This window comes from Simochromis diagramma, unplaced genomic scaffold, assembly GCF_900408965.1.
Source record: "Simochromis diagramma unplaced genomic scaffold, fSimDia1.1 OVJJ01000026.1, whole genome shotgun sequence".
Lineage (NCBI taxonomy): Eukaryota > Metazoa > Chordata > Actinopteri > Cichliformes > Cichlidae > Simochromis > Simochromis diagramma.
The window spans coordinates 2,762,646-3,003,761 of record NW_024386985.1 but is presented as its reverse complement, the minus strand read 5'-3'; the positions used below and the strand labels follow the sequence as shown (position 1 = coordinate 3,003,761).

The 241,116-nt window shown below is 39.9% G+C and overlaps 8 protein-coding genes and 1 long non-coding RNA gene across 27 annotated transcripts; 4 read left to right on the top strand and 5 right to left on the bottom strand.

The window, feature by feature from the left end:
• Window positions 1-21,640: 21,640 nt before the first annotated feature.
• Window positions 21,641-94,079, bottom strand: tgfbr3 (transforming growth factor, beta receptor III). Of its 3 annotated transcripts, XM_040040487.1 has the most exons (18): window positions 93,863-94,079; window positions 89,223-89,400; window positions 72,281-72,388; window positions 66,083-66,270; window positions 53,906-54,043; window positions 46,085-46,268; window positions 43,950-44,112; window positions 43,371-43,518; window positions 40,947-41,124; window positions 40,566-40,819; window positions 39,664-39,813; window positions 37,948-38,046; window positions 37,284-37,472; window positions 35,770-36,057; window positions 34,147-34,267; window positions 30,767-30,814; window positions 30,134-30,238; window positions 21,641-26,135 (listed from the first exon to the last, which is right to left on the bottom strand). In XM_040040487.1, the coding sequence occupies exons 4-18, from the start codon at window positions 66,206-66,208 to the stop codon at window positions 26,017-26,019; spliced, it is 2,310 nt and encodes a 769-aa protein (XP_039896421.1). In that variant the 5' UTR covers window positions 66,209-66,270; window positions 72,281-72,388; window positions 89,223-89,400; window positions 93,863-94,079; the 3' UTR covers window positions 21,641-26,016. The 3 variants fall into 3 exon arrangements, with proteins under 3 accessions (XP_039896421.1, XP_039896419.1, XP_039896420.1); XM_040040485.1 differs by lacking the exon at window positions 72,281-72,388; XM_040040486.1 differs by lacking the exon at window positions 72,281-72,388 and having other exon boundaries at window positions 30,134-30,235.
• LOC120738911 lies at window positions 66,578-71,390 on the bottom strand. The gene is made up of 2 exons (XR_005697076.1): window positions 67,134-71,390; window positions 66,578-67,100 (listed from the first exon to the last, which is right to left on the bottom strand). It is a non-coding gene; the product is annotated as an uncharacterized LOC120738911 (long non-coding RNA).
• Window positions 94,080-102,870: 8,791 nt separating the features above from the next.
• On the top strand, window positions 102,871-117,569 carry brdt (bromodomain, testis-specific). 3 transcript variants are annotated; one of them, XM_040040471.1, is made up of 20 exons: window positions 102,871-102,985; window positions 107,101-107,371; window positions 107,505-107,642; window positions 107,910-108,045; window positions 108,239-108,375; window positions 108,690-109,031; window positions 109,123-109,251; window positions 110,176-110,373; window positions 110,462-110,643; window positions 110,759-111,048; window positions 111,905-112,015; window positions 112,089-112,247; window positions 113,541-113,596; window positions 113,688-113,862; window positions 114,222-114,292; window positions 115,075-115,135; window positions 115,230-115,336; window positions 115,637-115,809; window positions 116,042-116,258; window positions 116,369-117,569. In XM_040040471.1, exons 2-20 carry the CDS (start codon window positions 107,180-107,182, stop codon window positions 116,429-116,431), a joined length of 2,937 nt encoding a protein of 978 aa, XP_039896405.1. In that variant the 5' UTR covers window positions 102,871-102,985; window positions 107,101-107,179; the 3' UTR covers window positions 116,432-117,569. The 3 variants fall into 3 exon arrangements, with proteins under 3 accessions (XP_039896405.1, XP_039896404.1, XP_039896406.1); XM_040040470.1 differs by lacking the exon at window positions 102,871-102,985 and adding an exon at window positions 103,240-103,323; XM_040040472.1 differs by lacking the exon at window positions 102,871-102,985 and adding an exon at window positions 103,322-103,359.
• Window positions 117,570-119,147: 1,578 nt separating this feature from the next.
• ephx4 (epoxide hydrolase 4) lies at window positions 119,148-132,526 on the top strand. The gene is made up of 7 exons (XM_040040457.1): window positions 119,148-120,097; window positions 123,416-123,501; window positions 125,558-125,715; window positions 128,482-128,610; window positions 128,943-129,046; window positions 130,311-130,459; window positions 131,837-132,526. Exons 1-7 carry the CDS (start codon window positions 119,855-119,857, stop codon window positions 132,075-132,077), a joined length of 1,110 nt encoding a protein of 369 aa, XP_039896391.1. The 5' UTR covers window positions 119,148-119,854; the 3' UTR covers window positions 132,078-132,526.
• A 2,716-nt stretch (window positions 132,527-135,242) lies between these two features.
• On the top strand, window positions 135,243-160,766 carry btbd8 (BTB domain containing 8). Of its 7 annotated transcripts, none has more exons than XM_040040439.1 (20): window positions 135,290-135,368; window positions 135,867-136,037; window positions 136,196-136,317; window positions 138,866-139,045; window positions 141,125-141,249; window positions 141,619-141,736; window positions 144,006-144,095; window positions 144,790-144,870; window positions 144,957-145,053; window positions 145,523-145,611; window positions 147,179-147,281; window positions 147,742-147,924; window positions 148,033-148,203; window positions 150,284-150,413; window positions 151,355-151,416; window positions 151,983-152,526; window positions 153,139-153,226; window positions 154,825-154,949; window positions 155,034-156,989; window positions 160,156-160,766. In XM_040040439.1, exons 3-20 carry the CDS (start codon window positions 136,211-136,213, stop codon window positions 160,653-160,655), a joined length of 4,749 nt encoding a protein of 1,582 aa, XP_039896373.1. In that variant the 5' UTR covers window positions 135,290-135,368; window positions 135,867-136,037; window positions 136,196-136,210; the 3' UTR covers window positions 160,656-160,766. The 7 variants fall into 7 exon arrangements, with proteins under 7 accessions (XP_039896371.1, XP_039896373.1, XP_039896376.1 ...); XM_040040440.1 differs by lacking the exon at window positions 135,290-135,368 and adding an exon at window positions 135,392-135,627; XM_040040437.1 differs by lacking the exon at window positions 135,867-136,037 and having other exon boundaries at window positions 135,243-135,368.
• Window positions 160,767-160,895: 129 nt separating this feature from the next.
• Window positions 160,896-163,533, top strand: LOC120738887 (protein SPO16 homolog). Its single transcript, XM_040040458.1, has 5 exons — window positions 160,896-161,661; window positions 161,890-161,983; window positions 162,532-162,703; window positions 163,183-163,261; window positions 163,366-163,533. The coding sequence occupies exons 1-5, from the start codon at window positions 161,596-161,598 to the stop codon at window positions 163,504-163,506; spliced, it is 552 nt and encodes a 183-aa protein (XP_039896392.1). The 5' UTR covers window positions 160,896-161,595; the 3' UTR covers window positions 163,507-163,533.
• A 109-nt stretch (window positions 163,534-163,642) lies between these two features.
• On the bottom strand, window positions 163,643-170,531 carry LOC120738884 (glomulin-like). Of its 2 annotated transcripts, XM_040040453.1 has the most exons (18): window positions 170,351-170,531; window positions 169,814-169,939; window positions 168,832-168,942; window positions 168,646-168,754; window positions 167,559-167,808; window positions 167,353-167,443; window positions 167,088-167,254; window positions 166,952-167,005; window positions 166,834-166,864; window positions 166,664-166,753; window positions 165,679-165,720; window positions 165,501-165,574; window positions 165,131-165,215; window positions 164,942-165,051; window positions 164,272-164,335; window positions 164,057-164,192; window positions 163,857-163,951; window positions 163,643-163,771 (listed from the first exon to the last, which is right to left on the bottom strand). In XM_040040453.1, the coding sequence occupies exons 1-18, from the start codon at window positions 170,390-170,392 to the stop codon at window positions 163,676-163,678; spliced, it is 1,773 nt and encodes a 590-aa protein (XP_039896387.1). In that variant the 5' UTR covers window positions 170,393-170,531; the 3' UTR covers window positions 163,643-163,675. The 2 variants fall into 2 exon arrangements, with proteins under 2 accessions (XP_039896387.1, XP_039896386.1); XM_040040452.1 differs by having other exon boundaries at window positions 166,834-167,005.
• Window positions 170,532-185,213: 14,682 nt separating this feature from the next.
• Window positions 185,214-194,670, bottom strand: gfi1ab (growth factor independent 1A transcription repressor b). 2 transcript variants are annotated; one of them, XM_040040456.1, is made up of 7 exons: window positions 194,532-194,670; window positions 192,027-192,140; window positions 191,315-191,503; window positions 190,437-190,816; window positions 189,976-190,113; window positions 189,665-189,830; window positions 185,214-189,483 (listed from the first exon to the last, which is right to left on the bottom strand). In XM_040040456.1, the coding sequence occupies exons 2-7, from the start codon at window positions 192,136-192,138 to the stop codon at window positions 189,305-189,307; spliced, it is 1,164 nt and encodes a 387-aa protein (XP_039896390.1). In that variant the 5' UTR covers window positions 192,139-192,140; window positions 194,532-194,670; the 3' UTR covers window positions 185,214-189,304. The 2 variants fall into 2 exon arrangements, with proteins under 2 accessions (XP_039896390.1, XP_039896388.1); XM_040040454.1 differs by having other exon boundaries at window positions 192,027-194,670.
• A 114-nt stretch (window positions 194,671-194,784) lies between these two features.
• Window positions 194,785-240,811, bottom strand: evi5b (ecotropic viral integration site 5b). 7 transcript variants are annotated; one of them, XM_040040450.1, is made up of 21 exons: window positions 239,462-240,137; window positions 231,685-231,917; window positions 225,714-225,903; window positions 221,917-222,141; window positions 221,674-221,748; window positions 221,459-221,584; window positions 221,230-221,373; window positions 220,381-220,470; window positions 220,098-220,195; window positions 219,561-219,621; window positions 219,413-219,466; window positions 218,431-218,463; window positions 217,896-218,048; window positions 216,998-217,129; window positions 216,712-216,852; window positions 215,730-215,888; window positions 215,061-215,207; window positions 214,814-214,909; window positions 200,967-201,062; window positions 200,170-200,179; window positions 196,490-196,663 (listed from the first exon to the last, which is right to left on the bottom strand). In XM_040040450.1, the coding sequence occupies exons 2-21, from the start codon at window positions 231,834-231,836 to the stop codon at window positions 196,611-196,613; spliced, it is 2,235 nt and encodes a 744-aa protein (XP_039896384.1). In that variant the 5' UTR covers window positions 231,837-231,917; window positions 239,462-240,137; the 3' UTR covers window positions 196,490-196,610. The 7 variants fall into 7 exon arrangements, with proteins under 7 accessions (XP_039896380.1, XP_039896378.1, XP_039896381.1 ...); XM_040040446.1 differs by lacking the exons at window positions 200,170-200,179; window positions 239,462-240,137 and adding an exon at window positions 240,623-240,811 and having other exon boundaries at window positions 194,785-196,663; XM_040040444.1 differs by lacking the exon at window positions 200,170-200,179 and having other exon boundaries at window positions 194,785-196,663; window positions 239,462-240,135.
• Between the last annotated feature and the right edge of the window lie 305 nt (window positions 240,812-241,116).

The window sequence follows — 241,116 nt, the reverse complement described above, 5'->3', positions numbered from 1 at the left end:
AAAGACTGGTGCAATCGTACTGCATAAATTTCACTTAACATAACTCTAGAGTCTAAAAAACACCTCAGTCTGAATATTATGATTTTGCTTCATAGCAAAAGCTCAGACTTAATAGTGGATTTTAAAACTTACTGTTTTTATTGTGTGAAGTAATGTCTTTGACCATTGCATTTGGGGAAACCCAGCCTGCGTGTGGTGCCTGCATCACTGCTGGAGTGGTAATTCTCATGTTCACAAACTTATGAAATATTAATTGGATTAAGCAAACAACTAACAAATCTTTCAGTGTACATTGCTCCAGTGATTGCTATTATCAACAAGAGATAGTCTGCAGACAACAGAAATTTCTCCAGATCTGTTGCATATTTATAGAGTGGGCGAAATATGACTTATTTATCTTTGCTAAATTATTAAAAGTGTGGAATGCAGATCATTAATCATTAATATTGATATATTGCGAAACTGTAAGACATAAATATTTGTGCATAAATATTTATCTACTCCATGCCAGTGTGTATTAACTTTTGGTTTAGCGCCTTATTCAACAGAGATATGTTTCTTTCAGAGATATTTCCAAGTCACTTACTGTATTTGTGCTTGCCTCGCTGTGATCTGAGCTCGTCATTGCACCCACCTAGATGGCAGAAAACACAAAGCAATTCCGAGGAGCGTGTTGTCTTTTTGTGTGAGATATAGGGATTGACACAATCCCTCTGTTTTCAGAGCATGAAGTAATTCTTTTAATGGCCTGCCAACTGCGCACTCCAAAGTTTGATTTTGCTCTGCAAAATGAGAGCAAAAATCTCGAACAATTTATTATGCTGTTTGTGCCTCGCTTCGCTAGTTATCGTCTGCAATTTATTTCCTACCTTGGGGTACTGCGAGCCATTTTTCTCCATTTTCAGTGGCTCACTTTTTTTTTTCTTGATCCTGCACGCTGCTGACTAAACTCCTGCCTCCAGCCATGGTGTTGGAACATCACAGAAAACTACATCATTATGCTGAAGCTGGTTAACAAAGAGAGGCAGACAACCAGTTTAAATCACGGGGCACAAGACAGTATGCGAATTACCAAGTTCACCACGTCAGATGCAGCAAATTCATATATTCTCTCTCCAGCAGCGCAGGTGAACTGGCTCGCTAATGACGACTGCTTCACACCTCAGTCTGAATTCAAGGTCAGCACCTGACCACTCTGCGGCATTTTAAATTCTATTTTTTTTTTTTCAATTATAAATCAAGCTCGAGTTGAAACGTGAGTCACACGTCTGCATCAGCTCAGAACCAGCGATGACCTTTTTCCCAGACATTTATTAATACATTATTTACACCTGCGCTGTTATTGCTGCGACACGTCGTTAAAGGCAGTATTTTTGAGAAAATTGTGATTTATTAGTGATTTAAAGTGGACACGGTGACGCAGATAAAGCCAGAGTATAGAAACTTTTCCCAGTTCTGCACACAAGCTGCAGATATTGCAGGTGAAAGAGCAGGAGCATCATAAAACAGATTTTAAAATGAAAAGCAAACAGCAACTACAGCACCGCAGCCTGACATTATAAACAGTAACCATTATTCAGTGTCTTATTTACTTGTTTCAATGGGAGAAATGTCAATATATTAATACAAGAAATTTACATTTTCTTGTTTATATACTGGGGAAAAAAGAGGAAGAATAACTTTTTAGACCTCACTGCTGAGAGCTGCACATCAAATGAAAGTTTAAAAGTATCTTCGGAGCACCCAAAGATGGCCAGGTCATGGCTGAGCCTCGTTTCTCTGAATGACATTTGAAAATTACAGACCAGAAGTTTCATAATGTAGGGCAGAAAGAAAGAAGGAGTGCTGTTAAGCCGTCGGCTGTGCACCACTTATCACACTCAGACACACTCTGAAGGTGCAGTTCAGCTTTTGAGTAATGCAGCCTGTGCATCGCTTTGTACTGAATCAGTCTGTGTTGCATGTTAGCTTTGTCTGTGTATGAATATACATTATATTATTTGATCATTTTTAAATGATAGCAATAAATCAGGTTTTATCATCATAATGTGGAAGAGTCCAAGTGGCTCAAAGCTGAATTCAAGTGGTTACATTTCAGTGCTGATAAATTGATAACAAAGTTTGTGACAGTCTAGTTACGCTGTCCCTACTTCTTTATGTAGCTCCAATGCTACATAGTCAAACTACCCATGTATTTGTAGCAATTCCAAAAATAACTCAGATAACTAAGAAGATACTTTGCAGCTTGGATTTTTAAAATAGGAAATTCCCGCAGACCATAAATTCTGGCCTTTATCATTTGTGTCATAGCCTGGTTATAAACCTACAGTATGATATTTGTGGCTTTAATAACAGCTGTATATTATGCGCACCTCACATGTGTCCGTATCAGGTTCTAAAATGTCAGGTATATTGTAAGATAGTAATAAAAAAATGTTTTGCACACCCTTTTCATTTCCACTTCAACCCTGCAGTTGGAGAAAATGACCACAAGGTGGCAGAGAGAAACTTAGTGTGTCCATCTGTACTGTGCCTTTTGAAATGAGTCTTATTAACTACCATTAAATCACTGCTCACAAATTGTAGTTTGATATGCAAAACGATTTTTAAACGCATATTATATGCTGTTTTAATCCGTAATATCAGTAAATATGGCATATTAGGGCTTTTAGTATTCTTAAGAGATTATCAGGCGCTCGTTGCCTGTGTGCTTATGCAGACTTTGAGCATTATCAAATATTAATTTTTCTAAACTTGGACTTTTAAGAGTAGCCCTTTGATGTAGATGTAATTTTTCATCTGCTAAGCAGATCTCACACAGCGGTATCTTTTAGAAAGCAGTGGGCCATAATTCATTGATGAGCCATGCGTGGAGCGCAGATATTCACGCCCTAATGCTTATGCAAGATCTTAAACAGTTCTCAGTTGTGGAATGGATATAACAGAGCACTGAGCTGTTGGCCTCAGACTAGTTTAAAGGGCTAAGTAGAGGGCGAGGAAAACTGATCAGTGCGAGCTTTGTATTTATCAAAAATGCTTTAAAAAATCCAGATAAGTTATTTGGAACATGTGTAGACATTCGAAGAAATTAGAAGACATCATAACTTCACAGTTAGCGCTTCGAAAGCTACTTTTCCAAGTCTGTTAACAGCAGAAGGTCAAAGTGATTATTTTTTTTGTCACCGCTGTGAAAAAAACAAGCAGCGCTGCTTTGATTCTCGTCATGTCTGTTTGGCGCAGAAAAAATCAGGAAGAGTATTACAGAGGCAATTATGGCAAAAACAGAAAGTTTAAGGTTATCATTAGTAAATTATTCATTTCTGACAATGTTGGCCCTCGGAGTTTGGGAATTGATCTCTCTGTAAACACGCTAAAGCAAGTGAGATTGACATAAATTGCACAGACGAAGCCATCTTTTGAGCGCTCTTCTTTCTCTTTCATGTTGCCTCACTCTGGGGGCTGAATGTTGCTAATAAAAAATGGGAAGACCTTGGGCGAGTAACACAGGCTGATTAGTTCTGTACACGGGAGACGAGAAGTGCTTTGGAGTCTGCGATGATATTTGTTTTCTTTTCACAAGATATCTGAGGAAGAGAAATAAAGAGAATGCTTAAAGTTTCACCGATGTGTTTGTTCTCTTCAAAGCACAGAGAAATCTTGTGAGTCTGTGTCAGATGTTGTATGTGCATGCTCATTATTTCAATAAAGCCCATTTTGCCTCCTGTGATTGCTCCATAAAGAGAATAGTGGATGACCTCGGTTCTGTTGTTAAGTTAATGTTTTTGCACAAAGGAATAAGAGATGCTGGTTTGGATAACAGTGAGGTTACGGCAGGACCCCCCCTCCTCCCCATCTGCCTTGTTATCGGCCTCAAATGGACTCGATGAGTCCGCAGCAGAGTGTGGCCCTCTGGAACATGCTTCAGTTATTAATCACACAAGACAAACAGCACTCTTCTGTAAAGTTTTCCACTAATGGGATAATTGATTGACAGTCTTTGAGCTTTCATGCAGCTGTATTATTTACTGTTGCACTTGCATGCTGCAAACTCTTTCAATTTAATTGAGAAACAATTGGGTATAAGGGCAACGCTGCCATGGGGGGTATCAAGCGATGGGACTGTTTTAATGATTCCCCCTCCAGAAAAGTTAGATCCACAGTCAACTGAGTCTCTCTGCACTCTGATCTCGCAATGACTGTACACTATAGTGATTTTTATTGTTGATAGTGATCATCTATGCTGTGAAGTCCCATCCCAGTTGGAAATGTATTCAGCATGTGACGCTGGCAACTCTGTGTCAGTTTCAATATCACAAATGAATTCTTTTGTTTTCCAGACAGTAGTGGTGCAGGAGTTTCGCTTGTTTTTAGTGGGAGTGTGGCAGCATACCATGTACTTTTTCTGCTCTGAGGCCTCGGCCAGTTATTCCCCCAAACTTTGGCACGATGAGCGCACGCAACGAGCCAAGCAGCTTCCTGCACATCCGGCTGCTGTAATAAATGTGCTACAGTATGCTGGTCTGTACTGTACTGCTGTGGAATGCAGACTTTGGCTCAGGGTTGCAGTCTGCACTCCTCCACATACTCATCTCTCTCACTGCAGAAGTGTCTGTCTGTGCTGGAGGGGTTCAGTCAGGTTCAGATGCATCTCAAAGTATACTGCACTATTTTTTCATGTCAGTCTGAGAGGGCTAAGTGTACTTTGTGCATGAATTCAAAGGATAGTACTACCACTGGGTACGGATACAGGAGGAACTAGCTCCAGTCATGAGTCTGTCTGTCCTTAATAATAAATACTGCATGTTACCGGCTCTTTTTGATGACGTTTGAATTATTTTCGGCTTAAATTTGCACCAGAAAATACAATTACCTAAGATGTGCCATACCTAGAATTATTATTTTTTCTTATGAATCATCTAAAAGTAAGAAAGTGGATGTATGAGTTTATAGATTTGTTCTTTTCTCTAACCCAACAATATTTTCTTCTCACATTGGTCCATGTTATTCTGAATGTATGATGTAGTCAAAAAAAAATGGCTAGGTCAAAATAGCACAAAACAACAGTGGGTCTAGTACATCCACATACCTGAAATTAAAGCTTTATGGTGATTATGACTGGCATAGTTGAGAGTTTTAAAGTAACCCTCATTTATAAATGAGTTGTCACATACTTTTTAACATATAGTTCTACAGTATATGATCATATATCTTACTTTCTAACTTCTGTTTTATTATACAAGTAAGTACAGACCATGGAAATATGGGATTTCCCCAGGCCGCATTCACTGCACTCTGTTTCAGAGTGGCAGCTAACTACAGAGCTGAAGCGTTATATCAAGTAAAATCCATCTGCTCAGAAATCAAAACTAAAGTTTAATTCTGTTGGATTTTTTTCCCACTTTGTCTTTACCTAAATAAAAATAAATAAATAATAATAGCTACCATCCTGTTTTGGTAGATTTCTTTTTAATACACATATTTCAATTTCAGATTTGAAAGTGAAATCTATGAATTGTGTTTAAAACTAAAGATGCAACTGAACTATTTATTGGTAAACACAGCAGAAGGTCGTATGAAAGCAGTGCAGGATCTCTGTGTGTGTCCGGTGGCAGTTTGGCTTTTAGGTAAATTAATCAGCCTAAAAATACATAAAAGTTCTTACAGCCTGTTGATCAATCTTCTGATGTGTTTGAGGTTTTGAAAACACAACAGAGAGAAAGAGGAAGAGGGTCAGAGGGCCTCACTAAGAAGCTTTGATAACTGCACGCACAAATGTAATTATGTTACTCGGTTTAGATTAGCAAAGTTCTAAGCGGTGACCTCAACCAGTTATAAAAACTTTAATTCAGTGAAAATGATTATTTTAACCATTGTATGCACACACTCCCACATTCACACTGATACTCACCCAAACAATGTCTTAATATTTAATTTTATGTTATTGTATTAACAATATACTACTTTAAAAGAAAGAAAGAAAGAAATATTTCTGATCCTGCCAGGTCACGGATCTAGGAGACATTTTGTTGTCCAGCTCATGGCATTTTATTTCCACCAGAGGGCGCTGCAGATGAGCAAATGTTAGTGGCTTCATTTTGGAAACTTTCCATTTCATGTTTACCTGAGACAGCCGGGTAGCCTGAAGAAACAAATTGTGGCATGTTGTTGATGGATGTATTTATTTATTAAACTAAAAGCATGACTGTGGTATTTAGATTATAAAAGGAAGACATCCCATAATTTATTAGATAAACTTGGACATAAAACATAAGATTCATATGTTAACTATGAACAAACAGACTGAAACGTAGATTTAAAAAAAAAAAAATATTTTAAAGGCATTCAAGAACATGCAGGGATTCATCTGAATTTTATGTGCGTGCTTGCATGCCCTTTCATATCGTCTGCAAATGTATGCTTTATGGTCCACTTTATTCATCTGGTAAGCATGTGTGTCAGTCTGCAAAGAACTGAGTTTCTGCCAGTGGGTGTGCAGACATCTGAATTTTGTAGCAATGACACTGCTGCACAGTGTGCCTTCAATGACCTCAGCACTTCGACCTCAAATTGACATATGATGTTTTGTGTGTTATCTCACAGCTTGTATTGACTGAAAAGCTAAAAGTGAGCTCCTGGCAGTCGCTCTTTTTCTTGCGCACTAAGATACGTGGTCACACATCTGCAGCCTGGCTGAGCCTCTGTGACAAAGTCTGAGTAAAACTCCACTCATCACCTTTTATTAGAGAGGCCAGTCGTCCTTTGGGACAGCTTCTTTAGTCTGATGGTTTGCCTCTTTCCCTCCCCATGGCAGATACTGCACAGAGCTCATATTAACGTTGCGCAATCCACTCTCCTGGTTCTTATCCAACACAAATGTTTTCTGCCTCCAGAGTGTTACCACGGCCCTCTGCTGTGCCAATGAACACATCTCGGGCAGCAGCAGAAACTACAATTTATGCCATCCCTGTAATCCTGCGGGGAAGTTTCTTTGAGCAAGAGCAAGAACATGCAATGGCTTCACTGCTGCCTTTTAATGAACAGATTTAAATGATCAATAAAAGAAACTTACATTTGTTTTTGCTGGCACTCCAGCCATGCTCCTCCCTGAACCCTTTGTGTGCTGCTGAATCCTGACTGCCAACTGTAGTTTTATTAAAAAATATTGGACCTTTTGAGGTGCTGAATGATGACACTCCTTTGTTGTTGTTGAGGTTTCTTTTCTTTTTTGTAGGTGAACCAAGCACACTTGATGGATGGAAATGATACTGCTAAGCCAGGACTACATCTCCCAGCACGCTTTAGGATGCAAGTGTGCTTTTGTTAGGTAAAGTGCACTCGTGCTTTCTAGATCTTTTTCTTTCTTTCTTTTTGCCAATTAAAGTCACTATTTACTGAAAAGTTTACTGCTTAATTAAGCAAATTGTGAATATAATATGCTGAAAGGCAGAGGCTAAAAGTTAATCCTCACCAGCGAATCCATGTGTAAAACATTAATAGACAGGCTGTTTTGCATTGTGCAGATAGAATCGGTGTAGTAACTGTTGCAAGAATAACCAAAAAACATTGTCTTTTCTCTTTATTATTACAGCATAAAAGGTTTGGGGATTGAGAACTAACTGTTGTGTTTGGCAAATGCAGAAGTATCTAAGGTAATGCTGACTAGGGCTGCAGGAGAGTAAACCTCTCCAAAGCTAATAAAAATAGCCTGATACCCTCTAGGCTCTTGGATAGTTTACATCAAGGAAATAAGACACAGTTAATGTGCTAGATATGAAAAGAGTTTTTTGGGTGTAACATTTTAACGCTTAATAATTAATTTGAAGTATCCCATTTTCAATATGCTGGGTAATTAGCTTTTTTGTTATAAATGCTAACATTTGTGTTAGATAGTATAAATACACTGTTTAATCTATTTCTGCAGTTTTACTATTCTGATTTTCAATTTGGAAAAGAAAAAAAAACACAAAATTGGAAGTTGTGATGCGGATCATTTCCTTTCATTTGTTCATACTCTTATTAAATGAGGTGATAGTGGAAGGATGGAGAGCACGGCTAGGTTCATCTGAGGCTAGTCAGCAAACATCCACAGCGACCCTTTGGCCCAAACACAACACAAGCAGGAGTCTGCAGCCCTTATGCCAGGATGAGTTATTCCTTTCTGTCCCATCTGGAGGAGACGCTGCTCTGCCGCCAGGATTTTCACTCTAGGGAGTCACTTCCTCTACACATCTGGATCCCTGATCTTTTTCTTTAATTTGTTCATGCTCTAGGATTATTAGCATTCATCTGCAATTCAACATCTGTGAGCTGATCTTTATTCCCCCGTACTTTTTCTTCTTCTCCCCTCGATGATATGGTGTCTACTCACTGGGCTTACAGGAGGCAGCCAACTCTCTCCGAGCTGCAGATGTTTTTTGCTGCTCTGCACGAAAGAGCAGGTGGCTGCCGGACAGCAGGTAGACCACAGCTTCCTGAAGAGGAGAGCTCTGGCAAGAGGCTTTGTACTATTTCAAAGCAAGGTAAAACAAACACTAGAGTCAAAAATGCAGTGTGTTAATACTCAAAAACATTTTTGCAGGGGTATTCTTAAGATCTTCATTTTTAAAAACGTAGTATTGGTAGATTGATTAAAAACACGCACACTGATACATAAAAACCACACGCTTTCGTGTGCTTTTCGGCAGCTCGTGGATCAACTTTAAGCGTTCCTCTCCTACCATTTCCTGTTTACAGGCGGAAAATGAGGATACATGTGACAGTAGTCTGTCTGTGAAACTCAAGACAGCTGATGTAATTTCCTACATTTAACACCCCTTAACTCACATGCGCTAAAGTGGCCTCAACCTGGAAACATCTGGCTCAGATAAGATGTACTTCACAAGCACATTCAAATCTCAGCCCACAAAGAAAATAAAGAACATTTAGTGTGTGAAGAGGCCTATTTTCCCTCAACAAATCAACATTTTTTTTAACAGTGTTTGATAAGGTAGCTCCTTCCTTGCTCCGTGCAAAGATTGCGTTTAAAATTCGAGCAAAGGCTCAGGGAAAATCTATGTGGTAGAGCCAGCCAACAGCCTAATTGTCAGTTGTGGCGAGTCTAATGGTCTAAATATGCTTTATAAGTGCAGGGAGAGCTTTTTGTGTGTACGCTGCAGTTTTGATCACAACAGAGCCTGAATTTTAATGATTGCCCACGTGATTACGTTTACCCCTGGGAACGGAGATTTGGTGCAACCCGGATACCGCACGAGCTATACGCTGGCACCATTAACCGTGCAGTTTATAGCAAAGAAGGTCCCTATCCGCTTTGTGGCCACCGCAAGCATGTGGTCTGCATTTTTACACAACACACTACATTTCCTTGGCACCACAGCTTATCAGATGTTGTTATCGGGGTTCAATCTGTGAGACAGACCTGAGTTAAACTGGCTTAATGTAAGGGTTTTACACTAAATCCTGTTATTGTCACGAATAAGTTTTATCAGTTGCTCTTAAATACTGTTTATTTCTGAATGTGACCACATTGTGCAGATAGCATCTTTCCACTATTTTCTTTTCTTGGCTCAGTGCTCTGCAGGCATGCAAATAACACAGAAAACTGGGGATATGATTGTTATCCCAAACAGAAGAAAAACAATCACTATTCATCCCAGCCTATTTCTTTAATGTCCACTGAGTAGATTAATAATTTTAAATATGCATAATATTCACATCGAAACCCTTCTATAACTGGATTACTTAAAGAAATGTAAGGATTAACATTGAAGTGTCAGGCAAAAAGTTGACTCCAAGTGATTTATTTATATTTAATACTGGGCAAAAGTCTTGAGCCACCCTTCATTTCTTTATATTTTGCTGCGAAAATAGAAAATACATGCAGAGATTTATTGAAACATGCAAATACACATCGAAATACAGCATATAAGGCAAAAACAGTCAGTATTTTTTATGACCACCTTTATTCTTCAGCACAGCCTGAACTCTCTTAAGGAAGCTTCTTGTGATTTCTTTAAATAGCAACTAAGAAATAAACCAACCACTACAAAAATGCAAGGGCTGGTTTTTTTCTGTCCCACTGCAGACCTGATTGTAGATTAGCCTTTAAGTGGGTTAACAAACAAAAAAGAAAATTTGAAAATGGTCAAGTACAAGGAAAAAACAACCAATATCCAAAGAAAAACTTTGAAAGACCTTCAGAAAGTGGTTTCTTCTATCCAGAAGTCTGAGCACACCTCGCTGAGCTGCACCACATTACCTTGTTTAGCTTCTACTTGAGTGTTTTTTTCCCTTGGAATTAAACAGTTTTTGTCTGAGGGTGCTGCTGAAATACACCAGAAGGGTCTTTGGAGTTTTTTTAGAGCCTACTGCATAAGGGATGACAGTGTTGTTTTTTCTGTCATTCTGCTCCTCCATGGCTGATGTCTGACATTCTTACCTGGGAATCTCCACCAGTTGTTCTAGAGCTGAAGAAGCATCTTCAAAAAAACCCCAAAGAAGTCCAGTTGCATTCTTTTTAAGCACTCAACAGTACAACAATCAAAGTGCTCCCTAGTCAAAACATATGTGTTAACAACTGAAGAATACAGAGAACAGTAAATACAGGTTAAATATAGGACACCACAAACATGAAAACAGACAGAGGAAAAAGGAAAATTAAAAAAAAAGAATATTTAAGAAAATCACAAACTAAAATCATAGTGACAGCAAAACAAAAAAAAAAAAGCACAATAAGGGACCACAGGTTCAGCAAAAGTCTAAAGTTCACATAGATTTGAGGGACTATTCATTGAATGTTTGATGCTCTCCATGAAAGCGGTTTTCCCTCTGTGAGTATGTGACCACTAATGCCTCTGGATCAGCAGCACTGAGAGAGATGAAGAGCAGCAGTGATACATTTAGCTCCTGGAGGGCACCAGTTGATCTCTTGAAGGAGTCCAGACACTCAGCAGTGAAATCAAATCAAAGTGGACCAGCTATCTCTCCAGTGGCAGGGACCACAGAGCCCATGGTTTAGTGTGTTGCCTCAAAGGGCTGCTTTGAATTCTCAAGTACACATCATGCATACATTGATCCAAAGACCCATAACAATAATAATAATAATAAAAAGCCCACAAACTGACATGTTAAATAATAAACTGGTGAATGCTGAGCTTATTTAGTTTTTGATTGCATACGGTTAGGTTATGGTTATTTGACTATCAGATATCAATGTTTTTTAAAACAATAAAACGATTCGTACCATAAATGTAATTGTTAGTGTCTGGAAACCATCATGCAAATTACTAATTAAAATATAAAATACTATTATCATTTTACATTACTCTTCTGGCATTGTTATACTTAAGCCCAGTTATTTCCATGGCTACCAATAGGGAGTGCCAAAGTGGGATATTTTTTATGTCAATAGTAATATCCCATTTTTACTGCTTAATCACATCATGTAGAGACATATAATGTAGCAGGAAGTGTGGTTTTTATTTGGCAGTACTAAACGAGGTAATTATTAAATAAACAAGCACAGTCTAAATGATCAGATCCAGTTGAGTTTTGCACAAATAAAGGTTTTCAAGAAGTCAAGTCCAAGATCACATTAAATGTCTAAATTAAGACCCCCGATGGCTGTTTTATCCTCGCTGTCAAGCAGCACCAAAGAACAAAGAAAACAAGGAAAAACATAAAAAGGAAGAGCTGAAATCTTGTATGGAAACTTATAGAAGATAGAAGAGCACAGCTGGAGATGATGCTGACAGGTTCAACAGACCCATAAGTGGCGAAGAACTCAAGAAGTCCATTCAATCAGCACTGATACATAAGGCACAGTCAGTTTTTCACACAACAAGGTTGCTCTGTCACTGCAGAATGAAGAAGGATATTTATTTGGTCACCAGCCAAATTGGGAGGAAAGGAGGGATCCCTGGTTATGGGGCAAAAAGAACATGAGTCTCAAACACTAAAAACCAGGTGAGCCATCTGTTTCACGTCAGCAAGAAAGGTTTACATGTGGGTTCATCATCAGAGAGAAGGAACAATGACTGCAGAACAGATTATTTTAAAACAGCAGCGTTCATGCAAGATCAAAAAATTATTATATATTTTTTAGACAATTCTAGATTTTTTGTACAGGTCTGAATGACTTTTAATAATGAATATTATCATTTAAATATTACATTCTGCAGTAAAGAATCTGATGTAAAATAGCTCTGCCCTTTGATGGGGCTTTGTAATTTCTAGGAAGGCTTCCATGAAAGCTTAACTAGCCCTTGCAAGGTAATTAACTAATGTCTCTTGGGCTTCTTTGGCTAAAAGGCTATGATTATAGGTGCAATTTTGATAACTAATGACACAAAATATTCACTTAATTCTGAAATATTTGATCATCTATGTGATAAATAGTGATTTATTAAGCATAAGCAAAGCTTCTCTCTGGAGTCTTACCATATTATTCTGTGTATCACTTTGGTTTTAGTACTTCATTGCCCTGTTTTAGTCGTTCATTTCTGCCACAGGGAATATGGGGTATTATTTAAAGTGAAGTAGCTTAAAGTTATGCATCATTAGGGAGCATGTACTAAGACACTCTAAAGCTTTACATTTACATTTATTACAAGTCTAGACAAAGTTTGCACCCTATACAATATCCCAGTGAATAATGAATATACCTTGCTAAAAAGGCCTGCTAGCCAATGATGCAGCAACCAATGATGTTACAGTGGATACAACTATCTTTTATATACAGTCGTTCTGCTAAAAGGATTTACACAATGGCAGTCAGAAAAATTGGCAAAATCCGATGCTGGCATTGCAGTTTAATGCCCAAAATATATATATCCATCCATCCATGCAAGAATTTCTGTTGTGTCAAAATCATTTTGATGTGTTAGCCTTGCATACACTGGCAACCTGTTGCCTGGTCACAGCTGTGATAGGCTCCTCCCTAACCACAATTTTGAATCAGTTAAGCAGAAAACAATGGATGGATATAGCTCAGCTTGAAAATATTGTTTATTTGTTTGTTTTTCATTTGTTTGTTTCATGATAAGCCCCAGACCTGCCTTGCAGGGACGCTCATCCAGGACCTCCATAATAACAGAGTGGGGAAAAATGCATCTGGGTAATGCATTAGTAGATCAACCAAAATACTGTGTGCCTAGAAACTCTCAGCACTGCTCACTAAGGGCAGAGCACTCTGCTCTGCATCATATCTACTTGTGATTTATCCCAGTACTGAGGTGTTAGCACTCCAATAAATTCCCCTCATTATTAGAAAAAATGCTGAACAAATGAAACACATGTGCATACCTAATAAGCTGAACAGCTGATGTAAACCGATGGAAGTCAGCATCTGCTGGCCTGCAGAGGTCTCTCAGATGCAGAGCAATGTGTGGCGTTTTCATGGACGTCAGTATTAATCGTGTGTTTGTAGAATATTGTTCATAGAGATTTATAACATCGTGTTGTTAAAGTGCACCGTTACGGCAGGGCGTAATGCTTAATTTCCCCATGTTTTTCATGGTGAAACTTTGCACAGCTGGGCTCCAGAACAGGACAAGAACCTTCACAAAAATGTGAATCCTGGAGATGTGTGACACTTCCATAAACAGAGGTCCATGTGAATAATTTGTTTTGGGACCTAACCCTGAGTGGTTTTACTATGCTGACCATATAGGGTGTAAAGTAGACTCTCGTGGTAGCACTGCATGACTGGATCCTCAGAGTTGGGAGAGCACTGTTTACATCAGAGCAATCAGGCCAGCAGGACTTTTATAAGAATCAGCAAGTTTTAATAAATTAACAGCCTGCTGCCCTTCTGCTCCTGACAGCCTGCAGAGTATAAGGAGCAGATATCTCAGTGTGAACGGTCTCTAAATCTACAAAGTTGTGAGACTGTTGTGTGGGGCCCTCATGACGTGAGCTCTTTAATTAATCACTGCTGTCTACAGGCATTTTTGATCTTTAGATGAATTGAAGAGCATGTCAAGCCAAGCTTTTAGAATGTATAAATTAGCAGATTTGCAATAACGTCACATTCTGTGAGAGCTCTGTACAACCAAAGTAATGCAGAACACATTTAAAAACAGAATTTAAAAACTCTCTTGCAGTAGCAGGAGTAAAGAAGAAGAGGACAAACCACAGCCAGGTGTAACCTAAGCTTGACTGGGTTGCACAGTGTCTGTTTTTAAGATTATGAGAAGGAGAAGAGATGAGAACTCCTCGGGGAGTCTTTTTGGTGACGTGTCTCTGGAATTTAACTCAGTCCAGCCAACATAGAGGGCCCCATTATAGGATACCTTGGTAATTGTATTCTGCTGTTTTTCTTTGCCAGTAACATGACCACAATTAGGAGAAAATATTCCATATTTGTCCTTGAGGTACCTTAAAACAGATGCCAGTTTTCCTCTTTGTGTCATATTAACAGGAACGAGTGGAAGTGAGGAGGGAGACCCAAAGAGCCCAGTGCAGCTTTTATTGCAGTCAGGTTTTCAGTTTACCAGAGAGGAGAAAACTGGTTAGTGGTGTTTAATGGAATTTGAGGAGTGAATTGTACACACAGTATTTTGATTAAATTCAGAATTACAACTTAATGTGGACCTGCCCATGGGTGGAACAAGCAAGTCAGGGCACTGCCCACACTCCACCTGAAAGCAGGAGAAAAACAGGGTGAAAAAAGCAGCAGTGCCTGCCAGAACCATGACAATTTAAGGTTGATCGGTACCACTTGCTGCAAGCTTATTAGACTCCTAGCTTACTCTAATGCCAACAAGATACATGAGATCCTTTTTCCTCCTTTTTTGTGAAATATTACAAAACAGAGCCATCAGCAATTACCTCATGTTTTCAAGTAAGTCTGGATATGACGTTAAGAGCCGAGCCTAATTCCAAGACCTAACAGATTCAAGATGATATCAGACTAAACAGTCATGATTCGATTGTTTCTAATTATTTAATTTATTTCGGAGTCAAAATTGTTCCTTCGTGTTGCAGGTGTTAAATCCGCACATGAAAATCCAAAATAGCAGTTGTTATCTGTCTGCTGGTTCTTAATATAAACACACCTTTCCTATCTGCCCGCTCTGCTGGTTAGCTGTTGCTGCACTGGATCACACTGTTAGGATAAGACAGGAGATGATTTACTGCACACCTTTGCAGTTATAATGTTTAGTGTGGGTGCTATGAACTTAATGGGCAATAGTTATGTCGGGACATACTGGTTTTATAATGACGGTCGAATTGCATTTTCTGTTTTTTCAGTTAAAACCTTTTGGAATCAATGCCTTTGCCGTTCTCACAGTCATCACCACAATTTAACTCTGACATATGTACACATTCATTTTTTCATGTCATATGTTCTTTTTTGTTATTTTCATGGAAAATGACTCAAAGGCTCAAAGGGTCAAAGGCTGATTTTTAATGATTTGTCCAAAAAAAAAAAGAGATGAGTGGTATGACGTTTCTTCATCATCTATAGTGACAAATGCCAGAAACTAAATTGAGAGCCTGCATTATGGCCTTTATTTGAGAACATGTCTCTCAGCCTCAGGGCTGCTCCAGGCTTTGAGGACTAGTTTGTGAAACAGACTCCCACCTGATCCACACTGCTATTGTTTTTCTGTTCTGTCATGCCGGCCGGATATGTGATCGGTTATCAATGAATTTGATGATGTTATTGAGGCCATTTAAAGTACAGTCAGCATACACTGATCAACAACACATTATAGCCACCTAAACAACTAAAACAACTCTGACCAGAGAGGCATTGACACAGAACATTGGGAGTGGGTTATCTTAGATCCCGTGGGTTGAATTGGAGGGTCTCCTTGGATCAAACTTGCTCTGGGGCATCCCATGGATGCTCAATTGAATAAGAATCTGGGGAGTTTGAAGGTTGGGTCAGTGCCTCAGGCTATTTGTGATCTTCAGGTGGATTTCATCTCACTTTCGTTTCTGCAGTAAACAGAAAACTGTATTTCTGGTTATTATATTATAATTTAATATAGTAGGAGCCCTTATCCACAAAGCATTTGTTATTGACCAGAAAAACTGAATTAATCAAATGATAAAATTATGCATGAACGTAGTTACTCATGCCTAAAATGAAGGCAATCAGTTTTCTGATTCCAGCGGTTTTCACCACTAAACCCACTGAAAATTTGCCATTGGCCTCTCGGTGTGTCACTGTCAGCTGCAGCAGCTTTCCCTTTCCATGCACTATTTTACTATTCTTAAATTACACCTCTGCCTCGTTCACCTTTCAGTGCTGCCTCGGGCAGCAAACATAATTTCTGCACATCTGTTTTCTGGATGACAGATTTCACTGATCAGCTGGGGCTTCCACTGGACCAATCACAGGAAAGGTGTGTATTTTCTCTTTCTCTTTCAGAAGGGGGCAGGCATCTGGTTGTGCTTAGTAGAGGGTACTTGGACCTGGTGTATTTGGTTTGGTTACAGCATAGATTTGAACTCTTGAGGGATGGCGAGGCATTTTGCCGGATCCTGGATGGAAAAACAGATCTTAATGAAGTCTGGCCTTTCCTCGTGCAACTTTTGCTGCGTGTCACTTGTGGGCCCGGGCAGTAAGTAAAAGCTGTGTTTTCAGGAATCAGATTCTGTGTAGTTAAACTGAAAAGAAGATTAATGTCCCATAAGTCAGGGGGTTTTTTGTGTGTGTGTTTGTGTGTCAAAAATAAACCTAATAAACCTAACTAAGCTCAAATTATTTTATTTCAGAGATAACTGGAACTTCGCATTAAGCATCAAGGCCAGGTGATGAAGTTCCTAGTAAGTTCCTAAGTTTGACAAGTCCCAAGTTTTGTGATTCAGTTCTAGGGGTTTCAGAAGATTGTTTTTAAAGCTTTTAATATACAAACACTAATATAACAAGGTGCCATTCCTTCTGGCACCTTTCTCCTCAACAATACACTCTGCCCTACTCGCAGACAAGCAGTGTTGTCTTACACCAATGAACACACATACAGTAAGGCATCTGCAGGTGAGACTGTGTGTAAGAGTTAAAACTTTAATGTGTTAACAGGAACAGGAAAAGCTGCTAATTATTGTCTCAAAAGGTAACTGGCGCTCATCAGAATCTGTTCCTGTCACATTCGGCTTTAGCATAACAAGTTCAAAACCTACATCTCCCAAGACATTAATTTTCAAGTCAGTGCTACAGTTAAAAAAAAACAACAACAACAACAACAACAACAAAAATGGTTAGAACCAATGACATTTAAAAACCAAAACTAACACAGTAAATCCCAAACAAACAAATATCAGTTTAACACCAATGACTCCAAAGTCAAAGCCAATATTCTCTTTTGGATCAGGATACATTTGGCTTTCTTGTAAAGATATGAAATCTTATATAAAATCTGTCTTATGTACTATAGTATGTTCAGTATAACAAAGCATTATTTTTCCACTTCATCTAGATTTGATTTTGGTTTTACCAAATTTTATGGCCAGAGGAAAACAAGAGGGGAAAAAAATGCCTACGTCCTTAATTTGACTTCGACTAACCAAAGATGATTGATCATACTTGACAAAATAAGAGTAAATTGTTAAAAATATTTACTGACTTGTGATTCTTTTCTCTACTCCGTGCAAGTCATGTGACATTGGCGTTGTGGTAGTTTGTTAAAGCTTTATTTAACAAGGTATTTTCGGTAAACTGAATAAAAAGCAACAGGCAGAAAATGGTATTCTAAACACACATCCGCAAACATAAAAGCAGGCACCATCTGTTGCATTAATGGCATCTGCACCGCAGATGATATGATTGCTGTGGCACAAATCCAAACGAGCTCAACAAAAGTTCCTTCTGTTGAAAATAATCAGTGATGGTCCTGCGCTCTGTGAGTTTTAGAGCAATAACAGTCACTCGCAAAGGTTAAAAACCTCCAATTCAGTCTATGAATTAGTCTCACAAAAACATAAACATATCTGTTTGCTCGTTTAGAGAGCCGCTTTTTGGATCTATCAAAAACGACAAGTAACGCATAAAACAACCAACAGATTGTGGTTCGGGATTCTAATCTGTTTATGTGTCATCCACTCAAAACCACCTCCCAGAGCGGTTAAAGTTGCTTTGGGGCTGAGGCCACAATTTGGTCAAGTGTAAATGAATGATGTGTCTGCACGAGCCACGTGCGCCCCTAGGCTCCTCCTAAGAAATTACGACTTCGACCACACTAGCAGAAACATAAACTGCCGCCTGCCTCAAATGAAATAGAGTTATTTTCACAGGAAACTGTTGGGTTTATGCAATCTGACTTCTCCTGTGCAAGGGAAGGTGCTGCCAGGTGCGAGCATAATGCAGACACATGTAGATCACGATGAAGTGAACACTAGATGAGGCGAATATGATGAGTCTAGCAGGTTTTTTGTGGTCCCCAGACTCCTTCATTAGAGAAGCATGTGGATAGAGAGAACAGCTTTTTCAAACAGGAAAGTTTGTCCAAACAGTACAGACTTATGAACTGGAAGAATCGGCGAGTGCTGGCTCAGTTTTTCCAGTTTGTTTTTGTTTTCAGCTTGGATTGCGGCTTGGGCAGCAAAGCACTTGGTGAAATTAAACGCAGGGAGGAAGGACCCTGTTTGGCTCGTGCGTGCGTATCATGCATGAATACACACATCGCACACATGCATGCAGAGGTCCAGCTTGGAGATGAAGAAATACGAGGACACAGAGAGAGAGAGAAAAGAAAAGATGTTAACATTAATTGACTGGGAGATGTTTGTGGTATAAAACTAGTTATAATTGAGGTTTGTCATTATGAGGAGGAGTGTAATTTCAAGCTACAGAACTTTTTACTCGTCTTCCAACTGGAATCACTCTTTTCCATTTTCCAGCAATAAGCACGAGGGCCTCCAATCTCTACAAAGAAAAAAAAAGCACATGCAGTACCCATGTGCCACAATCAAAGCAGAACTTGCAATTCAGCAAAATGAGTCCTGTTTTATGGATTCTGGCAGCAAAATGAAATGTAGCCTAGTCATATTTTTGCGCAGTATAAGAACCAGCTGTGATGTGAGGTTAAAGTTAGTGGACCTCAGACAGGGGCTATAGTTTTAGCATGGCTGAGAAAAGAATACCTCCAATAGGAATGGTATGCTAACTGGACCAAATAAACACTTTTATTGCTCAATATGTTGAACTTGTTGAAACGCAGATTTGAGGGATATCTCAGCAGAGACCTGCAAGGAGATTTTGAAAATATCACCGTGTGTGTACATGAAGTGCAGTGGGAACCCTTTGGCTGATGTTAGTGAGTAATGTTAACCTCATGGAAGAACTGTGTGACAATGGGTCCCAGGGCAGAGATGTGTCAAAGGCCCCCCCCCCCTACTGACTCACTCATGTTAGTGAGACACCCAAACTGAAAGCAGGGCGTAGTTTGTGTTGTCATTTTGATTCTCCTTGCGGTCATTTTGGTCTCTCCGAGGCTGGTTTAACATCTTCTTGTGCTTATTTTGAGTCTTTTTTTGGGTCATGAGTTGTTTTGTTGAAGTAATTTTATCTCATTTTGTTGTGACTTCACATTTTTTTTTAGTAGTTTCATAAGTTTGATCTTTTTTTCAGCACCTAAGCATTTTCCACTCTCAGTTAACTGCCTCAAAACTTGAAAATGAACAACCTTGGGTACGGTGGCCAACAGATAATTCTAAAATTCATCTAAAAAGATAATCTGCTGTTGTCTCACGCTATATCTGTCATCATCAACTGTGACACACACCCTTCTTCTTCTCTGAGGTCTTCCTCTTTTACTCCATCGCAGCTCCATGTTCAACATCCTTTGTCAATTATGTCCCTCCTCTGCACATGTCCAAACCATCTCAGCCTTGCCTCTCCAAACTGCCCAACCTGAGCTCTCCATCCGATATACTAATAGCTTCTTCAGTGTACCAATAAACACTGATGATTTTTAGCTGCAGAAGCAGTAAAAATGACCCCTTCACTAAAAGTAACAAATGGCAACAGGTTGTATTTTAACACGGGAAAGGTTTGCAAGATTTAACAAAAGGTTTATTGTGTGGAGGGGAGGTGAGCCAGAGATCGCATTTGTCATGAGCAACAGGGAGTAACCAACAGTGAGCAAAGGAATGCCTCACTGTTGACAGAACAATATGGTAAGAATGAGTGGCAGGACCGGGGATATATATTCTGGAGTTCGATGATTAGTTGATTGAGACCATATGTGCTATTGCAGGACCTGTGGAAATCAGAGGAGTCCGCACAAACATGATATGACACTCAACACAGAGGCCCAGTTCCACTCTTACATTAGTGGCAAATCTAAACGAATTTTCAGTTGTTTCATTCACGTTTATTCACCAACAAAGCTGCTTGAAAATAAACTTAGTAATCGAGTCAAAACTCCCTGAAAACGTTTCAAGCTCTTCTGCCCCCAAGTATTTGCACCATAGACTGTGTTGGCTTTATTATCATCGGTACATAATATAAAAGATGCAGCAAATATATTACAATGAGTGTGACTGTGTGGGTCAGATCCGGCAGAGATGCACCAGTTGAGATTTTCTTAGAACTGTGTTTTCTCAAATGAGATCAGATTTCATTTGACACCAAGGACCTGCTTTTTTCAGTGCAAGGTTTGTTAGCACACGCACAACATGTCTGCTTTTCATCTATGAATAATGTGTTCTTTTTCCTGCCGCAATATAGTTTTGTGCCCTGAGAAAGGAAGAGGTGCTGTAGCTGCTAAAGCTCTGCGTAGGTCCACAGACTGTTAATCTGGTCTCATCCCCCTCTGTTGTTGTATAACAGCCAAAAATTTCCCAATCTTCTCACTTAACTTGCTTCACATAATCAACTTTAGGACCAGATGTCTGGTCTAAATTAGTCTGGCCTCCCCAGCGTCAGTGTTTGGAGTCTTGTCAGCTTTTAAAAGAAAAAAAAAAAAAACATCTCTTTTTAATTTCATCCTGCATTTGTCATGCTATATTGTCTGGGCCACATGCAATCAGTGACTAAACAGATTAGCTACAGAACAACAAATGTGTGTTCCAGGTACCCAGAAAGGGAAAGTTGGAAATAAAAATAATGACATCATAATCTACGGGCTGATTCGTTTGTTGAAAAATTCAATAAATTAGTCATCAGTTGGACAAGAGTGTTGCAGCCTGAGGATGCCTCGGTGGGGCCGCTTTTGGGGGGAAAAAATTACAGATACAGAAACAAAAACTTGAAAGGGGTCTGAAGGATTTGGGACATGTGGACGTACTGAGCCAAAACAGAGCTGGCAAAAGAGCTGCTTTACTCTTCGCCCTTGGCCTCTTTCCCTTTTCAGTTTACTCCAAGGCAGGCTGCTTACAGCTGTCTCTAAGGAGCCCTAATCAAAAACAAAAAAGGGTAAGGACTCACATTGCACTCATCTCAATGGTCACCCCCATCCCCCCTACGGAATCCTCAAGGCAGAGGTCCACATGGTCTATATCACGCTATGAGCTCACCAGTGGCGAGTCATGGCTTTAGCGCCAAAGAGCCAAGCCTAACACATCATTATTGCAGCTCATTGTTCCAAACTGCATCCTTATAGGAGTTACCCACATTTACGTACACTCACAAATAAGACTCAACTAAATACCTAAAAAAATGGCAGCAAAATGAACAGTCATGACAATTTCGTGAGTTATCATGAACATTTATTGGTCATAATGGGAATACAAATGTCGTGCATATTTACAGCATATAAAAAGTTTTATAAACCAAAGGGAACAATAACGGCTAACTTACGCTTGACACATGTACAAACACCAATAAAAGGCCGTCTTGGCATTAAGGGGAAGTTGTAATTTGCCATTGGTTGCTTTCAAAAATCAAATGGGAAACTGCTTTCAAACCATAATGGGGCCCCAGAAAAATAATCCATAGCAAAGCAAACACTCACATAGATACAGACACACAAATAACACATTCATAGAAAAACATGAGGTAGTCAAATGGTTAAAAAAACATACAATCAGTAACTAGTAATCCATAACTAATCTATGGATTTATGCTCCAATTTTCAGCTGTTCTGAATTCAGCATTTACTGTCTCTCAGTGAAGCCACATCTTTTACTGCTACAGTAACACGTTTGGTGTGGCACAGCATTATTTCGTATTTATTAAAAACCCGACATTATCCATACCTGTTCATGAGGGGGGGGGAGTTTTGAAGTTTTTCCCAGCTTGCACTGGGGCACAACTCAGGGAGGAATGTTGGTATTTGAAAAGTGACTCTCACAAATTGTATTGAATTGTTAGTTTGAGTGAAAAATATCCCCAAATTATCTCAAATGAGAAGATTAGATCCAGAACATAACTCGAGGCTCGGGCGCTTAACAGCATGAGTGGATGAGGGCGGGTGGGGGGTGAGGGGGATAATTATATGTTTAAAATGGCTTCGCCACACTCGATAAGAGAAACCACAAAAGTACAGGAATGCCAAAAGCGTTAATCCCGCTACGGCTGCTGATTATAGGCTGCGGCACATTTCAACTCTGCAGCGCATGGATCTTTCACTGAGGATGATCACTGTACCCTGCAGTGGGATATTGTTTTTTTACAATTATGCTAATTGCTAACAGCAACAGTGCTCTGCAAAAGGACTGCTGCATATATGCATAACTTAGCTTTACCAAATAAAGCTTTTAGCTGGATTTTGGCTGTGGACACACATGGCAGGAAGCCCGATAAAACAAACAAGCTGTGAAGGTTGCTCCAAACCGAGTGTTTCTAATACAGCTTAATAAAAAATATTTCTCGGGTGTTATTGAAAACAGTTGGGTTTCCACTATCAAAATAACTGAAGGTTGATTTTTTTTTTTCCACTGTTCCATCAGGGGTTTAGGCATGATTTCACATTTTTTTCATTATCTTAAAAGAGGGTATATGTCACTGTTGTGACAACCAAAGAACCAAAACAAGTTGGGTATCTGGGTTATTTTATATAACAATGGGGAGGACTCCATCCTTTACTAATTTTATGTGGAAAAATATATATTTTTACATCTATAGCTACAGCTTATCTTTAGTGAAATAAACTTTATACTTAAGATGCACAACATCTGATTTCATTACTTCATATCTGACACAATTTATATAAAATAGCGAGAAGCGGCACATGGAAAATTGAACCCAAACACTATCTGACAAAATAATATCATGCTTAAACAAAAGATCTGTATTCCAGATTTGTTTACATATGATAATAATAACAATCTCTTTCTATTGTATTCTTTATGAAGTCAATAAGACACATCATCCCATCGAATAACAGAAAGAATTAAGAAAATAATCATGACATATTTTTTACATTTTTTTTCAAAAATATTAGACCCTTTCTGACTATAAATACTACTATTTCATTTTCATTAAAGTGTCTTAAAGAATGGTATAACGTTTAAACAAATAGTGTAAATAAATCCTCCCGCAAATGTGTGTTATGTATGAGCAAATCCACAATTCACAGTACGTACACACATAGAAAACAATAAATTTCTTTTAGTTAATATATTCCAAAATATAATTTTATACACAAATATATATATATATATATATGTATTTATACTCTCTGTAGAAAGCTTTATACATGTTTACATGAGGAGAGAAAAAAATGAAAAGCTTTAAGATGATACACATTCTGGTTACTGCTTACAAAGTTAAATGATAGCAGGGAAAGGGCCCAGTTTGTCCTCCACACACATACAGCAATCATTCATCAACGGTGGGGTAATCGTGGAGCTGCAGTTTGAAGAAGGCAGGAAACTATATGTTGGTAAAAGTCAGCTTCAGCTGCAGCTTGTTCAACACACAGTCAGTGCCGAGATTCATAGAAAAACATCTGGGAAAAGGAAAACCAAACGCTTTATGTTTGATCTCTTAAAAATGACAACAAAAAACTCTCTTATAAGGAGTTCAATGATTCATCAGCCAACTGACAAAGTTAGTCCTCGTGTTATCATGAGAACAAACCAAATCTTTATTTTGCAGCCTTTCAAATGTAAAAATGTTCTGCTTTCACTTTATAACTTTGGTTTTGGGGTTGTTGGTCTGACGGGCAATTGATTATCTAATAATTAAAACTGTGGGATCCAAACCATGATTACCATATAAAACCATGACTGTCAAAACTGTTAACGTAGTTTCTGTTATTATAAAATCTGATTAATGAAGCTCACGCTGATGATCCAGCGAAACTCAAAAGAAGAAAAAAAAAAACTACTTTGCACACACGAGTAATTACAGTAATATACAAAAATATACAGGCCTTGAACGAGCAAATCAACGCTTCGAGAAATACCCTTATTCACTTGCTTAACATGAGTTGCATCAGTATTGAATATAGTGCTGAAAGCAGTGGCGGACTAGCGTAGCTTAGCATACAAACTTCCGGCAGAAAGAATCAGTAATATGCAGCACAAAAACGCCACGCTTAGAAATGTCCCAAATTTTCATTTTAACTTTTCTGATTTTTTTTTTATAAAAAGACAAGATCTAAAGTAGCATATATTTTTAAAAAATCTTTGCTTTACACAAAAGTTGGTGATAAGCTAGGTTTAGCATAAGGAATAGCCTAGCTGCTAGCATCACGGTGTCCAAAGCTTTAGTTTGGTGGGCCTATTTCCAAACTTTTGGACAGAGTATTTAATGCTCACTAATCCACAAACCTAAGGGATAGTTCAGTCCTATAACTGAGCCTGGGCAACATTTTTTACATAAAATGTAAAATGTTCAATAATATTTCATAAAAGAGATATAAAAATTAAATCACATAAATCAATTTATGGCCATTTTTGTAACTTTAGCATTAAAAAGGTCTCACACATAACAGAGTCAATCACTCCCTGCAATAAGTTCCAAAACAATGCCTGCCCACTGTATAATTTAGTTATTATTCATGTCATAATTATAGTCTTGCTGTAACAAATAAATATTGATTCCTAATATTTTGTATTTTATATTCACCATGACTTAAACATACTGAGTGTTTTAGGCCTATTACCCGGAACTAGTCTTCCTAGAAATGACTACCACTCCCCTGAACTACTCATTTCCACCAGGTATGCTAAGCTAGGCCACTCATCAACTGAACAGAGCTCTATAATTCACACACAGACATAAAAGAAGTGTCAATCATCTAAAATAAGAATAAGCAAATATTTCTCTTAATGCTGAAGTCTTCCATTAACAACAGCTAGTAAAAGGGAACCCATAATGCCCCTGTGAAGTTGAGTGAAACTAAAACTCAAATCTTTGCCTATACCAAGAGTTACTAAAGCATACTATTAGATCAATAGACTTTACCGGCCTGTGTGGCTGAATCCATTAAAAAGTACAAACAATTCGAAAACGTGGAATTTTCTCAGCATGTCTTTCACATTTTTCATTCACATTTTTTTGGCATTTACCCTTTTGAATACATTCATACCCAGACTACCTTTTTAAAGCCATAATCTCTGTGTCAAGATGATGACTTGTTCATACTGCACACTTGTCCGCATGAAAATAGTGGTTTATTTGCTTCCTTGCAACTTTCTAGGTTCCACTGTCATAAAACAACGTGCTCCGGCCCAGCCATCAACATCTCACTTACTAATACTGACGTCACTCCAGCCTTATTGTGTTGGCTTGCTCTCTGAGCACACCTGCTTAGCACAACCAGCACCAATCAAACCATTTAAGGTCAAAACAAAAGGCTGTGTTGTGGTCAGAAAAAAGCAGCATTTGGATTCGAAAGAAATGTCTGGAATAAACTTGCATCTGTTTCTCGGATGAGGCTGCCAAGCTGTGTCTCAGAACTAACACACATCAACATAACCAAGACAGTTCATTTGTCTGCACACACTTAAAGTGGCACCAATTTAGCACAAGGACTTAAGGTGTTATTTTTTCTTTTTTTTGTAATCATGCTTTTTTTCTGTCCTGTCACGTCCCCAAAAATAATTCCTTTCATGGAAGGAGATAACAAACCGGTCCCTGTGAACCGTCAGAACTTCCTGGCAGTGCATCCTGCTGGGCTACGCGGTGCTGCTGCTGGAACACGGCGTGCTTTGCATGCTGCCGATACTGTGGCCTGTACTGCTGTTCTCCGAGGCAGGCAGGGACTTCTGGACCGGCTGTGTGCCAGCTGTCTCACCTAGATGTAGAGCAGAAGAGGGAGTGGGGCCGCGGGAGAAAGGGGATTGGACCAGAGGGAGAGAGGAAAAATGAGTATAATTTACAAAAAAGCCAACCCTAGGCAAGAACATTACAAAGTGATTTGGTTAAAGCTACAAATTGAACTCCTCGAAGACTGTCGAGCCTCCATTGTTCTTCTGCACACAGAATAAATGGGCTGCATAAAGCTCCTACTGTTTACTATAACTGCCACTTGACATAAAGCTTTCACTGAAGCCCGTATAAAATCTGAGCATTCCTATTTAGATTAATGTACTTTTATCCCTAAGAAAAAATGTGTACTTTTACGTATAAAGAACTCGGGACTTCATCTGCCCTCATTTTTGACCATTTTCAACCATAATCTGCCACAGATTCTGTTTTTAAAAACGAATCCTCTAAAGATGCCACCTCAAAACGACCAGAAACAAATGGTCGCATCCTATCTGACAGATGATATTTTAAACAAAGAGAAGAAGATGTTTCTACGTTCACAGAGTTCATTTCTGTCTGGAACCAATTAGCCTTGCTTTAGCAGATAAAGGCGAACAAACACAACACGGGCCCTGTGACCGGAGCTCAAACCAATGACTGGTTTATTGTTCTATGTCTAAATAAGCGTTTCATTTCGTAAACTCTTGGGATCCAATGGCTAAAATGAAGGGAAAATAGAAGTGCTTGAGTTTGTTTCCAAAAACCGTCTCTGACAGACAATGAACAGCTTCTGAAATAAAGCCAAGTCTGTGTTTAATTTGAGTATTTGGCACAATTATTACTGCAGTGTGTCCCTCGCTTGCTTTATAGCTTATCTGAAATGAAGATAACACATTTTCTCCTGGAGAGAGATTGTTCTATCGATAGTTTAGTTTGTACTAGAGGTCGTGTGTGTTTTATACATATGCTTGCATATATGACAGGCATATGTATCCACAGGCATCCCTTTCCCTCTTTCGGGCCCCACATTTCTCCTAATGTTTACCAGAACAGGGCTGCCAGCAGTCTTTCCCTCACAGGACCAAGAGTGCTGCAAAACAAAGGCACTTGGATTCACCTCATCTGTCAGAGGAAATTTAAATTCCCAAGTCTGATATTATCTTTCTAGATAGGAAAGATAAAGGCTGCTTTTATCTGACCGAAACATAAAGTGAATGAAAACTCTCTATGAAAGTTGTTGTAACAGATGTCTACTAAGGGACAATTTGCCTTAGATTTCAGTTTGGGAAAACACTGACCCCGGTATCTCTTGGATACAAAAATTCAAACATACAATGTCTTTGTAGTGGCTAAGGATACAGTAACAGCATCCAGGACAGAAACTTCTCCACCCAACATCCGCTCTTTGCATGCACCTGCACAGAAAGCACGCTAACACAAAGTTAGCAACGAACCCGGCTTCATGACGCAGTCAGGCTTGTTCTACCCTACTCTTTCTACAGCAGAATCCCTGTGGTGATCTCTGTGAGGTGATCTTTGGGCTGGTTAATATTCAGAATTTCTTTTGGTAGAATTTTCCCAGACCATGACAGCCAGAATCAGCCAAGCATGCTTTTCAAAGGCAGGAGAAACCAGAGCTTCCACATAAAACCCAGTCGTAGGACTGGGAGAACATACAAACTCTACATTAAAAATAACGACGTAGCTCTGGCTATAAGACCACGTTGCCATTATAATTTTATAAAGGCTTGTGGAGTAATATTGCAGAAATTTGGACTCTAAAGTGAAATCTAAAAACAACACAAAGCTCTGCAAAATTTTATATATTTACAGCACAACTTTGAGCTAAATCCTAATGTGACAAAGATAATATGGTTATGTTTAACCGTCTCTTACTGACCATATCTGTCCAGCTTTTAAGCATGACGACATTTGGGAATTAGGACTAAACAGAAAGTAAAGCAGGGGCCCATGGCATTAGCGTCGGTCTTGAATGTAGTAAGTATAAGACACATTCACATTGTGATAAGTAAAAAGTATTTTAATTCATTTTAAGAGGCGTATAAAGTATTTATCATGGAGTTGAACTCATTTGATACTAATTTATACAAAAGTCAGCCTCAACAAAAATCATGTAATCGTGAAAAAAGTGTTTCAGTAGTGACTCAACAGAATGCCATCGTCATGCTCTGATTGAGCTTAGAAAAGTTGGTGTGGCCGTCTAGGTTTAGGTTAGATAAAACAGTGAGTTTTCGGATTATCTTAGTAACGTATTTAAGATATGAGTGATAGTGGGACAATTTACTATGGCCAGATGAGCTTGTTTAAGCATTTCTGAAATAGCAAGGCTTGTTGTGTGTTCTCACGGTCAGAGGAAGGACAAACAATGACCTGGTGACAGTGTGTGGGATGTACTGGAACAAATTTGATCCGAATGGGTCCAACTTTCAACCTGCAGGTTTTGCTGTGGGTATCAGATTACACGGGACACATTTAAAAGTCCTGCAGCATCCTAGGCCTCCAAGTGATTGGACCTGCTTAGGTAGGAGAGGTCCTAACATTTTGGCTCATCGGTGTCTCACTGAATTTCAGAGCAGATAATGTGTGAAGTTTCTCCTTGTGTCTGGCTGTTTTAACAGTTGGTTTCATTTTGTGGATGAAAACAAAATTCTTGCACAAGGTGACAACAGCTCCAGCAATCTCCAGCAACCTACAAGCCAACTACAATATATGTGCCAAGACAATGAGAAAACTGTCAAAGGTTATAATGTGAGGTTGATGTTAAAGCATTTATGTTGCTGACTGCCTTGTAGGGAAATAAATCGTAATAGATAGAAAAACCCAAAATATAATTCCAAGGACTATATCTAACTGTTTTCTGAGAGGTCCTCAGACCCTGAGGGGATAGACTCAGTTTAGTTTTCTTGTTTCATCATTGGTTTAAAATATGCTCTCAAGTGGTATTTTGAGTGGTTGCTTTGGAGGATATACTTTCTTGGGTTTACATGGGACAGAAAGTGTTGCCATATAAGGTCATTTCAACTAATCCTGCTTAACACACCCATCTAAAAGTGTATTTTAATAATGGAAGGAACTTGTGCCTTAAAGTCATCGCCATGCATGTTTCCTCCTAACTGCTATCTCCACCCCTGTTTTTCATGCGTGTTCACCTTTGATATGTACTGCCAGCCAAATGTAAAGATTTGTCTTTCTTTCTTGGTCACCCACTAGAAAATCCATGAAGCACAAGTGAAGTGGTTTTCTGAAGAGAAGCCAATACCAATATTGTGACAAAGATAAAGGCACTAAACTCTGACAGCTGATTTTTACGTCTAAAAGATATTCAGAAAGAGCTAAACTCTCATTAATGTGACAGAGCATGACTGGAACAGTTCGCAGCACTGTAACCCGACACGTGCCTGTATTGTTGTAACTACCTGGGAGAATGATTTACACTGCCAAACTGTGAGCTCTTAAAAAACGTTCACTTTACATACCGAATGCTAAAGTGAAACAGCCTAAGTCCTTCTGCAAAACGCACTCAGCTCACAGATAGTCAGTTAAAAACTAAGGCAGAGAAGAACAGGGCAGCTCTATGCAACGGTGAACTCAGTGGGCTGCTGGGAACTCACTTCCTCTCATAGGTCAGTTAGGGTCAGCGGGCTGGGGACGAAGGGGAAGGTCTTGGCATCTAATGGACAGATTGTGTGTCTTTTCCTGTGAGCGCCCACTAAACCCTACAAGGGGAATTTCCAACTCGTCTCCAGCCATTGTACTGGGAATGTACTGAGAAAGACCACCCCATGGCCCCCAAAACATTCAAAGGCAGGAAAGAGAAGAGCTCTTGCTGCTGACCAACAGGATATATTTACAGTAGAGGAGTCAATACGTTATTGTGAGCAGGCCTCTGTCAGCAGCAGGATGTTTGGCAATCACAGCGGCACATTTCTGGCACAGAGACCCTCAGGCATTCCTTTGCATCTTATCTTTTCATTAATGTGGAGAAGTGAGTTGGGGCCACGGAGAGGCAGGTAAAGAACCTACCTGTGTGCGCGTAGATGAACCACAGAGCTGCGGTCAAGAGAGCCCCGATGACAAAGGCTGCAAAGGCGATGCCCACCACCACAGGAGTGTCCAGTACATACACTACTGAACAACAAACCAACACAGAACATGGTTTTAATGTTAAACAAGTGTATTATACATACAAATACAATACAAATATAAATGACCTAAAATGTGTAAAACAAGAAAACAAATATTAGGAACTGAAATCGTAACTAAGTTCACCTTTTACCCAGTCACACTGCCCTAGCATCTATTGCCTATATTCTTGGACTCTAATAGAGTAGCTATGCATGATTTACAAAAAACAAACAAAAAAAACAACAACTATTGCCTGGCCTAGTTAGCTGTGTTATCAGCAAACTACAGATCCATAGTTACTGGTAAATTCTAGTTACCTTCTTCAGTTTGAAAGAAAAAAGTCCAGCAAGCATCACAACTGTTATGGTAAGGACCAATATGAAATAATAAGTGACCTAAGCTGATGATTCCTTATATAGCTTCATTATTTACTGGTTTATCTTATGCAGTTTATTCATTTTTGGGATCCATATAATCCACTTATATACACATGGACATACGCAAAATAAAATGCAATCATATAATACTTACCATCAGGAGAGGGCTTACGTGGCTCTTCTGATAATTCTGATGTAGGATCTGCAAAAACAACATATAATAGTTTAAATATATGTTGACTATTGCGTGTACAGATGCACAGTATACAGTATGAATTATGGTACATTAAAATAGCACAATGCAAGCTCTGAGTCAGCCTGTCAGGAGCAGCAGATTGCTGATACTGCAGTGTGTTGATAAGCAATTCTCTGTGGAATGTGATCCAGAAATCTGAACCAGGAAAATGCTGAAAAAGCAGCTATTCTGTAAGCCGGCAGTGTCCTAACGGATGAACCTTTTAACTCCAACCAATCATGCTCACCCATTTATTTCAAGCCATCTGGAAGGCTTTCAAAAGTGAAATTAGCTATAATAATGTCTTAACAAACAATACAAAGGCGCTTGTGTACGGGCGAACTCAAGAGGCAAACCTGGTATACGTCCAAGCCTGGGGCACAATGGCTGCTATTCTCGGACAGGACACCTTTAAGTTTTCATCTCGGGTAATGGATGATGACAGGTCATCAGAGAAGACTTTAATTTCAGAGGGGACGATGGCCAGAGGACGTCCTCTGTGCCACCCTACTCCCCTTCAGTCTGGAGCTATCTGTCCCGGGTGACTTGTTATGCTAAAAATGTCGAGGCCATGAACACATGCAGCCTCATAAGCAGAAGATAAAGGAGGAATATACAGACTGAACCCAGCAAAGCACAGGAGTGTTTAATGCTCTCGTGTTAACTCGACTCAGAGATCATGTGCAAAGCTGAAAGCTCGGTGCTTTCAAATACTGCCTTGATGTCTATAGGGTACAGTTCTCTGCAGGACATCTGACTGGTCTTGAATGTTGTTTTCTACTTTTAACAGAACCAGACATCTGCTTCAAAGTTGAACTTTTGATTTATGCTAGCTTTATGTTGTTGCCAAACTTGAAACAGCCCTGATATCTCTACGAACATCATTTATTTATGTAAATTTGCCTGATGTGGAAAGAAGCACTCCTGCGTAATGACTTGTTTTTGTTCAACTTTGGCCTTTCGTCATAGAGCTGTCGCTCCAAGACTCTCAACACAGAAGAGTTTCAAACTTTTAAACCATGCAAAGGTTGAACTCTGTAGCTCAAAACATGTTATTTAACCCAGCTCAGGTCCACAAGGTTACTAGCTCTGCCTAAAGTGCGGTGTACAATCTGCAAGCATATGTCAAAGATTTACTCTCTTCTTTTGTTCATACTCTGCTGAGGCATGAATCCTAACTCATGTTCATCCTTTCTTTTTCAGAACTAAAAAAAATACGTTTTATGATATTTTTAATGATAAAGTGAGCTTCTTGACATCTGGCCAGTGAATACAGCAAACCATATGGAGAGCCTCATTCAGTTGGTTTTAAAATAATAAATGAGATATTTTATGAGAAATCAGTTACTTAGAAAGACAAAGTTATCTAAAGGATGAACGCGTTCATATATCAAACACTGCAGTTCAACCTGTTCAGTCCAATGTGATATAAAAAATTATCCTCTGCCTTTACACTTTGCAGACTTTAAACTAAATTAATACTACATGTACTGATGTGATGATATAACCAACACTGCCAGCCTCTCAGATAGATTATACCTTTCAAGTTTTTCTAAACGTTCCTGAACCCATAAAAAAGGGATCAAATTTATTGACGTTGTGAAGCAGTAAATCTAATTTTGATGGTAGAGCTTTGAGGCTGTTATGTTTTTCCATGCACCAAGTTGGCCACAAGTGGCTCCCTTTGATTTGTAGATTGAACTCAGCTTTTTGGGATGTTGTCCAGTGCAGAACCGTGGCCCTTGAAAAGGCTGCTTATTTTGTTTGCCATCCTAGCATAAGCGATGCCTTTGTGTTCTTTGAATTCGAGGGTTTTTTTTTCCAGTGTGTTTATGGCATAAGTGTGTTTACTTACTCCATGGAAAATAAACCCGCTGCACTGGCATAGTGGTGAAGGCAGTGCACCCTGCCTGTACCACTTTGGACTAGCTTGGCTTAGACACTCAGCCATTACTTCAAATTTCACAGTCTCTGTTCACCAATATCCTCAGCATCAACACTGGCATGTCTGTGCTAAAAAGTGACTCCATCCATATAGTATCATTGCCCAGCATTGGAGGCTGACGTCCAATTAAAATGTAATAAAGCCACAAACTTCTGGTTAGAATTATCCTGCACAACTCTGACTCACACTAGAGCTCAGACAAGTAGGAACTTTAAAGCTAGTAAAATTACTGATGTTTAAGAGTAAGACCAGGATCTGAAAAATACCATCAGTGCATACACTGCAACTGGGAGAAATCAATCAATCAATAAATTGTTTGGTCTATGAAGAGCTCGTCACAACTGATATTAACATCCGAACAAAAAAATACAGGGTTCAAATCCACAATGGAACACTATTCTGAATAGCACACATATACTGTAGCACAGAGATTGACCAAGCCAATACCAAAACCAAGTTTCGTTAGGTAAAGGAGTAATCAGTCTATTTTCTACCATTGTGAAATAGCGGTTGGGCTGTAGCTTACACCAATTAAAATGATCTAATTTACATCAAATCACAAGCCAACAAACATGACTCAAACTGACCCCAGGTCTCGTGTTGATGTCATTGCTCAGAGGGGGATGCTAATATGAAAAATGCTGGCAGTCCGCTAGAGAAAAGGCACTGATTATATCAGTCCATTTAGGTTTAGGTCATAATAAATATCATGTGAAGGCATTACCTCAGGTCTCCATCGTGCCTTCTAAACGTACTTACACCCCCTGAGGTGCTACGATAAAGAGTGTGAACCAACGAGTGACTAAACATCGAGGGACCTTTAGGCTCTGATTGGGCGCTCAAAGCCAACAAGGGGACCACCGCTCCTCATTTTCCCCCTCACTAGTGGAAAGCTGAGGCCACAGTGAAGGGCCTAAGTGAAAACAACTGGATCTTAGTAACGTATGACTGTTCTTTTCCATGTCTCCCTCAGCATGGTCTGGTCCACAGCAGAACTGGGCCTCAGCGTTAGCACACTCCCCTTTATCAGCCACATGCTAGTTTGAACACACACACCCAAAAACACACTCTTGTGTACAGATGTCAATGTAAACGGAGACACACCATATGTGTATGCCTAAGCACCTGTATACACAATCATATACACACACAACACAGTTAATAAGGACCAGATGTTGGACCGTGATCCCATCGTTTGGTCTGAGCTCCAAGTATCGACTTTATGCGGTTCCTCTGCCTTCAGAATTGCTTCTTTCACTGTGCATACTCGTATTTGTGGATGTCACAGTTCCAAGCACAACTGAACTCCTGGTGTAAACAGATGTAAATTATGTTTGCTTTTGCTTTTACTGACCTGGTATGTGGCTCAAGTCATCCACCACAACCAGCGGTTGAGTTGAGACCTTTTTGTTCATCATCATCGCCATGATATTGTCCACAGACAGAGAATCACAGTTTTCAATGGGTGGCAAACACTGTGCAGAAAATTTAAAAAAAAAAAACTAATTAATAACTTGACATTCATATTTCTCAAACTCAAAAGTGCATTCACTCATATCTGCTCAAAAGTACTAATTTGGAATTCAAAGTAAGGAAAAGCTTGCCATCTTCACCCACTACAGCTGATGGCAACTGTAATATGTTAGCACCACAATCACAAGCCAGCCTCAGGATACTACACACACACACACACACACACACACAACCCCGTTCAGCTATCTTAGTGAGGACTTTCATTGACATAATGGTTTCCCTAGCCCCTTACCCTAACCATTAAAAATGAATGCCTAACACTAACCCTTACAAAAAAAACCCAAAGAAACAAAAAAAAAAACATGACTCTATTAGTGGTAGAAATAAGCTTATAATTATTTTTATATCTAAAATATTAAATAATTATATAAAAAATATTATATTCATATCAGATGGATTAGACAGTTTCCTCTTGCACTGAGATTGCAAATAAATGTGTGATTTATAAAAACTAACAAAAAATTATGTGGGAATGTTGAAGACTAACAAGTAATTAACCTCACAATTAATTTTAAGAGCACAAAATAAAGCACAATAAGACTCAGTGTTTTGTGGAGGCTAAATCCCCTCCACAATTCTTTGGAGGAATCTGTCTGCCTTTCTGGTTTTAATATAATGTTTTTAGTTTATTTTTAGGATTTTATTTATATATATATATATATATATATATATATATATATATATATATATATATATATATACACACCACACTTCCCATTAGCTCATAAGCTGAATTCTTACACAATAATTTCATATAAGGACCAGTCAGTCAGATGGGACAAGTACAGTATACGCCAAAGAGGACCGTCGAGGGAAGGAGAAGAGGAGCAGAAAAGTTTATCAGGAGCTTTAAAGGAGAGTATGGATGATCCAGCGGCCCCTAGGACCGTGCACTAAAGCTTTAACAAAAGAGAACTAAATCAAACTCTTTTTCATACCTAACCATAACCTAATTGTAACCCTGACACTAAAACCGCATTTTGAGCCTCAAAAAGGCCTTCAAACCTGTGAGGACCGGTGAGTGTGTCCTCACAAGTGACTGTTGGTTCTCACAAGTATAGTAGAATGCAGATTTCGGTCCTCACAAAGATAGCTAGACAGGAACACACACACACATATATATTTATTTTTTTGGGGGGTGGGGGTAACATTTAGGTAAGACTTACAGAAAGTAAAAGAAAGCACTTGCACCAGACAGAACAAATAACAGAGGGAGAAAAAAAAGATGATTATTTTGCTCAGTGGTCAGCCACTTGGGAAACTGTGCATCGATGCATGGTTCCCACTTAGGTTTGGGGGCAGACCTGACACTGAATGTTGCAGGTCAGCCGGAGTAAAGATGGTCTCCTACAGGCCCGGCTGCTCAAACAAACACTGGTGATACTCTGGGAGACTTAAAAAAAAAACACAGCAATGGCTCTTTGGGGAAGATTATTCTGCATACCTGTGGTAAATTTAGATTCCTCTGAGATGACTTTGAGCACAGAGACATCTCACAATGCAGGAAAAGCAGGGACACTTTGAAAGTTGAGTTGAAGATGAAGCTGAAGGTTTTCTTATCCATCTTTGTAGGATGGACAGGGAATTGAGGATAGTATGTGACGGAGGCATCTGTTGGACAAACTGTCTCAATGAGTGTGTACTCTGAGGACACGCTGGGATTGGAGTCATGAGAAATGAAGCACGATATGATGGTGAACCCCAGTTCTGGATCTGATGCAGTTGATGTGATCTGGAGCAGATGAGAGGCAAGTAAAAACAGATTTTATTTGTCAGTTGTCGTGACAGGAGTCTTCATGAAGTGAAGTGACAAAACTGAACGGCAACACAATACTGCTCTGATCTGATGTGAGCTTTACTTTATAATATAATCATTTCTGGAAGAAAACCTAATCTGCTGTTGTCTGAAGAAAGTCTGCAAAGTAATCTTGTTGGACAAAACATGCAAAATGAAAAGGTGTCATTTTGTATTTGTGTTTCTTTAAGAAGATCGCAGAAACAATAAATACAAATTATTATTGTGTTTTATTGCCTAGTCCTAAAACTGGGAACAACGATAAACACAAATAAACATAATTTACAAGATGTTAAAATGCTAATTTAAAGCTGAAACAATCAATATTTTCATGTTAACACTGGGCAGGACAAAAGGGGCACAGTCATGGTGATAACCCTCAGCTCTAATGAGCTTCTGGTTTCTTTTAGAGCGTTGTTTTGGTTTTATGCTTCAGCTCACTTTTGCTGTACCAGCAGCTGTTCGGGAAAAATAAAATTCAAATCCTACCTTTTACTAACCACAACAGAAAAAGAAGTTCAAAAGTTAGCAGGCAGCTGGTGGCAACTAAAGTGCCAAATAATTCTGTCAGCAGCAACCCAAAGCTGAGCCAAAATAGACTAAATAAGTCTTCTAATAGAAATATTGCGATGCATTTATTGCTGCCAGTGTAAAGATATGCAAAACAAAACAAGAACGACTGCCTGAAAGGTGAGAAACAAATATTTAGTCATGTTTTACTTATTTCTCAGCTAAAATAAATGCAATGCACTTAAGAGGGAAGGATAAAGACACTCTGTGAGCACTTTGTGTTTACAGCACACTGGCTTTGTGTCCATGCTGTGAGTGAAGCATCTCATGCTGATGTCCTCCTACATCACCTCTTCAGTCTTTGCTATCTCTTATATGACTAGCATAACTACTGTAGTGAAACAGATATTTTTAGCCAGATGACATGCAGAACTGTGATATAATAAAAGCAAGAAGTGAAAGAAATTATTAGCTTTTTAGCTTGAAACAGTCACAGTGCTCTTACTGAGCGAAGGGCTCGGGAAGAGATTAAATCTGGAAAAGCTAAAGCCTCAGATGGAGGCAGATGGTTGCAGTTTTCTGCCAAAAGTTTTCATTTACACCAAACATGTATTCTGGCGTGAGAGGTAATGTATTATAAATGCAAAACATACCTCCACAAACACTTTCTGATTTTGTGAAACGGTGAAGAAATTCTGGCGTGCAGGGTTGTTGATAGGCAACGAGTCGTACAGCTCCATGTTAAACGTCATGTTGTTGACCGGTTGCCTTGGTGGTTCCTGTACAATCCCGGGAGCTGAGGTTTCCTGATTCTTAGTTTTGCTTGTGTATGTGCAGTTGAACTGTTAGAAGAATAAGGCAAAGCCAAAACAAATATCAGCAGGACTCTGACGTTACATTCCACGGCTAAGCACTCTCACTCCACATGACTGTGTGTCACTGTTTGACCACATTAAGACGGACCAGGAACAAAAGAGATATGTATAAACAAGAACAATAAGTGGGAGACGAGGACTGGATGAGATAAAGGAAACTAAGCTAGCAGAGAAAAGATGGAGAAACTTCAAAATGGAAAATGGAAGGTCAAGTTCATTAAACGGACATCATGGAAAGATGGGGAGATTGCAGCAGCCAGAAGAGTCTTTACTAGCAGCCCAAGGGGCAGTAGGAAACTGGTGTTTCTTCCAACTATGCATGATTTACTGCAGTTGCACATATAGAGATACAGTTTATCAGTAGTCTCAACTTGTCAACTTTCCCCTTGCAATGAAGTGCAGATCTGACAGAAAAAGGACCACAATAATTCCAGAGTCTTACCAATATGGTAGATGAATCGAACGTTTTCACGGGAAGCATTCTCTCGGGCCCTCTCTGGTCGCTATTCCCATCTTTGGTCTCAGCATGACTTACAGTGACCTGCACATCAAAAAGAAATTTGTTACTAAGCCTACGCTGACAAACCTGAGCACAACAATCAGCAATTGATGGAAAGTTTACACAAGATTTTTTCCAATTTTTTTCCCCCTTTTCTACTCCTTTAGTATTGCCTCATTCAGGCGGAGATTTGAATTGTTAAGAGAGGTCGGCAAAACATTCTTGCTTAAATCTGGGAATGTCCTGTAGCCTCAGTGAGACAGGACATATTTCTAATTTCTCAGTGGAGTAGTGGCATGTCAGGGCCTGAGATGAGTCTGCTGCTTTAGAGAGAGGACTGTCTCAATGACACTAACAGAGCTGTTTTGAAGTTTGCTGACCTGCCTTTGGTGCCACTGCTGAAATAAATCAACATATCACAGCAATGTGGGGACAACAGCCAAAACACATTAGCTTTGATGAGTGGGAACCCAGACAATGAAAATTAATCTCCTTTGACCAGAGGTCAGAGGTTGTCTGCACGTCCAAATGCTAGCACAAAAGATGACCTTGGACTTATGCCTGGGTTTTTAATCTGCACTGGACAGAAAAAGTGTTTTTTCCAAACTTCCCCGAACAAAAGATTTTAAAAGGCCAGGGTAGAAGTGATTCATGCTTGCTTGTTAGAACAAACATGCTGAATGAATGCATTCCACAATAATGAAGATAACTGGGGATGTCTTAATCACATAAAAGCAAGTGATCACAATTAGATACGAAAATGAGTCAGAAATGTAATCATTTTCCCTGCACATATTGTCCATATTTTTCCAGTTTCCATTTGTACACAAAAAGAGCATGGCTATCAGTGGACATCTTTATTAAAAAAAATATTTATTTATGACACGTGTCAAGCCTCTGAGTGAGCATTTCCCATGGCAGTGCTGACATTTAAGCACTGGTCATGGTCAACACCCTAACAACTAATCTAATCAAATTAGCCTTCAAAGCTTTCTGCCAGATCTTTTTTAAAATGTGATTTATTTTCTTTGAAAGAGTATGTGTGTTTGAGTATTTAAGCTCAAATGATGATCTTTTTCTAAACTAATCAAATACATTTATTCTCTGAATGTACTTAAACTGAAAGTGAAAGCTAAAAATACCTCAAAATAAAACAAAAAGGCTTTCTGACAGTGGGTAAATCTTTCCCTGACTTCAGAGTGTCACAGCTCTGTACTGCCCATAGATATCAATGCTTTAACAAGCCCAACATCTTAATATGTTAAACCTAGGCTAACACACATCTATTTGGATGTTAGTCACTCAGGAATTGTTTAGACAAGCAAAGTTTGACTTTGGCACGTGGTTAAAACTGTGTAAAGGGTGTATTTCAACAAAAACTAGTATCTTTTCTAAAGTTTAAACAAGTAGAAAAGAAAGTTTTCTGACTGAAAGCCTTTCTGTTAAAATGTTCTCATTGTCTTCTCATTAAGTTGACAAGTTAAAATAAAGCAAGATAATTATAGGGATTTTTTAGAAAATGAAGAGTGTTTTGTAGTTTATTTCAATTTAAAATTAAATCATATCTTTGTATTTATAGTAGCAACTAGAGGTCTGATATACAGAGAGGGCATTTTCAAGTAATTTCAGCTATACTGTAACACCAGATAATATACTCACAGAATTGAAGTAGATCGTGCTATCCTCTATGGGGAATGCGGTGGTCTGACAGCCAGTCAAAGGAGTTTCCAGAGTGTAGTGGGTGGCATTGACTGTTGCTTTGCATTGTGGGTCTTGAAGTGTGAGGCTGGCATTTGTAAACCCGCTTGCCTAAGTTAAGAAAAAAGAAATAAAAAGACAAACATGGATGGAGATCAAAACACTTTTCCGTTATTAACTTTTCAGAATTGTAAAAAGAAAAAAAAGGAGAAAAAAGTCCAAGTACTTGTGCAAAACCTTGAGTTCTCAGGAATAAACAAATCCCACAAGGTGGTCTAGCTCCAGCTCCCAATTACAGCCTATGCCAGTTTCCATTCTGTGATGTGGGCTGATTGAGCTGTCCCTATGTTCAGACGCCAAATGCTTGAAACAGCCCTGCCTGCTTCAGTGATTTACTTTTTCTCATTTCACTTTTGTAGATCTGAAACTTGCCATCCCCACACAACAGATAGGTGGGCTCAACTGTCTCCATAATTATCCACATGTAACCATTAGACCAAGACAGCATCATTATTTGGTAACAACCTCAGCACACAGTGCGTGCTTTTTGAAAATAAACAACACAGCGTCATGGAGGTTTATGCTAGTATTTTGTAATCGCTGCAGAAGACATTCATTCAGCCTTTTAATTGGTCTAGACGCTGCTAGTCTTTTTGGATGAGCTCCATTTTGTTGTTTTCCGCTCTTCTTGTCACATTTTGTCACACTGACTCTGTGTCGTGTGAAAAGAGACGCAAAAGTAAATCAACAAAATGCCTTTCTCGTTGATCAGAAGCATAGAATACATCGATATTTAAAATAACCATTATTTGTAGCCTGTTGGGCTCCGGGCAGAATCAGAGAATGTCCGGTTGTTTACTCACCTGCAGACTTTGTTTGTCAATGCTGACCACCATCCTTTCTTTTTTGCACTGCACACTAAGGTCAACATTCAAAACGATTTCGGGCTCATCGGGCTCGTAGGGCAGGTGTCCCAGCGGAGGCATGCCCCCAGTTGTAAGGAATGGAAACGGCAGACCGGATCGTCGCAGTGGCGTTTCATCTACAGGAAGAGGACTAGAATCACGCAGGATGGCGAGTTCGGGAGGTAATTTGCTCTCCAGAGAATCCACGACATCTAGAAGTCACACGTAACCTTATGAGGCTGATTTTGCATCCAGGAAACTACACCTACAACTTTTTACAATTGCACGCTAGTTTTATGCTTCATCATGAATGGAGGATGTGATTCTTCTTCAGCTTACCTGGCTCTCGAAGTCGGATATTGAAGTGGTTTGCCACGGGAGTGCTGGTGTAAGATGTGACTGGATTGTGGCCACGATCGCTTGCCCACTGGATTAAGGCTTGTGGCCCTGATGGCAAGTGCTGCATGGGGGATTTGGACACTAGCGCCTGTGAGCCAACAGTCACTGTATCAGAGGCCTGTGGAAGAGAACTCTCATTAGATGCTTTCTCAAAATAACAAGAAGAGAAATTTAAGTTAGCCAATACAGAATCTGATTTACAAAAAAAAAAGAAAAAAAGAAATATGGTTTACTGTTCAGGTTTTATCACAGATATTCAACTTCAAGTACAGTCCTGCACTTATTCTGCATGAATCATGTGTGAATCATGTGAATGAGTGTGAGGTAATGGGCGTGTCGCAGCTCGATCATTGCTCAGAAACCAACATGTTAGCTTGCTCCTAAAAATTTGCGTCCTGCCCTGCTGCTCCCCCAGTGAGGGAGGCCTCATTCTTTCTCACAGCCATTTCCCACACATTCAAGTCTCTTGAGCAACACTGACGAGAACCTGCTTTCTGACAGATCGAGGCCTGAGTTTTATTTTGGCCATCATATCACTAGCGTAGCTGACGATCTCTCACACATTGGTTGCACAAGCAGCGTATCCTGTGTACCGCTGCTGTCAAGTAAAAGTCAAAATGTAAGCAGTGGGGGAGCTAAAAAATGACTGACCTTTTGGATGTTTAAGATAAATGGTTGAGAGATGTCAGCTGTTGTAACCGGTGCAGGTTTACAGTAAGCTAGTGTTACACTCAAAGTCAACCATTTAGACACACATTCACCATGTATGTTACAATCTTGTAAACATCAATTAAAAAGAATAAAAACAACAGTGATGTTAGGTTCTATTTGAACAGTTCAGCTGGATGTAACAATGCTAGAAGATCATAGCAATGCCTGTTGCTGTGTGATGCACCGCTACATGCTAAAGTTAGCAGTTTCACATATGCACAAATGACAACTTTAACACGCTGATCTTTACAAGGTGTAATCTTCCAATCATATTAACATTAAGCTGTTTGCTAATTAGCTCTAAAACAAAATAAAGGAAGGAATTCAGATTTTCCAGAGGCTGCTCTCATTGTGAAGGCGATTCAAATAAACTGCACCTGGGACCACCACATTAAACAATCCAGGGTGTGTACACAGCTATCACACTAGTCAAACGAAGTGGTGTTTGAGGGCCAAACGTGCCGGAGCATGGATCCTCCGGTGAAAATGCATCCCTTAGTTGTTACATTTACAGCCAAATTGACGTTTTTCTTTATGTTTTGTACATCTACTAAACTGCTAGCTAAATATAATCCAATAGATGAACAAAATTTAACTCCGTAAAGTTGTTTTATACACAATGCATGACACTCAATTGTTCTCCCCACTAAGTGTTATGGATTTTTGACCTGGCATTACACCCAAAAACCTGATCGACTCAGTGTATAGCAGGCAGCTGTACAAACATAGCATGCCTGGCAAAAGTGCAGTGTCACTGCTGCAGCAGCGAGTATCAGCATTAGACACTGAGGAAACACAAGCCCTCTCCCACACACACAGACAAACACACCTCAGGGAACACAAATATACATGCTAGAAAATGCAAACTTAAGAAAGTGGCATACAAAATAATAAAAAAAAAGGTGTTGGTGATTCTCTTTCAGTTCAACTGGAATTGTTTTTTTTTACTCCAGGAAAAGAGGAGCTCTAAATTCCAGCCTTGCAGCAATTGTGGTGGTTGGACCACGGCCAGTTGTGTATCGACATGATCTACAGTTAAACTATTCTTCTAAAGTGTGCATAGGTGTCATATTCTTATGGTTCCCGAGGGTCCTTAGACTTGAGTGGCAGTAATGAAGATTTAATATCAAAACTATATGCTCAAGCACACCGTTGATATGCACAAACCCATATTTCTCAGTAAAGTGTATACTGATATATTGTAGTAATTAGCCTCTGTTTGTCTTTTGTGTGTGGTGAGGAAGCCCGAAAGCCTGAATAAAGCGCTCCGCGTATTTCACATTATGATTGATGGGAAGCAGCTCTGGCCCAATACTGCAGCACGCCTGGCTCTGAAAATATATGATGCCCTCTTCACTCCAGCCTCTGGCTCTCTCAAAGTGATGACAATTCCTGGAGGTGCCACAATGACATTTCACAGTTCCTCCTAACCTGTTATCCCCACCCTGTCCCCCAGCGTGGACCAGGCGCCAGTTCAACACACATTTTTGCTGTGACAACTTCTTTGGCCAGCAGCGTAAAGTGTTGACATTTCTGTCCGCGACACCTACAGTGATATGTGATCAACTATATAAAATCATCCGTGATGCCTGGAGAGCAAAAAAGATATCATTTGATGGAAAGCCTTTGTCTCTTGTAATGCTGCCAACTCACCACCACATGCACATTGCCCGTCACATTGTGGACTTTGACGACCCAGTTCACAGATTTAGCGCATTTGAGCAGCAAGACAACGTCTCGATGTACCCAGGTACCTTCCTTCAGTGGCCGCAGATCAACTATGACATCCACCTGGAAAGCACTGCAGGAAAAAAGGAGAGAGAAAGAACAAATAATAATAGATGGTCAGGTCTACGTAATGTTACTGTGCCTTTGTCTGGCCAACTAATTAAAAAGCTGGAGGTATTCCCAGAAAAAAGAATGCAGACGTATGCAATACATAACAGATAACACCGCAGCAAGATACAACACATTCCCAGATTTTCTGTCTTTTGGGTGTACAGAATAATCACTCCACTGGGGAGTGAGGACATTATCTGGCAAACTGGACCGTTAGACCAAGTTTTGAAATCTCTTCCTCAAAAGAAAACCACTAAGTGAACATAACCCCCCTCCGCCTTCATGTTAGTTCCCATCCAAAATAAACTCCACAGAGATTATTGAGAGCATCCTGACCTCAAAAATAAACCGTGACAACATGTATTCTTGGCCTCTGCAGCCTTGGCTGCTCACCTGCTGGCATTTGGGGCTTGGAGCTCAATGATGTGGACTTCTTTGTCTTTGTGGGGCACAGAGAGGACGCAGCCTTTTGATGTCTGTGGCTCCTTGTAGCTGCCCAGGTAGTTCAAAGACAGGAACTTGGAATCAATCTTGCAGGTGTCAGAAGACAGTGGATCTGAAAGTGGAGAAAAGTTTGTGTTACTGTTCAGAGGGGCTGTGAAACTATTTTGATCCTGCAAAGGAGAAATATAGCTTCTGGTACTTCTCTACCACAGAGAGGTCAGAGCCTGATGTCAACAAAAGAACAGCAACCCCTGCTCTAGTGACGAATTCAACGTCCTGCTCACGAAACCTTCGGAAGACTGAACATTTGCTTTAACCCAGCTGTTCCCACCTACAGCAGAGTTGCTCTTGTAACCCTGCAGCTACTATTCGCAGCACTAACAAGGCCCTGGGTTGTGCACCCAACGAGGTTGGGCGTGCCCTGGTTGGCATGATCTGTCTTCCCATCAACAGGGAAATTAGATTTTATGTGGGAAATCTTAGCAAGATGTTTTACCAGAATTCTTTTGCAATAACAGGACAATAATATTCATGCTCAGTCATCAAAACTTCTTGTGTTTTTTCCTTCAATTTCACAACAGTTCAAAAAATTCATTAACATGAAAAGTTGTGTTCATTCTCAGCACAACGGGAAAACACAGACAGATGCTTCCTTATTTGGCAAACAGAACTTTGGACAGAGTGTAAACTGAAGGCTGGCACCTTCCTCTCCGGAACTCTTGTGGCACTTAAAGAGCTGAGGAGAGACCTTGAGTGTGGGCATGCTAGAAAGCAAAGTGAGGATCTCTCCATCTTCATGAAACACTTCTGAAGATGTGAAGAAGTGGAAATCTACAGCTCTTTACTTGAAGTAAACATCATGGCACTCTGAGGTTTTGCCAAACCACAGCCCCTAATGACACCAGCCAAGAGCGTGAAGGCTGAGCAACCTCTCCGCTCTCCACAGAAACTAACAAAGCACAGAGAGAACTTACTTAGTGGAGCCATTAATTTCTTTCTGGACATAAGCTTTGCTCTATATTCATGTAGTAAAAGATTCTCATTAAAAACAAGTTATCTTGTCTGAGAGCTGATGAAATGCAGAGTCGGATGTGTTGTCTGTTCACAATGTGAGTGCAGAAAATAAAGAATTGTAATTCTGCATCTTGAACATGTGTGAAAATCAATCATAGCCACCCCGGAGACTCCTTCTGTGCTCTTCACTTGAGAAACCCTCCTCCCTCAACTTATTGAAAAAACCAGAAAGAATTTGTCTAATTCTTTCTAACCTCATCTTTCCCTCCTAACTTTTTTCTTTCCTGGTAAAACTACCACCTATTCCCCCAACTACACAATATCACACCTTGCACCTTGTTAAAAAATGAAAAGCAGTACTGTGTGTTTGTTTGGCTTCACTATAAAGTCTTCTGGTGTATTAACAGCAAAGTAGCAACTACTTTAGTGTCTGTAAGCCCTAAAATTCAGTAAGTAAAAGTACTAAACTCATCATTTTGGCTTCGTAGTTCAGCTGCCATAACTTTTGTTTTACAGCTACATTTTTCATTTCTTGTCAAACACAAAAACCCTTGCACTGTCGATAACTGCAGAGTTGTTGCTGACAAATGTCTGTGTGTTTTTTTCTTTGTTTGCTTGCTCTGATACAAGGATTTTAAGTTTGAAATAAGGATGATAAAAGCGCGACATTTCCGATTTAAATGGGATCATTTTTTTGTCTTGTAGAGAAAGTACTTGCCTATATATATGTTTGTTTTTTTTAAATGTATTGGCTTTATTCTGAACCCAGTCATTTTTAAAGATGTTACAATGTTACAGAAATACAACCATTTTTGTTCTGGGTTCCAAGAACTCTTGAGGCTGTAAGCAAGCAAAACTTAGGAATACCACAGGCGGCCTGTTAAAAAGTGTGAAAGGGTGACTGTCTTTTGAGGGAAGGAAAATCTTTTTCTAGCGTAGTGCATGTAAACCTCTAGCCTGGGCTAAAACACAAAAGCTAAGTAAAGTTATGAAAGCTAAAGGGGAATGGGGTGGAGGAGTGCCTTGGGGCCCAGAGCTATGTTTGGGAATTTTGGGAATCTGGTGCACACCTTCTCCGACTTTGATGTAGATGTCTTGAGTCATCTTGAGCTCAGAGAAAGAGGTGACTGCCCTGTACTTCTTCTGGGCCCAGTTGAGGAGTTGCTCATTGCCGTGGGGAAAGGTCTCTTGCTGTATGCGGGTGAAGAGGGAGAAGTTTTCCGGCTTAAACCTGACCTGTGAGCCCAAAGATACCTGGAGGAGAAGAAAAAAAGCAGGAGTGTAAGGAACAAAGGAACTGTTGGGATAAAACGTTACCTGCTCTATATAATGTGTTTTCTTCAGTTTTTTCAGCTTTCCTCACGTCCAACTCAATTTCAGAGAAAATGTTTTCTGTTAAAAGTGTTTCACTTGTTGAGAATTACATGCACTTCAATGTTGCTCATTCTTATTGCGTCACAAAAATATAAACTGCAAAACACAACAAAGCAATCAAACTAACTCTTTACATACGATTGAACTTCTCACTTTTTTTGCAAAGCTTGTACAAATATGCTCAGGATATTTCTACACATGTTCCTCTACACAACCAGGTGTCTGGTTTCCAGCGTAGTGCGTCATCACAAATGTATAGTTGTGTTTTAAAGTGGCCACAAGGGACAACACATATCTTTGACACACACAAACCCATGAAGGCAAGCACATTTACATATTAAAAACAGAAAATACAAACTTTTTCAGGAAAAGACCACCTTTGCAACTTACTGGAATTCAGAGCTTCATTTCAAAGACATAAACATTCACATACATATTTACTGAAAGCCTACCAATCCTAGCGTATGGTCTAGACAGCCCACCTCCTTTTATTTCCGTGCTTGTTCTTCTTTCCTCCAAGGTATATTATCTGTATGCATGAGCTGAGATGGTGCTGGCAGGCGCAATTGAAACATTAAATCCATTTGAATCTGAGAAATAATACGTCAGACCACTTCTCTGTGATGAGTTTATGAAGTTGTCCCTAAATTGCAATCATGCTTCAATGATAACAGAGTAATATCCCTTCTGACTGTTTAGGCTTTTGAGACATAACTTTTCAAATCTTCACATGCACAACATCTGTCTGACCTCTGGACGCTCCTCTCAGTGTTCCTGGCATTGTCACCAGAGGCTGTAAATACTGCTGCCTAGGAGACAGACATTGTCGAAGAATTCAGGTTGACTTTATTTTTAGTGTGTTTACTACAGTAAGAAGCAACAGAAAGAAAGATGGCGAAGAGGAGAGGGGTGGTGCGCTAAGCTGCCGGGGAGGGGCCGGGGTATCCTTGCCAAGCTCAGCAGAGTTTATCAGTTTAATTGCGGGAATACGACCATAATTAGTCGCAAAGAATTAGAGGGGAAAGCCTGAAAGCCAAATTAGCTCCAGGCCTTCCAGAGTGCTGGAAACCTCAGGAATTTGAAACGGGGAAGTGAGACACCCACTCTGGGCTTTAACAAACTCTCTCTCTGCTCGGCCTCTCTCTGCACGCCTGGCAGACCAAAAAGTGCTGGAAACCAAAGTGTAGTTTCTTAAATGGCATTTATAAATATAAATATACTGTACTGCGTACTGTTTACATAAGCTGTCATTCAGTTCTCTGGTGCTAGTTTCGTTGCTGGTGTACTTAAACAGGGTGCTTTAGTTAATCCATTTTGCTTATTCTCATGTCAGGAAACTCTGGAAAAAAATCTTAAAGATGATTGCATTGTATCCATGTCCTTATAGGGCTGTAGCATGGACTGTATATATTTTGAAACCCAACATTAACAATTTGGCTGCAACCATGTTTGTCTTTTGGAGCCAGAAGTGACCGTATTTGGTCGAGTTGTTGAACTGCTAAGTTATCGGTTAATCCTAGCATGCCTAGTTAGCAAGCTGCTTCTAAAAAGTGTGTAGGTGCAACACAGTGACACATACCTGCTGAATAGGGTTAAATAACCTAAGGCACTAGAATTTCACTCAACAAAACCAAAGCATAAACGTTCTGTGCCACACAGTCTGCCATATTATTTGTTAGATATTTCCATTGAAAATATCCCAAAAGACACAAAAATTGCACAAACTGGTAGGGAGGGCCCCGTTCAGTGACGTAAATTAGTGTAAAGTGGAGTCACTGTAGGAAGTGAGCTTGTGAGGCTTTTGATGTTGGCTTCGTTTTTGGGCTCCAGCGGTTCCCGACTGAGCTGTAGAAAAGAAATACTTGTGAAGTAAAATTGTCTCTACTCTCGGGTGGAGATCTGTTTTAACAAAGTGCTGCCATACTGAGTTCTCTGTAATGGTGTCAGTTATTTTGAAGCTGAGTCACAGTAAATATATTAGACTACCAAGCTGGGGAAGTCAAAATTTGCATGTTTCAACAGGAAGTCTGATGTTTCAGCTTCCAAAATTATTGGATCAGTTCTGGAGGCTACTAATGTACCACTCTTTTTCTGATTAAAGTAACATGGGCAAGAAAATCGGAAGTTTAAAGACATGACTGCCCTGAATAGAGAGACATTTCTCAAATTTTGCAGTTGTTAGAAATTAACTTTAGACCTCTGGCACTGACATACATGCTTTCATGTTCATAATGGTACTTTTAGTCAACCATGTTACTGAAAGTGGTTACAGTTGGAGAGATTAAATCGTTTTTTTCTTGTCATTTCTGCTGCCCTCTTAAAAAAGAAACAATCTTATTCTCTATTAGATTTTTACCTGGATAAATAAAGGATTCCAGAAAGCTGATTCTGGTCATCTGGTCATTGCATTTTCAGTGTTTTCAATGAAGGATATATTAAAAATCATGTAAGATAAAAGCACATCTGCCAGTCCTGAAGATCCCAAACATTTAACAGTATATTTCTGGCTCTTTCTGCCTGTATGGATCAACATGTTATGGCCATATGTGGAGCAAAAGGGAGACAGCATGCCAAATGTTTGAGATCAATTATCACGAGCTGCGTTCTCACTGAGCAACACCCTTAGCCTGGGAAATTGCAAAAAGCTGTTTGGAAAATAAGAGGTGTTGCAAACACAGGAGGGTGATGGAAAGTGCAGAATGAGTTGATGGATATTATGAGCATGCAATAACTCTCTGATATTAATGTGATAAATGCTTTGGTGGCTGATTTGATCTTCTCTTACTCAATGAGATACTGGGACCTAATCATGCTGCTCTCTGCAGATGTGTTCCTGTGAACTGGCAGGCTCTGTTGTGGAGAAAACAATACCATATGTCTCAGCGCCACTCTGGAGCGTTCCTCTGCCATTACTGTCTCCAAATAAAAACACTAGTGGCTACCCATGGTTTCCATTGGTGATTACAGTGAGGAGGGAGCTCAAACTATGAGCCTACAAACAATGAAAGAAATACTAGAGTGAAAAGGCAAAGTTTGGCAACCAGGCAGTGGACAACATACATGCCAACAGCAAAGCTTAAACAGTGTTGTTCCATGAAAAGTCATAAAACATTTGCTCCAGATCAAGCCTTTCAAGCGAAGATGCAACACAGCTCAACCTCAAACCCACAAGAAGAAATATATGCATTTGGCCACAAAGTCAGCAAAGCACACTTTGCAGATGTCTCACTTCCAATCATGGTGTCCCTTGGTAAAATAAAATTTGGCTTTTATTCAGTGTTCATATTTCATGTCAGTTTAGAAACGCAATGATTCCCACCTGCAGCTGATTGACAAAAAGCACTGTGGAAGGCATGTTTTACAACAAAAGTCTGGCATTTTAAAAGCCATCGGAGTCCAGTGGCCAACAGTAACAGTGTGCTCAACATCTCTGAAGCTTTTCCAGGCAGCCCATCTGTGTCCATGGAGCCCTGAGCACAGGGACCAGGAAACAAGGACTGGCAGGTCTGATTCAGAGTCCTGTTAGTCGCAGGAAACAGCCTCTCCAGTGGAAAGGCAAGTGAGGGAGGTCTGGCATAGGGTTTCTGTTCTGAAGTGTTAAGTCCAAAACCGACTTAACTTGACTCTTTGCTCTCACTAAAGCAACATCTCAACTCCTTTCTAAAGCAGAAAGAGTGGAAAGTTCCTTAATGTGCTGACCTTTTTTTTTGCATCGGTGGTCATGGTCAGTTGTCGTTTCATGTGCAGTACCAGAAACGAACCTTTTCTACCTCATTAAAGGCGTGGATGTCAAAGAGCCCTGTGATGAACCTTTCCAGGGTTTTCTCCACCTTTTGACAAGTGGTTAGGGAAAAAAATGGATGAAGGTAAAAGCATAAAGCAGGTCTGACCAAACATCGATTAGAATTAGTTATGACAGTTATTGGAGATGACGAAGATGAATACCAATTAACAGTTAGGAGAAGACTCAAGCAAGATGTTGAGTTGTATTTCAGTTTTGTGGCATGTTAAGGAGGTGTCACTGTGGAGAGAACCTGAGAAGATCCGGGACTTCTTTGGGCAATGTGCAGCAGTCAGGCTGGTGGATAAGATACCAACACTGCCAGAGGGCTCAGTGCTGCCACTCAAACAGAAATACTTAACACCTAATTCAGCAGGGGCCCCTGTAGTCAGTCAAAGCCATTAGTTCGGCCTACAGTGTTTAAATTCCCTTTATCTCTTTTCAGCTCGCTCAAAAGCTGCTATTATGTGTCGGACAAATATTGTACTAAAGTGCAAACAAGAGAAAGCTGACGCCTCGGTTTGGTTGGGTCTAAAATGCTTCAATTTAATGAATACTGTGAATTAAGTCAAAGATGTAAGAATACATTTTATCATTTAAAAAGAAAATTCAATAAAAGATATTGTTAATTGGAGATTAAGCTGAAGTTATTAAAACCTTGCCAACATGGTTACACTCACAGCATTAGCTCTGCCTCGAAGTTTTCTTTAAAATGATGGTTTTCAGCTGCTGTCTGTTCGCCACCACTGACAAGGGAAGATATTTAGTGTGATGCTGACCTGCTGGTCTTTGCAGAAACACTCATCTCACTGGCCACACATTATCAGAGCTTAAGAAAACACAAGCTGGCCAGATGCTCATCCATCTGTATGAAATGCATCCGTTTCTTTCTGACATGAGAACATTTCCATTTGTACAGGAAATGATAATTAAAAGGGCTGTTTAGCACTCAGGCCTAATATCCTAATGTAGTAAATTTCTCTGAAAACTATGATCCCACTCAAGGACACACAGATCCCATATTGGTTAGTGAATTTTAGGAACTTCAAACATGTCTGTTAATGCTTTATTTAAAAAAAATAACAGATTTTCTAAATTTCTCTAAGAATAGAAGAAACCTTTCTAGGATACACGATGAGTAAAAACAAAACCTTGTCAGCTAACTATGTAAACACTTTATTGTACAGGAATCACTCTTGATGCAGAGGTGATGAGACCTAATATGACTCTGTGATGAAAGTCCCTGTCACACAAGCCTATAAGGTTTCATAAGATCTAGCAGAGGCCTATTAATACTCAGTGAATTACTGTTCTAAATGTCAACCAGGCTGGGACACACAGAACATTTTATTGGAGTACGTAGTTCTTAAAATTAGATATGGAGAGGTGACAAATTAAAGGAAAAGAAGTTTGTTTCAAGACATGACTGAGCCTTTACGGGAGAACCTCTCTGTTGAAAGTTGTAACATAATACACAAGTGGCATTGTCTCTAAACCAGAACACATATGAAGCAGACTATGCTCTGCTGTGTGCTACATGTGAGACGGGGTACTTGAGGACAAGCTAATTCTCCAGATACTGCCCACTGTTCATGAGTGAAGACAGCTTTAGTGAGGTGTTTGGTGTTATGTGCCCTTGGCCCTCTGGTTATCTGTAAATCAGACTCTATAATCCATCCCTCATAATTTGTTCACTCTTTATTTAGATGTCTCTGGTCTGGTCTAATGAGCTGGAAGCCAATAAAAGGGAACAGGAAGCTTGTTCCTCGTCTTTCTTCTTCGTCCACAGCAGCAGCAATGTATACTTGTACAGATTATATTTCTTATTTGTTATTTCTTTATTTTCTTTTGGTCTTTTTTTCTGTTTCGTTTAATTCTGATGTTAGGTTAGATTTTGCGACCATTCCTAGGCTGGTCTCAGTGAATTTGATGTTTTCTGTTGATTTTGGCAGGCCAATCACTTTTTTGTTTGGGAGTAATATTTGATTACGGTTAATATCTTGGTTTTTTTGCTTTTGTTGTTGTTGCTGGATATGTTAAGCATCGTGCATTTGCTTGAGTGTTGTACAGTGGGTTATGTTGGACAACTTTTGTATACACCAAGTGGAGTCTATAAAAGCTGAAATGCATTTAGCATTTAGCAACTGGTTCCTAAGGTTATTACCAGTGTTTTGATGATAGCAGTGGAGAGTGTTTAACATGTCAGACTCAAACATTTCACATAGGTTTTCCACCAGTTTGAGAAATGATAAAAACAAGATTGACGTCATTCTCAAACTTTTGGCAAACTATTCATTGACTGGGGGATTATGATTCTGGAAGATACAACATCTATCAGGATACAAGTCTGCACTGGATAAAAGTGATGACCCACTTTATTGACTTGTAGTGACCCTTTCCTGTAACAGGGCCAGTAGACTGAAGCGCTGCCAGCAAAAAGCTCCCAAACAACAGTCACTGGATCCTCTTGCTGTCCTTGTGTTATGCGCCTGTGCGTAACACAAGGTTTTTGCCATTTGTCCGTATTCTCCTCTATATCACATTGGCTTTATGGGAAGATGTTTTGAGCTTAAGAAGTAAGCTTGAAAACTCTCAACCACATATGGAAATAATTTGCGTACCTGATGCTGCATTCTTGCACAATGCTTTGGTGTTAACATAGAAATTGAAAAATGAATACTTCTGGGAAGCCAGCAATACAGAAAAGCCTTCAGCTCACATGAATGCAAAGCGAAGTTTTCATAGTTATATAGCACAGTGAAGCCACAGCTACAACAGAGACCACAGCTACAGCGGAGGCTTCTGGGTTTCATTTCGCACTGATTTTCTCATGTGATACACGGGCTTTGAACAAGAGCACTGAAGCAGTGCATTTTTACATTTTTTATTAAGTTTCCCAGAGAGGCCCCCTGGTACCTTCACTAAATATGGCTGACTCCCCAGGGGACCTGGCTCCAACTTCACTAAGATACCCTTCACTAAATCTTTGCCTCTTCCACCCGAGTCCTAAGAAAAACTTCAGTCTGCAAAGCAAGAGGAAGAGATCTTGTAACAAATAAAAATTACATTTGTAGAAAGAAAAACACAGGATTTATCAATATTATATACTTGCTTGCGAACCAACTTGTACGACAATTTCAACAAAAATCAGTAGACGAAAGGATAAAGTTGGTGAAGCTTTAGTGCTACAGTTTTTGGTACCACACCTTCACCGCTGAGGGGGTTTTTGTGATACATGGATACACCCAGTGTCATATGAACAGCAGCCAAGCTATCAACAGGACTGTGTAAAGAAGGGTGGGGGACACGACTCGGTGGATGTCGAGCATGAATAAAGCTGACGAAGCAGATTGTGTTAGATAAATACATTTTGGCCCATTTATGAGCGTAAAAACAACCTCTTACAGCTGCATCCTGTATAAGATAATGTGAGTCAAACTTCCGCTAAATACTTCCAAAATTATATTACGACTAAAGAATCCACTGCACCAGATGAAACATTATGCACGGCTCTACACAAGCTATGACTGCACATGCGCGTTGACCAGATGTGCCTCCAAAACATTGGAAACCTCCCTTTGAAGTGCAGAACGGCCTCCTCCGCAAATTTACATCGCTTCAAATATGTTACTCATAGAAAAGGCTACTGAAACGGTAATGCGGTTTAGCCTGTGAGGAAATGAATACACAGTTTTAGGAAGCAGGACTTAAAGGATTTTTTGTGTTCTGGACTCACATAAAAGGTATGTTGGATGCGCAGAGCCAGGTTCTCAGTTTTGACATTCCAGATCAATGGTTGGGGGGAGCTGAGCACGAAGACCAGGGGCTTCTGGTGGTGCAGCATCGACTGGATGGGCTTCAGATGTAAGTCAACCTGGCAAGAGCAAAAAAAAAAAAAAAAAAAAGGGGGGGGAAAAGGGGAAAAAGAAAGAGAGAAATTAGCGCCCTGTTACCACAAGTATATTGAGGAAGTGAGAAGAGTAAAAAACACAAATCCTACGTGATCAGTCAGAGTACATAACATGATCTGATTTCACACAGCTGAACTGGGCAAATGTCAAAGCTTTGAAATTCTCATGTTCCGTTTTGTATAAGCATTAATATCAGGCAACTGCTACTAGTCTGGTGAAAATCCAGCTCTGTTATGATGTAAATTGTTCTACGTTATCTAGCTTTGTGGTTGTTTATGTACTCACTTTGCTGATAAACTTACAAAGACGGCGTGCTGTGTTCTCCCTAAAAGGCACTTGCTTAGCTCTGATATGTATCCTCAGAGGGCTCTTAACTTTCACACAGTGGAGTCTTTGTTCACGGGGAAAAAAAATAGTAAGTGGCGGGTCCCTGTAACCATCCCTACAGCTTGCAACTATGCCTTTTTTTCAGACTCCCATTAAAATAGATTTTCACAGTCTGTTAGTGAGATGGCGTAAACAAACGTGTGTGTTTTGGGACCTTAACTGATGTTTCTCGTTTCTAGTGTTAGCCTTCACTTACGCCAAAGTGAGTCAGGTGGTTCAAAGTGCGAGACTTAACCCAAAATCATCTCAGGCAAGGGTCTGGCTTTCCATCATTTTCTTTAAATCGTACTCAAACTGAAAAATGCCAGCTTACTAACAAACTGTTAAAATTCTCTATTGTTGTCACTGATGAGAACTGACACTCTCGGGGGGTTCAGAGGTCTGTCTGACACTCATCTTTAAACTTCCTCCTCTCTGTATTCACAGACTAATCAAATCAGCTCCATTCTGTGTGTCAGCAGTAAAAAGCTGTAAATCACTAACTGAACCCACAAGGACTCATATTTTAGGATCTACACAACACCACAGTAAGTTAATTATTCACAGCTCAGCAAAAGATCAGCTTTTGCTTTTAAACTCAAAATATAGCTTTTGTACTTCAATAACAGAACAAATGAGCTGAAAACAGAGTGATGGTGATTAAAAAGCAAGTTGACAGGTTATTATTAGCAGTGCTTGAATTAGTGAAAAACAGGCTGAGCATTAAGTTGCTCAGATGTGGTTATGGAGTGCGTATTATCGAGACAGAGATCTACACGCTATAATTGAAACCGTTAACATTTTCTGCTACACTCATATGTTTTCAGTCACTACAAAACGTATTTGCAAACACTGCAGTACTCATTTAGATGGATTTATTAATGGAAAAAGTAAACAGTTTGTTATAGGTTCTGAACCAGACTAAATACTGAACAGAGTACAATATCCTTTATCCCTTTAATATTGTTTTACATTTGCTCTTGCCAAGTTGATATTTTACGGTCCATGCTTATTCCCGGGGTGTCAAACACTGGAGTTTTGTCAAAACTGCTGGCCTTTATGGCACATCTGCGACACATCTTCCCTTCCAGCTTGTTGTTTCAAAGCTCAGTACTGGTAAAAGCGCCTCCGTGCCACATTTAAGCCTAATTTTTCAACATGCAGCCTCAACCAAGCTGGTTTTAGCACGGTTTTAGCGACCAAGTAGCATTGTGTGCCTTCACCTAACCAGCAAGAAGAAGCAAAGTAAAAAAAAAAAACAAATAAATTTCTGCTATCACATTTTCAGACCTGCTCTATCATAAATAGAGCAGAACATCAATGGTAGGTAAAGTAATTTATCAGCAGTAACTGTTGACTATGCTGTATGCTGTCATAAATTTGGGGTGGTCGAGTGGGTTGTGATATGAAGCATTGAGCAGGTTGTTTTCTTGGCCCACCCCTACAGCATTATCCTCCTCTCTGACTCCCTAAGTGGCCACTGATTCACAAAAAGAACATCATGTTGTATTCAATAATATTCAGACTAAGCTTACAGATTTCAAGCACTAAAGGGACGGTTTCCAAGGAACTTACATACAACTACATTTAAATACAGTCATTGGAGCTTGAAAAACAAGCTACAGCAACTGTGCAATATATGAAAACACTTTTCACTTTTGAATGTCGTAATATATGCAAAACTTCTGTATTATTAAATTAAAAGCTTGATTTGGTCATGTTTTTTACAGTGAACTGGAAGGGTTTGCCGAGGAAACATTACAGGAATCTTGGGAAAGCATAAACAAGAAGCAACCGCACCATTTTATCGGAATACTTTCACACACAAACAAGATAAGACTGTGATCGCACTCGAAGCACATCCTCAAAGCCAACTTCGAGGAAGAGTCCCCCAAGGTGCCAAAAACATACAAAGATTTACAATTTATTTCAACGAGTAAAGATTTGTTTTTCAATGTGCTTCCTCATGTTGGACAAAGCTGTCACTTATACCAAAGGTTGACTTTTGTTTCATTATCATGTAGACTATAATAACTGTGCCAAATGATATCTTCTTTATCGAGAAGTATGCAGTTAATGAACAGGCTTTTTTTTTTTTGGCATTTCTCTTTTTTCTGTTTCCATTTGATCCATTTGTCACTAAAACAAGAATTCATTGTAATCTGATGTATTTTTGAAGCCATGCAGCATTCTAGACTAACATATACCTCAGCACAGAAGGAAAGTCTGACTGTCATTTTCTGAAGTACAACGATGTGTCACTGTGATGATTCATGAAGTCATTTAACAAGAGATACTAGCAGAACAAACAGAGTCAGCATCAAAGTCCAATTATCATTCCTCAACAGATGTAAGCCCTCAAGGAGAGTAATGCAAACCAGAATGTTCAGTTATGTGGTCCATGAAAGTGTTGCAAAAATCGTTAAAACGTCCCTATGAGACAAGGAAATGGAAGAAATTACTAAACACTTATCTATGAGGCAATCTGGATGGTGATCCAAACAAACAGATCAGAGATTCATCGCTCTCTCTGTCTCACTATTTTTCCCCTTTTTTTCATATTTGCTCCCCCCCACACTTAATCCAGACACTGGAAAAAGCGACTGTATTGCTCCTTTGAGGATAACAACAACCAAGATATAATCATACCTGGCTTGGCTCTAAGAGCCTGGCTTCAATAGATGGAAGAAGGAGGTAGAAAGAAAACGAGAGTCGGGGAGAGTTGTAAAAGATGAGGAATTTTAAACCCAGACAGAAACTTTTCCAGAAGACGTGAGTCACCTGCAAACGCAGGCATAAACAGAGCTCCAAGAAGAGGAAGTGCCAAGAGGCGCTAAGGGGTCGGAAAGGGTGAAAACTGTGGTGATTATTATCTTTTTCTTTCCAAGTTTAATGAGAAAACAGCATTAATAAAAATCTAAACCCTTTCTGGGTTGCACAATGTAAGCGATGATGAGGACTCAGCAGCAGCTGGTGTGCATCTCTGCCCACAGAGCTGTGTTCGTGAGATCTGGTGAGGCTATTGGGCATAGCAACAGACCTTGTCAAGCAGCCAGGGTGTGGAAAGAAGAGGTGCAAAAGCACCAGGCATCAAAGTACCTCTTGTGGTGTTTGTAAGGATCAGGTGGCGGTGAGTTGTCCTTGATGGAGGCAGCTACCTTCGGAGAACCCTGCAGGGCGTGCTCGGGACAGGAGGCCACGGCACGGCACGGCTGATTGATTATCAGGAGCCTGGCACAAGGATTTAGGGGTGCAGGGTCCATTACAGTTAAGGGGGGCATTTGCCAGCAGCCACGGATGGAGGCTTGTCTCGGACTATCGCGTTACTGAAATTAAACTCCACACAAGGGACGACAGCTGTAGCAGGATAAGCCGTCACACAGCATACCATTAGTGGTGGTAGCATGTGTAAACAATGGAAATGTGAGGAAAAAAACAACACAGCATCAACTTTAAGCTCTAAATCAGCTCCAACAACAAACACAGCGCCAACTACAACAAAACCGAAAAAAAACAAAACACAAATCACAGACAAGCTTTTGTTGTATAGCAAAGCCACATGGTTAGATTTAGATCCTACCGATGCCTGCGACACTGAAACTGTAAAGGGTGATTTGTTTGTCCTGCTTTGAGCATGCATTTGCAATTCCAGAACCTTTCAAGCCAACTTAATTACACAATGTTTCAAGAGTGCTTTATAAAGGCTGTGCATCAACATTGTAATGAAATACTTTCACCATCAAATATTTTGCATAGCCGTGTAAACCTGCACCCTGCAGTTAGAGCACACCATCACTGCGGCTCAGTGTCCTTGCAGGAAAAGGGAGTTTCCTTTATTGACAGAGCTAATTAAATGCCTGATGAACCCTAGTGATTCTGAAAAAAAACCCAAAACATCCTTTAATTATCTGAAAAGTAAGACTAATCTGGGAACACACTCTCCCACCCAGGAAATAATAATCAGCTTCAGAAAAACAGAAAGAAAGCACAGCATGTATCACATGACATGAACCATCATCACTAAAATCCAAGAGTGTATATACAAAAAAAAACAACAACAACGACATACACAAACTGTGGCTAAACCCCGTACCACAACATTTTTATAGTTGAAAACATAGACAACAAACTCCGAGAACTGCCTGGAACCAATCATACTGTGTTATCTGATGTGTGCGTATGTGCGTGTGTCTTGTCAGTCTGGATCTTGGTTCTTTCCGGATCACTGAGGGTGTACAGAGAGAAGGGAAGCTCAGGCAAAGAAGCTCAGAGATAAAGGAGAAACGGACTAAAACCTGTTGACCGCTCTTATCAGCGCCACCCACATATTTGAGAGAGATGGTGATGCTACCTGGAGCCTTCCTCCTAAATGTGATGATAATCAGTCTGTACTCAGCTAAATGCAAAGCTCCAAAGAGGGAAAAAAAAACCCTGAAAAGACGCTGAAGTGAGACAGGACGTCTGGATAGCAATCTTTTAGTGATATGACACAAAAGCAGGACATGTTGAAGTAAATAACACAGCACTGAAGGTGGGGAGAGGGGAGCACAGGGTCAGGAAGAAAAAACACTAGATTAGAGATGCAGTGAAATCAAAAGCATATTTAGCTGTATATCGCGTCCTGTGTTTTGTTTGGACTATGTTCCTTTTTGGGCAATTTCCATTTACCAAAAAAAAGAAATGTTAATTGCTTTTGTTAACAGGATCCTCCCAACTGCTAAAAAGCAAAAGCACTTGTAAGGGAATCTGCAACTGATTCCAGTTGAGACTGGTCAATGAATTTTATCATTACTGGCCTACTTTTCTGACAGTTAAAAATAGTAACGTATGACTCGTGCAATGGAGCATTTGTACACCTGAGTCCCACGTTTTTTCTACTCTGTTTCTACACTTCATTCAGACATAAAAGTTACTATGTACAGTAGCGTTAAACTACAAATCTGTGTACAATCAGTAATAAATAATGGGATCAACAAAGAATGGCATTAACATGCATAGTCTATATAGGCCAACACCACAGTTACCAGTGTGTCTTCTAGAAAAGCCAGCTCGAGCCCTATTATTTGTCAGAGGATGCCAATAAAAATGGTATAAAAGGCACCAACCCCACAAACATGGTTCAGTGACTCGAATTAGCTGAGGTGAAGCCTAGCAGACAGCTCCTGGCCACAGGTACCTATAAGGTCATGTATCTGTAAACCCCGCCCCCAAATTTCAAAATTGCTGTTTGTGGACCCAGCCTTAAGTGGCCATTAGAGAAAATACAGTTTTTGTTGAATGAGGCATCCTGTTTAAAGCACTTTAAATGCTCAAGTGGAGTAGAAAAGCGCTATAGAAGAACCAGTCCATTTCCAAAAATGTTGTTGTACTTTAACGTGATGTATAAGTGCCGCTACTTTTTTAAAAATAAAGGTTATTACTAAGTTCCAAAGTAAGCTTCAATTTTAAAAAAAAAGAAAGACCTAAACAGGTTTACTGTATGTGTTCGGTTTGTCTTGTGTGCTAGCTAAAGTCATATCTGACACTGTTACGTTTCTGCCTGGTAAGTTCTTCCAGCTAGTCACTCACAGTCTAAGATATCAGCAAATTCCAGCTGATAAAGCAATCATCTGCTCTACCTCGCCCTGATTCAGAGCCAGTGGCTGTGTTTGATGTTTGCCTAGGGTAAACTGGTTAGAAAAAGATGGGTGATTTGAGATATCACTGACCCCTTTTATTTATTTTCTACCCTATCACCCAACCTTATGCCCTGACAAGACTCCTTTTTTTTGGAATTGCTTATTTTGGCTCCACTTGGGAACAAAGTGTTTACAGTAATGTTGGGCTCGTGTGCATTCATGCGCATGCAGCAGTGGCTTGTTAGACAGAGTACAAAAGGCTACCTCTACACGTGACAGAAAAAACATGTGGGAGATTGTTTAAACTTGATACCTACATCTTAAAACCAGAGCAAATAGAGAAGAAAAGAACACTTTGAGATGAGGTCACTGTTTTTTTTAGAGCTTAGGTGGCAAAACACCAACACCTCCAGGTCAATAGTCAAGCCACGAAAAGCTATTTTGCCTCAAAAACCCAAAGGGCTTTCAAGCTCGGAGGAAATATGAGTAGCAGTCCACAGGTCGCTCTCACTAACTCTTGTCTTACTCTGCAAGATTGGGCTGTTTTTATAAAATGTAATTCAATTTTGTGAAAATGTGAAAATCATTCTGACATTATTTGAGGAAATCATTTCCTTCTGAAACACACAAGCTCAACCTGGCATTGCAGCTTTACTAGCAATTGAAGCCCAGCCAAAAGTCACTTTTGACCTATCCAAGAATACTGACTTTCCAATTTGGCCTGTCTCTCTGTCCTCGGAGGCCCACATGGGTAAAAGAGAGGAAAGGGTTTTCTGTTACTTTGAGCAGGGCCACTGAAGCTGAAGAAATCATCTATCTCTATTTCAGACAAATGTGAATAACACGTTACAAGTAAAAAAAAAAAAAAAAAAAAAAAAGAATTCCAGTCAAGCCAGTATCATAAGTGGTCATATTTTGAAAGAGGAGAGTTAAGAGTCTATGAAACAAAGCCTACTGTTAAAGACAGACACTGAATTAAAAAAAAACAGAGTTTGGGGGGGGTGGCTTAGATTTCAAATCCAGATCAAAAATGTTACTTTGAAATTGCAGAGTAGCTCAGTTAAACCATCGCACATATTTTACCCAATGTGGCCTGGCACTGCTCAGCACGCATTGTGTGGGGTAACATTTAAAAAGAAATTATTGGCAAATGGTTCAAGTTGCTGAAATATAAATAAATGACTCTTTACCAAACTGGAGAGATGAACCACTGATTACTCTGCAATTTTAAATTGTTTAAATAATAATGAACAAAAAACTAAATCTTCTGGAAGCAAATTTCTACCCAGCTGCAAACATGATCACAGTAACCATGCTAACATGGTTACTGCTAATCTGCAAACGTAAGCAGAAACACACTTATGAGTCGATAGCATAATGGGTAGAGTGTTTCCTAGATGACAATAATAGGTTCGTAAATTAGTAATAGTGTATCCTGATGTGACCAAGAACGTGCAGAGAAAATCTCTTGGCCACTCAAAGCACAAAAGTTCTGACATTTTATTAAAACCTACAAATTTCTACATCATGGTGGCAGGGCGCTGAGAGATATGAAAGCCGTCACAAACGTGAACTTTTAATCTGTACCAAAGTTACAGACTGACCAGACGACAGGCTCACTAATTTACCAACTCTTCTTGGATGTCTTCCAGTCAACAACAGAGTTGCACATTCTTGGCTTGTTTGTGCAAGATTTGTCATTTTTGGCTGGTACAAAAAAAAACTGCCTTAACTTGGTTGTATACGCTATGTCAGCCTAATGATTGAAGAGTCTACTTCAAACCAGATGATTTTATGTTGACATAAAAACAGCTTTTGTCACTTGTAATATAAATCAGCAGTGCTTTTAATAAATGCCAGTGAGAGTCTGTTCTTCTTTTGGATGTGTCAGTAATCAAAAATGGTAATTCAAACTGAAACTTGGAGCACAGATAGGTATACTTTTATCACTTTGAACGCAAAGTTCGCAGATCATTCAAAATCAGATCATTGTATGCATTTCTAGCTTCAGTCTTCCTAAATGAGTGATTAGCATACTGTCAACCTCTGGTTGTTATTGTACAGTCAAAGCAATCCCTGCAAATGTCACGTTATCCAGACGAAGCACTTTGCACAGTCACTACTGAGGTGTTCTGTTGCACTTAATAGCTCGGCTTTAGTGTGAGATTGGCCAGAAGCCAAAGTGTGTATTGTGAGTCAGGTCCAGCTGTGCCTTTTCTTTCAATGAGTAGCAGTTCATACCTACTGGTTAATACCCATAAAGAATGGTTTCACTGGTACAGGCAGGAAACAATTCATTGCTTTCATGTCTTTACTGAAAACATAGACAAACTGCAAGCCATGACTTTTACACATGGGCGTGAAAGAGATGTGAAGCAGGCCTCACACACTGCAGCTGCAGCATGTCTGCGCGACTGTACACATGTGTGTATAAAAGTGTCTGAAACTGACCATGCAATCTCCCTTGTCCATATTAGCCCATGCACACCATGTGCAATAGCAGATTTATTCCACTACCTGGTCAAGCCTTAGCTGAACAGACACTTATTAGGAGTCACCGGGGCACATTGTGTTCTCCAGAAGCTGAAGCTTCACAACGACACATTCAAAACATCCAAATACAGACTGTACTGCAGCCCAGTCACAACCTCGTCCCCTATCCGCTGAGGTGTGGAGGAAACCTCAGAGAAGGTCTACAGTACCATGCATTGACCAGGCGCCTTCATGAAGGCTTAGAAAATAAGCAAAGGAGACACACTAAAGCATACTCGGGAAATGATCGATTAATTAGAGTGAAATAAATGTGCAATCCTTCAAATTCAATGACAAGAAATATATTGATACACTAAAACTGAACTCCAACTTTAAATTAGGCATTACTTGCTTTTCAGTCATCAGTCCCAGTTTCCTTAGTATCTTAACATAAAATAGAGTCTTATAATAGGACTACTACAGTCTTTTCACTGACAGTTAACATATCTGAATTACTGTACTGTCAATAAACAATGCTGCTGTATTTAGCCATAATTTTCTAAAATATGTTGGACAAAAACCGCAGATGCACAGAGGAGAAACTGATTACGCTGCAAGAGTGGTCTGAGGACTTCATGTGGGAGTTCTATTTTGCCACAAAACCAGGATGTTGTCTTGTGTTGGAAATCACAGTAACTGTTGGGAAGCCAAGCTGACTACAGCTATTTTCCTATATGCTCCACCTTTTAAGCCAAACAGTATTACTGCTGAAAACTCAAAAGAGTTCTTTCGAAGTTTATATGTCATTATATCAACTATATATCAACTTATAAGTTATAAGTGAGCTCAAGAATTTGCAGTAGAAACGGTCTTTTTTACAACTTTACTTGTTTTTTGAAAGAAGTAAAGGGTTTAGACGCTCTGTGGTCAAGGATAATTAATGAAGACCAATGAGGTCTTTTCTCCAACAGCCTTCTAAGTAAGAACATCCTTGCCCAAATGCAGACTAGGATGTTAAGATCCCCTTGTTTCACTTCCATTTTCTCACTGGATTATTGCCACCTCCGGTCACAAAAGATCAGGGGCAGATTGTGTCAATAAGACCATAGTCTGACGCATTGTTTGCCCTCCAACACGGTCCTGTTGAAGGCTGTCAGGAGCTGCTTGTATCTGAACAGGCCAATCTGTGCCCACGTCTCAGGTGGAAACAAAATCAAGGACCAGAGTGGGTAGAGGGTCTGGGTGTCCTTTAGGATATCTTATCTAATCATAAGCAGAAACCTCCAGTAACAGAGTGAGCTTCTGTAGGGCCACCTAATCTCAACCAGACCCGGTGTGACCTTCTGTAGCCAAGGCTGTAGGCAGGGGAACAGACAGCTGGATTTCTCCCTCCTCCACGATAGTCCTCACTTGACCATGGAGGTGATGGGTGATCGAAAGCTAGATAAAGTGATGCGTTTCACAGACTCTGGAACTAAGTCCTTTACTGTGCTATAAAGCTGTAGTTTTAAATACAGCAAATTAGAATAACATTCAACTTTTGTACACCACTTATAGAATAACCCAACTGTAGTTAAGCTAGTAGAAATTCAACACTGGTGAAGTTTAGTGATGGACTTCTCACTGATCTTGAATTTAGAATAAATAAAGTCAGCTGAAAATAAGGATATATATCAAATGAGGATATATATCGAATAAGGAAACCAAAGGTGTGCTAAATTAGTTCTAGCAGACATTGCTGTTTGACTGTATTTATGAGTCATCATTTGGTCGATGACGACGTGCAGAAAGATCTCCTGAGAGCAAGTGACAACAAGATTTAAACAGTCAGTCTTGTGGGTTGTGAGCAACTTTCACAGCAGATAAAATATGGTTAGGATTGTTTGATTTTCCATACAAGTCTGTTCAAGCTTAAAACAGGAACGCTCTTTGTCATGTAAGTCTTAAATCCATACTAGGCATACTTTGACTTGCACTCTGTCTATTAAAACGCCAATCAGTTGGTCTGGGAATTACCTTAAGGTGAGGAATGTGCTAAGGCCAACAATCATAACTTTCAGCAGGTGAAGACAAAACCCAGTTCAGTTTGTTCTGTGTGAATACAATATCTATCTGCATGTAATCATAATCCACCCTGACACAGTAAATCGGGAAGTAGATGAAACAGAGCAACTTTGCAGGACGCATCCAAAAAAATCTACTAAATGATTCCACAGAAATTCATAAATAAGAGCAGCTACAATTTGCATCGCACTTATGGTAATCCCTGGTATTTGGGGTTCAAATTATTACAATTATAGTGATCCAGTGTAGTTTCTGACTGTGAAGGCCACGTGCACGTGTAATACTGAAGTCCATCATTTTTTCCATAAATACTGACTCGGTAACTTATCAACTGGATAATAATGTTTATCTTCAAGACTCGCAATGTAAACTCTGCTAGTCACTATAAAGGAACATAAATTCTTTCGACATTGCACCATTTTAGGTTTAATATTACATTACATTTTTCCTTAAAGGTGAGGCTTCAGTTGTTTTAGTTCAGTTTAAGCTTTGTTACTGGCCGAGTCATTCCTTTTATCGTGTGTGTGACGTACGCAGCTCTCGTCTCGTGAGTAGTTCACGACCAATGTGAAGTGTCCACCGACAGCGATGACTAAAAAGTCTATAATAAGACATAAAGTGTCAAGATATGCATAAGTTTCCATTTCACAGCTATTTAAATGTTTCCCTCTCAGCCACCCAAATAACATTTCTTTATTTATGTGCTGATGAAGCATACCCACACACACACTGTGCTTCTGTACATTTGGCCTTGGCAACACTAATGCTTACATCAGCAACACAACTGCAATGACAAGTCTATACATGCTGCTTTTCACACTTCTCTAACGGAGGGGGATGAAGGTTTAAAACTTAGACATCGGTGTTTTGAAGGACGTGGGCCTGTGATTCATCTCCAAACTATTGCTGATGATTGGGACTCCAGCCACGAGATGTGCCGTTTAACACCCGAAGATAGGGAGCGGTTTTACAATTAACATCAAATGCAGGAACACTATCGGTAGATGTGCTGACAGTTTAAATGAGTTTAAATGAGGCAAATGGTGGGAAAATACCAGGTGCTTAAATGACTTATCACTGTGTTAATTACTCACGCTAAAAAGGTATTTCTTTGAAAGCTCACCTGATCGTAATGTCTGACACTGTTTTTGTTTTTTGTTTAATGAGTGGAATCAATAAAATACAAAAGGCGTTCACTTTTGCCAAGAAGTCTCCTTGAAGTAAAATGGAAAATAACTGCAGCCATTATCAGAACTGAGAAAACTAGGGCAGTGGAAATATCAACCACAGCAGGTCTTACAATCTTCATCCAGCTTATGGCAGGTCACTTCTAATTTGAAATTCTTGCTAAATTGAAAAGTTAATATAAATAAATCTATGAATATACTTTCTCTGCCTACTAAATTTTGATCAACATTAAAGCATTTACAGGTTAACTTAAGACAATTTAAGTTTCAGGTTCTTTGACTAAGGATGACTCACTTTTACTGGAGAGTTGTCTGGTCCCTCATGAGCATGTCCTCTCAGGTTGATGATGTGGACCTCCTCAGGCAAGCTGGTGGTGCCCCTGCTTGCACACCCTGACAGGATAGTGAAGCTCTTCAGCATGGCTTGCACTGGGTGTCCCGTCCCCACTGGCAGCAACTCACATGGGCTGCGAAACAGCGGTCCTGCAGCAAAGAAACAACGATTCTTGCAATAAAAATAAATATTAAAGCATGTGTATGATACAGAGCCTCATATATTGCTGTCAATTAAATCCAAGCAACATTCTTGAGGGCTTAAAAGGGAAACTAACCCACGAGTGACAAAAACTGCAGTCCCTCAAGTGGCCACTTGAGCAGGCCATACCCCATAGACTTGTATGTTAAAAAGCACAGCTTAACAGCAGAAAAATCCTATTTATAGCCTATTACAAAAGCATTTTACCTCTCTATATTTAAATGTCTCCTTCATAACTGCACAGGAAGCTTTTTATAAAAATAATTCATTCACTTTAACTTACTAAAGTTAAATTTTTGTTTTTTAATCTTGACACAGGCAGCTGTAGTTGCCACCTTGTCCTCACAGAACAATATATTTCATCTGTTTATGCTGTCGGTGCCTCTTGGAGAATATCTGATAGGATAATCTGGCCAATAATACGTAAGTAGCCTGTGCTCCAGTTTTTTTGTTAGTAAAATGCTTCTATATTATTAGTCTGTTACTGAGCATTTATTGTCAGATATGTCTGTTTATTAGACCTTACTAACCTTTTTAGTGTGAGCGCATAACTTAGTACTCCAACCTCTCATCCACTGTAGTCCACAGGTGGTTTAGCTAGACTTTTTTTAATGCTAAAATTGGATTTTATGAGGTGAAACTTTTTAACAATCATCAAATGCTAAAAAAAAAAACCAAAAAACCAAAACTACATGTCAGTAGAATGACTGGATACATTTGTTTTTCTGATTCCCCTACAGTCTAGGTTTTTCCTCTAAATGGTGCCATGTTACACACTCTAACTGTATGTATGCTGAGTAACATGAAACACAAAAGCATCATCATCCCTAAATATAAATGCCCTAAAGTAACTTCACCGATTTCCTGCAATGGTTACATTTAACATTCAACAAGAACCAGGGTTTGCAGTCCACATCTTTTAGAGTCTGAGCAAAGGTCTACAGTAATGATTTAGTTCATACTTTGCAACTTTGCATATGTCAGCAAGAAAAGAGCAATTTCCTGAACAATCAAAACATCTGGTGAACACTTGTGGTGTAACAAAACTGCATAAACTAATTGTTGTTAAGGTCAGTCAGTAGGTTTTACCGATCATGGAGACTATTTAAAAATCTGAAATCTTTCTATTCTTAAAATCGGAAGTCTTATTTACTGCGAACCATCCCTTGTAGTTGATACCATCGTAACCTGATGCCCACAGTGTGGTTTGAGCCAATGCTAACTGACATTGGATCAGATACAGATGTAGAGAAAGAACCGTTCATGCTCATGTTCACATAGTGCGCAATTTAAGGTTGCCAGTAAACCCAATCTGCATGTTTTCAGACTGTAGCAGAAAACCCATGCAGACACAGTGAAGCCATCCAAATCCAACAAAGAAGGCCCCCAGCTGACTGGGCTCCTTACGGACTGCTAGAAGGTCGTGCATTTACTGACTGGCTGAAAGATTTAGGCCTTCTGTGGGATTCACAGAACATAGTCACCACCTTAGTCCATTTGCTTATTGCCCAAGCTGTTCCCACACATAGACTTTACCTGGGCTGGCCAAGTGTCTTTGGAGTCCTTTATTCTTTTAGTCTTTTATTTTATTTTCTTTTATCTGTCTGAGAGAACAACATCATCCACGAACGGACAACCCTGTCACTTTTTATTTTAAAGTTCACCTGGTGGTAACCAGTACTGCTCTAGAGAACGCCTTGTCCCTTAAATTCCACTGCCTGCAGCTGATATCAGTAGTCCTTGTTCTGCTCTGGGGACTGACTTTGAGTTGGAGGGCCATTCTTACCAGGACTAAGTAAAGCTATGAGGCTGCGAAGAAGGACATGGACTACTGTCGCCAGCTGCAGTCCAAGAAAATGAATTTGAAGTTCAGTGACAGGACAAGAGACTCACTAGAGAAGCAGTGGATTTTAAGCACAGTTATTTGTTTGTTTGTTTCAAAAAACTACCAAATATAAAACTGTGTTTATTATTGTTTATCATCATTTACTTTTAGGGTACCTCCTTTTGTCTCAGTATACAAAATTAAAGACATTTATATAAGGATTTTGGTCTTGGTTTCCCCATCATTTTTAAAGCATGTCATACAACTGTCAACTCTCAGTAATTAAATGTTCACATTAATAGGTTTTTGGCAACGGGGGAACTGGATGTACACATATCTCTTTTACTTTCCAGTAGATGTTCGGAGTTCAGTCAGTCTGGCTATGCTTTCTCTTCTGCACAGTCAGCTATAATGAACATTTCTATCATCCATTAATGCTGCAATTCCTTGACCGGCACAATGGTTCGTTTAGATTCACATGACTGCACTTACCATTCACACTCTTGCATGATATGCAACTTCTATTCATAGGCCACAACCTTTGTGGTGGTTAACTAACCTAACCGCAGCCTGACAATTTCCTATGCCGTAAATTTCCTTTACGTTTTAAGTGAGTATGACCCACTTAAAAACAATGAGGGTGCAGTTTGCAGATGCACAAACCTCAAGTGGGACTCGGGGTGGTACAAGAGAATTTGTTCCGAGTGAGGTAACAAACAGCACTTTTACATTAGAAGGTCAAGTACTATGAGAAAGAGTTTGGCCAAGTATTTTTTTTTCTTGGGGTCAGACCTCACAGGCTTGTGCCAGCCAAGGCCCGCTCACATTTCAAACACATCACACTAAACACGCAAAGGCTGCCAACGGCAATCAGATGGAACATTTGGAAATAATTAAAGTCTAAGTGAAAGACAGTTTGATAACAATGTTAAACTCTCCAACTGACTCCAAAAACACAGCGCCTCAGCGGTGGGGTACAGCTAGGGGGAAAGGGTTTGGGGTTTTTTTTTGTTGCTCAGAACACATAGCTATTGTTTTCTCTTTCTGTGCCGCCAAATAAGCCTATGTTGGATCAGCATAAAGCCAGAGATCATGTATGGCATAGTTTCCCTCTCCTTGTTGTGAGGAAAACATCAGAGGATTTATTATTACCATGTTTTTCTCAAGAGATAAATCCCAAACTCTTCACAGACAGCCTCAGCCTGGACTTTATGCTGCTATGCTCTTGTTTCTCGTGAATTTACTACAAACCCAGAAAGATTATCTTTAACTCTTACTGAAAGGATACATATATTAAAATACGGTAAGGTCTTACTATAGCGATAAAACCACCAGACCTAATGGCAAAAACCTGTGGTGCATCAGTATGTCAACCCCCGCCTAACCCCCCTCGCTTTTCCTCCCAACGGGCCGAAGCCTATTCCCTCCCCAACCATGTCAGCACGCCTCACTCCCACAAACACGTCCGAGGGCACTTCAACTCACTTTTTCCCCTCACACATGGAGAATAACAAACAACTGCCAGACAAACAAAGAAAAACACACGTCTTTCTGGGAGACTGCCAAAAGATTACAACAGCTGCTGGCCAATGATGTGATTTTCTAATTGTTTAAAAATACAGCAGAACAGAGAGACTTATGGGAGAAAAGAGCAACACATGGATAGAAAAGTAGGACATTCACGGTGACATTGGTTTTGTTTTTGTACAAAAAGGGCAAGATCAGCCAGTCGGTTGCAAATCTGTACGAAACCTAAGCAAAAAAATAACAAATAAAAGTCACCAGATCTGTGTGGAAATAGCCAGTGATATTTATTATTCCCAGAAGATGATGATGTCTCTGGCCAATTATCATAGGCAAAATGTTCTCATGACAAAGTATATCGACAACTAATGTTTTCAACAATGAAAAATACAGCAAATAGTCATGCTCCCAGGGGATGCATGGATGATCACACTAAGTTTCCACAGAAAATATTTAAAACTTAGAGGAAGACTGAGTCAAGTGAAAACCGAAACCCCCGGCTCCAAAATACATGTTGTTGGATAAATGGGCAAATGTTTTACAAAAAAAGCTAAGAAACAAGGGTGTCTGTTCACTAAAGTCTTGGTGTGTTTCATTAAAAAAAACGATCTATGCAGTGACAAGGCTTAGCTAAGATGTTATCATGTTATTGGTTCATTTTATTTCATATAAGGAAAGGTGTGACACCATGAGAGCAGCGGGTTACAGGATTCATCGTGCTTCCTGTGTTAGCGCAGTTCTGGTCAGAGTGACGAACTATAAAAAAACAATTCGCTGTATAGTGTTGCAAAAACTAAAGATTCTCTGCAAAGCCAAAGTGTGAACAGCAAAGGACCAAACATGATCGCACATAAACACGAGGAATTATACACTTCAGACAAAGCGAACTAGTAATAAAAGTATTTGTGAATCAAATACATTAAATAAATGTGTGTTTTGTCAGAGGATAAGCTCCACCCATTTTCCTGTCACCTCTCCCCTTTCACCACAACCTATTTTAGCCCTGAAAAATGTTCATAATTTGTCCCATGGGCCAGTTTTCAGATAAAAACTGTGCATTAATATCGAAATAGCCTCTTCTTCTGTGCAACATCATGAGTCATTTCCAGGACACCGTCTAAAGATATCCATCATAACTTCTAAACTGTAACACCTCTTGTGGAACAAGTCCGATGTCTTTTAACGAATACGAACTAGTTTAGGTGACACTGATCTAACAGTGTCACACAAATAGAGAGTGCACTGTTTGATCAAACTGACACAAACCGTATCATGTATGTCATTACCATCAGCATACAACCACAGTCGACATCAAAAGTTATACAGGAAATAAAACGAGCATCTGTTGGCCCCACCACAGCGTGGTGTCTGCTGTCACCTTTCCTGTCTGCCTTTCTCCCCCGCATCTGTCTCCCCTTCTCTCCATCCACCTTTCTTTTCCCTCAGTCTTTGGTGGCGGGCAGAGTGTGTCCTGTCCAGCTGCTACTAGTGACTTTAGCTGGTCAGGCAAAACACCCACAGCACAGGAATGAGAGAAGCCGTTGTTCACTCGGTCTGAAAAGCAAGTCTACCAGACACTCTGCAGAATACATCCTTAACCCATCTCCAAAATTTTGGACAGTGCCCCTTATAATCCCATGTGCCTTATGTATGAATTCTGGTTGTGTTTACTGACCTCGAAACGATTTTATGTCGTACACGGCGCTCGAAAATCTCTCAAATGTTTTAGTACAACTTTGCTAAGCTACGAACCCGCACAGCTTGATGGATTGTCGGAGCATTACGGCTACCGTAGGCAGGAGCCTGGCGGAGTGATACGTACTGTGCTTCAACATAATATTACCGTATTGCGTGTGTATAGCCTCTTTTTAAGTTTTGTGGATATTATACATGGTTATGCTGAGGATATGTCGGCCAGTTTCCACTGGAAATCCCTTTTGGTTAAACTGTCAGCAAGGAATTTGCATTTGCACTGTTAATTTTTTATATAACTTTAATAGAATAGAATAGAATTCAACAATGCACATAAATATAATGCACATAAAAAACAGCTGCTTGTTTAAGTGAATATACGTTGTTGGGTTTTTTTTGCACTAATAAAGTTGTGGAGTTGTAAAGTATTTTGTGTCATATCAATTATATCGTCAGTTATATCGTTATCGCAAATTTTCAAATGTATATCGTGATAAATATTTTTGGTCATATCGCCCTGCTCTAATTCAAAGCAAAGTCTATTTCTCACAGGCCTCTCTCTGAAAAAAAAAAAACACCTGCAATAAATGAAATTTAAGAACCAACAGCTACAAGGACAAGACAGCTAAATCTTCATTAACACCTCATCATCAGCCTAATCCTTCCCATGTCGGATCACAACCCAAATTCATTAAAAAACTATGATTTGAATTCAAATTTCTTTGCGTACAAAGTTACAAGATTAAGATCTTTAAAAAGTGTTTATTAAATTAGTTTAAATGGTTAATATCTTTCACCTTTGCACGCTTGTATTTTCTGACAATGTGTTAACAGACGAACGATCTGAAACTGAAAGAGAAAAAAGAAACCATTTAGTCCACCTGCAGTCTGAACTACACACCTAACCACCCACTGACCTCCCAACACTGTGTTCTGCTCTGCGGTTCACTCATCTACAACACTGCATTAGCAGATAGTCCTCTGTTGTAACAGGGCTCAGGGGGAGGGTTTGACAGCTGGCATACCTAAAGCAAAAAAACAAGGGCTCAGGAATAGATCAGACTTTATTTAGACAATAGAGTTTATCTGCAGATGGATGTTTTGGGCTGCTGTTCAGAGTCCTGCTGATCAACACTGAAATCTATGGAGAGCCACAATTAAACTAAAGATTACTATTCATCAGAAACTTCTTCGCAGGCAGCTTACAAGCTTATTATAAAGTATTATGCATCAGCACCGGCAACTACTGCAAATGTCACAGCGTCGAAACCACATGTAATAGTATAAAAAGATTGTGGTTTCATTCTGAAAGTGAGAAGTTCTACACAGACAGAGACACATGGCAAATAACTTTCACCGCTACGTTTGTTCCCGTTTACTCTACGTGGGCACACACAGGAAGATGTTGTGACGTGGATTTGTTTGAAATACTTCGTTAAATACTATCTCGATGCTTCCCTTACGATTTACCACGACAGAGGCAGCGTTTATAAAAGATTGTGAACAGATAATTTAGTATCTGGCAATGTGATGCTGAACTATGTCACTGTAGCATATATTTGAGCAAACTGCATCTAAAATGTACCTTTTTCAAAATTTGTTGTTCTGGTTCGGCCAGGAATAAAACAGGAAAATATAAATGGCAGAAAAAAGAAGCTGAGCCTGGCAGAAACTGTCGAGAAACTTTTCTGTGTTTAAAGTAGAAACATTGTTTAAAGAGTTTATCTCGTGTCACGATGGCAGAAAGAGAGTAGTCAACAACACATTTAGAACAAGAAAAAGGTTTCTCCAAGTTAGACTGTTGGGGACGCCGTAGCTTCTGTGTAGGTCTCTTGCCTGTAAGTTCGCTGATGGACTTAAAGTATGTTTCGGCTGCAAACTACTCAGTTTCCCCTCCATCGCCACCTCAAAATGTACTTATTCATCTACAGGGCTCTAGAGTGCGACCAAATTTTCCAGCGGTGCGACTAAAAAAATATATTTGGTTGCACCTGTGTGACCAACTGTTCGGGTAGCTAAAAAAAAAAAAAAAAAAAAAAAAAAAAAAAATCTGCAACATTCCCTGTGGTCAACAACAGACACACATTTTGCCCCTATCATGGACTAAACTCTCTGATTGGCCATGGTCCAGTTGAAAGTGCAGGTGGAAGTGGGAGGTGAGTAGCTTGAATAAAGCGATATCAATTCATTAAATCCTGAATCGACTTTTAAATATAACTCTGTTTTGCCAGAAACGCCAGATTCTCAGATTAAAGCTCACAAAACCATTTCAACAACAACCAAACAGCAAATGAGAGCAGGTACACGGATTCCACACAAAGACGTAAACACAGAACGGACCGACGCATCAGAATCAACTTTGTCTTTCTCGGCTTTCTCACCCGACGGCCCGTAGACGGACACGCTGTCGGAGCTTAGCAATTCTGATGCGTCCAGTCCGCGCTGTGATTACCTCTTTTTGCACTGAACCAAAATTCACCGAGCCAGCAGCAAAAGAAGCAGCAAACTGCGCTTCACATTTGATCAATGTCGTCATGAATTTTGCTTTTTTTGCTTCCACGACTATTAAAATCACACTTCATGCACAGCTAGCTCTCTCTCGATCTCTCTCCGTACTTCAAGAACAGTTTCCGTCTCCAATCTCTGTTTTCTGTATTATTCATTCGCTTATTACCCACCAGTCTACCGTTGTTTACAGCGCTGTCGGCCGCTGTCTTTTTCTTTTTCACTTAAATGACCTCGGACAAGAAAGAATATTTTTTTTGTTGTTCAATACTGAAGAAATGTAAACTTTATATGCAAAACATTGTAGAATATTTTTAAGGTTATCTGCTATAAAAAGCCAGACCAGGAAAATCTCCTTCATGTTTTTCTGTGTTTTATTCTCAGTTACTTTCACACAAAGGCATCTGCTGTGATGTTCACAATTCTGATGAAGTCAGTACTGATAAATGATCAGAATTATAATATTTCTGACTGTCTGAGGCTAAGTTGAATCGAATCGGGACTTTGAAAACCAGAATCGAATGGATTATAGAAATCAGTGATGATACCCAGCCCTAGTGAGCAGCCTAGGCACGACAGAAGTGGATGTAGCTGTAATAGGAAAAGAACTATTGCTAACTTTTCTGTTAAGTTAAGGCCTGATCCTTCTGAAATTCATAGCCAGTGCTCTGACACTGTGTCATCAATCTTTGAATGCTGAAAAAGCACAGTGTATCCAGAAAAACACATTATATTATAGAAATTATTATAAAATTTGTGTGCGCCTAACTTTTGTGCCGGTGGCAAAAAGTTAGTCTAGAGCCCTGATCGATTAGTTTATCTGGTTTTTAACTGAATTATAATGGAAGTTAAGTGATCAGTGAGGCCTGCACTATAACAAAATAAGTCAATTTTAACACTGAGATATGCAAAGCAAGGCTCTGGAGTCCCAGACTAAAAACATGGAGCTGAAAATTAGCACAATATGGTGATCAGTATTTGCAGAGTTCACGACCAGGGCTTCCTGCAGAGTGACTGATTCTACGTGAGAAAAGCACATGAACATGAAAGAGTAGCACCAATGACTGACACGCACTTTAACCTGCTACCTTTTCTCCTTACCACCCCCTGGTTAAATGTTTATTTCTTCAGTTATGCCTTTTTGAGGATTAGTGTCAAATATACAGACACTGAGCCTAACAGAAACGTTGGATATAGTGTGACAAGACCATGTGCAGGACAAATTTATTTTCTGTAAAAAGATATTAATTATATTCTTTTATTTTTCTTTACTGTCTAAGCGTCACTGTGATAGTATTAGAGCTCAGATAGGAAGTGAGCATATAAATCCATATTAAGAAGGGAGAGACTGTGCAAATACTCACTTTTGATATATTTAAACAATGTGAGGTCCAAGCAGTGATGTCACTAGACACTTTTCACAGTCCTTGGCAGGCTACTTTTGGACCTCATTTGTTATACACTAATATCTCTTTCAGATATTTTGTTCCAATTCAGCAGATTATTTTTCCAGACTATTATGTGATAACGTATAAAAATCCTGCTCTTGTTTTTATATATTCCCTGACTACAAGCTTCCTCAAAAAAAAATTTTAAGTGAAGAAAACCAGTCTCTATATAATTTGACATTGTGCAGAGTACTGGTTGCTTTGCAGTTCGAAAATCTGTCCTGTTGCTTTCAATTAATAGAACCAGCCTCATGCTTAAAATAACTACAAAAACACCAGGGCAATTGGAGTGGAATTGCAAGAATTTAGAAGAAATAATAAAATAAGATGGCCTGGAGGTAGAAACAATGTTGTAATTATGTTGTAATGCTCTAAATTTTTCTGTTTTTTTACTATAAACAAATATAGTAGATGTCTGTATCACACATATCTTTGTTTATTCCAGTAATAAAATGCATAGAAACATAGGGTAAAAAAATATATAAGTGCAGAATTCACGTAATGTTATCGCTATCAGATCTAAATCTGGTTGCAACACATTCATTTCATCTATAAAACATATACAGTTGGGTATACTATGAACAAGAGAACTAATTTCTCACAGTGCCATCTTGAGATAACATACATGTATAGCCACATGTATATCATAGAGGCTGTCTGGGCATTGTACTGAATTTTTTCACATTATGCAACGTATTGTAACTTGTAGTGACTAATTAGTTACCCAGAGCGTGACAGTGTTGAAATCATGACTACGTTTGATAGCAAGGTGATTGCACAGGTCACCAGATAGGAGACAACCTTTCTGCAAACAGTAGACCTAGACTGACTGCAGTAACCTTCAGAGAGATCTTCGAAGGTTTGCAAATAATTGCTATCTAATTTATAAATGCAGACAGATTGCCAACATGTTCCCATCAGTCTGAGTAAGTGTTTGTTAATGAGCACACTTGAGGGCACTTAACTCAACTGGCTGCCAGCTAGTCGTATGCTAGTTTATAGTCCTATAAAGCACGCCAGTTGGTGAGCGAAAATGTAATGTCAAACTGTTAAATTTGAATTTTTGTCTACATAGACATCAACAGATATGTGATGTTCGATGATTCATCGCAGTTAATTGCTGTATTATCGGAAACACATTGAATTTAATTGCCAACATGACCTCAATCAAATTGCAGACTGATACCTGACTGTCGTACGATAGCATTTATGCATGGCTTTAGAGACAGTTTTAGTATGCTTGATAATCTCATTTTTCAGCAAACAAACAGTTAAAGTAAGACTTGGTCTTATTCTGTAAAATAGATACTGACAGAGCTGAACTCTTAAAGAATAATTTGCAGATGAAAAAGATGCTAAATCGCAATATATGTTATTGCAATACTCAGCACATTGGAAAATGCTAAAAATCAAAATAACATCGTTTCGAGTGTGTGTATAATGTCGTGATAATATCGTATCGTGGCGTGTCTGGTGATTCTAATGTCCAGGATGATGATTTCAAATGTCTTTGTTAATCCAAACAACCCTAAGCTAAAAAAGGCAGGTTGCTAATGATGTTTGCTCCTTTAATGACCAATTTATTCATGTAGACAAACTTCTTCTGTCATAGTCCCTGTGGCTGTCCGGCTGACTCATTAAGGCTACATGTGTTATTGTTTTTGTTTCGCTCTCGCTCTCTCTCCTGCCTCCTCCCCTGCCTAGGCAGAGCTCACCACAAGCTCCTGCATTTGGCCACACACCTGCAGGCAATTACACACCTGAGGCTCACCATCCAGCAGTTTCGTGGGCATTACTTAAGGTGGTGGCTCAGAGCTTCTCATCGTTGGACTGTTGTACAGACTCACGTTAGTGTAACCCTGGCTTTGACTTTCTGTTTGTAAATAGATTTCCCTGGGCCCGTCCCTTGAGCCTTTCTTGAATTCCCGAGCGTGAGTGTTTGACTGAGCAGTGTGGCGAGTTTTTGCGTGGAGCGTGTTGGAGTACGAGAGCGGAACGAGTGTGCGTGTGTGGAGCGTGGAGCACCGAGCGAGTGAAGAGACCCTTCCCTTGGATCCCCGGGCCCCTGATCTTTCCCCACACTTTGTATATAGTTTACTTGGTGTTTGTAAATAAAAGACTGTTCATTTCAATCTTTCCGTCTGCACTTGAGTCCGTTCAGTCAGCCCAGACACGGTCAAGATTGTGAAACATGTATATGTATTTTTACAATTAGAAAACTAACCCCTGTGAGTGGTGCATCTGACGTCACAGCCCTCTTCTACCATACAAAGAAATATACGCCCCTGTTTCCACAGAATGCACTTTGTTGCTTTCCACAGCATGGCACTGAGCCAACCACTTGGGTACAGGAAGTGATGTCAGTCTGTGTGCCAGTTAGGGACAAATCTGATATTCCCACAAAGCCATTTCCAAAGATAAACATACAGAACCGTTCCCCTGTGTGTGTACACATCCTCATTCAGTTCCCAGTATTTCTTCAACAACTCTGACTGTGTTTCTTCAAATGCAAAAGTAAGGCAGCAGCACTGCAACACACACATTCACTACACAGATAGACAAAAGAGCCGTGGAATAATGTTAAGAAAAAGCCAAGTTAATTAAAATGTATGAAGAAGCATAGAGGTGTATCTTTGAGATATGCCAGTTCCCCTGGGAATGGGATTAAATGAATTGTTATATCTTTCCTTCTTACTGCAGGGCATAATTCCCATGGACCATGAACCTTAAAAACCAGTTTAGAGAACATAATATTCTACCCGCTTTTGTTTTCCTAAGGGGGTTTGGACTAAAGAATCACTAGCTCTGCAGTGTTGACATAAGCACAGCCCACTCACCCCTGAACCTTGAGCCACTACTACAGGAAGTGAGTAAAGCCTTTCATAAGGGTAGTGTAAGTTCACTTCACCGGCCCTCCTATGAAAAGGATTTATCTCTGGACTGTAAAACTTGGAGGCATGAGAGGAGGAAGCTGGAATGGGATGAAGAGAGGAGGGGCAGGGGTGAGCCTGAACGCCATTAGGGAAGTCATAAACTTCGCCATCAAAGTGTGAAGTCTGAAGTTAGATATGCCACAAATCTGTCTGTAACTCAATATCACCCAAACAGTCTTTATTGGTAGATTCATCTCTGCAGCTGGCATACAGTAGAAAACACAGTTAAATCAGACACTCATTTCACTGGATTATATTTTATCTACTGTTTGAAGGGAGTAAGGATATGCAAGCAAAGCTTCTTTTAGTTCCTAAGTATGTTAACAGGTGTTGAGATAATAAATTAACTTCCTTTGGATGTAAACTTCGACGTTGAAAGGCAAGTATGGTCCTATCATTTTGAAGGTGTATGTTCAAGAGTGGCCAAATAAAGGGAAACTTACTTTAAACCAGATCAATACTTACTGCTAGCGCCATTTTTAACTTAAGTACACTTAAGTTAAAGTGTACTTAAATAATGTTACAAAGGGCTAAACAATAAGAAACTTCAATAAGTGAAAAATGAATTTCATAGAGTAAAAATTATTTTAATATAAACAGGAAAAAACAAATACTGCATATTAAAAATAGGTTGAAGTAAAAAATAGTTTTTGCAAAGAGATGTCGAGTTCAACTGCCTGCGATCTTCAGGCAGAGAATTCCACAGTCGTCGGGCCTGAACTGCAAAGAACTAATGACCAACGACTCTTTGGGGCTGCTAACATGCGTCAGGCAGTAACCAGTGTTCATATGCCTTAATCACTTCTGTCTCTTCAAATGACCCCAAACTGACTCAAAGCAGTTTATATCAAGACCCAACATGGTGAAGGACTTCTTTGTTCTTGTCACTCAAGACGGTTCTTTTTTAGTGTTGCTGTATTTTTAAGACAAGTGTCTTGTGGTGGAATGAATGCAGACTTAATCAGATGACTCCCCGAAGGCATCTGTACGTTGCATAACGTTCTAAATAGCATAATATAAGACATCAATCTACCAAATAATTACAGAGAAAGAAATGGGTTCAGGTAAGTGACTGATTTGACTGGTCCTTCTAGAAACAAGTTTTGCCACTTGGCCACCGCTTTAACAGTTAATACAACCATGTATCTAATTAATGAGGAGGGAGCCTAAACTTGAATTTCAGTAGTGATTGGCATATAAAAACAGTTCAGACCTGATGCAAACCTCTCCAAAAGTTTGGTGAGTATGCCCAAAAATAAGATTTACAATGTTTTCCCACTGCAGGTTATACTTCTACATATAACATATCTACAAACATACAAACATAGACGGCATTAGATGTTTATAAGCAGCTCGAACCAGACTGCCAGCATCATGAGCATATTTGGATAATCCCACCAGAATTCTTAACAAAATATTCTAATTCACATTATAGATACCGTAAGTCTGTCACCACACAGCTGAACCTGTTGAAACCTGAAACCTCTACTGCACTATGCATCAACACAGCAACATAAATGGATAACATTTTTCACAGTTGGGTTGCTGATTAGCTTTTTGGGGGCAGGATTGTTTTGTTCAGGATTCTTTAAATTATGAATAGAAGGATTTCTCTTAGCTATATTTCTGATATATCAGTATCATTATTTCTAATGACCAATAGATGTAAAAAGTAAAGAAGAGATGAGAGAAACACTCTTTAATAATGTTATGGGTGTTGATGTTGCAAAGTTTGGTCATGTTTAAGTTAGAAGGTTTTTCTTTGTAAATGCAGATCTGAAAAGATACTTAACAGCTTAGTGTAGCTATGATTTATTAAGTATATAACATACTAGGTACTGATAGTGAGACTGGTCATTATTCATCAGCCCTGACAGATGTAGGAGGCTCATGTTGGTAAGTGATCAAAAAAAACAAAAAAACATGACCACTTACAAGCAGCATATGAAGTCACAGGCAAGCAGGCAAGATGGAAGCGGGTACATTTCTCCCTACCTCTCCATGCAGGCATAAATCAGAGGTCTTTGAAGAGATGGAAGACAAGGCTAATTCCCAGAGGAACACAGGAGCCACTGTGTAAAGTGAGACAGCTGGGAGAGACCGAGCATATGACTAAAGACTTTACTGGCTGTGCTACCACTGTATGTCTTTACTGATGGGTGCTGACATGTGCTGTCTGGACCTATAACATCAAAGCAAATAAGTTGTCAACTCAATCAAGAAACAAGAAGTGGCTTTTCATATATATTTAAAGAAGTTGTGAATTTTCTAACTCTGGGACTAATGTAGGCTAGCTTACCTTATCTTTAACAGATAACATCAGCTGAGAATTATACACAAAATAATACAGTAACAGTAAAGAACAAAAATGCAAGAAGGAAGAGTCCTATAATGCTATAACAACAGCAACACAAGCACTGCTACAGTCTGTTACACTGAAATACCATAAGTGGCGTGCAACAGCCATCAGCCAACCCAGCACAAATCAGTTCTCAGCAGTACTGAAACTACCCAAGCAGTACAACATTTACCATGCAATGGAGAGAAATGTCTGTCTTGCAGCTCCAAGGGCAGCTTTCTCATCAATCATAGATGCCTTCAAAAGCCGAGTTTTTGACAACAGCTCGGCGGGGGTTTGGGAGCAGCCACATCGTCTGCATTCACAAAGATTTAGACGTAGTTGTGGAAGCAGAGAGGTGTGCCCTGGGGTCTTTCTTCTTGTCCCACTAGATATCAGACTCGTTTCATTTGTGCTGGATCACCTGCTTTGCCAGAACTCTCAATGTAAAGTATTTAATACAATCCACCCAACAGATTTAATAAAAAAAATAAATCTGGCAGATGGACTGGGGATCAAGTGGAGATGAAATGTTTAAGTTAAAGTGCAGTGTTTTAGTTTAATAACCGCAATGTCCCCGTTATACAAAGAGACAACATTCTAAAAATAATTTTGATATAAAAATCAAAATTTGAAAGAGTGTGTTAAATAGACTATAGACAAAAAAGGAAAAACTGGGAGCCGGCATGCTGATCAGGATCACAAGGAAAGTGTTTCTAGGTATCAAGATGAGCCATCCTTAGCCTCCTCAATCTGACATCTGAATTTACACAGGCACACACCCTTACTTACCCGTTAAAATCATAAGTCTTGCCTAGTTAGGCATATTTGGAGGGGAATTTGCCAAAGCAATAAATAACAAGGAACTTGTTTAATCAATCATATAGCAGCCCAAAAATGTCTTTGTTCTTGTGATATTTTATAGAACTATCATCACTCATATGTGATAACAGGGGCTTTTGAGAAGCAGCAGGCTGCCATCAACAGAAGGCAAAGACTGAAACAATGCTGGTCCTTTGTGCCAGTAAGTGAGCCCAGTGCAAGAGAGCCAAAGAGGTGGAAAGGGCAAGTCAGACGGCATTTTCACACACACTGGAAGAGACTACATTCCACTGGGCTTCTTCAACTTTACAAAGGGGAGGGCAAAGAAGAAAAATGACTTGTCAAGTGCCATGTTGTCTCATGTATTAACACGCACAAAGGAGGCTTGGGAGGGCCTCTTAACTGGACAGTTAAAAAACAGAAAGTGTGATGAATAATTGGCCAGTTAGAGAAGGCCACAGACAATGAATAAGCAAAGAAGATTTTCAACAAATAAATCAATAATCATGCAGCTGAAATGAGCTCCAGCCTCCCTGTGATCTTGAATTGGATAAGCAGAAGAAATCTTAGGATTTTTTTTCTTGTTTTCTGTTTTGCAGATGCACTATTACAGTGCTTTTTAAGTGTATAACAGCTCACTACAAGCTACTTCAGAACTACTTTCTCTGTCAAATTCTGAAAATCAAGTGGAAAGCATGTGTGTTTGTGATCTATAGCACGGATCAAGCTCTGAAGGTCTTACTGTCATTTTTTGGAAGTCACCCCTGTTTTCCAAGGGATTATTCCAAAACTGCGACATGGTCTTTCATCAGGACTCATCTGGTGGAAAAGGAGTGGGGAAGGTGAGGCCCCAGGAGGGGTGAGTCTGTTGAAAGACACAACCTGGAGGCCTTCACCTTGCATCCCATATCAGGATTTTTTGAGTCATACGCCCAAATTTGGCATCTTTGCAAAGTGATGAAACTGCACTTAATAAAAAAAGACACCTCAAGCAATATAATGTGATAGCCCAAAATATTTTTTCTTGCTGCTTCCGTAGGTTATCAGAACAGAGGGAGTCCAATTTTTTACTATTACGCTCTCATTCTTCAATGAAGTCACACTCCACATAACTTTCTTACTCTTACTCTCCAGATTTTTTTTTTTTTTTTTTTTTTTCCACGGGGCTGTTAAACACAATGGAAAGCGCACGATCACCCCAGCTGTCTCCCATTACTGGCTCTGACCAAAATTATTTACACGCCTGCTTACTGGAACTATGGAGAGAGTGAGAGCGAGAGAGGGGAAGAGAGAGGGTTGGGGGCGGGATTTGGTTGACTCCTTCAGATTTACGTAAGCATCCTCTTAACAGGATGCTGATAAGAAATGACAGACATGGAAGATCTTGTGTCTGTAGAAACTTGTCTGCTGCACTTCACTTAGGCACTCTTCCATGTGTTGGTGAGAGTCTGCTTTCAAAAAAGCTAGTATATGAGTTAGTAAATCAAACTAAATACTCCACCAATCACTTTACACACTTTACACTGTTAATTAAACTGGGTAATACTGCGGTTCCCTTCATTCATAAGTAAAAGCTATAAACACACAGGGCCGCAATGACTGCCTCCTACTTGACAGCACTGTTAAGATAAAGGCTTCACCATGGGGGAGAGCAGATCTGTAATTAGACAGACTCAGGACACCCGTTGCTATGTAAACATCCCAACCACTCAGCGTAGCAGCACACTGCCTCTGCGCTGCGCTGCTCCGGCTCTTCGCATGAATCACTGGGCCACATCTGGTTTAGCATGCTGGAAGGGACTTTGTCGGTTTGGCACGCCGTGCGTGTGTGGAGTGTGTCGATTTGGACCAGACGACCCACGGCTGCGCTTACTTCTCTCCTCCCCCTGGCTACCCCACCTCTCAGATTACAGCGGTTGCACAATGCTCTCTGGCAGTCCTGACTCTTGCTTGCCCTAAGAAAGCATCGTGGATACACAGACAAACCTTTTGCTCAACTGTGGAGAGAAAAAAAAGTTACAACCACTTTTGGCACCGCAGTGACTCGCGTCTGCCAGGAGTATAGAAAAATGCAGACTGAGAGAAGTTGTTTACGCGAATGTAAAGCTGAAAGCGAACATATGCACTCTGAATATGAGCACAGCTCCAAATTCTCTCTCGTTTTGTTTAACAGTCTACAATGAATCGCTGGAGACAAATTTGCACTAGTAGCTTGGTCATCCATCAAGCCACCTCATAAGTAAAATCAGGATAGATAATAAGAGAGAAAGTGCTTTTGCACTCAATAACGCTGGTGTGTTTTTCAGTTAGCCAACACCCCGGCCTTGTGCCTCCAGTGTAACCAGCATCCTGCCGGAGCTGTTTTTGGCAACTGTCTCAAATTAATATCTGGCGTGGCTCCTGAAAGACTTTATTTCACTGTAAAATCCACAGTCAGCCCCAATGTCCCTAATATATCCTTCACAAAATTACCATTATGGCATGCTTAGGAGACGCAACCGCAAAATGGCAGCGATCATATTGAGGGAGAAAAAAAAAACAACAACTTATAAACAGCAGAGTGAAGCAGCAGAGCACAGAATTGAAATATGGACATCAAGGTGCTCTCAGTCTGACTTTTAAGAGTTATGGGAGGCTCAGAACCTGGATTGCATTACGCTGAAAGAAGACTCATTGCAGACTAATCTAAACATTACGTAAGAGCACTCCTGACAAGTTTAAGGGCAGATGTGACTGTTTACACAGATGCTGTGCAATAGTAGGAATAGACAGTAAAAGAGAGAGAGGTGAAAGAAAGAGGCTGATGTGGTGTGGAGTGTCCGTGATGTGGTTTGGAGTAAAGAAAAACTGATAAGCTTCTCAGTGGCAGTTTTAAAAAATATTTGGCAGAAAGCAAAAAGGATAATGTTCTGAATTTGCTATTTGGCATACGTTTTCCCTTAAATGATAGAAAACAACCCCCCCAAAAAAACAAATCATTTGCCAGTAAATCAGTGAATACAGTCACTGCCAATACTCTTTGGAGGAAAGGGCATTTGGTTGTCAAACTGTAAATATCTGTCCCTTGTGACTTAGTATAACAATGCGTCTTGCCGTGTGAGGAAGAATTTAGAGGAAAACTTCGTATGGGACTTCATTGTGTTGGAGATCCTGGCATTGTGGCAGAAATTATGTTTGCTCTGCCCACAACACATATTCACTAACTTGCTATTGTCTGAGTAAGAGTCAGCTCTCTGGAGTGCGGTTCAAGCCCCCAGAGAATAAGAGAAGAACTTTTACAATAATTACCTATGGCGGCAATCAGACTGAAACTATGAAAAAATGCGAACCACACATTATTCCTGTGCTGCCACAGAAAAACAAAACGGGATACTGCAGTCTAAATCTGGAGTGAGTTCAAGTCGAGAGCCGTACATTGTGAAACTGCTTTCTGTAAACAGGACATCTTACATTCTAAAAAAGAGACCAAACGGAATGAACACTTGAATCTGAATATGGTTTGTGCTCCTTTCAAGTCAGTGTGACAGATTTGTCCTCAAACTGTAGGGCTAAGTGTCAGGATGGGGTCAGTACACTATGGGATTTGTTCAATTTACCAAACAAAGAAACCCACAGTTGAACTTTGCAGCCAGTGTAGATGTAAAAGCAACGAAAGTTCCTCTAATTACCTCTCATGGCCAACTCCACAACTACTTGAAACTCCACCCACTTCTAGTCAACACAGATGTGGCCACAATCGCCGACTACTCACCCGAAACAGAACATCAACAATTCTCCCAACAATTTTCAAGGGACTGGCATGAAATTTGGTACAGATAATACTGGACCAGAGGTTTTTAGTTTAACACTATTAGGATTGTTTTATTCCCTTGAATTTCTACGCATATGCAGTTTTCTTGTATCCTATTTGGATATTGAGGAAAAAAAGTGGTGCAAATATTCATGGCACTTTATCTTCATTAATAAAGATAAATCGTGATGGATCTGGGTCTGCAAATAGGTTGACATTGTTAGGGTTTTAGCGAAATTCCAAGAAACTCATTCTAGTATTTCTCTACATTTTACAAACTAATTGGCACAAAATCTGCTAAAGACATTCATGCTCCCCAGAGGAAGATCCATGGTGGATTAGATTTTTTTTTTTTTTTAATTTGGTCTATAAAATCTTTAAAATATTTAAAGACGATCAAAGCAGCCAAACGTGAGTACAGGGACAGGGTGGAGCAACAGTTTGACAACCCTCGGAGTATGTGGCAGGGACTAAACACGATCGCAGACTTTAGAGGGAAAACCAGCACACCGCAGACCACGGCCTCTCTGTGTGAGGATCTAAACGTATTCTACGCTAGATTCGACACAGCGAACACCATGAGACCGGACAGTGTGCGCACCGCGGATGACGTCAGTGCGCACACTGTGTTTGAGGAGGATGTGCCGAAGTGCTTCAGGAAGGTGAACGCACGCAAAGCTACTGGTCCGGACGGGATTCCCGGCCGCGTCCTCAAGTCATGCGCGGCTCAGCTGGCTGGAGTGTTCACACACATCTTCAACCTTTCCCTCTCTCTGTCTGTAGTCCCAACCTGCTTCAAAATGGCCACCATCGTCCCTGTACCCAAATCCTCCACCATCTCCTCATTGAACGACTGGCGACCTGTAGCCCTGACCCCCATCGTAAGCAAATGCTTCGAGAAGCTTGTCAGGGACTTTGTTTGCTCTGCACTACCCGACTCACTGGACCCTCTACAGTTCGCATACCGCCACAACAGGTCCACTGATGATGCCATAGCCCTGACACTACATACTGCCCTGTCACACCTGGAGAAGAGAGACACGTATGTGAGAATGCTGTTTGTAGATTACAGCTCAGCATTCAATACCATCGTTCCCTCGAAGCTGGACAGGAAACTGCAGGATCTAGGACTGAGCAGCTCCCTCTGCAGCTGGATCCTTAGCTTCCTGTCTGACAGACGCCAAGTGGTCAGACTGGGCAGCATCACCTCATCCCCCATCACACTGAACACTGGTGCTCCACAGGGGTGTGTACTGAGCCCTCTCCTGTACTCACTCTACACCTACGACTGCACGGCCACTAACAGCTCCAACATCATTGTGAAGTTTGCGGACGACACTACAGTGGTGGGTCTTATCACCAACGGTGATGAGACGGCTTACAGGGAGGAGGTCAGCGCCCTGACCCACTGGTGTCAAGACAACCATCTCACCCTCAACGTCGCAAAGACAAAGGAGTTGATAGTGGACTTCCGGAGGTGCAGAGAAGTACACACCCCCATCACCATCAACGGCGCTGCTGTGGAGAGAGTGAGCAGCTTCCGGTTCCTTGGTGTACATCTGGCTGAGGATCTTACGTGGTCAGTACACACAAACAAAACAGTGAAGAAGGCGCAGCAGCGCCTCTTCTTTCTCAGGAGACTGAAAAGATTTGGCATGAGCCCCCGCATCCTCAGGACCTTCTATCACTGTGCCATTGAGAGCATCCTCACTGGATGCATCACCACCTGGTATGGCAACAGCACCGCCTACAACCGCAAAGCTCTCCAGCGAGTAGTGCGGTGCTCTGAACGGATAATTGGAGGTGAGCTTCCCTCCCTCCAAGACATCTACAGGAAGCGGTGCCTGAGGAAAGCGGGGAGGATCATCAAGGACTCCAGTCACCCCAGCCATAAACTGTTCAGACTACTTCCATCAGGAAGGAGGTTCTGCAGCATCCGGTCCCGTACCAGCAGACTAAGAGACAGCTTCTTCAACCAGGCCATCAGACTGCTGAACACGTCATAGACACCTCACCTTCACTACTGGAACTTTAACATTATGCACTCCACACTGTACAGTAATGCCACTGTTTTGCACATGTCTCAACTCTGTATATTTTTATATATTTTATTTATTGTTGACTCTATTTAATTTGTAAAATATGTGTACACACACACACACACACACACACGTAGAAAAACATTTAGTATACACATCCAGAAAAAAATTTTTTTTTTTTTGCATATACTATTATATATTGTACATATATTTATTAGTTTCAGATTTAGCCATTCGTATATTTTGCCTGTTTACGTTATTGTATTTTGCACAACTCTGTTGCTTGTGAAGCTCGCACACAAGAATTTCACTCGCATGTGCTGTACCAATGTACCTGCACATGTGATGTGACAATAAAAGTGATTTGATTTGATTTGAAATATTTTGGTTTTCAGTGTGATGCTTTAAAAAGTTACTGGCTACCAGTTGCTAAATTACCATTCCAATTTCTCCACACCTGTGAAACTGACAAGTTTTTATGCTTCCAAGGGGATTTATTCTGATGTCTTCATAGATCCATGCATCCATCCTTTGCCATCCAGGTCTGGTCCAGACAGTCTAAAAAGAGATTCCTACACCACTCTCCAGCTCTTCTGGAGAAACACTGAGTCATTACCAAGAGATAACATCTCTACAGAGATTTAATCTCTCCAGCATGCCCTTGCTCTTCCCGGGACTCCTCCCAGTTGGCCATGATCAGAACACCACATCTAGGAATTGTCCAGGAGACATCACCACCAGCAGATGCTTTTTTTAGGTGAGAATAAAATCATCACAGGCATGCTTGCCCCCTCATGATGTACTCTATATATTTTGCTTATCCTCCTTGAGTATTCATCCATCAATATTCATATGAGACTTTGCTCTGTCTTTAAACAACATGCAGAATGTACAGTTTGTTTGTTTTTTTTAATAAAAAGCAGCAAAAATGCTAAGAGAAGAAGATAAATGTAACCTTTTAATATCAGACTATTATAATTGTCATTGTGTGCATGTTAGCATGATAATGCCTTTTTTTCCTTTGTACTGCTCAAGTCTCAAAGAGCTGATATGACTGCAGAGACTTGACTCTCTGTGTGGCAAAACTGTCTTAGGAAGTCTAAAGGCCGCAGTATACCCACGTTTCAGAGAAACTTGTATTTATACCCATGGTTACGGCACAGGAAGCTGCTGCAGTATTCTCCGAACAATAGGTGTCACCACTCAGATAATATCACCACATAAGGGCTGATATAGGGGGAGAAGAAGTTAAAATGAGAAGCCAAGACTTTGTCGAGTGTTTTTTGCGAAGTTTTTCGACAACCTCTCGAGTTTTCAAAAACTGTCAACCTGTAGCACATACAACCACCTGTGTAGCAGTTTACTTAGCTATTTTCTCTCTCTTTGGTTTGTCTGTATCACTGCTGTGAATTACGGAGTACTTGGCAGAATCTGAGTCTCATTCCACCCAATCTGACAGATACACGTAGGCCTGCTGAGTGTTTTGTATTCTCAGATCGAACTTGTCAGCACTTTCTTTAGTATAAATCCCCCTTACTCATGACTCTGACAAGCACTGTCTAGAAAGGCATGCTGGGAGAAGGGTGGAAAATCCCATAGCATAAGCAACATTTTGACACCACAATGTTTCAACACCATAACACCATAAGGATTTTTGCAAAGTTTGCATGATTACAACAATTCTGAAGCAGAGCCAAACATCCAGAATAATTAATAAGCTCCATCTTCCAAAACCATACTGGAGTTGTTAACGCCGAGCTAAATTTTGCACTTTCAAGTAACAAGTAAATTATCAGGGTTTATTTTTGATTATTCATCTCCTCTAACGCTATAAACTAAAATCATGGTTCACAAACTGAAGTATGAAGAAAACTTCTGTTCAGGAGATGTTTTTGCTCTTCAAACAAACAAACACACATATATCTGATAACATCTAGTCTCACACGAAAAGCATAGGAAGTGGCTTGAAATGAAATAAACATACCTGCAGATGCCAGGCAACATATTGCAAGAAGCATCAAGGGAATATGGGACCTTGTAGCCATTTTATTATTCTGCAGATTCCAGTATGATAAAAGTGGATGAACTGGCCGTTCTTCAGCGTCTCACAAAGGTTTCCCTTCTTGAGAATGGGTCTGCAGAAAGCCACGTTCAGGCTCCAGCTGCAAGTGAACAAAAATAAAAGATGTCAACCAGAAGAAGCAGGTTCAATTAAAGCATTTACAAACAGCAGGGAACTGGGCTCTGCTTAATATACAGCGTGGGAGTGATGAGATGAGACAAGAAGAGAGGCACTTAGGAGACCAGGGGATTAATCTGGGAGGGTTAATTGGAGGTTATGCATGCTTCAAAGGACCATGCTGCACACACCTTCCAAGCCTGTTAGAGTGTGCAAGTAGTTTGGGATGGATGACTGACTTGCTGGGTGTTAACAGTCCAGAACATGCCACAGGTTATTAACACACTTTAATTTAAAGACTCAGGAAACTCTAGTGGGGTCTTGAGTAAGCAGCTTAGTACCACCGCACTAATTACCATGACCCTGACTGAAGCTTTAACTTAATCTAAGTGTAAACAGTGACGGCTATGACAAGGGGAAAAATGAAATTCATGTACATTTATAAACAAAGAATATCCAGAATTTTACAGAGTTTCTCTCAGAAAGTGGCAGAAGGAAAAATACTAATCATCTTGCATAGAAAGGAAAAGGGTGTAAAGTTTAATTATGAAAGTGATTTTTGTACAGTGAAAAATTTAATTGTTTTATTCTAGTTGATAAAACTGAAAAAAAATTCTGCCACTATAATCACATTCCCCTTCCTTCCGTGGCAAAGGTGGTGGGGTATGTAAGCAGTGCCAATGACTCAAGAGTGGCGGAAAAAACAAGAAACCAAAACTGATTTCTAGTCTGAATCAATCAAAAAGGTCACCTGTCTAGGTTTCACTTTTCAGTTTAAACAAACCGAACAACGCAAACGCATTTCCCAAGTGTTGAGTGTTGCAAAGCTACAGATGGTTAATATGCAAGTGGACAAATAAGCTTATGAAAGAAAAGGGTAAAAGTAACATCCACTGGCCATATAAGGCTGTCAAAAAGGACTAAGTGGCGTGCAATGTCAGTGTGACTGCTGGCAAAACCACCCCACAGATGTCAGCTACTACCTTTGGGAAAAACCCGTTATAAGACGCTTGCAGCTTAGATGCTTTTTGACAAATATATTTAAACACATCATGAAATGTAGAATCATTATATTTTGTAAATTCTTTTGCAATAATTAAGAATTAATTTTCATTTTTTTATTGATTTTGATAAAATCTTTGATTTAGCAGTATAATTGTAATTATACTTGGTCCTTTTTCTTTTTACAGAAAAAATGAATGAGGCAGGAATGATTGACTCAGGAGTTAGGCTCAGACGAGCAGGTGCTTTTGACCATGAAGTCCATCTTGCAAAAACAACTGTGTGATATCTGCAGCCGCAGACACGGCTATTACAAGTATATTTTAATGCATTTTTATCAAGGTTATAAATTCCAGTATCAGCAGCAGAAAGATGCCTTCAAAACAGTGCATTATAAGAGTCAGACCAGAGAAGCACAGAACAACTTCAGAGCAGCAAAGCAGATAAGGAACACATGGCCATGCTGTTCTTACATTCTGACAAGTATTAATAAAAACAGTACACTGGAACCTAATATATCCAAATGAAAGCAAGCTTTTCCATTTCCAATAATCCAGCTCGTTGTTTTTCAAAGGCTAAATCAAGCTTAAAACGTGGACTTCTGAAAGATTTACCATGTTCCGAAGAATCCTTTTAGCTCTTTCTAATTCTCAGTTATTATGTGGGTATGTTCTGTAGATGCAATCAAAACATGTCTCTAGAAAGATATGGTCCGCAGAAAAAGTTGTGCAAATTTCTTCTCTGATTGATGTCTGACTCTTTGTGGCAAGAAAAGTGAAACTGCTGTCATGTTAGAAGTCTTGTAACAAGAACTGCAGGTGCTCACACTTTAAAGGCACTGTCTCTAACTAGTATAGAGCTGTGTGGAAGAAACACATGTGCATCTATATAACCTGTGGTGAGCTATACAGTGTATATAGGAAGTGATGCACAAAGTACTGAGGTGCATCACTCTGCAGTGCAAGCAGCTTGCACAGGACAAAAGGGCCTTTCACTGTGTGGCAGCTGCAAGGGCTGGGAAGTCATTTTGGAACATCATGACAAATATTACACTTTCAGCTTGTCAGTGAGAACCAGAGCGCTCTGTTTGATTTATGCCGCTCCTTGACCTTCATCTCTTCACTGACTAAACAAAGCTAAACTGTGTTGCAATACCTTTTGGGAAGCAAAGACCAAATCAAAGGAGACTTTCTTTACGTAAAACAGTGTGTAGCTCTTTTGATGTATCTATGGTTGGAATCACATTTGCACTGGGTTAGAATACTAAGCTGGTGGTAAAACAGCTTCTAAAAACCTATGTGCAAAAGATTTAGTCATAGCCTTTTAAAGCTGTTTTGGGTTGGAGAAGGTTTTAACTCTATGCTATGGTGATGGTTTTGTTGCAGCAACAACTCAAATCACCTCATGTGACTTCTTCTCAACCCTGACTGTCTAAGCCGAGCAAAGTATTTCCCTCAAAGAGAATCTGGAAAGTACATTATAGCATGCAGACCCCAGACTGAACGTACTGAACATCAGTGAAACCAAGCTGAATACTTGTGGTCAGTTAAGTGTTAAAGGCCTGGCTTATATCTGTGTCATCACGTATGCATACGCTGCAGTTAAGCGATGTCAAGACCCAAGGGCATTTACAGGGTTCCTGTAATCACAAAGCCATGCGCGAAGAGAGCAATAACACAAAAGCTGAGGTCTGTGTTATATAGTGCATCTTGTGGTGTATGAGTAAGATACTCAGGATTAATACTCATAAGTCATTTTGAAAATCATGTGGTCATATGAGCTTCTGAAAGAACTATAGTGAGCTCTTCTGCACTTTCAGTGTCTATGGACTGTCACGAGACTGCAATTTCAAAGTCGATACCGATACCCCTCAAAATTTTAAGATTGTCTTAAGGTTGTGCAAAACTGTCTGCGATAGTTTGTACTGTGTTTTTGGTGACATCAAGCTATATTTTTGTTGCTAATCAAATAGAGCTGGTAAAGTAAGCCACAACTGCTTCTGTATAGCAGCTGGCAGACTTTTCTCAGTTTTGATCTGAGACTGTGTTCCCCTGTTAATGTATTAATGTTACAGATAAAAATGTCACAATGTCTAATTTTCCCCTTAGACAGTATCAGGGTTTATCCTGCATTGAAATGGGCCTTTGGTGGGTGCCATGTAAACACAATCGGTTGGCACAGAGTAAAAGCAATAACTCTGTTTTACTATAATTAATGAATTTTCAGCCACTTGGTTAACAAAAACTTTAACAGACTTGAATATTCTATCAACAAAACATTTTAAAAACATATTTTTATGACAGCACTGGCGATCTTGTCTCCAGACTGGTCGTAAAACTTAAAAGATGGCTTACAAAATGTTCCATCTATTTATGTAAACATCCATCCATTTTTCCATTTTATTTTCATTAATCCTTATCCAATGTAGCACAGAAGGGGGCTGGAGTCTATGCCAGCCGACACTGAGAGGGAGGGATTGCCAGTCCATCACAGGGTGATAAACAAGCACAGAGAAAGATAAACAAACAATCACACTTATGGACAATTTAGAATCATCAGCCTAACCTAAAAGGCATGTCTGTGAACTGTGAGAAGGAGTCGGAGAGGCCGGAGAGAACCCATGCAAACAGGAGAACATGCAAACTCCTTGCAGACAGGCCCCAGCTAGCCAGAGGGTTCGAACCAGAAACCCTCTTTGTGTGAGGCTAACCGCTTCACCACTGTGCTGTCCAGATAAAATGCAAATAAAATACCTCATGATTTTGGAGTTTTAACAAATTCATCTATAATAAAAAATATATATATATGTGGTTGCAGTAATATCCCTGAACTTACCATCTGGATGTGTGAAGCTAAAGCAAGCTAAAAGAATAGAGAAAATATCCTAAGCATGAGCAACCATAACATACAAGTACACCGTGACTGCCACAGTAGTCCTGTCCATTTTAATCCAGTGTAAAGACACGTGTTGACACTCTTAAGTTTTTCTCTAAACTTCTTGCACTGTCAGTCACGTTTGTGCCCACAGAAGCGCGCGGGTGAGAAGAGAAAGCACACCCGTGCGCGCGCACACACAGTATCGTGCTGTTGTCACTCTGAAGGGAATACTTCACTCAATGTTTACCTGTGCTTTTCTTTAAAGCAGCTTTCTTATGAAACACAACCAAACCAGCAACAAAGAGAATTTAAGCAAGAGCTCTGTGCTGTTAGCCCGTAGCTAACAATCAACAACAGCGGGAGAAAGCAGGAGAGCATGTCAGCGGAATCATGACAGATGTTCTGCTGGAGTTTTGAGCGGCTAAGTACACTGTAACTGTAAACAGCATTTTCAAGGGATTCGCACCCACGTGCTGCCTGACATTCTTTACATAAACCTTATCTTCTGGACAAAAGCTAAGCGTTATCTAGTCAAAGAATTAGGTCTTGAAAACAAGCGGACATACCATGCAGTCTTCAGAAAATGCCCAAGTAAACTTGGTTGAAGTTGAGGTCGCAGCGCTGGATGCGGATATCAAAGTCGTTATTTCGGCTGCACATTCACGCAGTTATTTTTGATGTAGTAGATAAAAAAAATCACAGAGAACAATGTCGACGGGATATTTTATCAGTTTGTGTTCAAACAACCGCACTCACTCAAAGTTTCTAACAGTTTACTACTATCTGTCTGCCTTTTTACTGAGGGGTTCATCTGGGGGCGGGGCCTGGAGGGAGGAGGCTGAGCTGCTGCGGCAGAGCTTCCCAAAGCAGGGTGCACGGTCTGCTCAGGAGCCCCTGCAGGAGGATCACAAGGTCCTTAAGTGATCGCACATATCTAAGTCCGAATGTGAGAGTGCGTAACTTTAATATCTCAAAAGGACCCTTGAGTCCCATATGAAACATAAAGACTGTAACTGTATAGGCTGTATAGGCTTGCTTCAGGTTAATCTCACCACACAGGCCAACAGAGTGATCCTTATCCACATGGAGGCCTATTATGACAGGTAATACAAATATCTGGTTAACCAAGACTTCTATTTGATGTGCACCTTTTGCTGCAGCAAGAGGACTTTGTTTTGAGTCATGAAAATAATTGTGTTGCAAGGTGTTTGGCGGTAGGGTGTTTCTGTGTAATCCTTTGGCATCTAATGTCCAGTTTATTAAAAATCTCCATGTATAGGATATTGTGCAATTACAATTTTACAAAATACCACGATTTATAACATATGATATAGTAATAGAACAATCAGACATGTTACGACTGTTAAATCAACCATCATCATCTATATGCTTTAACTAAACTGAGGTCAAACTTTGGCAATATTTATTTAACTGAGACAAACATGGCAGACACTTGGGGTTGCAAGCAGATGCAGCTTGCAAGCCCAAGTGGCACTTGGTATTCCAGTGACTTGCTAAAGAACAATAATATTTTTGTGAAAAGACCACTGCTGCAGGAAATCCAGAAGTTGTCGGAATAGTTGTACAGTTCAAATAATGTCTAAATTATCCAATCTGTGTCTGATGTGTATGCTTTTTGGATGCGTGCTATCCAAAAAGCATACAAACAGAAAAAAATCACAGTATCGCTGCAACGCGATGTGAGCAATTCACAACCCATCCAACCTGATTGTACTTTAAGCCAAATCAAAGGAGCAGGTATATAAAAAAAATGCTGTTATGACAGCTGAATTCTATTCTAGCTGCTTTATGTTCAGGACCATTACGCATTTGAATACATTAGCGCCATCATTAATGTTGAAGAACGTCTATGCTTTTCCTACTATTTCCTACTATGTCTGCTGTGAAAAAGACCATATGCACTCAGTTTGGGTTTATTATTTATATAAACACTCTGAAAGTGTAATGGATAGGAAATTACCGTCAGCAGATTGAGAGCAGCAGTGACGGGTTGCACTGCACAGTGTCTGAAATGCCCACTGGGTTAAAGATGCAGTCACTAAACACATCATGAAGTCTCTCACCCAAATAAACATAAAGTTGTCTACCTTTTTGAATTAGTTCATTGTCACATGATGATGACTACTTAGCAAAAATTACTGTAATTACTACAGGAAAGACATTAGATGTTCACTGATGGAGTAATTTGTCTGTTTTCTTTGCCTAAAGATAGTGACAAATGAAAGAAAATCCAGTTTTGGGAAGTGTTTTGGGAAAGTATCAGGCTATCAAATTTTCCCAGAACAGCTTTTAGGCCAGCTGACGCAGGACAGATGGCAGGGTAGGTATGGCACATAAGTTTCATGCTGATGAAATCATTCAGTGACCGCTCATGGCCTAAGGGCGGAGGCAGTTATCCTCCTACATGTGTTTCATCACAGGGAGTCAAATTCTGTGTTTATTTACAAGGATCCTTCACACTAGGGGGACCAAGGAACCCATTTCACCAAAACAGGCCCCAAAAGCATAACAGAGCCATCCAATCCCATCAGTGCAGAGGTCAAGGTCAAGAGATCAAGTCCTGAGGTTTTACTTTAAATGTGCCATTTGACCGGAGTGAATATTTTTTATGGTGAATGGGAGATCTGATGTCACCAGATAGTGATCAAAGACCACCAGAGGCCCTCAAACAAAGACAGTTTAGAGGTTACAGTGTGACTGATGTGATGCCTTTGGGCCTACATACTTTAAATTCTTTTTGTAAAGCAAAATGACAAAAAGAAAACACAAAAAAAAAAAACCTTCTCCACTCTGTGAAATATTGCTTTCCATGTGAAGTAGAGCAAACATGAGACGGCCATGAATTTAAGATGCCTGTACATAAAACACAAGTAACATGCTGGGAAAACATTTGGTAATTTTGATATTTTGACTGGGGTTTTTTTTGTTGTTGTTTTTTATATATATATATATATATATATATATTTATATATATATATATATATATATATATATATATATATATATATATATATATATATATATATATATATATATATATATATCATTTATTTTTTAATTTTTGCCTGTCATTGTGATCATTTCATTAGAAATAAAGTATTCTTATGTATTAGTTTCATATTTATCATCTCAGTCATTTGTATGTTTAAATGTTTTGAAGCGGTTTCTAATATTAGGAAGTTTTTTGTTTTTGTTTTGTTTTTTTCTTTTACAGCTCTCACAAGAATTTTTTTTGTCACATCCTTTTTATTTCAGCACCCTGCAACCCCCATCACAAGCACTAAACTGTGTGTGGAGCGATTCCTGCGTGTGAAATCTCTCGTACGCTGCTAAACAAACACCGAATTGCTCTGCTGTGATATCAGACTCCCAGCAAAAAGGAGATGCTGTGTGACTTGGTACAACATAAATGTCAGCTTAGTGATTCACCACTAATGAGATGGCACCTGTGACAAGAGGGAAGGAAACTTTTGTTGTGGAAAACACACAAAAACACACTGATGTGCTGCTTTTGAGAGTTGACAAGGAAACGCTCAAAGGGATCAAATTATTTTACATCTCATACATATGCATGTCTCCGTTAAAGTGTTCCACTTTGTTTATTTACACTGTGTTAGGGTTGTGAATACAGCTGAGATGAAGGGGAATAGAAAGTGTAACGGTGCATCAAAGATATGAGCAATCTGAAGCTTCTTCACTTTCCATTAATGTAACTCCCGTTCTTGACTCTTTATTGACCCAGTTGATTGCTCTACCTGTCAAGACCAACCATGCTTTTCACTAATATTGCTCTACTTTGAGTGCCACCAAGTGTCACCGCATGAAATAATAAGTGATCTTGGCTGAATTGCATTACACGCAAAAGAAAAATTACAGTTTTAGACAATCTGGGCTTGAACATGTTCATTTTTGCTGTATTGTTATTTTCTATCACTGCTGTATGTGGTTAATGTATTCTTACAAGTAAATATAAATTACATATACAGATATGTTAAGTAATGGACTACCCATAATAAACTCTTTTGTTCGGCTTCTTTACATGATGTTTCAAGGACACAGACAATGATTTTCTTTTTATACTGGAAGGATCATTTCCTTTTTATGGCAAAGGTAATCTTTCAAAAGACAACAAAAGCAGATTAATGTGTTCAAAGCCAGAATGAAGACAGTAATAAATATATGCAGAATTTAAAGTGGTCAAGTTTAAAGCGCAACCTTTTCAATGTCCTTTACAAGGTAGATAAACACAAAAAATAAGTGTCACAAAACACTGTTAGTAGTGAAGTAGAACTACAACACATCAGATATCAGTATTTCAGAGTATTGTGCTTTTCCTTTGTTAACGGAACAGCAATGAAGGTTTTATGAAGTGTACTTTCACCTGACAACACACCCCCACTTTCAAACACACTGCATCTCAGTAGTCAAGATTTTCAGCAGTCATCTCAGAAATATAACAACAATTAGACACCTCCATTGTACAGGTATAGCCACTGTTCTAAAGAGGGTCAAATATTTGCTTCTGTAAGTATTGCAAAAAGACCAAAATCAGATGTACTTTATGCAAGACAAGCCTTTTTTCTCTGATAATATTTTATCTTGAATTGGGTTGAAACGATATTTTTTTGAATGAAAAGAATAAGTTATTATCACAGCGATAGTCCCCCTTGCTTTGTCCTCGGTTCAGCAATGTTTTTGGACACTCCAAACATTTGAGCAGGGCAGGGTTGTTATTGGACTGCTGTTGACTTGGATTGCAGTGTGTTATCAGATGGATAGAGTGAAAAGGGATTTTCTGCCCCATATTTTCTCAGTCACACAAAGGCCACAAAAAAAGGCAAAGCCAACGTTAAAGCCTCATTCCAGCTGGCTCTTGGTACAGCACGGTGTCTTTGACTACTGACCAGGACAGCATCTCACATGTTCTCACTTTGATTTCAAATACCTATCAGTAGCAGGAAAGATGAGAGGGCTTACTGTAGAGCACTAGTTTTATGGTAAAACTGGGGGTTTTCTCCTAAATCATTGCAGAAACACATCTGATTTCTATTTAAATGTGGCCTATTGCTTTTAATTCATTTTAAAACCAAACCAAATGCTGCTAGACCACTCCAGACATCTCAAGTTAGATGAATGGATATTCCATCTGGTAACAACATATGAAGACAATAATGCAGCAGGTGAACACACAAATCTGCACATGTATTTTTTTTCTCCAAAGTAGTCAGCTGTGAAAGCATAGTAAAAGTCTTCTTGTAATGTTAATTTAACGTAGCTATTAAGCAACCAGACAGATTGGCAGCACCTCTCCCTTCGGGCATGGCCAGTAAACTTACATATGAGATTCTGAAGTCCCTCAATGTGCTCAAAAGTTTAGACTTTTATTTAGTCTGTTGTTTATTCAAAGATTTTAATTATATTCAAATTTTTCCAGGTTATTTTTTTAACTATTTAAATAAAGGTAAAGAAAAAAGACATATAAGAAATACATTATGTCAATCTCACATATAGTTTAAAGGTCACCTGGGGGGAAAAAATTGTTGACCTCTTAGAGATCATCTCATATCTGTTATTAAAAGGCAATACACTTTCATTTTACCAGAGTTGCATTAGAGGTTTCCTTGTAATTTGCAATTTTCTTTAGAAAAACAGAGTTTTGTGGTGATTTCTGTCACTCAGTTTAAATGTGATGCACAACAGGAGATTTAGTAGATTTAGTTCAAAGGTTCAAAATGGGAATAAGTATTTCTTATTCCCATTTTGGACTGAAAAATAGGGTGAAAAATAAGAAATTGCATTTTATTTACACAACATAAAGTGTAGCATAATAAAAATATGGATTCTGTTGCCCTCTTATGGATGGTATAGAGCAAGGTAGGGATTTGCTCAGCATGTTTTTCTGCTCTTCAGTGAAGGAGTTAGACCATTAAAAATACTAATACATGCAGCACAAGCAGAGGTAAGAAAAGTGCCATCCTTTACTAAACCCTGCTCCAGGAACAGGCCATATCGGTTATTAAAAGGCAACCCGACAACATTTTTCAAGGGTTACCAAACACGAGACATTCTCAGCCCAACTACTGAGAATAAAATTAATGTAGCATGGCTATATTTCAACTCCATAGTTTTCAATTGATTTAGAATTAGAACACTTTTAATAAGATCATCATTTCCTGGCTGATTGTTGTCAGGCTTTTATTTACGCTGTGTATGAAGTTTGGGTTAGAATCCCACTGGAATTACAGGGAAAAGACGTTTATTGTCATCTGAATAGAACCAAATATTATTTATTGCCTTATAGCTTTGGAGTTGCTACTGAATTTAGGATCATCTTAGGTGGGAATTTTAAAAAGTAAATAAATTAAAAGTTTTAAGCAAAGTAATAATGCCATCAAATTGTATTTAATGCATAAATACTCAATTTTATAAAATGGAAATGTTCTAGTCATTTTGGTATTAATGTAAGTTATATTAACCATCATGTCTGTCTTGATGTGTTGTTGTTTGAATTAGAGTTAATCCTGATTATTTAACATTTGCTTAGCTAATACAGAACAATGCGTCACCTAGGATCACTAAAGGTTTGGAATGTGGTAAACCAGCCTTTCCTGAAAATAACATGACAAGTACTTTCCAAGTAACATAAAGTAGCATTAAAGCTATTTGACTTCTGATTAGAAGCAGTTAGATGTGTAAACAGTGTCTGTTCCCTCACTTCTTTTGAGTTTATGTTTGTTCATTCAAAAACAAATACCCGTTGTTTCTCCTCACTTTTGAAACATGGGCAGGGCAGAACCTTTTCCTTTATGACCTCCTCCCTTCTCAACAAGCTTCCGGTAATTGTCAGGGGAACTCACACTGTGTCAGTATTTACGCTCAGATTCAAAACTCATTCTGCCTGCCTATACCTTTCACTTTCTGAACTTCCTTGCATTTGGTCTTTTATTGGTATACTGAAGACTGTTTAACACCCTCTTTCTGCCTCAGTTCCTAAAAGGTCTATTTCTTGCATTTAAATTTAGTTTGATGCTATATAAATTACAATATACATGTAAACACGTGTTTTCACTTTAGACTGCAGTCAAAAATCTCTTTTACTTACAAAGATATACAAGTGAGCCTTTAGAAAAAACTAAAACCTCCAAAAAACAAACTGATGTTTATGTTCTGAGTTTACTTCCAGATGTTTAAATGACAGCCAATAATTTCATAATGACATTTAAACAGAAACGTGAATATTCCAGTTAAATAATTTATGGGTATGTGGGACATAAAGGAAAGCAACATGCCGCCTCCTTTTGCACTCGAAGCTGTATAATTTCACCACACATTTTTGGCCATGGCTCCATCTTGTGGAAAAAAGCTGCAAGTGACTAATGTCGAATTAGTTTTATACTCCTTTTTACTGACAAGCTAAAAGACTTAAAAATACAATATTTTACAAATTACCTTAGAAAGAAAACAGGTAATATACATATAAAAATGCATGCACAAATACACTCACCGGCCACTTCATTGGGTACACTTTGGTAGTGCCAGGTTGTTCCCACTTTTGACTTCAGGACTACACTCATTCGTCATGGTACAGATTTAACAAGATGATAAAGGTAACTGAATCATTCCTCAGAGTTTTTGGTCCATACTAACATCATAGCATTGTGTAGTTGCGGCAGATTTGCAGCTACAGATCCATGATGCAAATCTCCTGCTCAACCACATCCAAGAGGTGCTCCATTGGATTGAGATATGGTGACTGAGGAGGCCATCTCAGAATAGTGAACTCATCATGTTCAAGAAACCAATTTGAGATTAACTGAGTTTTGTGACATGGTGCATTAGTCTGCTGGAAACAGCCATGAGAAGGCTATACTGAAGTCATAAAAGGGATAGCACGAGCATCAGCATCAGCAACATGGTGACTATGGAGTTTAAATGATGACCACGTGGTACAAAGGAGTCCAAGATGTAATATATCCCCTATATCATTATGCCACCTTCACGAGCCTAAACCATGGATACAAGGCTGGATGGATCCATGCTCTCTACCATCAGAATATTCCACTACTAATTGGAACTCATTAGACCAGGTAAATTTTTCACAATTTTCTAATCACAGTGGCAATTTTTTCTATATATCAGATTTCATTAGAAGCAAACTTAATGTACTTAACATGGAAGAACTTAAAAAGTGGTGGTAGGTTTACAATGCCAAAGGCAGTAAAAAACTACAAAATGTAATAAAACAAAGCAAAACAATGCTGATCTACAATCTTCTGTCCAGTTTTTGTGGAGCCTGTGTAAACAGGAGCCTTAATTTCGTTTTCTTAGATGACAGGAGTGGCACCCAGTTTGAACTTTGCTAATGTAGCTCCTCTGTTTTATATAGGCATAAAGCAGTCTGGCCATTCTTCTCTGACCTCAGACATTAATAAGGTATTTTCAACCAGAAAACTGCTGCTCACTTCACATTTCTGGACCATTCTCTGTAAATCCTAGAGCGAAAATCAAAGTAGATCAACAGATTCTGAAATACTCAAAACCAGCCTGTCTGATACTGACAATCATGCATGTTTAAAGTCACTTAAATCACCTTTCTTCCCCATTCTGATGCTCAGTTTGAACTTCAGCAGGTCATCTTCACCATGTCTACATACCTAAAAGCACTGAGTTGACCATTCAGGTTCAATAATAAGGAAAGGAATAATTAGAAATAATATTGCCACTAAATTAATTAATGAAATAATTGAAAATTTAAAACATGCACCACTTGAATTATAAGAGCAAAGTTCTCCTTTCATTAAAAAGAGCAGCAGCAGGAAGAAGAAATTCCACCAAAGAAGCAGCAATCCACTTGTTGTGGTATAGTAGCCTACAGCCTCCACCTTTTAATAGGGGTAATTAGATTCCAGCATTTCATTTGGCACAAACTCATTTTAAACACAAGATTGGAAATATTTAAAGGGGGGGTGTTTGGTGAATTCTGGACAAATTTGTATTAAATAGCATTACACAATGAAGAAATTTGACCCAGTCCTGGCAATTTTATTGTCACTGCATAGACACACTCAAACTCATTGAAGTCTTGTTTTATTTTAATTGTTCGTACTTAATAACACCAATTTTGTTATTTTTAAATGTTAACTCAATTTCAACTTAAATTCAAGGCCTGTTTCTATTTCGCAGGAAGTAAAATTATGTCTGCTTCAGGTGATCCTTGTAAAAGTCAGATTCACCTCAAGCCCTCTAATATTTTCCACTTTCCTTTCACAACTAAGAAAAGCCCTTAAAACTGTTTACTATTGATTAGAAATTGTAATGTCTCGTTGCATTTTCAAAAGTACAAAAAAATTAAATGAAAACTTTGAGTAAAGGCGCGTATTTCAAGTTGTTTCCTTATAAATATACTTTTTTTAAAAAAAAAAAACCACGAAGACGATAGACAAAATCGCTTAATAAATCAAGTAGACGTAACACAAGGGATGTTCGCTGCTGAGAATTGTTTTGTAGCTTAGTTCTGTTTAATGAAGGCAAATTTCCCGTTTCTGAGTCAGCCCGTAAACTCATCGCTCCGCCCAGATCCCGGTTTTGTGTTCCCGGTGAGCCACAGACACGTTTCTCCCCACAGTTACCACAAGTCCGCAGCCTGCTTTCGCAGGCTTACAAACCAGGCGAGTGGCATTATTATTTGCAGGAGTTGCTCAGCGGAAGCAACCGATAATGTACTGGGATGTTATCGAGTTACCATTTTGTTGGGAACGCTCAACATAAATCTGTAACTCATGGTTTAAAGAGAAAAACAGTTAGCTAAACACTTTGCAGGAGGCTGTGTGACGGTGATTTTAATGTCATTTTTTAAAACTATTTCAAAGAAAAACACGGGTAGGTAGGTAGAATATAGGCCAATCAAGTCTGGAGTCTTGAGCAGAGGTGTATAAATTTGAAGTGGTTGCCTTAGAAACGTCCACTACCGAAGAGTTGAACGCAGGATTCCGCGAAATCTCGTAAGGTAATGTTTGTTAGTACGACAAAGACGACGACTAAGGTAGTAGTGATGATAACCAGAGCAAATTTGTATTATGGTGGTTGGTGAATTTTTATTTCCCAATATGTTGGACTTATATAAAAGTCATCAAACTGATAGGAAGACTAATGAAACGTGACCGCTTCTAAACACTTCGGTTATTAGCGCGCTTAGCCGCGTTAAATGCTTGCCTAAAGCGACTTGCGTTGAAAAGAAGAAAATAATTTACAGACTAGCTGTTAAGGGTTTTTTTTTTGTGCAAGATTCAACTGCTAAAATGTGCAGAGATGAAAAATACAAAGCGTTTAACTTTCTAGCGCTGACGACCAAACTCATCCGGGAGCATTAGCATATTATCAAGGTTGTTAGTGCATAAAATACAAAATGCTGCTACTTAAATTGCTCCGTTAGTACGCGGCAACTGTGGTTATTTTATTTGGTATAGTACACCGACTGTTGGTAACGTTAGCAGGCAGGCGGACTAACCGGTGGGCGTGACTGAAGCTGGTTTTTTAAATGTGCCTGCCATTTATTGGTTTGACAGAGAGGGCGAGAGACGCACTCCTGTGCATCTCTCCAAGCTCTTGGCTGCTCGTTGCTTAAAAGCAGGTGACGTGAAGCACTTTAATCGGTGGAGAAATAATACATAGTTAATATTAAATATTTAATTTAAATTTACGATACTGATGCCTAGTACTGTGCATGAGTCGTGAGTTGCCCCTAATTTGTCGATCTTTTACTCCATGCACACAGACTTTCTTTGTATTCAGCAATAGCTCTCCAGGCTTTCCGAAGGCTGTCTAGATGGCTGTCTTTTAACTCAATTTCAGTACAATTCTTGTGCCTGACCATTTTTAGGGGATTTTTTGTTATAACGTCGACCTATGAATCATTTAAGCATAAAAAAGGCACCTTACTTAAGTGATGAATTGTATCTTTACCCTCAGCCTGCTGCAAAAAGATGCCCTGTTCAAATTTCTTCACTTTAATCTATGAAAAAAAGTAACACAGGTTGACCAGGAATCAAACTAGGTAATTCCCAGTGATCTGTTGGCTGATAACTTGGCATCTGGTGTGTCAGAGAAAATAAAACCAGTAAAGAACAAAAGGTGTGAATGCCTTAAAAAAATTTAATCTACTGCAGATAAACGGTATCTGAAAATCATGCAATTAAATTATTTCTCAGAGATGCATCTGGATCTTCTGTTGATCCATCTACTGCCTCATCAGAAATGCTGATGGAATGTTGGGTGTTTGGTTCAAATCATCATTATTATCTACAAAGGAGGTCAGGAGAGAAATACTTAGCTTGCAAACATGAGCAAAATCCCGAATCCTATCACCTGTACATGTATAATTTGCAATCCAACATATTTCCTTCAGCACACAGTTTACAACTGTGAATCTGTACATCATCATCATTACACAGATCTTTAGTCACCACATTTACAAATTACTTTCCCAAGCACATTGAGGGGACAGATTCACTTATGGTACATATGTTTGTAGAAACCATTATCCTCTTTTTAGAGTTGAATTCAGTGTCACACTGAATAACTTGAACAGGCCCTGAATAACTGCTGGCAGCCAGCACTAAAAGGAGACCACAACTAAGTGATTAATAAGACCGTTTCCAGTAATTCAGTGTATGTTTAACTATTTAGAATGCTCATTAATGTATGATTGAAAAGGATGGGTAACAATACCCCAACGTATCAGACCCACATAGTGTACTTAAAGGATGCAAACATACTGCTGCTTCATCTGAAGTAAAATGTGCACTGGAGCAGTTTTGGAGAGATGCTGTAGATGGCAGTATTACATGTGTCTAGCACAAATGAGCCTCTCCTAAGCTTCCATTCTTAAAGAGTTATTTGTTGTTGTTTTTTTTTAAATATTTCTTTTCTGTTTTGATTCTGCTATAAATCTAAGTGTTTGTACATACTCATTTTCTGCTGAAGAGACTATAGTTGTTAGACTCATTTATTGATATTAAGGTTTTTTTAAGAGAAAAAAGATTCATCCTTTGCAGCTTTACCTTTTTTTTTCATACAGTGGGTAAATTAAGTATCAAACACGTCATCAAATTTCTAAATAAAGATATATCTAAAGGTGCTATTGACATGAAATTCTCACCAGAAATTTGCAACACATCCAGTCCATACATGCAAAGAAATCCAACCATGAATGTCCATAAATTATGCGTAAAAATGAGAAATGACGCAGGGAAAAGTATTGAACGCACTTAATGAAATTTTTTTGAAAACTTAATTTGTTTGATACTTTTTACAAAAAAAGGGAGGGGCTGTTCTTCCACACAGTCGTTAAATCCTGCAGGTTTCCCTGGGCCCCTGCTTTGAACTCTGACCTTTAGTTCTTTCCATAGATTTGGATTCAGGTCGAGTGATTGGCTTGGCCGTCCAAGCAGCTTAATTTTCTTTCCTTAAACCAATTGAGTTTCCTTGGCTCTGCATTTGGTATCACTGTCTTGCTGAAATGTCCACCCTTGTTTCAGTTTCATCATCCTGGTAGATGGAAACAGATTTTAATTAAAAATGTCTTGGTAATTTTTTCCATCCAACAGACCCACATCATGATATTCCCACCTCCAGATTTCACTATTGGTGTTTTGGGCTAATAGAAAGTGCCCTTTGACCTCCAAACATGGCGTGTATTGTGGCATCCAAAGAGTTCAATTTTGGTCTCATCTGACCACACTATATTTCCCCTAGTATTTCACAAGCTTGTATAAATATTGTTCAGCAAAATTTAAAAGTGCTTCATCATACAATGGAGTCTTCCATGGTAAATGCACATACAGGCCATGGCAGTTCGTTTCATTACTTACTGTTTTCTTCAGAACCATTGTACCTGCTGATTCCAGGTCTTTTCACAAGTGGTCCTTGGCTCTTGGACAGCTGATAGTTCTTTTCACTCATCTGTCTAAAATCTTGCCAAGAACACCTGGTTGTGGCTGGTTCATGTTGAAATGGTGTTCTTTCCACTTCCAGATTATGGCCACAACGTTGCTTACTAGAACCTTCATTAATTTAGAAATTCTTTTGTAAACAATGCCATCAGTATGTTTTGCAAAAACAAGGTTGCAAAGGTCTTAAGTGCGATCAATAGTTTTACATATCAAGGGATGTTTCTTGTGTAATGACTACAACTACTACAACTTCTTTTTTTTTTTTATATTATTTATTGGCTGTGTGATACCTTGGTAATGAAACCTCTTTTTATAGGCCTTCAGTTGGGACTGCAAATTAATATCAGCTGATAAAGAGGCAGGCTTGCTTTCTAATTACTGATAGATTTCAGTTTGGGTCATGACGTCCATACCCGTTTGCACCTCTCTTTCTTCATGTGTTCAATACTTTTCCCTGTGTCATTTCTCATTATTGCACATCATTTATGGATATTTATGGTTTGACTTCTTTGCACGTGTGAAATGGATGGATTGTTACTGACATCTTGGGGGAATTTCATGTAAATAGCATCTTTCGAAATATATTTACTTAGAAAACTGGTGACATGTTCAATACTTAATTTTACCTATATGTATCTGACATTTAAGTCTTCAATTTTATATCAAGAATATGAATGCTATAGCAGTCACGGGGAGTATTAATGGTCAATATAAATTTTTAAGAATTTAGGGGGTCGAGAGACTAGTTTGCGGCATTCTTGTAGTAAAGTAGTTTTGTTATATTATTGTTGGTTTAATCAGCAGATGCTTTCCTTTTTTCACTTGACATGTAGGAAAACGTGCTACGAGCATCGAGTTTCTGCAAAGCAATTTCCAGGTGGCTTTCCCCCTGCATGCAATTTGGATATCGCAATGTCTGAAGGGAACGTCGGCCCCCCTGTGAGTGGAAATCCCCCTCCACCAGAGGTCATAAATTCCAAGAGGCCTGGACGTGTAACCAATCAGCTACAATATCTGGAGAAGGTGGCGCTCCAAGCTTTATGGAGGCATCAATACTCATGGCCTTTTTATCAGCCAGTGGATGCAGTGGCACTGTGTCTCCCAGTAAGTAGTAAAAATGTAGTTGTAGCACTGCAGTAAGACTGCAGTCATGTGTATTTAATGTTTGAACCTAAAACTGTCTTCATGAGCCACACTTCAGAAAGGCATGTTTTCATGTTCATGTCTTTGTCTTCAGGATTATTATACAATTATTACAAATCCAATGGATCTTGGCACCATTAAGAAGCGGCTAAAGAATAGTTACTACTGGCAAGCAGTTGACTGCATAGAAGACTTCAATATTATGTTCACCAACTGCTATGTGTACAACAAGGTAAGATGATAATAGTTATGTTGCTGTATGATACCAAAATGTAACCACAAAGCACATTTCATATTCCTTCACAGAAGCAAGATGTACAAAAATCAGAAGTAGTCCTACAATGGAAAAAAAGCTGGACAAAAAAATAACAAAGTCACACTTTTGTTTTGTGTAACTTTTGGTGCTTAACAGTATTGGAATGCATCTCAGCAGTTTAAACTGTCACAAAAGCACATTTGCCTTTTTTTCCTATTTAATGCATCATTTGTCTTTCCACAGCCTGGGGATGATATTGTTTTTATGGCAAAAACCCTCGAAAAGCTTTTTCTGCAGAAACTTTCTAAAATGCCTCAGGAAGAGTTTGTGGTAGAAGTCACTACAAAGGACCTACAAAAAGGGAAACAGTCTAATGCAGGTATGTTGCATGCTCCTAACTAGTAATGCAGGGTCATTTTGTCCTGTCTTATAATTTTTGTAAAATTTTAAATGAGAAAGAGAAACTTCAAAAATGATATTACGATGTTACCACAGGAAGATATTAAAATTGCACTGATTTTGTTCACCATATAAAATTTTGTTCATGTTTAACTTTATCACCTGTGATGCAGATGCATTAAAGCACCGATCCCTCATGTCAGAGGTTGTTCTTCAGCAGACTGTGACAGTCATTCCTCCAGATGTCCCTCAGTCGAGCCTACCCATCCAGCTCTCTGCACAAACTGACTCCACACTAAGCACCGAAATGGTTTGCAAGCAACTTTCAGAATATACATAAAATCATGCAGTGTTCTATTTAAGTAAAATGTGAGATAAACGTTTTACATAAACTTAGCTGTACTAGTAACGGTTCCTTATGCGATTGTCTAACCAAAGACCTCAAACAGTGCATGCATTTAGTATAGTAAGTGCATCATCGCATATAGATGATCATCATTAATGAATGATGTCAAAAGCTATTAATCATATTTATTACTGATTGTTTTTGTGCCTTAAAACAAACTTTTAAATGTCACTTTTGTTATTTGTGTCCCACTGCTTTTTTCCTTTTTTAATATCTAGAGCAAAAAAGGTCTCAAGCGGAAAGCAGACCCCACCACCACCTCAGTGATCACCAGTAGTGAAGTCTCCCCTGCTGAACATTCAGCACCTTGTATGCTGATCTCCCACAGAGGCAGTGGAAGGCCCACCAAGCGTCCTAAGAAAGAATTGCCTCTCATTGAGGCCAAGAAGGTCAGACTGTCTGAGCAGCTCAGATGCTGCAATGATATCCTGAAGGAGCTGCTCTCAAAGAGGCACTCTGCATATGCATGGCCCTTTTATGTGCCAGTTGATGCGGTTGCTTTGGGTTTGCATGACTACCATGATATCATCAAGCATCCCATGGACCTGAGTACTATCAAGGTAAAATGTCTGAGCTGATTAACTGAAGCATGTAATGTGATTTCCAGTATATGGTAAATCAGTTTTCTCAACAAAAATGTTACTTCCTCAGAAAAAGATGGATCATGGAGAGTACGGAAAAGCAAAAGTGTTTGCTGCCGATGTTCGCTTGATGTTCTCCAACTGTTACAAATACAATCCACCTTCAAATGAGGTGGTACACATGGCAAGAAAACTTCAGGTACAGTTTATCAATTTATTGATTTCTTAAATCAGTAGGACAATATTTAAATGTAAGTTATGTTTTATGTTTACCTTCACATGCATTTTGCATGTCCTTAAAGCCGCATTCACATCGAATGAAAGTCACTTGTCCGACATTGGTTGGTTGCTTATTGTTGGTCACTAGTTGATATGTCTTTTAATTACATGCCTTAAAGTTGTACCCGCACACCTCAGCTTGCAAAATGGCATCGGCTTCCTGTTATCCCTGGTTGCCAAATTGCTGCTGGTTGCTTCCTCTGGGGATGGGGCTCTGGGCCTAAAAAGCAAATGTGTTTTAGGTGCTAAACTTGAAATCTCCTCCTCCTCCTGAGCAGATTCCCACTTAAGTGATTTATCTGCTGTTTGCTAACTTCTGAGAACATTGCAGTTAACAAGTGTTATATGATTTGAAACCATTTACAGTGTTGTATCATCATGAGCCACATGTACAAGACACTAAACAGAAGCACAACAACAGCATGCTTATTATATGTTAGAGTGCGTCTTAGCAGTAACTTGTTCCACACATACACCTTTTGAACCAGTTTAAATTGAACTCTAAAAACACCCCCAGATAAATAGTTTTTCACTTAGTTGCAGCTGCAAAATGTTAAAAAAAAAAAAACTAGTGTGGACTTTTAGGAGGAAAGTGTCTTTGCTTGTCTAACTATCCTGTGATTATGAGCACTTTTTGTACAATAGGGGAGGTTTACAATTTCTTTGTGCATGATGGAGCATTTTTGCCACTAATCATCCCCCCCAAAAAACAAAACAAAAGGCCTTCAAATACAACTTGCTTTGACATGCCCCTGTAACAGTTGTATAGACTAACCTATGTCAGTTGACGAATTACAGTTGGTGTAATTGCTAACAATACTGCAAAAATATTTTGTTTTAACAGGAAGTTTTTGAGGCCCGGTATCTGAAGCTTCCCCATGAAGCAGAGTCCTGTCAGACATCACATCAGCAAGAAAAGGGAAAAGGAAACCGAAATGGAAGTCTGTCAACTTCAGAAAGTTCTGGCAGCAAAAGCTCATCATCTGAGGAAGAATTTTCATCAGAAGGGAGAGCCATTCTGCTTGCCAATCTGGAGGATCAGGTCAGTATTGCGCACACAGTAACAAGCAAGCTTTGAGAAATAAATTACTTCAGTGCTCTATACTTAACTTAAATGGCTCGCTTTTCAGTTGAAGGCTGTCAGTGAGCAGCTGAAGAAGTTTGTCCAGGATCCCATGATGAAATCAAGGAAGAGAGAAAAGCTGAAGAAGGAAAAGAGATCAAGGGAAAAGGATATAGCTCAACTAAAGAACAAATCCTTTAAATACAAATCTGTTGTTCAAAGTATCGCACCCAGCAGGAGCTCTTCCTTGTAAGTGAACCCCACTTAATCAATCAATATTTTTGTATTTTTTACCTAACATAAACTGTTGGGCTGTGTATGCTACTATATAAACTAAACATAAATATTTCATATGTATGTATAGGAAAGAAACCAGACCTCCTAATCTCCGTGAATCCATGAAAGATGAGGGTTCAGCCCCATTGGCACCAATTACTTACCAGGAGAAGAAACAGTTAAAACTGGACATCAACAAGCTGCCTGGTGACAAACTGGGCAAGTTGGTGAAAATCATCCACACCAGGGAGTCTTGTCTGCGAGATTCTACTCTGGAGGAGATTGAAGTTGACTTTGACATTCTCAAGCCTTCCACACTGCGAGCTCTGCAGAGGTTCGTCGCAGAGTGTCTGACTAAATCCATCAAGAATGTAACAAGTAAGTACAGCGTGACTTAATCAGAAAATACAAGTTAGTCTGCTAAACTTGAAGTGTCTTTACAGTGACAGTGCTTGCTTATCAGGTCAAGCAGTCAAAATCTGTCCAGTAATGGTAAAAGAAATATTAGGTTTAGTATATGCTTGTCTTTATACATACAGTACAAGTCAAAGGTTTGGACACAACACAACAACTCATTTAATGGCTTTTGTTTATTTTTACTACTTTCTGCCTTTTAAATACACGCTGAAGACATCAAAAATATGAGGCAAAATGTATGGAATCATGTAGCATAAATAAACTCCGGCTTTTAAGGTGTCGTGGATAAATACAACAAAATAAAACTAGCACCGGTACAGAAGAAAATAAGATTTATTCATAACACAAGTGAAAAGACCCAGGAAGACCGAGTTAACGATAAAAACGATAACAAAATAACGCTAAAAAACAATAAAAACCCTGAAAAACATACATTTCACACCGGAGCCTCAACTCTCGCGGCCCGGTACCAAACGACTCCAGTCTGTGGCCCGGGGGTTGGAGACTGCTGCACTATATGAATATTTATATTATAAGATATTCTCAGTAGTTAGAAACCAAAATTCTGCTCCACAAATGTATCTAGCATGAATTTTTCAAAAATGGCTGAAGAGTAGATTTAAAAAAAAAAATTAAAAAAGTCTGTCCAGTCTGGAAAATAATGGGAATTATACTGATATTTTTCTACTTATCAACACAAACTGATAAAATTATAGTATTTACAGCAAAATAATTAAACAATAAAAACAATGTTATGTTAAATAGAAACATAATTTTTCAATTCTGTTGTTGATGACCTGTATGTCGTGCTTCTCAGAAAACAGACCCAAGCCCACAGGAGCAATCCAGACTGCAAAACCAAAGTATGGTGGAACGTCTCAGACTGTCGGCAAAGACCAGCACTTAACTGGTAAAAAGAGGTCATCAGGTAAGAAACAGATTTGTTGCAATGGTACTTCCACGTGTGAGACAGTGTAAAAATGTCAGTCTTGTTTTAACAGCTCAAGTCGTGGCCTCTCCTGGTCTCAGCTGCTCCTCAAGTGGGAGCAGCAGCAGCAGCTCATCCGACAGCAGCAGCTCATCCGACAGCAGCAGCTCATCCGACAGCAGCAGCTCGAGTAGTCTTTCTACCGCCTGTGATGCCAAGGACACTGAATCAGGTCTGGTGCTGTCTTCAGCTTCTCCATCTCTTTTTCCCCTTCTTTCTTACATGGGTGCCTTTTTTCATTAATTTGTTTTATTTATTTATTCAATTATAAAGGTCTCTTTTCTTTTTTCTTTTTTCTTTTTTTTTACATTTCATACACACCTTTTTGTAATCTGTTGACATGGATGAGTCCTGCATGTTTGTACCAATGACAGCTGCAGTAAAGTCTCGGTCTTTTGGGGGGTATTTTTTTCATTGTTTTAGTAGGCACTGAAGTGTGTTGCATAATAGTGGTGCCATTAAACAGAAAAAGCATAACTCATAAAGTAAATTTATGCGAGGCTGAAAAACGGCATCTCTGATGGGCGATTGGTGCAGTCAGGCATGTGTGCTCTCTCTGATGACAGGGTCTTATTGCTTTTTTTCTCTCTCTCTTGTTTTTTTTTTTTTTTTTTTAAAATAAAAAATAAATGAGAGCTTATGTAACAAACTATTCTTATTTTATGCTGCGAAGATATCTCAAATAGCTTGTTTTTTATGATGTTTGAACAGGAAACTTTAAGAGGCTGTAGCCTAAATTAAAGGAGTAAAAAATCTAATCATATGCTTACCAGCTACTTTTTTTTTTTAGGTATCCGGTCTTTAAATGATGACATGATGAATCCTGCTTCTGGGCCCAAACTACCCTGCGTTTAATAAGGCTGTTTAACCCGTTTTAATGCTTTGTATCTTGTTCTTTTTAATCTCAAAAAGCCCCTAAAAACAGTCAGTGATCACTGTCAGCCTCTCTCGCTTTTTATTACCGCTATTCATTTCAAAGCTCAGTTTTTAAAACCTTACGATGTAACTACAGCCCAGCCCATGCAGCAGTATATTAATGACTAACCTCGTATTGTGGATGGATTATCTCATTTGTTCTCCTGGCTGAAGTTTGGTCCGTTTACAGCATCCTGCCATGCGACTGCATTTGTCCCTAACCATCGGGAACCCTCACGTTAACTTTTATCAAGTGGGAAAAAGTTGGTGTTCATTCTCCAGCTTCACTGTGTTTATGTTATGCTAACATAGCTGTGTCGCTAGCGATCACGTAGCACATCATTAAATACCAGCTAGCGAAACTTCATTAACCCTATTTGGGCAACCACCTGCTTAAAAGTCCAGGTGAAAAAATGAATAATTAATTAACACTTGGAACTATTTAGCTTTTCTTGAAGGTTGTGTGAAAAGCAAATTGTTATAAATTTCACAGTGTCTTGTTTTTCCAATTTATGGCACAAAATGAGTTATTATTGTCAATGTTTTTCAGTGCTGAAAAAGAGGAAGCGGGAATCTAAAGACCATTGCGAAAAGGTTAATAAAAAGGTAAAAAGATTCTCTTTTTTCTTTATTCAATAGATCAGTGTAAGCTGGCGGGTTACATTGATAAGTAAGACTGTAATTTCTTGTGTCAAAGGTGAGACATGATGCTGGTAAACAGATGTTGGGAGGAGCAGATTTGACGAAAGCATCCGTCAAGACCAGTCAGCTTCTTGCTAATGGGCAGTCTGTAAAGAAAGCAAACAGGGAAGGACATCCAGCACAGCACGATGCAGCGCTAACCTGTGATGACTTCACTTTATCGCCTCCAGGTAATGTTTTTGTCTTTACAAATGCAACATTTGTCCAAAAGTAAAAAAAGATTTACCAGCCTCTTGAAAAGATCTTTCCACAAGATTCTTTATTTCTCAGGACTAACAGTTTTCCCACCATGAAAAGTACAGTAACAGTTACCTGATTTTACCACCACCCATTTACCTGGTAGGCCAGACAAAGAACTAGCGCCTCCTTACCCTCCCCCCGCTCCTGGTTTGGAATATAATACTCATGCTTGCCTTTAGTTGGTTTTACTCAATAGTAGCACGTGTGTTTAAATAAATGTGCAGAAATCTGCTTCTTGTGTCATTGTAATGGGTTGAGAATGAATTCCTGTAATTTACTGTTTGTCCAGATTTGTCTGCACTTTTATCCCCCATGGGATCTCCCATAGAGCCACTGGACTGGGCTGCTGCAAGATTTGAGGTACGTCAAAAAAAGCACATTTCTGCACACAAAGGCAACTTTTACAAAATCTGCTTTGTAACAGCTTTGGGGTAGATATTAGATACATGTTTTATCATATGTTAGGAAATATGTGTAGGCATGTGCTGCAACTACTATGAACAGGCCAACGTCAGTAACAGCAGCTGATTTAAAAAAAATAACATGCCTGAAATGATAATGAAGAGACCTTTATTAAGAACGTGTAGTCTAGCAGAATCTGCCATCTTTCCCAGCAGCAGTTTACTATTGCATTATGTAGGGATATGTTTTGTTTGTTTGGGGGGGTTTTTCTCAGCAATTTGGAGCCTTCATAATTTGAGTGCATGAGTTAGCCACGTGGAAAAAACTGCACCCACCCATTCCATGTGTCATAGTTGAAAGCTAAAATCTTATTTTTGTTTAGTACAGTTGCGGGCTGGCCCAAACAGTTGGCTTATAAAAGGTGTCATTTTTGCCTTGATTTTGATACCAGGCTCATCTTCTGCTCACAGTTACATTGTCAAAACATTTGTCCAACATAGTCCTATATTAGAAAAAATGCATGGTGTTGTAAATGCAGAACAACTGAACTTGTTAACAGTCCAGATCAGCGTGTGCTTGAACTTCCCGTTTAGGTATATCATATGGTAGACTGACATAACTGTAAGCAAACAGAATTACCAAATAAATATTCTGTTTCATGTACCTGGCTGCTCCAAGAGCTTCTGCTTGCTCTGTGTAGCAGACCTCGTTTTTTAAACAAAATTTTGCTTTTCCTGCAGGGTCCAGTGCTGTCCCCTCTTGGAGACAGCCCTCTGCAATCCAAAGACGAAATAACACCCAGTAAGTCGCTTTAAATCACTTATTATTACATCACCATCTTTAAAAACTACCGTTTTCTTCATAATGTTAGGAAATGTTAACTTTATTATTGCAGATTTCAGATACACTGCAGATCTTCCTGACAAGCAGTTGATTAATGTGCCTAACACTGATGCTGCGAGTAAATCTGCTGAGGATGAAAAACCCCAAATTCCCAAAAAGGTTGGTTTAATACTCCAGAAAACTGTCATGATCATTTATCTCACTTTTATGTGCTGATATAGCTGGAAATTATATCAATGTTCAAGGATGTGCTGCTTTTTATGTGCATTATTCATTAGAAAGTGGTGCAAATACTTTCAAATGTGGTGTTTCCACCACCAGAAGGCATTAAATTATTACAACTTAACTTTTTTTTGTGTTTTTTCCCTCTAGTGGCCAAAACCTAGCTGGTTGATGCCAACAAATGCACACCAATGTTTGAAGTGAATGTATCTAAACATTGTCATTTTCCTTGCTTAGGATATTGTGGTGAAAAACACCGAGCCTTGGGTGAGATTGGGAAGACCGAGAGAGAGGGTGACGCTACCTCCAACCACGTCCTCAAAAGAGATCTTCCAGGTGTTTCGTGAAAAACTACTGAAAAAGAAATTGTTGGATGAAAGCAAAAAGATCGAGGCTCCTGAAAAGACCAGGTGTTCACACAGTTAATAGTTAAAGCATTCGATGTGAATTTAAATTAATAGGTAGATTTAATTAAGTTGTCTGGCATACAGTTGTTGCCTTTTGGCCAAAGTTTTAAAGATGCCAAAACTACTGAGTGCCTGTATTGGTTGCTATAAGCCAAGATATATATTTTTTTCTCTGAAAACATAATAGATTGATTTAAAGAGAGCAAAGTCAGTAACTTGGGTATTCTCCTTCTAGTCTACAAGTCCCATGTAAATCAGAACAAAACCCACAGCCTGTTAAGGAAGTTTCGGGTTTGCCTGGAAGTATTTGCACAGAAGGTCCCTTGGATGCTCCCAAACATGTTGAACAGCAAAGGTCTAAAGAAACGCAACCTCTAACCACACAGTCGTCTTTAGATAAAGAAAGAGAGCTGGCCCGCAAAAGAGCGCAGGAACGTCGCAAGCGAGAAGCAGTGAGTACCTTCTGTATCTGTTTCAGTGATCCATTTGTATCATTTCATTTGATTTTGGTAAAAAATATCATGTTAAACTGTTTTGCTGTTTGTTTTTCTCTTTTATATAGATGACTGGTATCGACCTAACATTGCAATGGGATGTCATGACTAGATTTGAGCTTGACCTTTGAACTGGGCGGAGATTTATCTGAAACGTGTTTGATGTCTTGATAGTTTTTTTTCCTTTTGATGCCCTGTACATGTCATTAAACCTAATAAAATAAATGCTTCATTTGTGGGGGTGGTAGTAATTTGAGCCCTTTTCAAACATCATTATATCATACTGTTAAGAGTTAATTTTGTTAATGTTGACGCAGAGAGTTTGATCGGACATGTCAGCGATGGAGGAAACCACATTATACACACAATGTTTCCACTTTTGCAACAAGCATATTTTAATATGCTCGTCTTTATTTAGTGGAGTAGTTGGAAAAAAAATTTTTTTAGTTTTCTCTGCACGGTATGTCCTTCTGTTTGTTTTATAGTGCTGCTGAGAGGATTAAAAGAGGAACATTTTAATCTTAATGCACTTTTGAAACTAAACTGTTGAGATACAAATGCTATTATGTACATGTTATTGCATCCCAAAGATGTGGGAGAGACCTGGCGAGATTGATGTTGTAAGCATTACGGAAACCTGACCAGGTGCTCTTTGGCACAACTTGACAAAATGTTGAGGCGCCATCAGGTGAATGTAAAGTCGTGCACATCTTAAAGGGGCTTTAAATGCAAATGGATTTAGTCCTTACTTAGCATTTGATAAATGCCTGGACTAGTGCCCTCTGGATTTTCGCCTGACTAGGGTTAAAGTGCCTTCATAAAAGAGTTATGTTTTTCTCTACTGTTCAGAGGTTGATAGATATGCACGGTAAGCTAGTTCATATCCCATGTACTGCAGTTTCAATGCCACCTTGTTGCATTGTCTACTTAAACATGCAGCGGTTGTTCTGGTATTAAATGTTAATGTCCTGTAAGTGTTTACCGTGGTTTTGTTAATACTGACTTAAATATACTTGAAATGTAAACAGAACACTGTAGCATGTTTACACACTGACTTTTTTCTTCTTTCTTAAAATATTCTTGGAATTTCTTTTTTTTTTTTTTTTTTTTTTTTTTTTAAACTGAGCCAGGAAAAAATATTACAGTACCAAAGTTTTCTTTGTGCAATTGACTTCTCAGTTCCTTGAGTACTTGAAATGCCAAATATTGTGTTAGCTGTACATGCAAGGCACTTTGTTATTCATGCAGTTTTTTCTTACTCAATAAACCTTTTTCACTAAACAGTCTGGATCACTTTATCAAAATATCAGGTTACTGCACAGATGCAGTTTACTCATAATGCAGATGATCCCCCATAAATCCATACAAGAGCTAATCATATGGTTACCAGCATGCACCATAACCACTGGTAAGTTTTCTTTCATTTAGTTCTGGTTGCTGTGCTGCATGTCATGTCAGAGTGCAAAATAAAACCCAACTGCTGGCAGGGCAAATTAGCTAAAGGTATATTATTTAAACAATTTAATCTCCACACACAATCTTCTACACTAATTATTTATTAACTTGATGAAATATGAAGGAGCTTGACGTGTGTGTGTCAAGTTCACATTGTTTATGCTGTCACGGATAAAGCTACACAAGAAATGATTAAACTTGAACTTTTATATTGTGCTTGATATTTAGCCAAGCACAGAATATATACTTTTTAATGTTTTCATGAATACAGAAACATATCTAAGAACTGTTTCCATTCTTTGTTAAAATCAACCACATGCTCTTTGGAGTTACTATTCATAACTGCATTGGTAATAGTGCAGTCATGAATATTGATAATCCATTAATTAGTGATGAGTTTTTGATAAATCAATTGGATTTAATTATAGATGAGGTTATTCTCTTAAATGCATTAAAATTAGAATCTAAATGTCTGAATGTTTTAGTAAATTTCTACAATATAAATGTGATGTAGCTGTAAATATGTTGTAGTATTCCCATAAGTAAAATAGAGGGGTAAATGTAAAAAATAAATAAATGACTAAAAAGGGGTAGAAATCAGTATTTGTGCTTCAGGCATATATGAACATATCTATTCAGTATAGGTTTACTATTGCATTATGTGCAGAGCTTGATTAAAGTCTTGGATTTAAAAAAGAAACATCATGTAGGGTAGATTTCAAACAGGAACAAAACTGTTTTTGAAATGCTGGTGCCATCCTTGCTTTTTAAAGAATGTGTTCTGTTAAAATGTTTCTCTCACAGCGTCTCTGGGTCGGATTTACAATGAAGCATCCAAACTAACAAAATGTTTAAGAGTTAGTAGACAAGTCAAAATGTGGGAGACTAGATACATAGTAACAGACCTCCTGTTGGCTAAATAACTAAAGCTGAGTTTAAAGGCAGAGGGAAACACTGATGATCACACAAGCTTTGTTCGGGGTGAGATGGCAATTAACATTTGTTAAGTTTAAATTTGTTGAGTTAAACATATAAATAAAACTTAACTGTAGTTTGTTCCCCTTAAGTGCAAATAGTGTTAGGATAATTCTTTTTACAATTTATGTTTTTAAAATATAAATCCTGTTTAATTTTACTAGTGCGATTTACAGATTCGCCTAGGATCCGGTTTGATCCAAGAGGAGAATCAAAGCCCTTGGAGGGTTTCCTCAGAAGGGGCATAAGGTGTAACAAATCTACCAAATCAAATATGTGGAGCTGTCCGCTGTAGCGACCCCTTGTGAATAGCTGGGGAAAGGATTTCTTCATTTTGCCATGGTTGGGCCTCCATATATTCGCGTGAGCGTACAGAGGTCTTTATCGATTCCACATATCCAGCCACGTGAGGGGTTAAGCTAATCCAAAGTCGGTTAACTGGCCTCTGATGTGTGTTATCCGGTCCCCGCTTCGGTTTTCTAACGGAATAATTGACCTGCTCGTGTCCGTGTGTGATTTAGTAGACTTGACAGCCACACACCTGTGACACCGCATCTCATTAACATATCAATGCGCAGTCACAGCCTACCTGCTAATTAAACCGGGAAACCGCCACTTATTGTTCATGAAGCGCTTGGTGAGATCATTTAAAATAACGGGGATTATTTCACTGATGATGAGCTGAAGTCACGCAGACCTTTTTTTTTCTTTTTTATCGCAGCTTTGTTGCCATAACAGCGTGAAGCCGTGGTGCTTTGCAGTGATTTTTTTTCCTCCGGAGGTTTTGCTGCTTAACAGCGCCTCTTAGCTGTTCAATGTAAATCAACGTAAAGCTCCGCATCGAGACGCTTATTGCTCGATTTCGGACTTGCCTTGTATAGTCAACAACACGGTCTCCTTCCAAACAGCCACGGCTGTCACACGCACGCGTGAAATCTGACGTGATGCTCTTGCCACCGTCCCATTCAGCCGCTTGTTGGGATCCTCCCTTCAGACAGTCGTGCGTATGCGCTGGTAAAGAAACGACGGCATTGTCAGAGCGGTGTTTAAACAGAAACGACCAGTTAACAGAAATCAATCAATAGGTAACGTGATCCGGGCTGATTTCCTGCGGCAATGTAAAGATGGCGAGAGTGCTCCACAACTTGCTGATATTTTTAATCAGTCTTGCGCTGAAAATCAGAGTTTTGGGGTATTGGTCATTGATATACGGTTATTGTGCTCTTTGCGCCATCGTAGCCCTGCTGAAACTTTGGTGGAACATCGTTTTAAGGCCGACAACAACCTTCCAATGGGTGATTCGTGAAACTCCCCCGGCTTGTCTGAATGACACGTCCTTGGGAACCCACTGTTATGTTAGGATCAAGGTAAGAGACGCGCACGCACTTGGACATGAAAGGTGTCTGTAAGGGTAACAGCCTTTGTGTGTGTATGTGTGTGTACGGACGCCAGGGTGTTCACGTGTAAAAAAAAGCAAAAAAAAACGCCTCAACACCTTTCCGCCGTGTCGCGTCGTGAAAATCCAAACGGGGCCCGATGTTTTAGCACAATCTCGAAGCGTCTGTTTGTTTTTGCGAAGCGCTTCTATTTATTTATTTGTAATGTTTTTGGTGGAGTCAAGGCTTGCTGGCGCGGAGCTCAGGTGGTGCTGAAAGAACAGCTCCTCCGCCTCACGTCTCTGCATGCAGCGTGCTGCCAGCCTCTAACTACCAACCTACAGTGTGTGTTCAGGATTATGTAATTAAAATATCAAAGCATGTCCCGATGTGAGGGGTGGAAGAATTATTCACATCCTAGACTTCGGAATGACTACCAACACAAGATGTACTTAAAGCATGACAAGTACAGCAGCATGTACCTGTCATTCTTATATTATGGGATTGTCATTAGTAACGTATTAATATAAGAAGGAATTCTGATCTACTTCATGATCTGTTGGAGAATAGCAATGTGTTTAAAAATAAATGTTCCACAAAAGTAGCAGAGAATGACAAATACCTTAAACAAGTACTAGAATACATGTACACTGTTTTAGCGCAAGAACACTCATACGTGCCTGTTAAAGCATGTGCTTCTTAGTCATAAACCAAAGTTTTCCATGAGCAAATGAATCTGATCTGCAGTGAGCACAGTGCATGAAGGGTTTGGTTGAAAACAACACGGTGCAGGGGAAATAATTAAAGTGAACAGAATAAATCTGCTGACGTGTAACCATACAAGAAAGAAAAAAGTACTGCAAGTATATGTCCATGGAAGCAGATTACTTTACAAAACCATAAAATTGCAAATAAAATTTGATCAAATATTAAAATGAATTGGGATGAACAGCTAAATATCCATCCATAATACCATTTATCCACTCCATCCATTGTTTCCACTTATCCAATTCAGGGTTGTGCCGGAGCCTATCCCAGCTGTCATAGGGCAGTAGGTAGGGTACACCCGGGACGTGTCACTAGTCTGTCACAGGGCTGATACAGAGAGACAGACAACCTTTCACACTCACATTCACACCAATAGCCAATTAGAATCACCACTTAACCTAAAATTCATGACTTTGGACCGTGGGAAGAAGTTAGAGTACCCAGAGGGAGTTTGCAGGCATGGGGAAAATATGCAAACTCTACACAGAAACCCTCTGCTGTCCGGAGGATTTACTGTGATGTGACAGTGCTAACCACTGTCCCACCATGTCACAATGAGAGGCTAAAAATAGTAAGTAAAATTCAAAGTGAAGGAGGGAAAACCTGCATTTCTGCTCTGTCTGTCCAGCTCACTGACAGTGTCAACAGAAAAAATAATATTTATAACTATCCTGCTCACACAAAGAAAACTTGTACACATACTCAAACACATTGGAAAGATCAGCACAAATCCTGCTGACCATCCAAAAAGCACATCACTCAGAAATCTATCCTAATATTTGCTAAATCTGCAGAGACTGTGTTTTTCTGATATATTCAGAGAAAGAGCCTCAGATCCTCCAAAGCACCTAATCCCCACTAAATAAAAACAGAGAAGCTTTTCTATCTGACACTTAATAACACCTCAAGGTGGGGATTGTGGGGGATTGTCTTTCTCTTTAAATAGCCCAATAATATTGCTTTCTTTGTATTTGATTTGTTTTATAATAGACTCTAGTCCAAGCAGTAGCATTTTGAAGTGCGCTAACACCCATTTCATTTCAACATGTGACATAAAATTCATCAACAGAATTATAAAACTATATGTATTAGAACAAAATCATTCAATATACAAGTACCTGTCTGATACTCTGTTTTCTTAATATAATGATTACTGCGGATGTTATTTCGCATCACCTGCAATTTGATCCTAAGTGTAGCCGCGAAGCCTCTAAACCAAGCAGAGCAAGCACAATAAAGTGACCCTGAAGTTTCTTGTTACAATGCTTCGTTTTGCTAAATAGGAACTAAATCTGCCCCCACTGCCTAAAAACAGAAACACCTTTGGCTTCTTATTATCTCACTTGAGCTATTGAACTTTATCAAGAACAATCAATTCAACTTTATCAGCTGACTTTGACTCTAGAATATGCCCAACTTAAATCCATCTTAGCAACACGTCTGTAGAAGCAGGAGTTTGGTGATATCACAACTAAGGAAGCAGTCCTGCATGTAGCTTACACAAGTGTAGTGCAGGAACCTGAAGCTTCAGGTGGGTTAAAGACTTTAGAGTAAAGTAGGGGACTTTTTGTGTCAGCCCGCTATTGCGCAGCTTTCCTCTTTGCTTCTGTTTAATGCTGAAATCTATTCCAGCTGCTGTAGGGTGAGAGGAAGGTTACGCCCAGAGCAGGTCACCAGTTTATTGCAAAGGTCTAAGCCGTATTTTCCTGTTTTTGATTCACCTGACTGCCTTGTGTAGAGATGCTTCAATAATCTCAAGCCTACAATGCGCACTTAAAGTATTTGTTGTTCTTTCTCAGAACCCCAAACAGTGATATATGAGAAAGAAAAGCAAAAAAATAAAAAATCCCCACATTTCTGAGGCACAGCTTTGATATGTTTCTTAAAAAGATTTAAAAAATCAAACCCTGTTAAATCTAATGAACTTCCAACTATTTAAACACAAGCGTTTACATTAACTTGTTCTTCTTCTCTACTCTCACTTTTTCCATCAGATGGAAATATTGTAGGTGTCTTCTGCATAATTTTATTTATCTTTCATGAGCCTTTAGTTTGACATATTGGGGACACTGCTTGTCTTGTCTTTAAACTTTCAAAATGAAACATTCGCATATTATAGCACTTTAGATTATTTAGGAAGATTAAATGTGGATGTAAGAAATGTGGGCAGGTGTTGTCATAATTTTCTTTTGTGTTAAAATTACACATGTACATTTAAATGTCTACAAACATTTCCTGAAGGAGTCTTGAAGTTTGTTAGAGCACTTAGTATTCTGCAGAAACAAATTCACAAGAGTGTTTCAGGTCCAGTAAACATGATTTTACAAGCTTGTGATACACTGATTCTTATTTAATGGCTCAAAAGAAAACAAGCTCTTCCTGTCTTGTTTCCCCGTAGTAGTTTTCCCTGCAGCTCCCCTCAGTAACAGTCACTTAGGAGCGCTGGCTTGTTCCGTTGTGTTCACTAAATGGCTTTGGATAAAAGTGACGGCTGAATTGTTCATGTGCAAATGTGTCTTTGTGTGTCTTGTTTCTGTGCAGGAGTCTGGCCTCAGGTTCCACTATGTTGCTGCTGGTGAGAGAGGAAAGCCCCTCATGTTGTTTCTGCACGGCTTCCCTGAGTTCTGGTAGGTCAGAGGCAAATCAGGGTCAGAGTAACAGTAAAAGCTTCTCTAAACCAGACTGTAAGATGTTGTGTTGTGCAGTTGTATTTGGTATTTGCTGCATTGGTCATCTCTCTAAAATTTCCACTATGAGGATTCCTCCCTTGCTCAGCAGCAGTGTTAAATCTCTGCGATCTGGCTGTGGGCCTGCAAAAACAAATCCAAGCCAGCAGAGAGGAGTCCTCATTCACAGACATGATTTGCCATCGGGGGAAAGGGGTCCAAAGCATTCAAGCTCTCTTCCTCCTGATATGAAATGAAAAATGATGTTGAGTGTTGCGTCTGGATCAGGGCCAAAGAGCTTGTCAAGAACTGTAAGCCCGTCCATATCTCTAGCATGCTATCTAAGCTGCGGACAGGACAGGGATTAATTAACGGTAGAGGGGAGCTCTTTCTGCTTCACTTGACATATCCTTCAGAGGAACGATGAAACTGTACTGAGGTGCTTGGAAAGAGTGCTTTTTAAAATGTGCTAATTCCCTTTCAGAAATAAGAAAGATGAGACTCTGTGTTCAGGAGGGGGATGGAGGGCTGCAAGGGGCTTATTTTCCTTCAGCCCTCTTCTGTATTCAAAGATCTAAGGGTTCAGAGCCGGGATCTTATCCTGACTCATCAGAATCACAGGCAGGGCTCTGCATTTTGCTTTTCCCCCGTTACTCGGCTGAGGAGGAAGAGGACAAGGAGGAGGGGGGCTGACAAGATCTTCAATTAGGAAGTCATCCCAGTCCACATCAGTGGGCGGATTAGAATCTAAAACAGCTTCTATTATCCAGAGGTGACCTTCACTCAGCTGGAAAGAAAGCTGAGTGCTAGTTTCTAAAAGAGAGTTTGCAAAGTTGGTTTGTAAGAATCGTAATCGCGGGGAAAGGCCTGTGAACACACTTGCGTAATGTGCTGTTTGGACTTAGAGACTCCAGATGTTTAACAGAAAGAGTCTGTGTCATAGACTCTGGGACTGGAGATAAAAAGACAAACAAGAGGCTTTCCATTTTGTTAACTTATCCTTCCTTGCATCTTCTCACCTTCTGTGGCCTGGAAATTATATTCCTTCAGCTATCAGTTCCTTAATTGCTCCTGAAGGAGAAAGAAAGCTTGTGGAGGAGCTAGGAGTGAGGAAGCACAGGTGTGTCCTAAGCAAAAGTCATTTATCAAGAGGCATGATGGATAAATGCCGTACGTCACCATAGAAAACATAGAGTGTTTACTTTGTTGTGCTTCTCATGCTAATCCTGAGAAGAGACGCGAGTTCAGAAAACAAGGGAAGTTGCTAGAATTGTGAAAAACACACACACATTTACCCTGAAGAGAGAAAATAATTTATTACGCAAATCATCCATATGTCCATACCTTTATTGCTACTTATTCAGGTCTCTGTCAGACAGCAGTTTAATCAGAGATACTCAGATCCCGCTCTTCTTGGCCACCTCTTTCAGGGGGACACTGTCTTAAGCCAGCCAAGAGATATAATCTCTCTGCCCTGGGGTTTTCTCCCAGTGGGACATGCCTAAAACATCTCTAGGAATTAAGGAGGCATGCTAGTCAGGTGCCCGAAGCACCTCAACTGCCTCGTTTTGAAGTGCGATGTTGCTGTCTAACTACATTAGGAGAAATGGAAGAACCCCTTAAAGAGGAGAATGGGCTTTAAATCCACCATAGTAGAAAATGAATGAATGTTTGAGCAAAAGCAAGACTGCAGAAGGGGTTCATAAAGTGTTTTGGGCACAAATTACTTTCTTGCTCCTTAGCTGTATAAATGACACATTATCTTCACGCTTTTAAAGACATTAAACACTGTCCCCGTTAAAAGGTTTCTTTGAAGGTTTGAAGTCTAATTTTAGATCCGTTTTGAAAGCTTTTGATAATTTGTTACATAACTGTGATTTTGTTTTTACCTACTTATGTATTATATGTAATATAAATGCCAATAAACTTAAATTGAAAAATCTCTATATCCATGAGAAACAGGCATTAACCTGCATCGTCTTGTCAATAATACTTGTCAAATGTGTGTGTGCCTCAGGTTTTCCTGGCGTTACCAGCTGCGTGAGTTCAAGAGTGAATTTCGTGTGGTGGCCATCGACATGAGGGGCTACGGGGAGTCCGACCTGCCGCTCTCCACTGAGAGTTACCGCTTCGAATACCTGGTCACGGATGTCAAAGATATTGTGGAGTACTTAGGTGAGGAAACACGGGAGAACTGCGTGCCTGTAATCTCGGAATCAGTCCGAGGAGCGGAGAGTGTTTTGACAGCTACTTGGGTCAAAAATAAACTTGTTTATCAATGTTACGCCGTGGACAGCCTTCAGGCCTGCAGCACGGCATGACAAACTTCCTGTGACTCATTCTAAGTGAACATGGGACACTGCAGATACAGAGCCCAAAGCCTGCTGACTGCGTGCTAACACTGGCAGGGAGCTAGCCTGAGGTGGTGTGCACATACCAGCTAATGATTATCTGGCCAGAATGACAGTTTTTGCTCTTTAACTGGCCAACGTATCTCAGTGTTTTTCCTGTCATTTCAGCACGGCTTACACACTCTATCAGGTAATCTGTCTCAGCCCTGAAATGTCGCTGAAGATTGTGTTCAGTGGACATGAGCCCTTTCATTCTCCTTCACACCTGTCGCCTCACATCTAAATGTGTTAACACGGCTGTTTCAGTGTCAATTACAAGGAAGCCGAAAAGGTCGTGTCTTGATTTTCCTGCATAGTCTTTGAGGTGCTTTCTTCACTCTTTTCAGTATCAAAGAAAATTTCTGTTTTATTACAGCAATATTTTACTGTGGGAGTTCTGTAGATCTGGAAACGCAGACACACGGCTAAAATGAACCAAAACGTGGGCATGAAACTCTGTCGGTCGCACTCCTCCATGGTAGCCAAACACAAATGGAAGACACACGAAAGGCAGAGGAACTGTTAGCAGCATTTTCATTTCAAATGCAGTTTGAACTTAAAATATAGGGCTTCAAATAATCTCTCTAAACTGCTGCCTACAACCTTTCTGGTTATCTGACGCTCTTGTTCTTGTCCATTTAAGTTTCCTTGTAGCACTGTTGAAATTTCCAGGACTCAGCAAGTACCTAATAACCAAAGATGAATCAGTTAAATGTGACAGAAGAAGGCGTAAACATTGTTAAACACTGACGTAATTCTGCCTTTTAAACTTTTCTGAGGTAAACAAATGAGGTGCGATCATAAAATTTTGCAACCCAAACCATAAAAATTAAAAAAAAAAAAACTATCACTGCTGAGGAAAAGCTATTTCCTCAGCAGTGATACAACTTTACCAGCCCTACTTTCATTTTCAGATCACTTTCCTTTTTTAACACCTGGAGTTGGTGAACTTTGTGATCACATCATGTGTTACATTTACATTTTCATTACTTCAAAGTCATTCATAGGTAATATCTGGCTCTTCAGTTTAGTGTTATGTTTCAAATTTTCTTTTATCCTTCAGGTAGTGACTGGATGATCAAGGATTGGAAAAGCAGTCAGGAAAATGGAAGGATTAAACAAAGCTTTCTGCAGCTGCCTGTTGCAGCTATAAATTGAATCAATGAGAGGTGAAACTCGACCACAACAGTCAAGCTGTGGCCTGTAACATCAAAACATTAAGCTGAGAGGTTGTGCATCTTTGAAATGCTGGAAGGAACTGCAATCAGTCTGTAACGCTCTGTGCACTGCACAAATTAAATTGAACCATTGATTTTTTTTATATTGTATCTTTTTAAAAAGCCACAAGTGTTCTATCACGATGTTTTGCATCTCGTTACATTGTTCTGGCTGTCCCGGTCAATTGCCTAACAGGTTTTTGGGAGCTAAGCACTCAGTCATGCACATTGCTGAGCAAATCACTTAATGGTCATTTCAGTGGAAGAAGGAAAGCACTGATTGTTTGATAACTGCTCTTCTCTAATCTGTGATCAACTCTTAGAGCCAATGAGAGCCACCCAGCTGCCTGCATTCACAGAACACATGTTATGCTAGTTACCATGTCAGTAGCAGATTTCAGCGTTGTCAGTAAACTGCTAACAGCCCAAAAGGCGGACAGCCGAAAGAGCCGTGGTGCTCTGTTATTTTCCAGATGTAGTTCCCCGTCTAAGATTATAGACTCTTCCTCTGTAGCATCAGCAACATCAGTGGGCCTGCTGGGGTGATTCATATTAGTAGGTGTAAATGGTGCGACCTCAGGTAAGGGGATCAGTTTGTAGCAACTGCAACAGTAATGTGATCAGACTGAAGCCTTGACTTTGGTCAGCATTTGGCTGAATGTCATGAAATCCATCCTTTGATGAGTGTAAATGTCCTCTGAGAAAGTCAACAGTGATTTTCAGGCAGTGGCATTTTTTTAAATTTATTTTTTTACACAATGGACTGTATCAGTGTAACAAAGTGGCTAGACCCTGTGGCATCACCCACTGTGTCGATTTGGGGCTTTTTATCCTCTTTTCTTTAACCGTAAGGGACCATTTACGAACCAAAGGGCCAGTTGCATGAATCGTATTTACCATTTTGCAGCTATAGCACAAGCACAGCAGACAGCTATGAAATTACACTGATGTAATTTCGCTGGGTGAATTTTTGGTTTATATATATATATATTATTTTTCGGATTTGAATGAAGACATCTGACAAAATGACCATTGCATTTGCCAACAAGTGTTCTGTAGCTCAAAACGCACTCCGGTACTAAATATATTATGACTTAAACATGGTAAAATAATGCTGCAGACACATCCAGTTCAACCCAACAAGAGTTCAAAGTACCCCACTGACATCCTGTATGTAAGAAAGCAGTCGGTATACAGCTTCAACCAAAGCCATTAAATCCTCCCTGCTGCTGCTCACTATGTTGGCTTCACTTTTGAGCCACAGAGATTGTTGCTTAGGTTTAACGTTAGAATGGACTTCCAGCTTCCTTCATTCGTGTTTTATTTCTTCCAAGGTTACAACAGATGTTGCCTCGTTGGCCACGACTGGGGTGGGACCATAGCGTGGCTGTTTGCGATTCACTACCCCGAGATGGTGACAAAACTCATTGTTCTCAACTGTCCGCATCCGTCTGTGTTCACAGGTATGATTTCAGGACGGTGTGCTGGAAAATCAGTATTCTCCACGCTAATTAGAGAAGCTCTGGTTTGACTCTTGGGTTACTACTGTAATTATTAATGATAATTAGGAAGTGTTATTACTTCAGTTGGATGTTTGCATCCATCTGGCAAATCCTCCTCTGCATTAAGAGCAAGTTGATGAGACACTAATTAGAGGAGGCTAATATGAAGCTGGAACAGCTGGTTTAAATGGTGCAGACAGAGAGGCACTGAGTTATCATGTCCACAAGAAACCTGCCCTTTAATTATGTCGAGAAACTAAATGTCCCCTTTCTTCTCCTTTCCTCTCCTCCAGATTATGCCCTGCGTCACCCGAGCCAGCTGCTGAAATCCAGTCATTACTTTTTCTTCCAGCTGCCCCGCTTCCCGGAGCTCATGCTCTCCATCAATGATTTCAAGGTGGTCTGTTGTGTGTGGACTTTCAATGTCAAGGTCGTGTGTATGCGTGTGTGGATGTGCATGTGCAATAGTGTACCCCGCACATTACGAGCAGTGTCTATTTTTGGTGTTTACATCAGGTCAAACTGCAGGAAATGTGTGGATTACAGATTATTACAAAATAATATCCGGATTTTTTAAATATTGTTAGTAATTAATCATTTAATTTCTTATTTTCTCAATTTTGTTATCTTCTTCTTCCCATTGTTTAAAAGTAATTGTACTTAATATTATCTTGTCTTCGTGTTAGAAGATTTACAAATACACACAGTTTGTATTTTATCTTTCAGTGATCAGATTCTAGTTGTTCTCTCGGTATTTCCGGTGCTTGATTATTCCCGGAGTTTGATGTGAGGTTGCCACTGTTCTCATGTCTGTTCATTAAATATTAAGCAACAGCTGGGAGCTTAGCTTACCTTAGTTAGCATGTAGACTGAAAATAAAGACTAACCTGACTCGGTTCATCAACAGCTAATTAACACATAGCGCATAGAGCAGTGCCTCGGGTTATTTTTTGTAGCTACAATTTACAGACTACTAAACACCTCATACGCAGTTAATCAGTTGTTGTGAAAGCAAAGACACAGAGAAAATGCTGATGTGTTGAAACGAGGACAGCTTGCTGTGTCTGTGTGTGTATTGCTGTTAGTTTAAAACAATGATAAACACCTCAAACCAAGTCTTTCCTTTTTGTAACTGCCCAGATTTCCCTGCAGTTTTCACCACAGGCTGAGGATTTCTACAGTATACCATCATTGATTTGCACACCACACATGCAGGAAATAGAGAAAAGGTGAAAGGTTAGCCAAAATATGACAAACACTCATCCAAACCACCTCAAATCTCCGCTTATTGTGAGTTTAATGTTACTGTAAAACTAAAAACTACTTTCTATTTAAATTCCTTGCTTTATAATTATTTAAGCATTTCTAAGACACTGGTGTTATATCACCTAATATAATCAGTATGTCAGAGTTTTGCTAATTAAATGAAAGAATGCTGCCATATGCTCGCGCTGGTGCACAGCATGCAGTGTCGTCGAGCCAGCAGAGAGTCAGAGAGCCAGAGCTGTGACTGAAGGTCATCAGAGCTGATTTCACCACAGAAGTACCTTTTCTGACTCGCGTTACAGCGACATGGACGTCCTTCTGTGAATGCTGTCTAGATCAGAACGTACCGCCCATGCAAACCTCACTCAGTGTTTGCTGCTGTGTGTCTGCTGCAGGCTCTGAAGGCTTTGTTCACCAGCCGCAGCACAGGGATCGGCAGGAAAGGCCGATGGCTCACCGCAGAGGATCTGGAAGCCTACCTGTACGCACTCTCACAACCGGGAGCTCTAACAGGAGCCCTCAACTATTACAGGAATGTCTTCAGGTGGGGAATTCACTCAGCCAAGGATGGATTATGTGAAAGGATTTTTAAAATCTCTATATAACAGTGATATGTCATATGTGTTAAGCAAAATCTGTATGATTTATAAGATATCAAAGAATAATATTAAAGTTAAAAAGCTGTTAAAAACACACCAAATAAAAGTTTGCTCTCTTACATTAAAATAGGAATACTGAAGATCAGCAGTATGCACAGTTCAGTTCTAAACATTCAGAGGAAGCGCTCCACGATGAGCTGCAAGGACAGGCCCAGTGTTTTGGCACCACAGTCTCAGCTGTGACTGCCACGGTCATATCAGCTGCAAAATAAATGAGCAGTAAACTGCCAGACACATAGCAGAAAATAGCTGTTTTAAATGTTTTTTACTCGTTGAGTTTTTGTTCATGCTTGAAAAGTAATTTTCAGTTGTGTCATTTAATAAACGTTATGTTCTACGCTCCAAGGATAAACGAGGTTTTTGTTGTGTAGTTTGCATTTAGTAGCACCATCTACTGTCAGAACTCTGGGGGAACAGAAAACTGAGCCTCTACTTCTGTCAGTGCTACAATACTGTCTCATATTCACATTCACATCTTTCCTACATGTTTACTGGCAAACAATGGTCCGCATAAACGAGATCAAAGAAAATCTCAGTGCATGCAATTTTGACATGTGACCTATACATGCATGGCTGAGCGGGCCATCTGCTCCCTTCTCAAGCAATGAGTTATCTCAGAGTAGCTTTTGTATGCTTACGTAAAAGAAATCTCAGTGACCCATGCCCACTTAGTCTGTCTGTTCGTGGATAGCATACCTAAATGCAGAGGGGACAAAAATAGGTGAATGCACAGTCAACATTCAGCCATCCTTTTAAATGTATATCTGCTTTCTGGTCTGAGACAGGATGGAGGCTGGAGGACGTCTCGGCAGAAGCGTGCCGTACTGCATGTGATGTTTAACAACTCTGATACTACAGAACAGGATGTTAAATTAAGACCCAGGTGCTGCGGGTCCATCGGAAATCTGGTACATGACATGAATGGACATGAATCCCTCCATCCATCCATTCTCTTCCACTTATCCTTAACATGGTTGTGAGGAGCTCGGAGTCAATCCTAGCTACATTAAATATAGTTTAATGTTGCTGGGATAAATATAGTTTTGTGAAGTTTTTGTGCCGTCTGAGAGAGAAGTACTCTGTCGGGATAATAAGGTACTCTGAGGTCGTGTGAGATACGATGAGGCTTGATTGTTCTGAACTTTGTATGTAAGGAGAAGGATTTTAAATTAAATTCTGGAGATAACAGGAAGCCAGTGAAGAGAATATGGGACGAATGTGATCAACTGAAGGCTTTTCATGTCGCTCCTTTCTTTCTGTAGCTCCCTCCCTCTGAGCCATAACCACGTCAGGTCTCCGGTGCTGCTGCTGTGGGGAGAGCGGGATGCCTTCTTGGAACAGGAAATGGCCGAGGCTTGCCGCCTCTACATCAGGAATCATTTCCGTCTTAACATCATTTCCGGGGCCAGTCACTGGCTGCAGCAGGACCAGCCCGATATCGTAAACACCCTCATATGGACCTTCCTCAAGGAGGGCGAGGGACGTAAAAGCTACAGGAACTAAATCCACAGCGAGGCCTCCTCCAGCACCTCTCCTCTCCCCACTCACTCCCTGGAAGCCTGGAATGTGCCTGTGACACCAAGCAACATAGTGATAATGCAATCATTCTTTAAATCTTTCACATGTTTCAGATATTTTTTAAAGAAGTCAGTCGTAAAGGAAGAAATCAAAGCACACTTCACCAGAGAGGACACCGAACAGTACGCGTGACACATATTCAAGATGTTTTTTGCACACGACATCCGCCTTAAAGTTTGTCAGTTTCAGCATTACAAATGTGTGGCAGAATCTCCTTTGTGACTTGTATTGTGTGGTGCCTTTTTAACTTTCGAGCTGTCACAGTGTAAAGATGTCCTGCGAGACTGGGGATGTGGCATCGCCTGCTATACTTGTGTGTTTCAACGGGTCGCTCCACTCCACTTTGGGCACAGTCCTTTGGGAGGCGTAACCCTCCCACTCCCTTTATCAGGTAGTGTTGCTGAAAGGAGCTTTTTTTTCCCCTCGAAGATTAATGCTCAAATGTAGAGAATGTTATCTTCCTGTATAGAAATGTCAGTGATGGTTGACTATTGTACTATTTTGTATCTCTTCCTACACACTGCATTTTGAAATTCACTGAGCCAGGTCTACACCATTTGATTTTATAAATAAACTAAGTGTCAAACTGTCAGACTTCACTGCTTTTTAAAAAAAAAGATAATAACGGATTTGAAGTTAAAAGCAGAAAACCTCCAGATGCCCCTCTGTGTGTCTGTTACTGTCTCAGATTTAAAAAGAACTACCAGAAATAGCAATGGATGCTCTGTTAAATATAGCACAGAGCTGAGTGGCACTGCATATTTATACCTCCACTGTGTGCAAACAGAAATGTTCATGTGGAAATAAGGTGAGATGTGTTCATCAGACAGATATTTACAACCCCGATTCCAAAAAAAGTTGGGACGCTGTATAAATGAAAGCAGAATGCAATGATCTGCAAATCTCGTAAACCCATATTTTGTTCGCAATATAACACAGAAAACATATTGTGTAAACTGAGACATTTTACTGTTCCATGACAAGGATTGGCTCATTTTGAATTTGATGACGGAAACACTTCCTGAAAATGTTGAGAGAAAGACAACGGGCAGCGAGCGTAAGCGGTACTAAAAAGACAACTGAAGGAACAAACTGTAACATTACGGGCGATTGTGGCTCACGAGTTCGCCTTGTAATCGGAAGGTTGCCGGTTCGAGCCCCGGCTTGGACAGTCTCGGTCATTGTGTCCTTGGGCAAGATACTTCATCTGTTGCCTACTGGTGGTGGTCAGAGGGCTCGGTGGTGCCAGTGTCCAGTGCGCCCCAGGGTGGCTGTGGCTACAATGTAGCTTGCCATCACCAGTGTGTGAATGTGTGTGTGTGAATGGGTGGATGACTGGATGTGTAAAGCGCTTTGGGGTCCTTAGGGACTAGTAAAGCGCTATACAAATACAGGCCATTTACCATTAGGTTAACTCGTAGCAGGTCAGTCACATGACTGGGTATAAAATGAGCATCTTAGAGGGGAAGAGTGTCTCAGAAGTGCTTGGGTAGAGCTTGACTAACCTACAAAAAATTGTGGAACATTTTCAGAATAATGTTCCTCAGCATAAACTTATAAAGACTGAATATCTCATCACTGACAGTACATAAAGTTTTCAAAAGATTCGAAGTATCTGGAGTAGTCTCTGTGCACAAGGGACAAAAGTGACAATCAGCATTAGACGCCCATGATCTTTGAGCTCTCAGATAGCACTGCTTTAAAATCATGATTCTGTCATGGAACTCACTGCATGGGCTCAGGAACACTTCCAGAAATCACTGTCTGTGAGTACAGTTTTTCTGTGCCGTCCACAAATACAGGTTAAAACAGTTTTTTCTAGTCAGACGATTCTAAATTTGACATTTTTGTTGGAAAACATCAAGGTGCCATCAGTCCTGTAAGGTATATACAAGTTTGAAAACAACATGGCCTCCCATTCACAGAATGTCTTTTCAGCAAAGTCCATGTATATTTCAGTAAGATGATGATAAACTGGATACTTCGTAGTAGAAGAGTCGGGTGCTGAACTGGCCTACTTGCTTCCAACTCACGTTTTGAACCTCATGAAATGAAAAATTGCAAATCATTGCATTTTGTTATGGTTTACTTTTTATACAGGTCTTATCGCTTTGCCAACACACACACACTCACTGCTGTTCAGGTACAGCATGTTTCACACCACGGGACACAATATTTTCATGGTTTTTATATATATTTATGTAGAAATCTCAATAATTGCAATTTAGGTTAAAGACTTATATGGCTGCAGTTTTTTACATTCTGAATAATCAAATGTTGCCCTCATGAATGACTTACGTTTTGAGAATACAATAAACATTATATATTCCTATATAACAAGTATCTACATAAATAATATGTAAAACAGCACTATAGTTATTAGAAAGTTTACCGTTTACTTTCATTCTCACATATATAGTGATTATACCGAGTCTATGCCCAGTGCTACATTATTCGTATTTATCAATTTTTCTCATGTACAGTACTGTACAGTGGCATCATAAACTCGGACTAATAATTCGGGATGGAACAATGACGTAAATGCTACTAAGGCGAGCTAGTTCATTTGCTGCCTTCACTGACTCCGGTAACTCAGTAGAAAACAGGTTTATATTTTCAGGTTTCTATTAACCGGATATTATAATGTATGCATATTTGAAACAAAAACAAAAAAACCTTTAGCTTTTTCAAAAGCAACAATTTTTATATGACACTGTGAACCACAATAAAATATGAAATATTTATCGGTGGGTTTTCACTCTAACTTTTCATAATTATGTTTTTTTTTTTCTAAATGTGTTGAAATCTTCATATTCCTGCCATATATGCCCGCTCCAGTACGCGACCCTCCACCTTCAAGTTGTTTGATAATTCTAGGTTTTTCTCTTGCTAACGTCACTTTAGCATGCTTTCATTCTTTCTGTATTTATCATCGCTTCTACTGTATAAAAGAAAATAGATTTCAAAATGTGGAGCTACATTCCATGTCTCTCATCTCTGAAGTATTCACCCAAACAAACCAAACAAACCCGTCCATTCTTGTCTTTGTCTGTTTAGAAGAGGCTGTACGTGAATGCATCGTTTTCTTTAGCTAGGTAGCTTTTTAGGTGGACTGCGCATGTTCCGAAGCTTCCGGCTTGTCCACTCCTTTTTCGTTTGACAAACCGCGTCGTAGTGGGTGGCGAACAGCGTGTAGCAGTGATGTCAACAACATTGGTCAGTGGGTCAGCATATTCATTTATTTTATCCTTAACGAGCAGTTACCGAGCCTCGTGCTCGCAGGCAGTTATCGACTGGAGTTAATTTGTGCAGGTGTATTTTTTGACGAGGGTAGTTAAAGGTTAAAGGGGGTAGCTTACTGTTAACGGTAGCTCCTCGTAGCTAGCATGCTAGCAGCCAGAGGAAAATGAGATTGATTTGCTTACAGTACCAACTGGAGCCCACAGAGAACGAGGAAACACCTGAGCTAGAGCAGGTGAATTTGGGCTCCGTGTATTTAATTTTGGAAAAGGATTGCTTTATTGAGTATTAAACTTCACACAAACAGACACTGGTTAATATTTGCGGTGCTGGGTGTGTTTTCTGTTGGAAACACACGAAAGCAGGTATTTTACCATGGATAACATCATCATCCTTTTTAAGGGTACGGCTAAATAAATTTCTCGGTCACGTAACGTGGTGAATTTCTGTCGTTATTGCGGTCACCTCTTCCAGGTTTCATTGATTTCGCTAAACTTGGCTAACAGCGCCTCTTTGGATAGAAAAGGAAAGCGAATATGAGTCAGCGACTGTGGAGAAAGATGGTATTGCAGCATATGATTACGGGAAAAAAAGGTGAACGCAGTAGCCTTTTGTTGTCCTGGACTATGTGACAGTACTTGTCAGGTGAGCCTTGTTGGTGTAGTTGTCACAGTTTGTGATGATCTGCCTCACTTTGTCATAGTGTGCAAACAGCATGCCACTGGAAGATGTGGTTCCCATTCCACCAGAACACCTTTGAGTTCACAAGCTGAAGTGTGTCTTCCCTCTTGTCTCACTTTTAGAGAACATAACACACCATGATCACCAGTGAGGCAGCGAGACTCGAATTCCAGGTCAAAGAGCGCAAACACAAGGATCAGCTGAAGAGATGTTTATCTTCTGCTTTGTCTGCAGACCTGAACAGGTAAGGTGTCTGACACTGACTCATAAAGCTCAGTGTTAAAGGCTGGGCTTTGACACATGTGCCACAAGTTTGCATCCAGCTGTCCAAGGCAGTTCCGAGCTGTCAAAAGATAAAAATTGACCAGTTCTTGTGTCCAGTAATGTGAACTTGTAGAAAGAGCTGATTAAATCAAACAAAAAAACACCACTTTTAGCTTAATTAATTCAATATCAGATTTTGCAAAGAAAGAGAATCTTCAATTTAAGATTGAGAAAAACAGGGAAAGAAAATGTCACTGCAGTACTTCACTTTTCAGGTAAAGTGTAAACCTATCCCAGCTGCCATAGCGCGAGAGGCTGGGTACACATTAGACAGTTCATCAGTCTGTCACAGGGCTATCACATAGAGGCATTCAGCGATTCATACTTAAGTTCACACCTGCACCCCGTTTATAATCACCAATTAATCTGATCCCACTGCCTGCCTTTGGACTGTGGGAGGAAGCTGAAGTATCTGGGGAGAACTAGGGCTGTGCGATATGACCAAAATCTCATATCCCGATATTTGAATTCTATCATCCAGATAACGATATAAATCACAAAAATGTAACATTTTCTGTAAATTCTGTGACTCTCTGGCAGCTCAACTTGCGGGAAGTGTTTCCAGCTAGGCGTCGCGTACCTGGAGTCCAGTGTTTTAACGATGTATGAAACTATATATTTTTAGACATAAGTTGTAACAGCCGCCGTTTTCTTTGTATTTATTACACGGCGTGCTGCAGGGAAAAGCCTGTTCTAACGTTTGAGTCTAAGGTTTATTTTTTAGCACCTGGCATCTTTTTTTTTTTTTTTTACTTCTCATCCGTAAATAATCTGCTCTTTCACGTGATTCAGTTTATTTTGAAAAGTCTCAACAGAATCTTGAGCTTTATTGTGAAAGGTTTATGTGGAACATAAACAAGCGGACACGGTGTTGCTAACCACAAGGCATAAAAACAGGCGCTTGTCCGTCTGTAGTGTGGTTATATTAACCCCTGGAGGGTCTTAGGGTATAAGAGAAAGAGAGAACTTTAAGAAATTAATATAGCCACTACAGTGACCATCAAAACAGTGAAAAAATATTGCTGCAAACAGTTTATTTTGCGACACCACGAAACAAACAATAACATAAAATGAAACGATAGACTTTTTATATCGTCATCCATATCGAACAGCCCTAGGGAGAACCCATGCAGACATGAGGAAAACATGCAAACTCCACACAGAAGGGCCCTGTCCAGATAGCAGATTTGAACCCAGGACCTTCCTTTAATGTGAAGCAGCAGTGCTAACCACTATGCCACCTTTGTATGCTACTTAAAAAATATTTCTAAGATTTAATTAAAAGCTTCTAAAAAAGCAGCAAAATGTGGTTATAGAAAGTAAAGCTGAAGTTAAAATCTAGTGTCTGCACCTTAATAACCCAGGCTAGATTTTCTGAATGTTCAGTAACACACACACACTCATAGCATTTAAACCGATTGCACAGCCTGTCAGACAGCTTTATTGATTAAAGATTTGGTGTCACACTGAGATATTCATCACTATAACTGAGGGGAAAAAAAACTTTTTAGCAGTAACTCCAGTGCTGTTCAAATGTTAAGAGTATAGAGCTGGTTTCTCACTCCTGTATTCGTTCTTTCTTTGTGAAATAGTAACCCATGTCATCTGACATATTGCCAGTATTTCTTTGTCTGTTGGATGAAGGCGCCTGACATTTTCTTGTCTTTTTAAGAAGCTTCATTGGCATATACGTTACCTACATGTACTTATCGACCATTTTGACACAGTCTAATAAATGATGTTGTTTCACAGCCAGTGCTCTTTTGAATCAGGCCAAGTTTTCCTTTGGGGGGAAAAAAAAGATTGCTTTCCAAATGTCTCTTAAACGTGCTTGGCTCCATATTAGAGTTATAATAATAACAAATGGCAGAAGTGTATTTGTAAAAACCATAATTATTCATGATGTGTTAAAAGAACACAGAAGCAGAGGAATTATTGTTGAATAACCTCTAGAAGGTACAATGTTTACTATATTTACTTACTTTCAAACTTGCATTTAAGAAATGCCGTGGGTAGAGCTTTTCCTCAGATAATAGGATCAGTGGATCTGGAATAGAAAACTTGGTGCAAGCAAAGTTGCACTAGGTTTCACAGATAAATGGAAACTCTGGGATGTGGATCTCCTTGGTGCACGGGCAGCATTTCTAATCAAAGGGTAATACAAGTGGACACAGCACTGGAGTTTGAAGTCATAGTGTCACAGTTGGCCATCAGCTGACTGGTTTCTGGATCATTGGTTATTGAGGCTGGATGAGATGATAAGACCACCTCAGGACTCTGCTTGTGTTGTTCTCAAGTGGAAAAATGGGCCATCAGATGAATCTTCAGAGCCTTGGGCCTTTTCTTCATTGTCTCCTTTCTGTGTTTGTTTTTAAAGATCAATGAAATATGAAACTGTTTCCCAACTTTTGTTGTTTTATTTATTTTGTTAAACACCGCTGTTAAAGTGTTGTGATGTGTTTCCCCAGGCTACTGCAGGAGGAGCTGGAGGCTGATGTTTCTCTGTATGCTGGCTCTGGCTCGATCCGAGCACACAGAGCTGTATTGTTGGCCAGAGCTCCTGATGTCCTTCAGGGACAGACGCACAAAGATCCCATCATCATCCATCTGCCAGACTATGAGCTGTCTGGGCTCAAAGATTTCCTTAGGTAGGTCATTTCCCTGAGTATACATGAAACCTTTGCTCTACATCTGCTTCCTTGTAGGGGTGTTATGAGACAGTAGTTATTCCCTGATGTGTTATCTTTGCTGCTTCAGTGTCTGTCTGACAGGGGGCGCCAAGTGCTCCATATTTATTCTGAAGCGCTGGTAATCTTGATTCAGTGAGCTCTGCAAATGCTGCAGCTATTGAATAATAAATTACACTGCTCATTTTCAAGTTCTTGCTGAGACGCACAAATAGCAAACTGAGTTTTAATCAAAGCCTTGCAGCGCAGGCTTTGATCCAATGAATGGAGTCTCATTAGCAAATTAAAATTAGGACAAGAAGCCTTCCTCTTACGACTGCACTGCCACAGAAATGAGAAGTCACTTTAAAACTTCTTTCCCAGCAGCACTACTTATTCTATTACCTAGTTCTGGAAGACGTTCTTAATAGTTAGACATTGCACTCTAAATAAGGTCATATAGAAACTGCTGCTACTGAAAGGGTTCGGCTTTTTTTTTTTTTTCCTGCTATATGTGGTAGGTGGGAAGCAAAAGAGTGATGTTTTGTAGATGGTGAAATTTAAATGAAACCTCACACTAAACCTTATTACTAAAATGAATAAACTGCTCAGAAATCCTTATGAAAATGTCCACCGTTGTGGTGTTGCAGGAAAAAGTGATCTGTGCAGCAATGTCACCAAATTTTTTTCAAATTTTAATTAAACTTAAACTCATCCTGTGTGTCATTTACAGTGTAGCTAAGCATGCTAGTTAAACAAAGAACTCTAAATTTTATATATTAATTCAGGAGATTAAGGGAAAGAAAGAGGTGGGGAGAAGCAGTATTTCTGGATGTTTATTTCAATTAGAAGACTCGTCAGAAGTCTTTTAAAATGTTTCGGTTTTTTAAACAAGAAACAAGGACACAGTGTCTGAAAAAACACAAAAAAATGGATAGGCAGAAAGAGAGGGAGAGATCACTATTCAACATGCTAAAAACATGAAAGAAAGAAAAAATGTTTCCTAGGCTAACATTAAAATACAGAATAACTCTTAATCACATCTATGATAAAAAATTATGTAACAACAACAACAGAAAGTTGACGCATACATAAACTGATAAAGTACAGAGGATATCTTATAGCACTGAACTGCACCTCAGTCTTATAGAGTGAGGACACGCAGCGAGGAGGGAGGCTCTCGTGATAGTCAGCTCCCTGTTTCTGCATCTGTTTGCACTAACTTAAAACAGTTAAAAACAAGTAAGGACAGTTGGTTGTTAGATTTGAGTAGAGGAGATTACTAAAGCCTCATTCATTACACCAGCAAAAATGATACGTTTTCGATCTTTAAATGGCCACTGGGAGCAGCAGCAGTGAGCAAAAAACGAATATACTTTCAAGCATGTGGCTAAAAATTTGCATTTAGCTGGTAACACCTAGGCAAGGTTATTATAGTGAAATAAAACAAAATGAGGTGTGAAAAAACATTTTACTCACTGATATTATATTGTTTATACACTAAAATAAGTATATATAGGAATGTCTTAAGTTGTAGTGTTTTATAGTTTGTCTAAATTTGTTATAATGTTTGCTTTGTTGCTTTTCTTTGAGACTCGCATGACAAGCAGTGTTGTGTCTGTATTATATTTCTGAACTTCAATTAAAAAAAAATTGAACCAAAATGAGCAGATCTCATTTAAGTGATTAAGTGATTACACCATCCAGCTGACTTGGTAAGACGTAAAGAGTTTTTGTTTTTTCTTTGTTTTTGTTTGTTTGTTTTCTTTCTGGGGGAAACCACTCAGAAAATGTCTGCTTGGTTCGTTTTTCTTCCTCTTTTGTTGTTTTGACTATGACCGTGACTCAAACTGATACAATAACACAATACCCAGAGCAGAGCAATCGCCTTTCAGAAGGTGTTAGGGCAGAGGTCTGGCCTGCTAGCCTCTTTATTAAATGCTTCACTGAGCAGGAACAGCAAATTCAGCACACTTTAGATCGCCTAGCTGCGTCAGATGAGACTGTCATTTTAATATGTATGAAAGATTCTTAATTAAATTTAGTCTTTCTCCCCTGCAGGCGAGTGTACACAGCAGACCAGAGCATGCGCTCGGCTCCAATAATCCCAGATGTTGAGGGCTCCGTGCCAGAAAGTACTCTGCCTGCTCCCGACACAGCAGACCTTCATAGATCCACTGAATCAGGTAAACAGATCCAGCCTCTTTTCCATGAAGGGTTTATTTCAAGTTATGTGACGGCTCAGCTGCTCAGCAACTCTCCCGCCTCCACTTTCTTCCCATCATGTTATCTCAGCCATAATCCACTTAAGAGCTAATCGCTTTGAGATCCCTGTTGTTGTTGGTAATTACAGCATTGCCACGCTGTGGATAGTTCATGATTTTACTCTGCTTTTATATTTTACAGTATTTTTAACTTGGTTTACTGAGAGCTATCTCATATACACACATTCTGTGTGTGGTCTCAGCAGATTAATATAAGCCTAAAGCTTTCCTCTTTTTTTTTCACCCTCCACTTCCTGTCCTTCCTCATTATCCTTCTCAACTCGTGTGCAGATGCTGTTGTTCTCGAGCCAGCCTCTGGCCTCGGAGCTGACCTGCTGGATCTGTACCAAAGGGGAGAGCAGTGTGACATTACTATCCAAGTAGCAGATCAGGTCTTCTCCTGCCACAGGTAGATCTATTCATGGCAACATTTTCAGCCATCTGTATCCAAACACTGGGAATAAAAAAAATGTTTTTTTTGCAGCTCAATTTACAATTATTTCTAAGTTTATATGATCATATACAGAAATTACCCTTTTTTCACCGTAACTCAAAACTTGTAAAATTATATGCAGTTTGAATGAAAACAAGCAAAGATTAAACCACTAGGATGTGTTATATGAATGAGAAGGTGAGGTGACACTGTAAGACACAGTTAAGTTAATTCAGGTAATTTCACTGAATTAGAGTTAGCCAAAAATCGGTGCAGTATTTGGATCGGATATTGTTTGATTCTGACTCAGAAGGCTGAATTGGGCTGAGCTACGTAGTGTCTGTTTTATTCTTTGTTCATTACACCACAGAGCAGCAGCAGCAGCACACTAATGGCTGGCTTGAGAGCTAACATAGTATGGAAGAAGGTAATACAATTTAGAGGTATTTCACATCTGCTACCCCAGCAGCTTTGCTTTGTCTCTTTGCAGCTGTTTTAACTGCAAACTCCAACCAAGTGACTGAAAGCTCTGACCATGGTGCTTTCTTTGTCAGCTCCTCTCTTTCTCCATATGTTTGGTTTCAAATTTTTGGGAAGCTTAATGTTATTACTCGTTACCTGTCTCTTGCCAGCTGTTCCCCACAGGTGAGGCTGGAAAGGAAAAAACTAGGATGACCATAAAATAGTATGCAGTAAAGACTCACTGAGCTCAAATAAAACTCGAGCAAATATTTTTGTTGAATAACATGAATTAGTTCATGTTGTCCTTCATCTTTGTCTGATGTAATTTGTTCTTTTAATAATAATTACCAGTCCAATGTTCAATCCAGCAATATTGAAGTCAAGCCTGATGTTACCTCACACATAAAGGAACAATTTATAGTTTCTTGATCAGAGTGAGGAATGCAGCTTATGGACTTACTACAAGTATTTGATGGGTAGTCAGTATTAGCAGTATCCAAAAACCAAAGTATAGGTATTGTTTTGAGGCTGAAAAAATTGCCTTGGTATATCTTTATTTGCCTTATTATGTTCTTTGTTTCCTCTGATAAATTTCCCATAGATTCTCTAAGTGTTATGTGTTGATGGGATTGAATTTAAAGCGCCTACGTGTGATTTACATTTAATCTTGGTTATTTTTTGGTTCACAAAACATCGGAGGCAGCGCCTCACCTCAGCACATCACAGCCACATTTATCAGATGTTAAACAATAAATCGCTTGTGCGTATGCTGTTGACTCATGCAAATGTGAAGCAGCGGTGGTGGGCGGTCATTCAGCAGTGCAGAGGTTGTAGTAGCTATGGAGACAGGATTTTCCCAGCTCCTGCTCAGGGGACCCATTAGCCAGAAAAAGCTCAGCAGAGAAGAGAAGCTGGGCTCTTTTTCTTTTTGTTGTTCTGTTTTTTTGGGGGGGGGGGGCTTTCTGTGTGGAGTTTGCCCGCTTGGTGTTCTCTGGATACTTCAGCTTCTTATGGCATGTCCAAAAACATGCATGCTCAGTCAGCTGGTGATTCTTAATTGGCTAAAGGTGTAAATCTGAAAGTGAATGGGTGTCTGTTTCTGTCTGTTAGCCTTGTGATGGACTGGGGACCTGACCAGGGTGTACCCTGCCTCTTGCCTAATGAACACATGGGATAAGCTCACCATGACCCTGGATTTAATAAGTGGTGAAGAAAATGGATTGACTGTTAGAGTTCAGCTGTAGTCAACCAAAAATATTTGAACCCCTCAAACTGTACCTACTGTTAAACCAATTGACTGATGACATATCTTTACCTTAACAAAATCTGCCAGAAGCATTTGTGAAACAAACTGCCTGCTATCCTATTTAGCCTAAGAAAATCAAAGTCATTAATTAAATGTGTGGTTTACCACATTTAGACTTTATTTTACATGCCACTAATATTTGATAAACGCTGCCATAAGACAAGAAAGAAAGCAATGTGGACTCAAGGGTGTACAGTAAAAAAGGAATTTATAGAAAAATCTCTCGTGTCTTTAATGCCTTTTTATAAATATTCTAGTCTCGTGTATTTTTACACCAGTAATGGTACAGTGAGGTCAGTGAGAATAAAAATAGCCTTTAAAGATTCAAGAAAACTCAATTTCTTTTATTTAATTTTTTTCTTCTTGCTTGTCACTTCAAAGCTGCTTAAGTGCAAACAATTTCAGTTGCAAATGATGTGAAGAATAAATGGTAGGTGGCTCTCTGACATGCAGCTGTCTGCTTTATTGGGTTTCTAGGGCAATCCTGTGTGCACGATCTCAGTACTTCCGAGCAATGCTTAGCGGGAGCTGGATGGAGAGCTCCAGACAGTGCATCACTCTGCAAGGGTAAGGCCAGTACATCAGCATCACGTAGCAGCAGGACATAGGGATCAATAATACACCTCCACTTCTGGTCTAACGTAATTTCTGAACTGTGCAGTTGCATATAGAGCATTAATTATTCATGCATTGCTACAGAGGTGGCTCTGCACTGTATGTGGTTTCACTCACAATGCCATGTTTAACTCCACACTTCAAAAACAGACACAGCCGGTGTGCTGTCAATGAAATCTCATATAGTTGGCTCAGATTTCAACCAAGCAAAGTTGGAATGTTTCCTCTGCGAGGCACATAAATGTCTTCTCATCCTTTTCCTCCTGAAGAGCCCCCGCTACCACCCACCCACTCAGCATCACCATCACCACTCGCATTTTCCTTCTTTCAGAATGACAGAGGCAAATGAAGCCCATTTTTCCCTCCGGGGAGAGACGTGTCGCACACCTCAGCATTACTGATCTAAGGGTAACGGGGAAGACAGAAATCAGAATAGAGTGCCTGCACATGTAGGGGAACCTGTGAGGCCCGTATATTGCACATGGATCGAGTGCTGCATGATAAATTGATTTTTATTTACTGGCTTATTCAGCTTTATAGCCAAAGAAATGTGCATAGATTGAGAATATTAGAGTGAGATCTGGGGCAGTTTCGTTTGTTAACCTCCAATTCAAGGCTTATAAAGAGTTTGTTTTAATCTTTTTAGCTTGGGGCCAGATGAGATGGAAATCTTGCTTCAGTTCATGTACGGAGCCATTGTGGATCTGCCCAGAAGAGCCAGTGCCAGGTATTGTATGTACAGGGAACTGACAGAAATAAAACTCAGAACCAAGAAAAGATGCTGACCTGGATGTGGTGTCTGTTGTTCCACAGTCAGGTGGTGCTGGCTGCAGACATGCTGGGTTTGGAGGGGCTGAAAGATGTAGTGGAAATGGTTCTGACCCGAGACTACTGCCGCTTCTTCCCTAAGGTGAGCTATTGACAAGCAGAGTACCTTGATGGATGGCTTTCATGGACTTGAATGAAAATGTCATTAAAACCAGCATGTCGTTGAAGTTTGATTTTTCAGATACGTTGAATTTATGATCACACAGCAAAAAATAGTTTCAGCCTTCACACACAATCTTCACACAGTCATGTGTCTTCAATGGCCTCAGAAAAGTCCCTAGTTCTAATGCAGGATGTGTCCTTTTTTAATGTACATAATAGTATGTGGCATCATGGATTTAAAAAAAAAAAGAAAGTTTTTGTGGTCTCCACACATTTAGCTTTACGTGTCCTTAGAAAATCTCTTCAAAAAGGTAATCATCTCTTGTTTTCTTTAGTCTCTCAGTACTGAATGCTGCTACATCCTAAATGAAACGGTTTGAAAGCATTTTATATACTTGTATTGCTGTTTTGTTTTTGTTTTGTTTTTTCTTGTCTGTGTGCGGTTGCAGCCAGCTGATGGAGTTCAGAGAACAGTCCTTGAGTGCCTCTCTTTCACACATGCCTTAGGTCTTCAAAACCTCCATATGCAGTGTAAGCGGTAAGTGTCTGCACTCAGCACCGTTTGGGCAATTTAACAAGACTCCCACACTTTTGGAAGCTTTCTTACGGCTTACAAATGCATATACTCACAAGGTTTCAGAACCCAGAGGGTGAAGCATCTCTCCAAAGAATGGACTGCTGTGTCTTCTTAGCCTGGGCCTGGCTGGAGTCTATTTAGTGCAGATGTCCAACTCCAGAGTAGCAAATCACACGTATAGACTCGAAGGTTCCCGCAATGGTGTTTCAGTGTTGATCCATCGTGGTGTCTGTTAATGCCAAAACTCTCAAACTTAGAATCAGTCAATATGAGATTTTGTTTGTGGCTTAGCTCACCCCTTTGGCTTTGTTTCTCGTCCTGAGATTTGTTTGAGACTACAACTACACAGCATTCATTTGACAGATCTTATGCTGATTGGAGTTATTCTAAATAAAGCAGTTCTTTATTTAGCACATTCTTTATTTCTTACAAAGTTTATTTTCAGTTTTGATTCATTGTTTACTTTTGATGCTTCTGATTGAGCTATGGCTTCAAGTGATCCAGAGCACTGCCTTCTTAGGACCGTCACCCAAGAAAACAGGAATTTGACTTGTGACTTTTTCACAAATTTATTTCATAATTTATCTTATAATTGCCAATGCATCATTCATAACTCTCATAGGAGTTAGACCTATGCACAGGATGCGTAATATCAGGGGACCTGGGATAATTTTTAATTATTGCAAACAAATATGTGATATTTGTCCCATGCTAGGCTTGTGTACCGGTATTTATAATTTCAGTGTAAGTTACCAACCTCTAAATATTAATGCTGTGTGAATTGATGTCTGGGTGTCTACATTTTTTTGTTCTGATTCTGTGCTTCCCATTACAGAGCCTTTCATGGCGTGTTTCAAACTACCACAGTGCTCAGTAAAGACGTTTACTTTGGCAACCAATGAAGCAATCACATCATCACATGAGAGTGAATGAATTTTGCTTCAGTGGAACAATGAAGCTCAAAGAAATCCGGTGTTTTGCACCAAAACAAAACACCAGTTTTACAGCAGATATTACATATTTTCATTCTGCTCTCGGATTTTATACACTTCACATGTGATGCGCATCTAAGTCTTTTTTTTTTTTTCAGTTTCGCATCTGATACTACTGCACACTGTGGTGTTGCACTCTGCAGTGAGTGGGCAAGAATCGTGTGAATGTAGGTCAGAGGAATCGGATGTGTTGAGGGAGGCTGTGAGCTGGCTGTGATGGGTCTTATTTGAAGTGGTGTGTGTAGATGTAAGTTGTGGGGAGGAGGGGCTGCCCTTACCCTGTTGTGTCTATTGAGTCTGATGAGTCACGCGACTGGGATGGTGAACCGAACAGTGCTGTTCTCTGCAGCAGTGCGTTACCAAGCCTCTCATGCTCACTCAGTCATTCATTGTTTTTTTTCTTCCCTCAAGCAACACGCTGCTGGCTGATACTCAGAGCCTCAGGGTTACGGTGCAGAGAAATTATTTAGGAATAAGTGACAGAATTGCTGAAATGAAAATTAGCCATCCTATTAATCTCTAATATGTCATTTTAGGTGGGTTGCAGAGCATTTTGTGAAAGTCTGGTGTGAGAGGAACTTCTCCCTGTTGCCACCTGAACTCCACAGAGCCTGCCTAACAGCTGTAACTGAAACAATGGTAAGTCTGTCCCTCCCAGAGTCTGCAGCTGTAATTATTCATATAATAGATGGTCATAAAGTATCATCAAGCCGTGTTGTTTGGGGTTTTTTTTTCACAGGAAGGAAATTTGAACATGATCTAATTAAAGATGACCTTTATTAAATTCTTGGTTATTAATGGGTGTGTGATTGAAGAATATGATGCAGACAGATGGGGAGTGAGCCAGCCTTTTTATTAATAATTGAGTCGTGACCCTGTCTTACATCACCGGGGGGGTGGTAATATTGCTCATGCTTGCCAAGTACTGGGATTCTGTGCTGGCCAAGAGTGGTTGCACAACGCGGGGGAATTCCTCAATTGATCAATAGGTCCTGGGTAGGAGTAAAAGAGTGGTTTTGTATGGAGTTGTGCTCATTCAGCTTTAATTTGTTTTGTCACGTAGCAAGAGTCTCTTTAGCTTATAGATATTTCCATGCAGACTGTGCAGAACGCCGTGACCATGCTCTGTAGAACTGAGCAGCTGATTGGCTCTCTCCCTGAAGTCAAGTGGGCCCAACAGGTGAGAAGCCTGGCCACAGAGCTGCAGGAGGAGAGCTTGCGTGTCATTGTGCAGCACTTCCCCAAAGTCACCGACACTCAGGCTTTCAAGGACCTTTGCATAGTGAGTTGGTGAAGTAGCCATACAAATACACTTTGATTTATTATGATCTTCTGGAAATGTAACAAGAAGCAGCCCCCATATTTATCTCTATGTCTGATTGCGTTACAGAGAGAAGAGTTTACTAGAGAGCCCACGCTGTTAAGGAAGCTTTGTTCAGCCATCAGGGAAGGTGTGACTGTGGATAACTGCTGTGACCTTTTCACTGCTGTGCACTCGCTTTGCGAAGATGACTTTGAGGAGGATTTTTGCATGGAGAGGCGATTGCAACAACTAGAGGAGGTGAAATGAGTCACAATTCTATTATATTACTGTATCACATCTGTGTAGTGCAGTTAAATGAAACTTCCTTGCTTAGTTCAGTCCATGTAGATCTGTAACATTAATTACAATCAAAGGTGGGTAATAGTAAGTCACCTAGACCACCTGAAAAAGCAAGCAAGCAAATTTTAGTTCACCCAGGATATGTTACGCCAATATTTTTGTTGACAAGTTATTAAGCAAACATTATTTTACCCTCGTATTTAATAATCTGTTAAATCAGCAACATTATAGGAGGACTAAATGTTCTAACATTGTGTTTTATTAATGTACGACACCACTTAACTGTTGGTTCTTAGATTTTTCGCAGCCACTTTAAGTGGTAGGTAATGGGGGAGCACATGGAAACAACCCTCATAAAAAGGCAAGGTGGAAAATGAGAGACAGACGGATGATGTTACCGGATTTTAACGTGCAACATGGATGTTGCATGTAGCCTTTGTCAGCAAAAACTTATACAAACATACTTTACCACTTTCTGTACAATCAGCTGGATGTTGACCTGCAGGCAAAGAAGGCTACTGGTGGTAGCACTGCTAATGTTAGCTATGTTTAGCAAACTAACCTGTGTGGAGTGTTTCACATGCCACAAAATGTGGGTTATTGGTTAAATATTTGTTGACACATGTGAGTCATGAGTTGAAATAGTTTTCAAATATACACACAATAGTTAATCTTGTCAGTGAAAATGTTCTCAGTTTTGAGATTCTTCCTTTTTAGGAAATTAGTCGCCAGAAGCATCCTTCATATTCTCTGCTTCTGTCGAAGTGTAAATGCTTGCACACAGATGCTACCACCTCATGGAGAACTACACGTGTGACAGTTTCTGCTTGGTTGAGTGTTGGTGAACTTACATGTACTCCTAGTAATCTCCTAGCATCTTTCACCAAGGACAGAAGGCTTGTAACATTAATCCTGTGCATCCAGTGTTTATTTATTTATTTATTTATTATAATTTGCAGTTTGTTTGGTTTTTTGTACTCACTTCACCTTTTTCTCTTTAATTTTACCCTGCACAAGAGGTGTGGGGATACAATGAAAGTTGCATGCGAAAGTTTACACAGCCTTTTTGGATTTAAATCAGGAGGACTAATGATATTACACAAAATACAATGCAAAGACTGAAACATCTAAGATGTAAGGAGGAAAATATTCATTAAAAGCATTTGGCCTGGAATACTTTGATGTCTTTAAACGGACTCAACAGTTATTAAAATTAACCTAAGGTCTGTAGATGGAGAGCACAGATGTCTGAGCAAAGCACTGACTTTGCTTATCCTGTGCAAATGCACTGTACAAAACACACTCTTAATCCTGTGACTTTTGGACATTTGGTGAAATATTTTACAGTTGTATTTTTAATTTAAAAAAATTACAGACATGACAGATTAAACATTTCTAGAGGCCCCTTGTAATATGTTTTCTATACAAAAGGAACTAAAATGGAAAAAATGTGGATTCTAATTCTGAGTTATTGGATGAACAAGTATAGAAATAGTGGCATGTAATGTGTCACTGTTTTGTTAAAGGGACTAATAAAACCATTCAAACAGGAACGTTAAGCTTGTGAGAGGACTTTCAGGAGAAAGTGACCTGGCTGAACATGTCAAAGCACATAACCCCTCTAAATACTGTACAGTACGGCACAATGGATTAAGCAGAGGGAGACTGTGACGTGTAACCCTCACTAATCTGCGTAGCCTGTGTATCTGCCAGAGAAGGGTATGTGTTGTGGGTAAGGCGGAAGAGGTGGAGATCGCTCCTCCCTACTTGTCCAGCCTTGTTTTTTTTAGAATCAAGCGAGGAAAAAGGAGTGTCCGCATCAGCCCGTGACATCACAGATTTCTCTCAAGGGAGCCCAAGTTGATTCTGCAACAGAGACGGGGAAGGAGAGGGAGGGGGCAGATTCAGCGAGCAAAGGGAGAAGGGAGGGGGTATTTGTTGCCATGGAGAAGGGTTCTTGAAGCAGCTGCTGATTCGCTTGTGCTTTAGCGCACCCCTTCCATTCTTCTCCTCCCTCTCTCCTCTGTATTACCGCCAGCCGTTCAGGCAAGAGATTTGTGCGCTACGCGGCCGGCTCTGGACCTTCCTGCTTCAGACGTTTTACGCGGTTCGCCACACGCAGGGATGGGAGACTCTATCATCCAAACACAGAGAGAGGATACTGGCAGGTAAAGAATTTTATTCCATTTATGGGACCTATTATATCCAGGCACACAGAAGGTTCTTAATGCGGTGTGTGGATGTGTTTTTTTTTTTTTTTTTTCTTCTTTTTTTCACTCTCCCTAACCCAGCCTAGTGCTGAGGCAGTGGTTCTGCATCATCAGAGAGGAACCAAAGCTCCGAAGCATATGCTGTTGGCTGATTTAATACTTCTTGGCTTCTTTCTGCACTGTAACCTGGCCACTGCTAACCAATTTATTGTCTAGCCAGGGCTCTTTTCTACACATTTAAGCTATATTTTAACAGTGTTTGGCAGATGTGTGCACAGCAGTATGGTAAAGGCACCAGATACGCCATGCTTGTTTTTTAATGGGTGTGAATGAAAGGCTGGATTCCTGTTTTTTGTCGGTCTGCACTGCTTTGCACGTACTAATAATACACTGCTTTCTTAGAAGTGTGTTGAAATGTACTGCATGAATAATATATTTGGCTGGTATCGGTGTGTGATTATTACTGCTAAATTTCTTGCCTATTGTAATCAGAATTCACTCTTGCATGCAAACATAACAAATGCACTTTTGGCAAATAGAGTAAATTTGACTTCGCTTTAATTTTTAGCAATATTAGATATGAAGTATAGAAATGGCCATCCTCTGTCTGGACGAATGCTTACCAGACACAGGTGACCCCATCAGTCCACTGATTTAATGTTTGTTTCTTTAGTGGTAAACATAGGGTGTGGAAACAGGAATTTGTGAATGAACAGAATGGCTGCTTTAGCTCAGATAACGAACGGGACATCAGGACGGCGTCATTTACAAAAAAAAGAAAATGGTTCCACCTTTTCATCTGTGTTATGCTCAGATTTGAATATTGGCAGAATCCTGATTGGCTTATTGAAATGAACTTGATTTCATCCTTTTTTTTTTTTTTTTTTTTTTTTTGACAGATGCGATTGATAAAGGGGACAGTCGAAGACTTGGAAAAAAGCCTGTATTCACTAGTTCACAGGTAATAATTTTAAATGGTTTGTTTCCTCATTTAAGGTCCTTTTTTATTTATTGTGGTTGTTATTAAGGACTCTTGAGTTTTATGATTGCGAGGCTGCTTTAGCTCAGAAAAGTTGTGGCCTGTCTGTTGCATGCCATATGTCATCATGGCTTTACCCTCACAGGAGAAGGATACCTTATGAAAAGAACAGCAGATGTGTCAATAAGATAAGCTGATTGAGGCATTTCAGATAGACATTGCCAAGAGTGGTTAGGAGCAGTGGAGCTGCTGAAGATTTTCAGGAGGTGGTTTGAAGCAGTGAGAAGAGGAATGTTCAGCTGATAGATTCTGAGTGAAAAAAGACAAAGAGATACACAATAGAATTCATAGCTTAGCTCTAACTATAGAGTGCTCAGGCGGCTGTCTAGATCTGAGTTGATAGATGGCATTGTTTCTAATGGTATGCTCTAGTGTTCCGTAGGAAACTCTAATATGATTTACTTTCTTAAGGCAGTGCTCTGTTTTGTGGCTTATTAATTCACTTCAATAATACTGTTACATAACTAATGTGCTTTTTTCCCCTGCAGTCAAGGGCTATAAAATGCCCTTCATCTGCACCTGAGAGTCCTCCTGTTCATAGGACCCAGCGGGTGTCTGTAAACAGAAATCCTTCCTCTCGCAGTGCTGCATCAGTCATGAAGTCTGATGGACTTGGGGCAGCTAACAAACCAGGGGATGGTCAAACATCCAAGGCAAAGAATGTGAAGAAACCAGCAGACAGAGGTGTAGCAGCAAAAGCAAAGACAGCATCAGCTGGGGTGCCAGTTGTCAATGGCACGGGAGCTGCGGGAGCTAGACGTGATATAGCCAGTGCCAATGGCCCCAGAAGCTCTCCTGGGGCTAAAGAGCATGAAAAGAAGCCAAATCCAGGTGCAAGGCCTAAAACCTCTCCCACAGGCGGCACATCTGCAAGCCAAACAGCAGGAACGAAAGCTCAAAAGAGCTCAGCAGGAAAGGCTGACAACACTGCTGGCACCACCCAAGCCCAGCCCAACACTTCATCTACATCAGGCAGTGCATCTCCAGAGAACTGTGCCAGCAGCCCTCGCAATGACACCCACTCTGTTCCAGGTTCACATTCTTTATTGACTTCTTTACATTCTGACTGACACCAATTACTGTATAGTACATCACAGCAGCCAGGCTGAAGTGTTAGTGAGTCAGCTCACTGACACTTCAGGGATGAAACTGTAGCTGAAATATGAAGGGGCCTCCAGACTAATTAGTATGATCAAAGTGGCGTTGTGGCCAGGAGGGATTTTGTGGAAGACAAGGGCAGTGTCATGTACGAATGTTGATTCATGAGGAAACAAAGTGCATGTGCCTGTCCTTGGAAACAAAACAGCAGAGGTCAAAGCCCTTTACAGCTGTCACACAGGGTGGTGTGACTGATTACTTTGAGCTTTTTTTACTGAGTGAAGCTTTAAAGAGTTGATATCAGTGTTCACAGCTCAACTGGGCCTCAACTGGTACAAATGCAGCATGTGTCCCCCCGTACTCCACCCTGAAAGCAACTGCCTGTAATGTGAGCTTAAGCGCTAAGAGCACCTACATTAGGCCACCTTTCTATTATTTCCTTCTACTCTCTTGTTTTTTTTAAATATAGTTGGAGGGATGAAATTAGTGCACTCACAAACTTCTGCTTGCAGCAGTTCTGCATGTGATCCATGTTCTTTGTTTTAGGCGCAAAGCCCAAACACCAGGCCAAGGCAGTAACCAAATCCCCAATGACAAAAGCTCCTCAGAGATCAGATGCAACAAAGATTAGCAGGTGAGTTTAACTCTAACATTGCAGCACTTAACATGTTAATATATTCAGTCAAATGCTAATGGTTACATTTACCCCTTAGATGTTCCCATTTGGGGGCTTAGTATCAAATGATATTCAAGTAAAGTTTTAATATGTTAAATGGACTGTCTCTTGTATCTTTTTTCTCCTCTAACTGAGCACTCAAAGCACTTTTTACTCACTCACTCAATCATGGTCAAACAATCATGCAATGCTTTATTCTTTATCTTTAAGTGCATACACCAACACATGCACTGATGGAAGCATAGGGAGCAATTTGGTCCCAAGGACCCTTACATAAGATGACCCACTCCACCTCCCGAGCCACAGCCACAGCCAGCTGTTTACTTCAAGGGTTTGGGAAACAAACAGTCACTTCCTTTTGTATTTTGGTTGCTAATAACTTTCTGTAAATAAGCAGCTTTAAAAGAAAAGTGTAATAGACAACGCTCTTCTATAACTCAAATTTCTGTGACCAAAAAAACCCACTTCTGCCACTTGCAGTACTGGAAATGTGTCAGAAGGTCAAAAGCAACTCAGTCACCCAAATAGAGATGTGAGAGTGCAGAGACTTTTGTGTTCATGTATATTAAACGTAATTTGTAAAATAAGCACATCCAGCAGACACTCGCTCAGTCTCATTGGTTTCAAGCAGTCAGTATGTAGAAAACCAAACATGCATGAAGACCGCATGTTTAGCAATGTAAATCTAGGGCAATTAAGATGTGCACTGCAGCACACTATTGCCTGATTTATTTCTTTTTTTTTTTTTAGGTCACATGTGGCTGTCAGGAGGACAAAAGCAACTGTGTAGTGTATTCTGACAAGCCTGTTATGGGTCTTTCAAAGGTGTTAAAAATATCGGTTTCACAGTCAGCATCACCTGACGTCTGCATCACAAGGGAGCACATTAATATTTCATTGGCTCCCCAGAAAGAAACCAATGAATCTTTTTTTCTTCTTCCTTAGCCTGCAAATACTTGAAAAATATCTTTGTTGCATTTTTGGGTCCGTTTTGAGTTTTCATCTGAGTGTGGTGTGGGTGGTGGATTGTGGTAAATGGTTATCGCTAAATTGTCTTTTCACATAAATGTTTGTGAGAAAACTGATCATGTTTTTTCTGTTTTTGCTGTTAGCAATCACAGCTATCAGAGGAAGCTTCTGTTTACCTCTGCTGTGTAAATTCTCTCCTAATATCTCAGCTAAAAAAGACATTTTGACCTTGAGCCCACAGCAAGTCTTAGACTGTAAAATGTCCTCTGTGTTTGTGTTCCTGAAGTCTGACTTTGTTAAAAAAAAGCCAAGAAAAACATCCTTCACAAGGACACGAAGTAACCACTAAAAGTTCTTTGGATTTATAGTCTGCTCATGTCTCAGAAGCTTGCCCTTGACCAAATTGGAGAAATAACATTGCTGCCCCCCACTGGTGTTAAATATTAATTCATGATTTGTTTTTTTTGCAGCTCTTCCTGTAAATATTTTTATGATGATATTGTCCCGGAGTGTTAATTAAGTATTTGTTAAAAAAAATAATTTTCTCACATGGTTGTTTTTATTGCTTTGTCTGCCTGTTTCATCAGTCCATCCAAAAAAACTGGTGGGAGAGAAACTAGCAAATTAAAGACTGGTCCAGAAGAGAAAGTGGCCACTGCAGTGACAGCAGCAAGAGCAGATACCAAGGGAAGGAGCACACCAGATCACCATGGTGAAGTTTTAAAATCTTCTTAATTTGTCTGTCTTTACACCATTTGCATAGTATTAATGTTCTGTCCTTTTTTTTTTCTTTAAGGCTCCAAACATGGATCCTCCATAAGAAAAACGGCTTCTCCCAGGAAAGAAGATGGCAAAGATCCTTCAAAACCATCAGCAACAGATAAAACAGTCAGTGAAACTCCTAAAAAGAAGATCACAAAGCCCGTTTCAGCCGCTGGAGTCTCTGCGAAGTCCAGTACTAAACCAGCAAAAGCCTCCTCAGCTCCTTCCAGGCAATCCTCAGTAGCAGCTGCCAAGTCTGGATCAAAGCCAAAAAGTACTACAGAGTTCTCTACAGAGAAATCTTCACCAAAAGCTGCAAGAACCTCTAAAACCTCCGCTACAGCTGCTGCTGCCTCCAAGCAATCAGAACCTAAAGGAAAAGAGGCAGGGAATAGTAAAAAGGCAGACTGCGAAACAGAGCCTGGTCCAAACGAAGGCTCTGGAGATGCTGTTGAGCAAAAAGATGTTGCACAGTTAGTACCCTCTGCTCAGCTTGCAGCACCTAGTACGCAGCCATCAAACCAGGATGGAGAAGAGTCACGTCATCTAGAGTCAAGCCCCAAGCAGAGTCTCCAGAAGTCTCAAGTACAGCTGGAAAACACTGCTGGTGGAGGAGACAAGACCAGTGATGCACCAGCAGCTAAAAACGCCACCCGTGTCAGTTCACCAAAAGCAGACGTTTGTAAAAAAACTGAAGGCAGCAAAGTGAAACAGCCTCAAAGCAATGCCATCCCAGCTCACATCAGCGAAGATGTTCATGAGATCAGCTCGCCAAATCCCCCAAGAGACACTCAACAGCCCGTAGATACCCCCTGCAGCGTGGGAAGCACTGAAACCCCTGTAGAGGATTCTTGGAGCGGCATCCACCATCAGGTCAGCCCAGAATCCGAGACCGGCAGCACACACACCACTTCTTCTGACGACATCAAGCCCCGCTCAGAGGACTACGATGCAGGAGGTTCACAGGATGATGATTGCTCCAACGATAGAGGCGTGTCCAAGTGCGGCACCATGCGTTGTCACGACTTCTTGGGTCGCAGCAGCAGTGACACCAGCACGCCGGAAGAGTTGAAGATGTATGAAGGTGGGGCTGGGTTGAGAGTGGAGGTCCGCCTGCGTGGGAGAGAAGCGGAGACCACCAGCGAGGAAGAGGGAGTAAGGCGACGCCCTCGTTCGTGGTTGCAAAGAGATGAGGTGCCAGTGGAGGAGGAGCACTCAGAAGTTGAGGCCACTGTGACTGTAAAAAGTGTCCCTGACCACCAGCTCTTCTCTTCTGAGGAAGAGGAAGATGAGGAGGAGGAGGAGGAGGAAACAGAAGACGAGCGATCAGAAGTTGAAGTGATTCCAGGTCAGGGTCTGCCACTGCCAACCGAACCCTCACCACACTTTCAGGGGATAGTCAACCTGGCTTTTGACGACGAAGGTGTGGACCAGGAGAACGAGCAACCAGACTATCAGTCATCTAACTTCCGTCGGTCAGTGTTGCTGTCTGTTGATGAGTGCGAGGAGTTGGGCTCAGAGGAGGGCGGTGTCCAAACTCCACCTCAGCAGCAAGATGTGACTCCCTGTGATGTTTTTGATAATGACTCTTCTGCTCCTCAGTTCAGTAGCGCCCCTTTGAGTGACCAACAGAACCACCAGCCACATCATGTTGAAAACACAGGTATGAAGCACAAAAAACCTGAGGAGGACCAGGAAGAAAAATCTGTATTCCTTACAGAGATCCAGGACACCACGCAGAAGGAGGAAAATCACATCCAGGTAGACAGAGTGAAGTCCAGCTGTCCTCCCCTGGGCTCTGACACCAGAGATACACCTCCCCAAGAACGCCCATGCCATCTGGATCTGCGTCACACTGAACAGTACAATGGAGGGATGAGCAAAAATTACTCCAATCTTTCAGAAAGCAAGAAAGCTGATTTACATCTAGACTTAAATGAGTCTCAGTTGACAGGGGACTCTCCTGTACATGCTGCACAATCTCCAGCAGGTAATGTATGATCTCCGGATCCTTCCTAGACCCCAAACCCATCTTATCCCCCCACTCTCCATCAGTGAAGGTATATCTTATCCCCACAGGATTCATTTACTTTTACTTTAATTCCTTTACCTTATTTATTTCCAGTATATACCTTACCCCACCTTCAGGAAAAAAAGGATATTACAAAGTGTACTAGTTTAGTAACTAGTAACAAATAGAAGTTCAAATTCAAATAAAATCTATAGTCATAATTCTTTAATAGCTAAAAACGTTCTCTCATCTCAGCCCTCTCATGTAGCTGGTATGAATTTGAATTTGCAACATCAATATCCTTTTACAGATGGAAATTGGTCCCATCGAAACTGTACATCTTTTAACAACTGAACTACCTTTAGTTTGAGGCATGTAGGCCCAAACTCAGTTTACTCATCAAAGAGAAAAACAGTGTACATTTCATTAAAAATGATCATAAAATTGTATTTGCCTAAAATAATCTGCCTTGTTTCTGACAAGGCTTGTGACATAGGTTTTTCAATGCACTTTTATGTACATAAAAAATAAATTTTTTATCATTTTTTTTTTTCCATTTCTTTTATGCAGTGGAAGAATCTTTGGCCGTTTTGAGCCACAGATCATTTGAAATAGCTGAAGGTGCTACATAAAGCATTTTAATACCAGTTTATCGATTCATTTTCTTTCGCTTGTATGATTCCTCGCACTATAAGACTATAGTTTAGTTGATCATTTTGTTATGCCAGTAATCAAGATATTTTTCATAAATCTCACTGGCTGCTGTATGAGAACATGCTGCTACAGCACCTGTTTTCTTTCTGACACTATTTGTGTTTGTTTTTCTGTTGGTGTCTTCTTAGGGATAAATTGCACTGTAGCATGTAGCTTGGCTTTTTCCCCCCACATGGACACTTGTACTCCAATTCTAATTGTATTAAAAGCTCAAAAATGATAGAATCCAAATTATAAACCACAAAGGTTAAAATAAACATTTTGTCTTGTTTAACTAAATTGCTTTCTAGCTGTATCCTTCCCGTTTTGACGGATATCAAGCAGCAACCTTCAGGGCTGAAAAATGTAGCCAGAGCGGAAGTGTTAAAAACAGTTCCTCTGATAATAACCACCTGAGGCTGACTCCAAAGTCGGACCAGATCAGCTCCACTGTTGAATTGAAAATAACTCTGTTACAGACTGGATAGTTTCTGTGTGTGTGAGTGAAATTTTAGTAATTTATTAGCCTGTTACTCAGCACTACCTAACAGGTGCAGTTTATTACAGCTTGCTAACCAAGCATACAAACATCAGCTGATAACTTGGCACTCCAAGTCTAAAATATGTTCATCTCTTGCTCAAGAATCGATGATGAGCTTTAGAAGTGCAATGAGTCCATTAACCAGTAGGTGGCATCACAGTGGCTACATCCAGCTTTTATTAGAGTATGATTTAGTATAACAGCGGTTTCTGAGCTCCACTGTTCCCCTGCAGGGTTGTTGTTTTGTTTTTTTGTTGTTTTTTTTTTAATAAAAGTACTTAAAAAGAGGGAGAGGATTTAGCACAACATTATAACAATGACTGCTGCACTGAACAGTAGACATCAATCTTCTGAGCAAAAACATGGCAAAGAGACGCATTAAGCAAAACTAATGCATGGCGCATTGATTCACTTTCATGGTTGTCACAATGTTGCACTTAAGTGCTTCTACGCATGGAAACACCAGACTGTAATAAAAGATGTTCAATGTCTTATTACATGGAAACAGGTTACCTCAAATCTTCAGTAAGACTGAGAATCATGTGGGAGTGAAACTGCAGCGGAGTGATGTTTTATTTTGTTGTTCATAGATGATTTTATTTTTATTTTTTTGGTGTTAAAATGTTATACGTAGCACCTTTTCAAAATTGTAATCAGGTAAATTACTTGTTAGGGTTTTTTTTCTTTTCCTTTTCCTTCCAAATCTTTGGAGAGTAACTACCTGACTTAAAAGTCCAAATATACAAACTGTTTGTACAAAGTAGATGACACCAAACTGCCACTGCTGCTCAGAAAAGATTGTTATGCTAGGAAACGTTTCCCTGGCTTTTCTGTTTCTTTTTATTTGTATTCAAGATTGTACCTCTTTCTGACTTTTGTTTACCTTTTTTTTTTTTTTTTTCAATTTTGCACAGCACACATGCATGCCATTGTTGAAATTGCTTTATCATTATCAGCACCATCCTTTATTTATGTTTTATATTTTGATTTTTCCATAATCTTCCATCATACCCAGTAGACCTGTGTCTAGACACGTAGAGGTCCATCTTTTAAGGAAAGTGTTTTGTTGTCTATACACTTCTGTTCAGTAGGTTTTGTGTAGTGTCAGTAGCCTCCTCTGTAACGTACGTAACGTGTGTCTAGAGCAGTCTTCATTGTCCTGCCATGTCTCTCTTTTTTCACTATCATATTCCTGAAAAAGAAGTCCTGCTGCACCACTTCCAAGGGTTTATCCCTATGCAAGCATGAAATATTTTGTAATTATCAGTCTTTTGCCATTTTTGTAATTTGTTAAAAGTAGAGAAGACAGAGAATGTCTAAAGAAACATGGTGTTATGCCATCTTTTGTGCAACTAAGTAAAAGCATTGTTGCTCGCATTTCGGTTTCTGTGACAGTATTTAAGTCTGTTTCTTACGTCTGCCTGCACGTGAATATCAAAACATATCACTGTTACTTTCTGGCAAATGCAAAGCTCACTGGTGCTGGTAGTGCATGGCTTACTTTGTTTGAACAGGTGGATAAAGAGATGCATCCTGCAAAGCAAACCTCTGTACATTACCTTCAAAGCAACTGTTTGCCTTTTGACGTGCATATCTAAAGTGATGAGTGAGTTTTGAACTGATGAACTTGAAATTTGTGGTGATAATCATATGTGATCATCAGTATCACTGCTCGCTCACTGTGTTGTCGTCACCTGACATCACTACGGGGTTTTGTGGGGTTTGTTTGTTTGTTTTTTTTGTTGTTGTGTGTTTTAAAGGGAACAGTTGCATTAAGGGTAAATTTTCTGTCATGTTTTTTTTATATATTTTTTTTATTTTAGTTTGCAGCGATTAGTCTCTGATATGAGTAAAAGACCTGTGCAGGAATGATTCAGTTTGTCATTGTGCAGTATTGTCAATTGTTTTTAGGGGACATTGGTTGTGACAGATTGGATCAAAGCTGCAAACATGACCGCCGACCATCCAAAGCCCTGTCCCCCATTTACGAGATGGATGTGGGGGAAGCTATTGAGCACTTTTCGGACAAGGACAGGAATGTTAAACGGCAAGCAGAGGAAGAAAAGCAAACAGGGGATGGGGATAAAAGCAGCGATTTTGCCGAGCGGGACTGGAGCCTGCTCAAGCAGCTCCTGACAGACCACGCGTCCAATTTGGGTGTCATAAACCCCGTACCTGAGGAGCTCAACCTGGCCCAGTATCTTATCAAGCAGACTCTGTCTCTGTCACGTGACTGTCTGGACTCGCAGGCTTTCCTGTCCCCAGAGAAGGAGACCTTCAAACGTTGGGCGGAGCTTATCTCACCCATGGAGGACTCCTCCACTAGCATTACTGTAACCAGCTTCTCCCCAGAAGATGCTGCTTCTCCACAGGGAGAGTGGACCATCGTGGAGCTAGAAACACATCACTGACTTCAGAGGAGAGCCCTGCCGGACAGTTGACGCCTTCTGTTTGAACTGAATGTCATTACGTTGATTTTTGTCTTATTTTATTATAATTTAAAATATCATTTTGTCTCTGTTCTTATGACTGGTGTCTTTTGTTGGACTCTACGGAACTCTGGATTCTGTTTATTTGCATTCCTCATAGTGCCCTTATTGGGCTGTTTCTCAACACAAACAGGCTTGTTATGCATGCTGACATTTTTGTATGTTTGACTGTTTCATTGGTGTTGCTTCAGAAGCTCTAGAAAAGAATAAGGGTCAGAACTATATTTCCTTTTCAGAAATATCCTTTGTTGACAGTCTTCTAATTATAATAAGAACTGAATTTCTTAAAGAAGAATAAAATTAGCCTCATGGCTTGCATTTAGTGTCATACTGAAAATAAAAGTTTGTGTTTCTGAAAGAAATGAGCAGTGTGATTAATAACGTTGGGTCAAGTTGACTACTTTGTGCATTTTTTTTTTTTCAGACTACGGCTAGAAATATAAATATGCATTGGCACTTGCACGTCCCAAACTTTACTTTTAATTGCATGACAGCAAAATACCACCAGCATTTGTCTAATTTTAATATTTTAAGTTTTGAAGTCTACAAATTGGTCCATATTTAAACTTAACACTTTTTAACTTCAGCTTTAAAAAAGCTGGTATTTGGAATGGCAGATAATTACAGGAACTTTTTATTTCATGCCCCATTTAAAGGAGAAAGGGAAATTAAACAAAACAAACGCTTTTATCGATGAACAGGACGTTACGTTTTACCGCAGCGCCCCCTGGTGGCGTCCTGGTGGCATGACATAACAGACGGCTGAATCCGCTGTAGGAACAGCTTTGGACCAAAAACGGTAACCGGGTTGAGAGTGTCGTCATCGGAACCGTGTCGTTCACTTGTTAATAACTAGCAGGCAATGGCGACATGCGGAGAAGGGACTCCTCAGTGGAAAACAACGATTATTGTCAGCACATCGCTTCAGGTAATGTTAGAAAGTTTAACCTGAACCGTCAAAATGTTTTGCTTGGTCGGTTTCTGGTGGCAGTTATAAAAAAATAAGTTAACATAAAGAGCTTTAGCCATGAAGCCAAGGCACTAGCACCGACAAAATACGTGAAATATTAGTTATTTGCCCACCTCTGACTTTGAATAAAGAACTGTACCAGCTAACGATGCTAGCAGTTAACTTATCTTCATTTTGTTTCCACAGAGCCACGAAATCATTAGGATGCTAAACGCTCAGCAGCACCGCATCAGGTTTTCAGACAGTGTTCATCCCGGAGCCTTCATTTTTCCTCTATCGGGTAAACCCGAGTCCCCCAGTACACCTGCCGTGTATTTTATAACCCACTATAAGACATTATTCTGTTTTCTATAAGACACTCAGTGGATTTTAATAATGTAATGTAAAGTTTTCATTGTTCACAGTAAATGACCTCATACTTTGGTTTAGTGTGATGGTAGTGGGGGGTCGGGGTTTATATCAACTGGGAAAGCTCTAAAACTTGTGAAAATGCAGTTAAAAGTTCTAAATCTTTGCACTCTTTCACATTTTCTAAAGCTGTCCAAAAGCCCCTGGGCCTTATGTTTAACACCCTTGATTTAGACTCTTTACTTAAGTCATAATCCTATTTAAGTAGCCTAGTGGGAATGTTTTAGCATCAAAATATGTTTCAAGTGATTAAGTAAAAAGTACTCCTACATATACATTAATTTACCACCAGAGGAGAGGGTGTGAGTGTAACTCGTTTGGTCTGATCCCTGATTGTGGCAGAATTAAAGCCCATACTTACAGATATATATATATATATGTGTGTGAGTTTTTGTTGTTGTTGTTTTTTATTTATTGCAGGTACTGCATTCCTGATGGTTGACGCGCAAGACCTCCCAGAGCCCTCTGAAGAATTGGGAGTCTTTGAGAGGATAAAGAAATTTGTGCAAGTCCACCGCAACTGCTTTTTACTCCTTCGTTTACCATTTAAAGGAAAAAAGGAGCTGGAAACGCTGACTGTGATTCAAAACCGGTAGATTAATAGTCATGTTGTGTCATTTTTGCTTTACTTAACTGATTCTAACACTGGTTACAAGGCTTTGTGACAGCAGCTTGAGGATATAATAATGATGATGTTGGAGTACCTCATGGGTCAGCCCCGGGTTGTTTATTATTTAGTTTGTCTATTGATTGCCAACCTGAAATTTGTCCACCTACAGTAACTTCTATGTTGATTATATGGCTATCTACATATTCAAACCAATAAGCAGGCTACAGGAGAATAAATAGCCTCTGAAAAATCAACCGTAGATATTTATGACTCTGTAAGGATTTTCAGAGTAATTGTTTTTTTAATTGTCATTATTGCTATTGGTATCTTTTTTGTATTTCATCTCCCCTAACTTTGCTTTTTTTCTTGTCTGTCAAAGAATTTGTGGATTTTGTTTTTAAGGGTTCTATATTGAAAACAGAATAACTATATCGTACTAAGGACGTCTTTATTTCTTGCAGATTCTTTGGCAGCAATCTCAGGATCCTGCCTGTGCAAAACACTGATGAAATTGTTAAAGGGATGTTAACAATTGCCAAGGTAACAATGGAGGCGCAGCTATTTGGTATATTTTAAATATAAATGAGATAAATTGATGTGTCCTCGTGAAACCTTGAATTAAATGAAGCCACACCTTCCTGCAGGCCACCAGTAAACCCCATGTAGACAGCATCCGGGACCGGATTTCTCTGGCTCGGGCTCACATCATTGAAAGCAGTCCTGTGTGGGAAATGTTAAGAGACATGCTGCAAAACCAGGCAGGTGATTCGACATGTTTTATTTAATGCTAACCAGCACGAGCCCAATGTGCTGAAAATAGAAAAGCAGACATTTCAGTATATAGTATCATCTTGTATACATTCTTGTATATAAGCACACAGTTTATTCAGTCAAACAAAGCAAACCAAATAAAGATATATTTAGAAAAATATTGAAGGGTCTGAATTCAGAGCCTCAGTTTAGTTTGTTCCGTTTTTCCTCTGTGATCTCTTCGATTCGGACTATAAGACTCTCCATGAGGTCAAATGTCACCAAAGCACTCTGCAGCACCTGAGAAACATGACAAAAGTCAGCTTGCTAGTCGTAGAGTCCAAAACATAAATGAAAATTATTAAATTAGAAGAGTTTTCCTGACCTGATGCTGGACCTCCGGGGACATGTTGGACACTTTCTCCTTCCTTACTGTGATGCTTTTGACTAATTTAGTGGGTCGAGCAGCATCTCTGGCTTCTGGGCAATAGGAAGTGTTGACAGTATAAAAATAGACTCTTAAACTATTCGTGTAAAGCTTATTTCACTGGAAATTTGTCACACAGATTAGTAGCTAATTCCTACCTTTTGCTTTTAGCTTTTGGTCCTCCCTCAGTGCTTTCAGTTCAGAGGAATAATACGCTCTTGATATGCTGATACATACACGCAGCATTTTTAGGTATTCCTCTTTGATCCTGCACAACTCTTCCCACACATCTTCCTAAAGGAAGGCAGAACAGATGATCAGCGTCCTGCCCTAACCAGGCATTAACTGAAAGCTTTGTATTAGACTTACTTACATTGGTTCTCAGCTCTTCGTCTCTGATAAGAACATAGCGTAGCAGATTTAGGCTCTCCATTACCCTGGATAAACAAAGAGTGCTACTTATTGGCTCAATCTGGATGAAGCTTCCCAGTTCACACAATGACAGACTTTTGTCTTTGAATCTCTGTAGGATAGTTTTTAACTTGATTAGATCTGAAGTTGAAAATTGCTTTAATTTAGTTCCATTAACTCCATGTATTTTGGTAGCAGATACGGTTTTCTGTATTTCTTTCAAAGGTCAAAATATTGTAAGGATGCCTTTGAGCCTATATTCCATCCATCCATTCGCTTCCGCTTATCCTTTTCAGGGTCGCGGGGGGCGCTGGAGCCTATCCCAGCTGTCATAGGGCGAGAGGCGGGGTACTTAAGGGTAATTATTTCAATTTCCAGGTGTCCCAAAGTCTAGGTTGTAATTATAATGACAGTTAAATGGAATTTGCTTCATTAAAAAAAGTTTTTTCTTTTTAAAGTATAATAAAGCTACTATTATGCTCTCAGCACATGCCAAAGTATCCATGTTTACGATTATGCCATAATCAAGAATTATAATTACGTCTCACTCCACTGACTTTGTGCTTCAGGTAACCAGGTTCCACCTCCTCCAGTCTGCTGTAATAATGCTTCAAACTTTTCTCGTTACTCACTTGTCCATACTGCTGAGCAAATCTGTCTGAGCACCTTGTGGCAAGCACAGCACCAGTGTCATCAGTGAAATAAACTCCGTTCCCAAGAACCACTCATTGGCGTTACCCCACTGTAAAAGAGTTGTAGTACATTTAACGTGTAGAGAAAAAAAAATGCAGGCTATGGCGTGACTCTCGTGTTTTTCTCACCTTCATAGAAAGTTCAAATTGATTCCTGATGTTCTTGATTATATAACTTTCTATTCCTGCGTGATTGCTGGTTTTTAACATGCACCTACAACAACAGCAAAAAAACAAAAACAAAGATTTTAGCTGGTCAGCAAGCGTTAAAGTGTTAGAAGACTAAGAGACTACTGTAAACATTTGTCAGCTTGGAGTGTAACTGGAAACACTAGATGGAGAGAAGCAGCAGTAAATTAATAGAGGGACAAGTTAAGAATATGCTGTGGGCCATTTGTTTTTAATAAAGTGTTAAAGTAGTCTATATATAGCTGTATAATGGGCGTTAATTTCACACCTGGAAAGAAATTGCAACTGCAATTGAAACTGTTTTTCTCACCTGAAGAATTTGTGCTTTGCTTCTGCATCTAATTTATTGATGAATACCTGGAAAACCTGCAGGCCCGATTCTCTCTGGGGGAGCAATGATCAGACGGAAGAGCGAACAGATGTATGCCTTTTATAGTGTAGCAAAAGTCAAACATTTTCCCCATATTGACCACTAATGAAGCACTCACCAAGTGCTGTATTGGACAGTCGGTAAGAACTCGTCGCAGGTTCTGAGAATTTAAGCACAAAACAGCTCACTGAGCTTTCGGTGTTATGGTTGAGTCATTTAAGTCAGCTACAGCTGTGAATCGCAGTAAATGTTACAACTATAATATTATAGTTTACAGCCACTTCACAGGCTGAGTCTCAAAGTCTCATCACGTTAAAAAAAAACAAAAAAAACGGCTTACTCACTGATGCTTATTTTGTAGTTTTGAATAACATTTTTAGGCCACTAGAGGGGAGCAGAGAGCTGTATCACGTTAAAGACACTGATCCATCCTGCAGTTTAGAGTGCAAGCAAGCATTCTTCAGCTTCATTTGGAGCTCCCTTTGTTTTTGCCAATTGGGTTGCTTAAGTTACTTGACTAGCTTGTTTTGATTTCTTAAGGGCCTTTCACTGAAAACAGCTGCCTGCTGAGGATAAAAGCACTGAGAGCAGTGAGTGCGAACAACAAATGGTTTATGTGTGACAGCTAAACAATGAAACATAAAACCCTATGAAACTGAGGTAGGCTGCAGATTGACAGTTCACTGTCAGTTCTTTACCTAAAGCAGCTTGGCCTCGAGAATGAGGATTTTGAAATTTGCTTGCTTGGAAATTGCTTCTACTAAAAGTATCAGATGAGTTTGATTTTCAGTGACCTTGAACTCAAGGAAAGGTCAAGTTTCTAAAAAATCTTGTAAATAATAGCTCGAGAATGAGCCAACTTAGGATTTTTAAATTCATACCATAGAAGCAACCACGAAAAATCTCGGACAGGTTTTGAATCTCAGTGACCTTGACCTTAAAGGTGAAGGTCACAGAGTGACATGCATGCACTGACAGTGATCTCAGTGAATATGCAAACAGACTTAAGACATCTCAGGCTTTTCTGTAATTCTGCTGCTCCGGCCTGTGTGTGTATGCAGCCTGAGAAATAGAAATGAGTCTGGCACGGCTGCTTGTCTTACCTGTGTCACACTGTAGAAGCTCTTCAGATCCAGCAGACTCACTGGGAGGCTGTTGTCCTGCACACGCTCCAAGCTTTTTGTGAACAGCGCCTATAAATAGATAATTATGGGCAATTAAAATGAACTCAGTCTTCTGCTTTCAGATGTTTTTCATACTGATGGGCTCTTACCAATCCTTTGAGCAAATGTGATTCTTTTTTGCTGTCAGAGAAACACAGATATGACTCTGATTGTAAGTTTGTTCTAAAACAGAAAACATGTTCGCTTAATGTTGTGTTAACAGCATACCTGCTGAGCAGCTGACTGATGTATTCCATGTTGCACTGGAGAATAAACACATGGCTAGAAAGGCAGGAAAAGTTCAACATTAATAGTTTTTAGTGAAAGTAAATTTAAGTAAGTAAAATGTGGCTGCTCACGTCACCTGAACACTGCTGGAAAGTTGTCAATGGTAATGAGCTGAACAAACAGCAGATAAGCCAGACATGCTCTCGCCTCCTTGAACTGATTATTGTCCATCAGGATGTTTTTCCTCAGTGAGCTGAAGAATAAGAGCTCCGGAAGAGGCTCTTTGATTGCAGAAAGTGTGACCTGCAATGCACACATGTGACTTGGGACTAAATAACTAAAACATGTTGTGTTCTAAATAAAAAAAAAATAGAAGTAAAGTGAAGTGACTTTGCCCGTACCATTATCTCTACTGCAAAGAGCCACAATGGTGATCTTCTGTCGTGCTTCAGTTCAGCCTCAAGCAAAGGCTCTCTCAAACTCCTCATGCAGCTAAACAGAGAATGCAATCAGTTATTCAATTCGAAGTCATTTTGCTTTGCCATTTGTATTTAATCTCATTAATAATAATAACTACAAATAAACAGAGTTGCAGAGAGAAACATACAACTTCAGAAGCTCAATCTTTAGCTCCTCATCTTCAGCTGTAGCAGCACAATTTCCGTCTGTCCTTTTCACCTCCTCCACAAAAGGTTCTGTGAACACAGTCAAGGCAGCGCTGCAGCGGCACAGGCCGTACTCATCAGCCTCCTCCTGCTGCTCCGTGTAAGGCACAGGCAGCCGGGACAGCTGCTTCTGCAGGGCCGACAGAGTCGAGCCCACACAGGCTGCCTTCCCCTCATCCAGCCGGAGAAGTACTGTTTAAAAACACAGTTTGTTAGTTTACAGTAAGCGTACAGCAGGGGGAGCCCTTTAAAAAAAAAAAGAAAGAAAAAGAAAAAGCAGCATTTACTTGTTCACCATAACCCACCAATGCATGGAGAAGCAGTAACTGCACTCAGTAAACCAGGCGACATGTGATGCACATGATCTACATGTTGTCTAATACAAGAACCCTGCAAAAAAAAAAAGGTGCTATGACGGTAAAGGTGTTCAATGTTTGTCAAAAGTGCTGAAACTGTCGATTCAAACGTATTGTTATTTTGGCCGATTAGTTTGAGGTGTTTTTGGATCGTGTTAAATTTTTCTTATTTTATCCACTGCATTTATGTCAGCTTAGACAACAGCAATAACAACTCTCCCCACTCACCTAATAAACTAGCAAGCGACTCTACTGACCTGAGCGCGTCCACCGAGCTGTTCGATTGATAATGTTAACAGGCCTAACGGGGATCATTTGATTATTGGTCATGGCTGTGCAGTTTAATGCGATAAAAGCAATTCTACCATAAATTCATTTTTACTATTGCAAATCTAAAAATGTTGTCAAAAAAAGTTGTTAATTGTAGTTTAATATTGCCGTTGTAGTGGATGATGGTGAATCAGGCTGAATCTGCAGCTATTCCTAAAAGCTGTGTTTATTTCTATGGTAGAGGTAGAATTTATGGCCGAGACTGTTGTGTTGATTTGCATTCGATTTCACTGTTGTGCCTAAATAATCAAATGAATATTTAAAAAAAGATGTTGCTGCAATTTGTGTCTGCAGGTTGATGATTTTTGGGTTGGTAGTACTGTTGCATGATTAGTTGTGTTACCTGATTGAAGATGCGGAAGAAGGGCTAGGATTGTCTCGGAAATGGCACCTGGATCAATGCCTTCAATTATTTCAAGCATGCAATCCAGGAGTTCATTTGGCCTGCAAGTCTTAACGAACAGATGCAACATTTCAGCTGATGCACGGGGAGCATGTTTCACTATGTAGAAGAACTGCTTGCACCTACCCTGGTCAGATGTGTGATGGCAGCTTGGTATTGATCCAGACCCTTAGCTTCTTTTACAACTTCGTTTAGAAGAGGTGCCAGTATAACACAGCCCATAGATTTCACAATAACCTGCAAGTGCAACAATAGGCAATCAGTACACGTCACCGGGAACCTTAAAAGCGACCCTGTCGGCATATGAATTTGATAGTCCCTTCCTTTCCATTTGCATGCATCGCTGCATAAACTGATGCATGCAAAAGAAGTGCAGTTTCATCTTCACAACTGCTGGTTAAAGTGTGATCTACCAGATCACACACACACACGAAAAAGGAGTGGAAGAAGGTGCAGGTTTCACCTTCTGAAAATATTTTTAAAAAGGTATTAGACTATATAGATAATCTGTGGATAAAGATTCTTATCAAAATCATTTGTTGCACAGCTGCAATCCCATGACTGTCAGTTCACCTATTTGTTCTTCTCCGCGCGGCTTCTTTTTCAAGCATGTCCTCGGCAATGGTTTTGAAAGTCAAAATCCAGGGATTTCTCATTTTATAATCAATCATTTGCAGCCCTTGAGATTGTTTTAGCTCAGAAAGAGGAAGGAGCGGGAGATGACACATGCTTTAAATGTAGGCTACAAATAACTGCACTGAGCGTGGAGAGATGGGACAACCAAGGGCACTTAGAGAAGCGTTGTATTGAAGAGGGTTATCAGTGGAGCGAGAAATCTGACTGAATATCTGCTTGTTTTCCCAGCACACCTCCAGGTCAAGAGGCTAGGAGGCACAGAGTGGTAGCTGCATGTTAATGTTTAGCATAGTTGTGTAGCAGGCAAGAGGCTGCTCGCTTCAGTAGGTACGATTCTGCAGTGTAGCCGTGCTTTTAGAGCTGTATGGCAGATTAACGCTGCCAATCTGCTGTCACTTCCTATCTGTGAGGTGTAACTTCTACGGAGGAAACCGCTGCCCTGATCTGCTGTGTTGGCAACGACGAGGAATACCTGGTTTTTCTCATCTTGTATGAATTTTAAGAGCTGTTGACTTTCACCCTCACTGAGACTGGCACATCCCAAAGTCTTGAACTGCTGGTAGTCCTCAGGCTTCAGATCGTCTTCTTGAGTATTTCTCTAAATACAGGACACAGTATATTACGTCATAATGTTTTCTTTTACTATTGCTGATAAACACCATTGAGCTTAGTCATGAGTTTCCTCTCAGAAGCAGTAGATAGTGCTAGTATAGTGTGAGTAGATGTCAGGATATCCTGCATAAACCCTAAGAAACAAATATATTTATTTAACATGGACTTCCTCTTGTAATGTTACTGAGTGAGGAGGATCAAACGAGATATAATGAAGGCAGCGTCACCCAACGCACCAGTTCTTCTATACTCTAATGCTAGCAGCTAATCTGTCAGCCGTTATGCTATTTTTCCCCACACTTGAAGGTCATACTTCATTGCAACATCAGGAGAGGAGATCCTGAGTACGATAGCCTCAGCTAAAATGTGTTGCCATGGCGCAATATTGTTGACTTACCCATCTCTGGATTATCTCTTTCACCTGATCTTCATTCATCATCAGTTTCTCTTCAGCCCTCACAGACAATCTTATTATCAGTTGGCCTTTATTTTGACAGATGATGCAACAGCACAGAATCAAAATGATCAAATATATAGCTCTCCTGGTGTCTTGAAAGAGAGACAGAGAAAGAGGGAGAGATTCACTCTGTAAGGAAGCGAAACATAAACCTCTTAGGTCCCTTTGTGCTTGACATGTAATAGGATTAAACCAGAGCAGTTCAGTGTGGTCACAGAAAGTGCAGACATGTCTGGAAGGATCCAGTCACATAAAAACTGTACAGAGGTTGTCACTGCTTAGAAAGAGTCCAAAATAGGAATTTAAATATGACGAAACTGAAACTTCGGTGTCAAAACTTGTGCTCATGATCTATTTACACCTGCCCTACCACTGAGATATTTACCTAATTTCCTGCAGTGTAGGTGGGGATATGCCACTTTAGCATAGTCTGCAACTAAAATAGAAATGAATATGCATGCTAACAGTGTAGTTTGTGAAAATACATTTTTAGTAGATTATATTTTAAAGTTCTGCTACCTTAAAATGAGGTCATTTGCATAGAGGGAAATATAATTTGTGTATTAGCACAAATTTAGTAACCTTCATTGTAGTTTGGGTTTTTTTTTTCTTCACCTTGTGAAGTACACCTAGTGTAGTACACGTACGTTTAAATTTATTTGGGATTTTTTCTTATCCCCAGGGTTAAAAGTATACACAATGTACCAAATACATACATACACCTCCACTAATATTTAATTAAATTCCCCTTGTTCCAAAAATCTTCAGTAGGGTTGAAGTCGAGGCTTTGGGAAAGCTGTTCCAGAAACTTAATGTTAGCTTGATTTATTCCAAAACAAGTTTTAATGTCTGTTTGGGATCATTGTCCTGTTGGAACCGACACGTTTCAGCTGTCTAGCTGCTGCTTTGAGGTAACATTGAAGAATTTAGGGGTAGTCCTCCTGGTTCATTTTTCCATCCACTTTGTGCAGTGTACCAGTAACACCAGCAGAATAACAGCATAACAGCATCAGACCGTGATGCTACCACCACTTATGCTTGACCTTTGGTGCAGTGTTTTCAGGTTTGAAAGCCTCGGTTTTACTCCTGACCTGAAAACCTTTCTTCAAAGGGCGTATGGTTTGTCCATGTGGGGAGCAGCAAATTTCAGTTGAGCCTGAAGGAGTCGGTTTTGGAGCAGGGGCTTTTTTCTTGGTCAGCCCCCTCTTAGTCCATGGCAATGTAAGACCTGCTTCAGTGTGGACAGTGTGAGCAGTTTTTAGTTCACGGCAGGCTTGAGCCTTGGTGCTTCCTGAGTTGTTCCTCAGTAACCTAACCTCCTAACCCATTTCCTCTCATCTGAGGGTGACAAGTTGTTTGTTTTTTCCAGACCTTGTCAAAGTGGTAACATGGCAGGGGTTAAAGTTCATTTTATATCCATTGCAGGTATTGTTTATAGTGTAAATTATATTGGAATGAGATCATATACATATGATTTGTAGTGTACTAAAACATCAGCTATACTTCTTTTCAAATAGATTTAAGGAGAGAACAACGGTGTAGGACCCATTGTGATGTGGCAGTATATATAGAAAAAATAAATCCTGTGACACACGCTGGCTGCAGCAGACTTCTCAATGTAATTAACAGGAAGTGCCTGCTGTACACAGATGCACAGGGATTACGAATGCCTTTCCATGATTGCTTGATGACAACATATTGCTCTTCTGTGCAAACACAAAGGCCTCAAAGGCTTTGATCGCCTCTCCCCCCTCAGCATTTACGTGCGTGTATAATATAATACAAGCACAATCACTGACTTCCTGCTCCTGCTTCAGCAGAGGAGAAGCTCATGTCCTGATTTTAGATGAATAGGTGTAGAAGCGTGTTTGAACGGTCGGATTTAGCCGACATCTGCCGCCCAGGTTTGCTCTGTGTATTGCGCTGTGATGAAAGCCTTAGACAAAAGCCACAAAGCAAATACAGTACACAGACTGCTGCTCAGTCCGTGTTTGTCCCTGATTTTGCTGTCATTAATTGCAGGCTGATGAGGTTTTGTTTTGGCAGTGCTCCTGGGTACACAAAATATTAAAGCACACAAGGTCTAGGCTTAGGATAAACAAACACAGAATTAAGATTTAAAATAAGCTTAACAGTATTTGAGTCTAAAGAACCATTATGTCACAGAATAAGTTGTTTTAACTGGTATGTAATTCCTAGTTTAAAATTTCTTCAGTTTTGTTTGAACAGTTGATGCTCCACAGTCGTGAAAACATCGTGTCTCTGATTAACAGATTCTCGTTTTAAAGCGCAAGAAATCGGAGGACAGAGTCAGAGCAGTGATCACTTTCCAACTCAGGAGGGCACTGTTTGTCTTGAGGGCTTAACTCTGATGGCAGAATCAGTCTGTGGATTCAGCACCTCATTGTTAAATTCACACATAAGTGAAAAAGATGTTTTAATTTTAGACCCATGCTAAAGTTCAAATTTAACAATATAGCAACACAGGTAAGAGACTTGGCATGTCTTCCGAATGTCTGAATAAGCAATAATCAAAGAAAAAACATTTGGCTTAACATTCTTAACATTTGGCTGGAAGGTAAATATGGTAATAAACATGCATCACTATCAAACCAACAGGGATTCCAGAGCATCGTCAACAAATGTCAATTCGAGGCTCACAGTCAGGGTACTGAGGCTGGTGTCAGAGCATCAAGAGCCGTCATACACAGATGTCTTTAGGAAAGGAGCTGCCACGGTCTTATTCTGAGAGGTGTATTAGCTGGTCTAGGGAGAAAAAGAGCTCAACTGCTGCTCGGTTGACTAAAGTCTTCTTTTCAGAGCAAAGTCAAATTTTGCACTTCATTTGGAAGTCAAGGTCCTGAAGTCTGCGGTGTTTGAAGTCCAGTGTGAAGTTTGTGAGGATTTTGGTTGCCATGTCATCTGCTGATCTTGGTGATAGTTGGTCCTCTGTATTTTATCAAATCTACTCCATGCTGAGAAGCTTTATAGATATGCTGATTTTATTGTCCATAAAGAATTAGTACCTGCTCACAGAACCAAAACTATTATCAAGTTGTTTGCTGACTGTGTTATTACTGGTTAAACTTTGGGGTAATGTCAAGAGGAGGATGAGAAACACCCAGCTCAAAAAATACAGAGGAGCTGAAGGCCGCTACGAAAGCAACCTGAGGTTCAGTGACACCTCAGCAGTCCCACAAGCTGATGCCATGCTGCACTGATGAACTTACACTAAATGAGCCCTGGTAAAGTACTGAGTGTATTTTCAGAAATATAATGTTTCTGTTTATTAAGTCTTTTTTTTTTTGATCAGTCATATGGAATATTCCAACTATGTGAGATCTTGTGTAGCCATAATCATCAAATTTAACACAAAAAGGCTTAAAAAAATATCACTTTACTTTAGTTTCAGTTTTCTTTTAATTTGAATCAAAAATCTCACCAGCAAAATTGCATATATTCTTTTATAATGTCAAACAAGACATTTCATGACATTACTGTGGATCCAGTAGAGAGGCCATTTGGCAAATATTAATAACTAATAAAAAATATTTTAAAGAAACAAATACAAATATCCTTATTTGTACCCTTAATATACACAGTATAGCCATTAATACTGCTACTTGTATCGCTGTGAAATGTGACACTTAGTCTTCATGATGCAAGATGTTTTACACCGGTATCATGTCTTTGATTAACAAGTGAATTCATTTGGGAGTCAAAGAAGTATCCGCTTTCATGAGTGCGCATTCTGAGCAATCATTGGAGTGGTGGAGATGCTGTCTGGCAGTCTGTAGGCATGTGGAGAGCAGTTTGCAGTGTTCAGAGCCATATCTCAGGTCACTGATATCAAATATCCATTTATATTTAATAGATCTGTGTTGCTACAGCAACCAATATCCACCTCCAACAGATTCATTCAGGATTTGGTTTAAGGTTATATTCAAGGGGCACTTTTAAGACCTTGACCGTAGTTTCTTAGATTGAACGAATGAGTAAGATGGACCGTATCATTTCAGTTGCGGAGCAGATGTATGCAGTATTCATAGAGCAGTCTAATATGCAAACATTCAGCAGTCCTGTGAGAGTGGGATAAAGCCTCTCCATTTTCCTTCCATATTTCCTTGGTGACCTCTTAGAGAGCAAGAGAGTCTAAGTGAACTATTTATCCAGTCGGCTTCCCCCCGGAGGCCTCTGCAGACTGCTTCAAGCTCTCCTGTCTGCCTGAAACCTCCCCAGGCCCTGCAGTGCTTGTCAGGAAAAACTGCCATGTTTAGGGCCTCTCCCCCGGGTCCTGCATCAGCTACACTGCTGCTTTCTGAGGCACGAAGATGAATTTGATTTTGAGATATTTCCTTTATACCGTCCAGATTTGCTTTTGTGATTGCTGCATTACTATTGGGAGTGTTTTTAAATGTCTCTTAATTTGTGAAATCCCAAAACTGTTTCCTCATTTACCCAAATTCCTTTGATGCATGCAAGGTGCTGATGAAGAAAATCAATCACATTTTTATTTCAGACGTACAAGTAACAAGTGTTAAAGAACAAATAAACACAAATCCATGTAAGGATCATAATCACATGGGGAAAAAACAAAAAATCTAAATGTTTAATTTCCTTTTTGACAGGAGAAAGCAAATGCTTATGAATTCCTGCCCTTTTCTAAAAGAAAAATCTATAGGTAGAAAACTGCTGGTATGCTGAGCAGTTATGGAAACATTTCAGCTGAGCAGCTTGTCTGTAGTTAACAGTTTAGTGAGATCTCGGGGGACTGTATTTGTTCTTTGTATTGTAAATGCTTTCATTTGTACACTTTTTTTGTCCTGGCTTTAAGAAAAATATTGTTTTGTAGTTTCTTGCCTGAAAAATCAAAAAGAAATCTCATTTAAAATCTTTACATTTTTATCTTACGTCGACCAGGGAACATTGCAATGTGTGCACATCCTGCATATATTCACATGTGAGTCAGCTGGACTCTACAGAGATATTTATAGCATGTCTAAATATCTCTGCGTCCATGTCTGTGCTCTTCCTTTTCTGATGGGTAGATTTTGATTGATATGCCGGTTACCACAAGTGACGCAACTTTTAAACTTGCACAACACATTTCTGCCGGTTTAAGGGTACAGACGTGCCCTGTTAATGGATTATCAGGGAGTAAAAAATAAAAGTATGTGTGATTTATTTATTTTATTTCTTTTAATAAAACATGCTATGGTTCCTCAGGATAATCTGCTTGTCACGACTGTTTCTTTGGTGGAAATCATTTTCAGTAAGACTGTCTACACTTTGTGGATTTTCTAGAGCAGTGGAAAATGCATACAAAACAGCATGAGGGTGTGTCTGATAACGTGATTCCAGAAAAGTTGGGGTGCTGTTCAGAAGATATTCCAAAGGAAAAAAACTGCAGATGTGCCACTTGTTCCATATGTCACAAATACACAAAGTGCCTTCATCTGACAAAACAATCAAAAAATGTACTGAGAACATATAACATGGGATTAAGTGTATTTTGCACTCAGTGTGTGCACAAAATATTTGAGGCAGGGCAGGGAAAATGAGTTTCTCCGTGTTTTTAGCACTGCAGCCGTGCACTTAGTTTTTAGTGAATGTAACTCAAACATAGGGACTTTGTACATTACTCAGAGACTATAGTCAACCACTGATTAATACATATTTGGATTTTTGGCAGCTGGAATTAACTGTGGGATTGAATAAATAAAAAAAACTGTGTTGTGCATGTTTGTGGATACAAATGAAGGATCAGTCAGTGTAAGACTACTCATGTGTTTTTTAGATGAATAAAATAATTGAACTCTGTGGCATCGGATCATCTTTGGAATCAACGGTACTTGTGATACCTGATCAGGTCGTTGTTAAAATTGCTACATGCTTTAAGCACTACTAAAGATCTGTTGAAGCCCATTTTATTTTTGTGACTGATGTCTCAAACCTATGAAGAACTTGATATATTTGTGTTGGTATGGTTAATTAAATGAAATCTTGATATTGTTTTGGTCAGTACAGAGATGCACGCTGGCACTTTTGTTCTTGTTTTTTCTTCCATGAACGGTGCTGTGGATGTCTGGAAGTTGAATATCTTTAGGGAGAAACGGATACCCCAGTGAACTGAGAGCTAATGGAGGTGGTGGTCTCACTAGGGAAAATCTGACCTTGGCCCCTTTTTGTAAAAGCTTTGCCTCTGTGGCAAACAATTGCAGGGAGGGGCTGTGTAGGCGCGGTCCGAGTGTGTTTAGTGAACATCTGTTTGCGCTTTGGCAAAGACTGTTGCTATAATGTCGTCCTGTCTTTTGCACATCATTCAACATGCCATAAAGCAGCTCTGTCTACCAGTGTACTATGAGTTGAAAGCTCCCAGGGTGAGACAAAGGCCCAGGCTGGACACCTCAGTGTTTCCTGACCTGCAGTGCCTGACTGGTATGGATTGACGCTCGGGAACTGCAACAAATCCATATCTAGTGGACCACGCATGCAGACTTCATCACCGCCTGCTCAACCTTTTGTCAATCGGCATTTTGATGACAATTCCCAGTGTCGAGTTGTTCCCAATCAATACACACAGAGCGGACACCTTCGTACACGCAGATAAATGCTGCTTGCCGGCTGTATCTCTGGGCTGTGGAGACTGACACCCTGTCTGACTCTGATCGATAAGCGGCGCGCGGTGCGGCGCACAAGCTCGGCCCTGCCCGCTCTGCTTTAACACACGGGGCTTGGTTTCCCCCGGCAGCTGGGTAAAACTGCCCAGCAACTCCCCAAGGTGGATGAATCGGAGATGTTACATGTGAACTGGCTGTCAAAATGATTTTGTCATCTCCTCTTCTCTCCGGTGTTTAAAGATGCTGACACACTGTTTTTTGGGTTCCAACGTCTTGTTGAAAGTGATGGAAGCTTTTAGCCTTCTTTTTTTTCCTCCAAACTCCCTTTATCCATTTAAGTGTTCGCTCAAGTGTTAGAATTTCTGTTTCACCTGCCGCAGATGTCTCCTGGCACTTCCTGCCTGCTCACAGCTCCCTTTCAGGTCATCTGATTTGAACCCTTCTTTGAATTTACAGACTCTACAACTTCATTTAGAATATTTACTCTTGTTACTTGATGAAGTCTTTTAGATGCTGCTATTATACTACTTTTTGTTCTTAGTTTCCCAATTTATTGATTTGCTGAAGCTTTTACTTTCTGCCATTTAATTTTGTTAGATTACATTAGCTTTACCCTAAAAATGAAAGTAAATGTTACCACAACTAATCAATACTCCTTTTTTATATACGTGAGAGTGGCTAACATTAGTGGGTAGATAGATCAGAGTAAGAATAAAACAGTGAGTAAAAAAGGCCAGATCAGATTCAGCTTGGGGTCATTAATGTTTCAGAGGATGCCAGAGGGAGAATGGGAGAGTCACTGCACCGCCGGGATCCATTTCCTTTGACTGTGGCTTTGTCATTTTGGATCAATCCCACCATAACCAGGCCTATTGTAAAGTGACTTGGCTCTAATGGAGTGATAGGCAACATAATGGCATCTGGTTAATAATAAGGTACTGGGTTAATGTGTTTTAAAGGCAAGTGAGCCGATCATTTCTAATGGGTAAATAGAACTTGCAATGGAGGACTGCAAAAACATGTTCTTGTGCAGGATTTGGCAGCATCAGCTTGTGTTAATATAGTTACAGTGACCTCTCTTTCTCACTTCGTGTTCCCTAGCAATGGCCCAGTGGAGATCTCAGGGGTTGTGGAAGTACTTACCGTTTCCTCCTCTAAGCTGTGATCGTCACAGTGGCGTTACTCCCGCTTTGATCCTGCTGCAGTCTGACACATGACCACACAGACCCCTGAATGGGCATTAGTGCAGGCTTCAGCAAACCCAACATCTGTGCCTCCCAGCACTGCCACTGCTCAAATCATTCATTAAATCAGAACACAAAAAGTAACTTTACTTGAATGCCTCAGCATAAATATTTGATCATGGCTGAGAATAAATCTTTGTCATTTTGTTCTCCTTCCTCTGGCTGCGGGCTCCTCTTATAGATCTTCCTCGCCTCGTTCTCATTTTGCTGTTTAGATACAGGCACGTGCTTGGCTTGGTCATTTGTGAAATGGATCTTATGAATTTTTTAGAAAGATTCATAGCTACAATCAGCCCTGGTTTAAGGGACGACTGTATCACAAAGTAACATCTTGTGTTGCCGTTCTCGCTCACAAATCGTCCTCTGCTTGCGTAGATGATATGAGCTAATAGTTTCTGTGTTACTTTGACAGAGATGCTAAACTTTTGTGTATCATAACAGATTTTAACGCCTTGTTAGCATTTGGCTTACACACTAGTAATCTGTGATTTGTTTATTTTTGCATACAACAGAGTCATTCTAACAGTATTTGCTTAGTCAAGCTCTGGTTTTATTGCTTTGCATCAGTATAAACACAACAGGAAAAAATCTCAGTTATTACTAATAGATTACATGTTTGCATTTATATTTACCTAATAGTCCTACTGTGCATTGTTTTTGTTCCAGATAGCAACTCAAAGCATTTAGAGTGTCGAATCATTACTTGCTGGATGCATCTCTGTCACCTTTACACATCAGGGCACGGCCAATTTTTTCATTCTTCTTCCCAAAAATGCTTAAGATCTGGCAGGTCACATGGGGAAACTGAGGGTTTCTTAAAATTCCATCTTCATGCAGTTTTTGAGTACAGCCTCCACAACGGAGATTTGTAGTCTTGCTCCCATTTTCACTCCCTTTTTTCCTTTTCCCTAATTCTACTGGGATAGTCAGAGACTAGAAAATGCTTTGACATTTAACAACCTCAGCCTACTATGCTGTGTTTTGCGGTGTTACCAAAACAGCTCATGCCCGCTAAGGTGTAAACGCTACAGGGCCATCAAAGGTGACATTGGACATCGTACTCCAACCAGTCACCAGTTTTTCCATTCATTGCTGACTATAAGATCCAGATAATCTTTGCTTTTTCAGAGATGCTCCAGCTTAGTCGTCTGTCCGTAATAATGAGCCACCACTAAAACTACTTGGGTCTTATACATGCCTTTTCCCCCCCACGTCAATAACGTCGTCTAAGACAGCATATGTCCCAGAATTTGAGGCATTTTTACAAGATTATTAACATTAATGTGTCATCAGTCACTGGCTACACCCAGTTGTTCTACATTCAACTAATTAATTTACTTCTAAAAACTAGCTGCACCAGTGCTGACGTAGTTGTGTTTGATTAAAGGGTTAAATATTTACACAAACCTGTATATTATAATAACTGAGACAGAGCATTTGATTTATGCTTTAGCAATATGTAGGTGGCATCCAAAATGTTATGGGACTCATAATGCGGTTCATATGGTACCTTTCTATAAACACTAGCTTAAAACGAGCAAGCCTGTGTTGTAAAGAGTTGAAAAATATATCTGAGAGTATCTTGTGACTGTGCATCATGGGAAATCTTCATAGTCACTAGTGGGAACTTGGACAAATTTGACACTGGGGTAAGAGACTATTGTCTGTTGATGTTATACTAAAGAAATCCATCAAGATTTTCGAAATGATAATCAGTGGATAAAGGGAGAACTAAAAGCATCACAGGGGAAGAGGAAGCTAGCTTGCAGGTTAGCAATCAGGTTAGACATCAGGCTGTTTCTCAGCAGGTGTAAAAATATGTTTAAGCAGAAAATGTCCACGTAAGGTCCTGTGAAAATGTTCTTTTTGGCATGACTGTGAGCTGATCTTTCAGTCACAGTGCAACATATTGTACTGTTGTATAGTAACTGCTGAACAGTCTTGTATTCAGCATTAACAACACTGTGGTTTAATCAAAGCTTCACAGATTGACATGGTGTGAAAGACTCTACTTACTCTACTTTTAATTCTTTAACCAATTAAAATTCCAGTTTTGTGGTCCAACATTGATAATTGACAGTTTTCTTTTAATACTCTGTCATATGAACATGTTTCAATCAGCACTAAAATAAGATACTGAGGTTCATTCTCTAGTCTTAAGAACATTTTTTTCGCACAATTTAACGCACATCTTAAACTGTGTAACATGCAAAGATTTGTTGCAAGTTCCTCACAGCTTTACCTTCCACCCTCCATCTCAAATTCTCAGCCACGTAAAACCTTTTACGACTGAACACGAATATCGTGCGCACATTAAAAGGCTGCACAGCTCTGTTTCTTGTCACTTGTGTTCAGAAGATTTCTTTTTCATGCGTTTTCTTTCCCCCCAAAGACAAGAGGATCTTTTGTTATCAGAACCTTTTAACCAAAGTGGATCCTTTTAACGTCACCTTCAGGATTCATACGTTATTAGACATGACTTCAGATGAAAGACAAAACCAGGCCAATGAGGTAAAAGTGTGGTGTAGCAGCAGATACAGTACAAGGACTGAACACATCTTCGTTTTAGTACCGGTGCGGAATATGAGATCAGTTGTGTAAATCTGTCCAGAGAGGAGGGGGCTTGTGACCGAGCTGCAGCAGAGCAGCTTTTTTGTTTCTGAGTGACAGCTCACATCCAAGTAGTCTAGTGATATGCAATGCTAAATGAGCCGGATAAACACGTCTTTAAATGAGCGAACAGCTTTCCCAACCCTCCTGCCCTTTTATCAAACCAGCGGGTCCCCAACCCTCCACCCATGCACACACACCCACCCCTTCCTGACCAGCCCCCCCCCTTCCTCACCATCACGGCCTCACGCTGTTCAGGGCCCCAGACCCTCAACAGAGCCCGGCTAATGGAAAGCTTTCAAGGCGGCGGGAGAAAAACGTCGGCTTTCATTTGGCCTCCACCATTTTCTGATGCGAGGAGTGTGTAGGGTTTTTTTTTGTGTGTTTATGTGGTCGTGGCTCAGGCATCACGTAAACACACAATCACCTAGGGACGTGCCTTTATAAACAGGCCTGGAAACTGAAAACAACAACACTGTCGACGCCCTCCACCCCCCCATCCACACGCATGCATGCACGTAAACACACACACCTGCATAAAAAAAATGCTGGTTGCCTATTTTTATTAATTTAACACTGGTGTTAGAAATGCACGTCATAAACTCAATTTATAAACAGCTGGATATAGTGTCTTGAAACTTAAATGATTCAATTTCTGAAATATTTCTAAAATAAACAAAGAGCTAGTGTAAAGAAGCTGGAAGAGGTGTAAAATGATCCAATCATCTATTTCTAGTTTTGAACAGCATGTAGTGAAGGTAAGGCCAAAGATTAATCACAGTAATCAAGACAAAACTAAATGAAGACATGCATGTTTCAGTAATTTGACCAGATTGTTTTGGAGTATTATACAGTACTGTGCAAGTTTTGAGCTACCCCTTATTTCTTTATATTTGCCACCAGTGAAAATGTGACTGTCAAGAAGGTAAAGAAACGGGGAGAAAATCCCGAGATATGCCAGATTACACTGGACTGAACTGGACTGAAAATCAGTGGCAGCAGGTCTTATGGAGCGATAAATCAAAACGTGATATGTTCGGCTCAAATCGTTATCAGTATGTACAGAGGAGGTCAGGAGAGAGATGCGAAAGCTTCTCTTTACCACTATTTACCATAGCAAAAGAAAAACCAGATAATCCCTGCTTATTAACCATAAAATAACAACACTGCTGATCTCGCCCTGTAAAGCTACTCTCTGGTTGTAGTTTCTGACTCTCAGTCACACCAACGCCGCTGACTTGAGGCGCATTCCCAGGAATTCCATGCATTTTCCAATTTTTTTCAATTACATTTTTAATATTCACAATATTTATTAATTAATCAATTTTTTTTTCTTTTCCTCTCCTATCTATCAATTCCAGTGAACCAGACTGAACGAAAAGAGCATACTCCCCATACTCCACATTCAGTCACACGGACACTTCTTCTAACCTCTTCTACCAGTTTTGTCTGTATTTTTTTCTTATTTCTAGAAATGAAAGTCTTAAAAAAGATTGCTGTAGGTTCTGTCATGGTCAGGTCTCTTCTCAAAGATGTGGGGGTTCTTTGGGTGCTGGGGATTTGGGGACGTTTGCACATGGTTCAGCACATCACTGCACCTATTTTAGATGTTCCTAGACATGTATAAAGGAATTAAGGGTGGATCAAAGCTTGTGTACTTTATAAAATTGGATAAAATTACATTCAAATGTTGCACAATATGAGTCCTGTGTCTGATGTAGCCGTCTTCTTCGACCTATAGACTTCACTACACCAAATTTTGCATGTCTTCCCTTTATCTACTGGCTTCTTTCTGAGGGCTGTGATTTCCTCCCACAGTTCAAAGATGTGCATGTTAGATTGATTAGATTAGTTGTGGGTCTAAATGTAAAACCAAACCACCATACAAATGTGGCTTTGAGAGTGATTGCGTCTTGTAGCGTAGAGCGCTTTGACTGGTCATTAAGACTAAATGAGCGTTATACACAGTCTCAGTCCATTTCCATTCTCAGAAACTGTAAGTAAGCGTGTCTCCTTGTTCACTAACACACTGCAAAAGTCTGGAAGTGTGCCTCAGCCACGGCTGGCCTTCCACGAGGAGGAAGCTTGTTAGCCCGAAGAGGCCTGCTCTCCCTGCACATGTTCGGCCTGTCAGCTGCCTCACTGATGTCTCTTGTTATTATTTTCCTCTCATTCTGCTGCCTTTTCTTTGCGGAGTCATGAATAATTTGTGTCTACGCCTTGTTGCTTGATGACAGCTGTGCAGTTGGTTTGCAGTCTGTTTTTCAGATCAGGTGAATAATGAATAAGCCTATGCAACAAAAGAGCTGTGTTCTATATGAGCCCTGCCTCTCTTCATCTGCCCCAGCTTACTTGGCGTGTCAACCACAGGTAAGCAGGAAAGTGTCTCTGATGTTGAAACTTTCCCGAATTAAAAGCGTAAACGGAAGAAAACGGTTTCATTTGATATCTTTTAATCTCCCATGAATTTTTCCGTGTGCGAACATCTTAATCACTGCTTTTTCACCAAAGCTTGCTGTCAGAAATCCTGCATCTCTGTCAGCTTATCTCACCTTCGAACTCGTCAAACCTGTGTGAAATCTGCTGAACAGCGTATGAAAGCAAATACCGCATTATTATGACAATATACACAACAGGTCTGCTCACCCTCAGGGAAATAATCACATTTGTTCTCTCTCTCTCTGTCTGTCTTCTCCCTCATAAAAAGTAAAACACCGTTCGGCAGATGTTTTCCAGATATTGTCAGCTGCGTGGGTGTGAGCTTTATATTTCTTAATCTGTGAGGCGCTTTATATAATGCTTTAATCGTTTCTTTTCTTTAGTCCCTCAGGTGACATATCACAATTGTAAATCATTTCATGGGGATCTGGTTTTAAAAGTGGTTCCAGCTTGCTGACCTGGGGCAATGTCTCCTATATCTTTTCTGACGCTTTATTTCAAGAGTTTCTGCCTTTATATGGTACAAAATTAAAAGAGTGGTTACATCGAGCAGTGGTTCCCAAACCTTTTCATCTGATCAGCTCCAAAGGCTTTTCAGTACTTAAGAATCCATCAACAGCAATGTAGCCCCTCCAATATGCTCATTTTAACCCATCGTAAGCATGATCTGGACCACTTTCTGCTTACCATTGGTCAATTATGGCTAGTGAACTCTCTCAGACATTTTTCTATAGTTATTGACTTACTATGTCAACCGTTTGTTCCCTATTTGATGTTACTCCTGCATTTGACAGCTGTTCATACCGTTTAAAGCCCACAATTGTTTATCCATGCTTTCAATTAGTAATGTAAACTTTTCTTGACATTTCTAGACTTTTTAAGCAGTTTGAATAAATTTTATGTTCATTTTTAACTCTTTTAGACTTCATCATTTGATCGATGCAATGCAATACAATGCATTCATAACATATTGTCATTTTTGCATTTCTTTCAGTTCAAGTCAGTTACATTTTGCTAATATAGGACAAACTGACAACACCAGTCAATTCAAAGGTCGTTATAACATAATGCGAAGATCCTACAATAACACAGAGCAAACCGGAACAATCAGACGAGCCCCTGTGAGCAAGCACTATGAACAAGAAACAGCGGGAAGGAAAAACTCTCTTTTAACAGGAAGAAACTTCCGACAGCGCCAGGCTCAGGGAGGGGCAGCTATTTGTTGTGACTGGTTGGGTTTGACAGGAGGAATAAAGGACAAAAAGACACACTGTGAAAGAGAGCCAGAGATTAATAATGACTTAAGATTAAATGAAAAGTTGTGCATACAGACAGGCTGTGAAAAGAGGTGAGTGAAGAAGAAATAGTAAGTGAGAGTCATGGGAAGCCCCAGCAGCTTCGACCTATTAGCATACGGCGAGTTCAGGGTCACCTGATTCAGCCCTAACATTATTCCTTATAAAAAAGGAAAGCTTTAATTCTAATCTTAAAGGCAGAGAGGGTGTCTGTCTCCCATATCCAAACTGGTAGCTCGTTCCACAGATGAGGGGCCTGAAAGCTTCGCCCTCTATTCTACTTTAAGAAACTCTAGGAACCACAAGTAAGCCTGCAGACTGAGAGTGAAGTGCTCTAATCATGTGATATGGTACTATGAAGTCTTTAAGATAATATGGGGCCTGATTATTCAAGACTTTGGATGTGAGAAGAAGAATTTTAAGGACTTGATTCTGGATTTAACAAGGAGACAATGAAAATTAGAAGAAAAGAAGCTTATATGGGAGAAATATGCGCTTCTTTTCTAGTCCCTGTCGGTACTCTTGCGGCAGCATTCTGGATCAACTGAAGCATTTTAGAACAACATAGTCTACAGCCTACAATTAAGAACTAGTTTTTCAGCATCACTCTGAGACAGGATGCTTCTGATTTTAGCGATAATATGTAAATGTAGGAAAGCAGTCCTACATATTTGTATAAAATGAGCATTGAAGGACATATCCTGGCCAAGGTAATACCATCCACAGTATCATGTTAGACACCATGTTTCTAAGATTTTGAGGGCCGAGTGCAATAACCTCAGATTATCTGAAATTAGAAGCAGGAAATTAGAGTTCATCCAGGACTTTATATCGTTAAGACATTCCTGCAATTTAACTCATTAGTGCGTGTCATCCGGCATCTACATAGCAGTGAAAATGTATGCTATGCCTTCAAATGATACTGACTAAAGGAAGCATGTATAACGTGAACAGAATAGGTCCTAGCACGGAACTCTGTGGAACTCCATAATTAGCCTTAGTGTGTGAAGAGGCCTCTTCAGTTATTTTAACAAATTAGAAACTAGATATAATTCAAACTGCAGCAGTGCAGTACCTTTAATACCTACAGTGTGTTCTAATCTCTGTAGTAAGATATTGTGGTAAACAGTATCAAACGCTGCACTGCGGTCTAGCACTACAAGAACAGAAAGGAGTCCACTGTCAGAGGTCATGAAAAGATCATTTGTAACCTTCACTAAAGCTGTTTCTGTACTGTGAGGAATTCTGAAACCTGACTAAAACTCTTCAAATAAATCATTCCTCTGCAGACAATCCATTAGCTGTTTCACAACTACTTTTTCAAGAATTTTAGAAATAAAAGGACGGTTGGAGATTGACCGGTAATTACCTAAAACAGTTGAGTCAGTTGATGGTCAGTTTTTGAGTAATGGTTTATGGTAACTTCACCTTAAAGGCCTGTTGTACGTACATTAATATTAATCTTAAATTGATCATATTTAAGATTGCCGCATTATTAAATGGTAAGACCTTTTTGTGCAAGCTTGTAGGAATGGAGTCTATTAGACACATTGATGGTTTAGAGGAAGTACAGCTATATTTCCTCAGTGTACCCAGCGGTTCACATTTTGTTTATTCAGACATGTAGAGAAACTTCCTGTCAACCACCGCACTCAGTTTGGGTAAATCAGAGCTTTCGTTATGAAGTTATGGGAGTTCGGGTGTAGCATGTCCCATACAACTTGGCTTTATTTTGAAGTTTTTTCATGTATTGATTGTGCAATAATATCTATATACTTGACCTCTTTTCAGTAGATTATTTTTATACAAAAATATTTTTTGTATAATGGGGGGGTGTCATCTATCCCATAATACCCCAAATATCCCATAATACTAGCTAATAATTTGATTACATTTTTAATGTCTGTTTTTTCAGACATTAAAAATCGAAAAAAGAAAAAAGAAATCAAACACCCAAGTCTCTCTCCCATCTTTTATTATTCATGTATAATCTCAGATTAATAATAGATCATCCAAGACCACACAAACCCAGACCTTGAACTTTCTAATTGCACAACTATGTCTGTCAGAAAAAATTAATCCAGCCATACCTCTGCATGCTGTGTGGCTGCATGCACAGATGAGTGCATGTTTATCCACCGTGTGCACTTACGGGCCAAAATGCAGGCCTCAGACTGCAATGCTCTGATTATTCGCCCACTCAAATCAATCGAGCCATCTCCTATTCATATTTGATATGCCTTTAGGCAGTGGGATAAAGTTTAAAAGAAAAATCTAGCCATGCACTTGGAGGAAATCTGGTCAGCCTATTGGCTCGTTTGAAGATTTTTACTTGGGAAGCTTCACTCTGAGATTGTGCTTGAAGAGCATCTCTCAAAGGGACTCGTCATACAGCACTCTATGAGGTAAAAAAACAAACAAAACATCCATCATAAGCGATCTAGGTTGTTCAGTAGCTTAAACAGTTATGAGAGGAGCTCAATGTCACAAGTTCAGCTGAAGTCGACCTGCTCTGCCCAGCAGTGAAACGTCCCACCTGAGAGAACCTGCTTGCTTGCTTACTTCAAAGGTGAGGTTGGCGGCTCGGGGCTCTCTGAGCGTTAAAGGCACTGGCATCAGGCATCAGGAAATTCCCCTGTCACCAGATTCAACCTCATTCAGTCTGAACAAAAAGTGCACTCCTTTCAAGCAGCGTAACCTCTTATTTCCTTTATAGACTTATTTTAAAGGAGCTTCAGTTTTGAAGTCTTTTCAAAACTGAAGCTTTTTATTCGCCTTGAAATGTGTGGTTGCTGCATATAAAATGCATTTTCGTTTGAAAAGAATAAACACTGTGAGTCTCTCTGCCATGTAGCTGTAATGCGCACAGCTCCACTAAATCTTGTTTTAAATGAGCATGCCTGTTCCTGTTCTCCTTTAGTCTGTTCATCCTGGGGTTTAAAATATTCAGTATTTTCGCAGGCCTGGATGTTGTACGATTTTGAGGCAAGTGAGGCATAGAAAATCCTTGTGAGTCAGTGATTTCAATCAATGTTGAGTGAAAACGACAAAGTGATTGTTCCTCTTTCCGCCTCTTTTGTGTCGGAGGTTAAAAGATAAGGGTTTGGAAGAATCGGTAGATTAATAAGGCGACTGTTTATAAGCTCACCTAACCAGTTATGAGAGGTATTTTCACAGTATTAAACTGATTCTATCTATGGAAATAGTCTCTATGACAGGGATACCACCTGTTTCTTAAATGTGCTGTAATATTTCCAGGGAGCATTTTTGTTTATCAGATTAAACCCTTTAATCTATTGTTTATGTAGCAGTACAGAAACTTTGACAGGGTGCTTCCCGACTCTCATTTTTCCCAGGATCACAGCTGCCACATGTGATATCTTTTCTGCCAAAGCTCGTTTTTTTCCCCCCCCCCCCCCAAATAACAGCCATGAGGGTAAAACGCATTTGGTTAACGGTTAAATCAGCTCATACTGTTTGAGGTCCAAACAAATGTCTGCAGTGGTCAAAACAAACAGTAGCCTCTGGGCAATCACACAATCACGGCAGCAAGATGGCTCAACGTCCTGGCGCCTTTGTTTTAAAGTTTACACTCTGGAACGTAAAGCTCTTATTCGATTAGATCATAGTTTTATTTCTCTCTCTCCCTGTGTGTGTGTGTGTGTGTGTGTGTGTGTGTGTGTGTGTGTGTGTGTGTGTGTGTGTGTGTGTGTGTGTGTGTGTGTGATCGAGAAAAAATCTGAAATAACTGTTGCTAATGACCTTAAATCTACCGACGCGTCTGCTGACAACAGTGAAAAAAAGACGCCCTGTGGATTTTTTTTTTTAAACTTAGGTGATGAAACCCGACCTTTACTTTAATGTAATCCGTTTTATTTTCATGTACGCTTTTTCCGTTCCGTCTCTGTTTTCGTTTGGAAAAACTTAACTCATCCATATTTTTAACTGCATTGAAATTTTGATAATAATAATAATCATTTTAAAACATCAACAAGAAACTGGAATACATATTTGAAGAGAAGTAATATTTATTTGTAAACGATAGAAGTTTAAATTTGACAAGAAAATGTGCAAAATAGACCAAAGATACCAGCTTGGTAATGGAAGCGATTATTAAATCAGACAGTGGAAGGAGGCTGTTTTGCCAGCATCGCTGTAGCTGACAACAAAATCCTACGTCTGTTCTTTTGGACAAGCGCAGATTTGCATCTGTTTCTTTATGGCTCTGCCAATCCTGTTATTGAAGTGTGACTGCTAATATTTTGGGCTTAAGACACAGACAATTTTATTATTATTGTTATTATTATTATTATTATTATCGCGCTTACATGTCATGTATTTTAAAGTCCACAGCTTATCTCTGGTTTTGTGAGCATGTAACATTCTGCAGCAGGCTGGTCTCGTTAGTGTTGCTCGTCTTCGCACTGCAAAAAGTCGCCCGTTAAACGTTTTTTTCCCTTATAAAATAAATAAAAAACACCATCTGTCGTTGTTAAATATAGGTTCAATGCACGTTTAACAAGCTAAATGAGAGTCAGAGTCGATCTTGATCCGAAAAATGTCCTCAAGGTGGATGGCAGAAGGAGGAAAAGTCGAAAATGCCGGATGTCTAAAAACGACTTCCTAGGAATGAGCAAATGATTGCTCTGAAGTCAGATTAGATTGACTCCATGGTGCCGCGTCAGTTCATTTCAGCCCGTGCTGCGTCTCCTTGTGTCTCCTCAAATCCACCTTTCTCTGGAAACCTTTGCCGCAGAGGTCGCAGCCGAAAGGTTTGTATCCGGTGTGTTTCCTGCTGTGCGTAATGAGGTTGGAGCTCTGGCTGAACGCCTTCCCGCACACCTGGCATTTGTGTGGCTTTTCACCTGAAAGACAAAGAAAAAAAGAAAAATACAGTTGATTTAGGGTTTAAAAAATATATATAATAAAAATAAACGAGAGGTATACATTTTGCTGCTTAAAAATTGGATTTTGCGCACAGATCTTTCACCTCGGCTACAGAACAATCAAAACAACAAATGTAGTTTCGTCCCTTTCTTCGCTCACCTGTGTGGATGAAGGTGTGTTTCTTCATGTCCGACTTCTGATGGAACCTTTTGCCGCAGTACTGGCATGGGTACGGCCGCGTGTCGGAGTGGATAAGCAGGTGAGTCGACAGAGTTGACGACCGCTTGAAACTTTTACCGCATATTTTGCAGTCGAAACTTCTTTCCTGAAACGTGAGCAGAGGCCTGTTTTAGTCACATTTTCGAGTCAGCGCATCCACGCTTGACAGGAAGGCGGGTTGAAAGTAAGATGTGAATCCAAAAAAAGAAAAGGGTGCAAACTGCATCTTGTGGTTTGAGGTGTGAAGATACCTGAGAGTGCACGGCCTTGTGTTGTTCCAGGCTCACTGCGTGTCCGAAAGTTTTGCCGCAGATTTCGCACGCAAATGGCCGGGTGCCGCTGTGTGATCTGCGGACGTGGACTTCTAAACCGTGGGGAGTGGAAAACACCTGAGAACAACAATGAATTGACGATAAGAACGTTTTAAAATTTGCAATAAACCATCGAAGAAGAAAAAAACCCAAATTCGATTCTGTGTAACTGGAGAGTCAATTGTTTGTGTTTTGTTCCACCTATAGAGAGGTCAGAGGTCAGCCAAAAGACAGCAGCTGCAGTGAGTCTTTGCTTGGGGCCAAGTTGAGCGGAAATCAAATTATCCCAAGTTTTTAAATTATTGGTGTTTTCTTACAAACATGCATGCATTTTATAGAAGACACTATATTAGACTGGACTATATGAAATCACACCTCTCTTCGTTGCTCTCTGTCCTCACCTTACTGCACTTGACGCACTTGTAAGCCCCATTGAGGATGAGGCTAGAGCACAGCAGATCAGACTGCGCGTTCACGTCGTGGGTTTTTCCGTGCAGGCCTGCCTCAGGAAACAGCAGAGCAGCAGCGTGCCTCCTGTAGTTACCATAGGTCTCCTCTCCCAGAGCTCGGTCTGCATACAGGGCAGGATGGGTGCTTCTGTCTCCGTAGAAGCCCATCGCAGCCGGGCCTCTTTCTACCTCCATTCCCGTATGGAGGCTTGGCTGCACCAGCGGCCTCAGCTCCGGCCTGGGATAGCTGCTGCTCCAGGCGTACGGCCGGAATGGAACGGTGAAGGGCTGAGTCTCGTCCACCAGGGGAGAAAGAGATTTCTCCGAATCAGCTGGAGAGGGGAACAGATAAAAATTTAATGAAAGCAGTGAAGTGACCGAAGAGGAGCACTTCCAGGGATCTACGGGGCCTCAGAGGAATCATTGAGGGGAAAACTTATTTCAGATTCCCCAAGTGATGATTTGTGGTTGAGTCCGATTAAAATGAAATTAGATTAGATGATATCTGCTGATTTATTATAAAAACTGAAAACGTATTTGTGTGAAGAATAACTTCAATAGATCCTTTAAAACAATCTCAGAAAATGATTAAAACAGCAAAATATGTAAACTATCACAAAGGCCTGTTTTGCTTATTTAGTTTGCCGAAACGAACATTGTATTGTATGTTTTCTAAACCATGGTGGAAAAAATACAAATCAAAGTCTGCATTGGATCTGTGCGTCCTGGACGCTTTACAATTTCCGCTCTGGGTCTTTCATGTGTACATGAAATGTAATCTATTGCAGGATCATCAGTATGTGTGTATGTATGTGTGTGTCTTTGTCTACCTGGCGAGGCGGAGGGAGATGGAGGCCTCCAGAAGTCCTCATAGTCCGGGGAGCGAGGGCACAGGCTGTCGGCACAGCTCAGCGGAGACTTGGGGGAGAAATCTGCAGCGTCGCCCAGGTGGGAGTCCGGAGACAGGTCGTACCTGTCCACCGACATATCCGTGTCTTCTTCTGGGAGTTTATCTCCCTCTGAGAAGCACAAAACAAATGACAGTCAGCATCGTAATGACCGGTGACTCAATTAAAGCCATTCTTATGTTGTTTTTAAAGGGCTGATAAATGACGTGGATGGTCGCCAGTTCGGTAATTTGTCAAAACAAAACTGGATTTTTGGTGGACAAAATTAGTCAGAGATAACGTCCATTTTTCTTGTGGTAATAGTGTTAATATATGATATGGTATAACAATAAAAAATAGTGTTGTAATATGTAATAAAACTGTGAATAACCCGAGATATTTAAATACATGCATTTAACCAAAAGAACAGTTTCAGAATTGAATACAAAACACTACAATGACTCTTAACTGTAAAGTGCTTTTCTTTTAAAGCATTATTCATCTTACAAATTAATGGCAAGTGTTGCGATCAAAAATGTATTTTACTTTTGAAAAATACCCCTCATCCCGTCAGATTATATCAATATCAAATACAGCATTGAAACTGTCATCTGACAAAGAGGGGAATATTGAAGAAAAGCCTCCTTTTGCATACCCGAGCATATGTGCGCCAGTATCGTGTCCAGCTTGTTGTAATCATCCTCAAAACTTCGGGGTTGGTGATAACTGTGCGCCTTCTTACTCTTCACCAAGAAGGAGCGGGGCATCTCTGAAGCGGAACAGAACAAATCAGTGACAATAATCCAGCTGTAGAGAGCAGTCCTCCTGCGCCCGAGGCCGCTCGCTCCAAGATTTAACATCTACTGGTGTGGTGATGTTGCTCCCAAGTGCTTTAAGAGGTTTCAACCTGACAAGGGAGCATGCGCGGACTGTCGGTCACGCCTGCCAGGTGTCGTCGGACAGGTGTCGAGGCTGCTCGCCACAGCTCAGTGCGCTGTAAAAAATATCCGCCTGCAGTGTTTTAGTCAGAGCAGGCTGTAGGAAAACTGTCTGAAGCGGGGGCGACGTCGTCTTGCATCTTTAGAGCAAAGGGACTCATTTCAGAACCCGACAGTGGTTTCCTTTCTTACAAGAAACGCAGGTGGAATGAAGAAGAGAAAAGTTTATTTATTGTTTAAAAGTACAACTTGGGACGATAAGTCTATGAGACACTTTTTGCAGTGTTTAACTTTTCCACAGCTTGGGGCTGCCGAAGTTCTCGCAGACTGCAGCTCGTGTCTCCCATGGAGCCCGTGGCAGTCGGGAGAGGTGATACAGACTTTATCGGCGCCTTTCTCAATCTTTAAAGGGGGCAGGGGGAGAGGAAACGGGGAGACACACCCCAGGGTGCCTTGCTGGGGAGCTTGAAGTAGCACGTCGTGGTAAAATAAATGGGGTGGGAGAAACTTTGAACCGGCGGGGTAGTCTTATTATTCCTATAGGCTGCAATTAAAATTTGACCAAACGCTGCGGGTTTGCCAAGAGTGTCTCCGGTTGAGTTCAGCCAATAAAACGCTAGAGGAAAAATAATTCATTGAGAATAAATCCTCACATAAAAACGCACCGCGGTGTCTCTCTGATCAAAACTCACTGCCGGCTCCACACAGGACAAAGTGTTGTGCCGGTCTGGTGGTCACTTGAGCCCATAAACTGTTATTATGTGACAGACACTCTCCGTCCTAACGCCTGCGGTGACCGTTTCACATTACCCCGAGAGGAAGAAGCAAATAACGGAGACAGTTTGTTTTCTGTTCGCACAGGTCGAAGATTAGAGCGTCATTACGCGCTGATCAATAAGACTGAGTCGTGCGTCCTGGTGCCTTTCATCCACTGCAGGTGTAATAAAACAGTTTTGAGACGGCATTGAAGTGAAAGTGTGATCAAAAACCTGCATTCGTTTGCAGTAAATACAGGTGGCTATCAGGCCATGTTTGCGCTTTAAAGTTTTATTGTTCGTGGCTTGAGACACTTGAATTGCCACGGAGCCGAAATTCACACATGCGCATTTTGGATGACTTTTCATTTCATTGCGTTTCTTTACTTATTATTTTAATATATCACCAGGTAACCGTTAGCAAATCCGCTCCGGTCAAATCCTCCACCCTGTAAAGGTGTGAAGTTTCCTCCAAATCAGACAACTGGACGCCCAAAAAGGTTTCAGACCGTTTACACGGCTTTGGCACCAACATGTCAGTGAATGCATTTATAATGTCGGCTACATGCAAACCGTTATCAGTAAATAAAGGACAGGAAATTAAAGGACCACATGTCCCAGCTCGATTAGACGCATCACGGCATCCGGATACAGTTTTTTGGAGAAGATATGAAGCTCGAACCGATAAAAGCAGCTGCAGCAGGGCCTGCTGCCCGATAGGCAGACGGTTTCTTAACTGTAACATCATGCCATCACAATTAAATACACGCACATAATAATAATATTAATGATATTAATAATATAATAAATACATTTAGGGATTTGATGCCGCTTTTACGCAGGATGTTAGAACTTCGCGGTTTGAAACTAGATTTGATTTGATATGCGGTTGTTTATAACCGCACAATTAATTAACTGCGTCATTATTTCTGCAGTATTCAAATATTTTCTTCTCTCCGTTGAAATTCAGCTTTTAAAACGCCTCTACATGTGAACTCACCAAATGATTCACGCCTCCCACACTGCGCCACTGTATCGCGCTCTCCTTATAGTAAACATTTCAGGACGCACGTTTAAATCTGCTCGAATATTTGCAAAGGTCAATCAAAGAAAAAGAAATCAATAAAATACATAAAATCAGCTGTATTCATACACCCGTGTCTGCGCAGGAGTACTGCTGTTTAGGTTGTGCTAAACTCGGGTATTATTAATAATAAATCCGAATTTTGAGATTAAAATTGAAATGATTAAAATAGAATTGATGTGGCTGTAACATCTGGCACCCGCTATAGAAATAAGCGACCTTCCACTGCGCCACGTTAAAAAAAAAAAAAAATCGCCAACCTTACTAGTCAACCCAAGTTCTAAAAATCTGAGCTTACATCACTAACAGACTGGCCTCACTGTCCAACACAAACTCATCATCAGCATTTTGTGGGGAAAAAAGCCAAAAAACCAAACACAAACCTGGTAAATGTTTCAGTGCCCGAAGAGAGATGCTCTTTTTAAAATGTGGTTTTCTGCATGAAATGATTAGTAGTTGAGGCTCAACTTTGAAAACCGCGAGAAAAATCACTTCCTGAAACAGTCAATCTAAGCTAAGAATCTTCAGAGGAAGGCAGCGCTGAGACTAAACATCCCACATGTGCTGTTCAGCCTGCACGAGGAGACTCTGGTTAGAGGTTTGCAGCCACCATTACAAGACAGACCAGGCCAGGAGTTTATCAAACAATTTTATTGTGAATTCATCCCTTTCGCTCACTCTCTCTCACACACACACACACACACACACACACACACACGCACGCACATACATATATATATATAACAATCTCATTTAGTTTGCAGAGTGTGCTTGACTGCATCATAGTGTGTCCATACTGCACTGCAGACTCAAAAAAAAGTGCCATTAGGTGTTCCTCTTCTATTCCATCAGCAAAGAGACATTAACATCATCATCACCTGCTCAAAGTCAGAATCTTTGCTGGTTCCTGGAGACTGCGGCTGCCTCGATTCATACAGAAGTTAGTGTTCAGACATTCAGAGAAATTCACTTTTACACATCCAGGTCATGAAATGGAGTGGCTTGTAGATCCAGAACATAGGCCTCGCTTTGGTAACACTTTGCCGGTCCTGATTAGTTTCCATGTTGTGTTGTTAAGTGTTGCTTTATCTCGGCTTCATCTCCTGACCAAAGTTCTCTCAGACTGTCATCAATTCCGTGCAAATTAGTGACACTCAGAACATATGAGAGGCATCATTCAGCTTTGAGTCATCGGTAGATGCATTATGCACTGAAGTGATTCGCCTTTTACCTCATCGTGAAAGTGAGATCGTGATGCTTTCAGAGAACTTTGTAAAACAGCAACAGTAGCTAAGAAATAAACCTGTCCCCATCTGCACTTATTAACATGCTGGCTGCTTTAAGAACGGAGAGTTCAAAAGCATCTAAAGAGGGGTGACTAGTTATTCTACCAGGAATTCACCTCCCTCCTCCCAAAAGCAGGATTTGTTATTTGTGTTAAACTACATTATATGTCCCTTTACTCTCAAATGTACAGCATATTCTAAACACCAGATATGCATTTTCAAGTTCAAAAGGAAGTGGGGGGAAACAAACAACATGATACACATTTACATATCTACATGTACGCAATGTCACTTTGACCTTGAAAGGCATGCGGCACGAGCTAAGGCCAAAGAAAGTCATCGAGTCATCGCTGGCTGATACAAGTGAGTTTGATACCAGGCTCTGATGAAGCTCTTCAAGACATTAGAAATATAGATATTTATACATGCGCACGCACAGCACTCATACAACTCTGCCTCTGCATGATGGACACTTAGTAGTAACGGCATCAATGCATTTCCGATGTTCATTTATAAAAAGCTTTAAAATATAAAAACATGAAGTGTGTAATATAGAGTAAAACGTTTTTATTGCACAGTCTCTTTTTCTGTGTTGTACCTAGAAGAAGCGGTCAGGAGTGACAGACTGAGATCTCCCTTCTCCTCCTCTTTGTCAGGTCTCTGTGGCCCAGTAGAGTCTGAGACGCTCCACGTGATTTGAGCCTCTACTGAGGTTCAGGCTGAGCTTCTGGCTTTACTCACAAAACCCCCCCAAAACAACAACAAGAAAAAAACTGCAAAAGGAAGGTAAAGAAAACTAAATCCACGTGTGATTCTCAGGATATCAAATGATGATGATGCATTTCATTCTTCAAGTTCAGGAGTCTCCTCTGAAATGGTTTGCTGGATGACCCTCTCTTCCACAGTTAGTGCTGACAGCCTCCGTCTCCACTTCAGCAGCCGGCGGGCGCCGCTCACACGGAGGTGGTCTTGTGGCTGCTGCTCTGAGGAACAGAGATCCGCAGGGCCTCTCCGTCCTCCTCCTCCTCATCGCTGTCGGTGTCCTCGAGTTTGGGGTGTAGTTTGATACGGCTCCTCTGCTGGGGGACCTGCAGGGGGGAGACCTTGACCCCATCGTCGTCCGAAGACTGGTAAGACTCATCATCCGCCCTGTAGTGGTTGACAATATGGATCCCATCAAAAGTGGGCTGATTGGCCAAGCGCCCCCTCTGTCCTTTTAAGCAGCGAATCTGTGAAAGCAAACAGTGAGAGTCAGGAGCCACACAATCTCCTACAGATCAGACTTCTGTGCCTGAAGGCAGCTGCATGAACACCAAACCTCTTGAAAATATTACAGCTAACATATTATGCTTTCCCTTATTTTCTGTCATAAATACACTGTTACAGTGGTGGATGCACACATTAAATATAGCCAAAGTTTCAAAAAATTAGGTCAGCAAACATGCAAGTTATCCCAGTAAGCCAAAAGCTCCAGACTCTACACACCTGGTTTGTGACCAGGGGGCTCTACAGGATGTCAGAGATGGTGGATATCCTGACATTGTCACATGTGTGAGCACGCTCAGAAGAAAACTGGCTTAAAGGAATCTCAAACTGCTTGTTACAGATGCTATATGACCTGAGGTGCTGTGCTAAGGCCTGGCACAGGACAGCCATACAGAGACAAAGATCACCTCCCTGAGATCCTCTGCTCCAATATTGTCGTGGACCAGCTCTATTTTTGCTTCACTGTCTTGTGTCTCTGAAGCAGGTTTAAGTGTGAATGATTAAAATGGGTATAGTTGTATAGACAGCTCACTAATTTATTTATTTTTTTTCGGTTGCTGTTATTGTACTCAGAAGGAAAGAGGGAGGAAGAAAGTCTTGGTCAAACCTTCTTTTAGCCAGGTGCAGGAAATATAGAGAGCGGATATCTAGTTCAGCACTTCCTGTCCTGTCCGCTGTTCATTGTTTACTAATAAAGAGAAATTTAAGACAGTTTTCGGATTGAATTTCAACAAATGTGTTTCCTGTGGCCAGTTTTACTTAATAGTAGTGCGACTTATCAGAAAGTTTACAGAATCATTTTTCCCTTTGATTCTACAGAGTGATATGTTTTAATGCAGCTGAATTCACAACATAATTATATCCACATTTTTTCTGTTAGTGTCAAAGTAGCGCTGCTACAGAAAAATAAAAAGCAGCCAAGCTGTGACGCTAATGTTTAAAATGAATAACGACAGAAATATGACTCTTGCACGGCTTCCTGGACAACCTGTGACTGCTAGCAACTCAGTGAGATAACAAAAACTTGACACACGTGATATGAACAAACTGTCAGTGGGAGCTGGTGACATTTTACCAGAAACACTGAAACAAATAAGATGAGATGTCCTCTACAAATTCAACATGCAGGCACCAGTTCAACCAAAAATAAAAACAAAAGGGAACAACGCAATAAAATCAGAGCCATACTACACACCAAGAGTATACAACTGGTGAGTGTCCTGTTTGTATAATTAGTAGACATGAAATAAATAGTTTTACAGCACTCACACGGAGGAAGACAAGTTGTCTCTTTTAAATTTGTAGTAAAAGCTTTTATTCACACATCTCAATATAAAATTATATAGAGATTTAGAAATGTCACCGTCCAATTCACAAAGCCTATATGCTGTCTTTGCTTCAATCTTTGATGAGTTTATTGAATGTGTGCACGAATGTGCTTTATAATCTCAACACTTAAAGTCAATGTGTAGTATGGATTTGGGACAAAGAGTCATATAATTATGTTCCATTTAAGACTGCATGGTAGCAGGAAGCACCTTAAACCACGTTAACAGTTTAAGGTGCTTCCAGAGCTTCAAGGCAAAGGAAAAGTGTCTGAGACTGGAGGATTTGTTTTCTCTCGGAAAACAAAATACCTGGTAAGGAACTTTTTGCGTTGACTGTATATAAAAGATGGCTATAGCCAATCTGGCTTTCATCCATAAATTTTTTAGACTTGCATTGCTGCACTTTTTTTTTTAAAAGTCAGAAATATATTTAGATGATAGAGAGCGATGTTATAAGCTAATGCTATCCAGGTTAGTTAGAAATAAGGCTGCCACGATTAGTCGACTAGTCACGATTACGTCGACTATTAAAATCGTCGACGACTAATTTAATAGTCAAAGCGTCGTTTGAAGCTTTGTAAGATCCCAAAAGACGCAGGAATAAGTAGTAGGATTTAAGAGTGTAATAACGGACTGAAACAGAAGATGGCAGCACTGCATGTACAAGGATGCCAGCTGCCGTTAAACCCCGAAGAAGAAGAAGAAGCTGTGTCCCAGAATTCATAGCGCAGCGCAGCTCAGTTTCCAACAATGGTGGCAGCTAGTTAGTTTTAATATTACTCTTATTATTCTTTCTGGGTCACAAAATAAACGTTTAACATATTTTCAGGCGAGAATGTAGCTGTGTAAACCTCAAATATCTGCTCAGTTTATCAAGACACCACATATTTGCAAAAACACTCCGACGTTTTCGGAGACGTCTGTTACCCACCAGCTCGATAGCTAGCTGGGGGCAAGGCTCACTAGAGCCCGTGAGAACACCGGACTCCCAGCAAATCGTTTTCAAACCCACCGCCATCTTTCGCTACTCAGGTTAAACGTGATATATAAATCACTTAGATAACTTAAAAATTTCTTTTAGTATTTTATTTGTTCCTGAGTAAATCGGTTTGGCTGAGATAAAGTTATAGTTTTTACACAGCTGAATAAACGTCAAGCAGACAACTGATTATCAGAAGTGTGAGATGCTCGAGAATAAACTCCAGTGTCCCGTTACAGTTTAGATAGCAAGGAGCAGACTGCTGAGTTTATTAAACTCCACTGAAACAATCTGCAAATGTCATTAAAATTTAATAAACTATCATCTTTATTTTTAGTTAGCACATACCTTAAAACACTTAGAGCTGTAAGCTAATGATAGTTATATAAGAGCAGATGCATTCTGGTGCAATAAGCTGTACGTTTTACGTCCAATGGATGCATGATCTGATTAGTCGACTAATCGCAAAAATAATCGTTTTATTGTTTTTAATGAAGTGCTGTCCGAGGATCAAAGATCACAGCATCCAGTTCTTGGCCTTTTCTGCACACAGAGATTTCTCTAGACTCTCTGACATTACGTACTTTAGATGATGAGATATTTAAAGCAATCAAAAGCATACGCTATTTTGAAACTGTTGCTGAATTTGTAGACTCCGTTTATAAACCTTGCCACTCTAAGATGCTCTTTTTATACTAATTCACGTTACTGACCTTAATTAACCTAATTAGTTCCAAGATATTCTTTTGTTTCTCCTGTCCCAACTTTTCTCTTACATCCAATTCAAAATCAGCTAATAATTTTCATGTCTCAGTTGAGATTTGCAAATCACTGCATTCTGTTTTTATTCACACTTTTGCAGAGTCCCAACTATTTTGGAATTGGGTTTGTATTTTCTCCGATTATCTTTCAGCTATAAGTTCAAAAAGGGCCTACATATGCACTAATTTTAAATTTGTTTTGAACAGTGTATTTTCAGTTAACGTCCCCACCTCCAGTTTACAGCCGTGCACGGCCGCTTTCTTGAGCTTTACCTTGAAGCACTTGGGATGGTCTCCTACACCATGAATTAACCAGACTCAAAGAGGGGTTGGGTAAAGATCAACACATGGTCAGGCTTGAAAAGCTGGGGGTGTTACACAGAACATCTGAAAACACTCACCTGGGTTGGCCTGCCATGCAACAGTCATGTAGAAAGAGATGCATTCAGAGGCCAGTTTAGAGCACAGTACATAAAAACAATAACAACAACCCAAAACCCGAACAACCCTACATTTACCTGGGTCTCTCTAAACTTGGCACACTGCCTTCCTGTTGCTGTCATGTGAAAGGAAACGGTGATCTAATCAACATCTGAGATGCTGCACATAAAATTTCAAGCTGTATGATGTTAATTGAAACTGTGCAGGAGGTGCATGACGGGACTTAAACCAGTTTCAGTTTTGCTCATTGTGCATGCTTAAAATAATAAGAATCATTGTCGGGCAATCTAAAACTCAAAGACAACTGGCAGGGAAGGGAAACGACTAAGACAGCACTCTTTAAAACACCTTTTCTCAAACACATGACATAGGTCAACAAGCTTGACAGGACCAATAATAATGAATAAAGGTGACTAAGACTGTGGGGAATGTGTCACTTCTGACGTCATATGTGACATTTTACTCATTCTTAAATATCAATCATTTGAATGTGCATCCATCTTTGCATCGTGCCTCAATGTTCTGCCATATAAACCTCTGTAAGTCATGTTTGTGAATACATCTCTAAGAGGTTCGCAACTTCAGCACCACACAGGAAGTCTCTGGGTGTAGTTAACACTTCAACTAATCTGTTCAAGTCAAAGTAAAACCATATCTGAGGGATTGTTGTGAAATTTCGATCAAAGCATTTACACCAACAACAAAAAAATGGTAGTGTGACGGAGGTGAACATGTAGCTTGTTTTTAGGAGTCTCACCTCATGTTGTAGCTCTGCTATCTGGTCTTTGAGGTCGCGGATGTACTGGCTCGAATCTGTGTGGTTCAGCTGGCCTTGGACCTTTCCTTCTTCTTTCTGTTGGGACAAAATACACAACTTTCAAACATGTTCCACAACTTTTGGAAAAAAAGGATTCTGTTAATCATCTACAGGGTCAAAATATTTTAGATTTCTGGCATATTATACATACACTTAAATAAAAAAGGGTCTGTGGAAATTACACTTATGTCTTCTTGTTTATGGTTGAAAACTCCTGCACAGGCAGGAGAAATAACGGCAGCTTCGAGAGCCCCGCTGCAAAAAAAAGCGGCATCGCGCGGTACCCTGCATGTATGGCGGGCGAACAAGGTGACAGATGTCTGGTGAAACACAAAACAGTGTCATTTGTGCTTGATTTCCTCCTGGGGCCCTGGGGATGAGGCTGGTTGTTGCCTCTAACAGTTAAACAGCCCATGCGATGTTTACCTTCCTAAGTGAAGACATCTGCAGGCACTGGAGACAAACACATATTCTATTTCAAACCTCAATCACACCCCTGAACCTGCCAGTTCCACACTGAGATAAGTTCAAAACACAGGCAGCAGCACTGAGGCAAAAAAAAGGGAAGACGCGCGTTCGGTAAGGGGTGGGGTGTCGAGGTAAAGCGGTGACACCGAGTCTTCACCACCTGAACAACACCCCAAAATACAGATAGGGTTTTAGATTCCTGTGGTGAGGTGGGGTTCAATATGGCGGGTCCCAATAGGCCTTTTTTTTTTTTCCACATGGAGAGGTCTAAACAAGAGAGATTATTCCAAGAACCTGTTGTTTTTGAGGTTTTGCTGCTCCAAAACACTGCAACGACAAGGACAGGCAGTTAATAGAGACTTCCTGGTGTTCAGCTGTGTGAATCGCCAGGTGTCAGGCTGTGGCCAGGGACAGCAAACGTCTCACAGAAACATCTTTCCATTGTATCTTCAAGTCCCAGTGTGTTGTGGTTTTGTTTAGTTCAAATAGTGCAGTGTAGGGGCTTTCTGCGTTCTAAAAAGTACACTACTAAATTTGTTCAGTCTCCTGGCAGATCTGAACTGAGCATCAGATAATCTGAGATCATCCTTTAATCATCCGCCCATTTCATCACATCCTGGGCAAGTGGGCAAAATCACAGCTCATAAAAAAAGTGCACATGAAATGCCGATTGCATGCGACGTTTCAGTCGGCTTTACGCGCATCTCCAACATTGTGGTAATGACGTAAAGGTTATTTTGAATCTGCAAAGACGTCTATGAAAGATGTGTGAAAATTAAGTGCTAAAATATTTTTTGTTCCTCTATCAAGTTTAACAGAATTTAGCCTTCTGCTGAAATAAGACAAAACTGTGACTAGGATAAATATATGGCCACTGCAATGATACTCATCATACAGATTTGTTTCCAGCATTAGCGTGACACGTATGCAGTACACATCTGAGAAGTCAGGGTTTTTTTTTTTTTTTTTTAAACACACTAAAACTTTTAGTATAAATCTCTGAGTATGTCATAGAAACCTCAAAATAAACCATGCATGTCACCTTTGGCAGAGTTGCTGCTTCAAGATGAAAAACCACTTCCTTTAAAGCCCAAAGACAACAGACGCCATGGTTGCGATAGTGAAAGAGTCCTACACACAAACCCTTCTAGACATCTTGGTTTCACTGAAATGTGTTTTCAGTGAAACACCGTATATTATCATTATTGTTCATCTCTTCGTTAAATCTCTGCAGCATTTTCTGACTTGATACTCAAGCATTTGATCTTCAAAGTAATGTCCCACATCGATATTTGCTACAGCTCTAAGTACTAAGAGTCGCAACATTAATCTGATTCCAGTCTGACCTCTTGTACGAAAACCGAGGTGCAAACTGTCACCAACATGTGTCACCATCTCTGACGACAAAGCTATGAAACTTCTGCTCTTTTTTACCTTTTCTTCTAAATCAAACCAAAATTTTACCCACAGGGTATATAGAGACGGTAACCAAACCACAGACCAAGAAGCCCAAAAGGCACAGTGATTTCATACTGTGGCACTGACAAAAAACAAAACAACGAAAAAATCTGCAATTTGAACTCTAGACACAATTTAAAAAAAGAAAGCGGTAAAGGTCTAAAAATGCGCGACCCTCGTTGCTAACGTATTTGAGGCAGAGTTCATTAGGCAGATTAAGAAAGCACGAGGGCGGCAGCAGTAAAATTTTTGGTGTTGCGTGTTTTTGCTCCATCACTTAGTAACCAAACCTCAGACCACACTCTGCTTCTGAAGGGGAAGAGGGGGAGGTTTTTTGTAGGTGTCAAACTTATAAATAGCATGGCCCTCCAGCTAAGATGATCAAAAACACCCTAAAACTCATGAATACAGAGGTTATTTAAAAAGCACTAAGTCACAACAGTTTCCATCAGGACTCATCGGATAACCAAAGTTTCCAATTTGACACTGAAAGGAAATTATATTTACCATAAATCCATAAAACATAGGAAGTATAATCATCAAACAGAACCAGAGAAATGCATTAACTGACTAATTCACTCAGTGTAGAAAATTATTTGTTACAGTGCTTCAGTATTACTCACGCTGCATGCGTGATTGCCAGTTAACGTGACAACACTAAACTTTTCATCTACCCACATATCTGCAAATCCAGAAGATCTTTCTTTTGGTAGTCTATTTAAGTATCACCACAAGGTCGACGGCCAAGTGAGTGAAAAGCAGTCCTTGCAGCACTTCACAGAAACATTTTGTGGTGAGAGTGACTCCACTGTAGGAAGGAGTTCAGACAAAACGTGAGACTCTACAGCTCTGGTTGTCTCTGCTTATGTTATGCGTTGAAAATCAAGCTGTGCTGTGCTTGGGATCACTGTCCTGTTTCATGATCTAAGCTTTAGCTGGTGGACAGATGGCCTCAAATTTGACTCTGAAATACTTTGGTATACAAAGGAACTCACATGGTTGGTCCCCAGGCGTGGCTGCAAAACAAGCCAGAATCGTCACCCCTCCACCGCCGTGCTGACAGTTGGTACGAGGTGTTTGTGCCGATATGCCGTGTCTGGTTATTGCAAAAATGTTGCTGTGCAATTTGGCCAAACATCTCCAAGTCTGCTGTGCTGCCACATTCTTTTAAGAGAGAAGAGGCTTTGTCCTGTTGTCCAGTCTTATTCTAATCATACTGTCATTATTTTTTATATTTAACATGTTCACCGAGTTCTGTAGAGTCACAGATGCTGAGTACTTCAATCTCTCTCAGTTGTGCATCAAGCACATTTGATTGATTGATTGATTTGCTACTAGTGGAACTAGTAAGCGTGTATTTTTCTTTTTACACACGGCTGTATGCAGAACTGGGAAAACTCTTTTTCACATGACTGTTTAATCCCAAGTAACACAAGTCCTCCACTGATTGTTAGGCTACGTCCACACTAAAGCGTTTTCGTTTGAAACCACATTGTTTTCCTCTCCATTTTGGCCTCCCGTCCACACTGAGACGGTGTTTTGAAAACGCTCTCGAAAACAAATACATTTGAAGACAGTGCGTTTGCGTCGCAGTGTGGACAGAGAAAACGCAGACTTTCTAAAACGATGACGCATTTTAGTCATGTGATGCAGTCATGTGACCAATTAAACTAAGATAGCGGAGGGCATTAAACAGCAGTTGTTTTGTTTGCTCTCAATTTTGACAGCCCTATTAAAGGTTAATATCAGTTTGTACATGCTCCAGATAGCTTTTCTTCAAATTCTTTAATTCTCACTCGCTTTTGTAACGTTGTACTTTCGTGTTACTCGCAGCAACAACTCCACCTCATTGTTAGTCCATTTAAAAAACTTGGTGCTTTTCCTCGACCTTTTGCCGCGACGTTTCAACGAACCGGAAAGTAAATAAACGGCAGACAGAAATGAGGCAGGCTGAATCTTCTTGTGCTTCACGCATGCGCAGTATTGGAACGTAAGCGTAGAGACAAAAGTGGATGAAAGAGAGGCAAACTTGCAGCTCCACACATATAAGTATAACGCAACATAGACTATATCGATATAAATGATATTGTCATAGCTTATATCTTGTATAAAAGTATATCAATATATTTAAAAACTGGATATATCGCCCAGTCTTAATGCATTAGTATTTGCTTCTTGTCAACACAAAGTTCTTTATTTGCAGCACATTTCTACAACAAAGATAAGTTACCATATTTTTTGGGCCATAAGGCACATTTAGCGAAACCAAATAGTCAGATAAGTCACGCTTTACTCAACTAATTCTTCTTGCTTCCTCCACTTCTGTACAATTGATTCATTAATGTTGAATTCTCTCGCAGCTGCTCTATTCCCGTGTTCTACTGCTGACTGATAGAGATTGAAATCTGCTTCATAAGCATGTCTCTTAACAGTTGCCATTTTGGGGTCTGTATACACAATATGGTAGTATTATGTTGAAGTAGGGCTGCTTGATTATGGCAAAAATGATAATCACGATTATTTTCACTGAAATCGAGATCTCGATTATTTGACGATATTTATTTAACAATAACAATGTATTGAATAATGACTTTAAAGATTGTCAAGAAATAATATAAAATAGTGTGCAAATACTGATAACAGTGCAAATGTTTGCAATATAAAAAATAAATGAAAAATGTAAACATCTATGTTTAGTGAACTTTGCAGTGTTGCTCTGTGGTGCAGCTACAACACTGTAGCAAAGTTTACACACTATGTCTGCTTGATCCACGTCTGACTCCGCGAACCCATAATGTTTCCACACCACTGAAGGTTTTTTTTACCTCTCTTTTCAACCAACAGCAGTCACTCTCCTCTCCAAATAACTTCTGCTTAGCTTTCCGAGCTTCCCTCGGGTCCTCTTAATCATCGGTCCCCAACCCCCGGGCCTCGGACCGGTACCGGTCCGTGAGTCGATTGGTACCGGGCCGCGAGAGTTGAGGCTCAGGTGTGAAATGTATAGTTTTCAGGGTTTTTATCGGTTTTCAGTGTTATTTTGTTATCGTTTTTATCGTTTACGCGGTTTTCCTTGGTCTTTTCACGTGTGTTATGAATAAATCTTTTTTTTTGGTACCAGTACTAGTTTTATTTTGTTGTATTTATCCGCGACACTTTAAAGGCCGGTCCATGAAAATATTGCCGGGCATAAACCGGTCCGTGGCGTAAAAAAGGTTGGGGACCGCTGCTAATTGTTGTGACACGTGTTCGAAATGCAGAGAGGTGCGCTCGATTTGCCACACGGAGCAGCACGAGAGTAAAGCACGAGGGAGGGGCTAATAATCGGTTCAGTCATTTTTCATGATCGTTAAAAGCCCAGATCGTAATCGAGATTAAAATTCGATTAATTGAGCAGCCCTATGTTGAAGCACAGTATGTGTTACTCTGCGAGGCTCCTGACTACGGTAGCCATAATGTCCAACAATCCATCAAGCAGTGTGGCTTCATAGCTTACCAAAGTCGTACTAAAACATTTTGACAGATTTTTTAAGCGCCGCGTACAACATAAAATCAGTTCGCGGTCAGTAAGCAAAACCAGAATTCATACATAAGGCGCACTTTTGAGGATTTTAAAGGATTTTAAGTGTGCCCTATAGTCTGAAAAATACGGTGCTGAAAAAGTTCTTGTGCTTAACGTGCTTCACTGAGCTGAAATTTAAAGGTAAAATATCTTACGATATATGTACAAAGAAAGTCAAAATTAAAAGTGCCTTAAAGGCTTTGAACTGAACATCTCAGTATCTGAACATCTTACCTTGGGCCCTTGACTATCTCTAATTGGTTTAGACCACAATATGGGCATAATGTGTGTCTATTGTTGACCACATGGAGACTTTCAGAATTGCAGAGACTTTTTTTTTTTGTTTCTTTTACATGAACAGCTGGTCACACCGGTGCGATCTAGGATTTTTTTGGCGGAACATTGGCACATTGGCGGAATGCGCCGTGTGCTATTGGATTATTGTGGGAATTCCCTATGTCATTTCCCCTTCCTGCGCGTCTGTGCAGAGACACGCGTGTGACACACAAGTCAATCGAACAGCTACTCTAAGCAGCACCTTCATGATCAGTTAAGGCCTCGATATTGGCATAATGTCGTGTGCTGTTGGCTACACAGAGAATTTCAGAGTTGCGGAGACCTTTTTCCGTTGCGCCGGTGTGGCCTAGGATTTATTTGTTTTGTCACACCATTGAGAAATTGGGTCGCACTCTAAAGCCCTGACAGTAGTTCCAGTGTGTGCAAAAGTCTGAGAAACCTTTTAGTTAAACCAAGTGAAAAGTCAATAGAAACAGTCACCTGACTGAGAAACTGAAAATGAAGATGTGCCTATTACGCACAGGAAAGTAAAAAAAAACAAAAAACACAAAGTGCTTTCAGAATTCAATTTCCATCATCTGAAATGTCGTTCAAGAAACAACAGTTAAAGGAAACTTCTAAAGAAAACTGGGCAAAAGGGTACAACATAAAAATAACTTCACAATAGCTGCAGTGAGGTTTATGTGACATAAGAGCCTTGCTGCATTGCTTCACTGACGTGCAACCAGTTTAAAAGGAAGAATTATAAGTAAACTATCTGCCACCTCATCTCAAACCATTAGATACATGTAAAACAATATCTGGATAAACCGAGCAACTTTTGTAACAGGTTTTAGATAGATCAAAATAACTGAGAGCTCTATTCCAAAAGCACGACAAATATATTTCATGGATTAAAGAAAAGTTGAGATAACATTTTAGCACAAATGAAACAATCCAAACATAGAACTTTACTGGCGTTTTGAAAGTCTTTTTAATCTAAATTTAGGAAAATTGTTAGAGCACAAAGAGCAAATCACCATATGACTAAAAAAAAGAAAAAAAGTAGACAATCAGAGCACTGGGAGCTGCATTTGCATTTACCACAGTTCCTGTAACACCCTCGTCATTTACCCGACACTAAATTAATCACTGTCTGCCACAAATGTTTGCACATTAAGTACGAATTACGAAGAATGTCATATTGCTCACTGTGCACCAATACCTTCTTATACAAGTTTGCCCTTTTGATGCCCTGACCTTGAAAATTTAGAGGGGGAATTTGAACATGCTGCATGTGTAGGAGCCAAAAAACCCAAACAAAAAACAGCAGTGGCGTTTGCAGGGTTACTGAAGTTGGACTACCTGGTATACAATGTTGTGCTACGTGATTGCTAGCGACACAGCTATGTTAGCATAACATTAGCACAGTGAAGCTGGAGGATGAACGCCAACTTTTTTTCCACTTGATAAAAGTTAACGTGAGGGATTCTGGTGGTCAGGGACAAATGCAATCGCATAGCAGGATGCTATACACGGGCCAAACTTCAGTCAGGAGAACAACTGAGATTATTCATCCACAATACAAGGTTAGTTATTAATATACTGCAACAACATGGGAATAGAGCAGCTGCGAGAGAATTCAACACTAATGAATCAATGTTACGGAAGTGGAGGAAGCGCAGTTTTTGGCTTTCCCCATATTTCAAAAGTGCTTCATCTCTTTGCTACGACTGTCGCCCGGAATAATTTGCAGATGATAATGGTTGTAGCCGCTTTCGACCAAAACAGGCGCAGCTTGATGACATCATCAACATGCGCTATCGCAATAGAGCGGTATAGTCAAAATCTCTATCGTTGGCCAAATTTATATAGTTTCTATCGTATATCGTTTCTATCGCCCACCCCTATCATCAACGGATTCAGAGAATTTGAAGAAATCTGAAGAATATTAAAAACAAGTATAATTTTCTGTCAGGGAAATTCCTGCATGCACTCAGGAATGCCTTCAGAAATCTCCATCTGTGAACTCAATTGTGTCAGTGCCACCAACATATACAGGTTAAATCTCTATCAGGGAAAGAAGAAGCCACACGTGAATATAATCCAGGAATGATTTTGTCCTCTCTGGGCTAAAGATCATTTAAAATGAGCTGAGGCAAAAAAGAAAACTGTTCTATGGCTTTTGGAAAAGCTGGACACTGTGTCCTCCAGACTAAAGAGAAGATGGACCATCTGGATTGTTATCATCTATGATGATGCTTATGTAATTGACAGCTCGTGCACCTGGAAAGGCACTATCAGGTTTTGGAGTAAAACATGCTCCTATCCAGATGACGATGCTAAACTCCACATTGCATCTATTACAACACCATGGCTTCTTACTAGTAGTACCAGTAGTAGTAGTAGCAAGAACTACATTTGGAAACCCAAGAAAGCACAAAACACTACACAGTAAACGTCTGTTTTGTGTAACTGCAAAGCTGCAAGGAGAGATTGCAGTTTTTGAGAATTAAAATGAGCATAAATCACCAGCTGCAACATCAAATAATTGACCAAGGGTAGAAAACAACTATTCCATCCATCCATCCATCCACTTATCCTTATCAGGGTCGCCGGGGAGTGCTGGAGCCTATCCCAGCTGTCATAGGGCGAGAGGCACGGTACACCATGGACAGGTTGCCAGTCTGTCGCAGGGCCAACACACAGCGACAGACACACATTCACTCGCGCATTCACACCTATGTGCAATTTGGATTAACCCTTTAAAGCCGGTCGGAGTGGGCACGCTCTGTTTTGCGTAACTATTTTAAAATCCCGGTAGCACTGCAACCACGTAAGCTAGCGCAATAATTTTTTTTTGCATATGAAACCGGACGAGTTGTACTTACATCTTATGCCATCAGCTTGTCCTAGGTCACGGTTTCCTTCCACATATAGCTTTGCAAAAACTGCATAAAAAGCACTTGCAGCAACAAAAACATAATATTCCAGAAACACGCTTTGCTGATCCGATCAGCTGTTCATAACATTTCCTACGTTGGAATAGACGTCAGCGCGAACTTTCGTATGTCCGCCATTACCTGCCCGAAACCGGAAGTGACGTCATTTTGCGGAAATGTAGTTTTTTACCATCAGGGCCTCATGAGCCTATGCTGGTGTTTTTAAAAGTTATCTTTGACTTTATGACTTTCTGTGTCGTTTCTGGGATGCTTAGGACTAATATTGCACTGCTGGAAATAGTTTATTTTGATGCATATGTTGCTTTTTTGCAAATTTGCACTATAATATTTATTTTCGTTTTTCCTGCAGTATATAAAAATTGGTGTATTTCAAAAATAAAACTATGAAGACACTCAAAATAAATTTCCTGTGGTGGGAAACTATTTTGTGCAACTTTTTTGTATTTACAGTTTTGAGGGATAAGCCTCTTAAATTTCTCTAACTAGAAATATATGTTAAAAAAAACAAAAAAGTTTTTAATTTTTTTGTAGTTTATTGCACTTTTTTGCAATTTATGTGGTTACTATGCACTTAATGCATACATATTATTAACATTTGGGCTATAATGGTTGTATTGATGTATAGCAACTTGAAATGCTCCCAAAAATGGCACTACAGCATGTAAAAATATAATATAAGCTCTGGCGGACTTGGTTCTATGGTAGGTCTTAAAGGGTTAATCACAAGCTGTGTGCCTTTGGACGGTGGGAGGAAGCCGGAGTACCCGGAGGGAACCCACGCAAACACAGGGAGAACATGCAAACTCCACACAGAAAGACGCCAGCCTGATGGTGGAATTGAACTCAGGACCTTCCTGCTGTGCGGCAACAATGCTAACCACCGAGCTGCACAACTATTCCAACCTGCCATATTATTTATAGCTTCAAGCATTTTATTAAGAATCATTTCAACCCCACAGGATGCCTGATAGCTTGAAGTCATGCGAGCCCAAGTAAATGGTCATGCTCATAGCTTTTGTTTCTTCAGGTTACATACAAGTATTACTTTGGCAGAGGTGCATGACGCATCAGTTCAAAAGTAAGATAAGATAAAAAAGTAAGAGAGGGCAACTGTCACTTCCAACTCATCATTTTTTATCATCATCATCAACAATGAAACTAGAAATTTTCATTGTTAAATGAAAAATAATTCTTCCCTCACCCCAACCCACAGTTTTTAGTGCCTAAACCTAACCGGCAAGTCAAAGTGAAACCAAGTAGATCATACAAACATCCTAAGGAGACCCTGACCACCGTTTCCTGACTGATAAACCTGTTCCTGCCACCCCTCCAACACCCTGAACTTTGTGTTTTTTGCATCAAGCCACTTGTCCCAAAGCACGCCTTTGTGCATAAATGTGAAACCAAGGGACAAGCTGACAAAACTATGGTATTTGACACAGTGGGATGGAAAAGCATTGATCTGTTTTATGCGTGTAACTACAGTGGTCCCTCGTTTATCGCGGGAGTTACATTCTAAAAATAACCCACGATAGGTGAAATCTGCGAAGTAGCGAACTTTATTTTTTACAATAATTATAGATGTTTTAAGGCTGTAAAACCCCTCACTACACCACTTTATACACTTTTCTCAGACAGACATGAACATTTTCACACGTTTCTCTGTTGTTTGAACACTCTCGAAGTTCAAACCTTCGAAGAAAAGTCCAGTGTTATAGAATGAAACCAAAGGCACCCGCGGTTGCTTTTGATGGTGCACAACGTTTCGTCGACATTGTTGTGTTTGTTGGGGAGAAAACTTACAAACAGTACAGCACTGCAGAGCCACACTGCTAGCGATCGAACATTTCTGTAAATTTGACAAGATGAATGCATTCTGTACTGTACAGGAGACACAGCACGAGATTGATTGACAATTGTCTGCAGCCGTACAGGATGCAGAACACAATGCGCTGTAAAAACAAACAAACAACAACAACCAAAAAACATGCAAAATTGCACACCAAGAAATGCACGAAACAGCCAGGCCACGAAAGGTGAACCGCGTTATAGCGAGGGGCCACTGACTGTACACAGGTAATCTGTACATGACTGTAGCTTGTGTTGATACAGATGAGGAGCAGTAAAGCTACTCCTGCTAACACGGGGCTCATGCTATTCCTCTACTGTGTATACACTGTGCAAGGTGCAAACATGCCACACTCATGTGCCCACACTCCGGTGCTTACAAAAAAGAAGAACTACTTGAGAAGCACTTAAAACTGAAAACTAGGACTGCGCGATATATCGAGGTTTTTTAAAAAAAAAAAAAAATCGATATATTTTCATACGAGATATAAGATGTGACAATATTGTTTATATCGATATAGTATATGTTACGTTATAATTATACTTGTGGAGCCGCAAGTTTGTCTCTCTTTCGTCCACTTTTGTCTCTCCGCAACGTTACTCAGCCTCGCCTCTCCTTCACTGAACACAACTTCCCCTCCCCCATAGCATTGCCTGCAGGCAATGACAAGATGGACCGGCAAGTTTCCGTTAACAAGTTACTGCGGATCGCCCCGTGCGTGGGGCTGGACGGCGTCAACGTGTTAGCGAGCTAACCGTGCTAACGCCATGGCCTAGCATGGCCTAAAATCCTTTCATTTTCTCATAAATGGACAGTGCGCCTTATGTATGAATTCTGGTTGTGCTTGATGACCGCGAACCGATTTTATGTTGTACACGGTGCTCAGCAATCTGTCAAAAAAAACGTTTTAGTACGATTTTGGTAAGCTATAGAGCTGCACCGCTTGATGGCTTGTCGCATCATTACGGCTACCGTAGTCTGGAGCCTCTCGGAGTGATACGTACTGTGCTTGAACGTAATATTACCGTATTGTGTGTATATAAGGACCACAAATTGGCACCTGTAAGAGACACGGTTACGAAGCGGGTTTCAAACTCCAGGCTGTCAGTCACGCAGTAGAAGTTGGGAATAGAGCAGCTGTGAAATCTGACTGTCTTTGTTATTATGCTCAGCGTCTTTTAGTTTACATTTTGACGGTACAATTGTGAGCTTTTTGTTATGCACAAAAACAACATTGTTTTCTTTTATTTATGGAGCATTATTATTTAATAAATGCTGATAATTTATTTTTGAGTAATTTCTTCATGTACATCTACGCTGTATGTTAATAAAAGTGCCTGTGTGACATCTGGGACACAGCTTTGACTAAGAACTCTTTTTGTTCTTGCCTTATGTCTTTAAAAAAAATATATCAAGATATATATCGTATATCGCCATCCAGCTAAAAAAATATCGAGATATGAATTTTGGGTCATATCGGCCAGTCCTACTGAAAACATTTAAAACTTTCAGCTGACAAATTTTGAAGAAGCGGCTTGATAATGTCACCAGCTCACTGATATTTAAAGAGAGGGATATCGATTGTAGTGCGTGTGAAAAAGTCTGGTGTTACGTTCAAAAGCATGGGAAATTTCAAAAAGATCTGGAAAACTGCAGTGGGTGGTTATGCAAAGCAGATGTGACAGAAGGGCCTTCTTCTTGTAGGGCTGTATGTCCTGCTAAACTGGAGAAACTCCTGAGCAATTCCAGGTGCACGCAACAGGAATAAAAAAAGAAAAGCACAAAGTTGAGCATCCGCAGAGTTGCTTCAAGTGTTTCAGTGCAAGGCATCACTGGACATCCCCCAGTTTCTATAACCGAAGACGTCAGAAGTGTTCTATGAAGGTGTTTGTGACTTATCTCTGTGTGTGGGTTCAGTGCAGCCACACAGAGAAAACAGGAAAATAGATATTATACTGGTGGCTCCCACAGCCAGCTTCCAAATAAGTGGATTGAAAAATCCCCCAAAATCTGTCCCAAAAATGACAGAAGACTTTAACCTTATTCAAACCTTATTCGAATCAGGTGGGGATATTTTCCTAAGTTTTCTTTCCTCATATGGAAACACTTTGGCTTGGAGACCATAAGACACACATGACACAAACTCACTAGCGGTGAAAGCACTGGACTCTGTAATAAGGATCTAGCAAGTTAAGGACTGGTTAATGTCAAAATGCTCAGGGCTGTATTGCGTGTTTTTTCTAGAAGGGTGCTTGTACAAGCCAAGTGTTTAAAATCATAACGGAAACCATCTTCACAGATATTTAAATTCCATTTTCACACCCATGCCCTATAGCCAGTTTACACACAACAAGATTATCTGCTTGTTGCAACACTCACTATTCATCGAGTATCTTTACTTGTATGAAAGTGGCATGGTGTGAGAAGTGTTGAACCCATAAACACCTTCAACAATATCAAGTCTTTTTAGATCACTTTCTCTCTTTAGTATTGTTGAGTGTTGTCACTGGGAGAACAGGCCTGTATTTGTTTTTGGTTAAGCTTGTGGAGTATGTTGAATTCATTAGTGGGATAAATGCTACTACTTCCTTCTCTCCTGCTTGTTAAGACTTGTAATTCCCATTTACGCTGGGAATAAATATAGATGAAGGGGATATGCTTTAATATTTCTGATTTGTGCAAAAAAGCCTTCCCCCCCAAGTTTTCCACATCAACTAAAATCAATTAAAGTGCATTTTTTCAGAATTTCCAACAGATCTGCATACGTATTTGGGTTATGTAATAACAGTTTAAAAAGTTAAAATGCGCTTCATTGGAACCGGAAGAGGTTGCGGCTTTACCAGATTTGATTGACACTGGTGTCTCCTAGGCAACATAAGGAAACAACACATGAGATTCATATCATCAAAGCTTTGAAATGCTGATTGATTAATGGAAATTCAGACATTTTCTTTCCCTTCTGCATATCTTAAACCAGTAAAGAAGCTCAGACTGAAAACCACAAATCTGCCAGCTCAAACAGTCACTATTATGGTTATAACTTTGGATGATGTGTTCATAGGGCCCAAAAAATATAACTTGGGTTTGTCACCACATCCTTGTATGGGACATTTCCTTTTATGGCTGAAGGAAGCTTACATGTAATGTGGTTTGTGAGGGAGTTGAGGAAATCCAAAGCTTGGTGCAGTGGGTGAAGTGTGAGTCAAAACCTTACCTGAATCTCGAGCTCAGAGATCTGTTGCTGGAGTTCAGCCATAGCAGCAATGTTGTCAGCTTCCCTCAGCCTCACTGCCATTACTTCTTCCTTGCTCTGCAGAAAACAAACCAGAGAACTCTCAGGCGACAACCTCTCTAAGAAATCAATTCTTTTTTTTTTTTTAACTTTACAGATTTAAACCACAATAGCGCTGCAACGGTTTGCCCCAGAGGTGCAAAGTGTGGAGTGCAGCAGCAGTTTGTACCTTGCATTCAATCTCAGCTTGTCTCCTCTTGATTTCTTGCAGTTGCACGTTCAGATCTTTGTTTTGTGTTGTCAGTTTCTGCACGCGCTCCTGCAGAGAGCGACTCTCCTGCTCCGCTCGACGCAGCTGGTTGTTGTGAATCTGATTCTGAATAAGCACATTTAAAAAACAAAAAGCAAAAGCGGATTATTTCACGTTATTGACTGATAGGTTCAGGATAAAGAAACTGAAACCTAATGTGACTTTCAGCACTACTTCACTGTTCCAGTTTCTGTGTTGCATACAAAGATAAATGCTGCCCCCTGAAGGCTGCTGTGTGAAATTCAGGGAGGGAATTCCCTTATTTTCCAGCATATTTACTACTTATCACACTTAATGTACATTCACTTTTCTTACTGATGTTTTCATATTACAATGTACCTTTAAATTGTCTGTAATTAACTGCACTGCAAGTACATAAAAACTCTGAAAACAAAAGTCTCTTCCTAAAGACTGCATACAGTATGAACTGTATCTCTGGACTGAGAAGGATATCTGAATCACATATATTTGTGAACATGTGATGAGGAATTTAAATAATACTTTTAAAGATCTAGATCAGGTTATAATCCAGATAACAAACCAAATCACAAATTATATTAGTGCTGTTAGACCGATTCAACCTCTGACCTGTGTCTCCAGCTCCAACATCCTTTGCCGCATCTCTCGAAGCTCTGCCTGAGCCTCGGCCTCACGTAGCCTGACGCTCATCAACTCGTCCTGCAGCTCGCTCATGGTGTTCTTCTTAGGACTGTCCTTCCAGCGGCTAGCAGTGCGTGCCAAGTGACGCTGGAGAGGGCGGGGACAGTCAGTCCTGTTTACCATCACTTACCAAATAAACACTTGACTTTTACCATTTGTGTGTCATACTAGATCTGTGCTCTGTAACTAGCAGGAATTACAGGGTACCTGCAAATTCTCTTAATACGACTTTAAATGGAGATACACATCAAAAGGGAAAATGTACCCTCTTCAAATAAACACACAGATGTATCTAATTAGAGCAAGAATTTTTTCAAAATGTTTTTTAATAAATGTGAGAAGAAAACAAAAATATTATTTTTACTCTAAATGATAAGCCATTGTTCAAGGTTTGAAACAGCTCCTTTAACTAGCTTAAACTTGCATCTTCATCTTTCTTTAAACTAAGTACTACAGCTGAGCTAACCAACCTATCTGTTCAAGTTTTCACATGCTTCATGTTTTCAATCAGCCTGAATGGATTAATTAAACGGCAATTAAGCCAAATCAAATGTTCTGAATTAAACCCATTCTATCTTAAATAATTACTGTAGTCAAACTCATGAATCACTGTTTGAAAACAAGTTTAATGTGCCGTTAAAACTTCACAGCCTTAATTATGCAGTTGCGTTTAAGTGTGCAGAGGGAGAAAAAAACAGAAGCACTGCATATGAGCGTTTCTCACAATGGCATGACTAAAAGCAATCTAAATTTAGAATATTTAAATACTTTTTGAAAACCAAAATCCACTCTGATTTTAAACAGCGTAGTTTGGTGTGTGTGTGTGTGTGTACAACATTTGCATTATGATTTGTTGGCGTTTTGATCAGCCATTTCAAGTTGTCCTGCGTGCTGAAATCTTGGTGCTCACCTGCCAGTGGTCCTCCAGATCTCTAACCTGCTGTCTCAGCTCTTTCAGTCCAGTCAGCGCCTCTGCTTCTCTCAACTTCACCCCGATCAGCTCTTCTTGCAGCCGTGCCACATTGGTGTCATCTGGTAGCGATGTGTTCCTCTGAAAAAGGTGGAAAAATCAAATTTTTCTTAAACCTTTAAAAAAAGAAATGACAGGGTAGGGCTAGATCACAGTAATACTCTGTGCCGGCTGAGGTTTAGGCAGTACAGTCCCACTGCAGATGCATTAAAATGACACAACTCACTTTTTCCATATCGAGAATCTTGTCTTGCATTTCCTTGAGTGCACACTGGGACTCTGCTTCCTTTAGTCGGGCCTGTACGAGCTCTCTCTCCAGCTGCAGGACGGACTCCTCAGAGAAGCGTGGGGGTCCTTTCTACAAGGGAAAAAAAAAGAAAGAAAAGAAAAAACAGAACAAATGAGCAAGCAGAAAAAAAGCAGGAAGGACAGCAGACATAGCTGTGTGCACTCACCTCAAACTAAATTCAATCTCTAGTAATGTCCACAATACTTACACTGATCCAAGTACTCTCAATTCCTCTTTACATTCATTTCAGCTGACATCAACCATTTTTCCTTTCACTTCCACATAAATAATTCATGAACAATCTTTGTGCAGCAAGATAGCAAATTATGTAAAACACAGTAAAGCCTGCACATTATCATGTGGAATCCAACCATTAATAATTAAGGAGATGTGTTGTGCAAGGTGAGGATTCAATGAACAGGGGGCCATGTGTGAAATCTACCAGCCTGAGATACAACCTGCTTACAAATTCATGAAAGCATTTCTGGGAATGCAGAAGAACATAAATTGAACTTTGTAGCAATCTGTGTCTCAAAATGAATCCATGCATGCCAAAACAGATCATTACCTAAAGTGAGAAAAGTCCTGCTCTGCCATTGCAGATGCCCCGCCATGTATCCAAAATCAGTTGTTTGCAATGTTTACAGGCCCAAAAGTAATCTGTAGCACACCTAATAATAATAATAAAATAGTCATCCTGAGGTTGTACGTACTGCACATCACACACAGACCTGGGCAATACCCCAGTCTCAGTGTCACAGCTCCAGTCACACTCAGGTCAGCCAGATGAGCCAGTGCAACCTGCCTGCCTCAGACTGTCTGTGGCTCTTCTTACCCCTTGTGGCTGCTGCTGCTGCTGGAGCTGCTTGATGGTTTTCTTGGCCTGCTCCAGCTGAGCACCGGCCTCCTCGCTCTGCTGTTTGACTGTAGCCAGCTCCCGTTTGACCAGGTAGTTTTCCTCTGCCTCTTGAGCTCGAGTCACTTGTCCCTTTGGACATAACCAACCGATGAGGGGTGGAGTGAGCACGACAGGAAGTGAAACGAAAGGACGGAATGGGTGGGCAAATCAGAGAAGATGAAGGATTGGATTTTCTAAGGACATGCTTGTTTTTAACTCTAAGCAGCGGGTGATTTAGTTTTAATTCCTTAGATGTATTTAGCATCTTTTGTGATTCTCTTACTTTGTCTAACATGCCACCATGTGGTTTTCCATGCAGTTATTTAATGATGTAATCAGCTGTCATAATCTGGATTAGCACTGTCACTGTCCTTTACTAATCATAGGCATGCATTGCTAAAGAGAGACAAAAAGATGGAAGAAGGAAAGTCCAGCATAAGTTCTAAGGGTAAAAAGAAAATGAGGAGTATACCTGGATCAATCTATCTGCCAAGGAAGCGCTTTCCTACAAAACAGAAATATCAACAAGAGACAGCAGAGAGAGAGAGAATCCAGAGGACAGTTTAAAGCACACAAAAGAACAACTGATTCTTTAAAAGAAGAAGTGCAATGTTCATTTTCCCTCCAAAAATATTTGGTTTACACAATGAGGTGTAAAAGGAACATTGCAAAGCAGGTGTGGTGAAAAAGGTGCAAAAATAAGCTGGTGACAGAGTGAAGAATTGGGCGGTGCAGATAACAAAGAGGTTTCAGACAGGAAAAAGCACAGGGCAGCCCGAGAGTGAAGTTTGCTATAATAGCAGCATGACGACAGTGTTAAAGAGCGGTGTTTTTCTTAACAGAGGCGCTGGGGCTCTGTGGTTTATCCAAGCTTTTAGCAGTTTCAGTTAGTGGAGAGTTAAAAGATCCTGAGAGTTACGTGACGAGGAGCAGCAGCCTCGAGTTTGGTTTAAACTAACGGACTCGTTTCCGCCCTGCAGGCAAACACAGCGTAGCAGACACCCTTAATATCCTCAACAGACCTCATGCATGGTGCCTTTACCAGGCAGTAGAAGTGCCCATTCAGAGAGACTCAGTGTTGTGCACAATGACACAAACAGTGCACCCTGACATGCAGTGCTTTGTATCGACGTCAAGTATCAAGCAGCTCCGTTCACATTTCAAACAGGCTTCTCTGCTTCTGTTAGTGGGGTCAGCTGGGTTTTTAAATTCTCCACATGACCTAAAGCCCAAATCCATCAATGTTTCTGACTTTGTCTACAATCAGAACATTCACCATGCCAGTCCATGATGGCGTACCAGCAACTTTCAACTAACACAGCCCAGTTAGTGAAAGACAAGACTCCGTCATTAGGAAATACACATGATATATGGACATAAACAGCAGAATGGGTTAATGTAAAGTTGATGAGGAGAGCGCAGTGTCTGCCTGTGACAAACACTGATTCACTCACTTTCTCTAGTGTGTCTATCCTCTGCTTCAGAAGCCTGTTCTCTGTCCGCAACCTCTGAAAAAGACAGAATTGCAAAAAGACATGAGAAAAAAAATACTACAAATTGTTTACATGGGATGCTCTGGGACTTTAAAGTATGTCCACACACCTTTATCTCCACCTGTTCCTCCATCTCTTTTGTTTTGATTGTAGTGTACTCTTTTTCTAACCTAAAAAAAAAAAAAAAGCACAGAGCATCTGTTAAAACAAATCAAGCACAGAATGATTAGAATGAAGTCGGCTGAATTGATTTCCATGTATCAATTTGGGATACAATCCCCTTTCCTTTTGTCTTCTATATTTTATTGCTTCTAAAAAAGATATACGTTTCTTTAAAGAGACACCATTACAAATGGAAACTGGAAATTTCCCTGGCCCCTATACTGAACAGGTACACAGAACGTTTAAATGTGTTGCTTCCTCCACTTGGAATGGGTATCAACCAAGTTTTGAATTTGCAGCACTCAAATATTAGCAGTCATTTTGCTCCAGTGCTGACTGAAAAATCTTGTCTAAAGTTATGCAACAGTTTAAAAACAAAAAAACAAAAAGGGGGTTCAGCTGTAAAAGAGGAACAATGAAAAAACAATCACAGAAAAAAAAAAATCTCTGAAAAAGGAAGTTATGAAACGCCTGCTGCGCTTACTTTTTCATCTTCTTGGCGTTGTATTTAACTTGATAAGCAGCCTGGATGACCTTATCTGGTCCACTGTCCAACTGGTGTGGGATGACCTTCTGAAAGTGCTGAAGCACATAAAGAAAGCGGGGACAAGTGTCACACCAGAATGCATGTTTTAGTCACAAGCTTCTCTGACCTCAAAGGACCGCACTAAACATCAGCATGCCCACAAACTGGAACGAGATGAGAGGTTGCACATAAACAGAGGGTGATGGAGGCTTCTCCCCTGGAAGTGCTGCTGGTGATTCACCTGTAACATTCCCTCCATGTCGAGCTGAATGAGTTCCGCCTGGTTCATCTGCAAGATGGCGAGCCCCACGCGGAAAACAATCTCCAGGCCCTGAAAAAACCCCACCAGTAATGAGCATGAAATAATACTCAGTGCGCTGTCAAATTTATTGGACAGAGGACTGAGCATAAACAGCCCGAGTGATTGTGATTTAGAGAAAAAGAAAAAGGCCACACTGCTAAAGGTGACTGTAACTGTAGTGCTTAATTTTGTCCAACAGGTGGCACTAATGGATAACTTTTATTTGATAGCTGATTTTACCTAACTGTTCTTAAAGCTGTAGAATAAGTGTACTGGCCTGAAATCATCTCTAAATAAATACTCTTAAAAATTTAAGCACAGACTCTGTTTTTCTGAGGTGGGGGCTATTAGTTCACAGTGACTTACAATAACAGCAGCTTAAGATATAACCCCCAAACCCTTTTCAGATTAGACACTGATATAATGATGGCTCATTTCCAAGTGGACCTATTGCACTCATTTCCAGCTCAACGTTTTTATTCACAGGCTTTACTAGAGTAGCCTTGCATGAGTCACAGTTCAAAATCAATCCTGGGCCTTGGTGCACCCCCTCAGTTCATACACTGGCAGAAACCAGCAGTTTTAGTTCCTCTTTTAGATCGCAAAAACTACAAGCAAACAGAAGTTTAAAGAAAAAAGAAAACAGAAGAAGCCAGTGTTGTAAGAATGTGAACACAGGTGTAAATTTCAAGCTCAGTAAAGAGAATGACAGAAAGATAACATTTTCAACACACTGGTTCATACAAGTTTACAGAGCTTATCATTCAGCCACAGTTTGCTTTAACTGACCTCACACATGAAGATGTCAAAGATCCTCGTAGCAACGGGCAAAGGGAAGGAGGTGAGGAAGATGGTGAGGAACCAAGAAGAGGCATACATGGAGGTATGAAAGCTCTGAGCTTGGAAATGTATATGAAGCTCTGGGAGTTGCTCCTGTGAAAAAAATAACAATCAGACTCACTATTGTTGAAGTTTACATGTTGGCAAAACGTTACTCCCCAAGCTATGCGGTGTCTACCTGGATCATGTACTCAAACTGATACATGCAGAGTCCCAGCTCAGCCATGCTGGGTTTGAAGAGTTCTCGTAATCTGTAGTCCTGCATCAGCTTCACAAACACGCAGAATGCTTCCTCTTCAGGCATCTAGAAAAATATTATGATAGTGATCAAATTACTAGCTGGAAGTTTGTGTTACAGTGTGTGAGAGTATGTGTGGAGAATACAATCATTACCTGCATGAGCAGCAGACCCACAATGAACGCACTTCCCTGACAATAGCCAACCTCACGGTCCACCAGAGAATATGCCTAAGGTAATAGAGATTATCGTTACAGGAGTCTCACTGAAGATCAGATTTCTCTCTTTTTCTTTATTAAACCACCTTAAAACCAAATACCAGTTTTTGTTACTGGAACACAAGACTTATCTCTTTATCTGCATGCAAACAGGTTTCTTAGACAACGCAGAAGACACACCTTCATAACATTGAAGAGCACTTCCTGACCCAAGCTGTCTTTCTCCTTGAAGAACTCGTGTTCGGGATAAGTGCGAGCGATGTCTCTGCGTATGAGCTTTTCACAGGGTGACGTCATCTTTAATAATTCTGAGTACTGATCCTTGATGGGCATATTCTGGGCATTACACAACAGCTGCCACACTATAGCTCGAAAATGATGAGGAATCCCTTTCCTAACAAGATCCTGTAGAGAAAAAAAAAGAGCAGATATTTTCTTGATGTTCTTAAAGTTTTCTGCAGGGTGTAGGCAACAACTTTTTAAAATGAAACAGTTTTGTTCTTCGTTCAGGTTTTATGATAGTGTTAGATTTAATATCCAGTCACACAAACGTGGCAGTGAATGCACATCAAATAACCATTCACCAGAAAATCATACCATTTAGAAGTTTAATTGCTTATTCCAAGAAACGTCGATCAATACCAGCAGGAGAGCACGCAATCATGTTTAGCCTTGTTCTCATCCTCTCATGCAGGACTTGCACTACCTTGTTTGGCCCAGGTAAGTGTATGGATACTAGTTAAACAGGCAAAATAGTACCAACTTATAGCACCTTGTTTTTCCAATCCTTTTTTAACTTCTTTATGATCTGCATGGGTCAGGGATAGCTCAGTAGGTAGAGTGATAGCCCCATGATCGGAAGGTTGGGGGTTCGATTCGCCTGAACAGCTACCCTGAGGCACCCCTGAGCAAGGTACCGTCCCTACACACTGCTCCCCGAGCGCCCAGTGGCTGCCCACTGCTTCACTGAGTGAATGTTTTAAATGCAGAGAGGAATTTCCCCACGAGGATCAATAAAGTATACATGAAAATTATGTTTTTTGTGTGTGTCAAAAATGTTTATATGGGAACTGCAGTCTAATAACGCAAATGTATCCATTGCAGGTTAAAATAGTTAAAATCTTTAGTGCACAGGTCTGTCAGAGAGTCAACTCAGGCTCATCAGGCCAATGAGTTTCTAATTCATTAGTGGAAATCCAGCATTCGCGTACACAGGCATACACGTGGTAGTGTAAAAAAAAAAATAAACATAGTGTTGGTCACTAGTTGAAAATACCATGGAGAAAAAACAACGATGGTGAAAAGTAACCCAGTAATTTCTCTGCTTGGACCAACAAGATGAAACCGTTCCTCTGATTGCCAGAGGACGCCATGGAGAAGGAAGGGCGACCACTTCTCCTCATCTAAGTTAATTAAGACTTTCTGAAGTCTGTTTTCAGTGCCCTCAATGCAGCAGTAGCATTGCGTGGTGATGATAAATAGCATCACTGTGGATGTCTCTTAAACAGTGTAGTCATGCAGCTAGAGCATGTAGCTGATGTTAATAAATAACTTTTTTTTCCTAAAAAGTCTGCACTTCTTCACTTTTTGTAATGTGAAAAAAAGCTTTTCATATTACATCTGCCAGAGTATAAGTGAAAAAAATACTAAGAGCTCCGCAACTCTATTCATTCATTTGAAACACCTTTATACTGCTGCACTGTATTAGCAGTGCAGAAAAATGATGACTTACTTATTTCCACTCAACTTGGAGGAATCCTTATCAGTACTGGTTTCCCCTTCAGTGGACGCGTCGAACCACAAATGGATCGCAAAAGGTTGTTTTTTTTCCCCACACTGAACAGTTTATCATAAAAACATCTCCCCAGAGAGGCAGTGGACTAGCTTCATGAGTTTAATGGTAGGGGAAACCATGACAATGTAAAATGAATCCATGGGAACCTAAACGCACATTTGGGATTCTTTTTTCAGCTCTGAATGTGAACAACAGAAAGAAAAACACCAAACCCTTCCGTGGAGAAAAACAGAGACCTGCATCTTAAACAGGATTAAACCATGGGTATGCCTCAAAGCCTAATATTTCTTTTTCCACTTCAGCACACTGTGCATCTTTTATAATAATACAGTTTCCACTGCCAAACATAATCTTGTCAGTGATACATTCTGTAGAGTGATTTATTTCCATATACTACTGCTGATACAATTTGATTAAGCAATTTCCTGTGCTGACAGGGAACAGTCATTTTTCCTGCTATGCGGCCATGTGAGTGAGTGTGTGGTTGTGTATGTCTGTCTGTGTGCGGTGTCTGCGTGCATCTGGTCAGTCCAGGGTGCATCTGGAGCAGAGGTCCACCCACACATGCTTTCAGCAGGGGACCCCTCTCCCCTCTTAGAGGTTAGATAAGACAAACCAAGCTTTGTTCTGGACTGAAACAATGCACCACAGTCTCAAACCTTGACTGTTGAACGAAAGCTGCCTTATGAGTCACAAGAACTATTCAAGAGCAGAGGGTCTTAGAAGATTACATATGAAATATAAAGTATTAGAAAGACGAACAAATCAGGGATTTTGCTGACAAGTGCAGAAAAAATTTACGTTTCTTCCTTCGTGCAACAGAAACTGTGTTTCTTGTAAGCAGAGCGGAAGAAAACAGCAATTTTGCGGAGGCCTCAGCAACTGTCATTAATATCCTAGGCTAGTTGCACTCATGCGATGATGACTACTTCTGTTAAATTACATAATAACACTGTGTATGTTCACAGCTCCTTCCCAGCACTTCCCCATTTAAACATCCAGCAACAAGAACAACAGAAACTCCGTCCCTACAGAAGACATTAGTCTTTTGCATGATTATTTTAATTAACAGAAACTTTACAGTAAAATATTTCTCTGTGTCAGTCATCTAAGTAACAAAAAGAAATGGGCTTGAAGTCTCTATGGTTATAACAAACGTCTGACCATAAATGCTGAGCACCTAGCTGTTCTGGCACAGCTACTGGTTGTCAGTTTTCCTAAATGACCCAAAGAAGGCTTCAGTTTGAGTAGAATTCAACAAAACTTCCATTAACAACACTCAGTGCATAAAGATAAAAAGCACCAACTGTAGATCCCCAGTAACTTTCAAACTGTTGCAGCTGCACTGAGTCGTTTAACATCCGGACACACCAGGCTTTCTGCTGAGTCACCACTATCCCAGACTTGTGGCTACCATCAGGTGGTCCAACACACACCTGGCACGGTTTTACACAACAAACAACAATCACTGTGTATGTCCACAGTCTTTGTGCAGTTTAAATCAGACTGCCACTGCCACTGTCTGGGCACAGGATTATTACGGGGCTTAACAGAGTAACTGTAGAAACAAGCAAGCTAAAATTAGCGTCAAATATCTACGTCTGAAATAACAAGTTCAAGGGCAACCCCACAGGGTCACTGAGGACAGAGATAGCCTTTAAATTATCACTGGACCAAGTAAACAGTCACGTGAACTGGGCCTTTGTAACATTTGAGCCAGGGAAATTCAAATGGCAGCAAAAAATTATAAACACAATTATAATAACAATAAAACAAATAAGCCATGATTTGAAATATGTTAAGTTAAACAATCTTAATGCAGAAACAGCAGCATCATTGGACCCTTTTTTGCAACCTAGAATAACTGTCATGGAGTTTTACTGTTTTTAAGTGTAAGTGTGAAGAGGTTTATACAGGTTTGAGACTAGGAGGAGACGCAAATCCCATTTGGTGTTTTGTGAGGAATGGCATCAAATTCTGCTAAATCAAATATGCACAGCTATCTGTTTTGCTGACCCCTGTGTGAGTAAAGGAGCAGCTGAGAGAAGGCTCTTTACCTCGTCTTCAAGGCGTCAAATGTCTATTTGTAAGCTAGTAAAACAGCCCAGGCTGAATAAGCTCTTAAGCAGGTCTGCACATGATCAACCGTCACCTCACAGGTAGTCATGTGCACGAGTCTCACCTTAAGCTGCTTTTCTTTCTTCTTGCGCACTTCCTCCCATTCATTGACAATTCGCCCCCACAAGATCCATGAGTCCTCCTCCAGGTGGGAGAGGTTGGATGAGGCGGAGGAACTGGACACCAGGGATGAGCCACTGTTTCGCCTGGAGCCATTCATGGAGCGCAGCGACTTGCTGTCTGTCTCCAGTAGCCTTTAGAGAAGGTGAGAGGCGAGATATACTGTGAACATTTAAGAAACTGTGCAGAGACGCAACTACATTATACCGTGACTTTGTCAATGTCTGTCCATCAGACATCCCATTTACCAGGCAAAGTACAATTTCACATCTTCAGGGAAACCCAGACCATAGTGAGATCATTTTGCAAAACACTTTGCAAATGCAAAACACAGTTTGGATGAAAGCTGTGTGGATATATATAGAACTTTCAACTTGACAGGTGCATGAGATATTATATGAAAGCTAAAAACAAAAATAAAAAATAAAAAATAAAAAAAGAAGAAAGAGAAAGGACTGTAAAACTATAGCAAATGGAAATATTTACTTAGCTAGTTTAAATCTTATGCATTCTTTTGAGGACTATTATTTACACTAGTGTATCTAAACAGCTACTGTTTTGACACATAATAACCGTCTTCCCTTTATTCAGATCTGGGTCAAAGGCCAGTGGAGTGAGTAGAGATGCATAGACTTTCTTCTTTCTAGGGATGCACCAAGGCATTGAAAGCCTGTCTTCTTCTGGCTGGACGTGTCCCAAAGCACTCGAGCTAGGGGGAAATCCTATGCAGCTGGATCTTTTTGATGTGGACAAGCAGTGGGTCTACTTTGAGCCCCTCAACCTCTTTCTAAGAATGGACACTCTTTGGAAGAAGCTACTTCTGCCACTTCTATCCTCAGTCTAATTCTTCTAGTCCCTACCCACAGCTTGTGGCCACATAAGAGAATCAGGTAAATGCTGTGACCTAACATTTATATTCTTTAACCATATGAGCCAAATCTCACAGGTTAATACTGAATCAGACTGAAAGCTGACCAAAAAAAGAAGGGTTTAAAACACTTCTGTTGAGTGAGAGAGAGAGATGACATTTATTTAAAATCTAATGGCTGCAACTGTAAGTGGTTGAAAATAAGCTGTAAAGGTCAGTAAAATATTTTCTGACTCATTTTGTTAATATCATTCATTTCTTTCATATGTGCTCAGCATGTCAAGTAGCACAAAAAGCCCGTATGCCACGTTTATCACACACTTCATCAGTCTTATCAGTCTTTCACTCACAAAGTGACCTGATCAAAGATTAGAATGTGGGGAAAAAAACGCGGTGACTCCCAACCTGCGTGGCACCGAAGAGCTTATGTCACACAAACAAAGGTTCAGACACCTGATCTCGGAAAAAGGACGGGGCCTCTCCAGTGGAGCCTGTGATGTCACTGAATGCGCTACCCGAATGGCTAGGGTTACAGCCAAATTTGGGTTGTGTGGGAGGGAGTGAAACGGACGGCCCCGACAGAACAGCCTGCAAGAGGGCCTCTCTTTACTTGTATTCAGCTTTGACACCGAGCTAAAGAGAGCGCTAAAGTTTCACAGGAACTACCCGTTTTTCAAGCAATTCAGTCAAATGATCGAAAACAGTGACTCAGAAAAATTACAATACGTGTTAAACATGAGCCTAAACATACTTACAGCTCTGCTAGTAACTCACTAACAGCCAAATACAAAACCAAAGCCTTCTGAACATAACAAACTTGTAGCTAATATTTTAGTGACAAAAACACATTCCAGATAAAGTGACAAGTGGGGAAAAAAAGTGCGTCATGCCCACAATTTTCAAGAAAATAAGTAATGAAATACTGCAAACTTACCAAGATAAACTCATGATGTACTCTACATGTCTCAGTTTTCTAAGAATTCAGGAATTCTGGCAAGTCTCATTAACAAATTGAAGGCAACAGTGCAGGATTTCCTCGACTGTGTGACACCACTGAACCAACGCTTCGGACTTTTATCTGCTCTGAAGAGTACAAAGGGCTCCCCAAACACACATGCACCTGATAAACAACTACAGGCCGCGTCACAGAATCTGTAACTAAGTCCTCCTGCCTGCCATTGCACCTATCTTATTAACACCTAAGTGACAAAATGAAAAGATTTGTGTATTAAGGTTGCGTTAGGATTTTGCGGCAAAATAAAGACACTAAACGGGCGTCGTGAAGTCAAGGAAGGGTCAAAGGTTAGACGAACTTGAGTTCTGTGATACAAAAAATTTTATTCGATAGATATGGATGTGGTTTGAGCTTTATAAAGGACATTATGAAGAACATGTCTCTGATTATTTTTGATCTTGCCTAATCAAATGCCACTTGGCATTATGGGGCAGGAGCTGTGGTAGGCGTTACCGATGAGTCAACGACCGCTGCGTTCAACAGAGCTTTGCTGTGACACAGTCTGAGTGGCACACTTGGTTTCTATGCTGACACAGAGTGTACTATCCATGGGAGAGATCTACAGCAGGGAAAGAATTCACAAAGCTGGCTTTAGAGAATAGTTGCGTCATCCTCTAACAGTACTTTTATGTGACGTGAACAATGAGAACCTCGGGGACTGCACACTATAGTCTTCTCTCACTGATCCAATATTTAAATAAACCCATCCACAGCCAGACATGCTCTGTTGTGGCTTTGAGAGTCCTTATCAAATTCTGGATCTTGTTGCAAGAACCGTTTATCTGATCGAATCTAAATGAGGAACCAGCACAGGAAAAAAACACTCCCAAAGAGACCATAGTCTTCATTTTAATGTTTAATGGACATTGCTTCAGCCATGTGAGCTGTTTACTGTTTACCTAGCAGTACAGTGTGCACAAATATGGGTACAATATGCGAGTCAACCTGAGGGAAAATTTCCATTCGGAGTCTACATTCAGGGAACCTTCACCCCGGAAATATATTCCACACCCTGAAACAACAAAACGGTCAACAACAAACTAAGAAACCTTCGAGATGATCTGAATATAATTTTTGTGAGTTGTTTGGTGGGTTCAATCGAAGCTTTACCCAGTGAGCTGAGTCAAAATCAAGTACACGAATTAAAGCTTGCACTGTGAGGCTTGCACATTTCCATATAAAATGATGATGTAGAGAGAAAGAAGCAACAGACGGTCTCTTACTTTCTTCGATTCACTCTCTTTAGAAAACATGGTGCCTGCACCATGAGAGCAAGCTGTTCTTTGCAAAGCAGTACGATACTATTCAAAGTAGACTGGAGCCTTTCCCAGGGGGAGGGGCAGGGCACGATCTGAATGGTTAAATATTTGATTACATTTAAGTTGAATATTTAGGCCCTAACAAACGTATCAGACCCAATCTTCTGATAATGTAGCTTCAGAGGAACAGTGTTTCGGCTTCTGGTGCAGCCAGCTGATATCCTCAAAAGACTTCTGGTAATGTTTACAGTTCTGACTATAAATAATAATAGGAACAATAACAATAACCTAATTATCTTATATGGATAAGGGAAGGTTTCAATGCATTCCTCGTTTGTTCCTCCCCATGTGCCTTTAACCTCCCACCTTCAACTACCCCAAATTCCAAGAGTAAAAATGAAAATAGAAATCTTGCCTATTCCTAAAGAATCTTTATACTCATATTCAGATATATTATATCAAAAGCAACACACCATCTTGCATTTATCGGAGAAGAAGGCATTATTAAAGCACCTAAATGTTAACAGACTAGAACCTGACTAACTACTGAGTGTTAACTTTTATTCCATCAATACTTTACGCTCTTTCATCTAAAGGTGGCTAGTTTGCAATCTGAACATCACTAATGTGTTTCTGCATGTGTAGCAAAAGATACATTTGTAGGATCTGCAAAATGATTCAGTGACGGTAATAAGAGAGGTGTGCACAGCTGCCCAAATACAACATAATAAGACAAAGGTTTTGTGGATTTGAGATTTTCAATAAGGTTTAAATAATTAATATTCAACCACTCCACTATATGATTAAATTAGGTTGTGACTTATCTTAGATAGTATTTGCACCAATAAGAATAAAGAATTTTTTCACTTGCAATTTTGAGTATATTATTGTAAACACCAGCAGAACAAAACCAGACCAGAAACAACTGTACTTCCTGAGGAAGTTCAACTTGTTTGGGGTGTACAGGAAGCTGATGCCCTACAACATTTGCACATTTCAGTGTGCCTGCTGCTGACAAGAACAAACTGCATAGAATAATGAGTTCCTTTTCACATCATCCATCATAACCTGCTTCCCATTTTTAGGCAGGAGGATGAATATTCCCTCAATGCAATTGTCACAGTCTGAGTTTAGTCCATTAGCACTTACATTTAGAACATCATGAGCTAGACTGGGTCACACTGAGGTTCTATTCCATCAACTAGAGCTTTGAAATGTGGACCAAAAAGCTCATATTCATGTATTTTCAGACTGAACAGTGGCATACAATACTGGTATTTTCTACTTAGCTCAATAAATGATCAGATGGTACTGAAAGCCATGTGTGATTTATCACACTATTAAAATAAACTGTGACCAGAACACACAAAAAAATAATTTCATAGGTCATATTAAGCCGCAAGTTTCTCAGTCACGAGCTACTGGAAAATCCCTGAAGCTTAGTAAGACTTTCTGGTATATCTATTTAAGATAAATAAAATAACAATACTCAATAAATGTGATTCCAGTCAATGTTTCACTGTCTCCATGCGGCTGTACCATAAATACATGATGACACGCACAACTAAATCCAAACAGTGTATTGCTGACTCTGCCGTACTTTTTGCTTGTGTTGTTTCAACAAATCAACAAACCATCGTTCACAGGTGCAAACTGGGGTTGCACATGGCCCGTTCTGGGGTTAGAATGGGCATTTAACCGTACAGCTATGAATTAATGTCATTAAAAAGCTCCAAATGATAATACTGAAGTAGTGGACATGAACCATGACAGACAAACAGGCCCATGTTCACCTATGATACCCATGCTTAAGTGGTAAGCCTCACAGCCTGCCAGTTTAAAAAAAAAAAAAAGTCATTGCAACGCCGGTGATTTTCTTTTTGGCTCTGGCTAAAATAGCTTTGGGAAGGCTCCAATGAGGTTCTTGCCAGGTTTGCTTGCAGAGCACAGAAAGAAAGTGTATGGGCAAGCACTACAAAGAGTAAAAGAAGCAAAATATAAATGCTGGCACAGCTTTACACAAGGTAACCTTTCTTAAAACGCCATAAAATTAAATTCAGCATACTGTAAAGTGTATTATCAGACCCCTTTGAAATTTTAAATCACTTTGTGACTTTTGTTCTTGAACAGCCCTATATGAAGGACTTTTATCTATTTACCCTATGCCTAATTTTAATACATATCAATATACTTATAATGTACTCTCCAGCCCTACTATCAACTTTCTAAAATCTTACTTCATAGTTAATTACTACTATTAGCAAAGTTTACCTTAACTGGTCAGTGAGTATTGCTCACATGTCATATGCCATCATAATCTTGGTAAATGGTAAATAGAATGGTTCTTATACTGTGCTTTTCTACTCTACTTCAGCACTCGAGTGTTGTACAGTACTGCAAAACAGGCCTCAGTCACACCATTCAGTCATACAAGCACTTTTTTTTCTCTTTTACACCGACATTCACACACATTCTTATTTCGACAGAAGCATTGGTGAGCAACTTTGGGTGCAGAATTTTGACAAAGGATTGTGCTTCATGACTAGCAAACAGAGGTTATAGTCTACATTGTCCAGAGGAAATTAACTTTGTGTCTCTGTAAGGTCTCAATGTCCAAAAACCAGTTCTTCCAACTGTCTCCAAACCAGTCAGACTGTATTCTCCACCCCTCTATAACTACATCACAAACTGTCTCAAAGAATGGTTCAATACAGTCCATCCTGTGCCACGCAACCTGAAATCAAACATGAGTCAGTTCGCACGAGAAACTTACCTGTTCTGCTCTTCGAGCTTGGCAAGTAGCTCCACATCATCAGGACTGAGCTGGGCCGGCGAGGATGGGGAGAGGCCAGGCGAGGACAAAGAGGTGGAGGAGGAGGTAGCAGTGGTCTGCAAGGATGTGGGCGTGGCCACCTGGCTAGCCATCTGACTGACCGTGTGGGACACCGAGTTCTTTACCCATGAGAGAGTAGAACTCAGCTTACCAGCAACCTTGTCTGTCGCCACCTGCAGAAGATAAGAAGCATGAGCCCAAGCCTTCTGAAATCTCTCAGTTTCATCAACATTACAGTACTAAACACTTTCACTAACCACATCCTAGTTTGAACTACACCACTTAACATCACTTCCAGTCACTTACATGAAGCCTACATTTACAAAGAATTAAATATTTATCAAAACATCTTCCTCCTGATAGAATATCAATACATCCCAGCAGCCTTTAGTGCTACATTATCAGCTTTGTTGGAAGCAGCGCCAGGAGTCAGTGTCAGCTGCATCGATACACCTGCTTAGTTTACAAAGTCAGCATTGGCAAACAAATCTGTCTCTTTCTGATACCACAATCAATACTTTAAATGACTTGCTCGTATTCCAGTAAAGGCGCGTTGACCAAGGACGGGATTAAAATAATTCTGTCACAATTCTGGAGGTTCTTAAAATGATGTTCTGTGGATTTTATTTACTTTATAGGAGAAACATTATGCTTTTACTTGCATATTTGCAATATGTGCGTTACAATGGTTGATGCTCATATTAAAAAAGGTCCAAGTTTTAAATAATGAGGTCAGTACATGTGCAAGTAATCTGTACGAGACAAATGTTCAGTTACAGACAGTTTAGCTGTGAACACAGAAGCTCACTCCAGTTTGTGGGGGATAGCCAAACACCATTTATCCATTTAAAGTGGAGGTGACCTTCAAAGGACAGGAGCTAAAACTGAGGAGCTGCTTCAAGTCAGCGCATGAAAAGATTAATGATTATTTTGAAGTATATATCAAGAAACCAGTTGGAGAATAAAAATATATATGGTGTAGGAAATAAGAACAATAAATCCCTTTAAAATAAAGATACTGCTTTCTTTATCTGTAAACATTACTAATGCAGAAGTACCGTCCATTCTTTTTGGTCATAACTGACATTTCAGGTTTACCGAGGACGGGATTTTTGTGCACTACATGCCACACCACTATAATCGGTGACAATACTGTCTCTGTTTCACTGGACACTACTGACTGCAGCATGAAGAATGGCTCAAAGCAACACTTGGAAACTGATCATCTATTATCATAAAGAGAGACTATACTGGATAAAAATAAGAAAAGAAGAACAACCATCAAATAACAGCATAAAATGAATGCAGGTCATCTTAAATCCACTCCTACCTGCTACTCCAAACAATCCAAGCTACAGCTGCTTTCCATGAGGAAATCCAGCATGCCTTCATTAAAAAGGACAGCTTAAATATTTCAAATCCAACGCAAAAAGTATTCCACTCTTAAGAACCTTTGATCGACTCAACGACACACGGTCCTTTAGTCATATGATGATCAAACTCAGAAGGGGTCAAAGTGCTCAAAAAAACGGGCGGCTTCCTTCAAGTGAAACAAGATTAGAGCAGGAAGCATATCACTGTGCTCAGCAGAAAGAAATTCACCTCACACCTGAGAAACACTTTTTAACTTCACCTTCACCCCGACAGGAAGTCTGGATACTGAGACCTGACAGGAAACCAATCATTTCAAAAACTACCCTGAAAAAGATGACTAATTTCTCTGTATCTAGTATCACATCATAGGAGGAGGGACAATTTGTGGTAAGTGTGGTGATAGGAATGAACTATGGTGCACACTGAAAGTGTCTTAGCTAAGCTTTTTTTCCTCCTGCCAAGAGAAACAGCCAGACTTCGTGACAATATAAGAAACCGTCCTTTAATATAGTATCTTCACTATGAAATGATTTGATGTTATTGAGCTTTGGATACCACTGACGTGAAATGCAAATCTGAAGTAACAGATCTAAAAAGGAAACCGAACAGTTTTTTTTTTTCAGCCTCATTTCACCACAAACTTAATGTATATGACATCGAGCAGTCATCTCACAAACAGGAGCAAAACTGCAATGCAAAGATTACAAAAAACAAAAACAACTCGCTATCTGAGAGACTAACTACAGCAATGACTGACAGTAACACTTTCACTTTGAAACCATTAATCAATCATTGTTATAAACTCAATCACCCAAAAAACAAACAAAGACCATGAACAATATGCAGAGAAAACACATTAAAACTCAATCCATCACATATACAATGCAAAACTAAGGACACAGCAGCCTGTACGTATTACACTATCGGGCTATTGGCTCAAACTGCCATCTCTAACACAACTGTGTCAGCTTAGAAATGCAATGCCCTCTCTGCAGCGCATCCTATGGCACTGTCTGCAATCTTATTATTTTGTTTGTTAATTTTCCCTCTTTGGGCAACAATGCATGCTGGCTCCCTAAAACTGCACAAACCCTTGCTCCTTCAGTATCATCTGTGTAGGTCCTCAGTCATCCAGGTCATGGTAGTCTAAGGAGCTTGAAAAGACGGCGACTGGACTTTGCTGGTTCACTCAGCTGTTTACGCATAGTTTAGCATCTCTACTCTGAATGACTAAAAAAATATATGATTTATCCCACTGAATATGAAACATCTAGAAAAACAAAGATGCTTTACTTTGTCATAAAAGACATAGCATCTAATATAAACAGGGGCCTGTGCCAAGTCTATTCTGGAACAGAGAGAAACAGGAAGTTGATACACCAACTTTACTATTTTCATAACACCACCCAGCTGCTGACCTGTCACCGTGGGGGACACATTTACTGACCTTCATCGGCGATATGACGACAGAGCTAAACAAACAAATCCTCATTCTGCAGCTCTACAGTGTCGCTGCATTAAGTCAACATGGATGGAGAACAAAAAGACATCCGAACACACAGAGGGTAACATTAACCTTGCAGAAAAACAAGACAAAAGCAGCAAAGGTCTGTGCAATGAGCGCACTCCCACAAACACATGAAGGGTTATTTAAAAAGAGGAGCAGAGAACAAGGCAGGTAGAATATTAACCATTTACTATAACTAAACCATGAGTGCATCAACGAATTCATTTCCATTTGATTTGTGAAATCCTACTAAAAATGACCGTTTGCATGACCATAAAGACCACTGGCCTTTACATCTACCACTAAGCTTTTTCCAGTCAGTCCAGCACTCACAGAACAACTTTCAACAGCTGTTGAGACCTGCATAGAACGAGTTACTAAAACCAGCACTAACTGATGTGAGCAGTGCAAGGTCTGTCAGATTTTACTCAGCCCATTTCAGCAATCAAACAAACAAACAATCAGCAAAATGAAGCTTAGAGTCCAATCAATTCATTCATTCAATTACAAAACAAAGCATTGGCAGTACTGCTCCTTGATAGGAAAATCATGATAAATATTTGAATTACAGCCACGTGAATCAAATTTTAAAAAAAATAACTACCATAAAGATGGACATTATTAAAAGAACATCTTAACGAATTTATTCTTTGTGAAAACTTAAACTGTCAGGGAATCATTAACTGATCCTGAGAAATGGACCTCTCTAGGTTTTATCTTGCATGGAGGTCTCTTTTAACTCAAAGCTTTGTGCATCACTGAAATAGAATACACTAAATGTGTAAAGTGAACGTCTAGCCTTTTCAAAACTGATGTAAAACCTGGCTGATGTCACACAATCGTCAGCCATCTCACGACAGGACATGCTTAGACAGATGCCAATGTCCAGGTGGCCTTAGGAGACATTCCTTCCAACAAGGCACGCCAACTGGGTAAATTGGTAAAAATTGGGTAAAACCCATGTTATTTCCTGACATGCACTGGTGGATTCCTATAACCCAGCTAAATTGTGAATCTCATTAATAATGAGAATCACTGAAAAAAGTAAAGCTCAAAAACAAATCCTAGTGTATTTTATATTAGATGTTTCTGTCAGGATATACAAGCATTCTGAGAGTAGCAACTAAAATGTAATCATCTCACGACAGGACATGCTTAGACAGATGCCAATGTCCAGGTGGCCTTAGGAGACATTCCTTCCAACAAGGCACGCCAACTGCAGCAAGGCCTCTCTATAAATCCTGGATACAGAGATTGTTGCTTCTTTTGTTTGCCAAAGAACTCAAAGGGGCCCTGAGATGCAGTGTGCATAGCTAATGAAACCCACAGAAAGGCCAGAAGAAGGCGTTAGGGAATAACTTCATGGGGAACTGAGAAAGACCACAAAGGCAGAAGCATTTACTGTCTTTACTCAAAATGAACAACACCTAACAGACAACTCTCTTAGCTCAATGTAAAGCTTGAAGTTTCAGTCAAGAAGATATTTACAGTCACTCGGCTTTCGTGTTCCCATTTCTAGGAGGGGAATTACATCAAATTTGTCTGGCTGAGCATGAGAGACCCAAATCTCAGAGGAGAAAAAAAGTCCATGTGCTTTGTGAGGGTGTTAAAACACAGGCCTGACTTATAATAACACACACAGACACACACTCTGAGGTGGGAAGGCCTTTGACTTCACACACACAAGTGCAGATTTTCCCAGTGTACCATCAGCATTTCAATGGTCTTGCTGAAGGCTATTCTTCAACGTGCACCCACATAATGAGAGCTACATTTGGCCCACAAAAATCTAGCATTACAGTAGTGTGGGAAATCATATGTGCTGGCAGCAGCTCATTTTATATAATACCAGTACTTAAATTCCAGCAATGGATGGTTTATTCACTGGGAGAAACAGCTACAGCCAATCTAAAACATTAACTATAAGGCTTTTTTGTCTTGCTTTTTATATAAATATACACTAAATATAATATAAATATAAGTCCAATCTGCCTGATCATACTTATTAAATAAATGAGGATAACATAAACACCAGTTAGTGAAATTGTGGGGAAGAAGAGAAAAACTCACAAGGGGGAAAATGGTGGCCGGGGGGTGGGGATCAAAACACTGAAACTACACTGAAGTGACAGCATTACTGATTTGTGGCTTTTAGGATTCTCTTTCTGAGCTACACAAATAATGTAATGCATTACTGGTGATTTTATTTGTAGGTATTATCTTTGCTTTGATGCGCCACAGGGTGGAAATCACAGGCTTAACTGGATGCATTCAGTTAGGTACTGCAGTTATAAGATTTCTCACGGGCCACATGCTAATATAAACACACCTGACACATTGTTTACAGTAATAATTACAGCTTGGCTTTTCGTCTCACGACAAGTTAAATGTTACTTTTTGTTTTCAGTACTAGTTGTTGGCGATAAGTTCTCTGAGGGAGAAAACCACTGTAATCTGTGTAAAATGACCAAAAATGGATTCAAATGTACTTTTTTCTTGTTCAGCCACAGGCACATACATAGAGTGTAGGTGGCGAGTACATAACACGATCATCCTCTGCTTCGCTTAGTCACACACGATTTATTGTAACTCCTTGATCCATGTTCTCCAAGGACTCTTAAATATGGGGGTCACAGGAAAGTTCTTGAAGCTTCATGTCCCCTGGGTTCACAGATTTGACTTACTGACATACAAAAAGAGTGAGAAGTTGTTATGTGTTTGTTGGGAATTTGGCAATTGACACCACATGAGCCAAAGTTGTTCACCGATGCACTGTGGCTCAAGCTAGGGCTGTTCGATATAACGATATATATCGGATGACGATATAAAAACGTCTATCGTTTCATTTTACGCTATCGTTTGTTTCGTGGTGTCGCAAAATAAACTGTTTGCATATTTTTTTTCATCGTTTTGATGGTCACTGTAGTGGCAATATTAATTTCTTAAAGTTCTCTCTTTCTCTTATATTTAATATAACCACACTAAGGACAGACAAGCACCTGTTTTATGGGTTGTCGTTAGCAACAACAACGGTAAAACCATCGCATGTCCGCTTGTTTATTTTCCACATAAACCTTTCACAATAAAGCTCAAGATCCTGTTGAGAATTTTCAAAATAAACGGAATCACGTGAAAAAGTATGCAGAGTATTGACAGATGAGAAGCAAAAAAAAGAGCCGTCAGGTGCTAAAAAAATAAACCTTAGATTCAAACATTAGAACAGGCTTTCCCCGCAGCACACCGTGTAATAAATACTCACAAAGAAAACAGTGGCCGTTACAACCTGTCTAAAAATGTGTAGTTTCATGCATTGGTTAAAACACTCGACTCCAGGTACAAGACGCCCAGCTGGAAACACTTCACCTACCCGAGATTCACAGAATTTACAGAAAATATTACATTTTTTGTGATTTATATCGTTATCGGACTATAGATGTTTTATATCGGGATATGAGATTTTGGTCATATCGCACAGCCCTAGCTCAAGCTACAACAAAAAAAATAAATGCTAATCTGAGGTAAATGTGTATTGAAACTGATTATTTCAGTGAAATGATGAGCTAAGTACAGGTAGAGGAAACGATTATTATACTGGCATATTGGCAAATAAAATGACATTGATAGCTGATATTTATCCTTTGTGTCACATCAATTTCCACCTGGCCAAATGATCATAGTGATATTAGCGACTTTTCTCTTCTCTCTCACATAGTTTGTTTGTCATCTCTCTTCTCCTTCTCTGAACAGTTAAAGTAGATAGCCCTTCCTCACTAAGTCTGGATCTGCTGGTAAATTCTTCCTGTTAACAGAGTTCTTCCTCCCCGCCATTTTCAAGCTCATAGGACATCTGTGATCGGTACGGTTTTTAATCTAATATTGCATGGTCTTCCCGTCACCAAATATAGAGGCCTAAGATGACTTATGTGAATTGGCACACTCTATATTAAACTAAAAAACACAGTCTGCGCATCCCTCAATATACTGCACTGTATTAGGTTATTAATCTGGCAATATTATACATTTAGATCAGTTTAAATTGCTTTAGGAATTTAAAGTACGAATGAAATGCACTTTAATTGAGTCTGGTGACGTTTCTTCCTGTTATAATAACTTCTGGTGCGTTAAAAGTCCGCTTGATCTCTACTTTGAGAGCTGTTGCAACTTGCAAGTCACTTCTTTGCAGCTGGACTGACGCATATGCTTAGCTGCAACACAGCCAACACTACTGCTGAGCAGTTTAAATCCTTTGCTTAGTCTACTGACACACACATAATATTGTTTACCTATCAAAAACACTTTAGGGGACGGGCAGTAAGCTGAGTACAGATGCATTAGACGCCGAGCTCCCGATTCCTTTTATGGCTTGCTGATGTTGTGAAATGACGAAATGGAGATCTAGCATCAAATGCAACAGTATGCACACTGTATGTCTTCCAGAAGGCTCTAAAGTCGACGCGTCGGACAACACTACAGGAGGTTACATGTTGAATAAATGTGACTTTAACAGACACTACCCTGCAAGAATAAATACACTGCTTATTAAAGGATGAAGTGTTTTTTAGGTTTGGGTTTTTTGTTCCAGGCGATAGCCCGAGTCCTTTATAAAGTAGTTTGGAGATCAACAGCAAACATTTAACACAAGCAACAGCGCCAACAAGCCGTGATACACGCTGATACTAAACCGCAGTTTTTGAGTTAAGTAAAGCTAATCTGCTTTACTTTAAAGTAATGTCACACTGTTCACGTTAACAGTCACGGGTGAGAACTAAGATTTTACGAGTTACTGATCGTTCCAGTATTTAGACATAGCCCGAAAATAGCAAGAACATCATTTACCTTGAACCGTCTTTAGCCACACGCAGCAGACGTCGCCTGCTTCCCATGCACGAAAGTGTGCTAGTCCTGATACTATGAGAAAACGACAGGTTTTCACACGGTTCACCCAAGTACATATGTTACCCAAGATAGCCTAGATCGGTTTCCACTTGAAAGCTAGCCAGCGTTAAGTTAGCTCGTTCCCATTGACTCTTGGGTCCAACCCATGCAGCCGTAATACGTGTACACAAATGTCTGCGGAGCTGGGACAGACGGCGGCCTACCCGAGTGTTTACATCCCACAGAGCATGCCTGATTTGGAACAATACTGACACCAAGCGTTCAAACTGCGCAACTGCACCTCCAATACGTCATTTCTTTCATTCGTTGTTAAAAAAAAGAAGTATTTTTTTAAAAGGGAAAATCATGCATTTGTTATAGAAAATATTGGAATTAAGTCACGTTTTTCTTCCCTATGTTCCTTGTGAATAGCTTTAAGATCATCAGCTAGATTGATGATGACAGATGATTTAGCTGTGCTTCTGGCTGTACCCGAGGACGTCAATACTTTTGCTCTTTATGATCACTCTCCGCGGCAACACAAACTGTACAAACACAACTAAAGTGACACCTTAAACCTGCTTGCCAGGACAGGTTTTTCACATTATGTTAAATATCTTGTTCAAAAGCTGGTTAGTGAATTAATTAAGTTTCATTAACAATATTTATAAACTAAGAGTGAGAGTGAGTGAGAAGTTGTAACCTGTTTAAAAAAAATATGGATAAGACATTTTAAGAAACAAAATACGTAAAGAATCCTGTTATCAAAGACAGAAGCAGATACACATGAACGATCTTTGAAAGGAATCAAAATTATAAGGCTGTATTAGGTTTGTCTAAGTATAATTATGCCTTTTTTCCTTATTTAAATTTAGCTCCAAAGTGTCATAACACGCTACAGAATACACAAGGCATTCAGGGAACAGGATATAAAAAGCAAACCATTCACACACATTCAAATTAGGCTTATTTGTCTTTTTGCCAACGATACGACAGACATCACCTCATGTCTGTTTTTCAACAGCTTCTAATTTGCAACCAGTGTGTCTATACAATGTAAAATCTTCAAGTCAAAGAAAAGAGTTCCACACATATGTTGTAATGCTTACCTAATTTTCTTACCTGAAATTCATTGCTGAGAGAAAACTACCTGTGTTAGATGAAACCTGGAGGTACAAACACTTTGGTGTTTATAAATTTCAGTTAAATAATCTTATCTTCATTGAAAAATCAGAAAAAGACCAAAAACAAGTCCAGAAAAAACTCTGGTGTAAACCTTCAAAAACTACTTTAACATATGAGGAAATATTAATTTGAAAAATATCTATAATATGACACCTCAATCAAAGTGCCTTCAGTAGCTATATGTAGCTCATAATGCAGCAATCACTTGCTCTGGTAAAAATATGACTCGACTGACTAGAATTACATACCATGCACTCATGAAACCTACTTTTCAGGTTTCACATGAGAGCAGTGACGCATTTCTTTTGTTGACAAGCTAGACACTCCTTCCTCGATGACAGTGGCTGAAAAGCAGCTCGAACTGTAGATGACACTTGGCAACACCACAGTGAATGTAGGCTTCTAACTCTGAGACACCGTCAACAATGACA

What these genes read in the sequence shown, in the direction of transcription:
- tgfbr3 (XM_040040485.1), bottom strand. Translation starts at nt 89,283, where the DNA reads ATGGCTACAAGGTCCCATATTCCCTTGATGCTTCTTGCAATATGTTGC. An exon ending in CAGACAACTCTCCAGTAAAA is followed by an intron (nt 54,044 to 66,082) that starts GTGAGTCATCCT and finishes TGCTCTTGCCAG; the next exon opens with GTTGACTTACATCTGAAGCC. An exon ending in TGACTTGAGCCACATACCAG is followed by an intron (nt 30,815 to 34,146) that starts GTCAGTAAAAGC and finishes TTGTTTTTGCAG; the next exon opens with ATCCTACATCAGAATTATCA.
- brdt (XM_040040471.1), top strand. Translation starts at nt 107,180, where the DNA reads ATGTCTGAAGGGAACGTCGGCCCCCCTGTGAGTGGAAATCCCCCTCCA. An exon ending in TGGTAAAAAGAGGTCATCAG is followed by an intron (nt 112,016 to 112,088) that starts GTAAGAAACAGA and finishes TTGTTTTAACAG; the next exon opens with CTCAAGTCGTGGCCTCTCCT. An exon ending in CTTCACTTTATCGCCTCCAG is followed by an intron (nt 113,863 to 114,221) that starts GTAATGTTTTTG and finishes CTGTTTGTCCAG; the next exon opens with ATTTGTCTGCACTTTTATCC.
- ephx4 (XM_040040457.1), top strand. Translation starts at nt 119,855, where the DNA reads ATGGCGAGAGTGCTCCACAACTTGCTGATATTTTTAATCAGTCTTGCG. An exon ending in ACTGTTATGTTAGGATCAAG is followed by an intron (nt 120,098 to 123,415) that starts GTAAGAGACGCG and finishes GTTTCTGTGCAG; the next exon opens with GAGTCTGGCCTCAGGTTCCA. An exon ending in CACGGCTTCCCTGAGTTCTG is followed by an intron (nt 123,502 to 125,557) that starts GTAGGTCAGAGG and finishes TGTGTGCCTCAG; the next exon opens with GTTTTCCTGGCGTTACCAGC.
- btbd8 (XM_040040437.1), top strand. Translation starts at nt 136,211, where the DNA reads ATGATCACCAGTGAGGCAGCGAGACTCGAATTCCAGGTCAAAGAGCGC. An exon ending in CAGCTGTAACTGAAACAATG is followed by an intron (nt 147,282 to 147,741) that starts GTAAGTCTGTCC and finishes ATTTCCATGCAG; the next exon opens with ACTGTGCAGAACGCCGTGAC. An exon ending in GAGCACACCAGATCACCATG is followed by an intron (nt 154,950 to 155,033) that starts GTGAAGTTTTAA and finishes TTTTTCTTTAAG; the next exon opens with GCTCCAAACATGGATCCTCC.
- LOC120738887 (XM_040040458.1), top strand. Translation starts at nt 161,596, where the DNA reads ATGGCGACATGCGGAGAAGGGACTCCTCAGTGGAAAACAACGATTATT. An exon ending in CTGACTGTGATTCAAAACCG is followed by an intron (nt 162,704 to 163,182) that starts GTAGATTAATAG and finishes TATTTCTTGCAG; the next exon opens with ATTCTTTGGCAGCAATCTCA. An exon ending in GGATGTTAACAATTGCCAAG is followed by an intron (nt 163,262 to 163,365) that starts GTAACAATGGAG and finishes ACCTTCCTGCAG; the next exon opens with GCCACCAGTAAACCCCATGT.
- LOC120738884 (XM_040040452.1), bottom strand. Translation starts at nt 170,392, where the DNA reads ATGATGAATGAAGATCAGGTGAAAGAGATAATCCAGAGATGG. An exon ending in TTGCTCAGCAGTATGGACAA is followed by an intron (nt 164,336 to 164,941) that starts GTGAGTAACGAG and finishes TTGTTTATCCAG; the next exon opens with GGTAATGGAGAGCCTAAATC. An exon ending in ACGAAGAGCTGAGAACCAAT is followed by an intron (nt 164,193 to 164,271) that starts GTAAGTAAGTCT and finishes GCCTTCCTTTAG; the next exon opens with GAAGATGTGTGGGAAGAGTT.
- gfi1ab (XM_040040454.1), bottom strand. Translation starts at nt 192,231, where the DNA reads ATGTTAAATCTTGGAGCGAGCGGCCTCGGGCGCAGGAGGACTGCTCTC. An exon ending in AGTGCGTCAAGTGCAGTAAG is followed by an intron (nt 190,114 to 190,436) that starts GTGAGGACAGAG and finishes TGTTGTTCTCAG; the next exon opens with GTGTTTTCCACTCCCCACGG. An exon ending in ACACACCTTCATCCACACAG is followed by an intron (nt 189,484 to 189,664) that starts GTGAGCGAAGAA and finishes TTTGTCTTTCAG; the next exon opens with GTGAAAAGCCACACAAATGC.
- evi5b (XM_040040446.1), bottom strand. Translation starts at nt 231,836, where the DNA reads ATGGCTAGCCAGGTGGCCACGCCCACATCCTTGCAGACCACTGCTACC. An exon ending in AGAAAGAAAAGCAGCTTAAG is followed by an intron (nt 222,142 to 225,713) that starts GTGAGACTCGTG and finishes TTTTCTCTACAG; the next exon opens with GATCTTGTTAGGAAAGGGAT. An exon ending in AGCAGCAGCAGCCACAAGGG is followed by an intron (nt 217,130 to 217,895) that starts GTAAGAAGAGCC and finishes TTTCCCTTGTAG; the next exon opens with AAAGGACCCCCACGCTTCTC.